Genomic DNA, 252923 nt, shown 5'->3' with positions numbered 1-252923 from the left:
AAGGTCGGGTAGCAAAAGGTACTTCCAGATATCTTGGAAAAACCTCTGGAGCTGTCACAGATCCACAGATCTCATCTCCATCACCGGGAGCTGCCTGGGGCTTCGCAGCCAGGCGAGTGCTCCCACAGCACAGGGGCTGTCGGAATCCTCCTGGGAGAAGCTGTCAGTGCTTCCCACAGTGACATTCCGGGTTTTTTGATGCTGATCTCGAGCAGCAGTGGCCTCACAACTCGCTGGCTCAGGTGGAGCTTCCTCCATCCCAACATGTAGGGACACAGCCCTGGCAACGAGGGCAAGATCTGACACAGCACTGGGAAAGGAGACCGGGCTCCTTAAAGCCTTTTCTTGTCCTTAACTGAAATGAAGGGAACAGTTTCCAGAACACTTGTCTCCTCCACACACACTCCTGAAGTCAGCAAAAGTGACAGGAATGGGTGTTGGAAGGCAAGACGCAGCAGGAACTGGGAAAGTCAAATCCAACAGCTGAACTGACAGGGAAAAGGCAGGCACTGGGCACTGAACACCCCCCATCCAGGAAGGAATTTCGGCCAGAAGGGCCTGGAAAGCAGTAGTAGGAGGGTGAGCATTCTCAGCCTGCACAAAAAACTTCCACCCCAGAAAACCACGGAAGCAACAGGACAAACAACTCCCAATTGAAGACAATTAAAGCCACCGTTAAGAAACAAAAGCAGAACAAAAACCTGTCCCCGCCCTGGTTTCAGCTCTCAGCCCATTACAGTTAGTTTGGGAACAGCGATCAGGGCTGGAATTCCCCACAAAAGGAACCTGGCCAGGTTCATGCCCAGGTACCACGTGCTCCACACTCACACACTGATCCCACCAGAGACTGGCAGGTTTAAAGCTGGATTACTCTGGGAAAGGGGTTTGCAATGTGGAACCGAGGAGGAAATGTGACACTCGGGGGACACACACACACACACACACGTGTTTTTAAAGGGATGGAGATGACACAGGATTCCAGAAAAGGGAAGGCAGAGACGTTTATTCCGGCAATGCCGCTGCACCTCACCTGAGCACAAAGCGCTGGTGAAAGACAAACCACGCCCTCAAGTGTGTGAACACACCCAGTAACCGGGATTCCCGGGGAAAACCCTTGGATGGAGCAAACACTCCCTCTACTGCAAATGAGGAGGGGTGAAGGGAGGATGATTTGGGGAAGAGGACTGAGGGAATGCTGCCTTGGGGCCGCTGCAGGGGCAGGGGGAGAGGGCAGCGGGGCTGGCTGTGCCCCCTAAGGCCAAGACCCCTCGGTACCTGCACCAGGATCCCACCCTCCCGCAGCAGCTGGAGGCAGGAGGGATTGGGAGTGATCCATCCCCCCCCCGGACGGAGCTCTGGGATCAGAGCCACTCGTGTCAGCAGAGGGAAAGCCTGACTCAAGCACCAAAGGGTCACACAGCAAAAGGCCACGTACTCCTCCGAAATACATCCCATGCTGCTCCCCCCTGTGCCCACCCACCCCCTCCATGGATTCAGTGCAGTCAGTGGTCTGAGCGCTGCCGGCCTCAGGAGCAGCAGGAATCACTCTCCTGGGGCCAGAGCCAGGCCCTCTATGTCAGGATGTCGTGGGCTTGGTGCTCCACCAGCATCTCCATGCTCCGCACGTCCGTGCACCAGAACTCCAGGCGGTCCTTCATCCCTTTGATCTGCAAGGCAAGGCCACGGAGAGCCGGCGCCTCAGCTCCTGGGAATGCCCACGGGCACCTCCAGGGACACACACCTCAGACCCCAAATCGCTCCTCAAAACCCCACACACCGGGAAAGGGCGCTGCCCCGTCCCTGGGAGTGTCCAAGGCCAGGTTGGACGGCGCTTGGAACAACCTGGGCTAGTGGAAGGTGTCCCTGCCCCTGGCAGGGGGTGGGACTGGATGGGCTTTAAGGTCCCCTCCATCCCAAACCATCCTGGGATTAACAGCTTCTACCAGCAAATCAGCAACTGTTAAAAGTTAAACTGAAATGCACCAAAGGAATTCCTTGCAGCTGGAATTCCACATACTCATTTTTGGGTTTAAAGGTAAAGGCACCCTGTGCAGTCTCCTAAAACATTACCAGGATGAACTTGAGAAGCTCAACATCCTCTGAATCACCCTCTTCCCGAGGGGAATGTGCCTCCTACATCCCCAAAACTCCCAGAGGGCTATTTCAGAGCATTTAGGAATGAGGCAGCCACATGGATGTTTGGATTCCTCTGGAAAACACAGCCATGGCTTCTGTGTTCCGTGGTGTTTGTGTGGCTTCCACAAAGGGACATGTCACCCCTGTCAGGTTTCTGACCACCCACTCCCTACACGGGTATGAAGAGCACCAGCTACCCCAGGGTGAAATTACAGGCACCACGTAAAAGGAAAAGCTGATTCCCCTTCAGGAAGCCCCAGGGAGGCTCATTCCCAAGCTGTGACCCTTCCCCAGCGCCGATTTCACTCCCGTTACCTGCTGCAGGTCCAGCACACGTGGCTGCACCCACGTCATGTGCACCCTCTTGTCCACCTCGTCAATGCTGCCCTTCACCAGGCCCACCGAGAGCGCCTTCATCACCAGCAGCTCCACCTGGGAACAGCAACAATTCAAGGGAATTTCTCAGTTTCTCCCCCTGAGATGAACGAAACCCTTCACTTGGGGCCTTCACAGCAGGCTGTTCACACCCAGAGTCCAGGGCAGCAGCTCTCACTGCCCCCCCTTTCAGGTGACAGAACTGCCTTGAGACTCAACATCTCGACGTACAGGAGGGAGCTCTTTTCCCCCCAAAACCAGATTGGTTTTCTTTTCTCCGAAATCCCAGGAAGAAGGAGGCAATTGGAAAAAAGCCAACAGAGCCAGAGCAGCCCCAGGCAGCAGGAACGGGGGTCTGGCCAGATGGAGGGAGTCGGGCTCTTCTCCCAGGGAACAAGTGAGAAGAGGATTTTCAGGGGATTTTCAAGTTGGACATCAGGAGGAATTTCTTCATGGAAAAGGGTTGCCAGGCCTTGGCAGGGGTTGCCCAGGGTGGTAGTGGATGCCCATCCCTGGAGGTGTCCAAGGAATGTGGCACTCAGTGCTCTGGGTTGGGGGACGAGGAGGGCATCGGGCACAGGTTCCCAGTGATCTTGGAGGTCTTTTCCAACCTCAGTGATCCTGGGATTTCGTGCGACTCAGGAATACCCAGACACCCTTAGAGCTCCCAAACCAGGACGTTACTAAGTTTGTCTGACCCCAAACTCACCTCGTTGACGGTGACTTTGGCACTCTTGGCAATCTCCTCGAAGGTGAGCTGTCGGTGATTGGCTGGGCGGGTGAAAGTCATCTGAGTCCAGGGAACAGAGCAAAAAAAAACAAACCCCACAAGGGTTTTAGTGGTTCCCACAGCACACAGAGCCTCCCTTGGGCTGCCCTGCCCAGTCTCACTCTGCATCGGCAACTGCATTTCTCATATTTAACTAAAATAAGTCAAATAAAGTCCAACTTTCAGAGTTATCACTCCAGACACCATCCCTGAGACACAAGGCTTCCTCCGCCCCTCTTCCACATCACAGAATCCCAGAATGCTTTGGGTGGGAAGGGACCTTAAAGCTCATCCCATTCCACCCCCTGCCGTGGGCAGGGACACCTTCCCCTAGCCCAGGTTGCTCCAAGCCCCATCCAGCCTGGCCTGGGACACTTTTCAGGGATGGGGCAGCCACAGCTTCTCTGGGCAACATCCCAGCTCACCTCCATGAGACACAACAGCTGGATCTTCTGCAGCAGGAGCGCTTCGTTCGCAGCCAGGTCAGGCTGTGGGGGGAGAAAATGCACCACATCAGGTCATTATTGCATTTTCCCCTCAACCTGGGGGAGAGCAGCTTGTTACACGCAGGAGTAAATCCCTGAGGGGGCTTTATTTAGGAGGGAGGAGGCCGTCACAGCCCAGCCACCACCTGGGAATGGTTCCAGAAAACAAATCCCAGGGGCTGCACACGAAACACAGAGCTCACCAGGCAGGCAGCCTGTCAAGGGCCAGTGGACTCACAGATCCACCTGCAAACTACTGCTGTGTCAGTAATTGCTGGGGTAGCCAGTGCAGGTAACATCCAACACCATTGTTTTCCTCACACTTCCCAGAACAGCAAGGAAAACCACTCTTTTCCACTGGAAGCCCTCCTGTTATGGAGATTAAATCTGGAATTATCTGGCTGTGCAGGACATTTGTGTGTGCTCTGCCCTTGGATCACAGGAGATTTCTCTCTATTTCTTTCCATCAACCAGAGGGGAGCCAAAAGAAAACTAATGATGTGTATAATGATGAAATAATTCCTATACCCCAATTAGAATTATACCAGTGCACCAGAGCCAGGAATTAGGTAAAGGTAGTAAAGCAGAGGTCCAGAGGCTTCAAGTGGGCTCTGTAAACCCTGAGCTCGGGTCTTCAGCAGTACAACACCCCTCACCTGCTGCCCCCAGGCCGACTTGAGGGCCTGGAAGGTCTCCACGTTGCCACTGTTGAAGGCAAAGAGGGTGTCGATGAGCCACTGCCGGTCTGTGCTCCTCAGGGACTCCAGCACGGGGTGCATGAGCTGCAGGAACCAGGCCAGGAGGGCGTTAGCAGGGTAAAATCAGCTCCTGAGGCTCCGTGGAGGAATGTGGCAGGACTTACCAGCTCCCCAAAGTTGTAAACACCTTCTCCCAGCAGCCCAGCCAGCCCCAGGGTGAAGGCTCTCTCCTGCTGCTCTGATACTGGAAAAAAACCCCCCGACAAACAGACCAAAAATGGTTTGGATGAAGAAAGACGCCAGAACAAAGATAATTTGGGTAAAGCAGCAGTTCAAGCCCCAGCAACCCCTCCCTCATCCTTCTCTGTGCCTGCATTAAAGCATTCCCTCACCCTTTCCTAAGCCTGAAATTCAGGAGCCCGCACAAAAGCGCCACTTTTGGAATCCAGAGCGAAGATTTTTGGGGAATTAGAACAAACACCCCCTTCTGGCAGGGGCACTCCCCCCTCCCATCACCCTGGGGCAGCTCAGGAGCAGGATCCTGGGTGGGGTCACCGCTCGATCCAGCCAAGACCTTGGATCCACCACGGCACGGCCAAAACAACACGGAAGAAAAACCCTCTGCCAGGGCGTTTTTTTGATAAAGCAGAGCGTGGAAAGCGGGATTTTCCACGCAGGAGGAGTCACCTGGCAGGTCCTTGACCTCGATGCAGCCCAGGAAGCGCAGGGCATCCTTGTAGTAGGCGGCGTGGTTCCCCACCGTCTGGTAGTACTTGCTGGAGAGGTCGTAGAAGCGGCTGTGCACCGAGGTCACCCCGGGCAGGGTGTTCAGCAGCTCCTCCACCTCCTCGATGGTCTCCTGGGGCAGGTGGGGGGAAGAACCTGCCTTTGTAAAGGGCGAGGAGCACCCGGTGCAGCGCCGGGATCCCGGCAGGGAGGGTCACGGCATTCCAGGGAGTCCTGCCCAGGGCAGGAGGGACACCCTGCCAGTGTCAGCACAGCCAAAAGCCACCACAGTGGGATTTGTGCATGTATTTATATGCTTGTTTAAAAATAAAGCAGCAGTCTCCCTTCATACAGTAGTGGGGGGGGGGGAAAAAACTCACCCCCTAACCAGCTATAATTATATATATATACTAAGGGCTTTAAAATGAAGGAAAAAGGTTTGGGTGGGATTTTGGGGTAAATCCTTCCCTGTGAGGGTGGTGAGGACCTGGCACAGGTTGCCCAGAGAAGCTGTGGCTGCCTCATTGCTCAAGGAGAGGTTGGATGGGGGTTGGAGCAACCTGGGAGAGAGGAAGGTGTCCCTGCCCATAGAACTGGATGGTCTTCAAGATCCCTTCCAACACAAACCATTCCAGCATTCCATGGTACACATGCCCAAAGCCATCGCCCTGCGCTTGCTCTAGGAGATCTAAAGCTGCCCTGCGTGAAAAACCCTCATTTTGGGTTTAAAAGATGGTTCCAAAACAAGTCAAGGATGACAAACCCCACGTGCTTCGCTCAGGCAGCAACGCTCCAGGTTACCAGGAGCAGCTCCCACACCCTGGGGAGGCTCACAAGACCCTCTGAGCTGGGAGCTGGGACAATCAAGGAACCCCACAGCACCCCAAAACCTCCCAGCCCCGGCCACCCCTCACCTTGGTGACCTGCAGGTCCCCGATGTTGAGCTTGAGGGCCCCGATGGCTGTTTTGCACAGGATCACGGCCTCGTCGCTGCTCTTCACCTGCAGGGACACAGGGGGACCTGCTGGGAGTGTCACCTGCAGCCAGGTGGCTGGGACAGGGCTGGGTGCACATCACTGATCACATTCCTGCAGTAAAATCCCTGGATTCCACAGCACAGGTGCCACACACACAGACAGGAGCCTCCTCACCTGCGGGTGAACTGCCACAGGGGGCAGCTTCAGACATACCTTTTCCCGAGTCTTTTCCAGGAAGGTCAGGGCCACGTTGGGATCTGGAGTAGAGAAAAAACAGGTTTTAAAAAGCAGCAGTGCCAGGAAGTCCCGTGGAGCTGAACTTCACCTAAAAATACATCGTTCGCTGGATTCCTGAAGGCTGGAACGTGTGTTTTCCACAGCGTGCCCTCAACCTGCAGCAGGTGCTGCCAGGTAGGCCGGGCTTTTCCTCACCAACCACCTCTCCAGGGAAGCTGTGGACTTCCTACTCCAGGAGGCAGCAGCAACCTAAGCTTTCCACCTGTGCCTGGCCACATTCCACAGGGATCAGGGGCTAAGAGCAGCTCAGGGAGAGGGGGAGGACACGCACCTGTCATCTGCCGGACCACGTGCAGGATGATCTCCACCAGGGACAGGGGGTTCACCCTGCAAAGAGCAGCTCGGGGTCAGCACAGGACCCCCAGGTGACCCCCAAGCCCCCCAGCAGGTGACCCCCAGGTGACTCACCTGTGCTCGAACTCGCTGATGAAGTTCTCGTAGAGCTGTGGGGGGACAAGGAAAGGGACACTCAGGGCAAAGGAAACCCCAGTTCAGAGCTTCTCACTCTTATTTCCTCTCCATTCCAGCTTGTTTGAACATCCCTGGAAGTGCCCAAGGCCAGGCTGGACAGGGTTTGGAGGGACCTGGGCTAGTGGAAGGCGTACCTTCCAGGGACAGTGGAGCATGATGATCCTTAAGGCCCCTTCTAACCCAAACCATTCCATGATTTTTCCAACAAACTGGGCACCCATACAGAAATTCCAGCACTGTGAAGAACCCAGGAGCCCAGAACTACACATTTTAGCTCCTCCCAGCTCCAAGGAGGGACCTGAGGGAAGCATCCGTGAACACCCAACACTCCACCCTGCACTTGGCAAACCCCTCGTTACAGAAGGGAGTGGAAAAAAAAAAGAATAAAAATCCCCCTGCATCTCCCAAACGTAAAAAACTTAAAGTAGATGAAAGCAAAGAACGACTTCGAAGGTTACAAAAAACCCAAGAATCCCCCTGCATCTCTCAAATATAAAAAACTTAAAGTGAATGAAAGCAAAGAACGGCTTCGAAGGTTACAAAAAAACCGACATGTTTAATTTTAACCGGATTTTCACGCAGACCCTGCAGGCTTGCGGGAGGTGAGTCCACCCGCGTCAGCGATTCTCCAGGAGGATTATTACAGAGACGAGTTTTTACAGGCTGTGTTTTGCCGGGTACAACCCCCCCCCCTCATCCCTGTGCCACGGGAAAATCCCACACCCGGGAATCCCCCCCTCTCACCCTGATGAGCCCATCGCCCTGGGCGAAGCAGGGGTCCTGCACGAAATCCAGCACCTGCAGAGTGAGCTGGTGCCACAGCCTGGGGACACAAAACACCCGCCGTGAGACACCGGGCACAAACAAACACCGGGCATCCCCCCCCACTCCCCGTCCCCGCCGCTCACTTCTTGTTGTAGAGCTCCTCGAGGCGGTGCCACACGGCGGCCTGGCCCGGCCCCGCGCTCTGGCTCTGCTGCAGGAAACCCGGCACGTCCTTCATGGCGGCGGCGGCGGCGGCAGGACCGGGACAGGCCCGAGGGAGCGGCGGGACCGGGGCGAGGAGGCCGCGCCGCCGCCGGGGCTGCGCACTCACTTCCGCCCGCGCACTCACTTCCGCCCGCGCGGGGCACGCCGGGTACCGTAACGCCCCGCGCCCGCCGCCGCCGCGCACTCGCTTCGCGGCGGGCGGGGGGGGGGGCGGTACCGCAACGCCCCCGCGCTCGCCTCGCGCCTCTACCGTAATTCCCCGCGCACGCATTCAGCTACCGTAATGCCCCGCGCACCCTTGCTTCACGCCTCTACCGTAATGCCCCGCGCGCACTCTCGCTTCACGCCTCTACCGTAATGCCCCGCGCACTCACTCAGCTACTGTAATGCCCCGCGCACTCACTCAGCTACCGTAATGCCCCGCGCACTCTCGCTCCACGCCTCTACCGTAATGCCCCGCGCACCGGCGGCAGCGCGGTAGCGGCGATGAGCGGGGCGCGGGGCCGCGGCGCGGGGCTGCTGGCGGCCGGTGAGCGCCGGGGGCCGGGGGGAGCCCCCCGGGGCCGCCGGGACCCCCCCGCTCAGCACCGCTCGGCTCTCTTGCAGCGGCGTGGAGGAGCCTGTGGGAGCGCGGCCCCCGCCACGGCGGCGGCGGCGGAGGGAGCGCGGCCCGGCCCGGGCGGCGCGGCGGGGGCGGGACGGGGGTGCCCGGCACGGGGGTGCCCGGCGGCGGAGCGGGGAGGTAGGTGGGGGGGCCGGGGTGGGGGCTGCAGCCGGGAAGGGGACGGGAGGGTGGGGATCGGGGAAGGTCCCGCGGGAGGTGCGTCCGTGATGGAGGATGCCGTGTCCTTGCCCAACCGGGCGGGTGGGACATCGCTCCCTGGAGGCAGGGCTGGGAGCTCGGAGAGTAGGGATTGAGCAGGGGAAGGCCGGTGTTTTACGAGGTTGGGGGTTCGGCTCCTCGGGGAACCCCGTCTGACAGGGCAGAGCCACGTCCTTGTGACAGCAGGGAAAGGCAGTGCAGTGTCACATCCCTGGAGAGGCACTGTCACATCCCTGTGACAGCAGGGAAAGGCAGTGGCACATCCCTGGGAAGGCAGAGCCACGTCCCTGTGACAGCAGGGAAAGGCAGTGCAGTGTCACATCCCTGGAGAGGCAGAGCCATATTCTCTGTGACAGCAGGGAAAGGCTGTGTCACATCCCAGGGAAGGCACTGTCACATCCCTGTGACAGCAGGGAAAAGCAGTGCAGTGTCACATCCCTGGGAAGGCACTGTCACATCCCTGTGACAGCAGGGAAAGGCAGTGCAGTGTCACAGCCCTGGGAAGGCAGAGTTGACCACATTGAGGCCAGGAGACACTTCCAGTGTCATCGCTGCCAGTCTCCACTTCCAGCCCCTGTCACTGTTCTTTGGGCTTGCCAAACCCCCCCCCCCCAGCTCTCCCCACGCCTGCTCTGGACTGTGCACAATGCCCTGCTCCAGCAGCACTAATTTTCTGGGAGAAGCTGTTCCCTGCTGATTATGCCTGTTCCCAAACTGCTAATGACTGTTCCCAAGCTGATAATGACTGTTCCCAGCCCAGCTGGGCACAGGGCTGTGATTCCTTTGGGCATGGACACACGGAGCTCTCCCAGGGCAGAGGAGGGGAACGGGGAAATGACAGTGTCTATGCTCACCTGGGCAGGGTGACACATCACCCTGATAGAAATTTGTTGAACTCAGGACAGTCTCCTGGATCCCAGAGTGGTGGGACTTGTGATTCCCAGTGCTGCTGCTCCCACAGCCCTGTGTCCACCCCTGTCCAAAAAAACCCTCTCACGGGAATACCAGGGATGTATTTTAGATCCACATAAGGGAACGCAGAGGGACGTGTCTGCTCCTGGGTTTGGGTCAGACTAGCAGCCAGGCTTTCTCCTCGTGAAGCCCTGCCACAGTCCTGCCCGTGGAAGAGCTTTCTGTGGAATTTTTGGGTGTTTTTCTCCCCCAGAGCCAAGGTTGCTGTCAGTTCTCTCAGGACACACCTGCTGTGCTTCCCCCCCGTGCCGAGCAGGATCCAAGGCTCCAGGCCCTTCTCTCTGAGCGCGGCTGCCAGAGCCATTTTGGGCCAGGGCAGGTGGGGAGGTGACGAGGGGAAGGAGAAGCTCACCTTGAAGGACGTGGCCGAGCTCCTGCGGAAGAAGGAATGTCGCCGTGTGGTGGTGATGGCCGGAGCCGGGATCAGCACACCCAGCGGCATCCCGGACTTCAGGTGATGCCTCCGTCCTCTTTGCCCTTTGCCGGTGCTGGGAGGGCCGAGTCTTCTCCATGGAAAGGGTGGTTGAACACTGGAAGGGGCTGCCGGGGAGGTGGTGGAGTCCCCATCCCTGGAGGTGTCCAAGGAACAGCTGGACGTGGCACTCAGCGCTCTGGGCTGGGTGACAAGGTCGTGATCGGTCACAGGGTGGGCTCGACGACCTTTGGGGGCCTTTTCCAACCTAAATGATCCTGGGATTCCGTCTCCAGCCCAGGTAACGCTGGTGCTGCAGCCCCTCCCAGCTCCCCCCTGTCCCTGCAGGTCCCCCGGGAGCGGCCTGTACAGCAACCTGGAGCAGTACGACATCCCGTACCCCGAGGCCATCTTCGAGCTGGGCTATTTCTTTGTCAACCCCAAGCCCTTCTTCACCCTGGCCAAGGAGCTCTACCCCGGCAACTACCGCCCCAATTCCGCCCACTACTTCCTGCGGCTGCTGCACGACAAGGGGCTGCTCCTGCGCCTCTACACCCAGAACATCGACGGGCTGGAGAGACGTGAGTTCCCCCTCCCGGCAGCACCACCAGGAGGAGCCGGGGGGAGAAGCAGGACTGGGGAGATGCGCACGGGGAGCGTCCGGCTCAGTCCTCTCCCACGTGCTGTATTCCAGTGGCTGGGATCCCTCCCGACAAGCTGGTGGAAGCCCACGGCACCTTCGCCACTGCCACCTGTACGGTGTGTAAGAGGAACTTCCCCGGGGAGGACTTCAGGGTGAGTGGGCCCAGCCGGGCAGAAACGCAGCAGTTAACACCAGGAGGTGTTAATTGTTATAACAATGACAGGTCCTCGGCCTGTTCTTTTGCCCTGGAAACAAGAGGGGATGAGACTCTGGGCTGGGCGTTGCTGTGAGGACACATGGTGGTTTCTGACCCCTGCGACAGGCAGTTTTGGGGTCTCTCCTTTCAGGGGGATGTCACGGGGGACAGGGTCCCTGTGACAGGCAGTTTTGGGGTCTCTCCTTTCAGGGGGATGTCATGGGGGACAGGGGCCCTGTGCCAGGCAGTTTTGGGGTCTCTCCTTTCAGGGGGATGTCATGGGGGACAGGGTCCCTGTGCCAGGCAGTTTTGGGGTCTCTCCTTTCAGGGGGATGTCATGGGGGACAGGGTCCCTGTGACAGGCAGTTTTGGGGTCTCTCCTTTCAGGGGGATGTCATGGGGGACAGGGGCCCTGTGCCAGGCAGTTTTGGGGTCTCTCCTTTCAGGGGGATGTCATGGGGGACAGGGTCCCTCGCTGCCCCGTGTGCACCGGAGTTGTCAAGCCTGACATCGTGTTCTTCGGCGAGGAGCTCCCGCAGCGCTTCCTCCTGCACCTGGCAGACTTCCCCCTGGCAGACCTGCTCTTCGTCATCGGGACGTCCCTGGAGGTCTGGGAATAAGGGGAACCCCCGGGAGGAAAAAGGCACACGGAAAACAGGGGCTCCTGAGGGGAGAGAGGGCTTAGAGGAGAAGGCGAGAAACTGGGTTTAGGGAGGTGAAATTTGAGGTGGAGGGTAAGAAATAGGGTGCAGGTGCTCCGAGAGACCCTCTAGAAACCAGGAGGGCACCTGGAGAGCCTTGGGGTCACCTCAGGAAAGGCCACCAGGTGACACCGTGACCCATGGAGAGCCGGGGTGGCTGAGCCCACAGCGGGGGAACGGTCACACTCAGCAGTTCTGAGCCTGGAACTGGTGGCTGTGGCAGGGTGACGGTCCCCCTGCCCTCCCGGTTCCCCCCTCAGGTGGAGCCCTTTGCCAGCCTGGCCGGAGCCGTGCGCAGCTCCGTGCCCCGGGTCCTCATCAACCGGGAGCTCGTGGGCCCCTTCGCGTGGCAGCAGCGCCACAACGACGTGGCCCAGCTCGGGGACGTGGTCGGGGGCGTCGAGAAGCTGGTGGAGCTGCTGGGCTGGAACGACGAGATGCAAACGCTGATCCAGAAGGAGAGAGAGAAGGTGGGAAGGCGCTCCGAGCCCCACCTCCCCCCTCAGCCTGTGCCGGAGTTATCCCGGGAGCGGGTTTGTGCTTGCTGAGGCTGCCTGCTGTCTGCCTCCATGGGGAAGGACTGCAGCAGGGCTAAAAAACCCCAAACCAACCCAAGCCTGAGTGCTGTTTCACAGCCAGGGTGCCAGAGCAGAGCGCTGTGGGCTGAACGTGTCCGTGGTAGATGGGAAGATGCAGATCTGCCAGTCCCAGATGAAACAGGAATGTGGAAAAGGGCAGGATTTCGCCTTTGATCATTTCTTTCCCTGTGCCATTCTCACATCTGTAAACTTCTGGGATCTTCAGGAGTGAGAAATTGCAGGGGAACAAGTCCTTAATTATTAGAGCTCAGTGCTGCTGTTAATTACTTCATTGCTGTAGACCACTGGGAAGATTTTTCCATATTTGACATCAAACAGTTGTATTTTTTAGGGATACACTGCCCATATGTGATTTCTTCATAAAATCTGGCTCCAAGATTCCAGTTTTTACATCCAGGTTGTTCTTATTTTCATCAGATCATGAGGCAGGAATTGAGTAGGAATTCTTAAGTCTTTTGGCCAGGTTTCTGATTTTTTGGTACAAACGTTCTGGGGTCCAGCCAGCCCTTGGCTTGATTCTTGTGCTGCTCTGAATCCCTGATGGATAATGCTGATAAAGCAGGAAAACTAAGGCCAGGTTGGACAGGGCTTGGAGCAGTCTGGTCTAGTGGAAGGTGTCCCAGCCCATGGCAGGGGGTGGAACGAGATGAGCTTTAAGGTCCCTTCCAACCCAAACCATCCTGGGGTTCTGTGAAAGCTGCGGGGATGGTGCTTGGAGCTGGAATGTTTGATGCTCCCTGGCAAACGCTGCGCTCTCCCTGTTTTCAGCTGGATGCAAAGGACAAGTAGGACGGTGCTCCTGCCACCCCTCAGCACATCACTTGATGATGTCCAGCCATAAATGTCACCAGCAAGTGGCAGGGCGCTCGTGCCAGCACATCCAGCGAGCTCCGTGGCTGCAGTTGGCCGTTTGGATCCGCCTCCTTCCCAGCTGTCCATCCCAGAGCCCCTTGCTGGGGCTGGTTCTAGGGAGCAGGAGCTGGGAATGCCAGGAGTCTGGAGCAAGTTTTCCCACTGGACTGAGCATCCAAGGTCTCTCCTCCCCAGCCACTGTTCCCTTGGCCACAATCCTGAGCTGCTGCAGACTGTGTTTGTTCTTCCATGAAATCTCTGCTAATCAGGGTACAGTCTGGGGGCGGGGGGGCTGCCCCCCATTCCCATTCCAGCTCAAGCTGCTGCGGGATTTCTGAATCACTAGAGTGTTAATTATTTAATAATAAAGAGATATAAATTCATTTCTGGATATCACCTGAGGGGTTTTCTGTAAAGTCACACCTTTCCTGGGGTTTGAGCACGTTCTGTCCCCACCACTTCTCCCTTGACCTGCTTTTTGGTACATTTTTTTTCCTTTTTCCCCCTCACACAAGTGCCTTTCCCTGCTGTAGATGCCACCCTGAGGGGTGGCATTACCACAGCCCTGCAGCCATGTCCTGCTCTGTCCCAAACCTGCCACAACACACTGAAAACGCTGGGGACTTGTTTTTAACTGTACCCTGCTTCCCAAAAAAAACCAATTCCATGATTCTGTGAATGCCTCATGCAAAGTGCCCTGTGCCAAGCTCAGCCCCTGCTCCGGGGCATTCCAGGCCAGGCCTGGCAGCTGCTCTGAGGGATTTAAAGCACTCTGGAAAATTAAAACAACAATATCAGAGGTAATTGCATTAAAAACACCAATCCCCCCTTTTCCTTTTGCACGGAAAGCTTGGGAGAGCTTCAACAGCTGGGAAGGGATCGGGGTCTGTGTCTGCACCACAAGGGCTGTGGTGGATTTTTTGCTAGTTAAAAAAAAAAGAGAAAGATGCTGTTGGCCCAAAACCTCCCACTGTGCCAGAGTGGGGCTGTGCCAGCCCAGCAGCCCGGCCGTGACCCCTGGGGGTCAGTTTTACATCAGTTACTGGCACTTCAACCATTACTAAACAATTCTTAATCACCGAGGAGCTAAACAGAATCCCAGAATCATCCACGTTGGAAAAGACCTCCAAGATCATCGAGTCCACCCTGTGACTGATCTCCACGTTGTCACTAGACCAGAGCACTGAGTGCCACGTCCAGTCGTTTCTTGGACACCTCCAGGGGTGGGGACTCCACCACCTCCCTGGGCAGCCCCTTCCAATGCCTGACCACTCTTTCTATGAGGAAGTTCTTCCTGATGTCCAACCTGAACCTCCCCTGGCACAACTAGAGGCTGTTTCCTCTTATCCTGTCCCTTGTTCCCTGGGAGCAGAGCCCGACCCCCCCCGGCTCCCCCCTCCTGTCAGGGGGTTGCAGAGCCAGAAGGTCCCCCCTGAGCCTCCTTTTCTCCAGGCTGAGCCCCCCCAGCTCCCTCAGCCTCCTGGTGCTCCAGCCACTTCCCCATCTCTGTTTCCTTCCCTGGACACACTCCAGCACCACCTCCTCGCCATGAGGGGTGGTCACAGAGCTGGACACAGCACTGGAGGCACCTCAGGAGTGCCCAGCACAGAGGGACAACAGAGCAAAGTACCTCTCCAGCTCTTCCCCTCCAAGACCACGCTCAGAAACACCCCCAGCTCCTAAGGACACACAGGCAGGAACACCTGGGAACACCTCTGCCGTGGGTTCCCAGGGATTTCCTGGCGGTCGAGGAATCACGGCCACGTGCCCACGTGTCAGGTTGGCTTTATTCAAGCGTCACTTGTGCATTCCTACTCGTGACAGGACATTTGGGAACTGGGGTACATGAGACCAACGGGAAGGTTTTCTTTCAAAAGAAAACAGAAGTAAAAATAAAGACAGATCTACACCAGGCCTGAGAGCGGCCCCTGGGACACAGAGAGGCCCAGGGACAGCGAGGAGGAGCGAAGGAAGGAGCACAGGTGTTGGCCTTTCCTTTGGAAAGCGGGATTTGGGGAGAGGTGAACGCCCAAACCCAGCTGGCTGGTGACAGGGACAGTGCCCAGTGCCAGGGAAGGGCCGTCAGAGCGTTCCCAGCAGCCACCCACACGCTCTCTCCCGTGGCCAGTGGGACACTGGAAGCTTCCTCAAAGGCCTCACTCCGTTTCCCTCTGTTCACCCACGGGCTCCAGGTGCACGTGGACACCGGTGCACTGGGACACAGCCTCCTGCACCACACCCTGCGGATCCCCCTCCCCAGGAGCTGCTGTGATTCATGGCCCACACCCCTCTCCAGTAAACCCCCCCCCCTTCCCACAGCATTCCCAGGGAGCAGCCCCCCACCGTGGGGCCGGGCACGCGCAGGAGGCTCCGCGGATCGACGGACCCTGATGGAGCGGCAGGAAGAGCCTCTCCCTGACCCTTCTTCCCAAACAGCACGCATTTAAATGAAAAAAATCCTACTGGAAAGTCCCGGAAGCGATTTGGAGTGTGAAATCCTGCAGGCTGCCGACAGGAGAGATCAAGGTGGAGCCAGGCCACGGAGACCTCTGGAAGGAGAGGTGGCTATGGAGCTGGGAAGGAGGCAGGTGTTCCGTGTGGTGGGCTGTGAGGGATCCAGGCTGGATACGGATCCTGCAGGGAGAGTCCTGGCCCAGTGCCAGCCTCTGGGTGCAGCACCAGTTCCCGAGGGAGAGTGGCTGGAGCCCAGCTCTCCGTGGCTGGGGCGGGAGCCGGGTCAGTCCAGCCCCAGGTCCGAGTCGGACGACGAGCGCTCGTCGGCCATGCTGCGGATGGCGTTGTCCATGGGCGCCAGGTTCCCGCTCGGAGTGATGCCCATGGGCTGGATCACCTTCTCCCTGCAGCCGGGAAAGGTAAGGCAGAGCTGTTGGAGAGCAGAGGAACAGACCAGGAATGCAGTAGGAACACAGGGCTTGTGGAAATGGCCCAGAATACCCCAGGCACCACCAAGGATCCCTTCTGAGAAACGGGGACAGTCCCAGCCCTAAAACCTCCAGCGTGGCGAGGTAGTGGCTGGAAGCACAATCCACAAACAATACCATTCCCATGCTCAGCTTCCCTGGAACAGGCTCATTTCTAGAGTCCTGTTCTGTGAGGTTCAGGATTCCCACAGGAAAACTAGCACTGGTGTCTGTGTTCCTCTCCCTCTAACACATGATGGGAGTACACGTGTTACTTCCCTCCCTTCCTGAACTCACTGGGCTCCTCTGGAGCACCTGTGAAAGATGGATGAGGGATGACTGGAGAAAGGTTTCCAGCAGAGAAAGGGGCTGGTGGCACTGGCTGCTGTCTGTCCTCAAAATGCTGCTTCCTCCTGAACAGCCTGGCCAGGACTGAGACCGCTGTCCTTCCTGAGTTCCTGGACAAACATGGCAAGCAGGTGTTTGGGAACAGCGCAGGCACAGGAAGGAATTTCGCAGTGTCCCATCGTGCCAAAGCTGAGGGAAGAGTTTCTCCAGGTATCCCCACCGCTCCCTCTCCTCAGTCCCTTCAGGCCTTGGGAATGCAGCCAAAGGAAGGCCTGTGACAGATGTACCCCCGACACGCAGGTGTGGACACGGACACACCCCCACGCCCCGGTACCTGGACAACTTGTCGAACATATTGACCAACTTCATGGCTTCGTGCTCCTTCTGCTCCTCCGTCATCCCTTCCATGGGGTTGGGAAGCTTCTCCTCCACACGGCCCGTCACGGGGTTGATGCTGCGGGGACGACAGTGAGGTCAGGGCACGGGAGAGGGGACAGCAGGGGGACAAAGGGCTGTCTGGGATCCTCCTGTGCCTTGTGGAGCAGAGGAATGGCACGGCAGGGCTGGCTGTCACCTCTGCTCGTGCCCTTAGTGCCCAAGTGCCATCACAGTTCTATGGGGGCTTCCAACCTACATCCTTAAAAAACCTGCCCACTTCTCCAGCAGGAGCAACACCCCCTCCTGCCAATGCCACAGTGCCACTGGAAACCGGGTGCACAAGGCCAGGTGACACTTCCTCCCTCTCCTCAAAAGCTAATGGAGAAAATCCCAAGAAACCCAACCTGCAGGGACACTGAAAAGGAAGCTGGTGAGTGCGGGATACACAGGTGGGCACAGACCTGGGGCTGTCCCCACACACCTCCCACCCTCCAGGTACCACCCACTGCAGAGTAAAAGAGAGGGAAAGGGCAAAAGAGAGGGAAGGGAAAAAGAGAAGCCAAAAACCAGCTGGGTGCAACAGCACTGGGCTCTGGAGAGGGAGAGGAGCCATGGGCACATGGAAGAGCAGGACAGGGAGATGGCAGGAGGAGATGGAGAGGGATAGAGCAGGAACGGGAAGAAGATGTGGAAAGAGGGGTGCTCTAGAGGGGGAGCAGACTTCTTTACTTGGGCTTTGCCTCTTTGTACTCCTCCGTGTCCGTGTCTTCATCCTCCGAGTACTCCCCCTCTTCCCGGCCGCCGGCCATGAGGCCCCGCGCCGCCAGCAGCCCCGCGGCGTTCCCGTACCCCGTGTACTTCACAAACCGGGACACTGCCGGGACAAGGACAGAGACCACGCCGTGCTCCCCTCCTGCCTCCAGCCCCACGGCCACGCCGGGCCACAGAGACCCAGGGACACTGACAGGGGGACAGCAGCCACGGGCGGGGGGCTCGACGTGGGCCAGGCTGTCTGCAGGGTGCTGGGCTGGCCCGAGCACAGATTGTCCCTCACCTCCTTCCCACAGAGCCCCTGGAACCCTCCCCTTTTCCCTGTCCCCAGGGAAGGTCCCTCACGGAGGGACCCCATCGAATGCACTCTGGCTCTCCCGGAGCCCACGTTGAGGGGTCCCCTGTCAAAGCCCCCCCAAGGCCCCAGGACTCACCGCTCTCCTTGCAGAGCACGAAGAGGAACTCGGCGGCGCAGTGCTTGACGTCGGTGTCGATGTGGGTCATGAGCCTCACCAGCTTGTTCCGCAGGGAATTCCCCACCTCCGGCCGGTTCCGCACGTCCCGCAGCGGCGGCAGCACCTGGGGACGTGGGAGAAACACTGTGGGTGCCAGAGGCCTCAGCCACCCACGTGAGAACCCGGAGGTGTGCGGAGGGCGGCCATAACCAGGGGTCTGCTCGTCTCCTCTCCCCTCAGGGCAGCGTCCCTGACCTCCGGGCTGAGCACAGCGTACCCTGGCCTTCAGGAACTTCCTGGTCTGGCGGTGGACACGGGCACTCTCCGTCAGCAGGTTCAGCACAGGGGTCAGGCTCTCCTTCAGCTTGTGGCCCTGCAGAAACACCCCCAAAAGGAGCAGCACGTCAGTCATGCCGAGCTCAGCCTGTCTGGCTCACGCTGGAGAACACGAGACAGATGGACACAAAGCTTCCCGGTCCCTGCCACAGGCATTCAGTACCTCCTCCCTCCCCACACCACACAGCTCGCCGTGGCACAGGCAGTGCCAGAAATCCTTGGGCAGGGCATCCGGGGCAGAAAAGTGCAGTGGTAAAATTCTGAGGCCCTTTGGGATAACTCCTGAGGCTGAAAACCACGGTCAGCTTGAAAACAATGCAAATTCAGGCCTCCAGAGGCTTTCACTGCTGAGTGAAACAGGGCTAATATGTCAGTCACCCAGCTAATCATCCATTGTTCCACTGATCTCACTGATCTTTGAGGGCCTGCAGCCCTCAAAGCAATGACAGTCACCTTCCTGTCCACGTTGGTTTAGTCCCATCGACCACAGCTCTGCCAAGAGCTGCCCTTTCTACAACCCCAAACCAAGCATGCTGGCACTGGGCTCTTGCAGGCTGAGGGAAAGGTGCCCTGAACCTGTGGGAACGAGCAGTGAGGACACCCCCCCCCAGCCCTCACCCTGTCCAGGCGGCGCTCCAGGAAATCCAGGAGGATGCTGACTGCATCCATGTTGACACCCATGTACTCCAGCGAGCCCGGCCGCACTTTGGGGGTCAGGAGCACATCCAGACACTTGAGGGGCAGGTTGCCCAGCAGGTTGACTGTGTGGCTACATGTGTGAAAGGGAAGAGAAGAGAACACACAGTGATGGAGCTTTGCTCACACGAGTCCTTCAGCTCCATGGAAACAAAGGCCTGTCATTAACTTCCAGGAGTGCGAGGACCCCGCGACCCAAGTTGTCTTGGAGCACCCCAGGCTCCACACACCACCGAAAGGGAATAACTGAAACTGCTTTTTGGGCAGCTGGGGACTCTAAAGAGACTCCAGTGACAACTGAGAACCCAGGGGATTTGACAGAGCCAGCCCGGGTGGTCAAAGGTGCGTCTCTGTGTTGTCCTGCTGTGTCACTCCTCCTCACCAGCACTGCTTGGTTTTCCCCTGACTGCGTGTTCTTGGGGACAGAACCGTGTCACCTTGCTCCAAGCTGACACCCCTGCACCAGTAATGCCCGGCAACATGACACAGCCAATTTCTCAGCATGGCTTAAGGCTAATTAAGGCCACCTCATGGACTCTTTACCAAAAGCAGCACAAGTCTGCTCTGGCCAGTTGCCCACTGAGACGGCTGTCGCTGTAGGGACAGCCTGAGAAAGGACATTGGAAGAGGATCATGTGCCTGGGGAGCCCTGCTCCAGGGGCAGCTCGAGGCCCAGGTGGTTCCCAGCACTCACCTGTGGAACTCCTCGGTCCTGTCCTCGCCGTCGGCCGAGATCATGAGGCAGTGGCGCAGGAGGGCACCCAAGTGCCGGTACAGAGCAGCATCTTCCTGGCCCCAAAGTGGAAAATGGAAACCTTGATCAGCAAAGGGTATCCCACACATCCCAGAGCCTGCTGCCCCTGCAGCCACAGCCTGATCATGCACAGCGGGGTGTTCCAGGGGAAGCAGCCTCCCAGTTCTCCTTTTGGGGCCAACACGTGGTCTTCCAGCTGCCCGACACACTTCCACTCACTCTGTGACACTGAGTTAAGGGCTGGACTAGGCTCTAAAACACTCCATGGATTAGCCAGAGGGAAGGTGTTCTCCATCACACCTCCTTCTGACCTTGGCCTGAAGGTGAAGAGGTACCTGGCCACGCTCAGATGTGAATTATCTGGGGGCTCTGCTCTCCCTCTCCCTCAGCAAATCACATCATTAAGGGAAAATCCCCAACTTTTAAATGGGAATGCTCTAAACGCTGTAAGGGTTAATGCTGCACTGGGCAGAGGCAGTGCCCGGGGCACACCTGAGTCCCTCACCACCCTGACATGTACCTGGGGCTGCACGAGGACCAGTCTGGGACAGGAGGAAATGCAAGGGAGGAGAAAACCAGCAAAGCCAGATCCCGGGGACGGGTGAGCACCACAGACCCCAGGAGCTTACCTCGTCCACTTCCCTCTTGCTGGAATCAAAGGTGATGTTGAAGAGCACTTTGAGGATCTCCATGGCCCGCTCCGTCTCCTGCCGAGGCAAAGGCGGGAGAAGCCCCTCCTCGGCGGCGACTTCGTAGGGGTCCAACCACTTCACGCCGAGCGTCAGCTCCAGGGTGTCTGCCATCAGGCTGACCCCCCGCAGCTCCTGGGCGAGCTGCTGCCGGACGTCCACCCTCAGGGCCGTCAGCAGGAACAGCAGGCGCAGGTCGAAGAACTTGACGTCGTGAGGGAGGCTCCGCTCGTTGTAGAGCTTGATGCGCCGCGCCAGCCCCACCACCAGCCGCGCCTCGGCCGTCAGCTCCTGCGCCCGCGGGCTGCTGAACACGATGTTGCACAGGCATTTGAGGGACTCCAGGATCACGTCCAAGTCCGGGACCTCCCGGATGAGCTCCTCCGAGTAGTCGATGCCGGCATGCCTGGAGAGGGTCTTCAGGCCTTCCTCGGTGGTGAAAGGGCCGAGGCAGTGCTTGTCCCGGGACAGGATGCGGATGCTCTCCAGGCAGGTGACCTGGCAGGACGGCTGCAGCTCCCTCTCCAGGAACTTGATCAGCAGCTGGGCCATTTTCTGTGCAGTTGGAAACAAGCAATGCCTGGGATACCGACAATTCCCGGTGCTCTTTCCAACCCCGTCACGCTCTGCCCTGGACAACGGGAGCATCACCTGGGTCTGCTCAGGTGTGTACTCAGCAGCACTCAGGAAGTGCCTGGCTCTGGCATTGGGTCCTGCACCAGTTTGGGCAAGAACAACCAGCAACACATGGCTGGGAGAGGGTACTGGGTGCAAAGGGAGGGCACAAACAGGTCACTGTTGTAGCTTTGCCCTGGTGAGGATGGTTCAGGCTGAGAGGGTTTGCCTGACCACTGCACTGAGGGCAAAAACCTCCCTCAGCCCTTCACCTCAGGGCTTCCCTCAGGAGTCACCATGCATTTGACAGCAGCTCTCTGCTCCTGTGTGAGATCAGGGAGGCACCTGCTCCAGAGCATCCACAAACAGATGGAGAGGTGGAGAGAGGCATCAGAGAACCACCAAGGGAGGGCCACAGGACCCAAGGGAGGTGAGCAGAGCACGTGATGCCCTGGGAAACGGAGGTGAAGAGACCTCAGGCGATTCAAATAAAGCAGCATCTCCTTAACCCCAGTGCTGCCTGGAGACCTACTGGCCCAGATCCTCCGTGGGTACAGACTGGCAGAGCCCCACTAACACAATTCACGGGAGCTGCAAAGCTCATCCCCGCGGGGAACGGTGAGTCACGGAGGAGCACAGGAAAGGCCTCACAGCCACGGGCAGCTCAGGCTCAACCACGTGTGGCAACACTTCACATCGCACCAGTGACACCTACACACACAGCTGGGTGAGGTGAGAGCTCAGCAGACCTCTAACACGACACGTCTGAAGCCACGGATCTCTCCGTGACGTTAAAAGAGCAAAGGAACCCGAAAATGAGGGTTGCAACTGGCTAAACGCAGCCCCACCAGTCACACTTCAGAATAATCAGAGAATTGTTAAGGTTGCAGCCATTAATCGTAATCATTTAGGTTGGAAAAGATCTCCAAGGCCACCGAGTCCAATCTGTGACCCATCCCCACCTTGTCACCCGGCCCAGAGCACTGAGTGCCACATCTAGCTGTTCCTCCAGGGATGGGGACTCCACCACCTCCTTGGGCAGCCCCTTCCAGTGCCTGACAACCCTTTCCGTGAGGAAATTCCTCCTGATGCCCAACCTGAGCCTCCCCTGGCGAAACGAAACTACTGAAGGAAGGAATGAAGAAAAAAAGGAACTTCAGTCCTTAATGTGAGGCTCCTGGAGTGCCCCACGGTCACACCCTGGGGAAGTGAGGAAATACAGCTGTTCCCCTGCTCCTTCCATGCAGGAGGCAGAGACAGTTTCAGATCCAGACACAGCGAGCAAAGCCTTGGGCTGGCTCAGGGGAAAGAGACCCCAGGGCTGAACCATCGGGACACCCGAGCGCCAGGAACTGGTGGTGATGCTCGACTCCTATTTCATGGCAGGCACCCCAAAAGTGGGACACTGTGCCTGGATCCATGTCCGGCAGCAAAGAGCTCGGATCTGGTCAGATCCAATCCCACACTTCGGGCTGTGCCTGGGCACGCTCCGCCTGGCAGCAGCTGGCACTGGCTCAGCCAAAGGAGGTCCTGTTCTCCACCCAGGTCGCCTGGTCTGCACTTGCTGTGCTAACACGGGCACTGGCACCATCCACCAGTGAACTGACCGCAAAACTGAGCCAGCTGGAAAATAATCCTGGGGACCCAGAGTTGTTCTTGCAGCAGAGCAGCCAGGACGAGGCCGGCCCGGCAGGAAGAGCTGCAGGAGCAGGAACAAGCAATTCCTTCCCTCTGAGTGCCAGCTCCAGGCAAATCCCGCTGCTGGCTCCCAGTGGAACCCCTCACCCTTCCTGGGAGCCTGGGGATCACACCCATTACACTCGTGGCTGGGACTGTATGGATCACAGGACCGCTGCTAATGCCAGATGGATGCTGACTTTTACCCAAAACACCAACTCCTGCTGGAAAAACCAGAGCCAGGTGCTCCGAGTGCACCATTCCCTGTCCAAGTTAATGGCACACTCTCATTTCTTTCCCTGTGGGAGCTGCCTGCCAAGCCCAGCTGGACACAAGTATGGAGCAGCAGATTTACACACCGACCAAAGAGGAAAAGCAAGGAGCGTGTGTGCCTACCTTCCTCTCCTCCCGCTCCTCATCCTCAAAGGTGAAGCACTGAGACTTCTGTGGAAAAAGCAAAACAAATCAGAGTAAGGAAGAGGTTAAAACTCCATGGAACCAGGGCATTCCACTGGAAAGCAGCAGGTCCAAAACACGCTGCAACAGCAAACACACCTTCTCCCAACAGTCCCTGCCATGAGAGGCATCACCCCTGGATCCATGGCGCTGGCAGAATGCCACGGGTCAACCAATGGATGGATTTAGATTAAATCCTTCAGCAGCACAGTGGGTACCCATCCCAATCCCAATATCCCCTATGAGCCGGTAATTCCTCAGCTCAGTGACACCACCAAGCTGATGCTGCACACATCCTCCCCTTGACATTTATTTGTTTCTTTTCCCGACCAAAAAAAAAGTGCTGTCTCCTTGGTACGTGGGAATAGATCTTTGTGGTTACCCAGGTCAAGTTCTTTAAACACAAGGGGCCTGATCTCCACAGGTCCCCTTCCTAACAAACACTCCTGCTCTCCATTCACAGGAAACATTTCTGTTTCTGCCTTTTGGTTGTTCTTCACTGACAGTCTCCTTCCTGGCTCACCTGGAAGTCTCACCTGCTCCCATGGAACCTGAGAGCACAGGGAGACCACAGGCTCCCGGGGAGAAGCAGCACTTCCCAGTGAATGAATCCTTGTTTACACCAAGAAAACCTTTGGTCCGAGCACGGAGAACAAAACTGTTTAAAATCCATAAAACACTGATGACGTGTGTGCAGCCACCAAGAGCCCAGGGATGGCGTTGGTCTGTCCAGCCTGGAAGCAGCCAGGAGCAGCAGCAGCCCCCGGGGGTGGGGGCAGGACAGGTGTATTCCCATCAGGCTGTGTGAGCTGATCCATCCACAGGCTGTTGGATCACTGCTTTGTTCCGCAGGCAGCCAGGCTCGTTCTTCCCCCAGCACGTCCTCTCTGCAGGCTCTAATCCCACTTGGGGGTAATTTGGCCATACCTGGGGGTTTTGCTTTAGCTGCAGTTTATTCCCAGCAACCAAAAAAACCTTTGTGTGTGCAACAGTGAATTAAAATAAATCCCCAGGAAAGGTTGCAGAACCATCAGTCTTGCAGCAAAAGTGATGCCAGGCCACGCCGGCTTTATGTGCAGTTTCATAATCCTCTTTGACTGCTCCATTTCCTTCAGACGGGCCAGCAAACCCTCTGGCTCGAGTTCCATGTGCCTGATACGCCGGGAAGGACCCAGCTGGGGGGGATCCACGGGAAATGCTGTGGTCTGGGGGCCTTGAGCCGGTCACACAGACGCTGTTTGCACCTCGATGACTCTGGTGTGGCACCCGCTTGTGGGGTCTGCTCCTCCTCGGCCAAGATCTCCCCATTCCAAATCCCACTGCTACGAACAGTTCCACACTCCCTCTCTCACACACGCTTCTGCAAAACATTCCTCAGGTTTTCCCTGCTGGCTTCCCACCTCCTCCAGCCTGGTGCAGAGTGAGTCACAGCGATCCGCAGGGCCAGCCCCTCCCGGGGGAACCCTCCGGAGGAAATTTCCCTGACAACCAGAGGCTGTTTCAAGTGGGATTTCACGGAATCACAGAGTCTCCTCAGTTGGAAGGGACACACAAGGATCACTCAAGTCCCATTCCTGGCCCTGCTCAGCCCCAACAATCCCACCCTGTGCCTGAGAGCGTTGTCCAAATGCTCCTTAAGCTCCAGCAGCCTTGGGGCCGTGACCACTGCCCTGGGGAGCCTGTTCAGTGCCCAAACACCCTCTGGGAGAAGAACCTTTTTCCTAATATCTGTCCTAAACCTCCCCTGACACAGCTCCAGCCGTTCCCTCGGGTCCTGTCACTGGTCACAGCGAGCAGAGATCAGTGGTGCCCCTCGGAAGGAAGCTGTAAACAGCTGAGGTCTACCCTCAGTCTCCTCTTTTCCGGGCAGAAATTTACCCCCAGAGATAATCTTTTCCCACTTTATGGCTAGAAACACTCCCAACTCTGCTTCCAAATCGTCGGGTTTTGATATTCAGAGCTGTGCAGTCACCTCTAATCACCTTTGACTTGCAAATCCTGACATCCTTTCACCTGCAGCTCCTCCCCGGCCTGTTTTATCACCCCCAAACCTGCCTCAACATAAAGGCTCCTCCTACTGGGTCCTTACACTGACTCTTATTTCCCTGCCAGGTTTTACTTGGCATCTCGATAATAATGTTTTTAAGAGCCCCTGACACCAGGGAGGGGTTGATGCTCACTCACCTCCTGGTTGTAGACCTGGAGCACCTTAAGAACCGTGTCCTGCTCCCCGCTTTCCAGCGTGGTGACCACAGCCCTGAGCTCCATTATCCCAACAGCTCAGCTACGGCGGAACTGGGAGCGAGGGGACTTCCAGGGTGATGCAAAAGCACCTCGGCAGACAGATATCTGAGAGGGAAGAGAGAAAGGGGTGGGGAGAGGAAGGAGGGAAAAAACACAACACAAAAAAAAAAAAAACAAACCCCAAGTGATATTGCTCACGCTGCTGCATCCATAAAAGCGGAGCAGATGGATAACCCGAGCAAAGCCAGCACCAGCTTCCTCTCTCTCCCGCTAATCCTCTTCTTCCTCGCTTTGCTTTTCAATGTTTAATACGTGCCCTCCCAGGAAAGCGCTCAGGGAAAGCCTTCCCCCCACCAGCCGGGGATTAACGTGGAGCAGATAACAGCAGCTCCCTGAAATAGCTCCCTGCCGCCTCCTCCTCCTCCTCCTCCTCCCCGGTTGCCCTGATTCCTGCTGCCGCACAGGGGGGAAAATAACAAATAAACCCAGCAACATTCCCGCGGAGTGACAAGGGATGGAGCGGCGAGGCAGCCGGGCGGGAGAGCATCCTCCGGCTCCCGGCGGAGGTACCTTTCCAGGAGGTGGGAAGCAGACGAGGAGGGTTCCATGCAGGGTCGGATTATGGCCGATCCCCGCACGCACAGCCCAAACGCGCGGCCGGAGCCGCCGTCCCCCGGGAGATGATGTCCCTGCCGCCAGTGCCAGGGAGCAGATGCGCAGGGACACGGGAGACGGGATTATTTCAGTCACGGCCTCGGTTTAAGGGCTCAGGGAGCCACGCGAGCCCGCGGTGCTGGGACGTGACTCCCGATGGGGGGAAATCCGGCAGATTTGGGTGCACAGGTGGGCTTGGATACACGTTCAGCCCTCGTGTTGCCATGGGCCGTGTTCTGCGATGAGGCCGCGCTGGTCACACCGAACTCAACCGAGCGGGACCCCGCACCGGGAGCCCCCGGGCTTTGGGGGTCAGGCGGGGTATCCCCGCCTGCCCGCGCACCCAAAGAGGGGCGTTTTGGGGGGACCAAGGGCAAATCCCGCATTGTGGAGGGCGGAAAGCCGCGGGGACAGGGGGCTGGGCTGGCCCGGGGCAGGGACACAGCATCCCCATGCCAAGGGGCTGGGATGGAGGGGACCCGCTCTGCTTTTGGGGCGATGGCGTGAGCCAGTGGACCACTGCGCATATCCCCCTTTTCCGTCCCCCCTGGCTGGCTCCTCCCCTTGCCACCTCCTTCCCCCGACATCTGGGCACATTCCAACCCCCTTTTTTATGTCCACAAACCCCTATTTTTGTCCCAAGCCCCTACCTCTGCCCCCAAACCCCTACTGTCTCCGCCACGCCCCCGTTTCTGCCCCGTGCCCCGGCGGGGCTCTGGCCGTACCTGCGGCCCGGGATCCCTCGGGGGGCAGCGCCGACCCTTCCTCCCCGGCCCGGGGGAGCGGCCCGAGGGTCCCGGTGCCGGGGGGAAGGAGGAGGAGGAGGAGGAGGAAGGAGCGGCGGACATTTCGTGGCGGCTCCGCCCGGCGGGGCGGGACGGAGCGGGGCGGCCATGGCGGAGCGGGGCCGAGGTGAGGGGACGGGTTTGGGGGCTGGAGGGGGTCGGGGGAAGGGGAGCGCCCGGCTAAACAACTGCCCCCCGACCCCGCTGCACCCCACGGGACCTCCCGCAGTCCCCCGATTTACCCCCTAGAGCCCCCGAATTGCCCCCCTCGAACGCCTGATTGCCCCCCCGATCACCTAAGTGGCCCCCCCTTGAACCCCTAAATGCCCCCCTTGAGTCCCTAAATGCCGTCCCTTGAACTCTTAAATACGCCTCCGAACATCTAATTGCCCCCCAGCCCCCTAACTGCCCCCTTGAGCCCCTAATTGACCCTTTGAGCCCCTAACTGCCTCTCGAACCCCTAATTTCCCCCCTTGAATCCCTAACTACCCTCCCCATTGAACCCCTAATTGCCCCCCCCCCCCCCGCATCCCTGACTGCTCCTCCGGGGCCCTTCTGGGATCCTTAACTGCCCCCTTGAACCCCTAGTTCCCCTCTTGACCCCCCCAACTGCCCCACAACAGGTCATAATGCCGGGAGACCCCAACACGGATGAGGGGTTAAGAGCCCTGGATTTGCCCGGCTTCACCCAAATCCCATCCCTGGATGTCGCAGGGCACGAAGCCCCCAAGCTGCTGCTGCTGCTGGGCCACGGTGGCAATTCAGGGGGCAAGTCAGGGATCCTGTCCCAGCCCGTTTGGGGAAAGTTTGGGGCGGTTTTGTCCCAGCCAATCTGGGAGGGTTCCAGAGGTGCGAGGCGGGGCTGTGACAGCCGGACATCCCTCTGCACACGTGTGCCGAGCCAGGGCAGGTACAACGTGTGCTCCTCCTTCTTACCCCCAGGACAGAGTCCGAGCGCCATGGAGGACCTGCTGGATGTGGAGAACAAGCGGATGGCCGACAGCCTGGCCAGCAAGGTCACCAGGCTGAAATCCGTGAGTGCCGAGGGGGGCGTGGGGAAGGAGGGGCTCTGCTTACCTGGGGGTGCTGCAGGGGATCACAGAACCACGGAATGGTTTGGGTGGGAAGGGGCCGTAAAGCCCATCCAGTCCCGCCCCTTGCCGTGGGCAGGAACACCTTCCACTAGCCCAGGTTGCTCCACCTTGGATTTGAACACTTCCAGGGATGGGGCAGCTTCTCTGGGCAACCTGTGCCAGTGCCCCAGCACCCTCACCTGTGCTCTGCAGAGGCTTCCTGTGCATCACCTTAGTTGGTGATACAGCGGTTTAATTTTCACTTGTGCAGTGCCAAGGACACCTTTACAAATTCCTGCTTTCCCTTTGGGGTTTACGACATCACCTGACACTCAGGAAAAGGAGTTTTAGGCTCAGAGAGAAACATCAAAAAAGAAACATAAAACATACATAAAACATAAACACCCCTGCACAGAGGGGTGTTGCCAAGCTCACCTGCTTGGGAAAAAAATCACAATAAAAAGGCAGGGAGATTAGTTTTGGAAAATACCTGTGTCTCTGTGCAAATGATCTTAAAACTGGTTTGCTCTTAATATCAAGTACTTTGATTTAGAGATTTAAGCTCTGGTTTTTATTGTTATAAAAATTGTTATAGCATTATAATTATTCTAACAATTATTGTTATGTTATTATAAAATTGTTGTGACAATTGTAACATTATTATAAATTATTATTTAAAAAACAGTAAAAACCACGAAAGAAGTCAGTGACTCACAGTGTAGAAGGGCAGACTCTGAATTCCTGCCCTTGTATCCCAGGGATTAAACACCCTGACAGATTTAGACAGTCAGACTTTACTTTCAGTGCTGCAGAGGTGGAAAAGTTCAACAACCCTACAGGGAAATGAGAATCATTTTCCTTGTTCCTGTCCCAGACAAGCCCCTGTGTGTCTGCAGGAGCCAGGAAAGCAGCAGGTTGCTTTGATAACTTTCATTTTAGAGGTTCTCCGTACGCGACAAGCTCCTGAATGCCCGTTCCCTCCCTTGTTCTGCAGCTGGCTCTGGATATCGACAAGGACGCTGAGGAACAGAACCGCTACCTGGATGGCATGGTGAGGACCTGGGGAATGGGGCAGGGTTGGTATCTGGCACCTGAAGGGCTGATGTGGGACAGCACACCTGGGAAATGCCAGTGGAGGTCCCTCCTTGCTGGGATTAAAGCTGCCTCCGGGCTGTTCCTCAGCTCTCCCTTGGTGTTTGGTGCTGCTGTATGAACCAATTCCTGAACTCCAGCACCTCCAGCAGGCTCCCTGTGGGGCATGTGGGACACTGGTGTCTTCAGAGGGAGTACAGGTGATGCTCTGGGTCCCACAGGCTGTTGAGTGTCCTGGTCTGCCACACAACTCCCAACAAATCAGGGAATTGAGATGAAAGGTGGGATGGCGAGAGCCCTTAAGGGAGAAGCCCTAAATGGGCACCAAACCGCGCTGCTCTTACACAAGAGGTTTTGAGGCATTTCAGGAGCAACATGAGCAGAAGCTCCAGAAAGGTGGGAACGGTGCTGATCCTGGAGCACTGGAAGGGAAGGACCTTGAGGGAAACAGGTGACTGCTGTGCAGCTTCTGTGCGAATGTTTTTAGCCAGGAGGTGGGAGATTCCTCAAGGATTCCTTCATCTGTGGCACAGTAGGATGGGCTTGATCCTAGGACCCGAGGGAATGGCTGGAGTTGTATTAGGTTGGGTATTAGGGTAAACTTCTTCCCCCAGAGGGTGGCTGGGCACTGGAACAGGCTCCCCAGGGCAGTGGTTGTAGCCACAAACCTGCCAGAGCTCAGGGACACGGTCGGGTTGTTGAGGTGTCCTGTGCAGGGCCAGGAGTCGGACTGGATGACCCTCGTGGAATCCCTCCAACTCGGGATATTCCAAGACTCTACGATGCCTCCACCTTGGCTGTCTCTGCCCTCCACAGGACTCGGATTTCCTCAGTGTGACGGGGCTGCTGACGGGCAGCGTGAAGCGCTTCTCCACCATGGCGCGCTCCGGGCGGGACAACCGCCGGCTGCTCTGCGCCGTGTCCGTGGCCCTCATCCTCATCTTCTTCATCCTCTACTACCTGGTGTCCAGGGCGGGCACCTGAGCCGGGCTGGGCAGGTGTCACAGGGCCCCGAGCCGGGCAGGCACCACAGGCCGGACCCGCGGCACCCACAGGCCTGTCCACACCTTCCCGGGAGGAGCCTCCAACCAGACCTCCTCCTTCCAAGTGACTCTTCCTCCCACCAGCTCCTCGTGTCGCTCTGGCTGGGCCCAGACGGCTCTTCCAAAGCAAGGACATTTGTCTCCAAAGGGATCCCCGTGTCTAACAGGGATTTGGGGCTGGGACCTCCTGCCTCGTTCGTGTGCCGCGGGCTGTTCTCAAGGGCCACTTCCCCGTCACCTCCCTCACAGAGCCTGGGAACGGGTGAGGTGGGGCTCACAAATCCAGGGGCTTGTTCATACTCTGAGGTTTTGTCAGCCAGCTGAACTTTGGGAGCTGTAGGGTTTAGGATGCTGATTTACGGGGTTGGGGAGGGCCAGTGTGTGACTTAACATTCCGCGTGGCCGCTCTCAGGTTCCCCGGGACTTGCAGAACTTATCCTTGGTGTCCCTGGGCTGAAAGGAAACCTGTGCTGCTTTGGGATGGAATTAGTGATGGATCTGGGCCTGGATACTCTCAGGTCGCTGCAGGGAAGAGCTGCAGAGGAGCAGAACTTGGATTAAATCCTGGCTTGGCCCTCTTTATCTTCCTTGGTCCAGTTAATTTTGGTTGTTGTGGCGCCCTGGTTTTGGAGCACTCCGGGGAGATGCTGTGCCAATGAAGCAGAGGTTGAGGTGAGGTGGAATTCCCCCACAGTGGGAGTCCAGGAGGGATTTGCTGATTTGTTTTATGAATTTAGAAGGTACCAGAGGAACCCCTGCCTTGCCTTAGGGGGTGTCTCTGCTTATTTGCCTCTCTCTCCCTGTAACAACCAGGGCCCAGCCATTCCTCTTCCTCTGATTTAGTCTCTCCTTTGCCTCATCATGGGTGGCTGGGTGTTCCCTTTGCCTTCTCTCTCTTCCCATCAGGAATTCCTTTGTCCTGGAGCTAAGGTGCCTGCAAAAGGAATGCTGTCCCTTGTACCAAACTGCTCACAAAACATACCTTGGCTGGATTAGATGTGTTCTTTTCCACATTTGGCAAAAATCCTGCAGGGAAAGCAAGGAGAAAGGAGGTGGCAGGGACTTCCTCTGGTTCTTCCTGCTTCCCTGGTGTGTGGCAGCTCCAGGCTCCTTCCCTTTGGGAAGAATCGATGGCCTCTAATTCCTGGAGCAGGCGACTCCTGACAAAAGGCTGCTGGAGCAGCCGGGGGGGGGGGGTTCCTGCTGTAAATAAAGCTGATTTTAGACCTTCTAGTCCTACTGTTTGTTCCTCATACAAGGTTGATTGCCCTGGCTGTACCTGAGCCACCCTGGGGCTGGAGAGGGACCCTCCGGGGAAGTGGGGGGTCCCGCAGCCCTGTGACGCGCCCGGTGTCACGGGGAAACGAGGATGGGGGTGCACAGGGACACCGGGGCAGGTCTGGGGACAGACTGCGTCTGCTTCCGGTGTCCCCAGACCTGCCCGCGGGGGACACGGGCCAGGGGTGGGGGTGCCACTGGCTGCTCACCCTCTGGGGGCTGGTGTCTCCATCCCTGTCTCCGTCCCCAGGGCGGTCCTTGTCCCCGGGCCGCCGCAGGTCCCGGTAACGGGGCCTTTGCCGGATGTTCCGCCATGTCCGGGCCGCGTCCCCGTCGCCACGGCAACCGCCCGCCGCGCCGGAAGTGACGCGGGGGCAGGAAGCGGCGGCCGGGGCGGAAGCGATGGCGGCGGTGGCTGCAGGTGACGGGACCGGGAGTGGCGCCGGGGGCAGCCCCGAGGCCGCCGCCGGAGGCACCGGGGGCGGCGGGTGGCGGCGTCCCCACGGGCCGCTCCAGCGCTACTACGGCCCGTCCGCGGCCGAGGCGGCCGAGGCGGCCCCGGACCCCACGGACATCAACGGGCCCCACTTCGACCCGGAGGTCTTCATGACCAAGGTGACCTTTGACCCCGTGACCTTTAACCCCCTACACCCTCCTGGACCCGGGGACCCCCCCCGATGGACTCCCCCAGCGCCCCGAGGAGACCCCAAAAAGATCCTCTATGGGGATCCTATGGGTCTGCTTCTATAGGGACCCTGTAGGACACTGTATGACTCCCTGTACAAATGGTACTGGGGTGCTCTGGAGCAGCAAGGGGAGGGGTCTGGGGGCAATCAGAACTACGGGGGGGCAGCTCGGGATCCCAGGGAGGCCCTGCAGGGAAGTTGAGGACCTCGGGGGGGCAATTCGGGGGCTCCCAGGGGTACATAGGGGGATTGCAGAGGGGACAGCCGGGTGTGGGGCAGTTGAGCAGCTCTTTCCCCCCCCCCAGGTGCGTAGTGAGTGTCCCCTGGGGCAGCTCCTGGCCCGGGAGGCCGCGCTGGGGCGGGAGATCCGCGCCCTGGACAGCGACATGCAGACCCTGCTCTACGAGAACTACAACAAATTCATCTCTGCCACCGGTGAGAGGCTCCACTGGAGCCTGCTGAGGGCAGCGCTGGGATATTGGGATGTTCACTCTGGAGCCTGCTGAGGGCAGCACTGGGAAACGAGGATTTGGGGGTGTTCACTCTGCTGGCAGCCAGCCTGGTACCCAGCCTACTCTGGGGGGTGGCGTTTGGGGTACGTTCATCCCGGAGGGTCTGGGGGGTGGCAGGCAGCTGAGGGACCCAGCACTTGTCTCCTGCCCCCCCCAGACACCATCCGGAAGATGAAGGTGGATTTCCGGCACATGGAAGCAGAGATGGACGACCTGGCGGCCAACATGGCAGCCATCAGCGCCTCGAGCGCCCGCGTCAGCGCCGCGCTGCAGGACCGGCACCGCCGCGGCGCCCAGCTGGCCGGTACGGGGCGGAGGGATGAGTGGCCCTGGGGGGAAGACCTGGCCCTCCCGACCCCGTCTCCCTGAGCCCCGTGTCTCCCCAGGGGTGCAGGCACTGCTGCGGAAGCTGCAGGCGCTGGTGGAGGTGCCGGGGCGGCTGCGGCGCTGGGCGGGCACGGAGCCGGCGCGGGCCCTGCGCTGCTACGGCCGCGCCCGCGCCGTGCTCCGGCACTACCGACACCTGCCCTCCTTCCGGGCCATCGAGGACGAGAGCCACGCCATCATGGCAGAGCTGGCCCAGCGCCTCCGCGCACGCCTCCGGTGCGTCCGATCGGGAGCCTGCTGAGGGCTGGGAATGGGGGTCTGGGGGTGTTCACTCTGGAGCCTGCTGAGGGCTGGGAATGGGAGCCTGGGGGTGTTCACTCTGGAGCCTGCTGAGGGCTGGGAATGGGAGCCTGGGGGTGTTCACTGTGGAGCCTTCTGAGGGCTGGGAATGGGGGCCTGGGGGTATTCACTGTGGAGCCTGCTGAGGGCTGGGAATGAGGGTCTGGGGGTGTTCACACTGGAGCCTGCTGAGGGTTGGGAATGGGGGTCTGGGAGTATTCACTGTGGAGCCTGCTGATGGCACTGCTGGGAAATGGGGATTTGGGGATGCTTACTCTGGAGCCTACTGATGGCAGCCTCAGGAAATTGGGGTCTGGGGGTGTTCACTCTGAGCCTACTGATGAACTTCAGGGAGTCCCTCATTAACCTCTGTTACTGTTGGAACCTCCTGGTGCTGTTTAGTGGTTTTCCCCCTTTATTTTTTGACCAACTACTGTTCACTCTGGGGCCTACCGATGACTTTTATCGCTTACTCCCCGTTTCCCGCTGTGCCCGCCCTTAACCCTGGAACCTCCCACACCCACCCGCCCGCCCCAGGGAGGAGACGCTGGACCCCAAGGAACTCACCGAGTGCGTGGAGATGCTGCTGCAGCTGGAGGAGCCTCCCGAGGAGCTGAGCGAGGAGTTCCTGAGCCAGGCGGGCGCGCGCCTGGAGGCCGAGCTGGCCGCGCTGGAGGCCGAGCTGCCCGCCTCCGACCCCTCCGGCGCGGCCACCACGCCGCCACCCGCCTCCGACATCCTGGACTTCGTGGACCGCGGCAGCTCGGCCTTCGTGGGCACGCTGTGCCAGCTGGCCGGCTCGTACCGCGCGCTCTTCGGGGGGGACGCGGGGCGCCTGGAGCCCTTTGCTGCCGCGCTGGCCACGCGCTACTTTGAGCTGCTGGAGCGGCGGCTGGCGCTGGAGCGCGGCCTGGGCGACACCTCACTGCTGGTGCGGGCGCTGGACCGGTTCCACCGCCGGCTGCGGGCGCTGCTGGAGCTGCTGCCCGAGGGCGCCGCCGCCGCCGCCGCGCTGGTGGCCCGGGCCGCCCGCGAGCGCGTCGACCGCTACCTGCGCGCCCTGCAGACCTTCTTCCTGGGCTGCCTGGGCGACGTGCGCCAGGCGCTGGCAGCGCCGCGGCCCCCCGGCAAGGAGGGGCCCGGCCTGCCCGACCTGCTGGCCACGCTGGCCGCCTCCGTGCTGGGCCAGCTCAAGGCCGTGCTGGCCTACGTGCAGCTCTTCACCGCCAGGGACGTTGCCTTCGCCAGCCTGCCCTACTTCAAGGTGGGGCACCGTGGGACGGGGCGCTTTGGGGGGTGATTCGGGGCTGCCATGGTGCAGGGCAGGGGAGCCAAAGGTAGTCAGGGGGTCTCTGGAACAGTCTGGGGCTGGCATGGGGCATTTTGGGGGTGGAACAGGGCAGGCTGGGGGTCACTCAGTGACCGGTTTGGAGCCTGCATGGGGCAGTTTGGGGGGCTTTGTTGGAGTGTGACCCCCCCCCATTTGTGGCACAGGGGGAGTTCTGCGTGGCAGCGGTGCGCGAGGGGCTGGTGGTGGCCTTTGTGCGCTGGCTGTGCCGCACAGCCCGTGGCTTTGCTGATGGCCCGGCCGAGCGGGGGGCCCCCGCTGCCCCCCCAGCCCTGCTGCTGCTCCTCGCCCGCCTCTGCCTGGACTACGAGAACTCCACCATCAGCTACATCCTCACCCTCACCGATGAGCAGTTCCCACCCCAGGTGAGCCCCAGAATGTCCCTAAGGGGACTCTGAATGTCCCCAAGATGTCACAGATTGGCTCCGCACCCCTCTGTGTCCCAGCCCCAGGCACCACAGCATGGGCACCTTCCTTCTGTCTCTGTCCCCAGAAACAGCCCTGAGTAGACCCAAAATGCTGATTAGCCCCAAAATAGCCTCTATGTGACCTCAGATGGCCCCTCTGTGGCCCTGTGCCCACCCAGGGGATGGTGGTGGGGACAGTGCCCTGTGTGGGGGTTTTGGGATCTTCCCTTTTGTCTTTATGTACCTCCAAATACCCCCAAGACCCTCCCTGTGCCCTGCCGTCACCCATGTCCATCCAGGAGGTGACCCCGTGGATGGCACTGCCTGTGGAGACAGGAGGGTCCTGACCTGTGCGGTGTCTCCCAAACGTCCCTAAAAGAGCACCTCAGGAGGTCCCCAGGGGGGTTCTGCATGTCCCAGGGTGCCCCCGATGCCCCACGAACACAACAGGGGCAGTGATGCTGCTGCAGCACACGGGGCTGGCAGCGACCCCGTGCCCGGTGCTGGCAGGGGAGGTGTGGGGGCCGTTCCTACCTGTCGCTGTGCCCCCAGGACTCGGGCCCGGCGGTGACCCCGGGGCCGGCGCTGTGTGCGGAGGCGCGGGCGGCGGCGCAGCGGCTGCTGGACCACTACGTGCAGGTGCAGGGCGCAGCCGTGGCGCAGATGCTGCGCAAGAGCGTCGAGACGCGCGACTGGCTGGGCACCGTCGAGCCCCGCAACGTCCGCGCCGTCATGAAGCGCGTGGTGGAGGACATCACTGCCATCGACGTCCAGGTCGGGCTGGCGGCCCCCGGAGGGGTCCCCGCGGTCCCCATAAGGTCCTTGAGGGCTTTGGGATGGTCCCTTTGGTGGGAAGTTGCCAGCAGCTTCCAGATGTTCCAGAGGGTCTGGGTAGGGGGGAGCTGATGTCCCTGAAGCGTCCAGAGGGTTTGCCCGAGGTCTCAGTCTGGTCCTTGAGGATCTTTGGGGATCCCAGAAGGTTTTAGGAGGGATGCTGGGTGGTTTGGGGGGGGTCCCAGCAGGGGGTTTGGGGTGCTGAGGGTGTGGTGCCACACACAGGTGGGGCAGCTCTTCGAGGAGGGGGTGCGGCGGGCACAGAGCAGCGATTCCAGCCGACGTGCCTTCTCCGTCTACAGCAGCTCGCGGGCACCCGGCCGCTATGCCCCGAGCTACACCCCCAGGTCAGCCTTGTGCCGCTCCTGCAGTACCCATCACATCTTCCCTGGCACTCTCTTCACACCCCTAGACTCTCCTAATATCCACCTGACAGCCCTTGGCTGTCCCCATGTCCCCAAACTGTCCTAACGATGATCCCTGTTTATCCCAACAATCCCCATGTTCCCCCCCGCTGTCGCAGTATCCCCTGGTGATCCCTGTATCCCTTGTGTCCCACAGTTGTCTTGTCCCTCCATGTCCTGTGACCATCCCCACATTTCCCTTTCTGTCCCCAAACCACCCCTACATTCTCTCACCATCTTCATGGCCCCTGATGGTCCCTGTGTCCCTGTCCCCACATCCCTGGCTCTCTCAAGTCCCTGACTGTCCCCAATTCCCTGTCCCCAGTGCTCCCATGGACACCCACCTGCTCAGCAACATCCAGAAGCTTTTCTCAGAGCGCATTGACATCTTCAGCCCTGTTGAGTTCAACAAGGTGAGGCCACCCACATCCCTAAACAGGGGCCCTAAACTGCCCACCTTCCCACTGTCACATGTCCCTGGTGTCCCCATGACACAGGTGTTGGGGCCTAGGGGGTGCTCAGGAGCTGACAACCAGGACAAGGGTGTCACTGTCCCCTGTTCTAGGTGTCACTGCTCAGGGGTGACCAGGCCCAGGGCGCCCATGTGCCACATGTCCCCAGGCTCAGGAGTTCCCGGGGAGCGTCAGCCAGGCCAGGGGTCTCCCCATGCCCCTGAGGATGCCACCCCATTGCCCGCTGTGCCCACGCAGGTGTCGGTGCTGACGGGGATCATCAAGATCAGCCTGAAGACGCTGCTGGAGTGCGTGCGGCTGCGCACGCTGGGGCGCTTCGGGCTGCAGCAGGTGCAGGTGGACGGGCACTACCTGCAGCTCTACCTGTGGCGCTTCGCCTCCGACGAGCGCGTGGTGCAGGGGCTGCTGGACGAGGTGGCTGCCAGCGCTGCCCACCGCTGCCTGGACCCCGTGCCCATGGAGCACAGCGTCGTGGAGCTCATCTGCGAGCGCGGGTAGCGCGCGGGGACGAGGGACAGGGACCCGCCCTACCTGTGTCACCGTGCGGCAGAGCCCGGCAGGGACACGTCCTGCGTCCTGCTGCATCTCTGGGGACACACCTGTACCCTGCGAGTCCCCACGCGTGCTGTGCTGTCTCTCCTTCCCAACGTGGCAGCACACAAGGACATCCCATGTCCCTGCACATGGCAACGTGAAGGGATACCCCCTATCCCCATGCCAGGTCACCCCGTGTCATCAAACCACACCCCTATTGCCTCCCCACCCCAGTGACACCCTCAGCGTGTCCTGACACCCACAGCCCCTGTGACACAGTGTCATCCCCTCACCTTGGTGACATCCCCTTGTGCCCTTTGTCACTAAATAAATGATGTGTGAGCTGAGTGTTGTGTCCCTGTCTGTGCCTGGGGGGCAGGATCTGACCACGCACACAGGGGGTCCCACCTCCAGCCAGGGTGACAGCTCAGGGACAGGGGCTGGGCACTCAGTGATGTCCCCAAGGGACCCACAGCCATGAAGGCCCCAAACCTTAAAACTCAGGGACCAAAACTCTCTGTGGTTGCTACAAAGTGCTGGGGAACACCCATGGACACAGATTTTCCACCAGAGTTGGGAAGTTCTTCCCTAACAGGACATTTCCTGCCTCAAGCACAAAGCAACCCAAAGAGACAGGCCTCAAACCCTCCCATTTCTCACAAAAAGCTGCGAGGAGCCCAGAGCTGGAGACCGAAGTCACTTTATTCAACAACATTTGGTCAGGTCAGCAGCTTTTGGACAAGAAATTGTGGTCACACAGATACAGACCTGGATCCACAGAGCAGCCATGGAAGCACAAAGGCACCTCATGGATACAGACACCGATAGGCAGACCTGGATTTACAAGGCAGCCCCAAAAGCACAGACACCAACATATTAACATATAAAAACAACCATAGTTTTGAGCACATTTGCTGGCGAACAGAGCATTGGATACAGACACACAGATGGGCACGTGGACAGGCTGAGGGCCCCTCACACAGGGCACAGTCCTTACGTGGGTTTTACAGGGAATGGGAATGCTGAGCTGGAATTTTGGTTTGGGTTGGCCAGAGTCCGTTTGACAGTGACTGACTGAACAGGAAGTGCTAAACAGGCCAAGAGACACAACCAGCTGATACTGAACCACAGCCAAGGGATCAGGGTTAAACATCCTCTCAATCCCATCTGGACACAGAGGTGGAATTTCAATGAGAAACAAAACTGCCAGAACCTTTGGACAGTTTCCCCTAACAAGGCCCAGAGCACTTGGGGGTCCTTGGGGACATGGTCACATCTGGAGTCATGTCTCTCTGCAGCTGAAGGAAGGTGAGACCCTCAGTGTGTTCCAGCTCGAGCTGTGCCAATGTCAGCCTCGGCCTGGCTGATGGACATGAGCACACAGGTGGGAAAGGGAGTAACAAATCCTTTTGGGATTGCAGGAGATGAAGAGCAACATCTGGGAACACCTTCCTGAGAAGAGCAGTGGAGCAGGCCAGATGTGCCCAGGTGTGTGCAATGGTCCCTGATTGTCACTGGCCTCGAGGCCAGCACGGAAGTACAACTGCTGGCAGGTACTGCCAGGCCTGCTCCACTGAGAGGGGGGATCCCACAGCTTCAGGTGATGTCCATCGCCCACTAAAAGTCCGAGTCCGTGCCAGCTCCAAGCTGAGAGTAAGAGAGAGGCAATTCCCTAGGCAGCACTTTGTAGCTTGGCCTGACAGAAACCAGCCACGCCAACCGAGGCGCAGGAACCCAGGAAGAGCTGCCATTTATTACACACTAAAACCTAAACATTTCAAGTGAACAGTGACTCCTTTCCGCACCTGGAGACAGGAAATCCTACCTGCTGCACACCTGAGCTCACTTCAGGGCTTCTTGAGGCCGCAGGGCAGCCCCAGGCCCGGCTTGGCCCCCGCGGTGGGCGGCGAGTGCCACACGGCCGAGCTGGTGCGCTTGAAGTAGCGGGGCTTGCTCTTATAGAAGATGTCCTCCAGCTTGGGGGTGGGGATGGGCCCAAACAGCGCATCCACGTCAGGGGGGTTGTAGTACTGCCGGATCACAGCCTGGCTGAGCTGATTCCCTGTGGGAATGGGTGGGGTTTGCGTTAATGTTGTTAATTGGGATGGCCGTGTGGGCTGCTGCCCGCGGCGTGTCCCCTCTTGGCTTGTCTCTCACTGCTCCAAGGCATCTTATCAGAGTATTTGTCACCAAATAAGTTGTGACAAGATCCCCAAGAGCTGGAGGAGCCCCTGACTCTGCATCCCACATAGAATCGTGGAATGGTTGGGGTTGGAACAGACTTTAAAACTCATCCAGTTCCAATCCCTTGCCATGGGGGGTACTAACCCAGGTAGCAGGAGCTGAGCAAAACCCAACACCAGGTTCCACAGCCTGCTGAGGCAGGCCTGCCACGAGGGTGTTGGGGTTTCCAGACAGACATCCCCCCACACGTACCCGTGGCCCAGGCAGGGATGGGCTTGCGGGGCTCGTTCTCATCATCCGTCGAGTCGTCGCTGTTCAGGTCCATCCCATAATCGTTTGAGCTTGTGATGGCGGGCTTGGGTTCCTTCCTGCTCTGTGGAGTCATCTGGTAGGAAGTGCAGGCAGGGGAATTCTAGAAGGCAAACACATTCCACAGGTGTTGGATGCAGCAGCACTGCCCTGCTCTGAGATACGTTGGGACTGGCTTGTCCCCAACCTCCTGCTCTGTCACCTCGTGGCAAACCCCGAGTCTGGCAGCTCTTCAGTTTGCACCTAAGAGCTTGACCCAAGTTATGACCCAATTATGGCTGTGCATGGCCTTCTCCTGTTTAATTAGGCTGATTATTGGCAAAAGCATGCAGCAAGAGATGGATCTAACAGACCTAATAGAGCAGCAGCTCCATTCAGGTCAAGCAAAGGCTAAATGGAAGTTTTATGTCACTGGAGCAGTCACGTGCACTAAACACTCTGCAACCTGTCTTCTGGGCTTGATTAATGATATAAAAGTGACAAATGATGTGCAGAGAACCTGACCACCAGGTCAGCCAAACCGAGTTCGTGCTGATGGGAGCAGCAGTGCCGGGAAGTGCAAGGGGGGGGAGAAAACCTACAGCTGCTGATTTTAGGTTTTTTCAACTGGACATTTTCAGTTTTGCAAGGAGTGGGAGAGCCACGTGTTTGTTGTCAGTGCTGAGGACACGGAGGTGCACCCGCAGGTTTCTCCCCTGCCAAACCAACACCGTTCCACAGGCTCTGCTGCCACCTCGTGGCGGTTCCCAAAATTGACCCTAAATAAAACGCTTTCAGCATCTTTTCTGCTCCTGCGGTCCTTCCAGTATTTAAGAGGAGTCCAGACGGCTCCAATAGCTGCTTGCCTCATCCCAGAGCCAGAAACCCTGGCCAATCCCTCCTGCTTCTCTTCCCTCTGTTGTAGAGGATTGGTTAGAAATGCGAGGACATATGAACCTGGCTAAGGCTATGGATAAGCTGCTAAAGTATAAGACGCAGTCTGACTAGGCCCATGAGAAAGTCTGAGATAGCAGGGCCGTGAGAAAGCAGCAACGTCCTTGGGTATTCTAAATTGGGCTGAAAAACAGGAGCTAGGCATTACCAAAACAGAGACACTTAACGAGCCACCTGTGTAAACAATGAAAGACAGTTAAGATGATATCACCACCTAACTGAGCACCAATAATGAGCCTAATTTCTGTAATATTCATGAACCTATTATAGAGTGTATATTAAGCTGTTGTCAATCTACAGTAAACGAAGTTCCTGGATTCTCACATTGAGGTGTCTAGAGCTTTCCATCGCGACAAATTGGCACCCGTGTGCAGGGACCAGAGGGGGGTCCCTAGGGGATCAAGTCGGATCTCCTGGGTCGGAGTCAAGTCGGACTCGGAGTCAAGTCGGACTCCCGAGAGCCAAGTCGGGTTCTCGCAGCCGTGGTCGGACGTAGGAGTTTCGGTTGGTCTTGCCGTGCAGCACAAGAAGGCGAAAGGGCTGGATGAAAAAGAGCTCAACTTGCCGCCGCCGGACACCTCCCTTTCGGGGATTTCGGACGGCGAAAGAGTTAAGTTCCGTGCTTCCAGGGCCCGGTGCCCGGGACGACTCCTGAAGAAGGAGGCCCGCCGACAAAGCCGCAAAGTCTCATGGAAAGGGCTGCACAAAGCGTGGTAACACGTTTTTTAGGTAATGAAGGGACAGGCGGCACTATCATTGCTCCAATGCTTTCTGGGAAAGCGGGGAGTTAAGACGAACTGGCTTTGCGGCAGATGCTGCTTTCATGTAAGGGCCAGGGATATGAAGCGAACACTGTAACTGCCTTTACTATCTCTACTTGGAAAGAACTTAGTGATAAACTCTTTACTGCTGCCTATAAGGGAGAAAAAGTTGCTGCTTCCCTCCTTACAATTTGGCGATTGTTATCTGGAACAGTAAAAGGCATTAAAGCACAGTCTGAGGACATTAGGATGCTACTGGATACCATCATACGGAGAAATCGTGTAAAAAGGGAGTCGAGTGGAGTTGAAGGGAGCCGGAGCGGGACCAGAGATCGCGGAGCGGGGCCGGAGACAACGGAGCGGCCCTACCAACATGAACGCGGTGCCAGCACCTCGGCAGTGCGTATCCAGGACGATCGGAGACGACGGCTGCAGTGTGAAGGTACTGCTGATAGACCAGAGATAAACTTTACGAACACTATGACTGAGTTCCACCTTAAGACATTTCCAGCTTTTCATCTGAACTGTGCAGCGGGGCTGCGCTGCGCATTTGTGGCTGTGTTCACGGCGCTGTGTGCTTATGCCGCCGTGTTGAGTGAACCCGTGCCGGCGCCGGGTCTGTCCGCCTGTGCCGGGTGCCTACGGGGCGGCGCCGAGCAGCGGGGCAGTGGCGGTGGTCGCGCCGCCTGCGCGGCCCCGGCTCGGAGCGGTGCTCCCGAGTGCGTGCACGCCGGCGGCCCCGGGCGCGGCGGGCGGCGGGGGGGCTCTGTTTCCCCCGCACTGCTGACAGCCATGGTCCCGGGGGGTGTGCGTTCCCCTTCCCTTCTTTGCAGCGAGTGGTTTTTCCCTGGTGTTGCTCCTCTTCCTAGAGTTAATGACGGTAGCAAAAACATTGGGGGGTGCAGCCGGGGGAGGGGGAAAGCTGTTTCTCTTTTTCCCCCGTTACACCAATCACCCCTTCTCTGAAATGTGCCTGTTTGCAGCTGTTCTCTCCCTCTCCTATGTTTTTGTCTTTTCTTAAGCAGACCCTGTGATTAAGTTCCTTCTGCTATCTCTCTGGGTGAGCCCAGCCCCTCCTTCCCCTCCTTCGTCCTTCGGCAATGAGGAGCGTGGGGGGAGGCAAAGACGGTAAAACACGGAAAAAGGGGAAAAGGGAAAAAACAACTTAAAATTAACAATATCCCAACTTATAAATCAAATAAGATTGCATTGTTTTTACAGCAATAGGTGTTAAGCATGCAGTGTGCTCATGGCATTCTCAAATGTTTTCTTCAAAAACAGAAGGGGAGACTGACGAAAAATCCTTTGAAGTAAGATTAGAAATAACGTGACATCCGTGCTTAGCTTTTGCATATTGCAGAAGGTTGTTAAGAATTTCCTATAGTTTGCCATTTTGCTTCTCTTACATGAAATTTGGCTGTTTCCCCCAGGGACAGGGTGCAGGTAGAAGATTTGGAGACGGAACGATGAGACAGAAGGGGATATAGTCTTGCCCCCTGCAAAAGTAGCTTTACTGCCTTTATGATAAAATAGCATTGCTCTATAAGAAGGGTTGAAGATTTCCAAGATAATATTCTGTTCTTTCTTGCTGCATTTGTCTTTTACATGGAGAGTTATGCAGGATTTGCAGATTGCTGATGGCGGCTATGCCATAAATTTCCTTTGAATTATGAAACTGACAAGAAGTGCACAGCCAATGACCACTTGAAAATGTGTGTGTGATTGAGGAGCGTGTCTGAGGTGGCCACCTGAATGTTGTGTGAAAGAAAAAAGCTACATGAATGTGTGAATGTGTAAACTTAAAAATACTTTCTGCCGGTGTCAAGATTTTAGAGATGTGTAACGTGATTCTGTTGAACCATAGTGATTCCTTATTCTGAATGGGCTCTAAGTTATATTAAGGAAGGCCTACGATAGATATTGACAGTTATTGTAATCTTAGTAGTAGCTCGTGTTGCCTTTTCTTGTATTACTAGACGTGTAAATACTACGACAAAGAAAGCATTGTTGGCACAAAATAAAAACGGGGGAAATTGTAGAGGATTGGTTAGAAATGTGAGGACATATGAACCTGGCTAAGGCTATGGATGAGCTGCTAAAGTATAAGACGCAGTCTGACTAGGCCCATGAGAAAGTCTGAGATAGCAGGGCCGTGAGAAAGCAGCAACGTCCTTGGGTATTCTAAATTGGGCTGAAAAACAGGAGCTAGGCATTACCAAAACAGAGACACTTAACGAGCCACCTGTGTAAACAATGAAAGACAGTTAAGATGATATCACCACCTAACTGAGCACCAATAATGAGCCTAATTTCTGTAATATTCATGAACCTATTATAGAGGGTGGAACTGCCCAAGGCAGGAGCAGGTCAGTGCTGGGACTGAAGTTCTCTGCTGTCACCTCTAAGGACACACCCCCAAGTTACCTCCTTATTCTCCAGGAGTGGTGCCCGGGCACTGTCTTTGGCCTTTTGTTCCTCTGATAATTTCTTCTGCTCTTCCTCCTGCCTCTTCCTCTCCGCCAGCACCTGCTGCTCCCGCTGCCAAGTGACACCCATGGAATTACCCTTAGGGATTACACTGCCAACCCAGGCCTGTCTTTGTGACAGGCAAAATAACTAAGCACCCAACTGCAGCTCATGCAGCTGAGGAGCACTTGGGACAAGGTGCACTTCCCTCAGAGGGGTACAAACCCACGGACACCCGTGTCAGAGCATCAGCTGCCTTTCCCTGATAAAGCCAGGGCCCCCCACCTTGAAAAGCTTGCTGCTGACTTCAGGCTATAAAAGCCAGAAACCAGTTGACCATCTGCAGAAGTCTGTGCTACTGATCTTGGTCTCTTTCTAGGCTAGTACACAATATTTTTAGAGGCTAAGTCCCCCCACTGCACCGTAACCATCCCAAACAGGTCAAACTTCCAGCTCAGAAGTGCCACAAGCGGCTCCTCAGCATCCCAGCTGAGCAGGTCTGCTGAGGTCAGTCATGTGGCTCTCCCCCTCCCCAAAACCAAGCACTTACCTCTTTCTTCTCCATCTCCTTGTGGAGCCGCTCCTTAGCAGCCTGCACTTCCTTCTGCAGTCGGGCAGCCCTCTCCTGCTGCTCCCGGAGCCTGAGAACCACAGCACAGGCCCTCAACTCCCAGAACAACACCAGGGTCCCACCCTGGCTGCCTGAAGCAACCCCCCCGCCCTCACAGCTTTTCAGACACCCCCCACCACAGTCCCCATATCCCTGAGCCCAGAATTCCTCCCTGGCAGCTCAGCACTGATGACAGTTTGGAGTTGTGCTGTCACCTCAGAGTGGCTCTTCGCTGCTCCAGCCTTCCACTCCTGCCCCCTATTCCAGCTGTGTTTCAATCCCAGCACAGAATTTGATATCATCAAATCATCTTCCAACAGTCCTGGCTCTCTGGGAAGGTCCCAAATGATTGGAGGTTGGCGAATGTCACCCCAATCCACAAAAAAGGCTGCAAGCAGGACCCTGGCAACTATAGGCCTGTCAGCCTGACCTCTGTGCCTGGCAGGGTTATGGAACAGATCATCCTGAGTGCAATCACACAGCACCTTCAGGATGGACAAGGGATTAAACCCAGCCAGCATGGGTTTAGGAGGGGCAGGTCCTGTCTGACCAACCTGATCTCTTTTTACGATCAGGTGACCCACCTGGTGGATGAGGGGAAGGCTGTGGATGTGGTCTATCTAGACTTCAGCAAGGCCTTTGACACTGTCTCCCATAATATACTCCTGGAAAAGCTGGTAGCCCATGGCTTGGACAAGTATACCCTCTCCTGGATTAGGAGCTGGCTGGAGGGCCGGGCCCAGAGAGTGCTGGTGAATGGAGCTGCATCCAGCTGGCGGCCGGTCACCAGTGGTGTTCCCCAGGGATCAGTGTTGGGCCCAGTCCTGTTTAACATCTTTATAGATGATTTAGATGAGGGGATTGAGTGTATCATCAGCAAATTTGCTGATGACACTAAATTGGGAGGGAGTGTCGACCTGCTGGAAGGCAGGAGGGCTCTGCAGAGGGATCTGGATAGACTGGAGAGATGGGCTGATTCCAATGGGATGAAGTTCAATAAAGCCAAGTGCCGGGTCCTGCACTTTGGCCACAACAACCCCATGCAGCACTACAGGCTGGGCACAGAGTGGCTGAAGAGCAGCCAGGCAGAAAGGGACCTGGGGGTACTAATTGACAGGAAGCTCAACATGAGCCAACAGTGTGCCCAGGTGGCCAAGAAGGCCAATGGGATCTTGTCCTGTATCAAAAATAGTGTGGCCAGCAGGAGCAGGGAAGTGATCCTACCCCTGTACTCTGCGTTGGTGAGGCCACACCTTGAGTATTGTGTTCAGTTCTGGGCCCCTCAGTTCAGAAAGGATATTGAGGTGCTGGAGCGGGTCCAGAGAAGAGCAACAAGGCTGGTGAAGGGACTGGAGCATAAGTCCTATGGGGAGAGGCTGAGGGAGCTGGGGTTGTTTAGCCTGGAGAAGAGGAGGCTCAGAGGTGACCTCATCACCATCTATAACTCCCTGAAGGGAAGTTCTAGCCAGGTGGGGGTTGGTCTCTTCTCTCAGGCACTCAGCAATAGGACAAGGGGGCACGGGCTTAAGCTCCGCCAGGGGAAATTTAAGTTGGATATCAGGAGAAAATTCTTTACAGAGAGAGTAATCAGGCATTGGAATGGGCTGCCCAGAGAGGTGGTGGATTCACCATCCCTGGAGATTTTTAAACGCAGATTGGACGTGGCACTGAGTGCCATGATCTAGTAAATGGACTGGATTTGGACCAAGGGTTGGACTCGATGATCTCGGAGGTCTTTTCCAACCCAATCGACTCTATGATTCTATGATTCTATATATAAATGGGGATTTTGCCTTACTTTTCTGCTTGGATCCGCTCCTGCTCTCTCTTCCTCTCTAGTTCTCTCTCTGCAGCCAGCTGTCTCTCCCGCTCCTGCTCGGCCTGCCTCTGCTCAGCGATCTTCCGGGCACGCTCCTGCTCCTCTTCCCTCCTCTTCTGCAGCAGCTCCCTGCGCCGCCGCTCCTCCTCCTCCTCCTGTAAGCCCAGGCAGGCATTACTCACCTGACAGGAGCAGGCTCCAGGAGACAGCACCAGGAACCCCTCATTTGGCCCAAATCCCCATCATTACACAGCAGGGAAACATCTCAGGGGTGAATTCCCAGTGCCCAAGGCAGGTGGATCCAAGGCAGGTGGATCCCCCTCTCCAGTTCTGCCTGTGGGACAGGACAGGCCCCACACACCTGCTGCAGAGCTTTTTGTCTCCTGGCCTCCTCCTCTTGTCTGCGCCGGGCCTCCGCTTCCTCCATCTTCCTGGCAGCCACTCTCTTCTTGATCTTCTCCTCTGCCAGCCTTTCTTCCCTCACCTGGAGCACACACAGACCCGGATCTCAGGTGGGACAGCACTGCAGGACATCTCACAGACTCAGAGCTCCCACCCTCTCACCAGCAAACCCTCCCTTCCTTTGCACCCAGGAGCCAAAGGGGCCTGTGCTCTGTTTTTAAAAGGTCACATTTAGGGCAACAACCTTGTTTTACATCCCCCGGGGAAGAACTGATCCCACCCTGGTATTTACACATCCAGTCCCACAAAGCCATTGGAATGTATCCTCAGAGCCATGCAATCAGAGAGGCAGCTGGGGATAATTAAAGCAGACAAATGACCACTATGGCCAGTGCACAAATTGCCTGGAAGTCTGGGATCCGAGGAAGGCTCCGGAGGAAGGATGTTTGCTTTCCCCCCTCCAGTTATTACTCAGCTGGGAGAAGCAGCAGACAAAGCCTCGGGGCCATTAGGCTGCCTTTATCCACTGCACATCCTTCCTTCTCCCATCTACCAGAGCACTAATAAAGCCCATTTAGATTCATCATTCTGGAAAAACAGGGGTTCAGCTGCCATTTGCTGTAGCCAGAGAAAGGCAGTCCCTCAGGATCACCAAGGCTCTGGAAAGTTCTTTTTCCAACTGTTCTCTCATTCAACCTCTAGAATCCAAGCAGCCTTTTTGAAAGAGGCACACTGTGTGGCACCAGCTACCTCAAGGAGCTCTGTGTGGGCCGTACCTTCTCGGTCTTCTCGTCAAACAGCGCTATCTTCTGCTCGATCTTCCTCTTCCTTGCCTTCTGCATCTCCTCCGCCCGCTCCCGGGCCTGCAGCACCTTGCGCAGGCGCTCCTCCCGCTTCCTAAGGACACAGCCCAGCTCACCGTGCTGCTGAGCTCCTCACAGCTCAGCACAAGGCCAAAGCACACAGCAGCAAACTCAGCGGCCCAAACTCCACAGTAATTTGAGCACCAGCCATGTTTAAGCTCTGTCAGAGAGGGAGGACCCCAGAAAAGAAGCCGCAGCAGCAGCAGCTGGCAAGGACAATTTATGTTTTGAATCAGCATTCTAGAGAATTCTGAGAACACACTGCCCCTGCCCACAGGAATTTCTGCTGTTTGCATGGGCTCTGCAAGGTAAAACACCTGGACACAGGTACCTACAGCAGCGTGACCACGTCTACTCACAGCTTTGCTTCCTCTAGTCGCCGTTTCTTCTCTTCCTCCAGTCTTTGCCTCCTCAGCTGCTCGGCTTCTTGCTTCTTCTGCAGAGCCTCCAGCTTCTGCCTCTCCTTTTCCTGAGGGGAATTGAAATGTGATTGTACCTACCTCCCAAGGAGCTCCTTCCCACCTCACTCGCTCAGGGGTAGGGCCCAGAGGTGACAGCAAGGAGCTGCAGGCAGGAACACGGGGTGGTGACAGCCCTGGAGCAGAGCTCAGGCAGTGATCCGGTCGCGAACGGATATATGCAAGGAAAACAAGGCAGCGGCGTGAATGTTGGGGAGCAAGGGCATGTCGTGGTTTGGACCTTGTTTTCCCCAGAGGCTAAGAGAAGTGGTAGACCCCAAGGGGTGGAAACCCTTAGAAGTTTTGAAGTTCTGCCCAATGGGTGCTCCTGCAGAAATGTAAACATATCACAACCAGACCGGAAGAGAAGAGTTGTAGTTTGGTTGTTGTAGAAGAGGTGGCCATGTTGTGAGCCACGAGGAAGGGGCTCTAAGCCCCTTGGGGCCTCTGGCCCCCTCCCAGCCCCTGGCTGGGGGGCTGCAGGGACCTGGAACAGCATAAAGCTGGGCTAGGTGCCTGTAGTTATGCTGGGAGACGTTTTTCTCCATGGGTACAACAGACAGCAGCCGGGACCGACCAGAGAAACGGTGGCAGAGAGCCAGAGAGATAAGATCTGAACTGAAGAAGCAGCAGAAACAACATGCAGCACCGGAGAGAAGACTCCTGGAAAGGGAGGAGAAGAAGAGAGCAGCAGAGAGACAGAGTTTGGGGTAAGAGACTGTACCAGATCCCCCAAAACTCCCTTGGAGACCCTCTTGAAGAAGAGGGACATGGACTCCTATTTTAGAGGAGCCTTGGACATGTAGCATTAGAGAGAGAGAGAAGCTGAGAAGCTCAGAGAGTCCTGGAACTGGACCGGGACGGCCAAATGGAATGCGGGGGGAGTTGACCTTGGCTCCCCCCCTTGCACTGCTGCCGCGGTGGCAGCCTGAGAGGCAGTGGCACAGAAGCCCTGCAAGAAGGAGTTGAGTCTCCTGCAAGAGATACCAGACCTTCACGAAGACCCCCCTGTGTCTTCGTGATATGACGTGGTGATACGACCTTGTCTGGGGTTACGAAGCCCACGGAAGACCCCTCGGTTGAGGCGATGGGGCCGGGGGAGTTTGATACCTCCCTTGTGAGTGCTGGCAGAAAGCCAGCTATCAGCTGCTGCATGTGGAGAAGACAGACAGACTGCTGCCTCAGAAGATGCTGCTGTTCAAAGACTGGAAGGGATCTGTCCTTCTTTCCCTCCTGGACTTTTATTTGGAGGGGAGAGGAGACCTGATCCACTGTAAATACTATATGTCATGGTAGAGATAGTGTGTGATCGTGTGTATAATGTGATATGATATTTATTTGTACAGTCATTGTAATATATTCCCTTTCCCCCACTTTGAGTCTGGTGTGTTTTGTCTGGAAAAACCCATCTCACATTAGGTTGAGATGTGGGAGGGGGGATGGAGCTAGGGAATTGGATTTTGGGGCTATCTCAAACCATGACAGGCAGAAGCTGGGACACTGAAACAGAGGCATCATCTCTGGAAGCCCAGGCAGCATCCCCAGGGATTGCAGGCAGCCAGCCCCATGCTTTCTCTTGGTGCAAAGGACCCACAAAGCAGCGCCAATGCCTGGCACTGCTCCCGCTTCCTGCGGCGAGCGCAGGGACAGATGGTGCTCCAGGAAACACCTCAGGCTCCTGCTGGCGCCTTTGCCTCCCACAAAGCTCTATCTGGTGGTGAACCACCACCACTCTGAGAGCTCCCAGCCTGCTCCAGCACGCAGCCAGCCAGAAATGGGAGCCAACCAGAAATGGGAGCTTTTCTCCTTGTTTTCCTGACCCAGCCCAGATGCACTGTCAGCCAGGGCAGTGAGATCCAGCCACCACTACAGCCCCAGCAAATGGACTAACATCAGCTCACTCCACGCCAAAGCAGGCCTGGTCTCAGCACCAACCCATGGATCAGCACTGGGAATATCCAAGGGACTCCCTTATGCTGGGCTCTGTGTTGTAAAAGCTTGGTGCTATCAGCAGCCAAACTGGTTAATATAAAACTAACAATCACGTCTTATTGCTCTGCTGCTATTTAGTTATGTTTAGCTCCCACACGGAAAAAGTCCCGAGGGAAAGCTGCCTGTGCTGGAATGAAACCTAAAACATAACATTCCACGAACTGACAGCAGCAGAGGAAGCACTCCCCAGCCACAAGACTCTTTTCTCATCGTATTAACTCCTTTGTAGTACTGACACCAACATCAGCAGGAGCCCAGAGAGACTGAGGCGGGACCCTGCACCGCTTCCCAACAGCCTTCCCTGACCCCCTGGAGCACAGCCAGGCTCTGAGCAGCACAGCCTGAACGCTCTAGGAAGCTCTGCTATCAGGCTGCTCAGTGCAGGAACAGCAATTCCTGCATCCTGCCCTCTTCTCCCTTCCTCCCAGCTCTCCTGCAGGGGGAAACTAGCCCCAGTGAGTTATTGGGTAACAGTAGAGCACTCTCTGCTTCCACCACGGCTCTGGGTGCATCCAGGAAGCTACACCCTTGTCTAGAACCAGCTCTCAAATCCCACCCTCCCAGACTGCTCCTGCCTGGGCAGCCAGGGAAGTGGCGGTGCCGCAGCCCACGCGGAGCCGGGCTGCGTCATGCTGTGAGCTCCCCTGAGATAGACACAAGCTAAGTTAACATGTATTTTGTTATCTTGAAACCTTTGATAAGAACACTGAAAACTTTAAGGTTTTGTTTCTAAGTTTCAGTAGTTCTCCAGTGACTCTGCTTAAATTGTTAAGCTTGTTAAGGTACTTAAAGTTGTTAAATTCTAAAGTGCACCTAAATAGAAGTTGTTGTGACAATTTAGTTCAAATAAGGTATTTAAAAGGTTCTTAAGCATCTCCCTGTCTTGTTAATTAATGTATTTACATTATTGCACAGAAGGTGAATTTTCTTGGTGTTTTGCCCCTGTCTCGAGGAGAGGGGGAAGGAAGATTTTCTTTGTTGTCTAAAACCTTTAAAATTGCCTTTTGAGTTTGTCTCCACAAAAGCAGAACACTAGACAACCGCCAGAGCAAACAAGACAAACTGCTTTCAGTGAGAATGAAGAAAACTTTTCTGATTCCTGTGATATCCACAAATGATGGGAACCACTGAATGCTTGCCTTTGTGTTTGCAAGTGCAAATATGATAAAGAGTTCGATTTTGTTATTAAGATACCCACCTGAGACTGTTTAAATTGTTATTAACATGTCTATTAACTTTGTGACTAAAAGCAAAAAGCAGCTAACAGAAATGGATGGACAAAAGCTGAAAATTAATTGCATCCCAGAAACCACGGACAACTTAAACTGGTTGCTTGCAAAGGATGCTAAGTTCCAAGCTGTAGTTAATATATTATAATGATAATTCGTTTTAAATACTATGTTATTATGATGATAACTTAGTCTAATTGTTTACAGGAGATGCTGAATTTTAAGTTGTGTTAACATATTGTGATAGTAACTTGTGTATGTATCTTTGAATGTATTAGCTTTTGGTTTTCTATAACATGTATGTGTGTCAACAGAGATGCTTCACGTGCCTTGAACAAATTACACTTGCATCATAACACTTGTTCTCTAAGGGCCCTTTTCCAGAAATGGAGTTGAATTTCTCCTGGTTACCAACTACATGCAGGCCCTTGGAGAAGTGAGAGTCGATGTTTTACCCGGTTATGCAAAAACCCTCAGGTTAATAAAGTTGTTGTTTATCCCAAGTACACACAAACCCTTAAGAAGTGAAAGTACAAATTTCTGTCAGGCAAGTCTCAGAGATTACAGGTAAAGGTTCAAATAAGTAAGTTTGTTGAGAGACCAAGGTGACATAGTGGTGAGTTTACAAAGTTTAAAATGTACTGTTACATACAATATTCTGTATTTCCTCATAATAATAAAGAAGAGGGGAGATGGAGGAGTCGGGTTTCAGGACAGGAGCCTGGGAGATGTAGTTCCCAAGTACTCCCACACACATGGGCAGTGAGATACCCCATGGTGATTAGTCAAGGGAGTCATGTGTCACTTTGAACTCGGGTATATAAAGTGTTGTTTGATTTGAATAAACGGATTTGGCCATGAACCCCCAAGAAGCTAGCCGGGTCTGTGTCATTTATTTAATTATTATATTAATAAGCCACACTGTCTGACTGCTCCCACATCCAGGACAGCCTTGTGTTTCCTCCTGCTTCAAAGGTTGGGAGGATCTCAGAAGTTTGGGTTTAAGAGGCATTTGCTCAGTCTCTCTCATGAGACAAGTCCTAGCAAGGAGACCTGGGATGTGCAGGTTTCACACCTCAGCATTCACAATCCCCTGGAGTTTTGGTTCCCAGTTTTCATCCCTGACTGTCACTTGGCATTACCACAAGGGAATGCTGCAGGAATAGAGTTTATAGTCCAAACTGGAATTCTTTAGGAAGCTGACTAGCCCAGACCTTACTTAAGTGTAAACAGACAGCTTCAGGTTACTTCTTAGTTCCAAACGGGTTGCAAAGTTTCCTTTGTGTCTGTGCTTTAGGTTAGGCATTAATCAAACCATCGTGTACTGGCTTAGAGCAGGGTTTCCTCTTACCTTAGGGTCAGCCTGGACAGGGGTGTTGTATCTGATGAAGGATTTTATGACTCCACTCCTCCCCACAGAGCTCGGTGTCATCAGGAGCTGGTTCTTCTGTACAGTGTGAAGGAACGTCTTGAACGGGCGCACGACCTGCGGGAGGAACACCAAAGCCTGAGCAGGAGCCAGTAACTAAGGGTCTGGGGGAGGTACTTCAGGGTAACGAGGGTCTTACCTTGCTGGCTGGGAAGACTGGGGATGGGGTCTTCTTCCTGGGAGGAGACAGCCCTCCCTCCTCTGCCTGCTGCTGGTCGTAGCGCTCGTCCACGGCTCTCTTGTAGCTCGGCTTCCTCCTGTGAGACAGCACAGTCCATCAGGCCTGGAAAGTCCTTCTGATGTCTCAACATCAGGGGTAGAAAGAGCCATAAACTATCCCGGCTTAAAAGAGATTCCATTGTGGTGAGGCCCTGGCACAGGTTGCCCAGAGAAGCTGTGGCTGCCCCATCCCTGGAAGTGTCCAAGGCCAGGGCTTGGAGCAACCTGGTCTAGTGGAAGGTGTCCCTACCCATAGCAGGGGGTGGGACTAGATGGGCTTTAAGGTCCCTTCTAAGACTGTGCACGCACAGGCAGTTAGCCAATAAAAAATTCCTAATGCAACAGAAGATAGAAATTAAATCACAGAATCTCAGAGGCAGGAAGAACTTATTTGCAGAAGTTTCATTGTCACAAACACTGAGGCCAGTGAACAACATTCCAGCATTTAACCGGCTCTGAACTGGTCCACAGTCCCCTGAGGCACTTCCAACCAGCGATCCTATGGACATACCTTGCACTCTGAGGTGGGTCCAGGGTCTCCCCACTCTTGTTCAACTTGTTTTCTGAAGAGAACAGTTACACAGTGAGTTCTAGCAGGCAAAATTCCCCTCCAGGTTTGACAGAAGGGAATGGATGTAGCAGCTCGCTGAGCAGCACAACCACCTGCCACGAGCTGGGCACAGCAGGACCTGGCTCATACAGCACCATTCCCACCCAGAAACTCCAGAGAAAGCAGAGCTGCCCAAAGCTGTCCCTGCCCTGCAGCTCACACCAGCACTGCTGTGTTCTGCACAGCTTCAGCAATGGGGCTCAACTGGGCCTCCCACAACCCTCATTACACCCATCTCCATGTGCTTTCCACGGTGGAAATAACATCAGCAAAGAGTTTCCTCGCTGCTAATTGTCTGAAGCAAATCCTCCCTCATCAAACATTAATTAGTCTTTCAAACTGAGCTCTCAAATTAACCAGCAAGATTTCCAGCTCCCCAAAGCAGTAAATTCCCCCAGGTCCTGCCCCAAACCCCACTGGAATTACCACTGTTGCTTGGCTCCTGTGGCTGCCCCTGTTTGCTGATAGTGTGGGAGGAAAGGGACATCTGCGGGCTTTGGGAATCCTGTGGGAAAAGCAAAGGGGTTTCAGGACAACTCCACATGGAGACAGACCATTCCTGGTTCAGATCATGGGGTGATTCTGACAAAGGCATGCTCAGTAGCATTACCAGGGAACACCAAACCACCTCTTGGCAAAGTCCTGGATGCTGCATCATCAGGAGAAGCACAGACATTAACAGAGCATCTCTGCTGCTTAAACTCAACAAGCCCATCAACTATTAAGGACAAAAGCCTTCCAAGCTGTAAATCTGTGCTACTGGAACTCTGGCCAGAGCCAGCATGCCCATTTCCCTGAGCAGTGATGAATGTGGAGCCCAGAGACAGCAGGCAAATGGCTCGTTTCCATGATTTATCTGTTTGCTGTGGGATACCCATCGCTGGTCTCCGTCTCTGCACTTACACCGGAGCAGGCTCTGCTGGGATAATGGGCTGTGGCTTCCAGAATTGCTCCCTGCCAGCAGCACGAGCATTACCTCCCCCAGCCCGTGCTGGCCAGCCAGCAGCAGGTTGGGAAGAGAAGAAAAAAAAGATTTATGGAGATTTTATCCTCCCCAATTGCTTCTGTGGGGCTTCCTTCCAAGGGCAGGCCCAGGCTACATCTGTAGCCCAAGAGAGGACACAGATCTGATGAACCTGGGCTGAGAAGGACCTGACAGAGTCAAGGCATGCATTGACATTTACTCTGGACAAGACACCATCATCATCCTCATCAGTGAGGATTGTGGAGGGAAAGGTTTTGACTTGAATAATATTCACAGATTTCTGTGGCTGTCTGAACTAAGAAGCGATGAATTACCTGCAGGACTGACCAAAAGGTCAAAAGGAGCTTCAAAAATACAGAAATAACAGCAGTGTGCAAACCATGACACCAGCTGAGCTGAACTTCCCTGAACTATAAGAAGGTTTTTTTTTATCTCAAGAGATTTGGGACTGAATTTTCACACAATGATCTCTAGCAAGAAGTTAAGAAGGAAAAGCCACATTTTCCTTCCAAATCCACACAGACACAAATGCTTTTAATCCCTGCTCAGATCTTACCTTGGAGGGGGTGCAGGGTCCAGGAGGAGGCCTAGATGAAAAGGAGAGACAAAAGATGCTGTGTTTAATAACACTAAGGAAACTGGAAAGCCACTTGGATTTTACACCAAGAGTGGCAGGGGAAAAATCCTGCAAGCAGGATTATAAGGATAAATAAATAACCAAAAGCATTCTCACCCAGCTTTGACAACAGTTTCTTCCTCCTCTGGAATGTCTGTAGAGCTGGAGGCTGTGGGAAAGGAAAAAAGCACACCTGAGCTGTGAGTTTTGGGTGCAGGCCAAGGACCTGGTGGGATGAGGGTTGCTCCAGGCACTGCAGAGGGGTTTGACCTGCCCTGGGGCAGGGGAGGGCACCGGAGCACACCCAGGTGGCACTGCAGGAACGCTGCTGGCAATTCCAGTGCAGGAAAACAGCATTTTCAATTATAGATGAGTTCAGAGAAATATTCCATGAGCTGGAATTAAGGGGGCTGGGCTTGGCCTCGGGCTCCTCTGCAGGGCCATGCTTGGCCATTAACAGCAGTTAGAGCCAGAGTTATTTACAGGGGGAGTGCTGCTTCCCAAGCCAGTGTTCCAGCTGGCTCTGCCACAGCGAGCTCGGAAGCTCTGGCACAGCCAGAACCTGCCACGAATAATCACAGAATCACACAACCCTACTGTGGTTTGGGTGGGAAGGGACCTTAAGGATCATCCAGTCCCACCACTCAGCCATGGGCAGGGACACCTTCCACCAGCTCAGGTTCCTCCAAGCCCAGTCCAACCTGGCCTTGGATACTTCCAGGGATGGGGCAGCCACGGCTTCTCTGGGCAACCTGTGCCAGGGAAGAATTTCCTCCATATATCCCACCTTGATTTCCCCTCTTTCAGCTTGAACCCATTTCCCCTTGTCCTGTCACTCCGGTTCTTGATGAAGAGCCCCTCTCCAGCTTAATACAAAGGAGAGATGACATTCATCCATTTACCCTCCTGCACTAACTCCAACGCTTCCATTCCATGGCACGGAAGAATGTTTAAATCAGCCAGTCCTTCCCCAAACCTGCATCTGTCACCAACTGTAGAAAGGTGGGAGACTTTTAATCTATACAGTTCAGCCTCAAATTCCTCTTCTCAAAGAAGCTCTAGAACCAGCAGCCAGATCCTGGGAAGAGGTGAAGGACCAGGGAATTTGTGAGAATTTCACTTTCCAGGAAATAGGCAGGGCTTTGGGAGAGCCCATCATCCCCTCTGCCCAGAGAAGCTGTGGCTGCCTCATCCCTGGAAGTGTCCAAGGCAAGGCTGGACAGGGCTTGGAGCAACCTAGTCCAGTAGAAGATGTCCCTGCCCATGGCAGGAGTTGGAACTAGATGGGCTTTAAGGTCCTTCCAACCCAAACCACCCTGGGATTCCAGGGTTAACAGCTTCTCCCAGCAATAAGTAATGGTTAAAGTTAAATTGAAATAGAGACGTTGAGGCTGTTTTCCCAGGTGATTTACAAGGCTGAATTCACAGTTACCTGAGTTCAGGTGCTCATGGGAGGCTCCAGAAAGCCAGGGAGAACTTCCACAAGGGATTGCAGCTTATCTAGCCCTGAGAGCTCAGCTGCTACTCCCACATGGAATACCTAGCCCTGGCACATTGGTTTCCTCAGCAATAAAGACAAAGAGCAGGAGAGATACAAACCCCCTGGTAGCACCCAAACTCACCCTCTACAGAGCTGGAGGACATGGATCCCTGCAGAGCCATCTTCCTCTTGCTTGCTGCCCTGGTGACGGATTTCCGGACCATGCTCTCCCTCTTGCTGGCCAGGGAATACTTCTCTGCCAGGGAGGTTCTGCGGCTCAGGGAGGTTTTGCCCATCAGGCTCCGGCGCACGGAGCGGCGGCTCCTCCGGGAGCCCGTTGGAGTGCCTGGGCTGTCCCTCAGGGGCTGGGAGGGCTCCTCAGCCCGGTCGTGTTCCCAAGTGGGGCCATTCCCCTCCTCCAGCCCCACCCTTGGGCTCAAGTTGATGGTGACATTAGCTGTCTTTTCCTGCAGCTCAGGCACAGCCTCACGGGCCTCGGAAGTAGAGGGAACCACTAGCTCAGGGGCTGTGGGCACCAGCAGGGATTTGGGAATGCCATGTCCCTCAGGAGAGCCATCCCCTGAGCTCGTGGGGAGCAGCTCTGCCGGCCTGGCTGTGCTCCTCTGGAGGGGCACCGCAGTGCCAGTCTGATCAGCTGCCTGCAGGGCAGGAGGCGTCTCAGAGACCATCTTGGAGCTCCTGACAGAGGCTGCGGCCCGGGATCGTGTGACGCGCTGAGGGGGAGAGCTTCCTTTGGCCTCGGCTCTGCTGAGCTCCAGGTTTTGTTTGTCCTGGAGCCGCTGAGAACGTCGTACAGAAGGCAATGGCTTTAGGCTGCTCTTCCTCCTCCTGGACAACCTGGCCACGGGCACAGTGCATTAGATGGGAATGGGAGCCAGGAACAGCCCAAAGCCCTTACTGTGCACACATGGGATTAGAGCCAAAACACCTGGGATGGGAACAGGATACACAGAGCTGCACGAAGCAGCTAAAGCAGGCAGTAATTAAGGGATGTAATTACTTCGAAGTAGAAAAGATAACGGGAGACAGAAACCCGGAAATGTAAAACAGAACCAGGTTACAAATAACAGCACTTTTCATGAGAATTAACGTTTTCCAGTGCTTTTGGACCTTAAGGCTGCCAACACCCCGGATACAGGGTCTGACCGGATATTTAACACCAGGGGGACTCGCGGGCCGAATAAGGGGGGACCCTCTTAGGACAAAGAAGGGGAACCCCCTCGGGACAGCTTCGGGTAGGGAATTGTCTCCATGAGCCCTTGGCAGGGGGTCTGTTCAACCTCCCACGCGTTCCCCCTCTTTCCAGACCCCTCTGGTTGCCTCTACGCTCCCCCTCCCCGCGGCCCACCCCCAAGGGGGGCTCCGGGGCCCCCACTCCCACCGTCCCCTCACCGCTTCCGGGCCGTCTCCTGTCCCTCCTCATGCAGCGTCGACCGCCGCCGCCTCCTCCGCTGCCGGTTCTTCTGCGACGGCGTCTTGGGCATCAGCTCAAGCTCCTCTCTGTAATCGCTGGAAGGGAAGGGGAGAGCGACGCGGGGTCAGCTGGTACCGGTCGAGGCCTAGCAAGGAACCGGGATATGTGTATGTGTGTTGAGGGGGAGGGGGGGTGTTTGCTATTACCTCCCAAACATCCTGGACGCCTCCTCGTAGATTTCCTCTAGCCACACCAGGTCGGTGTTGTCCACCTGCTGCAGGAACCCGGCCAGGAGCCGCTCGCACTCGCCGGGCAGCTGCAGCAAAGAGCGCGCCGCCGCCGCCATCGCCATGGCCGTTATCGCCTCAGAGCCAACGGCCGCGCGCGAGCCCCGCTGTTTAAACCCGGCGCGCGCCCCGCCGTCCCTGCCAATCACCGCCCGCCGCGGCCGCCCTCCCCATTGGCTGCCGGGCTACTCCGGGAACGGCGCAGCACCGCTCTGCTCGCCCGTCTCTATTGCCGTGGAGGACTCGCCTTAGAAGGCGGGCCTTGAAGGGCGGGGATTTAACGGCTTGGGGAGTGACGGACAGGCGCAGCTACCAATAAGAGCAGGGGCGTTCGGAGGGGCGCGCTGCGATTGGTCTGCGGGGGGGGATAAATGGGCGGCGGGAAGGGGAGGCCGCAGTTCGGGGGTTCGGTAAGGGCGTGAGGGGGAGGCAGGTACCAGGCTGCTGCTACTGGGCTGGGGGTGAGAGGAGTTCCTCGAGAGTTAAGTTTTGCCTGTGCTCGGCACTTAACAGCGTGCCCTGGCCTGTCCTCACACCCACTCGAAGCCCAGTGTCTTCCTCCTTCCCTCAGGGGGGTGTCCCAGCTGTCCCTCCGCGTTGTTCGCTCTCTCTGTGTCGCAGGCAGGGCCATGGCGGAGGGGCCGCGGCAGCTGCTGGAGGTGTGCGGGCAGAGGCTGTCCCGTTTCCTTCACGATGCCCAGTACAAGCGCCTGGCCTGGCTGCGGGAGGTGGAGGAGCAGGGCGTGAGGATGCTGGAGAGGTAGGGGCTGCCCCCGAGGTGACCCCAGGGAGCGCCGGCTCTCGGGGCGCTCCTAGCCCGGGGAGTGAGCTCCCGCCTGGGTGTGGCTGGACACAGGTGTGGGTTTGGGCCTCACCCCTCCTGGTGAGCGACCCTTGTTCCGGGAAGTGGTGTTGGAAGCAACCTGTGCTCTGCCTCTTCTGCTCCACAGCAGCTTCAGGGCAGAGCCTGCGCTCATGCCCAAAACGCCATCGCAGAGGAGGCGTCCCAGGAAAAGGCAGTCCTCCTGCCTCAAGGAGGAGAACAAGGAGCCAAACAGGAGGAGGTAGGTGGGTCGGCTTCTCCTGGCTCTTCCCCACGGTGCTCGAGTGAAACAGAACAGCACCTGCATTGCTGGAGTTAGCGAATAAAAGGGGCACGCTGGGATCCATCACTGTTTGTATCCTGGTGAGAGTTTGGGATAAAGTTGCCTGCTTTCCTTCACTGGTTATAATTAAAGACTAATAACCACTCTGCTATCTTGTCTGTTTGGTTTTGGGTTTGTCTCATCGGGTTTGTCTTTTGGCTTGAGGTTGCTACTGGTGTTCACTCCCTAAACCTCTGTGTTGGTGCCTGGAGGACCTGGGAATGGGATGTACTCCCAGCACTGCGTCCAAGCTGGCAGTCAGGGGGGCTCCAAGGGTTTAGTGAGGGGCTGAAGTGGAAATTCCAAGTGGTTTGCTTAGAACCCACCACACCTAAGGCTTCTAAAGCTGCTCTGAAGGGGACAGAGGCTGCCTGTGAACAGGAGGGTGCAGGGCAGGGTGTAATTAATTGCGTGGGAAGGCAAGGCGGCTGTGGCATTAATTAACTTCCTCAGTGCTGCTGCTCCTGGGCAGCCCACTGTGCCTCTGCTCCCATCCCAGGGCTAGCAGCTGGGTGACCAAGGTGGCCTTCCCTCTGTGGGAGCACCCACTGCCAGCAGGACAGGCACTGCAGCCATGGTGAGGTGGGCCAAACCTGACCTGTTGGTGTGCCGTGGCACTAAAATTGTGCTAACGGTGCTGAAAAGCCCACGGGAGGAAGAGCTGGAGCTCAGAGGCTGTCAGAAAGCAGACACAGAGGGTGGGGAGAGCAGCAGGAATAGCAGGGGAGCGTGGGAAGCTGGCGTGTGTGAGGGAGGGCAGGAGAAGCAGCGCTGCGGATTGGGGTGGGGAGAGCTCTCAGTCCTGTGGGGAGTGCTCAGGCTGTAACGGGTGCTTCCCCCGGAGAAGGCAAGTCCTGTTTGTGCTTCCCCTCGTTTAAACTTAGTTTGGGAAGATCTGCTGATGTGGCAGGGCGGGTGGGTGGCTGCCAGCAGGGGGGTGAGGTGCAGTGTGTCCCTTTGCGGGCACTGTCCTCTGCCCTGTGCTGCTCCTGCAGGCACTTTACCCCTAAACCAAGAGCTGGGTTTAAATACAGCTTTCCCACTTCTGTTTCTCCAGCCTTCACCCTGGATACCCAGCCTGGGCTGTGTCTGTGTGACACAGCCCTTGTGTCCACGTGAGCCAGCCCAGGCTGTGTATCCATGTGCCTCTCCTCGAGGATAAGATGGGCTCTGAGGGAGAATGGTAGAGGGGAGAAGCCAGCAGCAGCTTCACTTCAAAACTTAACATCTGCTTTCCCCCCTAAAACTTAGTTGGGAGTGGGGGAGATTCCTTCATCACTTCCTTTAAAACGGTTTTCCTTTAAGGTTATCCCGAAGGAGAAGCGTCGTCAAGCCGGTGTCTTCCAGGCTGAGTTCCCAACGGCACCCGAGCCAAGAGCAGCCCCAGAGCCCTGGCTGTGGGGGAGAGGAGGTGTCTGTGCCCAGATGTGCTACAGGATCTCAGGCCGGTGTCATGCCCCAGCTCCTGGAACTGCCTGGGAAGCAGCTGGTTGAAGCCTTTATTCCCTTGGGAAAGCAGGATGGCCAGGACTGTGTCCAGGGTGCTGCTGGAGGTGATGCAGCCGCTCTGGCCGTTTTGGAGGAGCACCTGCCAGAGGGGGACGCAGCAGCCGAGCTGCAGGAGGTCTCTGGAGTCGCTGGGATAGCAGCTGAACAGCCAGGAAGGGATGGGGAGCAGGGGCCCAGGACAGCAAGCACCTCCACTCCCAAGACTGCTCGGAATGGAGACCCTGGATCTCCCCAAGGCCTCGACAAACTGCTCTTCCAGGACTCCGACAGCAAAAGAACAACGGAGAAACCCAGGCTGCGCCGCCGGAGCAGGAGCCACAGGGTTTCCTTGGCGGAAAAATACTCCTTGTCCAGCCGGAGGGAGAACATGATCCGGAGATCCATCAGCAGGGCCAAGGCCAGGAAGGCGGCGGCTCAAGAGTCCTCCTCGGCCTCCAGCAGAGTGAGCTGTGAGTCCCTGCTCATCCCTGGGGGATCTGGCTCCCTGGAGTCTCCTTGTCCTGGCCCTTGTGGGTTCCTGGGGTGCAGGTACTGGGGCTGGAGTTGGGGGGGCACAGGTTGGGAATGGGCAAAAAACCCACAACCATGGAAGTGAGAACATGGTTCAAGCCACGTGTGCCTTCAGATCAGGAGAGACTGCTGCGTTCCCTGGGGGGGGCTTTAATTTATGGCTTCTGCCAGCTCTCCGAAAAATCAATAGGGCTGAAAGTCTGCAGCCCTTAAATGAGCAGAGGAGCTGAAATGCTTTTTGGGAGAGGATAGAGACCCAAATTAGCAGCATCCCCAGAGGAACAGGGCTCAGGAACCCAGGCTGTTCCTGGAAGCACTGAACTCTTTGTATCCTCTGTTCCCACTGCTCCTGGCAGGGTTTGGCTGTTTGGACTTTCCAAAAGCGTTACTGCTGCAGGCAGATGAGCTGTGATGGAGCACGGAGGCCTCTGGAATTCAGCTTTGTCAGCCTTGAGTCGTGCTGTATCCAGGCATTTGTTACAACACTTGGAGCGAAGGGGTGTGATTTGGGGGTGGAATCAGCCTGAAATCAGCCCGAACCCCCCCAGATCCCTGCACTGGAGCGTGTGGGGAGGCAGGAGCTGCAGCCAATGGCCTGGGAATGCTGGCTGTGACACAGGCAGCCCAAGCAGGCTGCAGGCACTGGAGCTGCTGCCTCGGTGCTGTGCCTTCCCAGCCCACTCCAGTTTGTCAGTGGCACTCGAGGGAGGTGTGGTGCTGGTGTGGAAAGCTGAGCAATCCGTGTTCCTGGGAGGAAGCCTGCACTCCTCCACACACACCCCAGGGGCCACTGGGAGCCTGGGAATGAAATCCCCAACCCCACTTATGCTTTTCTCTGCAGGTCAGAGCTCCTTAGAGGTTTTCATGGAAGAAGACGTGACCAGCGGCGCGAGGTGAGGCTGCCACGTAAAGCAGGTGGGAAGGGATCCCAGAATTCCCTGCAAGGACACTCTTTGGGTGGCTTATGTCACAGTTTTTTGTGAGGGACTGCTCAGGTGCTGCTGTCATCTGGTGCTGGCTGATATTTTAGGTTGTGCTGTTCAGGCACAGTGAGGTTAAACCCCGCACTGGGGTGGGCAGTTTGCTGGCACTGTGTGTCCAGGGATTCCTGGAATTCCTGGCTGCCACCAGCCCCTGGATGCTGGGATGCTGGCAGTCAATCAGCTCTGCTCTAGCTAGAGAGAGGGCAGGTAAGGCTCAGCCCAAGGCTGATAGAGCTCCCTCTTTACCTGCTACCTAAGGCTGAAGCTAGTTATGCTCACTAGCACAGTGGGATGGTCCCTCAGAGGAATTTACAGCCCAGCCTCCGTGTGTCTGGGCTGGGATAGCCTCAGGATGTGCTTAGGTTTACCTGCAACTTCCCCTGGGGTCCCACACAAACACCTGTAACTCACCTTCAGGGAGCTGAAATAATGAAAATAGCTTTTCCTTTGCAGGCCTGAGCTGGAGCTGAACCCCCCAAGGGAAAAGGTGAGTTGGAAGGAACAACCTACAGACTGTCTGGATACCTTCTTGCTGAGTCAGCACCTTTCCCGAGGTTGTCACTGGAGGCAGGGGTGTGGCTGGTTATCCCAGAAACGAGCCAGCACAGCCCTTGCTGGGAGGGAAGCAGATCCTATTGGAGCAGTTGGCTTTTCCAGGGCAGGAGGTCCACAGTAGCCTCGTTCTTTGGAGCAGCTGTGCTAAGGGGAATGTTTTTCTCCTTTCCCTGCAGGCTCCCGAGGACGTCCTCATTCCAAGCAAAAGCCCCCGAGCCGCCAGCCCTCCAGCACAGCCCCTGTTCCACCCCGAGCAGCAGGCAGGGAATGCTGCAGGTAACTGGGAACCTGCGGGGTCAGCAGGTTCCTGGGAGATCTGGGGGTTGTGCTGAAACCTCTGATCAGTCAGGGAAGCTTCCCAAGGAAACTTTTGATCTCCTAAAGAGACGAGACATTAGTTAGGGGGGCAAGGACGTCTAAATGTGCCCTGGCCTTGAGACAAACTCTGTCCTGTCCAGCTTCAGCCTCTGATAAGTGATCAAAGACACTTGTGAAGGAGCTCCCAGAGCTGGAATCTTCTGCAAAGTGTCGTGGCCCTTCCCCCTGGGTTTGTGTTATGATGTGAGGATTTACAGGTCCCATTTGTTTTCTGCGCCTCTGAGCAAGGGGAGGGGAGATCTGGGCTTTTTTTTTTGTTCCCTGTAGGAGCTGCAGGATCTAACAAGAGTCCCTGGATGCCTTTGGGTGGGGTGGTGCCTGGGCAGAAGGGGTTGTGCAGGTGTGTCCCACAGGGTACCCGCACAACATGATGTTCCAGGTGGCCATCCAGGCTCCAGTTTCTCCATTCAGTTATGTGCCACGGGGATCTGGGCACAGAGAGCTGGAGATGAGAGCGAAATGCCTTGCACGTGGCACCAAGTCCAGGTTTTTTCCACAGGAAGCCATGTAAATCCCAGCAGTGAACCCCAGAAGAACCAGGAGCCACCCCACTGTGCCAAGTCCCAGGAGAGTCCCTCCCGTATCTGGTAGGAGACACTGCAAGGAGCAGGGATGAGCCAGGAGTTGGGAAGGACTCAGACCTGGCCTCTGAAGTCATTTGTGTTAAACAGCTTTAGGGGTTTCCCTGCCTTCTCTCCCACACTTCCAGCTTGGCTCTGAAATCCCCTTTGGCCAGATCCCGTGTCCTGGAAGTTCCTTGTGACTTTTGGAGCCTCGTTTGGCTCTGGGACCGGGTCTGGCATGGGGAGCAGCACCTGAGGTCCTGCACAGAGAAGCAGAGGTGACCCATATAGCACAGTGAGCTGGGAGGTGGCCCTGAGGGTTCCTGAGGGAGTGGTCCCTGAGCAGGTGACTGACCTGGTTATTTAGGACTGCGTTAGGGTCTGGAATATGTGACCTGTCTCCTGGAATACGTGACCTATCTCTTCACTGCATGTTGCTGGGGTTTCATGTGAGGCTTTAGGGGGAAGCGTGTAACAGCCAAGGAGTGCTTCCAGGGAGTGTGACAGTCACCTAATGTCCCTCTTGCTGATGCCACCAGGACTAGAGGCTACAAGCAAGCCCTGGGTGTCCTGTGGCACGGGCAGCAGCCGGGGGGCCAGGCCCTTTCTCCTTTGGATGGTAAACACAAGACCTCAGCTAGCCAGGCCCCGTCGTCACCCTCTCCGGCCAGCAAGGTGAGGAAGGTGAGCGGTGCCACAGCCCTGTGCCCTCTGTCCCGGGCAGGCTCTGAGCTCTCTCCCTCTCTCCCTGCAGGTTGTGAAGCCTCTGAAGAACTTCCTTCAGGCCGTGCAGCGGAACCAGCTGCTGCCAAGCTCAGGGCCCACGGGGCGAGGGGGTGGCATCAAGGACTTCATCAAGCGCAACACTCCCACCCGGCCCAACCTGAAGGTGAGTCCTCTCTCACCCACTGGGGGACGGGTGTGGGGCAGTGGCAGGAGGGACTGCCTGCTTAGAAAAGCATAAGCCTGCTCCTGGCTCAGGAAAAGTGCAGATCCTGGGAGAAACCTGGCCTCCTTGGGATTCTCCATCAGACTCCGTGAGGAAGGGAGGGGGTTTTTAGCCCCAGCTGCCAAACCTTCCTCACGTGCAGAGGAACCCCAGCTGCTCTGCCTGTGGTCAGCAGAAACATCCCATGCTATTCTGGGACTGCTGATCCTCAGGAAAGTCCGAAGCTTTTCTTTGCGGTGGGAACTGTCCGGTGTTTTTGGCCACTGCAGGGCTGACAGGCAGCATGGGGTCAGGCTCTGCCATGTACCTGGTGTGAGCTGCAGCTGAGGACGGGGTGCACGTGCTGTGTGAGGGGGTTTGGGCATTATTTCCAGACCTTTAATCGTGTTTATGTGCCTTCTCCACAGGGCGACTTCGTTGTAAGTGATGACACCTGGGGCTGGATGATCCTGCCAGCCCCGGGCACTGACCACACCCTCCCCTCTCACCTGGTGTCCATCACCCCTCTGGCCACACCGGGAATTGGCTACACCTGTGGTGAGGTGGCAGGATCTCCGGGGGCTGGGCACTGCTGGGAGCTTCTGACCTCTGAGCAAGGATGCACTGTGCTCCCTCTCCACCACCCTCCTGGGTCAGGGAATTCTCTGCAGCCAAAGGACTGAGGTTTTTCCCTCCTGTGCCTTGTGACCCCTCTGCTCTCACTGGATAATCCCTGTTACCAAACCTGTCTTGTCTTCCCTGCTCCATGTCCTGCCATGGAGGTGAATGGCTCTGACAGTGACTGTGTGTACCAGGGAGAAACAGCCCCCAGCACCTGGTACAGTGCAAACCCTTCTCCCTCCAGGAGAAGGAGCGGCAGAGGCTGGAGAACCTCCGGAAGAAACGGGAGGCTGAAGAACAGAGGAAGAAGAAGGTGGAGGAGGAGAAGAGACGGCGGCAGGCAGAAATGAAGCAGTGAGTCGGGTGCCTTTCTCCCTGGTCGGCACAGACCTGCCTCGTGCCTCCCCCTGGGAATGAGCATTCTGGGAGCTGTGCTGCCTGGGCACCTCCTGACTCCTGGAGGTGCAAGGCACCCGCTCGTGTCCCACCTTCCCACGGAGTGGAGCTGTGGGGCCAAGCTTTGCCAGAGCAGGTTCAGCGGGGCAGCTCTTCCCCCAGTTATCCTCACCCTGTGATGGAGCAGGCAGAGCTGACAGCCCCCCTCTTGCCCTTGTGCTGCCCAGGAAGCGGGAAGAGCGCCTGAGGAAGGTCCTGCAGGCTCGGGAGAGGGTGGAACAGATGGAAGAAGAGAAGAAGAAGCGGATGGAGCAGAAGCTTCTGCAGAGCGACGAGAAGGTGGGGAGGCTGAGCAGGGTCTGGGCCTCCTGGTGTGAGCAGGGCACTGGTGGGATCAGGGCAGCTGCTGGGGGTGACAGATCAGTGATGGGTAAAGTGCATCAGAGCTGCCAGAATTCTGTCTGACAGGGGAGGGCTTTTGTTCTCCAGCCCTCTGCAGATTCCTGTTGTGACAGGCTGCGTTCACGGTGCTCTGGATTTAGGGAATGTGGCAGCACCTGCTTGCCCTGGCACAGCCCTGCAGGTGACAGCCTCACCTGGTCCCCACACGCAGAGTGTGAGGGATGGTGAGGCCACAGGGGGTGCAGGGGGTGTCTGTGACTCAGCTGGGGGGTGCAATTGGGTCAGGTTTGGGATTCAGAGCCTGGCCTGGCCCTTTTCTGGGGGGCAGGCAGGTGAGGAGCTGGCAGAGCTGGTGGGCAGGGCTGAGGGAGCTGTGCCTGATGGCCCAGAGCCCGAGCAGCCTCTGGGAGGGTCCTGACTGCTCATTTTGGGGTGGACTGAATTGACCTTTGGAAAGGGTCAGCCTTGGAAAACAAGGGATCATCATGCTCCTTTCAGCCTTTCCCAAAAGCACACCCAGCCCTCGCTGGTCCCGCTGCTGGGCGCTGGGTCCTCGGACTCCTTACAGGACCTGGAATATCCCAGGCTCCAGACCTCCCTCCAAGGCTGTGAGGGGAGTCCAGGGGGTGGTGGATGCTTTCCCAGGTGTTCACCTCACAGGTGCGAGAAGAGAAGGTGGCAGAGGAGCGGAGCAAGAGGAAAACCCTGAAGAAACCTGGGGAGGCGGACGTGCGGAAGAAGAAAGCTCTGAGAGGGGTAAGAGCAGCTCAGCTCTTACCTTTTTCCTCCTGCACGTGGAAAAGGACAGGGATGGCAGGGACCCCTGTGCTGTTGTGGCTGGTGGGACAAGCACAGGTCACTGCCCTCTTGCTGCAGGGATTTTGGGGTCCGGGCTGCCGGATCTCTGTCTGGGCAGCTGAGGTTGGGTTGGGACACAAGGGAGACATGTCCCAGCTGGTGGACAGGCACGGGAGCAAAGGTGAGCTCTGACCTGCACAGGTTGTCTCAGAGCATTTGCTTCTTCCCACCTGAGCTGGAGGTGCTCACAGGGCTTTTCCTCTTTCTTCTTCAGGACGAAAACGAGCAGCAAGAAGCACCGCAGAAAAGGAGAGAGGACGAAGTGAAGGAGAAAGGGAAGAAAGTCTTGGAACTGAAGAATCTCCTAGAGCAGCAACAGGTGGAAAGAGCAAAGGAGAGGTGCGAGCAGGGCGTTGGCCATGGGCACAGGGAAGCAGTGAATGTAAATGTGGTGTTGGAACCGGACTGTGGGGCTGCCTGGAGATTGGGGTGCTGTAAGGATGTGGGGGGCAGATGGGCATGCTTCCTTCTCTAAATTCCCTTTTTCCCCAGGGATCCCAAGCAGCGAGGGAAGGAGAAGCCCCCCCAGGCACAGCTGGAGCCAGCAGTGTTGGCTGACAAGACCACCAAGGTGGGGTTGGAGTGCTCTGGGAGCAGCCTCTCTGCAGCACACAGGCTGGGTTTGGGATCAGATGTTTTCCAAGTGCTGTGTTGCTGGGATGTTATTTAGAGGATCAAATAACAATCAAAATAATGACTGCTCTTGCACAGAGTCTTAATTGCTGCTAAGTTGTTGGGGGTTCCCTGGCTGGCAGGTGAGCCCTCAGCTGTGTCACGAAATGGTGACAGCCGTGAAATGGCACTTGGATGAGCACCTCAAAGGGCAGTCACTGATCCTGAAATGAATATGGAAATTGGATATTTGTTTCTGTTTCCCTGCCACATTCCCTGGAGGATGTGACCCCCCCCAAACCAAACCACAGAACAGCTCTGTGTCACCTCATTTGCACCCACACAAAGAATGTTGGGGCTTAAAGTCGGGGCCGTTTGTCTCGAAATATCACAGTAATATTTTTATTCTGCTCTCTGCTCTTAAAGTAACTCCTTCACTAGTGGAAACTAAGTGCCCCAAGTGGTCCCTCCTCTGCAGGATAAATTTTCCCTCCTGTGTCTGCTCCTGCTGCTCTCCCTCACTTGGTCCCTGGCATTTGGACTCCCCTGTGCTGTACAAATTTAATATGAGGTCTGAATCCTCCCTGTGCTACCAGCAGCAGGGCCAGAGTGTGACCCTGGCAAAGCTCCTCCAGGCAGGAGAAAGTGGATCAAACTCCATGTACTGAACAGTATGGGAGGGGAAACCCTGGGAAAGGGGGCTTGGGTTGAAAAGGAACTTGAGCAGTGAATTTTTTTTCCCCTCTTTATTAGGGGAAAGAGAACCCCAAAGAGTTACCCCTGGGGCCTGGGCAAGAGAAGAGAGATGAGCAGCCAGGATCCATTTTCCCAGCTCTTAACACCTGGCTCCAAGTGATGAAAGTGAGTGTGAGCTCTGGGGGGAGCTGGGCTGGACCTGAGCAGGGACAGGAGTCTTGGCTTTGGGGTTATTTCTGCAGGAGAAGACGCAGAGGGGACTGAGGGGTTGGGTCTTGCCAGAGCTGCTGAGAACACGGCTCTGTTCCAGAGGCAGCCTGGCTGCTCTGCCCGGGCGAGGAATGACTTAATTCCCGTGTCTTACAGGAGGCAGATGGTCAGCAGCAGCTGGGAGAAGAGAAAAAGCCCAAACCACCACCAGCAGCAGCAGCAGCAGCTGCTGCGAGTGCTGCCCCTGGCACGTGGCTGAGCAAAGACGTGAAGGTGAGCCCTGGCCCTCGCCAGCCGTGGCTCATTAGCCCCCGCCGCCCGGAGCCACCGCGGAGCTCGGCACGGGGAACCCGAAGGGAAAAACAAGTGGTTTGTGGGGAGGGAGGGGGGGGAAAAAAGAGATGCGGCGGAAAGATGCTGGAAGCGACCACAGGATGGCAGCAGGTCCTGAGGCGACATCCCGCCGGGAGCGGCCCCGGGCAGCGCGGCTGTGCCAGCTGGAGCCGCGGAGCCTTCCGTCGGGAGAGGAAAAGGCTGCTCGGAGCTGGGCTCGAGCGCTGCCTCGGCCGGGAATCTCGCCTTGGAGCTGCGGGCTCCATCCTGGCTCGTGTCAGAGCTCCGGGGAGGGAAAGGCGAACAGCCATGGGACGCGGGGAGAGGTTTGGGTGTGGAGACATACTGAGTGCTGAGACACACACAGGGTGCTCTTCCGAGGTTTTTTCACAGAAATCAGGAGGGGGGGGAGGGGTTAAGAGCAGGGAGCCCACTGAGTTTTGTGTTGGTACAGGATTTGAGCACTTTGGGGCTCCGGGGGCCATCCCACTGGGCTCTGGTGTCCATCCTGCCTAGCCAGGCTGGCTGTCCTGCCCCAGGGAAGTGCCGCTTCCTTTGCTCATCACTGCTCTCTCCACAGTTCCAGAAATCCCTCTCCACATCCTGCCTCGGGCCCCCCGAGGGCATGCAGGGACCCGGATCCCCCACAGCTGAGAATGACTACGGGCTGGACCTGAACAGCGACGACTCCACGGACGACGAGAACGACCCTCGGAAGCCCATCCCTGCCTGGGCTCAAGGTAGGTGCTGGCTCTGGGGTGGGTTTTTTTCCTTTCCCAGCCTCACCTGGAGCCATCCCAAAGCGCAGTCCAGGAGTGTGTGTGTGGCTCCAGTGGGGAGGGGACAGCCCCAGTGCCCGAGGGAAAGAGCAACGCCCGGCCCGTGGGGTTAAGCAGGGCACATCCACGTGTCTGATATGTATTTCCCCCCAGGGACACAGTTACAGCAGGCCCTTCTGCACCAGTACTACAACCCCCCTGACGTGGATGCGCTGTTTGGGCCCATCCCCACCCCCAAGCTGGAGGACATCTTCTACAAGAGCAAGCCCCGCTACTTCAAGCGCACCAGCTCGGCCGTGTGGCACTCGCCGCCCGGCCCCAGCACCTCCTGCACCTGGCAGAGCTGAGCCAAGACAGGAGAGGGGGTTTTAGGGCATCCATGTGTGCTTTACTTATCCCATATTTACGGTTTTAACTTTTTTACTGTTGTTGTTGCAGAAATAAAAGTGTTTAATGAAATGCAGCGCTTTCTGTGTCTCCTTTCTCCTGCCTGGGTAGCTGATTCCAGACCAATGACTGTATGGACTCCCAATCCCTGGGGGTCCCTTCCAACTCAGAATCTTCTTTGATCCTGACTTAACTGTGGTTTCTGCAAGGCAAGATGCAGAGATATGTTATGCCCCATTTCCTATTCCCTCAGGATCTTCCCTCACACAAGAAAGCTTGGAAATTGCTGTAGGGAAGACTAGATTCTTTCAATCACCCTGAGGGGGACAGTGTTTTCACAACCCTATTTCTACATGTTTACTGTATTTATGTATATTTCTATGTATGTATATAGATAAATATCTCTTATAGACATAAATATGTATAGACATAGTAAATATATATGTCTATATATATATATGTATATCTCTATTTATTATATGCAAGTCCTCTTCCTTCATGAATTCCTGTGCCTCCTTGTTACTTGGAGCCAGAATCCTTTTCCTGCTGTTAGAAAAACTCTCCCTGGACAGTTTAAGCAGCCTCTTCACCCTCCTCTTCTAATAGAAGAAGGAAGCCTAGGCTTCCTTTTTTCTGTGTCCTTTTTTCCCAGGAGACTTCAGTGTATGGCCAGGTTTGGGAATGGGGGCTTGGGAAGGGTAAGAGGGTGTGATGGTTCCTGGGGGGCTCCTGCCTGGGACCAACAGCTTTGACCTCTCCTCAGCAGCAGATCTACGACCCTCCCTCTCCTTCCCTCCTCCTCTCCCAAGCCTGAACACACAGGGATTGACTGGAGTGGTGATGGACTGCAAGAGATAAGGCCCTGGTTGTAAGGCAGAATTATGGAGCCAGGATCCTTGGAGCCATCCCAGCTCCTGGGGCCTCTGCAAAAAAGGGCTGGAAGCACTTGGAGCGCTCACTCCGAGAGCCAGTGCACACCCAAGGGGGATTTTGTCCCAGGAATGCTGTTTGGCTGGGGCTGGGATACCGCAGGGGCTCTGTGGGTGAGGTGGGGAGAGCAGCCAAGGTCCTTCCCACCCCGGAGGTGAACATCCCTGGCTCCCTCAGGGATGCTGCGGTGCCCACGTGGCCGCGTCCACAGGGGGTTTGGTGAGGGGGGACTCGAGCCCTGCTGCAGCTGAGCCCCGGCCGGGACAATTTCCCTGCTAATTTGTTGCCAACAGAGCCTGGAACACCGGGGGAGTGGAAAAAACCTCGGTGCCAACAGCTGCTGGGAGGGAGCTGCTGCCAGCTCCGGCCCGAGCGCTAATGAGGTGTCTGTGCTGCAGCTGGTTCCGGGCACCGTGCGCAGCTCCCGCGGCTCCTGGAGCCCGCTGGGAACCCGAGCCTGGAGATCCTGCAGCTCCCAGGAGCTCACCAGGAGCCCGAGCCTGGAGCGGTGCCCGTTAATGCCACCCCGGGGAAGGCGGCTGTGCCGTCTGTCTGCCAGCACCGCGCCGGGGAGGATCCATCCCGTGGGATGCGGGGAGCAAAAGGCCCCCAAGCGCCGGGATCGGGGCTGCTGGTGCCAGCTGGGAAAAGGAGCAGCTCCACGAAATCAGCGGGAGATTAATTAAGCAGGGATCCCCCAGGCTTGGGCAGGCTGGGTGTGGAAGTGCCTCCTTCCCAGAAACGCCGGAGCCGCGGTGTTGCAGCGTTCCCAGAGCAAACCGTGGGCATCCCTGCGATCCCACAGGGCCGTTCTCCAGTGGGAGGGGGCAGGTGGCTGAACCCGCTGCACCCCCCCCAGAACAGAGAAGGGAAAGGGAATGTTTCAGCTCGCATGGAGCAAAACAATCCATGTCAACCTGAGGCATTTTCCGGGGCTGTGAGCACAGCAGGGAGACACGAGGGTGCCGGTGCTTCCCTTGGATCACAGCCCTCTCCTTGCATCCTGGTGCTCCCTTTGGATCCCAGAGCTCCCTTTGGATCCCAGCTGCCTCGTTTCTCCCCTCTGCCGACACGTCATCTGTTTCTGTTTTCAGCACCCGGGAACCCCTGATTCACCCCATCCCACGGGGATGCTTCCCAGGGCCGGGAGAGTGCGGGAGGGCTGGGGACGGGGTGGGGTGGGGCAGGATGCCACCCTTTTTCCCACTCCTCCCCCGCCGGGTGCCTGGGCCGTGCGGGTGTGGGTGCCCCAGCCTGGGCAGGGGCTCCCTGGGGTGGGGCCATCTCCGCCCGCCGCCGTCTCCCTGGCTCGGCGGCTCCGCATCCCGCTCTCCTGTTGCTCAGAGATGTGGAGGCAGTTGCTAAGAGACACCGACACGTCAGTATCTGGCCCTAAGGAAAAAAAGAGGAAAAAAAAAAAAAAAAGAGACAGAGAAAGAGAGAGACAAGGGAGGACGAGGAGGAGGAGGGGAGGAAGGAGGTGGGGAAAGACCTGCTCCCATCGCCAGGCTCGCAGCAGCCTCGGCCGCCGCTGCCGGAGCCCTGCTCACGACTTTGCGGCCTCTGAGGTGTGGGTGACCGCTGGGGACCCCCACATCACTCCCTGGAGCCCCCCACATCACCGTTCAGGACCCCCACATCATCGCAGGGAGCCAGGCCCTGCTCCCCCCTGGCCAGTGAGTACCCCGGGGGACCCCAGCCCTGCCGGAGGGGTTGGGAGGCTGTCGGGATGGGGATGGCTGGGGTGAGGCGGGGTGGTGGGAGAGGATGGAGCTGGGAGGGTGTGGGCGAGGGAGGATGGAGCAGACATGGTCAGGTGGCAGGGGGCCGAGATCAGGCCTGGGGGGACCCTGGGTGGGAGCTGGACATGGAGGTCTCCCCCCGGGAGGGAGGTGGGGAGGGTGTCCGCTGCACTAGGCTGAGCTGGCGTCGGCGTGGGGTTGACAGGGGGTTGGCAGGAGACTGTGGAGCAGCACCTCCACTCTGCCCACCACCAGCCAGGATGGGCTGGCCAAGGTCAGAGGGGCTGGAGGGCTCTGTTCTGGCTGAAATCCCCAAGGGGGTATTGGAGGAGCGAGGCGACCGTGGCACGAGGGGCGTGGGGAGGGCGCGGGTGCCCCACAGGCCACTCCAGCCGCACCAGCTGCGGCCTCCTCGGCAGGGGCGTGTGGCCGGCGCGGCTTCCTCCCGCTCCTCTTCCTCGCAGGCAGTCAGTGACGGCCGCGCCGGTGCCCCCGGCGGGGTCCGCGTGCCCGCCGGATGCCGCCGGGACGGCGGGAGCATCGCCGTGACCGCTGCCAGCCGGGCCCCGCGACCGGCCGCCGGCTGAGCCCCGGGCGTTGAGCGGGCGGGCGGGATGGCCCCCGGCGCCCCGTGAGGGTCGGGCCCGCGAGGCCATGCTGCTGGGCCCCTGGCTGGTGGCGGCGGCGGCGGCGGTGGCGGCGGCGGCCGGCGCGGGCTGCCCGGTGCTGTGCAGCTGCCGCGGGCAGGCGGTGGACTGCAGCGGGCAGCGACTCTTCTCCGTGCCCCCCGAGCTGCCGCTGGACACCGGGAACCTGAGCCTGGCGCACAACCGCATCTCCAGCATCCCGCCGGGCTACCTGGGCTGCTACGGGCAGCTGCGCGCCCTCGACCTGCGCAACAACTCGCTGGCGGCGCTGCCGGCGGGGCTGTTCCGCGGCGCCCGGCGCCTGGCGCACCTGGACCTCAGCTACAACAACTTCAGCCTGGTGCCCGCCGACATGTTCCGCGAGGCCAGCGGGCTCCTGCGCCTCGACCTCAGCCACAACCCGGGGCTGCGCCGCGTCCACCCCCAGGCCTTCCGCGGGCTGGCCCAGCTGCGCGAGCTGGACCTGAGCTACGGCGGGCTGGCGGCCATCAGCCTCGACGCCCTCGAGGGGCTGCCCGGGCTGGTGGGGCTGCGCCTGGGGGGCAACCCCTGGCTCTGCGGCTGCGCCATGGAGCCCCTCCTCAAGTGGCTGCGGGGCCGCATCCAGCGCTGCGCCTCGGGTAGGTGCTGCCGGGCCCTCCGACCCCCACCCCCGTCCCAGGGGCCGGCGGCCGGTCTAAAGCCATGCTCCCCCCCCCCCCATCCCACAGATTCGCAGCAGGCCGAGTGCTGGGCCCCCCCTGAGGTGGCGGGGGCCCCCCTGCTCTCGCTGACGGAGGAGAGTTTCCAGGCCTGCCACCTCACGCTGACGCTGGACGACTATCTCTTCATCGCCTTCGTCGGCTTCGTCGTCTCCATCGCCTCGGTGGCCACCAACTTCCTGCTGGGCATCACGGCCAACTGCTGCCACCGCTGGAGCAAGGCCAGCGAGGACGAGGATGTCTAGGTACCGCCGCCGCCACCGCCGCCAATGGACCCCCCGCCCCGGCCACCCCCCGGCCCGGCCGCCCCCGTGGGGACACCGGACTGTGCCTTGTCCTCGTCCCCTCCCGCCGCCCCCCGCGCCAGGGTGGCCCTCGAGACGCCGGGGACACCAGGGGACAGACCCGCTTCCTTTTGCCCCAAAATGGGGAGTTTTTGCCCCTGCCCCCCCATCACCGTGAGCTTGGACCCCCTCCCGTTCCCACTGCCCGGGACTGACGGAGGCAGCGGCTTGGGGGTCCCGAGGAAGCGACCCCCCACCTCTGCCTGGGAGAGACAGAGACCCCAAAAGCTGTGTGTGCCTGGGGAGACTGAGGAAGTCCCTGCTTGCAGCCCCACAGCAGCGCTGCTGGAGGCCCCCCCAAATCCTGCCCACGCTCTCCAGCCTCCCCAGAAATCCAGGGGGGCAGGAGGTGGTGCTGGCACCCACGGCTCCAGGGAACACCTGCGCCTTGCCGGTGACACCAGGAGGCGCCGGGGCAGCACCGGGACCACCGAGCCTGGCGGTGGGAAGGGCTGGGACATCTCCCAGGTCCGGGATCTCCCGGGGACGGCCTCTCCCTCCTCTTCAGGGCCAAACCGGGCACCCATTGCCCGCCCCGGGGGGAGGGTCGGGAGGCGAAAGGAGCGTCAAAAAAGGGGAAAAAAAAAAAAAGAAAAAGAAAAAAGCAGAAAGCCAACGACCCTCTGTCCGGCTGGGGCAGCCACGTCCCCAGTCCCCAGTGCCTGTGTCCCCTGTCCCCTGTGTATGTTGAGCACGCTGGAGGGGGTCGATTTAACCCCAACCCACCCCCAAAGGGCTGCGGCTGCACCCCCAACCCCAGCGCTGCCCCCGGGGAAGGGGCACGTGGCCTCTGCCTTCCACATTTTCTCTGGTTTTTTTTATTATTTTCCTCTTGGTGAGTCCTCCCCGCCCCGTTCTGCACCCCCTGCACGGGCACCTCCTCCCGCAGCCACCTGGGGGCACCCAGAGCACGGGGCATCCCCTGCATCCCACCCGCTCCTTCCTCTGCCTCACCCTCAGCTTTTTTCTTTCTTTTTTTTTTTTTTAGTTTATTTTTATTGTGTTTCTCTTTTGTTTCTCTTTGCCTTTTTACTTTATTTGGTTTCTGTCACTTTCCGTTCCTTTCCGTTCCTTTCCCTTCTGTCCCTTCCCTTCTTTCCATCTTACTGACTCTCCTCTTCTTTCTCTTTTCTTTTCTTTCTTTTCTTTTCTTTCTTTTCTTTCTTTCTTTCTTTTTTTCTTTTCTTTCTTTTCTTTTTTCTCTTTTCTTTTCTTTTCTTTTCTTTTCTTTTCTTTTCTTTTCTTTTCTTTTCTTTTCTTTTCTTTTCTTTTCTTTTCTTTTCTTTTCTTTTCTTTTCTTTTCTTTTCTTTTCTTTTCTTTTCTTTTCTTTTCTTTTCTTTTCTTTTCTTTTCTCTTTTCTTTTCTTTTCTTTTCTTTTCTCTTCTCTTCTCTTCTCTTCTCTTCTCTTCTCTTCTCTTCTCTTCTCTTCTCTTCTCTTCTCTTCTCTTCTCTTCTCTTCTCTTCTCTTCTCTTCTCTTCTCTTCTCTTCTCTTCTCTTCTCTTCTCTTCTCTTCTCTTCTCTTCTCTTCTCTTCTCTTCTCTTCTCTTCTCTTTTCTTTTCTTTTTTTTCTTTTCTTTTTTCTTTTCTTTCCCTTTCCCTTTTCTTTTCCTTTTCTTTCTTTTTCTTTCCTTTCCTTTTTTTTCTCCTCTCTTCTCCCCCCTCCTGCTCTTTGTACGTTTTGTAACCGCGGGTTTTGTACCACGGGGCACTTTTTCAGCGCCGAACCTCGACAATAAAGAGCATCAGCGCAGCCGGGGCCGGGACACGCGTGTGTGTGACAGGGACACGCGTGTGTGTGACAGAGACACGCGTGCACGGAGCCACCCGTGTGCGTGCAGGGCGCAGGCGACGGCCCCCAACCTGCAGAAAGCATCAGCCCTGCTTTTCCCTCCGGCGCTTCCTGTTATTCCTCCGGCAGCATCTCCCGGCCCCGGCGGGGCCCAGCTGCGGCCGCCGGGTCACCTCCCTGTGCCCCCCTTGCCCGGGACCCCCTCCCCGCGGCCGGGGGGTTGCGGGGCCGGTCCCGCCTGGCCGGAGCCCGGAGGTCGGGCAGCAGCTGTGCCGTGTCCGGCCGCGCCGCCGGCCCCGGGGGAGGGCAGGGGTGGGGGCAGCGGCCGGACGGTGGCCCCCGGTGCCCACCCCCGGGCTGTGCCGGGCGCTGGAGCCCTCGCGGTGACGGCTGGGGGTGGACCGGGGCACTCCCGAACCCTGGCACTTCCCTGCATGTCCTCCCATATGTCCATCCCTCCATCCATCCCTCTACCCATGCACCCGTCTTTCCCTCCTTCCCTCCCAACACATCCATCCATCCATCCATCCATCCATCCATCCATCCATCCATCCATCCATCCATCCATCCATCCATCCATCCATCCACTCCATCCCCACCTCCCTTCCCAAACCTCCCACACACATCCAAATTCACCTCCCCGCACACACTTTTCCTCTCTGCATCCTCCCCCTCCGTCCCCAAGCCCCGCGGTGTCACACGGGGAACCCCCCGGACTTTCGGGGGTCCCCTCACAGGGGTGGAACCGGCCACTCACGGGGGGGTCGCCCAGGGCTCGCCCCCCCGCCCCCCAAAATGCCACCCCCGGCAGCCACCGCTCCCACCCCACAGAGACCAAAGTCTCCGAGCCCCGAGTGCGCCGAAGCTCCGCCGCGGCTCAGGCAAATCCCTGTTTTCCCGGCACAAACGGGAGCTGGAGGGGCCCCCCCACACACACGCGTCCCCCCCCCCCCCTCCCCACCTCCTCCCGCTCCGTTTGCTTTGGGGCGGGAGGTGTGAAGGAGCCCGAGCCGGGCTGTAAACACGGAGGTCACTTCAAAGAGGACGCCCGGGGACATCCTTAGCACCACCAGATTATTTCGGCACCCCCGGGCGGGATGGGGAGGGGGGCTGGTGGTGGTGAACATCCCGTTTGGCAGCTTAGAAAAGCGGGGAAGGGGGGGCCGAGGGGGCTCCCTGGGGCAGGGGGAGCTGCCCCTCATCCCGTCCCCGCCCCTGTCCCCATCGCCGTCCCTGTCCCGATCCCCGTCTCCCCCTGTTCCCCTGGCAGAGCCCATTTTTAGCTCCAGCCAAGGGGGTCTGTGTGGAACAACCTCCTTTTTTCCCAGCCCCACGCCTGAGAACCCCTGGCTGTGCCCCTTGGCTGAGTTGGGACCTGCAGCATTCCCAAGGCATCATGTTTTGGGGTTTGAGGGTCCCCATGTTCCCTTGGGGATCACCCCCTCCCTCCAGCCTTTCCAGAGGTTCCCAAAGCATCATTTTTTGGGGGTTCGAGGGTCCCCAGACACTCCTGGGAGCACACCCCGCATTCCCTAACCACCTCAGGGTTCCCAGAGCATTGTGTTTTGGGGTTTGAGAGTCCTGGGAGCACGCCCCACACTCCCTAACCACCCCAGTGTTCCCAGAGCATCGTGTTTTGGGGTTTCAGGGTCCTGGGAGCACACCCCACACTCCCTATCCACCCCAGGGTTCCCAGAGCATTGTGATTTAGGGACGGAGGGTCCCCAGACTCATCCAGGAGCACCCCCCCTGCTCTCTAGCTTTTCCAAGGATGCTCCCCATCCCCCCTGTCCCTGCTGTCCCCCCTCTATCTTCCCTCCTCATCTTCCCTAGGAACTGGCAGGAAGGCAACACCTTCCTTATCTCCTTCCGACGGGTGGTCCGGCCCCACTGTCCCTCACCCCCGGCTCCGGCCTTGTTATTTTTCTGGAGTGTCCCTGCGTTTGTCCCCAGGGATTCCTCAGCCAAACACTTCCTTCCTGGAAGGGAAAGGGAAATCTCCAAGAGGCGGATAGAAAGTCAGCAGCTCCGTCTCCGCTGGCCGGGCGCCTGCGGCCGTTTCCGTGCCCGGCGGCTGCACCAGAGGGGGGGAAACAGCAACCCCGACCCCCCCCCAGTGCTGGGATATTTGGGGGCAGTGGGGGGGTGGAGGGAGAGATGGGGAGAGGGATAAAGGGAAGGGAAAGGAGGACGGCAGGGTGGGAGGGCGGAGAAAGAGAGGGAGAGCAGGATGGAGGGAATGATGGAGGGAGGGAGGGGCAGAATGGTGGAATCATCAAGGTTGGAAGAGACCTTTAAGATCATCAAGTCCAGCCGTCAAGCCAGCACTGCCACTGCAACCCCTAAACCACTAAACCATGGATGGATGGACGGGGGAAGGAGGGGGCTGTTGGATTGATGGATGGACATCTGGATTGACAGATCACTGTTATCGAGGGGTCTCTCCAGGGTGAGGCAGGCTGGGCAGCATCTGGAATGTAAACACACTTCGGGACGTGGCCCTGGATGCAGCATTCCCACCCCTCAAGCCCCCCTGGCCCTTAGACCAAATTAGATCCACTGGAAAAAAAACCCTAAACCCCCAGGTAGGCTCCCACCCCTCCAGGTGGGGGGTTTGTGCAGCCCCCAGCCCCTCAGCCTGTCCCTCCCCATTCCCTCTCTTTGGACAAAGGGCCATCCCTGCGTGGGGGGACTCCAGCTGATGTCCCCCAAACACGGAGCGGGCTGGCAGGAAGGCAGAGGCAGCCCCTCCCCGACGGGAAGCCTCCCAAGGAACCCAGTAATGATCCTGCATCCTTGCCAAGGGAGAACAAAGGCTGAGGAGACAGGATAGTTCATCACCAATAAATGAAGGATGTAAATAGCAAATAGGGGGAAGATTTATTTCGAGCCGAGCCTCAGGAAGCGACAGGGCCTGTGGGGGGAAGTGGGACAGGAGCCATTTGGTGGCTCATCAAAATCCTGGTTGGGGTGAACCGGGGTCCTGCCCAGTGCCCAAATCCCCCACCAGCACCCAGGGGGTCCAGTGTCCCCCCCACACCCTGGGGTCCCGTGTCCCTGTCCACACCCGGGGGTCCCATGCCCCCATCCCTCAGGTTTGGGTGTTTCACAGCACCAGGTCCCTTTTCCACTCCCGGGTGAGTCACCCAGGGCTTGTCCTGGCCTCAGATAAGGATAAAAGCCCAAAAATGGGATTTGGTGGGACAGAGCAGCCGCCTGATGCAATCAGAGCTGGGGGGCTGGGGCAGGCAGGCACCCACCCCACAGGGCCAAACACCCCTATCCCAGTGCTGTGATGCTCCAAAGGTTTGGAGGTTTTCCTACCGTTTCCCAAAGCGTTGCTGGGGAAGAGACCAGGGAGAGTCTGTCCCAGGCTGGAATTCCCACCAGCGTCCAGGGGTACCCAGCAGGGGCCAGGGGCAGCCACAAGGTGCAGGGACCCCCCATAGTGCACCCCCCACCACCCCCTTAACTCATGGACACGCCAAAGCCCAGCTACACCCCCCACCCCTCCACGACGCCCCCCACCATGTCCCCCCCAGCCCCCCCCGAGGGAACTGCACGCACGCTGCTCCTTTTTTAACCAAAAACTCATTTATTTGACACAAAACACAAAAGGGTGCTGGGGGAGCCGCCCCCGCCCGAGCCCCCCAGGGGCTCCTCCCCAGCCCCTGCCCCACTTTCCCCTTCCCGTGAGCAGGGCTTTCCAGCGGGGGGGGTCCCCAAAGCAAGCCAGGCTCTGGGGCAAGGCGGAGGTGGGAGGGGTCCCCCCCGAGGAGACCAGCTCGGGGGGCGCCGGGGGTGGCCGGGGGGGCTCAGGCGCGGAAGAGCGTCTCCTGGGTGGCGGGGTCCAGCTTGCCCCCCGGGCCGGGGCCCCCCTTGCCCCCGGGGGGGTGGCTGTGCCCGGAGGAGTAGCTGGCAGAGCGCTCGGGGCCGGGGCCGGGGGCCCGGCAGCACAGGAGGGCGGCGCAGGCGTGGCGAAAACGGGGGTCGAAGAAGGCGTAGAGGAAGGGGTTGAGGCAGCTGTTGATGTAGGCGACGCCGGTGCAGTAGGGATGGAGGTTGTTGAGGAAGGTGTGCAGGGCGCAGGACCAGGGCAGCACCTGCAGGTCCATCAGCACGTAGAGGGTCTTGACCAGGTGGAAGGGCAGCCAGCAGCCCCCGAAGGTGGCCACCAGCACCGTGATGATGGTGAGGAGGCGCTTGCGCTTGCGGAGCCCCTCGGCCCGCTCCCGGCGGAAGTGAGTGGCCACGGTGCGGGCGATGAAGAAGTAGCAGGTGAGCATGACGGCGAAGGGGGCCACGAACCCCACGGCGGTGGAGGAGAGCCCCAGCCCCACCTCCCAGGCGCCCTCCGACCCCAGGGCCTCCAGGTCCGTGTAGTCCATGTAGCAGGTGATCCTGGGGTCCTCGCCGAGGGCGGCCGCCCGCCGCAGCACCAGGGCCGGCAGGGCCAGCAGGGCCGCCAGAGACCACAGGGCCACGGTGGCCACCAGCCCGCTGACCCGCAAGCGCAGCTTGGCGGTGGCCAGGGGCCGGACGATGGCCAGGTAGCGGTCGAAGCTCAGCCCCGTCAGGCAGAAGACGCTGGCGTACATGTTGACAAAGACCAGGTAACTGCTGACCTTGCAGGCGGCCGTGCCGAAGGGCCAGTGGTAGCCCAGCCAGGTGTAGGCGGCCCAGAGGGGCAGGGTGACCACGAAGGTGAGGTCGGCAGCCGCCAGGTTGGCAATGAAGGTGTCGGCGGAGCGCCGGCGGTCGCGGCCGCCCTTGAAGATGGTCCAGAGGACCAGCCCGTTGCCAGCGGTGCCCAGCAGGAAGACCAGCAGGTAGATGGTGGGCAGCAGGGCCAGCGAGGGGCCCCACTCCGTGTACTCGCAGTACGTCTCGTTGTCACTGTAGGCGTAGGCGTCCGCTGCCTCCTCCATCCCGGCGCTGGGCTGGGCTCAGCTCAGCTCAGCTCATCCCGGGCTCACCCGCTCCTCCAGCCCCTGAGCCACCCTGCAAATCCCACCGAGTTACCTCCCCTTCCTCCTCCTCCCCGCCCTCCTCCTGGATGGGACGGACAGGACAGGGCAGGAGCGACGGATGGCTGGGGGGGAGCCCCCGTGGGAAACTTCACAGCTCCCCCCACCTCCATCTGGCTCCTTCCCGGGGGGTTTCACCGAGCTCTCACCCGCGTGTCAATGCGCCGACCCCCGAGATAACCCCGTCCCCTGCCACACCCGGGGGGTCTGGCCGCCCACCAAGATTGGCTTTGGTGCTGGGATCAGGGCAGCAGCGCTGGGGGGGGCTCAGGGCCGGGGGGGGGCCTCAGGGTTCTGGCAGCATTTGGGGTTTCAGCTCCGGGCGCCGCATTCGGCGCTGGGGTGTCACACGCCGGGGTTGCATTTCGCACGGGCGGTGTCACCTCGGGCACTTGGTGGCAGGGGGTCACACTGGGGGGGGGGGTTCACACTGGGTGGAGTCGCACTGGAGGAGGGGGGATGCATTTGGCATTTTGCATTTGGCACTCAGGATTCCCCGTTTTGCTCCCAGGTTTGCTGCACTGTGCACACAGCGGTGGCTCCGGGGGGTCCCCCAGTGCTGGGGCCCCATTTTGAGCAAAACATGCCAGGGAGACTTTTTTAGGCATTTATCAAAAATCTGGCGGGGGGGGGGGGGAAGGCTCTGGGACCACCCATGCTGCAAAAAGCCCATTTTAGGGCAATGGCTGCCACAGGACCAGCTGCCAGTGGAGCTCCCAGTGCATCCCAGCTCCGCAGGTCAGTCACGGAGCCGGATGCAGCAGTGCCTTCGGCTTAGCCAAGAGAGAACAGACATCCCCCCGACCCACAAATAAATACTGAGGGGACAGGGTCAGGAGGGGGGCCCTCTGGTGGCAGGGCCGTGTGCTGTGGATGTCCCACTGGGACTGAACACAATTCCAGCTTTGGGGAAAAGCACCGGAGAAGCCAAGCAGGACTTTGCAGAGTGAATGAAGTCTGAAGAGCCCTGAGTGCCCTGGGGACACACTGTGAGGTCTGGGCTGGAACCTGGGCTGAGGGGGGTCTGAGCTGGGCTGAGGGCAGATTGAACACGGGACAGGCTGTGGAAGAGGCAGGTTTAACACCTGAGTGCAGGGATGGAGGCTGGGGGGGACACAGAGACCCCCAACCCCTCGCAGGCACAGTGGGGCCCTTCTCCCAGCAAAGGGGTGTAAAGGAGGGGTTTGGGGGGAATTCAGTGGCTGAAAGAGGGGGGAGCTCACAGGAGTCTCCAAACTGAGACAGAGTGGTCTCAGGGGGTAAAGGGGCTGCTAAACAGGGATGTGGGTTGGGGGGCCCCAGAGGCAGGGACGTGGCAGCCACTGAACCAGACACTGAGAGGGTCCGCAGCGTCAGCAGGGAGAACAAGCCAGGGCTTAATCAGGCTGGAGATAAGGAACGATCCCATATCCAGTGCTGGGACAGCCAGATTGGAGGCAGTGAGGAATTAAACCCAAAAGCTTCTACAACTGGCAGCAGAACCCTGAGGGTGTCCCAGTTCTGGTTAAAATGCCATCTTCGATTAAAGAAGGGGCGGAACCCCCCACTCCCCAGTGTAGGTTAATTAACGCTAATTAGCGGCATTAGGGAAACCCCAGCGCCGCAGAGGAGCCGCCCCTGGGATCACAGAGGCTGCCCAGGCTGCTCCTGCCGTGGCCAGAACCCCATTAATGAGCAGCACCGTTACTGAGCCGTGTTATTAATGACTATTAATAACAATCCCGGCTATCTCTGTCCCACTGGAACACGCCTCCATTTCCAGCCCCCACTCAGGTATCCCTTCTCAAAAGCTGGAGGACTGAGGGTCCAGGTCACTCCCTCACTGACCTGATTGCCCTCAGTGCCATCCCAGTGGTCCCAGCGCTGGGGAAGGAGTCCCCCTGGCTGGGTTTGTGGTGGCCAACGGCAGTGGATCAGTGGCCAGAGCCGGGCTGATAACGAGCCCGTGGGGCTGATAACAAACCCCTTTATCTGCAGCAGGGGGAGGGGGCTGCGGGGGGATGCTGCAAGGAGCCGCTCTCCCTCTGCCCTGGGCACCACTGAGGTGCTCTGGGACCCTCATTCCCCAGGCTCTGGCACCAGCGGCTCCATTGGGAACGAGCCAGGGTCACGGCACCCCCTCTGGCTCTGAGGGGGACTGGGGTGGGAGACCCCATGGAGTGGGATGTGGAGCAAGGCCCCCAAAGGCAGGAAGGGCAGCGCTCGGCCCCGCACAAGGAGGGCTCCGGCAGCTTCCTCCAAAGCCGCAGGAGTTACATCCGACCGGGGAAGCAACGCCCCTCGGGCACAGCTCCTGCGCCTCTGTTCCCCCTTCCATGGGCTGTGCCGGGAAAGCCAGCCCCAGGGTGCACTGTGGGCACAGAGCTCCTCCTGCTGGCAGCCCCTGCACGGTGACCCCCCATCCCACAGGGCCCCCTGCGACCCCCAGAGAAGAGCCAGGCCCCCCGGACTGACCAGCGAGGTTTTATTGTCTGTGGCAGCAGCACCACGAGCCGGACCCGCCGCCCTGTGTCCGGGGCGATACACGAGCAGGGCTGAGGGAAGGGGGGGGGTCGTGCCCACCCCCAGCCCCCAGGGGACAGAGGGGATGGGGTACAATGTGAGGATGGGGACGGGGAGGAGGTGCTGGGGGGAGATGGGGACCCTGCGAGCTCGTACAAAGTGCATAGGTGTGTGTGTGTGTGTGTGTCCCCATGGGAGGGGACAGCCCTGGTCCCGGGACAGCGGCCATCGGCATCGGGGAGAGAGCCTGGAAGAGACACAGCGGGGAGGGGCTGAGGGTCTGCAGGGACCCCCAGGGGTGACAGCACACCCCCCAGTGATGACCCAGGCCAGGGGTCCTGGCTGGAGCAGGCAGAAGGGACCTGACCCCAGCAATGCAGACTCCAGAGACACAGGGACATCTCCCACTGAGCCACCCCATCCATGGTGCCACAGCCAGCCCTGCCCTCACATCCCCTCCAGCCACGCAAGACCCACAGCCCTGCACACAGGGGACATGGGGAGCCCCAGGCCAGGGGGATCCGTGCCCAGCATCCCCCCAACTCCCACACTCACCCACTCAAGGCTTCTTCCTCTTCAGCTTCAGCGCCTGCAGCCAGTGTGGGGGGGAGGCCTCGGATCTGGGGTGTTTGCACAGCATCAGCATGAGACCCCCAAGAGCAGCCTGGGCACCCAGACTGAACCCCCCCCAGCACCCCTTTCGCCCCCACGAGGGTCCTGGCCCCACACTCACCCTGACGATTTCTCCGGCTTGGGGGGCAGCGCCGGGGGTTTCCCACTCACACCAGGGATCTTGCAGGACTTGGAGCGCTGCACGTGGGGGTCCTTGGAGGAGGTCCCCTTGCTGTCCCCCGATGATGTCCCCTCCTCGGCCGAGCGGTTGCGGCCCCTCAGCTTGGCCTGGGAGCAGACAGTGAGGTCAGTGGGGCACACAGCGCTCTGCCCCATAAATCCCCCCACTGCCTCCTCCCTGCCTTCAGGCAGCCCCCACCCCTGGTTTACCCCCTCTCCAGGGGTTCGGGAATCCCACCTTGATGGCGGAGGCGCTGAGGCCGGGGAAGAGGGGCACCTTGACCCCCCTGCCCAAGGGGGAGCCGCGCACCCGCCGGCTCCGGGGCTCCTCCGCCACCTCCTCGTCGGAGGACGCTGCTGGGGCTGGCCGGGGCTCTGCGGGGACACAGGGACAGCGTCAGGGTGACACCTGTGCCAGGACAGACACCCCGCTCCCCTCCCCGTCCCCGCTGGGCTCACCGGTGGAGTCCCGGAAGATCCAGCTGTCCCCCTCGGGGGCGGTGGGACGCAGGGCCGGTGCCCGGTGCCGGCGCTTGCGGCCCAGACTGGCCTTGCTGCGGAACACGCTGCTGTCCAGGAGCTCCGTGTCCTGCCGAGCCCATGGGACACGTCAGAGACGGCAGGGGCAGCCACGGAACCCTCCGCCAGACTGGGAGCTGCCCCCTCCCCACTCACCTCCAGGAAGGGGAACTCCTGCCCCTGCTCCATGGGCCCCTCAGGCTGAGGGGTGCCCAGGGAGAGCCGCTGCTCCCCCCAGCCCGGGGGGCTCTCCCCATCTGGGTGGTCCGAGGTGGGTTCCTCAATCCCTGTGTCCACTGGGATCCCGCTGGCAGCCTCCAGCAGCAGAGAGGAGGCCCCGGGGCTCTGCAGGGCAGCGGCGTGCTCGGGGAGGTCCCTCTCCTCCTCAGTGGGGCTGAGCAGCTCAGCCCGGGGGGTCTCCAGAGCTGGGGGGTCGGCTGGGGCATCACCCATCGGTGGGCTGGGGGCTGAAAGACGGAGGCTCCTGCTTGGGAGACAAGACCGCAGAGTTGCTCCAGCCCCAGATAACACAAGGCCTGCTCACGTCCCAAAACCCTTCTGTCCACCTCAGGGGAAGCTGCTCCCTCCCTGCCACCACCGGTGCCCTCCTTACCTGTCCTCTGTGCCCGTGTCCCCTCCCAGGCTCCGTTCCCCAGTGCCGAGGTCCCGGCTGCGGGCGGCACAACGGGCACCGAAGGCACTCGCCCACTCCTGGCGCTTGGCCTCGGTGTCCTGCAGCTCCATGCTCCAGTGCTCCAGGTCCTGGCTCCAGCGGGCATCGTCCGTGTCCAGAGAGATATCCCTGTGCCAGCCTGCCAGGGACTGCAGGCCCCTGGACATGGCGCCATCCGAGGCTCCGCTGCTGCAGGGGTCTGGCACCCGCTCTGTCCCAATGGCACCAAACTGGTTGTGGCAGTCGCCTCCTCCAAGCTCCTCAGCCCAGTCCCTGCTGCTGGAGCTGCCATGCTCCTGCTGGTGGGCACTGCCCCAGGTGGGCTCCTGGGCCAGGAGATCAGGGCAGAGGGAGCCAGGCACATCTTCCTCACTGACCCCAACATGCCTGGCCTGGCCGACACTGCCCTCACTGGACCAGCTCAGCCGGCCTGGGATCAGCTCCTGCCCTTCCTCCATGGGGAGCACAGAGCCGTGCTCCCTATCCCGGGCTGCTCCACTGGGGCTGAACTCCCTGTCCTGGGCCTCCACATCCCTGGTGCTGGACCTGTCACCCCAGGCCACTCTGCTGGGGCTGAACAACTCCCCGTGCCGGGTCTCCATGTCCCCAGCGCCGTGCCCATCATCCCAGGTTGCTCTGCTGGGAGTGAATCCACTGTCCTGGGTCTCCATGTTGCTGGTGCTGGATCTGTCACTCCAGGCTGCTCCGCTGGGGCTGAACTCCCCATCCTGGGTCTCCAGGTCCCCGGTGGTGCACTCGCTGGCTTCAGCCAGCCGGCTGGGGCTGAACTCCCGGTCCTGGCTCTCCGTGTCCCTGCTGCTGGATCTGTTATCCCAGGTCAGCCTGCTGGGGTTGAACTCCTGATCCTGGCTTTCCATCTCCCTGTATTCACCAGCCCAGGCCGGCCTCCTGGGGCTGAACTCCCTGTCCTGGCTTTCCATGTCCCTGATTTCACCAGTCCAGGCCGGCCGGCTGGGGCTGAACTCACGGTCCTGGCTCTCCATGTCCTGAGTGCTGTACCTGTTATCCCAGGCCGCTCTGCTGGGGCTGAATTCCCGGTCCTGGCTCTCCACACTGCCAGTGCTGCACTCGCTGCCTTCAGCCAGCCGGCTGGGGCTGAACTCCCTGTCCTGGCTTTGTGTGTCCTTGTATTCCCCAGTCCAGGCTGGCCGGCTGGGACTGAACTCCCGGTCCTGGCTCTCCATGTCCCGGGTGCTGTACCTGCTGTTCCAGGACGGTTGGCTGGGGCTGAGTTCCTTGTCTGGGCTCCCAGTGTCCCCAGTGCTGGATCGGCCAGCCCAGCCCAGCGTAAAATCCTCATCCTTGCTCCTGGCATCCCGGCTGCTGTATTTACTGGCCCAGTCCGGGGTGAGCTCCCTGTCCTTCATCTCCGTGTCACCGGTGCCATACCTGCCCGCCCAGGTGGGCTGCCCGGAGTCAAGCTCCTCTGTGCTGCTGGCACGGCCCAGGCCATAGCCCGGGCCCCACTTGGCTGTGCTGCTGCCAAAGTCTGGATCCCGCAGGCAGCTCTCCCCAGCACCGAGGGACTGGGACCAGTCACTGCCGCCCAGTTTGGTGTCTGCCATCAGCTCCGTCCCTCTGTAGTCACTGCTCCAGCCCTCCCGGGCGATGCTGAAGTGCCCATCCGGCCTGGCCCCAGCACTGTCGCTGCGGCTGCTGTCCCAGCCGGATTTGGCCCTGAATTCCTGGTCCTGCTCGGTCTCAGCAGGCCAGTCTCTCTCCCTGGACACAGCTGGGCAGCTCCAGTCAAAGGTGCCGGCCCGGCGGGGGTGGCCAATGCCAAACTCACTGCATAGGTCCTTCCGCGACCAGCCCAGTAGGCCCTGGGGGGAAGGGGGAAAGGAGTGAGAAGAGTTAGAGGGGGGCATAGCCCTGGCTCCTGCAGCAGCAGAGTTGGGGAGAAAGGGAGAAATGCCCTGGGGTGCCCAGGGTACACGGCACAGCAGGGCCCACCCCAAAGGGAGGTCACACCCTGCCACCTGCCCCTCACCACACGCTCCCGCTTGGCCTCCATCCACACACTCATCCCATCCTGTGCTGTCCCCTCCCATCACCCAGTGATGGAAGAGCCTACCCCACACTAACCCCACAGAGCCCCCCGCACCCCCTCACCTCTGGCGAGCCGTGCCCTGTGGTGTGGGCCCCAGGTGACGCCAGCAGCTCCGTCAGCCAGCCTGGGTCGGCGTGGGGGTCGGGGCCCTGTGGGGGTCCTTCGGCCTGGCCTGGCCCCCCAGGGCCCTGCAGGTCTTTGGGGCTGTCGCCTGCCCAGGCCAAGTCAGCCAGAGGGGCTGGATCTGGGGGGGCTGGATCCAGGGGTGCAGCTGTGGTGATGCTGGGCTGGGTGGGGGGCTCAGGCTCAGCTGGGTGCCAGCCAGGCTCTGTCACACGAAGTGGGGACTGGGACCCAGGGGTGCCTCGCTCTACCTCCCCTTCCTCCTCCTCCTCCTCCGTCAAGCCCTCAGCCTCTCGCTGGGCTACGGGACCCCCTGGGCATGGAGCCCCCTCTGCCCTGCAGCTGTCAGGCCCTTCAGAACCGCTGTCCTCCGGGGGGCTGTGGGCTGCAGCCTCCCCATCCGACTCTCCCTCTTCAGAGAGCCCCGAGTCAGGCGTCTCCCGGATGGGGGAGCGGGGGGGGAAGGCCGACAAGCGTGTCCCCCGCGACGGGAACGTCCACTCGAAGGACTGGGAAAGGCTCCAGCCGGACTCACTGCCCAGGGAGGGCTCAGACAGGGGGTCTCTGGGCCGGGGCAGGGCACTCAGTGAACCCCCCAGCTCCCCCAGGCCCTGCCCCGTGGGTGGGGACTGCAGCACTCCCTCTGAGGAGCGCCGCAGTCCCACGTCCCGGGGAGGGGAGCTGAAATCGGGACCCTGGCAGGACTGTGGGGACACTGCGGAGTCATCGGGTCCCTCTGGGGAGCCTGGGGGACGAGAGGCTTTGGCAAGGGGTGGGCTGGGGCGGCCCAGGTACTCGGCAGCAGCCTCAGGAGAGCCAGGGGGGCAGGTGACTCGGGGGGGCAGTTCGGGAGTGCCAGGGGGGCTGGCAGTGTCAGGGGAACCCTCCCCGGGAGTGTGGGGGGAGCCAGGGGAGCGGGAGGTGCCGACATGGGGTTTGGTGGCTGAGGGAGCGCCTGGGGCCTGGATGGAGGGGGCAGGGGCCTCGGCTGGAGGCTGAGTGGGGGATCTGGGGGAGCCAGGGGGTAGTGTGGGGGAGTCGGGGGCCAGGAGCTCAGCGGGGGCATCGGGAGAGCCGGGAGCTGGGGCAGAAGGCTCGGGAGGCTGGAAGGGAGCTCCTGGGGCCGGGGTCGGGGAGGTGGGGGGCCGTGGGGAGCCCGGGGGTCCGAGGGCCCCCAGTTGGAGAGAGGAGAGCTGTGGAAAGAGCCAGTGGGGGTCTTGTCACTCGAGAGACACCCCCAAGCATCATCCACCCCAAACCTCCGGAGGGTCTCTCCCTCCAGCCCCGCTCCCCTCCCTGTACCTGGGGCAGGAGGTGCCCACACCGTGTGCCAGCACCAGGCTGCTCCCGCGTGACTCAGCCCGGGCGGCTCCCGGTGCCCCAGCCCCGCTCCCAGCTCAGCCCTCCGCTGCCCCCAGAGCACCCAGACAGATGAGAGGAAGAAATGAAGCAGAAGGAAGTCAGGACCCCCCAGCCCAGCCGCCTGCCTTGCCTGGGACTGGCATCACCTTTGTCCAGCACCGTCGGGGTTTGCCCTCTTGCCGGGGTGACCCGGGGCCACTGCCCGGGCTGTCACCCGTGGTGTCACCGAGGCCCGGTGTCCCGGTCACCGCCCCGAGCGAGTGCAGTGTGGGGAGAGGGACTGGCGGGGAGCCCAAGGGGCCTGCCCTGCCACATACCTGCCGGGTCACCAAACCCCGGCTGGTGACTCACAGCTGCTCCCTGCCCACGGCTGGCACCGGTGCCGGCACACGCCACCCCCACACCCCTGGGCCCCGCGCTGGGGGCCCAGCGCAGGGGGCACTGGACCCCCCAGAAGGGGCAGCCAGCACCCCGAGGAGAAAGGAGAGACACGCACCCCGCAGAGAGGGAGCCCCGGAGGAGACAGGAGAGCCCCGAAGGAGAGAGCCCAGGAGCGGAGCCGCCGCGGCGCCGGAGGGCGAGGCCAGCACTCACATCAGGAGGGGACGGTGGCCTCCGGTGTCCACGGGGGTCCCCAGCACAGCGTGGCCCAGCTGGGGGGGAGCCGCTGCAGAGAGAAATGGGGAAAGAAGGTAAATCCCACTGGGTGCCGCAGGGCCCCTCTCCTCACGCCCACTGAGGCACCCTTGCTCCAAACCAGCCTCCATGGCCACAGGGGGCCAGGGTCAGGCCCTGCCATGGCTGCACGCTGGGCCCTGGCTTGGGCTGCCAGGGGAGGGAGGCGAAGCACTCCCAGCCCCTTTTCTGGAAAGCTTTTGGTCCTTTGGGAGCGAGTTTCTCACACTCTGGTTCAGAGCAGCCCCCGCCCAGCTCTCCCTGAGGTGCCCGAGTTCTCGGGAGCATGGCCAAGCCCTGGCTCCGGCCCAGAACGTCCCGGAGCTGGGAGTCCCGCTGATCTGCCCGCTCCCTGTGCCTTGGCATGGCCCAGCAGGGAAAAAATAGTGAGGCTGGGAAAACAGGAGTGTTTCCCCAGGGAGCGACCCCCTGCCCAACGGCTGGCTCGGAGCCCACCCACAGGGCTGCAGGCAGCTCCTGGTCCAGGACAGTCCGTCCTGCGGCTGGCACTGGCCTTCCCACAGAGGCAGCTCGAGGCGCTGTGGCTCGGGAGGAACCCAGGCCTTGTGCCGGCGACCAGACCTCAGCTCCGTTACATTCCCGCCCCAGGACGGCTCGGAGCAATGTCCCGTGTTCCCACTGCCACTCTCCCCCTGGGGTGGGTCTCTGGCCCCTCACCTCGTCTCAGCCACGGAGTGTCCGTCATCCCCCATTCCCAGCTCGCCCGCCGCAGGTCGGGGTGCGTGTGGGGCTTCACCAGGGGGGTCTCCATCCGCCTCCCCGCTGGGACGCCTCCGGAAGGCGGCGAAGGTCTTGGAGCCGAAGCGGGAGGAGGGGTCGGGACAGAAGGGCGAGAGCCAGGCCCTGTCTGGGCTGCCCGGACCCTCCCTGCTGTCCATCTTGGCCAGGATCTCCTCCACAGTGGTGCCTGGGAAGCGCTCCGGCCTGGCAGCCACCGGCACCGGCGTCACCTTGAAGGGCGCGGGGCCCTTGCGCGAGGGGGTCGGCGGGGCAGGGGGCACCTCCTCCTCGGCGGCTGCCACAGGGGGGGACGGGAGCCCCTTCCCGTTGGGGGTCTCGGGTGACCTGACAGTGAAGGAGGGGCGGCGGAGGGGCCCCCCCGTGCCACCCCCGCTGTAGGGCTGTGGCCCAGCCAGGCGGTTCATCTTCTCGGCCGAGGGCAGCTCGGGCCGGGGGTGCCGTGGGCCCGGCACAGGGGGCGGCACTGGGGGCTTGGCGGGCACGGCCGGCTTGGGCAGCACGCGGGGCTTGGGCCGCACCGGCGGCTTGGGGCGCGCGGTGCCTGCGGAGAGCCGGGGACAGGGTCAGGGGGCGCAGCGCGGCCCCCCCAGGCTGAGAACAGCCCTCGGGGAGCTGCCCCAGCAAACCCCCCGCCCGTGGCACTGACCTTTGTCGGGGCTGCCAGCCAGACCGGCCCCCCCAGTGCTGGTGGGGGCGGCGCAGGGCACGGCGGGGCGCAGGGGCTGCGGCTGGGAGGCCATGGCGACACGGGGGGCACGGCGAGGGGTCAGCCCCTGGGGAGAGAGAGAGGGAGGGAGGGAGGAGCGTTTTGGGGGTCACCCCGTGCCCAAAGAGACCCAGCGGCAGGCGGGGGGGGTGCCCGATCGCCTCCCGGCCCTGTGCCAAGGCCCGTCCAGCTGTGCCAAACCACGGTCACGCCACGGTAACACCCTTGGTACACCGGCCTTGGCTCACCTGAGCCAGCCTGGCACGGGCAGCGGCCCCAGATATCATCCCGACCCCCCACCACCGTAACCACATGGACCCCCTGCGACACTCTCGGCGCCGTGTGGCCGCTCCCTTACCTGCCTGACCCTGCGCTAACCTGTCCCAACGCACACGTGTCACCACCACCGACCTCTGCCAACCCCCGATGGCCGGTCTGGCCCCCCGTTCGCCCCGGTCCCCACTTCGGCCCCCCCGCCCTGGTCACCCGCCGCCCCCCGCCCCGGGCCCCCGGCAGCCCCGGAGGCACCGCCCGAACCCCCGAGAATTGCCCCCCCAGCCCCATCGGCGGGGCCGCGGGTGCCCCACTCACCTTCCCCACATCGGCCTCATGTCCGGGGCGGGCCGGGACACACGTGGGGGGCGCAGGGCGGGCGGGGAGGGGGGGTTACCGTCCCCACGGGTCTCACGCTGCCGCCACCGCCTCTCCCGTGACTCACCGGGGCTGCGGGGACAGGAAAAACCCGCTCGGTGCCTCCTCCCGGCCCTGCCCTCCTTCCCTCCCTCCCCTCCCTGCCTCGCTCCCTCCTGCCTCCGCCGGGGTCCAACCCCCACCCCCAGACCCCCCTCCCTTCGCCTTCCACGGGGGAACGGCCGCCACAACGCACATCTGGAAACGATCGGGCCCGTTTCCCAGCACGGGATGGCGGCGGGGCCCCGGGATGCGGGTCCGGCCCCCCCGGGGTCCTCCGCCAGCGCGGCCTATCCCCGTTGCCACGGCAACGAAGCCTCCGCTCGAGTCGCCGAGTAGGCCACGACCGCGGCCTAGCGCCGTCCCCATGACAACGGAGCCCCCCACCCAATTCGGGGGTCCCGCGCCCGTGGCGCGCCGCCCGGTCCGAAGATGCGGGGTGCCCCGGCGGGCACCGCGGGGATCCCGGTTCCCCGCAGCCCCATCCCGGCGGAGCGACCCCCTCTCACCCTCCGCCGCCGCTGCTAATGCATATTCATGAGCGCCCCCGCTGGCCACGCCCCCAACGACAGGGAGGGGCGGGGCACAGCGGCGCCGCGTGGCGGGCGGACCATAGAGAGGGGCGGCCAGAGTCCTCCAAAATGGGGCCGGGGGGGACACCCTAGAGACCTCCAGGAACCCCCAAATGACCCTCAGGGCGCAGGGACAGCCGGCCAGGACCCCCTGGACACCCCCTGGACCCCCCCCCGCTGTAAATTATCCCATTCCGGGGGTCCTCCCAACAGTGGGGCCTGCCGCCAGAGTGGCAGCAATCACCATTGAGGTGGGTTGCCATGCCAACAGCGCCCCACAACTCCACTTGGGGGTCGGTTGTGCCCATCGTGAACCCGCGCCTTCGGCCCCGGGGAGCACAAGGGACCCGGGGGGCTCCTGCTTCCCCGCAGCACCATCCCAGTGGTGCCAGTAAAGGCGGTGGAAAGAGGGGGAACAGGCAGGCATGGGATCCCCCCGGGGCTGGTTCCAGACCGGGAACTGCCCGCAATCAAACACCGGAGGGGAAAAGGGACTTAATCAGATCAACCCACTCATGAGGGAGATGGAAAAACCCCCAAATGGCATCAGGATCGAGCGAGGGGCCGTAATTAGGAGCCCTGATGGCTGAGCAGGGGCTGGGGGCCGCTAATGGAGGGTGGGGAGAGAGTGAGGTCAGCCCTGGAAGCGGTTCAAGGAGGGGAACAAGCTCCCGGATGGCTGCGGGAAGGAAGGAGGGATTGGGGGAGCCGGCCCCGCACCCACACAGACGCCCTCGGCGGGGTTTTTTTATTCAATCCAAGTTGCCATGTGAACAGACCCAAAATACAAAAAAAAAAAAAAAAAAAAACAAAACCACCAAAAAAATTAACGAGCGAAGGAAAGAAAAGGAAAGAAACCCAAGTGTTTAAAAAAAATAAATTGATGGGGAACAGGGGTGAGGGGGCACTGAGGAGCCTCCAGCACCTCCTGCCACCACGAGGTCTCGCACCCCCAGCCAGGCACGGGGGGCTGGGGGGAGGAGGGTCCCCCAGCCCTGCTCCCGGTGGGAGCCATCCGCAGCCCAGGACCCCGGTCTCTGCCGCGGGGCCGGCCCGCCCAGTCCTCTCGCCGACCTGGGAACCAGCCTGGAGCCAGCTGGGATGGGGCTAATCCGAGCCGGACGCCGAGTCCTCCGAGCTGGGGGGTGGGCTGGCAGCCCCCTCCTCCTCCGAGTCCTGTGGGCAGGGCACAAGGAGATCAGCGGGGGACAGTGAAGGAAGGGCAGCAGCCCCCACTCTTCCATCTCTCCTGTGCCCCCACACTGGGGACAGGGTGATGGTGGTGACTTTAGGACACCCCCCAAGGGATGTGACTGTGTACTACAGACACAAGATAGGAGAGGGGCCCAGCCCCTGCGGAGACCACCAGGTTGTTCCCCCGAAAAGAAGGGCTGGGACCCCCCAGCCAGGACCCTCTACCTCCTTCTTGCTCTCTGCAGAGGAGCTCTCGTCACTGGACACAAACTCCTTGCTCTTGAAGCTGTCACTCATGCTCTTGGCCGGGGACTTGGAGGACGAGGACTTGGAGGTGGCACCTTTCTTGTCCCCTTTCCCCTTCATCTGCTTCTCCTGCTTCTTCTTCTTCTTCTTTGACCTCTCCCTGTGCCGTGTGGGGAGAGGAGCAGTGTCACCTGGCTGGCAGCCCCCCAGCTCTGGCAAGGCACTGGTGAATAGACCGATTTTGGGGGGCTAAGCCCTGCCAGCCCCTTGCCCAGCACACTCACCCCCTGTGGCTGTCAGCCTTGCTGCCCACACTGTACTCCTTCATGGCCTTCTCATAGTCCCGCCTGGCATCTTCTGCCTTCCGATCCCACTCCTGTGACCAGAGAGCAGGGGCAGCAGGGCCTTCCCTCCTCCTCCACCATCCCCAGCACCCACCCACACCCCACCCTGCTCCCACCTCATCCCTCTCCACCTCTGATCACCCAGCCCGAGGATGTCCCTTCCCCTTCCCAGTTCCTCCCAGGAGCAAGGAAGGGTCCCTCACATCCAGCCTCTCCTCCCAGACCAGGCCCAGCTCTGCTGCCCCAGGGGAGCAGCCCAGTCCTCCCATCCCTCACCTCCTTCTTCTCCTTGGACATGGCCTTCCAGAGCTCCCCAGCCTTCTTGAACAGGTCGGTGATGCTGATGCCAGGGTGGTCCGACTTGATCTTCTCCCGGTTGGCGTTCAGCCAGAGCATGTACGCCGACATCGGGCGCTTGGGAGCGTTGGGGTCCTTCCCCTTCTTGCTCTGGGAGATCGAGAACACTCATGGAGCCCCAGCCCACCCCTCACCCAGCACCCTGGCACCCCGCTCGCCTCTGCACCCCCCCAGCAGCGCAGCAGCCCCTCACCTCCTGCTGCTTCTTGCGGGGCTTGCGGTCCTTGACGATCTTGGCCTTCTTGGCAGGTTTCTTGTCGTCGCGGTCGCTGTCGCCGTCGCCGCTGGAGGAACTGGCCGAGGCGTTGCTGTCGAACCTGCGCGGGGGGGGCAGCGGCCTCAGCGCCCGGCCGGCAGCCAGACCTGCCCCCAGAGGCCTCCCGGGCCGGAGCTGCCGTGTGCTCCTGGTAACAGCCCTCGGGGGAATCGCCTTCCACGAACGTGGCTCACCGTGTTCCGCTTCCTGGACATCCAGGGCTCAGCTCCCAGCCCCCCCAGCTCCCACCACGCTGCTGCAGGGACCATGGCCCCCACCCACCCTTGCCCCAGCCCAGGGCTTTAGCCCTCCTCCCGCCGTTCTCTTTCCTGGCCAGAGCAGCCAAGGCCTCCCCAGGAGCCCCTGATTCCTTCTGGAACTCTCTCACACTGCCTAATGGTGTTACAGCAGAGTGAGCCCAGAACTGTTCCTGCTGCTCAACATTCCCAAATCCAGGGCTATACAAGGCAATCCCAGTCGTGCTAGGAGCATCCCCCAACAGCACCTTCCTAAGGCCCTTCTGGACAGAGCCCTGCCCAGCCTCTACTCACTCTTCAGCCACATCATCATCCTCTTCTCCAGGGTTGAAGGACTCGTCTGGAGGAGAGAGCAAGTGATCAGCACATCAGATAATCACGAGGGAAAGGAGCCAGAGCACAACACCAGCCCCCCGCAGTCTCCTGCAGCCCCCGCCCTCACCTGTCTCCTCCCCGGATCCATCGCTGCTGTCGTTGGCATTCTCCTCCCGGATCTTGCCCTCCTCCTTCATCCTCTCCAAGTAGGCGTCGTGCTGGTCCTCATCAGAGTCGGCGTATTCATCGTAGCTCTGCTTCATTCCCTGTGGAGAGGCGGGATGAGAGCTGCTCCCTGAGCACCCCCTGCACGCCCCCCACTCTGGAACACAGCCCCTGGCATGGCCCTGGGCACGCACAGGGTGGAGGATGGACACAGACACGTCCCCTCCTTCCCCACCATCAGGGCCCTGGAGAGAGGGGCAGAGCAGTTATGTGGGTTAGGGGGGCCCTCGCACACCACGCTGGGGTTAACTGGGTTAGCCAAGGACCACCACAGCCATGCACAGGAAACCTGCACCAGGAGGAGGAGGAGAAAGAGGAAGGGATATCGCACGGACCTTTTTCCTCTACAAGGGCAAGGAGAGAAAAGAGAGGTGAAAAAAGGAGGGAAAAGCAGCCGGATTTCGGGAGAAGGCAGGCCCCACACGGCAGGTACCTCCTTCAGCCCCCGGTTCTTGATGTTCAGCTTCTTGGCATTGACGAAGTCGAAGAGCTTCCCGTACTCCTCCCTGCGGGAGAGCCGACGGTCAGGCCTGGGCTGCCAGGGAGCCCCAGTGAGCACGGCCAGACCGGCCCCACAGCCCAGAGCCCAGAGCCCAGAGCCCAGAGCCACCTCTCGATGCTGCTGAAGGTGTACTGCGTGCCCTGCTTGGTCTCGATCTCGAAGTCGAAGGAGCGGGTGGTGGTGGTGCCGCGGGCGAAGTTGACGAAGGAGATCTCGTCGAAGCGGATGTGCACGGGCGGCTTGTGCACGTAGATGAAGCCCCTCTCCAGCGGGTACAGCAGCCCCGAGCTGGCCTTGTAGGAGCAGGTGATGCACTGGGCTCCGGAGTGTCTGTGGGGCAAACGTGGCTGACCAGCACCCGCGGGGACAAACGCTCTCCCTGTGCCTGCCCTCGCAGCCCAAAGGAACCAGCAGCCCTGCTTCCAGGCACAAATCACACAGACCCCCTTCCCCACAGCCATGGGAATGACGGGGAAAGAGAGGGACCGGCCCTGCAGCCACTCACCCCTGGAAGTTTCCGGGCACGGTGATCTTGCGGTTCACCAGTGCCTTCATCACCCGGCTGACCATCTCGTAGAGGGACCCTGACATGTTCTTGGTGAGCCGCCCCTCGAAGCGCTTCTCCACCTCCTCCCTGCACAGCCAGGAGGGCAGAGGTGAGAACAGGACGCCAGGGGCTTGGTACTTCCCTCGGGATCTGGGCTGGGGGGCCTGGGAAGTGGCCTGGCAGCAAGGCAGCTCACTCGTTCATGTTGAGGGTCAGGGAGATGTCCTCATCCTTGGAGAACAGCAGGATCAGGAAGTGGTATCGGGTCTGGCCTTGCTTTATCGGGGGGTCCAGGCTGATCTGGAAAGAGAGGGGGAGGCGAGGACGTGAATCCCCCTGACCCACCCCTCACCCCTCTTCCCGAGGGAAGGCTGACCCCTTCCCGCTCACCACAAAGAACATCTGGCGCTGGTCCTTGTGCGGGAGCAGGAAGAGGCGCAGCACGGTGGTGTAGGGGATCTTGTAGTCGAAGGTCTTGCCGTGCAGGTGCAGGAAGGTGGGGTAGATGCGGATGTCGTAGCGCCCGCGCGGCGTCAGGCACTGCAGCTCCCGGAAGATGCAGATGGCGTCGCCGGTGGCCTGGATCACGTCCGCCTTGGACAGCACGTTCTGGGCGAAGGCCTGCGAGGGACGGGATCACAAAGGGGCCCTGGCAGCCACCCCGACCCCTCCCCGGCAGCCCCACGCACCTCCACGGGGTCCACGCCGTCCTCCTGGGTGGGCGGCACGTAGAACCGGACCTCCATGAGCGAGACCTCGGCGTCGTCGTTCTGGTGGAACTCCAGCGTCACCTCGTTCTTGCCCGTGGTGCACTGGGACACGTTGCTGAGGGGGATCTCGAACACGGGCTGCTCCCCGATGTCGAAGGACAGCAGCTGCCCTGCGGGGGCCGTCGTGGCCGGGTCACTGCTGTGCCCCACAAGGCAGGTTCTACACACGTGCCACCCCCTCTCCCAAAACCCCAATGCCTCTGCTCTCCCCACTGCATTCCCACCCTCCCAAATCTCCAGGCTTTCTCCCTTCTGGCTGCAACCCTGGAAATAGGCACTGATTAGAAAGAGGTAAGAAACTGTCTGTGCCCATGTCCTCTGGTCTCAGAGCAGGGGGGACATCCACCAGCTCTCCTGGCTCCTTTGGGAACCAGCAGCTCTGCCAGGTGCTCGCAGCTTCCATGCTGAGCACTGTCTGCACAATGTTCCCCCAGGATTTGTGATCCACAGGTACCTTACTCTCCTGGGATGGCAAATGTCCCCGCAGTCCCCAAGGCAGCTGCTCCCAAGAGTATGAAGGGGTGGCAGGAACAGCCACACTGGTGGGAACAACCCACCCCAAGGTCTCAGGGCTGCCCCTGATACACTGGTGCCAGGACTCACCTCCAAACCTCACTGTGCCCCAGTTCCAGCCCTTCACACACAAATCCTTCTCTGCCAGCTCCAGGCAATAGTGGGCCTTGAAGAAATCCGAGAGCTTGTCAAACTCCTGGGCAAGGCAAGAGGGAGAGAACAACCATCAGGAACCATCACCTGCCGGCGGGTGCTGCCCAGAGCCCCCACAGAGACACAGCCCCCCAGCATGGAGACACAGGGGAGCAGAGCTGCTCCGGGGCTCACAGGGAGCACAGCTGAATCCAGGACAGGGCCAAGGGAACAAGGACTCACCGACTCCCGGAACCCGTCGTACTTGTAGACGTGGCCATTCTTGGTGAGCAGCTTGAGGCCGTGCCCCAGAGCCACGCGCCGCCACACGCCCTCGGCCAGCTCCGAGGCCTGGATGTTGTCCACCTTCCCCGTCTTGCTGTTCTTGAAGATGACGCCCTGCCGGCTGAGCCGCAGCCGCCCGTCGTTCTGCGGGACAGCCGGGCCTGAGGGGGGCACGGGAGGGACCCCAACCCCCCCACAGCTCCTCACCACGCAGTGTTCACTCCCCCCTCCCACCCCTCAGGCTCATCCCCGTGTGCCCCCCCTGGCTCACCATGGAACCCTTCACCTCCTGGTAGATCTCATTGAACTCCAGCGTGTCGGCCATGGCGGCTGCGAGGCTGCTGGGGCACGGGAGGGGACGGGGACGAGCGCACAGAGGGGTTCAGCGGCCCCCCCCAGCCCGGCATGCCCGGGGCAGCGGCACGGGGGTCAGTCAGAACAGCTGCGGGGAGGGACAGCGGGTGAGCTGGGCCGACGAGGGGCCCCCTTGCCCTCCGCAGCGCCCCCAAAACCAACCCCGTGCCCCCTCAAACTTCCCCCACGCCCGCCCCGACGCTGCCTCTCGGGGTGGCACACGATTCACTCAGGGGGGGCGACCTGGACAACCTCCGGCCCCTCTCACTCCTTCCCCATATGTTCCACCCTCTGCGCCCCTCGGCCACCTCTGTATCGCCCCGACACCTTCCGTGTGCCCTCACACCTCATGGGTCCCTCCCCCCGCCCGCCCTTCTCTTCACCGGAACGGCCTCCCCGCACCCCAAATCCCTCCGGGGCCTAAGCTCACACGCGCCCCTCGGGCCTTCCCCCTACCCCAGGCCTGTCCCCCGCCCTCCTTCCAGGGCCCACCCCCGACCCCAGGCCGGTCCCACCCCCCCGGTGCCCCCCCCCGGTCCCGGTGCCCCCCCGGCCCCCCCCGCACCGCCGCCGCCTTTCCCGCCTGCGCAGCGCGAATCGCGCGGAACCGCAGCCGCCGGAAGTCGAGGGGTACTTCCGCAATGGCGCCGCGCCACGCCGCGCCGGCGCCCCCTGGCGGCGGGGAGGACAGGGGCAGCCGGAGGACCCCGCCCACAGAGGCGGCGGGGGCGGGGCCAGAGCGGCCTCTCTCCCTCCCGCCGCTCTGCCCCGCCCAGCACCACAGAGATGATGGGCCGGCGATGCCGGACAGCGCCGGGCGAGCCCCGTGACGTCACCGCGGGGGGACCCACCCACCCCCCCCAAACCCGGGGCGCCCCAAAGTGGGGGGACCGGACCCCCAGAGCGGGGCACCCCCGAAACCCGCGGGCCGCGCACACGGGGCACCCCTCCTGCGCCCCCCCCGCGGGGGTGTGTCGTTTCCCCCCCCCCAAACCGGGCACCCCCAGAGTGGGGCGCCCCCCGCGCCCTCCGTGCACCCCAACGCGGGTTGGGGTCCCGGGTGTCCGGAGGGGGAACCCCAAAAGGGGGATCCCACCGCAGGGACCCCCGGGCAGGACCCTGCCTGCCCCCCTTCTCCATCTCCCCACGAAGGGGGGGGCGACCCCTCCCGCCCCCCCGGGCTGTGCCCCCGCCCCCGGCCCCCGCCCTGCCCCCGCCTCCGCCCGCCCGCCCGCACCGCCCCGGCTTCCCGCACCCCTGCGGGCTGCTGCCCACACCCTGCCAGTCCCCGCGTCCTGCTGGTACCCCTGCCCGCACCCCTGCCCGCACCCCTGCCCGTACGCCTGCCTGCACGCCTGCCTGCACCCGCGCCCGCACCCGCACCCGCACCCGCACCCTGCCCTGCCCGCATCCCTCCTCACTGCCCGCACCGCTACCCTGCCCTGCCCTTCCCGCATCACCCTCCGCTCCTGCCTTGCCCTGCCCGCATCCCCGCCGCCGGCCGCCCCCCTCCCACCCCGCGCCGCCCATGTCCCCCCTGGGCCCCCGCACCCGCTGGGTGAGCGACTTCTTCTCGTACGAGACCACCAAGTCGGTGGTGGTGAAGAGCTGGGTGGTGGGCGCCGTCAACCGCGGCGTCCAGCTCCTCATCCTCGCCTACTTCGTCGGGTGAGCCCCCCCCGGCACTTCCGGGACATCCCCCCGGGACATCCCCCGGGACCCCTTTTCCCGAGATTCCCCCCCCCAGGACCCCCTTCCCGGCTCCGCGGGGTGTGACAGCCACTTGCTGCTGCAGGTGACACCCGGGGGTGACGAGGGCGATGCGGGGTTGACAGCGAGGGGTGCGGGGTGAGGAGGTGGCCAGGCCGGGAGCGGCGGGTGAGGGGGCGGAGGAGGGACGGGAGAGAGGGTGACAAGTGTGTCAGTGCCGGGAATTCAGGTGTGCCGCTGGGGTGACACAAGGGGGACAGCCGGGAGAGAGTGTGCCGGCGGGGTGACACCGTGGTGACAGCCGGGACAGTGTGCCGGTGCGGGTGACAGGAGGGTGGCAGCGCGGGTGACATGATGGGGACAGCGAGCAGAGAGGGTGTCGGCGCGGGTGACACAAGGGGGACAGCCAGGACAACACCTCGGGCGGGCGACGGGGAAGGGGACAGTGCGGGTGACACCGAGGGGCAGAGCAGCAGCGGGGGTTGACAGAGGAGGGGTGTCCCTGTCCCCGGGTGCTCCTGGGGGGGTGACAGCGGCCACCGGCGGGGGGTGACAAGCGGCAGTCACCGCCGGTGCTGGCAGCTCCGGGGGGTCCTGGGCGTCGCAGGCGGGTGCCGGGGGGTGCCCGGGGGTGGCTGTCCCCAGCGTCACCCGCCGTGCCGTGGCAGCTGGGTGTTCCTCCACGAGAAAGCGTACCAGGTGCGGGACACCGCCATCGAGTCCTCCGTGGTCACCAAGGTGAAGGGCGTGGGGCGCTACGCGGGGCAGGTGCTGGACACGGCCGACTACGTCACCCCCCCCGCAGGTGAGGGCGAGGGGCCGCCGAGGGGCGCGGGCCACACCCTGGCGCGGGTCGGGTGACGGCGGCGTCCCCCAGGGCACCTCGGTGTTCGTGGTGGTCACCAAGCAGATCCGGACCGAGGACCAGGCGCAGGGCGTGTGCCCGGAGGTGCGGGGCGGGCAGGGGGAGCTCGGGGGGACCCCCCTCTGCGAGCCCCCCGCCCGCTGACCCCCGCCCCGCAGAGCGAAGCCGCGTTCCGCTGCTCGGCCGACCGGGACTGCCGCGGGCTGAGCCCGGCCACGAGCAACGGTGAGGGACCCCCGGGGGCGCTGGGGAGGGGAACGGGCACGGCTGGGGGTGCTGAGGGGGCTGGGGGGAGCCGGGGACTGAGTTCGGGTACGAGCAATGGTGAGGGACCCCCGTGAGGGCTGAGGGGGGAACGGGGGGCTGAGTGTGGGTACGAGCAACGGTGAGGGTGGGAATGGGGGACTGAGGGGTCCGGGGTGGGGCCGCAGACTGAGCCCTGCCACGGACAGCGGTGAGGGACCCTCAGGGGGGCTGAGGGGGCCAGGGGAACCAGAGCTGGCCGAGGGCTGAGCCTGGATACGAGCTATGGTGAGGGACCCCCATGAAAGCTGAGGCAGGAATGGGGGGACGAGTCTGGGTATGAGCAACGGTGAGGGACCCCTGTGAGGGCTGGTGAGGGACCCCCGTGAGGGTGGAGGCAGGAATGGGGGCTGAGTCTGGGTACGAGCAACGGTGAGAGACCGCAGCGGGAACTGGGGGCTGAGGGGGCCGTGAGGGACCAGAGGCTGAGCCCCACTGTGGGCAGTGGTGAGGGACCCTCGGGGGTGCTGAGGGGGGAACGGGTGGGCTGAGGGGGCCAGGAGAACGAGGGGGGGGCAGGGGCTGGGTCCAAGTATGAGCAACGGTGAGGGACCCCTGTGAGGGCTGGTGGGGGACCCCCATGAGGGCCAAGGCAGGAACAGGGGGCTGAGGGGGCCAGGGGGAGGCCAGAGGCTGAGCCCCACCACAGGCAGTTCTGAGAGACCCTCATGGGGGCTGTGGGTGCCAGGGTGCTGATGAGGGACCTGGGAGTCCGGAGGAACAAATGGTTCAGGGTCCCAGGAGTGCTGACAGGGATCTGGGTTCCCCAGAGGTGCTCCTGGGAGTACTGACACGGATCTGGTGTCTCAGGGGCGCTGACAAGGGTCCAGGGGTCCCAGGGTTGCTGGCAGGGGTCGGGGGGTCCCAGGGGTGCTGACGTGTGTCTGGGGTCCCAGGGATGCTGACGGGGCGCTGTGTCTCCTACAACGCGACCCTGAGCACCTGCGAGATCCAGGGCTGGTGCCCGCCCGAGGTGGACACAGTTGATGTGTGAGTGGGGCCGGGGGCACATGTGGAGACACAGGGAGGAGAGGGGGCCGTGCCCTGCCACCACGTCCCCAGGGTCACCCCTTTTCCCCCAGCCCCATCATGCTGGAGGCCGAGAACTTCACCCTCCTCATCAAGAACAGCATCCGCTTCCCGCTCTTCGGCTTTGAGAAGTGAGTGGCACAGGGGAGACATGGGGAGGGAACGTGGCAACAGGGGGACACAGGACATGTTGACACAGGGACAGGCACATCCCTCCATGTCCCCCCGTGTCCCCTCGTGTCCCCAGGACCAACCTGCCGCCCCCTGGCAGTGGGGTGGAGCTGGGCCGGTGCCGCTTCCACCCGCAGCTGCAGCCCCTGTGCCCCATCCTGCGCCTGGGGGACGTGGCACGCCTGGCTGGGCAGGACTTCCCTGCGCTGGCCGCCACCGTGAGCGGGGGCACGGGGGGCACAGGGGGCACGGGGGGGAAGAGGGAGAGTGTGGGGACGTGGGGGCACAGGTAGGTGGGATGTGAGGGCATGGGGACGTGGGACTTGGTGACACAAAGGCTCTCGGGACGTGGGGATGCAGGGATGTGGGACATGGGGGTGTGAGACACGGGACGAGGGGATTATGGGATGGGGGACACGTGGACATGGGGAAGCATGACGTGGGGACACAGGATGCAGGGATGTGGGGTGTTGGGAATAGGACGTGGGGATACAGGAGCACGGGGCACGTAGCGATGTGGGACTTGGTGGTGTGGTGATGGGGGTCAGAGGAATGTGGGGACACAGGCACATGGACATGGGTGCATGGGGTTTGGGGTGTGGGATGTGTCTATAGACATGGGAATGTGAGACTTGGGGACTTGGGGATGTGGGATGTGGGTACGTGGGACACAGAGCATGAGGCTATGGGAATGTGGGGCTGTGAGGCTGTTGAAACAAGACACTGTGGGAACAGAGGTGTGTGGTGCCATGTGGCTGATGTGGGGCCGGGGCAGGGGGGAGTGCTGGGGATCAAGATCGGGTGGGTGTGTGACCTGGACCGGGCCTGGGAGCGCTGCCTACCCCACTACTCCTTCACCCGCCTGGACAGCCTGGCCCGGACTCCTGCCCCCGGCTACAACTTCAGGTACGGCCGAGCCGCCACCGTGACACACACCCGGCACAGGGGTGTGCGCTGCCTGGCACGGCCCCGTGTGCCCCTGTCCCTGTGTCCCCGTGTCCCCACGCCCCCGCAGGCACGCCAGGTACTACCGCTGGCCCGACGGCTCCGAGCGCCGCACCCTCACCAAGGCCTTCGGCATCCGCTTCGACGTCCTGGTGCACGGCAGCGTACGTGTGGGGCCGGGGGCTCGCGGGTCCGGGGCAGGGGTGGGGGCTTCCGCCGACAGGGGCTCTGCACCCCCCAGGCCGGGAAGTTCGGCATCGTCCCCACCCTCATCAACACAGTGGCAGCTTTCACCTCCATCGGTGTGGTGAGTTGTGGCCGTTCTCAGCCCCGGCGCGGTGGCACCTCCCGTAGCCATGGGAACACAGCACAGCCCCGGGGCGACAGTGGGGGACTAGGGGGGGGTCAGGGGGTGCCCCATAGCGCAGGGCCCCCCACCCCAACGACGCTGCCCCCAGGGCACGGTGCTGTGCGACATCATCCTGCTCAACTTCCTGAAGGGCGCCGAGCACTACAAGGCCCGCAAGTTCGAGGAGGTCAGACGTGGGGCCAGGGTGCCGTGGGGATGGGGTCACCTCCGGGGGGCTCGATCGGCCCTGTGCCTGGGGCTGTGTAGGGCTGGCTAGTGGGGGCAGTGCCCCTGAGCCCCCCGGGTGCCCTGGCTGTGGGGCAGTGACTAACCCAGTGCCCGGCCCCACAGGTGCCAGAGGCCGGTGCGGCCGCCACCCCCGCCACCCCCACGACGTGTCCCCCAGGGGCACTGGGGGGCTGCACTCGGGACAAGCAGTCCACTGACTCAGGCACCTTCTCCCTGGGCCTCTAGCCCTGGTGCCACCTACCCCACTGAGGGGAAGCCCACGGCTGGGTGAGGGGCTTGCCGGGACCCCCGTCCGGCTCCTACTGCCCACCCAGTCTCCACACTGAGCCCCATCCCACTGTCCCCAGTGCCCACCCCGCATGCCCAGTCCCAATCCCAGTGTCCCCAGTGCCCTGTCCCTTGCCCCCATGGTACCCCCATGCGCCCTCCTCCGGCACCTCCCTGCTCCCTGCTGGCCCCATGCCGGGGGGCTGCAGCCCCCTACAATAAACCCATGGCTCGCAGCACCCACCCATGTCCAGCCTTGGTTATGGGGGGGCTCTGGCAGGCAGGGTTGGGGTGTGGGAGCAGAGGGAGGGGAGGTCAGAGTGCTGCCCCTGGGCAGGGGACCCTGTCCCCCCCATTGCCCACCCAGGAAACACGGGACACCCCCAAACCCCCTCTTACCTCCCCGGCTGCTCTCAACCCCCATCCAGGCCCCCAGCCCTCCAAACCCCTCCCCAAACACCAGGTGAGTGCTGACACCAAGGCTTTACTGAGCTCCGAGAGGGGGGGTTCAGTTCCCTGCGCGGGGGTCGGCGGCAGGGTGGGCTGGGGAGGGCCCGGGGGGCTGAGACCCTCATATCTCACAGATGAAGGGCAGCCGCCTCTTGCATTTCACGCTCCTCCAGCGTGCATCTGGGGAGAGAGGGGGGGTCAGCCTGGCACCCACCAGCACCCCCACCCCCAGGGACCCCCTCAGCCCCAGGGATCACCCACTGACCCCTCAATGCCGGCCCCCCCCAGTGACAGACCCTCCAGCCACCCCACACTAGACCCCAACGCCCCGGTGTCACTCCCCAGCCCGAGGTGCCCCAGCACCCTCCCCTCCAACCCCACCATGGGCAGGGGGTCCCCTGCAGCCCCCCAAAGCCCCCCTGGAGCCCCCACTGACTTTTGGTGCAGAGGCTGGTGCAGAAGTGGTGGCCAGGCAGGGGGTGCCCGGGCAGCCACTGGCTGAAGTCCCAGGGGCTCTGGTCAGTCCAGTGGCAGTGGGGTCTCGGGATCTGTCAGGTAGAAGGGCATGTGGACCCCCGGCACTGGGCACGGGGTGCCCGGGGAGTGGAGGGCAGGCTGGGCACCCGGGGTGGGTGCTGGGGACAATAGGATGGGAATGGGACTCTCAGGGTTGGCAGTGGGATACTGGGGATAATGGAATGGGAATGGGACATACGAGGTGAGCACTAGGGATACTGGGAGAGGGCTGGAGCATCCAGAGTGGGTACCAGGGACACCGGGGTGGGGTTGGGGCTTTCATGGTGGGCACTGAGGAGGACACTGGGAATAATGGGGCTGGGACACCCAGGGTGGGCAGTGGGGACACTGGGATGGGGCAGGGTGCCCCAAGGCTGGGGTGGTGGGCGGGGGTCCTTACGGCAGGGTCGCTGACGGCACCGATCCAGACCAGGCCTGCGTTGCTGAGCCGGTGCACCAGGCGCAGCAGGAAGGCGTTGGTGCTGGCACTGTGGATCGAGGCCAATTTCCCACGGTATCTCCTGGCACAGAAACTCTGCAGGGACGTGGCTGTCACACGGGGGACCAGAGCCCCCCACCCTGACCCCCCACCCAACCCACCCATCCCACCTGTGCTTGATGGAAGGTCCGGCACTTGGGCACCACGACGTAGGTGCGGGTGCTGGCGCCCGGCGCGCTGGGGACGCTGAATGTCTGTGTGTCACTGGCCCCAACAGCCTCCTCAGGCACCTCCAGCCCCATCGCCTCCTCCATCTCCTCTGCCATGGGGCTGACAGGGCCTAGGGGCATCAGCAGTGTCATCCCGGGGTCGGATTTGTCCCCAGGATGTCTCCACGGGCAGGTGGGGGTGTGGGGGCCACTCACCGGAGCAGCTGGGGGGGACAGTGCCCAGCAGGGCCAGGGCGAGCAGCAGGCAGGGCCACATGGTGAAGGGGCACGCAGGGACACTGGGGACACCACCAGCACCCTCGGGAGATATCACAGCCCTGTCACCCTCGGCCACCCTGGGGACAGCCCCGTGGCCCTTCTGCCACCCCCGTCGGTCATCCCATCCTCCCCACGTCTCCTGTGCCATCCCCAGCACTCCTTTGCCACCCACAGCGTCACTCGGTCTTCCCCTTATCCCCTCTAAAACCCTCCCAGATCCCCACGTCCCTCCACCATCCCCAGGGCCACCCCGTGCCTCATCCCCTCTGTCACCCCTAGTGTCACCCCACCAATCCCAGCCCTCCCGTGCCCACCATGTCACCAGTTCCTCACTTCCAACCCCATGGTCGCCCCATCCCCTGGGCACCCTGTGCCACTCAGTCCCCCATCATGTCCCCTGGCACCCCAGAAACCCCCGTGCCAGCCTCCAGGACCCCCAACCCTGGCAGCCAGGGACTGAGTGCAACCCAATATCCCCTCACCTGAGTCCTGGGGGGCTCTGCCCGCTGCCACCCTTATATTGGTGACAGGGACACGTGTCCCCAGCCGCAGCCTTGTGACACTCCTGACCACCAACTGCTGGGGACGTGCTGGGAGGGACATGGGGGTGACACCCGGGGGGGGTTCTGCCCACACCCCGCCCGGCCAGTGCTCAGGGTGTGCTTGGTCCAGGGAAGGGGGGTGCAGGGGGCTCAGGGAGGGCACTGAAGGAGTTTGGAGCACAGGGGCTCAGCATAGAGACTCTGGGAATTTGGGGTGCAGGGCCATGGGGAGGGGGCTGTGGGGGTTTGGGGTGCAAGGGCACAGGGGGCTTTTAGGGTTTGGGGTGCAGGGGCATGGGGAGGGGGCTCTGAGAGTTTGGGGTGCAGGGGCACAGAGATGGGGACTGTGGGGGCTTGGGGTGCAGGGGGCTTGGAGAGGGGGTGCTGGGAGTTTGGGGTGCGTGGTCTCAGTACAAGATCTCAGGGAGTTTGGGGTGCAGGGGCACAGGAGGCTGCTGGGGAAGGGGGTGCCCAGAGCGTGGGGGTGAGGATGGGGATTTAGGGTGCAGAGGAGGGGGTGCAGAGCCCCGGGGGAGCTGTGGGTGCTGAGCTGCCGGTCAGGGGGGTCAGTCGGGGGAAGGGGGGGCCTGGGGGAGTCGGGGGGGGGCCGTGGGCAAACGGCCGGGCCGGACTTGGGGGGCCACGGCCGTTGGGGAGGAAATGGCCCTTGGGCAAGCCCAGCTGGCGGGAGATGGTATCAGCACCCCAACATCCCCTCAGCACCCCTTTGCACCCCCAGCACCCCACCCCCGGGACATGCTGTGCCCCACACACCCACCCCCACCCCTCGGGCTCGGGACATGCTGTGCCCCACACACCCACCCCCACCCCTCGGGCTCGAGCAGCCCCCACCCCTGCGGTCCAGACCCCGCTTTCCCCCACCCCTGGTGTCCCTCCAGTGCCCCCCAGTGTCCCCCCGGTGCCCCCAAGTCCAGGCTGGGGTGGCGCAAGGCTGTGGTGGGATCATATGGCCCTGTCACCCTTATAAAGGGGACAGGGGGCAGGTCCCCCCAGCCCCCAGGTGAGGAGCGGGGACAGGGGCACGGGGAGGGCTCAGCCCACGGCTGCTGGGGCTGGGGGTAGGGCTGGACGTCCCTGAGGCTGGCACGGGGGGCTCTGGGGTGCCAGGGGGAGGTGGGGGTGGCACAGGGGATGGCGGAGGGGCATGGGGCACAGAGAGGCAGAATGGGGTGAGGGTCACGGGTTGGCACCGGGTGTGGCAGAGGCTCGGTGGGGACATGGGCGGTGTCAGAGCAGACGTGTGGAGGATGAGTTGTCACCAAGAGGGGCACAAAGAGGGGCTCTGGACCACGGGAGTGTCCCCAGGGTGGTGGAGGATGACAGGGCTGTGGTATCTCCCGAGGGTGCTGGTGGTGTCCCCAGTGTCCCTGCGTGTCTCCCCACCATGTGGCCCTGCCTGCTGCTCGCCCTGGCCCTGCTGGGCACTGTGCCCACCAGTCACTCCAGTGAGTGTCCCCCTGCCCCTGTGAGTGCCCCCCACGCCCCTGCCTGCTCGCGGGGACATCCTGGGGACACCCTCAGTCCCTGCCACCTCCCTGCCATGCCCACCTCGCCAGTGCCGCGTGCCCAGGGCTGGCAGCAGGTGGCAGAGGGACCCCGGTGCCAGCCCTCACAGCCCTGTCCTCCAGCCCCCTGCCAGCCCCGGGGTGTGCCCGCGGCCGAGGCCATCTCGCAGCCCCGCTACGCGGTGGTGAACCGGCTGCGAACCTACTCGAGTGCCCAGGTGAGGGGACGTGGGGCACGGTTGGGTGCCAGGGGGTCCCGGGGGATCCCGGGGGGTCGCGGGGGGTCCCGGGGTGCCAGGCCACGGCCATCCCACAGCGGCATTGCCGGGAGGTGCCGGTGGGAGGTGTGTGCGGGGGTGCTGAGGTGCGGGTGGGTGCCGGCGGGTGCCCGGTGCCAGGCTGTGCCCGTCCCGCAGAGTTACTGCCGGGATGTGTACCGGGGCCAGCTGGCCTCCGTGCACAGCGCCTCCCGCAACCAGGAGCTGCAGAAACTGGCCCGCACCTACACCCGCATCTCCGTCTGGATCGGGGCCGTCACCAGCTACAAGGTGAGGGGGCACCGGGGGGGCGCCTGGGCTGGCCAGGGGGGGCTGGCACCGGTCTGGGGGGACAAGGGGCTGGGTGTGGAGTGCTGGGGCTGCTTTTTGGAGGTGAGGGGCTAGGTGGGGGTGCTGGGGCCGGCTGGGGGGTGCTGGGTACCAGGCACCAGGTGCTGGGCTTGGTTTTTGGGAGATGAACCGGGGTATGGGATGCTCAGGATGGGGACTGGGTCTGGAGGGGTGAGGAGCTGGGTAGGGGTGCTGGGGCTGGTTTTCGGGGGCAAGGGGCTGGGTGTGGGATGCTGGGGGCTGTCACTGGGGGCTGTCACTGGGGGCTGTCACTGGGGGCTGTCACTGGGGGCTGAGATGTCGCCGTGGCAGGGAGGGAAGTGGGCGTCGTACTGGGAGGACTCCAGCCCCTGGAACTACGCCAACTGGGGACCCACCTATCCCCACCACATTGTCACCACCTGCACCACCCTCAGCACCCGAGGTGAGGGCATCCACACCCCCCCACCCACCACACCGGGCACCTGGGCTCAGGGGGCACGGGGCTACTGGGGACAGCAGGGGAGCCACTGGGAAGGGGCACAGGGCCACTGGAGGCAATGGGGAGGGCACTGGGAGGAGGCACAGGGCTATTGGGAGCAATGGGAGGGGGTTCAGGGCTACTTGGGGCACTGGGGGGGCACTGGGAGGGGGCACAGGGCTACTGGGAGCAATGGGAGGGGGTTTGGGGTTACTTGGAGCACTGGGGGGGCACTGGGAGGGGACACAGAGCTACTGGGAGCAATGGGAGGGGGTTGGAGGTTACTTGGGGCACTGGGGGAGCACTGGGAGGGGGCACAGGGCTACTGGGAGCAATGGGAGGGGGTTCGGGGTTACTTGGGGCACTGGGGGGGGCACTAGGAATGAGCTTCAGGGTACTAGGGCACTTGGAGGGGCATAGGGGGCATTGGCAGGGGTTACAGGGCACTGGGGGCCACTGGGAGGGTTATAGAGGGGCCCTGGGGTCCACCCCATGGCCCTGACTGCTGTCCCTGTCCCCAGACGGGCTCTGGCGCAGCCGCCCCTGCTTCCAGCCGCGCCCCTTCATCTGCCAGTACTGATCTCCCAGCGCTGCCACGGCCCCCCAGCTCCCTTCCCAGTAAAGCAGAGGAGCTCTGAGCCGTGTCTGTGTGCACAGGGGGCCTGGGGAGGGGGCTGGGGGAGCAGCACAGCGGGTGGAGGGGGCAGCGACGTTTATTACCCCCCAAACCCCCCCATCCCACCGGCACAGCACCCCCGGGCCAGTACAAAAACGGGGTGCTGGGTGCCGGGTTCCTGGCGGGTGCGGGGCTCAGTGAGGCATCTCGGCGGCGGTCTCGGCGGCAGGGGGGGCTGTCAGGGGCGTGCCAGCTGCCTCCAGCTCCTTGGCTCGCCGCCGGCACTCGCGGGCCACCACCACGGGGCTGACGAAGGCCAACAGCACCACGGCGATGAGCCCCACGTTCACCTGGGGAGGGGGGAGTGTCCGGGAAGGGGGATGAGGGGCTGATCCCACCCAGGGGGAGCCCCTGGGCCAGCCCCATGGCCACCCCAGTCCCCTATGCTAGGTCAGGACCCCCATTTCCCTGGGGCATGACCCCCACCCTAGTGTGGGGCAGGACCCCCATCCCTCCCAGGGCTGGACCTCCATTTCCCCATGGGGCAGGAGTCCCACCTCACCGTGGGACAGCACCCCAATCCCTCTCTGGGCAGGACCCCCATTCCCTCAGGATCAGGACTCCCATCCCTCCCCAGAGCAGGACCCCCATTCCCCCGTGGAGCAGCCACCCCATTCCCGATGGAGCAGCCCCCCCACCCATCGGGGAGGGGCCTCAGGGTGCACTCACATAGAAGGGGTCCCCTTGGAGCGGCCCCTGCACCAGGGCGACACAGGGGTACTGCAGGAGGGCCACCAGCGCCGACAGTGCCATGGCCAGCCCGTACAGCTTCCCAAAGTGCTGTGGGGGGAACCTGCCGGGCACCCCCGTCACTGCCGGGCACCCCCCGACACCCTGCCCTTGGCACCCCTCCCAGCACCCTCCTGACACCCTGACCCCTGACAGCCCCACTCTGACACACTGTTCTTCGGCGCTGCCACCGCCATACCCCGTCCTCTGACACCCCCAACCGTGCCACCACCCCTGCCACCACCACCACGTCCCCTGCCACTCCCTGCCACTGCCCGCACCCTCTGCCACCACCACCACATCCCCTGCCACTCCCTGCCACTGCTTGCACCCTCTGTCACCACCACCATGTCCCCTGCCACTCCCTGCCACTGCTTGCACCCTCTGTCACCACCACCACGTCCCCTGCCACTCCCTGACACCGCCAGCATCCTGTCACCACCACCACGTCCCCTGCCACTCCCTGACACTGCCCGCACCCTCTGCCACCACCACCACATCGCCTGCCACTGCCTGCACCCTCTGTCACCACCACCACATCCCCCCCCACCCTCCGGCCCCAACACCCTCCCCTGCCACCCCCGCCCTGGCACCGCCACCCCCTCCCCTGCCACCACCGTCCTGTCCCCTGGCACTCCAAGCCCCATCACCATCCCGTGCCACCCCCAGCCCGTCCCCGTGGGCACGCCCTGGCACTCACGCGATGGCCAGGAAGGCGGCGTTGCCGCCGTACAGGAAGGAGCGGCTGATCACCTGCAGCACGAAGGTGGCGAACTGCACCTGCAGGACGGGCACGGCGGCGCACACGGAGAACAGCAGGCACTGCACCACCGTCACCACCAGGGACACCACCGCGGCCCGCAGGTCTGCCAGCGCGGCCCGGGCACCTGCGGGCACGGGGGTCAGGCCAGGGGGACACGGCCCCCTCCCCGAGTGCTGTGGGGCTCGGGCAGGGCGGTGGTGGCACACGGTCACCCACCCAGATGGGAGGACAGAGACCACCCCCAGGGCTGGAGGGGTGATTACCCCCGGGGTGGGGGGCCAGAAGGGGTGGTTACACTGGGGGTGGGGGGTCTGGGGGCTCGGTTCCCCTGGGAGCAGGGCAGCGAGGACAGTTACCCTCGGGGCGGTGGCGCTTGCCCCGCTTGTGCCAGTCGAGGATGAGGCCGTTCCAGGGGGCACAGAGCACCCCGCAGAGCTGGGTGAAGGCGAAGGCGTTGGTGTAGGTGCTCACTGAGGGGGGAGAACAGCGTCAAGCGGGGGCCGGCCCCGGGGGTGCCCGCCGTGCCCCCCGCGCCCCGCGGGGCCGTACCCGCGTCGGAGTCCCCGTGCGACAGGCGCTCGAGCAGCGGGTTGAGGGTGCCGATGAACAGGTAGTGGCGCAGCTGCATGACGGAGAGCCAGGCCACGTGCCAGGCGAAGAGCCACGAGCACGCGCAGGCCCGGAACGTCGTCCCGGGGGGGGCTTCACCTGCGCAGGTATCAGGGCGGGGCACGCAGGAACACGCCCCTCCCGGCCCCACCCACCTGCTGGTGCACCTTGTCCCTCCAACCCGCTGGGACCTCCCCCCGATCCACCTGTATGACCACACCCCTTCACCTGTAGTGCCACGCCCACCCTCTGACCACCACACCCATGCCCAGGCTCCACCCCTTCACCTGCTTATCAATATATCCTCCAACCACGCCCACCACAGACCACACCCCTTCATCTGCATAACAGACCCCACCCACCCCTGGGCCACGTCCACTGGACCAAACCCCTCCCTGCGATAAGCCCCGCCCCCCAACAAGCCCCACCCCCTCAAGACCAGATCCCCACTGCCGGCACCTCGAGGAACAGGAACGGGGGGCTCCAGGGGGGTCTCCTCGGGGCCGTCCTCCCCTGGGGGCCTCTTCTCCTCGTAGGTGCGGTAGGAGCGGGAGCGCCCTGGGCATTGCAGCCTGTGGCAGTGCCTGTGTCACCTGCTGCCCGCGGGGTGGGACCCACCCCCCAGCAGGGCACACCCAGCCCCCCCGCCCCCCCCGTACCCGTAGTCGTAGCCGGGGGGCAGCGGGTAGGGGACACGGGTGCGTGGCATCAGGAAGAGGGTGCGCAGCAGGTGCCAGGCGCTGCAGGCTGCCAGGAAGAGGAACATGGCTTGCAGGGACAGCCCCTGTGCGTACAGCAGCTGGGGACAGGGACAGAGATGGAGTCAGGGACAGGGACAGGCTGCTACTGGCCACCGTGGCCACCTGCTCAGGCCCTGGGTCTGTCCCCACATGTGGCCCCAGCAGTGGATCAGCTGTGTCCCAGACTGTGTGCCCAGTGTTTCCACAGCTGTGACCCAACTCTGTCCCCCGTACATCCCTGGCTGTGTCCCCAGCTGTGTCCCCAGTGTGTCCCCAGATGTCACACAATCGTCCCCAGCTCTGTCCTCCCCTGGGGGCACCCTGCACCCTCGCCCACCACCGCCACATCCCCCCGCCCTGTGCCCACCTTGACGATGAGGAAGACGGCGGAGGAGGAGTCGAAGGCCCCATTGTAGAGGGTGATGATGATGGAGCGGTACTTCCCAAACAGGTTGCCCACCTGGCACCGAGATACAGCCCCCCATGCCATCAGGGTCCCCCCATGCCAGGCAGATTGCCCCTGCTGCTGGGTGGGAGTCGGGGTGCTGGGAGAACCCACCTGCATGTTGGTGAGGATGAGGAGGATGCCGCCCACCGACAGCATGGACATGGCTGGGAAGAGCAGCACCGCCAGCTCTGGGGACACAGGGGTCAGCAGGGACAGTGGGGGTCCCCAGCAGGTCCCCCGCAGGGCTGGGGTCCCCCTGCCCACAGGGTCTCACCTGGAGTGGAGAAGGCGACGAGCAGGGTCCCGCCGGCGTAGAGGGAGCTGAGGGGACAGCGGTGACACATGGGGATGGGGTCCTGGGGAACACAGGTGACCCCAGCCCCGTGGGTGCCCCTCGTGCCATCAGGACCTTCCTGCCCCATCCTACCTGGATACCCGGGTACCCCCCATCTCTCACCAGCCCCCCGTCACCCCCGGCGCAGGGCTCACATGGCGATGAGGCGAGCGGCCAGGGTGCCGAAGCGGTCGAAGACAACGCCCATGGGGAAGGTCATGAAGTTGTTCATGAAGGAGCCGATGGTGAAGACCAGGGAGAACTGCTCATCCTGCGCACTGCAGTCTGGGGACGACGGTCAGTGGGGCGTGGGGACACGGGGACACAGGGACATGGGTGTGGGGACACCGGGGGCACCAGGGCTGAGGGGATGCAGGGACCCACGGGCACAGGAACAGCAGAGAGCAGGAACCCAGGGAAACACTGGGGATGTGGGGACACCGGGGACATGGCTGGGGTCTAGTAGGGACATGGGCATGGAGACAGTGGGGACACAGGATGCTGCAGGGCATCAGGACATTAGGGACAGCAAAGACGTGAGCATGGGGGCAGCAGAGACTCAGGCAAAGGGACAGCGGGCACACAGGGCACATAAGGGCACCGGGACAGTGGGGACACGAGGACAGGGGCAGGCAGGGTTCCGTACCGAGCCCCTCGGTGCGGTTGGCGGGGGAGGGCTGGCACAGCCACCGGAAGTAGCCCCGTTCCTTCAGGACGAAGACGAGGGAGGCCCAGCCGAAGATGATGCCGCAGAAGGCGCCGCACTCCAGCAGCCCTGACACGAAGGTGCCCAGGCGCTTGGCCAGCCCCGCGCCCCCCGCCATGGCACCCGCCCGGGCAGCCACCGGCACGGGCTGTCACCGGCCTGGGGCGTCTCCGTGAGCCTGCGGGTGACACCCGTGTACAGGCACGCACACACGTTTACATGTGTGCACACCCGTGTACAGGCACGCGCACACACACATGTTCACGTGTGTGGACGCCTGTTCATACGCACGAACGTGTTTGCATGCACGCACATGTGTTCACATTTACACACACCTGCTCACACGTGTTTGCATGCACGCACCTGTCTATAGACACGCACGTGTTTACAGGCACACACGTGCTTACAGGCACACGCATGTTCGCATGACACACGTGTTCACAGGCACACACGCGTCTACATGTGCACACACATGTTCACATGACACACGTGTTCACATGACACATGCGTTCACATGCTCACACACATGTTCACATGCGCATACACATGTTCACAGGCATGCACATGTGTTCACAGGTACACACGCGTTTACATGTGCACACACATGTTCACATGGCACACATGTTCACATGACACGCGCGTTCACATGCTCACACACATGTTCACGTGCGCACACACACATGTTCACGTGCACACACACATGTTCACAGGCATGCACGCGTGTTCACAGGCACACATGCGTTTACATGCACACACACGTTTACATGTGCACACACACATGTTCACATGACACACACGTTCACAGGCTCACACACTTGTTCACGTGCACACACACACGTTCACATGCACACACACATGTTCACATGCTCACGCACATGTTCACGTGCACACACACATGTTCACAGGCACGCACACACAACCGTGCCCGCTGGCCCCCTCACCTGCACGAGGCCAGGGCCCCCCGTTGTCACTGTCACCGCCGCCACAGCGTTTGAACCCCGGCAGGGTGGCCTGGGCGCACCCCCACAGCCCCACACACCCCCCCTGCTAATCTCCCGGGAGCACCCGTGGATGCCCGGGGCTGCCAGCACCCGATAGCACCTCAGTCCCCCTGACAGCTCCTCGGTCCCCCCGATAGTGGCTCGGTCCCCCCGCCACACTGGGACCCCCCCGTGCTGTCCCTATCACCCCGTGCCGGCCAGTCCCAGGACCTGGCACGGCCCTGGGGACACTGGCACATTGCCGGGCACCCTGGTACGTGCTGTGGGGACAATAACACACCCCTGGGAATGCCAACACCCCCCCCCCGAGGACACCAGCACCCCACGGGGACCTGGCACAGCTGCAGGGACACTGGCACGCTGCCGAGCACCCTGGTGTGTGCACTGGGGACAACACAACAGCACACACCCCCCCGGGGACACTGCCACCCTGCTGGGAACCTGGCACAGCCCTTGGGAACCTGGCACACTCCCTGGCGACACTGGCACAGTCCCCGGGGATACTGGCACCCCCCGGGGACACCAACACACCCCCCCAGGGACCTGGCACAGCCCTTGAGAACCTGGCACAGCTACTGGGGACGCTGGCACAGCCCCTGGGGAGGCAGGCACGCTGACGGGGATGGTGGCACACCCCCCTTGATGGTGACACACCCCCTGGTGCCCCAGCACAGCCCCTGGGATCCTCCCTTGGAGACCCTGTCATGGCTCTCAGGGACACTGTCACACCTCTGGGGCTCTGCCACCCCAGGGGGACCCTGTCGTGCCTCCTGGGATCCCCTCACACTGCTGGGGACCATGACGTGTCTCCTGGGGACGCTGCCACCCCAACCACTGCGCTGCACTGGGGATTGTCACCCTGCCGGGGGTGACACCGAGTCACCCCACACGGGCAGCTGGGACTCCCTGCGTCACCACTGTGACCCACAGCCAGGTGCCACGGGCACCAAGGCCACATCACTCCCGTCCCGCCGCTGTCCTTCGTGTCCCCCCGCCCTGCTCACCCGCACCCAGCCTGGCTCCACCACACCGGGGCGGGCCCCCGTCACCGTGTCACCGTGTCAGCGTCCGGGGCTTGTCCCTGTCCCTGCCCCGGTCCCCTGCCGGCGGTAATGTCGGATAATGAGCCCTCATTACCGGCGTCCAGCGGCTAAAGATTAACCTGGCCGAGATCGGGGGGGCCGGCCCGGGGGGACCGCGTTATTTTTAGCCACCTAGACTGGGAGCTGCGGCAGCGGCGCCCACTCGGGGGGCATCGGGGCACCCCAAGATATGAGTGTCTCTGCCTGGGACACCCCGAGGCATTTGGGTGACGTCTGCCACCAAGCCAAGACTGGCGTGTCCTGGCCACACTGTTCTAGCCCAGCCAGGCTGGTCATCCCCTCACACCAGTGACCCCCCCATACTGGCAAGGTCCCCGCAGCGGTGACCCCCCCGCGGGGGCAGCAGGAGGGTCCAGGGCGGGGCGGGGGTGCCTGGCTCTGGTGACTCTGTCCCCTTATTCCTCTCCGTCTCTGCTGTGTCCCCCCAGCTCACCCCGAGCCGTGACGGGGGGCAGGCGGGGGGGTCTCAGGGCTGCCATGGGTCTGGGCTCCCCCTCCCCACCCCGCTGCCCTCCGTGGGGGTGGGTGCCGCAGGGTGGGCATTGCCCGAGCCCCACGGAGCAGGGGCAGCCCCGGCCGCGGTAACTTTGCCCGCGCACGTGTTCGGGGGAACACGCACGTGGTCCCGGGGATGAGCAGCCGCGGGGCACGGCCGCGCCCACGCCCCGAGCCGGCCCCACGGCCCCGGGGCCGACACAGCGCCGCGGCTCCCCCGCGCCGCCCGGGACACCCGCACCGCCTCCGTGCGGACCCCAGCCCGGGGCCCCACAGCCCCCGGAGGCCCTACAGCCCCACGGCCCCCCCGATCCTCCGTCCCCCGTCTTCCGGATCCCGCCATCCCCGCCGCCGATCCGGGTCCATCCGGGCCCCTCCGCACCCCCCCGGCTCCTCCCGCCGCATCCCCGCGCCGCTCACCCGCCTCCCGCTCGGCCCGGTGGGGAGGGACCGGGCTCTCCCCGCCCCGGTGCCGCCGGTGCTCCCCGTGTTCCCGGGGCCCCCCGATGCCGCGGCCACCCCCGGCGGGCGGAGCGGCCCGGCCCGGCCCCGCCCCTGGCGCGGCGTTGGGGGGGCGCGGGAGGCGGCTCCGGTGGAGCGGCCCCGGTCATCCGCGGGTCCGCCCCGGAGGGGCTGTCCCGGCACGGAGCCCTCCCCCGGTGCCGCCCCTACGCCCCCCGCGGGTGCCCCCCCCGCCATCTCCAGGTGTGACACCTCCTCACCTGGTGTCCCCAAGGTGTGCTCCCGCTGGGGCAACGTTTTGGTCACCCAACGTTGGGTCATGCTTGGGCCACCCCTAGGCCACGCCTGGACACGCCAAGACCACCCTTGGATACCATTGGGCTACCCCTGGGCCACTCCAGCTGTGCCATACCGGAGCCATCTCTGTGCCACCCCACCGTGCTTTGCTGTATCCCCTGCCTGTCCCTGCCCCTCCCCGGCCTTCACCCCACCCAGGACAGCCCTGTCCCTCCTGTCACCCTCCCCCTGGCTGCTCACACCACGTCCTTTCCTCTCTCCCTCTGTCCCTCCATCGGTGCTCGCAGCCACCTGGCCCGTCCCCACCCCTCCAGTCGTTCATCTGCTCCTCCAGCTCCCCTTCTGTCAGTTCATAACCCGTCCATCTGTCCATCACCCGTCCATCTGTCCGTCACCCGTCCATCTGTCCATCATCTGCCTGTCTGTCTGTCACCTGTCCATCTGTCCCCCTCCAACCACAACTCTGTCCATCCCGTCCCACCACCATCCAGCTGCCCATCACCTGCCGTTGCCTCCATCTGTCCGTCTGTCTGCCTGTCCTCTCCATCCATCCGCCACCCATCCATCCGTCCGTCTGTCTCCAGATGTTCTCCGCACATGTGTCGGTCCCTCTGTCCTTTCCTTCCCTACACCTGTCCGTCCATCCGTCTGTCCCTCCTTCCATCCTCCACCACCCATCCCTTCCCGGACCCCCACCCACCCCGTCCCCAGCTCCCCCAGGCAGTTGGGCACCAGCACCCGCAGCCCCCGCAGGGTGGGCAACCTCCCCCTTGGCCAGCCCGGGGGTGCCCGGCCGGGGTGCCGCGGGCCCGAGCGAGGCACGGGCGGGGGGCACGGGCGGGGGGAGCGGATGGCGGCCCCTGAGTCAGTCCCGCGCCGCCCACGCCCCCTCCCACGGGTGCCGCCGCACCAGCTTGTGGCATTTCGCTCGCCGGAGACGGCGCCGCAAACACGCGCCGGTGCCAGCCGGTGCCGGTGCCGCCGCAGCCCGCGCGGCCACGCGTCCCCCCCGCCCCCCGCGCGGCACCGGCGCGGGGCCGGTACACGGGGCCGGTACACGGGGCCGGTGCACGGGGCCGGTGCACCCCGCACCGCGGCCCCGCGCGGGGGGCGCCCGCTCTGCCCCGGGGCCGGTGCGGGAGCGCCGAGGCGGCACCACGGACAGCGCCGGGTCGGCACCGCGGACAGCGCCGCGGTCCCGCGTGGGCGTGGGGACCGCCGCCCCCCGCGCCCTCCCGGCGGCCCGCTGGGCCCCGGGCTCCCGGCCCCGCGACACCCGCCCTTGGGCAGCCCCCGCGGGCGGGGTCCCGCGGTCCATCGGGGGCACCGCAGCCCGGCGCGAGTCCCGAGGTCATGGGAGGGAGGGAGGGAGAGAGGGAAGGAGGGAGGGACGGTGGGAGACCACCCGCCGAGTCCCGAGGTCACAGCCCCCCACGAGAGCCCCGCGTCCCCCCGTGGGGGCGCCATCACTGACCCCCCCGCGTCCCCACGGGGGTCCCCCGCGTGGGTCCCGCAGCGCGCGTCCCGCGTTGGCACCCGCGCCCCCCCCCCTCCCCGCCGAGCTGCGGGGGGTCCCCACGCCCACCCCGTCCCGTGTGGGGCGGGTCGGCCCGGGAAGGGTTAAGCGGAGGGGCCGGCGCGGGGGGCGGAGCGGCCGCCCCGGGATAAGGCGCGGCGCGGGGAGGGCTCAGCCCCACGGAGCCGCGGGCAGCGCCGCGCCGAGCCCACCCGTGCCCGAGCCCGAGCCCACCCGTGCCATGCCCCGGGGCGGCGGCGGCTGCTGCTCCCGGCGGCGCGGCGGGGGCGAAGGGGGCGAGCAGCCCCCCCGGCACCGGCCATGACCCCGCGGGTGGGCAGCGCCTGAGCGGCCGCCCCGCCATGCGGCCCCCCACGGCTCGGGACCTGCCCCCAGGTAGGCGCGGGGTCGGGCGGGGTCCCACGGGTGTGGGGTGAACCCCCGGGGTGCCGCCCTGCAGACCCCGCTCCCGGCTCGGGGTGCCCGGGGGCGCTTGGGGTGCGGGTGCCCCGGGGTGCGTGGGGAGCCCCGGGATGCGCGGGGAGCCCGGGGCCGCCCCGGAACGCACAGCCCGGCGTGGGAGCGCAGCCCCGGGGCACCCCAGGGTGCGCTCCCCGCGACCCCCGGGCTGCCTGGAGTGGGGGTGCCCCACGCCCCGCGAGGTGCCCGCTGCCAGCCCGGCCCGAAGTACGGGTGTCTCATGACCCACCGGGTACTCGATGCCACCCCGGGACCCCCAGCCCGGCGTGGGGGTGCCCCATGACACATGAGGTACCCGCTGCCACCGCGGGACCCCCGCCCAGCGCGGCGGTCCCCACAATCCCCGGCACGCCCTGTGCAACACCGGGATGCACAGCCCGGCTTCTGGGTGCCCCACGAGCCGCGGAGTACCCGGCGCCACCCCTGGACCCCCAGCCCGGAGTGTGGGTACCCCACGACCCCCAGCGCACACCCCGGCACGGGGGTGCCCCACGACCCACAGGAGACCCGGCGCCACCCCAGGACCCCCAGCCCGGCTTAGGGACGCCCCGCGGTTCACAATGTGGGCACCGCTGTAGTGCCGAGGGTGGCCGGGTCACCCCGCGGGTGGGTACCGCGGGGTCCGTGGGGTACCCTCGAGTACCGGGATGGGGGGGTTGGCACCGAGGGTGGGGGGAAACGCTGAGAACCGGTGACTTCAGCTCCCAACTGAGTCAGCCCGCGGCGTGGGGGAGTGACAGATGGGACGCGGGTGGGGGGCGCACGCCGGCACGGGGCGCCGGGGGAGGGGGGCGGCGCTGAGCAGATGCGCCGGACGCCTCCGTGGGTGGGTGGGGGGGTGGGCACCCCCTCCCAACTCCTGGAGCACCGGGAGAGGGGAGGGAGGGGGGCGGCGGGACCCCCCCGGTGCACCGGAGGTCACACCGGAGGTGCATCGGCGGGTCTCACCGCCCCCCTCCCTCCCCTCCCTTCCCCTCCCCTCCCCCGGTAGCGGCGACTGGGCGCATCCACGCATCCCCGGGCGTGGATCCAGGCCGCCGGGCTGAATTATGGATGAAGCTCTCGGGTTGCAGCCCAAGGGGGGGGGATGGACACGGGTGGGGGGGAAGGGGGGATGCTGAACACCCGGAGCGGCGGCGCGTGTCGTCAGCCCGCGCCCACGCGTGCCCCGCCCCACACGTGGCCGCGGCACGCGCGCACGTGGCACCGCCCCGTTTGGGGAGGGGGCACAGCCCCCCCCCCCCAGACTGGGGCGAGGGGGGTCCCAGGGGTACATGACCCTGTGGGGGGTTCTGGTGTACCCTGGGGCGAGCATGGTCCCATGGAAATGTGGCCAGGGCAGGGGGGTCAGGGAGTTCTGGGGGTCCCTGGGGAGCATGGCCCCAGTGGCAGGCACAGCCCCAGGGGGTCCCAGGGGGACACAGTCATTTTTTGGGGTGCCCAGCCCTGAGGGGTGGGCTTGGAGCTATAAGGCGGCTTGGCCCCGGGTGGGTGTTTGGGAAGCACAGCCCTGTGGGGCTGAGGTGGGTCTGGGGGGCTGCAAGAGGTGCTCAGCCCTAGCAGGTGGTTATGACCTTGGGGTTCTCCTAGGGGACCACGATCCTAGGAGCCTCCCAGGGGACCGTGGCCATTGAGGGGTTCCTGGAGAGGCATGACCCCTGCAGATCTCCTGGGGGCCATAGCCCTACGGGTGGGCACAGCCCTGGGGGGCTCCTAGGGGTGTCCCACCCTTTGGGGTGGTCATGACCTTGGGGTTCTCCTAGGGAACCGTGGCCCTATGGGATGAGCATGGCCTTGGGAGGGGCTCTAGGGGTGCCCAGCCCTATGGGGTGGTCATGACCTTGGGGTTCCCCTAGGGAACCATGGCCCTATGGGGTGTACACCATTCCTAGGGGGATTCCTAGGGGTGTCCAACCCCACGGAACGGTGAGGGCCTTGGGACTCTCCCAGGGAACCACGGCCTAACGGGGTGGGCACAGCCCTGGGGGGCTCTGCGGGCGGCGGCGGCCGGGGGGCGGCGGCGTGGGGGTCGGGGTGGCGCGGTGCCCCGCGCTGACGCCCCGCTGTGCCCTCAGGCGGGCGCCCGGCGGCCCTGCTGCTGCTGGCGGCGCTGGTGTGGGTGCCCGGCGGGGCTCCCGCCTGCCCCGCGCTCTGCACCTGCTACGTCTCGCCGCCCACCGTCAGCTGCCAGGCCAACAACTTCTCCTCGGTGCCCGCGGGGCTCCCGCCCGGTGCCCGCCGCCTCTTCCTGCAGAACAACGTCATCGGGGCGCTGCGGGCGGGCACCTTCGGGCCCAGCACCGTCACCCTCTGGCTCTACTCCAACAACATCTCCTCCATCCAGCCGGGCACCTTCCGCCACCTGCCCGCCCTGGAGGAGCTCGACCTGGGTGACAACCCCCACCTCCGCGTCCTGGCCCCCGACACCTTCCACGGCCTCCACCGCCTCCAGGCCCTGCACCTGTACCGGTGCCGGCTGGCCAGCCTGCCCAGCGGCATCTTCCGCGGCCTCCGCAGCCTCCAGTACCTCTACCTGCAGGAGAACGGGCTGCTCTACCTCCAGGTCCGCACTGCCCGGGGGCGCGGGGGCCTGGGGTACGGGAGGTGGGTGAAGCTGGGTGGTGGGACCGGTGCCCACTCTGTGGGTGGTGCCCACGGAGCCAGGATGTGGGACTGGGTGATGCTGACGGAGCCAGAACGTGGGGCGGTGACAGGGGATGCTGAGGGAGCAGGGACATGCAGCAGGGTGATGGCTGTGGGGCAGGACCACGGGTGACACCGGCAGGGCAGGGACATGGGACAAGGTCTCGGATGGTGCCTGTGGAGCAGGGACACAGGACAGGGTGACAGGAGATGTTCATGGGGCAGGGTGATGGGTAACACCCACGGAGCAGGAATGTGGAGCAAGGTGTTAAATGATGCCCGTGGAGCAGGGACACAGGGCAGGGTGGGTCTCCAGGTGATGTCCACCAGGCAAGGCCAGGGAACAGCACCGTAAACCCCCACCCCACACCCACCCCTCTCCCACTCCCCGCAGGACGACCTCTTTGCCGACCTGGCCAACCTGAGCCACCTCTTCCTGCACGGGAACCGGCTGCGGGCGCTGTCGGAGGGCGTCTTCCGGGGGCTGCAGAGCCTGGACCGCCTGCTGCTGCACGCCAACCGGCTGGCAGCCATCCACCGCCGCGCCTTCGGCGGGCTGGCGCGCCTCACCATCCTCTACCTGTTCAACAACAGCCTGGTGGCCCTGCCGGGGGACCCGCTGGCCGCCCTGCCCGCGCTCCAGTTCCTGCGCCTCAACGCCAACCCCTGGGCCTGCGACTGCCGCGCGCGCCCGCTCTGGGCCTGGTTCCGCCGCACGCGCGTCTCCAGCTCCGCCGTGCCCTGCGCCAGCCCCCCGCAGCGCCGCGGCACCGACCTGCGCCACCTGCGCCCACACGACTTCGACGCCTGCCCCGACGACGACGAGGAGGAGGAGGAGGAAGAGGAGGAAGGCGGCAACGGTGGCGCCAATGGGGTGGCGGTGATGGGCACCCCCGGGCGGGCGCTGGGCCGCCCCGGCACCCTCCCGGCCGCGCCGCCCTCCGCCTTCTACCGTGACGGGCTGCCCCCCCACGACCTGCGGGGACCCCAGCCCCGGCCGCCCCCCCCGTCCCGTGACTCCCGCGGCCCCCCCGAGGACGCCAGCTGCCCCCATGACCCCTGTGCCCCCATGGCCGCAGCCGCTTCCCACCAGCCCCCCGTCCTCCTGCCCCTCCTGGCTCTGCTCCTGCCCCGACTCTGAGCCCCCCTTGGCGCCCCAGGGGGTCCCAGCTCCTCAGGGCGCCTGTGCCTCCCTTCTCCCCAGGGGAGGCCTCGAGAACTGTGGGGGGCAGCCGGTGCGGGTGGGGGCCGCAGGATACAGAAGGGGGTCCCCCCCCGTCCTGAGCGGGAAAAACCCCCAACAGGAACCAAAAGGTGGGAAATTATTTATTAAAAATGGTCTTATTTTGGGAGAGCGGGGCCTGGCTGCTGCGGGGAGGGGGGGCCACTGCTGTTCCAGGTCACCGCCTGCCGCTCCTGAAATATTGATGGGAGCGGCGGGCGGCAGGGCAGCGAGGCGTGCAGGGCGCCGCGGGGGGGGACAGACGGACGGACGGACACACCCCCCCCCGGGGGTTGTGTGACCACACCCACGGCCGCGGCGGGGCCGGCCACACGCAGGCACCCGTGACGCCGACACCCCGCACCCCTCGCAGGGCGCCGGCGGGTGTCACGGGAGCCGCGGGGCGCGGAGCCACCCCCGCGCCCTGCACAGCCTGACCCACTTCCCGCAGGCGCCGGCACGCAGATGGAGCACACGCTGCGGGGGCACGGCCACGAGGACACAGCCCACCCCGGCTGTGGGGCCTTCTGCGCGCGTGTCACCCCCAGGGTGCCACTGGGCAGGTGTCCCTCACCCAGGGTGGGGTGTCCCTCAGTGGGTGTAGGTCCCCGGGTGTCCGTGTGGGGGGTCCCTTGTCCCCTCCAACTGTCCCTGTGGGTGTGCGTGTCCAGACTGTCCCTGTTTGAGTGTCCCTGTGCCTGCTCCTCTGTGGTCTCTGATATCCCCACATCATCCCTGCCCAGGGGTGGGTGTCCCTGGGTTGTCCCCACATGGTCCCATCTGTGTGTCCCCAGCCAGGGCTGGGTGTCTTGGGGGTATCCGTGTGTGGGTGTCCCTGTGCCCTGTCCCTCCAGGGCTGTGTCCCTGTGTGGGTGTCCCTGTGCCCTGTCCCTCCAGGGCTGTGTCCCTGTGCAGGGACCCTTGGCTGTCCCCTCCGGTGACCCCCAGTGCACACAGACAGGGAGGGGCTGAGCCCTGTCCCACCCCACTGGGGATTACAAGGGGCTCAGCCCGGCTCTGCCTAATCCAGGGGATTACACGGGCTGGGCCCGGCAGGGGGGGCACCCAGGGGTGCCCCCCACAAGGACACGGCACGTGGCAGCTGGGGACAGCAAGGGGGGGCTCCCAGCAGCAGCCACGGGCACCGCATACCCCAACACACGGCCACGGGGTGGGTTTGGGGGGCGAGGGGGCCCAGCGCCCCCGGTTTATTGGGGTGCAGGTCGGGGGGCTCAGGCACTGCCGCTGCCCTGCTGCATCCGCTTGAGCAGCTCCTCGTCCTGCAGCGACAGCTCCGTCAGCTTCTTGCCCATCCGCTCGTGCACCTCCAGGTACTTGGCCACGCACCGGTCCAGGCACACGCACTCCCCCTTGGACAGCTCCGACTCCTTGTACAGCGGCGGGACGCACTTGCGGTGGCACGCCTGGGTCATCCTGCACGGACCACACCGCGTCTGAGCCCCGCGGGACCCAGCCCCGCATCCCGGCGCCCCCTGTGCCCCGCCATCGCCACGCCCGGGACCCCCCCACCCCAACACCCCCCGTACCCTCGTCACGGCCATCACCAGCAGCCTCACCCCGCACCATCCCAGGACCCCAGTCCTGCACCCCAACACATCCTGTAGCCCCCGTGATCGCCATCCCCGGCACCCCCAGACACTGCACCCCGCAATCACCTCCCCGGGACACCGGCGTCCGCAATTCCCCAAGATCCCCCGCACCACAACATTCCCTGTCATAGCCACCCCTAAGACCCCCCAGTATGCCCCATCCTCGGGTACCTCCGATGCCCCCCCATTTCCCAGGTGGCCTCTAGGACCCCGCGCACTCCCCTCCATCCCCAGCACCTCAGGGTCTCCCAGTGGCTCTGGCACCCCCCAGTGTCTCCCCAGCCATGGGCACCCCCCGGTACCCGCAGGACCCCACCGCCCCCCGCGGCGGGCCGCACCGGTTGTACATGTCGGCCATCATCTCAACCTCCAGCTCGGCCGCCAGCTGCTGTGCCCGCAGCGGGTCCATGGCGGCCGGCACCGGCCCGGATCGGCCCCGATCCCGGTGTCGCTCGGCCCGGCCCCGCTCGGTTCGGTCCCGTCCGACCCCCGGTTCCGCCCGGTCCCTGCAGGAACCACGTGGGCGCCGCGCTTCCGCCCACCCGCGCGGCGGCCCCGCCCCGCCGCCGGCCCCGGCCAATAGAGACCGGGGAAAGCGGGACCGGCCGTGCGTCCCGAGCGCTGATTGGGCATCGCGGGGGGAGGGCGCGGCCACGCCGGCGGCCGGGGCGGCAGGAGGGAAAGGCGCGCGCTCTGCCCGGCCTTTGCCCCGCTGGGGCGTGGCCAGGCCGGAGAGGGCGTGGCCAAGCCGAGGGGGCGTGGCCTGCGCCGGGACCGTCCCCGGGGCAGTCCGGGGGTCGCCGCCCTCCGTGTTCCCCGCCTCGTGTCCCCCGCTCTGGGTCCCCACCGTGTCCCGCCGCCCTGCCCGGGCTGTCCCCGTGTGCCTCATGTCCCCCCTGGAGCCTTTACCCCCGGCGTTCCCCGTGTCCTCCACGTTGCTCCGTGTCCCTCCGTGTCCCTCCGTGTCCCTCCGTGTCCCTCCGTGTCCCTCCATGTCCCTCCGTGTCGCCCGTGAGCCCCGCGTCCCGCCGTGTTCCCCCGCGTGCCCCGTGTGTCCGCCCACCTCCCCCGTGTGCCTGTGACCCCCCAGGTCTCCCTGTCCCTGCCCGGGGTGTCCCCTGCGTGCCCCCGGGCCCCCACGGCGCGGGCCCCACGTGTCACCCCGTGGGCTCCTTTGGGGTCGTCGCCGCTGTCCGGGTGGGCGTGTCGGCGCGTCCCCCCCCTCCCCAGCCGCGCCCCTGTGTCCGGCCTGACCCCACGCGTGCCCCGCGGGTGGGCGGTGAGTGAAGGCGGCACCTGCCCCCGGCCGGGTAAAAATAGCCCCGGGCGGGGGGGGTCGGGGCGCGGCGGGGACGGCGGAGCGGGAACGGCCCGGAGGGTACGGGGAGAGGGGCTCCGGGGCGCTCCGGGGGGAACGGGGGGTACGCGGGGCGGGGGGTGGAGCGGGGAGCGGCCGGGAGGGTACGGGCCGGGGGGCACCGGGAGGGGGGCAAGAGAGACCGGAAGGGTTTTGTAGGGGGGTCGGCGGTGGGAACTGGGGGGCCGGGAGGGGGCACGTGTGGTCACGGAGACACTGGGGATCGGGAGAAGCTGGGCGGGTGGCGGTACGGGGTATGGGGGTGTCTGGAAGGGGCATGGAGGAGTCGGGAAGGGGTGTCGGGAGTGGGACACGTGGTGTCGGGAGAGGGACGTGGGGGGGTCGGGAGGGGGAATGGGGGCCCCAGACGTAATGGGGGTACAGTGGGCAGGAAGGGGTACAGCGGTGCTGACATGGGGCATGGGGGGAATGGGTAGTGGAGCAGGAGGGGAGTGGAAGGGTTGGTTTAGGACATGGGGGGCTGGAGGAGGAGTGGGGGGGCCGGGCTGCAGTACTGGGGTGTCAGGATGAGTCATGGGGGAGTCTAGATGGGGGCTAATGCGATGCCCAAGATGGGGGAATGGGTGTGCCGGGGCTAGAGGGGGGCATGAGGTGGGGGTTAACGGGGCCGGGGGGCACGGGCAAGCTGGGGGGGTCATCGGGAGGCACCCCAGTGACAGCCCTGTCCCCCTGCAGCAGTGACCACAGCAGCATGGAGGCCGTGGGAGACGCCGACACCCCCACATCGGACCCCCCCACCTCGGACGCCCCCACTTCGAAAACCCCCACCCCGGGCACCCCCACCCCCGACACCCCTGCCTCGGACGCCCCCGCCTCGGACACCCCCACCTCGGACACCCCCACTTCGAAAACCTCCACCTCGGGCACCCCCACCCCCGGCACCCCCTCCCCGGACACCTCGACCCCTGGCACCCCCACCCGCGGTAGTCCCACCCCGGACACCCCTCCTGACCCCCCCGCGGCGGGCAGCGGGGAGGCGACAGCCCCGCAGGGTGCGGGAGAACCCCGCGGAGCGGAGGGCGAGGGGGGAGACACGGAGGGTGACGGGACGGACACGGGGGGCTCAGAGGGGTGCGCGGGGGGAGAGGCTGCCGGGGATGGCGGGGCAGAAGCACCCAGGGGTGCCAGAGGCGATGCCGGGGAGACCGGGGATGGCGAGGGCGATGCCGGGGCAGGGACAGCCGGGGACACCGGGGTGGGCACCGAAGGGGGTGCCGGGGGCGAACCGGGGCCGGCAGCAGCGGGCAGCACCCGGGGCCGGCAGGTGAGGCAGGGGGGCACGATGGGGGGGAGGGACACAGCCAGGGGAGGGCAGGTGCGGTAGGGATGGGGACAGGGGTGACAGTGTCAGGGGCGGGGTGACAGTGTCAGGGGCGGGGTGACAGTGTCAGGAGCAGGGTGACAGTGCCAGGGACATTGTGTAAGTGACAGTGCCCGCGCTGGCACTGCCACCCCTGCTGTGCCCACAGGAGCCCACTTGGCATCAGGACGAGGACGAGGAGCTGTGGCCTGAGTTTCCCCCGTGCTCGTCCCCAGAGGGGGCCACCAGCCCCACATCCCCCACCTCCCCTGTGTCCCCCACCTCCCCTGTGTCCCCCACATCCCCCACGTCCCCAGCATCCCCCACATCCCCCACAGGTAAGAGCCGTGCAGGCAATGGCACCTGGGTGCCCCAGGGGTGCCCCAACATTTAGGTGCCCCCTCCCACCCCTCTGACCCCTCCTCTCTCCTTGCAGCCGGCACCACCGATGGCACAGAGGGTGGCAAGAGGTGAGTGTCCCCACGGGTGGCACCCCACAGCCCCACGCTCAGGGCTGTACCCCCCCGTGAGTGGCACCCGCCGTGGTGCCTCAGCCCACCCGCGGGTCCCCCGTGTGCCCACAGGGGTGCTCCAGCGGGGGGGCCGCGGGGCCGGGCACCCCCTGGTTCGGCGGGGCAGAGACCGAGGCTGGAAGGGGCCGGGGGGAGGCCACGTGTGGGGTCCCGGGCGTACGGACGCAGTGCCATCCTGGAAAAGTTTGGAGGGTGAGGAGGGCCTGGCCCCATGGAGGGGACATGGGAAAATGGGGGGGCATTGGGGGACTGGAGGGTAGGGGGGAACGGGGGGCTGTGGGACAGTGGGGTGGGTGGGTGCATGGAGCAGTGGTGGTATTCGGGGACTGACCACAGGGTGATGGAAGGTAGGGGGGGAATTGGGGGACAATGGAGGGGGGGATGGGACAGTGGGGGTATTGGGGGACAGTGGGGGGGGCATGGGACAGGGAGGGTATTGGGGGGCTCAGGGCAATGGCACAGTGGGTTCATGGGGGATGTGGGGGTCTGTGGGACAGTGTGGGTATTGAGGGGGGCATGAGGAAATGGAGGGTAGAGAGGGAATGGGGGGTGCATAGAGGGGGTGGATGTGGGACAGAGGGGCAATGTGGCCATGGGGGGTCCATGGGGCAGTGGGGTGTTGGGGGCCCAGGGGCAATGGGGTCTGGGGGCTTCCTACGGGGGGCAGGGGGTATGAGGGTCCCACGTCCCGGGTCCCCCCAGCGCCGCCACGGGGCCGGCCCCGCACCTGCGGCGGTCGGGCGGGGCCGCCACGGTCAAGACGATGCTGCTGGAGTGGTGCCGCGCCCGCACCCGCGGGTACCCGGTGAGCGCGGGCAGGGGGTGGCGGAGGGGGGTGGCTGGGGAGGACCCGGGGGGGCGGCCTGACCCCCCCGCCCGCGCAGAACGTGGACGTGCAGAACTTCTCCGGGAGCTGGGGCAACGGCCTGGCCTTCTGCGCGCTCCTGCACAGCTTCTTCCCCGACGCCTTCGACTTCGGTGCCCTCGAGCCCGACGCCCGCCGGCACAACTTCGCCCTGGCCTTCGCCACCGCCGAGTGCGTGAGCGCAGCCCCGGCCCTCCCCGGGTCCCCTCCGGCCCTTCCCCGACCCCCTCCCGGCCCCGGTGACGGGCGTGTCCCTCCCCGCAGGGAGCGGGCGGGCTGTGCCCCGCTGCTGGAGGTGGAGGACATGGTGCGGCTGCCGGTGCCCGACGCCAAGTGTGTGTACACGTACGTGCAGGAGCTGTACCGCTGCCTGGTGGCCAAGGGGCTCGTGAAGACCAAGAAGCGCTGAGGGGGTCCCCCCACCCGTGCCACCCCCAACCTTGTCCTCTGCCTTGTCCCCCAGCACTAAAGGCCACGGTGCCAGGCAGTGGTGGCCTCATATCTGGAGGGGGGGATGTGGGCACGGGGGCGCTGGCACTGAGTGTCTGTGGGGGCACAGCCCTGGCTCTGCCACCGGCAGGGTGACATTCCCCCCAGGGCTGGCACACGGGGGGCAGCACCTCCCGGAGGCTTCCACCATCCCCCTGAGGTATCACGGAGCCAGAGCAGGTGCTGGAGCAAATTTATTGCCTTATGTACGGGGGGGGGCAGCTCTTGTGGAGGGGCCAGGACCCCCTTCACGGTGCCAGAGGGGACCCCGATGCCCAAGGTCCAGCGCCGAGGCAGGGGTGATGCCAGGGCCAGCCCTGGCTGGCATAGGGAAGGAGAGGGGAAGCCGAGGTGCCCCCGGGTGGGGGGCTCAGGGGCCGGGGGGGTCGGGGCGCGGCTCGGCGTGGAGCAGGGTGTGTTCCTGTGCCCGGCGCTGGAACTCCTCGGGGTGCTCCTGCAGCTCCCGGGCCAGGTCCGGCCGCAGCACCCGCTGGGGGTCGGGGCTGTCCAGCAGCAGCAGCAGGTCCTGCAGCACTGCGGGAACGGGGAGGGGGTCAGGGGGACACTCCCAGTGCTGCGCCCCCCGTCCCCTCGGTGCCCACCTTGGATGGCGCGGGTGGTGGGTGCCCAGTGCTCGTGGGTGGTGAGGAGCTGGCAGACGCGACCCTCGGGGTCCACGCCGGGGTGGTAGATGGGGGTGCGGAGGGTGGCACGGGGGGGCTCCAGCGGGTGCCGCGGGGAGAAGGTCAGCTCGAAGCGGAAGGCACCCACGTTGTACGGGGGCGTGTTCTGCCGGGGTAGGGAGGGCACCTCAGCCCCTCAAGCCACAGCATCATCTGTCGGGGGAATCCCTGTCCAGCCCTGATATACCCAGTGCCTCCCGTGGAGAAACACCATCACCCACCCCCCGGCAGCCCCTCAGGAGGGGAACCTCCCCCCAGTGTCCCCAGCCCAGGGCCCCAGGCTGTCCCCCAGTAGTGCCCCCAGAGGGACCCTCCCCAATTCTACCCTGAAAGGGACCCTCACTCAGTGTCCCCAGGAGACACCCCATGCCCCCGGGTCCCAAGGGTTACCCCCAACACCCCCCATGCCCTCATGGGCCCATCTCCCCTCCAGGGCCCCTGTGCCCCCGTAGTTCCCCCATGCCCCCGACGCCCGGGGGACCCCACACACCCCCCCAGCCCCTCGCTGCCCAGGACTCCCCCACAGCCCCCCGTGCTCCTCGTCACTCACGGGCAGCAGGAGCCCTTCCCAGCGCCGTACGTTCCGGTCCAGCGGCCGCACGTCTCGGGCCCCCTCCCAGCCCCGCACCTCCTCCAGCTCCTGCGGGACGGGCGAGGGGTGGCTGGGGCCGTCCGGGACACGCCTCCAGGGACGGGGCAGCACCCCAAAACACCCCTCCGCAGGCTCGTCCTGGGCGGGGCAGCACGTGGGACACACCTCGATGGGCGGGGATTCCCCATGGACCACGCCTTTGTGGGCGGTGGTTTCCATGGAATACGCCCTTATGGGCGGGGGGGTCTCCTTCATGGACGCGCCTCTTGGGTGCGGCCACTACAGACCACGCCCTGACGCGGAACGGTCCCCGCCGGGGAAACGAAACCGGAGTGCGCAGGGAGGGTTTGGCACCCCCGGCACCGAAAACCCTCCACGCCGGTACTGCCTCCCCCGCACCCCGGCACCGGGACCCCCGCACCGGCACTGACAACCCCCCCAGCACCGCCTCTCCTGCACCCCGGCACCGGGACTCCGGCACCGGGACCCCCAGCACCGCCTCTCCCGCACCCCGGTACCGGGACCCCCGCACCGGCACTGACACCCCCAGAACCGCTTCTCCCGCACCGGCACTGACACTCCAGCACCGCTTCTCCCACATCCCGGGACCGGGACCCCCGCACCGCCCGCTCCGGTGCGGACACAAAGACACCCCCCCCGGTCCCGGTTCCCCCGGACCCCACCTTGGTGATCCTCACGGCCATGGTGATCGGTGCCCGGTGCCACGGGGACGGGCTCTGCGGGATCACGCCCCGGGGCGGGCGGGACGAGATTCTCCGGCCGCACCCCCGGGACGAGCAGACGGGTCTTGGACGGCCGGGGACACCCGCCACCCGGGGCTCCCGGTGGCGGCGGGTGACAGGACCGCCGCCCCGCCCCGTCCAGCGGGTGCCTGACGGGGGCAGAGCGGGACGCGGGGCCGCATCCCGCCTCCTCGGCTGCCCCCAGAACCGCCCCGCCCGTCCCACCCCGGCTGCCCCCGCACTCCCGGCTGATTTACGGGAACCTCCTTAATCTTTAACCAGGCAGGGCCGGAGCCGGCCAGATCCCCCCCCGGCGCCCGCTGGACACGCAGGGACCGACCCACCGGGCACCCAGGTGGGCCCGGGGCGCTGCCTCCTCCCGACCCCCGGGGGGGCAGAATGGGGGCACCCCGGGGTGGATGGGGTGGGGATACAGGCGGTACAGGGAGTGGGGATGCAGGTGCCGGGGTGGGGGTGCAGGGTGCCTGTCCTGCCCTTGACCTGTGCCCTCCCACCAGGATGCCCACCATGACACTCTGGCTGCCCCTGGCGTGGCTGGTGGCCACAGCCACGGCCACTGTCAGCCCGGTAAGTGTGCCCCAGGAACACAGGCTCCCTGTGCCCAGTGCCCCTCTGTCTCCCCTCATCTAAGCTGCCCACCCGGGTGCACCGTGCCCCCCTCACCCAGGTCCCTGTACCCAGGTGCCCAGTCTGGAGGCCTCTCCCAGCGGATCGAAGCTGCTCACACAGCCCCCGACACCGCCAGTGCCCCCCCATCCTGCCACGGCCCCCCCGCAGGACGTGGGGGCACCTGTCCTGCCTATACCCACCCCCCATGCCCACCCCGAGGGGCTGCCTGGCTGGAATGCCCTTCAGGGGGCCACGGATGCCCCTGGGCCCACAGAACCTGAGGGAGCCTCTGAGGAGCCGGGAACCACAGCCTACGGGACCACGGCTGTGCCCACACCTGGCACCACTCAGGGACCCCCAGGCACCACCGCCCCGCCGTGCCCCGGGGACGAGGAGCCGGCCGAGGCCTGCGGGGAGCCCACGGGGGAGCAGCGGGCGGCCGTGGCCGAGGCGCTGGGCACCTTCGCCCTCCGCTTCTACCAGCGCATGGCCGAGGCTGCCCGGCCCGACGCCAACCTGCTCTTCTCCCCCATCAACATCGCCACAGGGCTCTCGCACCTGCTGCTGGGTGAGGGGCCGCCCGCGAGCACCGGCACTGCCCTGGGCACCGCCTGTGTCCCCCGGGGCTGTCCCACCCGGGGCACCTCACCCAGCTTCCCCTGTGCCCGCAGGCGCCCGCGGCGAGACCCGCGAGCGGCTGGGCACCCTCCTGGCGTACCCGCCGGGGCTGGGCTGCGTGCACGGCGCCCTGCAGCAGCTGGCCGGCTCGCCCGGCCTCTTCTCGACCGCCCAGATCTTCCACCACCCAGGTGAGGCGGGCGCCGGGTGCCGGCGGGGCGCTGCCGCCGGGTGGGCGCGGGGTTGACACCGACCGTGCCTGCCACGCAGAGCTGCGCCTCCGGCCCCGCTTCCTCAACGACTCTCTGCGCTTCTACGGCGCCCGCCCGCGCGCCCTGAGCGGCAACGAGAGCCTGGACCTGCAGAGCATCAACGCCTGGGTGCGGGAGGCCAGCGAGGGGCTACTGCCCGCCCTGCTGCCCGCGCTGCCCCCGCAGCCCCGCCTGCTGCTGCTCGGCGCCGTCCACCTTCGCGGTACGGCCCCACCGCCGCGCCCGCCCGCGCCCACCCGGGGCGCACCGGGGATCGGGCGCGCGGCCGAGGCCGCCCCGCGCAGTCCCCCCCGGTGTCCCCCACCCCTCAGCCCCGGTGCCGTGTCCCCGCAGCCGCCTGGCGCACGCCCCTGGACCCCGAGCAGACGGTGCCGCTGCCCTTCCTGCGCCCCGGGCGCCCCCCAGTCGAGGTGCCCACCATGACCAGCACCAAGTACCCGGTGGCCTCGTTCACCGACTCCCGCCTGCAGGTCCAGGTACCCCTGCTGGGACAGGGGTGGGGGTCTAGAGGGTCACTGCCAGGCACTGTGAGGGCTGTGGGGTCGCTGCCGGGCACTGTGAGGGCTGTGGGGTCACTGCCGGGCACTGGGAGGGCTGTGGGGTCACTGCCGGGCACTGGGAGGGCTGTGGGGTCACTGCTGGGCACTGGGAGGACTGTGGGGTCACTGCCCGGCCTGGGGGGCTGGTAGGTCACTGCTAGGGGTGGGTAACGGCATGATGTCACTCCAGCGGCTCTAGAGAGGGATGCCAGGCTGTGACATCATTCCTGTGGCACTCAGGGAGGATGCCAGGCTGATGTCAGTGCCCTGGCACTGAAAGGAGCACCAGCCGTGACCTCACTCCCCCGAGGCTGGGGGAATGCCAGGCTGGGACCTCACTGGTGGCACTGGGGGGTGCCGGTCTGTGGGGTCCCCGGCGGTGGCCCTGAGTCAGGGGTCCGTCCCGCAGGTGGGGAGGCTGGAGCTGAGCGATGGGCTGAGCCTGGTGGTGCTGCTGCCACGGGGGCCCCTGGGGGCGCTGGAGACCCTGGAGCGGTCACTGGACCCCCCCACCTTCCTGGCCCTGCTGCGGCGGGCGGCCCAGACGCCCCCTCGGGCCACCGCGCTGGCCCTGCCCCGGATGCACCTCGACCTCGCCCTGGACGTGGTGCCCCTGGTCCACGACATGGGTAAGGACACCTCACCACGAGGGCTGGGTGGGCTGAGGGTGACATTGCTTCCTGCAGGATGTCACGGGTCCTCCCCTGCAGGTCCCTTTCCCTACTGTCCCCAGTGGCCCCGGTGTCCCCAATGTACCTTTGGTTTCCCCTGGGTCCCCCCGTGCCCCTGGTGTCCCCCATGTCCCCAGTGCCCTGCTGTGCCCTGATGCCCCCAGCACCCCTATATTATCCCCCATATTATTTCGGGTCCCCAGTGGCTCAACTATCCCCGTTCTCCCTGGCATCCCCGGTGTGCCTCTGGGGTCTCCTCCATCCTCAGCATCCCGATGTCCCCGCACCCCTGTGTCCCTGACCCCCGGTTTTCTCCGGGTCCCTTGTGCCCCCGGGTGCCTGCCTCCGGTGTCCCCTCCCATCTCCGGTGTCCCCTGGCCGCCGTGTCCCGCGGGGGTGACCGTGAGCCCGTGTGCCGCAGACTTCGGGCTGTTCCTGGACGCGGAGCTGTGCGGGCTGGCGGAGGGCCCGGCCGCGGTGGACGAGGCGCGGCACCGGGCGGTGCTGGCGCTGGACGAGGCCGGCGTGGAGGCGGCGGCTGCCATGGCCACCTCGGTGGCGCGCTCGGCGCTGGTGCTGGAGGCGCTGCGCCCCTTCCTCTTCGTCCTCTGGCACGACGCCGGCGAGGTGCCCGTCTTCATGGGCCGCCTCAGCGACCCCCGTCCCTGACCCTGCCCCTCCCGTCCCCGCCCTCCCTCCTCTCACCCCTCCGTCCTTCCCTCCTGCCTCCTCCTCGCCCTCCTCCCTCCATCCCTGCCTTCTCCTCTCCCTCCGTCCCTCCCTCTCTCTCTCCCTTACCCCTTTCCTCTCTCCCTCTCTCCATCCCTTGTCCCTCCTTCCACTCCTCCCTTCCTCCCTCCGCCCATCCAACCACCGTCCAGCTCCATCCTTCCCTCCTTTCCCTCCCTCCCTCCCTGCTTCCTCCCTCTCTCCCTCCAGTTCTCCCTCCCTCTTTCCCCCCTCCCCCCTCATCTCCCCGCTTTCCCTGTCCATCTCCCCACCCTTCCCCCGCCCCAGTTCCCCAGGGTACCAGAGGGTCCCTGCTCCTCCCGCGCCTCAGTTTCCCCACCAGCTCGGGGTCCCAATAAAGATTCCGAGCCCCTCACTGCTCCTGTGCGTGGGGAGGGGGAGCGGGGGAGGGGGGAGGGCACGCCGGGGCTCTCAGGGACCCCCACTCTGTGCCAGTGTGTCCGCGGGTCCCCGGCTGTGTGCCCGGGGTCACCCCAGGGTGAGCCAGGGGTGGTGGCAGCACCGGGGGCAGGTGACACCCAGCGCCTTCCTAAAAAAAAAAAAGCCTTTATTGCCCTAGAAAAGCCCCGCATTCCCCGCTGCTGGGGACGGGCACTGCGACCGGGGGGGGCACGGGGAAGGTGCAAAGGAGGGGTTCACCCAGCGCCAGCCCCACAACGTGCCCCCACGTGTCCCCCAGTCCCAGCCGTGTCCCCGCGTCAGTCCCAGCCGTTCTCCTTCACCATGTGCGACATCTCGATGATGAACTTCCCCTCCTTGTACTTCTGGCTGCTCTCGAAAGCCTGTTCCTGAGGGAGGGACCGGGGGGGGGGGGGTGTCAGCCCCCCGCACCCCGACGGGGGTACCCGGGGTGCTGCCTTCCCCCAGGGCTCGGGGGTGTCCGCAGCCAAGGTTTGGGGTGGCCAGGGGGTGCCCATTTGGGCTACCCAGAAAAGGGGTTTGGGGTGTCTGGGGCAGCACCCACAGGGTGTGTTTGGGGTGCCCAGAGGTGTCCGGGGCAGGGGTTGGGGATCCCGGGCGGTGCCCGCAGGGGATGGCGGTGCCAGCGCAGGGGCACTCACGTATTTCCAGCCCAGCGTGGTCTTGCAGCTCTGGCAGAAGATGTCGGCCACCGAGTGCAGCCCCGTCAGCAGCAGGCGCTGCTCAGCCGGGCCACAGCCCACGTTCACCCTGCGCCGAGAGCGGGGTGTCCCACGGGCACGGCAGCCAGCCCAGGGCCCCCCGGGGACCCTCCCCCTGCCCCGCCACCGTCCCTGGGGTCCGCCAGTACTCACACGGAGTTGAACAGGTAGGCACGGCCATGGCTGCCCTGGAAGGACTGGGGGGACACGGCCAGAGTCACTGGTCAGCCCCTCACCTCCCTCGGCCCCCCTCCCGCCCCCACCCTGCTGCATTGCCACCCTGCCAGCCCCGGGGACACAGCGGGGGGACACCTGTCCCCCTGGGGACACTGAGGGGGAGCCGGTCACCTCCACGGGAGCGCCACGGGGGACACCTGCCACCCCCGGGGCACCGTGTGGGGTGAGGCTTCCTGCCCTGGGGCAATGCTGGGCACCGTGGGAATGTCCTGGGGACACCAGAGGGGGACACCTGCCACGCCAGGGGCACCATGGGGGGGGCGCTGGCTGTCCCAGTGCCACCTTGGGGAGAGGCTCAACACCCCGGGGACACGGTGGGGGTGACACTCGCTGTCCCAGCCCCCCCCCGGGGACACCATGGGGTGACACTCGCTGTCCCAACACCCCCTCGGGGACACGATGGGGGGCACTGGCTGTCCCAGCGCCACCTTGGGGAGAGGCTCAGCACCCCGGGGACACGGTGAGGGTGACACCCGCTGTCCTGCCTCCCCCCCCGGGGGACACTGCAGGGTGTCCCGCGGGGGGACAGTCCCCACCCCGGCGGTGGCACCTTGGAGATGAGCTCCTCGTGGCGGGCCAGGTGCGCCCGGCAGTGCACGCAGCTGTAGGTGCGGTGGGAGCGCGGCAGGTAACTGCGGAAGGTGCGGGGGGGGCAGGCGGGCGGCGGGGGGCAGGCGGCGGCGGGGCGGGGGCGGCATGGCCGGGGGCAGCGCCCCGGGGGGCACCGCGCAGCCCCCGCACAGCCGCTCGCAGGGGAAGCAGCGCAGCAGCGCGCCCAGAGCCGCCGTCCCGCCCGGCCGCGCTCGGGGGGCTCCGCCGGGCCCCCCCGGCAGAAGGAGGCGGGAAAGGTGGGGGGCGGCCTGCGGAGGGGGAAAAAGGGGGTGGTGAGGCGGAGGGGGGGGACGACGGGACTGCTGGATCCCGATCCCCGATCGCCCAGGCTGAGACCGGGCGGCTCGTGGCAGGAGTGAGGGGGCAGCACTCCGGGGGGCACCGGGAAAGGGGGGGGAGAGGGAGGCCCGAGGGACAGGGGAAGGATGGCGGGGGGGGGGTCCCAAGCGGGGTTTGGGGTCCCTTCTCGAAACGCCTGGGAGTCCCTGGGGAATGGGAGTCCCGGGAGGGGGGGGGAGATTGGGGATTCTGGGGGGAAAAGATTAGGGGTCCCGGGGGGGGAGACTGGGGGTCCCGAGGAGGAGAGATTGGGGGTCCCCAGGGGGGATGATGGGAGGACACGAGGGGGAGAATTGAGGGTACCGGCAGGGGGAGAATTCGGGGTCCTGGTGAGGAATGATGGGGGTCCCGAGGAGGGGAATTGGGGATCCCGAGGAGCGATGATGGGGGTCCCGAGGGATGATGACGGGGGTCCTAGCGGGTAGATTGTGGGTCCCGGGGGGGGGTATGACGGTGGTCTCCGGGAGAAGACAGGGTGCCGGGTAGGGGCATATTTGGGGTGGCGGGGCAGCAGGACGGGGGTACTGCCGTGGGGGGGGCAATCTCAGGAACGCTGGGGCGCACGACGGGGAGCTCGCCGGGGCTTTGGGGGTCTCGGGGGAGGGCACGATGAGGGCCCCGAGGGGGGGTACCGGGTTCCGTGCGTTCCCGGGGGCCGGGGCCGCTCACCGCCCGCCGCTGTCCCCGCTGCCGCTGTCGCCGCTGTCCCCGGGGCGGGCGCGGGGGGGCCCTGCGTGCCCGGGGGCCGCATCGCGGCACCGTGACTCATCCCGCGGCCGTGACGTCACCGCCCGCCACCGCGGCCGTGACGTCACCGCCCGCCCCTCCGACGTCAGCGCGGCCGCCGAGGATGCGCTGCGGCCGCCGGCACCCCCCGGTCCCACCGTGTGTCCCCGTGTTCTGCCTTGTCCTCCGTGTCCCCCATGTCCCTGCAGACCCCGCGTACCTCGGCATCTCCCGGTCCCCCCATGGCCCCCATTTCCCCATGTCTCCTGTGTCGATAGTGTCCTCCATGTCCCCCCTCGTGTACCCCTACATCTCCCAGTCCCCTCGTGTCCCTATGTCCCCCGTGTCCCTCATTTTCCCGTGTACCCCGTGCCCACCATGTCCTCCATGTCCCACCACGTCCCCGTGTCGCCCTACGTCTCCCCTGTCCCTATGTCCTTGTGTCCCCATGTTCTGCCTTGTCCTCTCAGTCCTCCCCGTCCCTACGTCCCCCATGTCCCCTGTGTCCATCATGTCCTCCATGTCCCACTGTTCCCCCCCGTCCCCGTGACCCGCCGTGTCCCCGTGTTCTGCCTTGTCCCCCTGTGTCCCTGCGTGTCCCCTGTGCCCCCATGTCCCCCGTGTCCTCCATGTCCCCCCGTGTCCCCCGTGTCCCCCCCGTCTCCCGGTCCTCCCGTGTCCTCCATGTCCCCCCCGTGTCCCTCGTGTCCCCTCTGTCCCCTCACGTCCCCCGCGACTCCCCCCCCCCCCCCGCTCGGTCGCCCCCTGGGGGCACGAAAATGAGATGTAAATCAGGCGAGGTGAAGGGGGGGGGGCGGGACTGCGAGTAAATCCCATGCAAACGACATGCGAACGATCCCGGGAGCCAATCCGAGGGGTCGGGGGGAGGTGGGGGGGGGACACAGGGACTGCAATGAGATGCAAATGAGAGGGCGGGATGCAGACAGGCACACGTATGCGCGTACGAAACGCAAACGATATGCAGATGAGATGCAAACGAACCACGGCTCCCCCGCCCACGTGACCCGAGCGCCCCACGTGACCACGGAGCGCCACGTGACGCGACGCTCAGCGCTCCCGCCGTCGCGTCGCTCTGACGGCACTTCCGGCGCGACGGCGGCGGGCGCCGGTACCGGGAGCCCCGGGGCGGTGTCATGGCGGACGACGGCGGCGAGGAGAAGAAGCAGGTGGCCAAGTTCGAGCTGGAGCGGGAGACGGAGCTGCGCTTCGAGGTGGAGGCGGCGCAGACGGTGCAGCTGGAGCTGCTGACCGGCATGGCCGAGGTGTTCGGCACCGAGCTCACCCGCAACAAGAAGTTCACGTTCGACGCGGGCGCCAAGGTGGCCGTGTTCACGTGGCACGGCTGCACCGTGCAGCTCAGCGGCCGCACCGAGGTGGCCTACGTGTCGCGGGACACGCCGATGCTGCTGTACCTGAACACGCACACGGCGCTGGAGCAGATGCGGCGCCAGGCCGAGCGCGACGACGAGCGCGGCCCCCGCGTGATGGTGGTGGGACCCACCGACGTGGGCAAGACCACCGTGTGCCGCCTGCTGCTCAACTACGCCGTGCGCCTGGGCCGGCGGCCCACGTTCGTGGAGCTGGACGTGGGGCAGGGCTCGGTGTCCATCCCCGGCACCATGGGCGCGCTGTACATCGAGCGCCCCGCCGACGTGGAGGAGGGCTTCTCCCTCCAGGCCCCCCTCGTCTACCACTTCGGCTCCACCACGCCCGGCACCAACATCAAGCTCTACAACAAGGTGAGCGCCGGAGGAGATCCTCCCCCCCGCCGGGGGCTGTGGGAGGAGCTCTGGCGATCCCTGTGCCCCGGGATGCGGGGAGGGCGGCGGGGGGACGGGCGTGGAGGAGCCCCTCCGGGGAGGGGAGAGGGGCTGAGGGGCCACGGCTGGGCTGTTCCCTGCCCCGAGCCCCCAGGCTGGGGGGATCTGAGTGCCCGGGGGGGCTGTCTGGGGACAGAACCCTGACCTGGCTGCAGCCCTGGGGACAGGGCCTGGCTCTGCCGCCCTGGTGCAGTCACTCCTCCCCAGCTGGGGGGAGGGAAGTGCAGAGGAGGATGTGAAGCTGATGAGGGAACGGGAGGACCTCCCCTGTGCAGACAGGCTGGGAGAGGGGCGGCTGTTCAGGCTGGGGAGGAGGAGGTTGTGTGGGGACCCCAGATCTGAAGGGACTCTTCCCCAGGAACTGGAGTCACAGGACAAAGGGGAACGGGTTCACACTGACAGAGGGGAAATTTGGGCTGGATATTGGGAAGAAATCCTTCCCCGTGAGAGTGGTGAGACACTGGAAGTTGCCCAGGGGAGGGTGTGGCTGTGCCCCATCCCTGGAAGTGTCCGAGGCCAGGCTGGACAGGGCTTGGACTAGTGGAAGCTGTTGGGGTCGGGATGGGATGATCCTTAAAGTCCCTTCCAACCCTTAACATTCCATGATTTTTCCCTGGGGTGACTGCCCAGAATCAAGGCATTGAGTGGGTACAGAAGGACCTGGGGTGGGATAGAGGGGGACACACACAGGTGCCCCCGGGGTGACCCCCCCCCGTGACCGCTGTGCCCGCAGATCACGTCCCGCCTGGCCGACGTGTTCAACCAGCGGTGTGAGGTGAACCGGCGCGCCTCCGTCAGCGGCTGCGTCATCAACACCTGTGGCTGGGTCAAGAGCTCGGGCTACCAGGCCCTGGTCCACGCCGCCTCCGCCTTCGAGGTGGACGTGGTGGTGGTGCTGGACCAGGAGCGCCTGTACAACGAGCTGAAGCGCGACCTGCCGCACTTCGTGCGCACCGTGCTGCTGCCCAAGTCCGGCGGCGTGGTGGAGCGCTCCAAGGACTTCCGCCGGGAGTGCCGGGACGAGCGGATCCGCGAGTACTTCTACGGCTTCCGCGGCTGCTTCTACCCGCACGCCTTCGACGTCAAGTTCTCCGACGTCAAGATCTACAAGGTGGGCGCGCCCACCATCCCGGACTCGTGCCTGCCGCTGGGCATGTCGCAGGAGGACAACCAGCTGAAGCTGGTGCCGGTGACGCCGGGGCGGGACATGGTGCACCACCTGCTGAGTGTCAGCACGGCCGACGGCCCCGATGACAACATCTCGGAGACCAGCGTGGCCGGCTTCATCGTGGTCACCGGTGTCGACCTGGAGCGCCAGGTCTTCACTGTGCTGTCCCCGGCGCCGCGGCCCCTGCCCAAGAACTTCCTGCTCATCATGGACATCCGCTTCATGGACCTCAAGTAGGGGGGGCAGCCGGGTGCGAGCCCCCTCTCCTGGGCGCGTGCCCCCCTAATTCCTCCCGGCAGTGCGCCCACCCTCTGCTTTTATACTGTTTTGTACGGTTTGATATTAAATCTGGAAGCCCTTTGCTATCGGTCAGTGTCGGTGGAGCGGGAGGGCAGGGGGAGTTCCCAGGGGTCGTGCGCTACGGTCCCCGCGCTCCCCGCGCCCGCAGTGCGCCGGTCCGTGCGCGTGTCCGTGTCCCCCCACGCCTCCCCGCGGTGGTACGTCCCGCGCATGCGCCGCGGCCCCGAGCCCGCCATGTCTATGTCCCGCTGCTCCGCCCCTCCCCGCGCGCGCATGCGCGCCTCCGTTCCCGGGGCGGGGCGCGGCGGGGCGGTGGCCAATGGCGGGCGCGCTCGGCGCGCACGCGCGCTCGGGTCGGCCCCGCCCCGCCCGCCCGGAGCCGCCGCCGCCGCCGCCGCCGACCGTGCCCGGAGCTGCCGCGCGCGGCCTCCCGCCGGTGAGTCACGTGGGCCGCGAGCACCCCCCGCACCGCCCCCGCCACCGCCGCGCTCTCTCCTCCCCGGCCCCGCCGCCGCTCCTCCCGCGGCGGCCGCCCCCGCGCGCCGCTCGGGCCGTGCCTCCGGTGAGTCCCGGCAACACCCCCCCACCTCCCGGGCGGGTACCGGCCCCTCACTCCGTCCGTCCGCGGGTGTCCCCGTCCGCGGCTTCAATCCCCGCCGCGTTCCGCACGGCCGACCCTGCCCCGATGGCCGCCGGTGCCTCTGCACGGGAGCGCCGCTTCCTCCTCCTCCTCCTCCTCGTCCTGCCCCGCCGGCAGCGGGCCGTGCTCCGCCGTGACCCGGGGGCTGGGGCCGGGAACCCGCCGGGGGACGCGCTCGCTGCCCCGCAGCCGGGCCCGCCCCCGGTGCCCCCGGGAGCACCTTCCCCGCCGCGTTCCGCGCACCGGCGGCGCGGTCGCGCCTCCGCGGGTTTTTGGGGTGAGCCGGCGCGGCTCCGGCCCGGCCTCTCCTCGCGGTTCCCCAAATCCCCCGCCCCGCGGATTCCCGGCCGCGGCGTGCCGCCGGTTCGGGAGGGGATGGGCTGCCCCCGCGTCCCCCGCGGCTCCGGGAAGTGGTTCCCCCGGACCTGCCGGCTCCCGCCCCGGCACAGAGCTGGGTCTGGGCGCTCGGCAGGCAGGATTCTCTGTACCGGGGTGGGTTTGGGCGGCGTGAAGTGCCACCAGGGCCTTGTCTCGATCGGGGCAAGGAGAGTTGATCTTGGAGCCTCTTCCTGGGCTTAATCCAGTTATCACCTTCCTTCCCTCGGGCCCAGGCGCTGCTCTAGCAGACGTTTATTCCCGTTGGTTCCCGAGGCCATGAGCCCCGGCTGGAGATGGAGAGGGGGGTGATTAGGGGGGGTCTGAGGGGACACCCTGAATTCCCCTGTGAGGGGCCTGTTTGGGGACACTCCCACCTGCGGCTGTGCCCGGTGTGTTCTGGCACAGTGACAGGAGCCTGGGTCTGTATTTGCTCACTGTGGGGCCTGGTGGGACACGGCCCCGATGGACGAGACCTGTTTCCTCCTGCCTTGCCCATCAAATGGGGCTAATCCCGCGTAAAGCAGCGGGATGGGCCAGGGAAGGAGGATGGGAGCGGCGTAAGCCCCGAGCAGGAGATAAGCACAGAGTGATTCCAGCCTTCTGGCTGTCTGCAGTGGAATATTGGTCCATTTTCCGTGTTCATCCCCCTTAACACCCCTGTACATCTACCTGGGTGTGCAGGATGCAGCAGTTCCACCAGAAGCCCCGGTGTCCAAACGCACGTTGCTGTGCGTCCTCCTTTGGAACTGAAAGCAGGAAAGTGTCCCCAAAACGGGGCAGGGGCTCCTGTTTGCACACAGGGCGGGGACCACAGTGGAGCCTTGTGCTGGGGGGCTGCGGTGGGGCAGGTTTGGGAACGTTTCCGCTCTCTCTGATGGATTTTGGAGTGTTAAACCTCAGTGGTAGGTGAGAGCTGGTCGTGCAAGGACAGGGGGAGCAGAAGGAGCTGCAGAGGGAGGAGGGAGTCTCCTGGTGCCGGGGCTGAGCACGCGGCGATCTCTGGAATGGCTCCGCGGAACTCCCGGGCGCAGCCGATCAAAACAAAAGTGGGAACAGGTAAAGCACATCCCGTCTCCGGCGCAGCCCTGGATCTGCCCTGTCTGGGAGTTGCCTCACGTGGAAGGAATTGTTTGTGTGTTTGCCCTGCGCCATGGGAACTCTGGCTGGATCGGGGCAGGTCGGGAGCTGCGGATCCCAGCGGGTGACGCAGGTTTGGGAGCCGGGAACCGAGAGGGAACTCTCCCCTCCCCGTGCTGTGGGTCCCGGTTGGTGGTGTGGTTAATTCCCGGGTGTATTTCCTCCTTCCCAGGCAGGAGCAGAGCGAGGAGCCGCGGGGACACGAGGAAGGGAAGGTTGGGAGCTGGGGCACACGGGTTCCCTCACCCCTCGTGTCCTGTCTCAGGCCTCGGAAGGGCCGAGCCACGGAGCACCACGGCTGCGTCGGGAAAGGCTGGAGAGGGGCTGCAGCAGATGAGCAGAGCGGGGTGGGAAGCATGGAAGGAGGAGCGAGGAACAAGGGGCTGGAGGAAGAGGAGGAAATCAAGGAGACTTTGCAGGGCCTTGACCCAAGAAAAGGAGATGCAGGCTCGGAGAAGTGGAAGGTGGCAGCAGTCGCAGTTGCACGCGTCCCGAGGGAGGGAACTGGGAATTAAAGGAAATCCCCAGAAAGGGAGATGAGGGAAACAGGAGCAGCTCCCCTGTATGAGTGCAGGGAAGCCCTGGAGATGAGCGCTCCAGAGGTGGCTGAGCAGAGCAGGACTGGGAAAATGCTCTGAAAGGGGAATGCTAGGATGGGAAAATAGGTGGAATTTCTGTGGGAGAGGGAAGGGGAGTGAGCAGTGACAGAGGCACTGGGGGAGGAAGGAGCAGGGCAGGTCCAGAGGAGCAGGAGAGGAGGAGTTGCTGGGCTGGAAGTGGCAGAGGGAAAGGAATGGGAGCCCGTATATGTCACGTGGAAATGAGATGAGCTGAGGACTCTTTGGAGCAGGGAATTTTGTGAGTGCCCTTTGTGGATGGGGACAATGTGGCCAGAGAGACAAAGGGCTTGGGGAGAAGGTGCAGGGAAAGGAGGGGTCAGTAGACCAGAGGTGGGCAGCTTGCAGGGCTGGGAAGGGGAGTGGCTGGGGAGGAACATGTGTGTTTGGGAGAGAATCAGTGGGAACGTGGCCTGGACTGGTGTCATCTGTGGGAATTCGGGGTGGATTTTCCTTGAGTTTCTCCTGGGCACCCTGGGGACTGCAGAGCAGAGATTCTGGCACACTGGGCTGGGCTTCTGCCCTGGCCTCTGTGGCAGGGCTGGGGGGCTCTGAGGGGGTCTTGCCATGCCGTGGGGATCAGGGAGACATTCCCAGAGCTGTGTCGTGGCTCTGGGAGTCGGGATGGGCTCGGCAGCCTCCTGGTGAGTGGTGGAGTTATTCCAGGCACGAAACAGGGACGCATTTGCATCGGATCTCGCTTGGGTGTCACTAATTACAGCACTTGGGACTTTCCCCCAGCTCAGGTGGCCTGTCCCACGGGTACCTGATTCCACGGGGAGCTGGCTCCGGCACCTCTGCAGGGATCACCCCCATGGGAAGCACTGGAGCACCTGGATCTTGGGGTGGAAGGGCCGAGGCAGAGCAGGGCCGCCAGGGGAGGGTGGAGATCTCCAGAGGGAGGAATATCAGGGAACACCCCCTTCTGCTTGGCAGGCTCTGTTTGAGCCCGAGGTGTGGCTGTGCCTCCCTGGCGGAGCGTTCAAAGGGCTGGGAGCAGATTGCTCCTGCTAAAGCAATCAGCCGTGCTGCCGGCCCTGAACTTGCGACAGCCCATCCCTGGAATTGCTGATAGCCCATCCTGGAATTGCTGTCGGCCCCTGTCGCAGGGCTGGGCTCTGTGGGGTGCTGGGCTGTTCCCCAAACCCTGTGTAGGGGCTGGTGGGTGCTTTCCCCAAAGCCCAGTGGGCGCAGAGCGGGGCTGGGAAGCTGCAGCTCTCCGGGGAGCTCTGTCCCTGCCACGGGGAAACAGCTTTCCCTGGTGTTACTGGAGCTGCTGCCAGGTGAAACCAGCACATTCCCGGCTGGTCGGAGCATCGTCCCTGCATTTCCTCCCCGTCCCAAGGGCAGTGAAACCTTGGGGTGGGAAGTTGAGCTCGGGTCCTGCGGAGGACGGGCCGTGAGTCAGCCGGGGTGGCTGGGACTGGACCCAGCTCACTGTAACACATCCTTGTCATTAAAACGTGCCTTTTTGATGTTGGGCTGCAGCTCTCCCGGCCTTCAGCCACGTTTGGTCAGCACCAGAGTGTTCCCTGTGTGTCCACCCCGAAGGAAAAGCTTGGGGAGGCGGAGAAAGGTGGAAGGAGGAAGGCAGGGAGACGCTGGGCTCTGTTCAGACCTGGGCAGAGGCAGTGAGGGGAGGGTGGGTGACAAGCAGGAACTGGTGGGATGTGATTGATGTGGGATGGGCTCGTGGCTGTTTGGGGCTTGGGACAGCTTGGGGCCTCCTGCTCCCGTTTCCAGAACAGTTTGGTTTTCCTGTTGTCCGTGGCACTCCCTCCTGCGTCCCTGTCATCAGCCAAGGGTGGCAAGTTCCCAAGGGCACCCTCAGGCACTTGGGGCTGCCCAGTGAAAAGCCAGCTGTCCTTCACAGAACCATGGCATCCCAGGATGGTTTGGGTTGGAAGGGCCTCCAGTTTCACCCCCTTACTTCCTAGTGGACGCCTTCCACTATCCCAGGTTGCTCCAAGCCCCATCCAGCCTGGCCTTGGACACTTGCAGGGATGGGGCTGCCACAGCTTCTCTGGGCAACCTGTGCCAGGGCCTCAGCACCCTCACAGGGAAGAATTCCTTCCCAATATCCCACCTAACCCTGCCCTCTGGCAGTTCAAATCCGTTCCCCCCTGTCCTGGCACTACAGTTCTTGATGAATCCAGAGCTGCAAAAGCCATGTCCGGTTGAGGGAATGGTCTTTTCCATGGGCCTCTCCCATCTCCTACCCTCCAGGGAAGGGGATGAGACTCCTGGATGTCTTTTCCTCTTGTGATCTCCACCCCTGTGTTAAGTCCTGGAGCTTCTGCTCAGCCTCTGCACCTCAGGGAGCCAGTGCTCGCTGGCGCTGGGATTTGAGCAGGAGCTGCAGGAGGGAATTTGTGGGGTCCCTCCACTCCTTCGGGGCTCAGGGTGGTTTCCTGGGGGGGTCACAGAAGGGGTAGGGACTGGGGAGCTCGCTGGCCTCTCCCTGGGTGTTCACACATGGCTCTGTCCCTTCTCTTGCCATAGTAATTCCTGCTGTTATTTCTTTTTCCAGGTGAGCCGTGGCGTGCCAGACCTCAAGTTTTAATGGTTTTTATGTAGCTTTTTTTTTTTTTTTTTAAAAGAAGACGAATGGATGAATGAAGAAAGATTTTATTGAAGGAAGGGGAGGAAAAAATGAAGCGGTTTGGAACAAACTGAGATCTTCCCCCCGCACCGCCCGGGCCATGGGTGAGACAGACCTGCTCAGCACCCTTGGGTGTCTGCTGGGGTTGTAAAGGCGCTCCCTGAACGCCCCCTTCCAGGTCCCCCCACTTCACCTGCTGGGAAATGGTCGCTGCCGAGAGGATTTAATGCCATTCCTGTCGGTTCCCAACCGCCGAGTGGATACCGAGCCCGTGGAAGGGCCTGGGGCTTCGGGAGAAAGGAGCAAGTAGGAAAACCCACAGCCTGCCAGACCTTCCCCTCCGCCCCCCTCGAAAGAAAGGATTTACAGCTCAACCTTGCACCAGCTGTTCCTCGGCTTTAACAGACAAGAGAGAAATAAATAAAATTAAACGGCCACCGCCAGCCAGCCCCGGATCCCGGTGAAATCAGGGAGAGTGTTTCCGTGACCCCTCCAGCGAGGGGAGGAGGAGGAGGAGGAGGCACGGCAGCCGAGAGGAAGCCGGGCAGATTGCTTGGAGACCACCCCCTCCTCCCGTGCAGCACCGGGGGCTGTGGCACCGCAGAGGAGGCAGATTAAAAAGGAGAAGTGGCTTCCCTGAGGCCCCCGGAGCGGCTTTTTCGCAAGGAGTTTGCTGATCCCGTGCTCTTCCCGGGGTGCTGGCCGGGTGGGAAGCCTGGGGAATCCCCTCCCCTGGGAACCTTGGCTGCCTGTTTCCTGACAGAGAGCGAGGCTCACGAGGGCTCCCGGCATTCCCACTCTGTTTTAAACTCAAATCCCCCCGCTCTGCTCTGAATTTTTGATGGTTTTAAACCTCCTCCCCTGCGCCCGCCAGCTCTTGCAGGGCAGGGCGTAGGGTGGGCTCCTCTCCTGGGCCACCAGCTCCAGAGACTTGTCCGGATTATCCGTCCAGGTCGGAGCTTGGCCTGGGAGCGGGCGCGGAGGCCGGGAAGGGGTCGGCCCCTGTCCCCCTCCCCTTCTCGTCCTGCTCTGACTCCCGCGGGGCCTGGGCTATGCTGCGGGGCGGACCCCCCACCACAGCTCCAACATGCCAGCAGCCTCTGGAAAGAGATTCAAACCCAGCAAGTACGTCCCGGTCTCCGCTGCTGCCATCTTCCTAGTGGGAGCCACCACCCTCTTCTTCGCCTTCACGTGAGTCCCGGTGGAGCGGGGAGGGCTGGAGGGGGCGACAGGGGACCAGGGGACGTGGGGAAATAGGGAGAGGGGTTGGGACTTCCTCCCAGAGGGAAGGGGGATGTCGTACTCCGGGTGATGGAGTGGCCTGGTGGCCCTTGGAGCAGCAGGACCCCCGTGTCAGTCAGTTTTCCCCAGCTGGGGATCCTGGTGAGGCACCGTGTCACCACTCAGCTCCAGATCAGCGGGGCTGGACGCTGGTTTGTGACCTGTGGGTGGAAAGCACCTGGATCACTTTCCCTTTTTGTGGCCAGTCAGGGTGGATTGGTTGGGCCGGGGCAGGATCCATGTTATTTTTGGAGCTTTGTAATCGATTTGTGAGCCACAAAGGAGAGTTCAGGGAGGAGAACTCTGCCCCCTGCACGGATCACTGGCTGTCGGTGTCAGCCCTGCCCTGGGCAAACAAGGGTTCAGTGTCCCTGGAGAGGGCCCGAGGGGGTGGCCAGTGGGTCACCAGGGCCGTGGGGGTCCGCCAGGTGGGAGATGGTACTGGCTGCTGGGGAGTCGTGGGGATGTCCCTGGGCTGCTCCCTCCTGCAGGGCCTCCCTGCCCCGTGCCACGTGCTTTAGTGACATGCCCTGGGGGTGGCAGGTGGGGGGGCAGGACCTGGGGGTGTTGAGGAGGGGGCCAGGCTGCTGTGCCAGCTCTGAGCCCGGGAGGGAGCCAAGGCAGCCAAGGCAGGGTGTGCCGGGCAGGAATGGTGTGCCAGGCAGGAAAGCTGGAGCGTGGCAGCCGCACCAGCTACCAAATCCTGTCCCTGTGGTGGGCTCTGAGTGGTGATGTGTTTGGGGTCCTGGCTGGTGGGAAGGGGGTGCACCATCTGCTCCAGGAAGCCTCTCCTGCTCCCTGGGGTTTTCCTGCTGGGGGTCAGCTGGAGCTGCAGGAGGCTGAAGGGCTGGGTGTGGTGGCTCCTGCCACTCCCTGTGATGGTGGTGGGAAGGTCACTGTGGCTTTGGCACCTGGGAGCCACTGGGCAGTGACAGGGAAACTTGACAGCTGAAGGGGAGAGTGGGTTTGGTTCGCCCTGTCCGGCTCGGGTGCAGCTGGTGGTGTCACTCAGCACGTGTGGCCGTCCCCTGCTGGGACACCGAGCGGTCACCCAGCTCCCAGGCTCCAGGTTTGGCCGCTCCAGGCTGCCAGACGCCTGCGGAAGTCGCTGGCTGTGCTCCCGCTCCAGAGGGATGAAGGAGAAGCGGGGGGAGCGGGCGATGCCCTCTGCACCGTGCGTGACACCCCGTGTGCGACCTGGGAGGGACAGCCTGCCTCTGCAGCCGTGCTTTGGGGGGCCCTCCAGGCAGCTGGACCCCCAAGCCCATCCCGGCCCCGGGCTGTGGCAGCGCCGGGAGCAGCCGCTTATCAGCAGGGGGTGAGAGGCAGCCGGAGCCGGCGCCGCGGAGCAGGTTTGGCCAGGGCAGCAACAGCTGGGCAGGTCGCTGTAATTACAGGTCAGCGGTGTTGTTTAACCTACTTGAGAACAGCCCGTGAAAGCCCGGGCACGGCGCTCACACGGGGCTCAGCCGCTGTTCCCTGGGAACAGCCTGGCGCTGGAGTGGGGTGGCAGGGACATGGGGCCCGGGGTTTGCCTCCTGCACGGTTCCGAGGGCCAGGGTGAGCCTTGCCCGCCTGGACCAGGACAGCTGGAGCAGCTGCCAGCTGCCCTGCTCGCTGTTGGCATCCCACCTCAGGCTCATCCTTTGGGAAGCGCGGTGGAAGCTGGGGAGGGGTGTTCTGGGAGGCCTCCCCCAGGCAGGGAGCAGGCAGGGCTCAGCACGGCTCTCCAGGCTCCGGCTGCGTTACTTCCAGCACATCCACTGGACGCCTTTTGGTCCGTCCAGGATTTGTGTCTCTGGGCCAAGAACTCTCTTTAATTGATTAATTTAATGAGGAGCTGCTGCCGAGCACGTGGCTGTGGAAATGAGCCGAGGCCGGCTGGGCTGGAGGGGGGGCAGTGGGAGAGGGGATGTTCCTGCCTTTCTCTGGGAGGAGCGAGGGTCCCAGGCTCGCTGGGCTCTCAGAGAGGTGCTGATTTAGGATGGAAACTCCCTCGTGGGGTCCATTTGTCCATTCCTTCATCTCCCTGCTGGCCAGTCCCAGCTCCTGGTGTGGTTGGTTATCAGGCTCCCTGTCCCTTCTGGAGCCAGGACACGGACTGGTGCCATTGGGAAATGGTGCTGTGTGCGCTCCCAGTGGGACCCAAACTTGTAGGAGGGTCATGGCGTGCAGGGATCGATCGTGTTGGTGCCAGGGCCTTGGAGAGCCGGAGGGAGGAGAGGCGTCCTGGGAATGGCTGTGCTCCAGGAGAGGGCAGGGGATGAGGGGCTGTGGAGGGGACGAGGAGCCAGCAGGGAGGGACGGGCTTCTCCAGGCATGACTGGTGGCAAAAAGCCTGTCTTGCATCCAGGTGTGACTCAGGGTGCCCGAGGTTCCCAGAGTTCTCTCATGTGCTGCCAGGGACAAGTCCCGACAGCTCCTCTGGCGATGGGCGTGTTGCATCCCGGTCCAATCCCGAGGGGGAACCCGATGGGTGCTGCGGGACCTGCGTGGCTGTGATGGCGAGGAGCCTCCCTCCTCCTCCTCCTCGTCTTCCTTTTCCTCCTCCTGCTCCTGAGGAGCTGGCGCCCACTCTCCCCGGGGCCGTCCCTGGGGTCGAGGCAGGGCCTGCAGCCCCACGCTCTCTGTCCGGGAGAGCAAAAGGCCAGGAGCACCTCGTGCTCCCAATAAGGAGGTTCCCTCAGGGATGGGCAGCACCTTTGCTCCCTGTGGAGGACCCTGCTCCCTCCTGTGGGTGGGGTTGGTCCCGGGAGGTGACTCCCTGGCTTTGTGGCCACTGGCTCCGTGGGGATTCCTGTCTCCCGCAGCACGGGGGTGCCTGGGTGTGGGAGAGCCGGGAGGGCAGCGGGCTGCTGGGGAGGAGACCCCGGTGTTGTGCTCATGACCAGGAATGCTGCACCCCAGTTCTTCCCTCTCTGCCTGCCCCAGAGCTTTCCAAGGCAGCTGGATCTCTCCCTGTCTCTCGAGGATCCAGGCCGTGTGCTTGGCTTGGCCTGGCTGTTGGCTGTTCCCTGTGCAGGATGGTTGCCCAGCCACAGGCCTTCCTGGCTCCCCTCCATCTCTTTCCAGCAAAGGTTTGGGCTGGGATTTCCCTTCCTGGAGAGAGGAGCTCCTTCCACAGGGTTCCTGGAAGGGCATTTGCTACTTTTAGGGCTCCTCTGAGGCTCCTGCCCCTCTCCCTCTGGCAGAGAGCAGAGCTGGGGAGCTCAGCTCAGGCATGTGGGGTCCTTGGCTCTGGTGTGTTCTTCTCACTCTCCACAACTCCTTGACAGGAGGTTGGAGCCAGGGGGGGTCGGTCTCTTCTCTCAGGGAAGAAGCTATGAGACAAGATTGCTTCAGATTGCAATCAAGGTTGGATATTAGGGAAACTTTCCTCATGGAAAGGGTTGTCCAGTCCTGGAACAGGCTGTCCAGGGCAGCAGTGGAGTCACCAGCCCACTGGTGGTGTTCAAAAAACACCAGTGTGGATGTGGCACTCGGGGACATGGTTCAGTGGTGGCCTTGACAATGCTGGGGGAACAGTTGGACTCTGTGATCTTGGAGGGCTTTTCCAACCTGAGCACTTCAGTGGTTCCGTGACTGTGTGATTCTTCCCTCGCTCAGGTTGTGGCCTGTTGCTGTCACGTAGGTCCTGTGCCTCCAGCACTGCTCTCCCAGGGTTTTGGAGCACGGATCGGAGAGGGCTCCTCCTCTCCAGCCTGTCCCAGCTCTGGAGAATCCTCCTGGCTGGCTTCCAGAGGAGGCAGCAGGGCTGGCAGGGCCAGTGCCAGGCTTGGAGCCGCTCCCCAGCCTGGAGCAGAGCTTGGGGTGACACACTGGGAGATGCTGTCCCGATACAGAGCGGGAAGGCAGCGCCCGGCGTGCCCGGGAGGGCAGCTCCTGAGGAAGGGGCTCTGGTGGGAAGATGGTTTGCAGGAGCAGCCTGGTCCTGTGTGTGGGGCCTGGAGGTGTCCCAGAGGAAGATGAGGAGGAGGAGGAGTGTGTGGGTGTCAGAGCAGGGCTTGGCCCCGCTGTGCTGCTCTCAGCGCTCTCCCGAAGCCAAGGGTCTGCCTTCCCACTCTCCTGCTGCACCTGGATGGGGACAGCCTTGGCCTTGGCTTGTGAGAGCAGGTCCCAGTGATGGTTCCCACCCTCCCCGGGGCACAGAGCCGTGCCTGGTGCTGGGAGCGCCCTGCCCACCTCACCCTCTGCGCTACCAGGTGTGTGCCGGGCAGGTGTGTGCCAGGCAGGTGTGTGCCAGGCAGGTATGCCCAATCCTCCACCCCCTGCCACATCTGCCCTGCCCGGGGCAGCCCCTGCCCCTCACCCGGGGCTGCCCTTGTGCCCTCCCCGGGGCCCTGGCAGCCCTGCACTGGGGCCAGAGCCCCGCCCCAAGGGTTTGTTCCCAGCTGGAGCCTTGCCGGCGCTCCCGGGGCTGCAGTGACAAGGACAGGGGCTGCCTGGCCGCCAGTGGGACCCGTCCCCGGGGGTGGTGGTGGAGGAGGGGACGGGCCCAGTGCCTGCCCCTTGACCCCAACCTGCGGGGGATTACGGCGCTGGCACCATATGTCGCCCTGCCCGCCCAGCCCCGCGCTGCTCCGGCCACCCAAATCCATCGGCACTCGGCGCGGCAGGGGGAAGAGAGGGACAGATGCTGCCCTAGATCTGCGGGATTAAATCCCAGCAGCAAAGCAGATTAGGGAATTACGCTGGCGCCTCCGAGGGGGAAGCCCGCTGTCCTGAGCGTGCTGCCTGCTGGGGCAGGAGGGAGCAGGGTGATTCCCTCCTGGAGGAGCTGGGCGCTGGTTGGGGTCCCAGTGTCCCACCAGAGCTGTCTCTGGGTTGTGAGGAGCAGGAGCAGCTCTGGAGGCACCGGAGCTGGCGCTGGTTTCGTGTCCTCTCACAGGTCCCCTCTGTGCCCCGTGCAGCTGGTGGGGCACAGGGAGGGCAAAGTGCAGGCATTTTCTGGTGGATCTGCCCCGTGCCAACAGCCTGGCTCTCCCTGTTCCCGCCACGGCTGCTCCGTGTGTCAGTGGGATCCCGAGGGGCTGTGGGCACAAGGGGCGAGTGGGGGTTTCGCTCCCTGATGGATGATGCCTGGAGCCATCCCACCGTGCCCTCAGGGTGCTTCCTGGGCTGCAGAGGTGGCCCAGGCACAGCTCCGGTTTGAGTATGGGGGGCACTGGGTGGAGCCATAGGGACATTGGGGGGGTCCAGGAGGTCTCACTGCTGCTGTGCCCGCAGGTGCCCGGGGCTCAGTCTCTACGTCTCCCCCATCATCCCCGCCTACAATGCCATCGTCTTCCTCTTCGTGCTCGCCAACTTCAGCATGGCCACCTTCATGGACCCGGGCATATTCCCACGAGGTGAGTCCGGCTCCGACCAGCCAGGGTCTTGGGTGGAGCTGCCTCCTTGCGCCCTTCCTCTGAGATAAAGGGCATTTCTGGGTCCCAAAAAGATGGTGGAGAGCTCTCCTCGCCCTGCCCGGTGGGATCAGGCAGTGACATGGATGCCAGCTCCGGGTTCAGCACCCCGTGTCGGGTCCCTGGGGCTTGGGTGGTGTCGAGGTTGTAGGGCAAGGCTGGGGAGAGCCCCCCAGGCTGTGTTTGGGGGTCCCTGTGCCAGGTGCCAGCAGGGCAATGCCGGGTGCCTCCGGCTGGGGCAGGCAGGGTCTGGCCATGCCCTGACGCGTGGCCGTGCCGGGGTGTCCCCACCAGCTGAGGAGGACGAGGACAAGGAGGACGATTTCCGGGCCCCGCTCTACAAGACGGTGGAGATCAAGGGCATCCAGGTGCGCATGAAGTGGTGCGCGACCTGCCGCTTCTACCGCCCGCCGCGCTGCTCCCACTGCAGCGTCTGCGACAACTGCGTCGAGGTGAGGAGCTCCCGGGGCCTCCGCCGTGCCCGGGGCAGGGCAGGGGAGCCCTGGCAGCACCCCCTCACCGAGCCCTCCCACCTTCCCCCGGCAGGAGTTCGACCACCACTGCCCCTGGGTCAACAACTGCATCGGGCGGCGCAACTACCGCTACTTCTTCCTCTTCCTGCTGTCGCTCACCACGCACATCATGGGGGTCTTTGGCTTCGGGCTGCTCTACGTGCTGTACCAGGTGGAGGAGCTCTCCGGCGTCCGCATGGCCGTCACGTATCCTCCCCACGGGCCACGGGCCACGGGCGGGGGGCGGTGGGGGCGGGGGTTGGTGGGTTGGTGCGGTGCCGAGCGGGGCTGCGGCTCCTCCTTAGCTGGCTGTGGCAGGATGGTGGTGATGTGCGTGGCCGGGCTGTTCTTCATTCCCGTCGCTGGCCTGACGGGGTTCCACGTGGTGCTCGTGGCCAGGGGCCGCACTACCAACGAACAGGTAGGGCCCGTGGGGCTACGGTGAGGCCACCTACGAACACATTTTGGGGCTTCCCCAGAGCAGGGCGGATGTGGATGGGCTGGATTGAGGCAGGGGGAGGCCCCTGAGCTGGAGGGGCAGAGCACAGGTTGCCTGAGGGGCAGCCTGGGGTTGGGGGTGCTGCCAGAGGATGGAGCCGGGCGGGCACTTCTAGGGGGCGGGAGGCGAAATCAGGGAGACCTTTTCCCCTCCAGGGTATAGTTGAACACTTAAACAGGGACCAGGATAAGGGAGAGGATCTTGGAGTATCTCTGTCCTTGGAGATTGTCCTGAGGCTGCTGGACAAACCCTGGCATGGCTGGCTGGGCCGAGCCCCCCACGGTCCCTGCCTGCCCCGAGGCTGTGACGCTTCTTTACCCTGCAGGTAACGGGCAAGTTCCGTGGGGGTGTCAACCCCTTCACCAACGGTTGCTGTAAGAACGTCAGCCGGGTCCTCTGCAGCTCCCCGGCCCCCAGGTGAGCCCAGGCAGTGCAGGTACCCCTGGCCCCCATCACACCCGGCCCTGGCGCCCACAGGGAAACCACCAGGCCGTGACCTTCCTCCCGCCCCCTCCCCAGGTACCTCGGGCGCCCGAAGGCCGAGCAGACGGTGCTGGTTAGACCCCCCTTCCTGCGGCCCGAGGTGTCGGATGGTCAGATCACCGTCAAGATCATGGACAACGGTATCCAGACAGAGCTGAAGAGGACGAAGGTGAGGAAGGTGGGGACCAGCGCTGCCCGCGCTGGGGCCCTCCACGGAGCCCAGGGGTGCGAGCCTGCATCTGTGAGTAGAGAACCGAGTGAGCCTGGTCACGTCCCTTGTCCCCCCTCCGTGTCGTCTTGTTCCGTGTCCCCACGAGACGGAAACCGTGTCCCTCCCATGTGGCAGTGGCCACATGAGGCTTTGCCCTTCCCGGTCCCGTCCTTCCCCACGCAGCACCCTTTGGAGGTCCCCCCTCCTTGGCACTTCCAGCCCCGAGCGCAGTCTGTCGGATGGCCCGGGGGGCGGCGAGAGCCCCCAGCACCGCTGCCCACTGCCTGCCCACTGCCCACTGGGGGGGCTGAGCCCTCGGCCCCCTCTGACCCCCCCTGCGCTTTGTCTCTGCAGTCCAAGGGGAGCCTGGAAGTGACGGAGAGCCAGTCTGCTGACGCCGAGCCGCCACCCCCACCTAAGCCCGACCTCAGCCGCTACACGGGCCTGAGAACACACTTAACCCTGGCCACCACCGAGGGTAAGGAGGGCACCAGGGCCCCGGCAGCCGCTGGGAAGGGAGCCCAGGGCTGTGCCAGGCAGGCCAGGAGCCAGGGCCGTAGGCGGCTTTAACAGGCTGCAGGGCAGACCCGGAGCACATCGGCACCGCCGCACTTCCCGGGCCGCCGCGTGCGGCCCCTCGTGCTTGGAGAAGCCTGCGGGACGCTCACAGCCGGAAGGCCGAGCCGGCGCGGCGCTGCCCGGAGCCGCGGGGAGCTGTGCCTTGCAGCCACCAGGGAGCTGTGCCTTGCAGCCACCGCGCTGCTGGGACGGAGGAGGCGAAGCGGTGGCGGGCCCGGCTCGGCGGCACAGCGCGTCTCGGCCGGCTCCCGCGTGGGCTCGGCCAGAGGTGGGATGTGACGGGCAGAGCCTGTGGCAGCTGCTTCCCACAGCGGCTGGAGACCCCACAGCTCTCCCGGCCCCGGCTGGGCTCCACCGCCCAGCCCCGCTGCCCACCGAGGGCTGCAGTGTGTGTGTCCCTGGGGGGAGCACCCTGGCACCCCCGTGCAGTGCACCCTCCCGGGGTGTCACCCAGCCGGGGCTGCCGCAGGGGCGTGGAAGTGCCAGCCCCACACACGTGGCTGTGGGGACACCCCTTCATCCCGCTCCGTCTCTCCCGCCCTGCTGCGCCTCCCCTCCAGCCCGTCCCTCCCTCCCCGGTCTGTCCGCCCCAGGCTCGGAGCCGGTTCTTGGGCAGGGAGGGCAGGGCTGGGCGCGTTCCTTCCCCACAGCCCTGGGGAGCTGCTGCCCCCTGAGTGTGCCCCTCTCTCTCGGTGCAGACAGCAGCCTGCTAGGCAAGGACAGCCCCCCGACTCCCACCATGTACAAGTACCGGCCCGGCTACAGCAGCAGCAGCAGCTCGGCGGCCCTGCCCCACTCCACCAGCGCCAAGGTAAGGCTGGGCCCAGTGTGGAGGACCAGCCCCGAGGGGATGGTGTTCCTGGTGTGGGATGGGTGTCCAGAGCTCTGCAGAGACCCTGTTATTGTTCTGTGGGTGACTGCTGTCCCTCTGCCCCTCAGCTGAGCCGAGTGAACAGCCTGAAGGAGCCCAACTCCATCTGCGAGAGCGGCCACAAGCCCAGCTACCGCTCGGAGCCGAGCCTGGAGCCCGAGAGCTTCCGCTCGCCCACCTTCGGCAAGAGCTTCCACTTCGACCCCCTGTCCAGCGGCTCCCGCTCCTCCAGCCTCAAGTCGGCGCAGGGCACGGGCTTCGAGACGGGCCACCTCCAGTCCATCCGCTCCGAGGGCACCACCTCCACCTCCTACAAGAGCCTGGTGAACCAGACGCGCAACGGCAGCCTCTCGTACGACAGCCTGCTCACGCCCTCCGACAGCCCTGACTTCGAGTCGGTGCAGGCGGGCCCGGAGCCCGACCCGCCCGTGGGCTACACCTCGCCCTTCCTGTCGGCCCGCATCGCCCAGCAGCGAGAGACCGACCTGCACGGCCGCTTCGCCGGCGCCGCCTCCCCCAAGCACGCGGCACCCCGCGAGCCCTCGCCCGTGCGCTATGACAATCTCTCCCGCCACATCGTGGCCTCCATCCAGGAGCGGGAGAAGCTGCTGCAGCAGCCGCCGGCCCCGGGCCGGGAGGAGGACGCGGGGCTGGCGGACTCGGGCATCCAGTCGACGCCGGCCTCCAGCAACGCCCCCCGCACCAGCTCCTCCTCGGACGATTCGAAGCGCTCGCCGCTGGGCAAGAACCCGCTCACCCGCCCGGCCCTGCCCCGCTTCGGGAAGCCCGAGCCCCCCCCGGCGCTGCGGGTGCGCTCGCTGGGCTCCCCCGACCAGCCCGCCGCCCCCCACCTGGGCAAATCCGTGTCTTACAGCAGCCAAAAAACAGCCTCGCAGGCTGGCGGCCCCGAGACGGAGGAGGTGGCCTTGCAGCCCTTACTGGCACCAAAGTGAGTATGGCGCAGGCACAGCGGGGCCTGTGGGGTGGGACCCTCACCCTGCAGGGAGGTGACTGCTCAGTGCCCCCCTGCCCAGTGCCCCTCCAACCCCCTGGGGCAGCAGAGAGATGCTGCAGGTTGCCTGAAGAAAGGCAAAGGAAATCCTCCTCCCAGAACTAGAGCTGGTGCCCCCCACAGCTCCTTGGTCACCCCCCCAGGAGCTGGAGTGGGCTATGAGTGCTGGGGGTCCCTGGGGAGGGCAAGAGAAGTCCTCCTCCTCCTCCCGGAACGGAGTTGGTGCCCCCCACACCTCCACAGGCCCCTCGGGAGCTGGAGTGGGCTGGGGGTCCCTGGGGAGGGCAGGGCTGTGGCTAAGGGGAGCCGTCCCCGCTCCTGACCCCGTGTCCGTCCTTCCTTCCTTCCCCGCAGGGACGAGGTGCAGATGAGAACAGCCTACAGCAAGTCCAATGGGCAGCCCAAGAGCCTGGGCTCGGCCCCGCCGGGCCCGGTGCCCCTCAGCAGCCCCACCCGCGGCGGCGTCAAGAAGGTGTCGGGCGTGGGGGGCACCACCTACGAGATCTCGGTATGAGGGGCAGAGCCGCTCGCCCCCTCCCCTCCTCCCCGGCGGCCCCCAGGGACGCGCTGCCGGACGCTTGTGGACTCCCGGGGGAGCCGGGCGGGGGCACTTCCCCCTGCCCTTCCCTTCTCCACCCCCTGGGCCGCAGGGGCTGGCACACACCCTCGGGGGGGGGGCTGTGGGGATAAAGGGAGGGGGGGGCTGCAGCCCCGGCACCGCCTCGGCTGCGCCAGCCACTTGTGGGCCTTGTGCAATCACCCGCTCGCCTGGCGTGGTAGGAACGGATTGTTTTTAAACCAGAATACTTTTTTTTATTATTATTGTTACGGATTCTATTTTTTTTCCTCTTTCCGAGTTACCAGGTGTGTGTATATATAAATATCTATATATATAAATATAAATATTAAAAAAAAAAAAAAAAAAAGAAGAAGAAGCAGAAATTATATATCTTACCCAGAGAGAGAGAAAGAAACTACCCCATTCCCTGCCTGGGGGTCTGTGCCCCCCCCACCTTGTCCCCATCCCCAAAGGAGGGATGTGGGGCCTCCAGTGCAGGTCCTGGGCATCGCTGTCCCACCCGCAGCAGGGCCACAGGGCTCTGGGGTGCCAGGTGCCCCTCTGGGTGCCCTATCCCAAGGCCTCAGATGCTCTCCCCCCTTGGTCCGTCGTGTGCGCAGCCTCCAGCCCCCCGGGGGCCCACAGACAAGGTAGGACAGGGGCAGCCCCCTCCCCACACCCCCAGCCCCAGCCCCTCATGGACTCCAGCCTCCCCCACCCACGGTTTTTGCTCTTTCTCCCTTTCCCTGAGGGCTGTGGTCGGGGCGGGGGGGGGGGTCAGTGTGCGGGTGTTGGTTTTGTTGCCTTTTTTTGTTAATGATTCCGATGGGGGTTTCTCGCTGTCACAGGGGTGTTTTTATTTCCGTTTGCTCGGGGAAGAGGCAGGTCCGTGGGGCACATCCCCGGAAAGCAATATTTTTTCTCATCACATGCCAAAAAAAAAAAACCAAACACCGCAGCCAAGGAGCCCCGTGCTCCCCATCCCCTGCCCTGCCTGGGCAAAGCCGTGGCCCCGCAGGCACTACTGGACTCTTTTCTCTACGGCAACAGCTCCCGTGGCCCCGCAGAGCCACGCCAGGGTTTTTTTATTATTATCAGCCATTTTAAAAACGAGGAATAAAAGGATATTTAATGAGCCACCCCGGGGCCGTGCGTGTGCTTTGTTTGGCGTCCAGGGATGGAGGAGCTCCTGTTCCTTGGGGGTCTCAGCCTTCCCCATCCTGAGGTGGGGAGAGGGAAGGAGGCCTGGGGATAGCCAAGCCCAGCTGCTCCTCGGGCTGCTTTTGGGCAAACTGCTCCCACAAAAGGTAAGGATTTTCCAGGCATGGGGAAAGCTGCTCCAGGGAAGGTGTGGCAGGTGCTGGTGAGGCTCGAGATCCGGAGGAGGGCTGTGGTGTCTCTGTGACTGCTGCTGGAGATCCCGGTGCCCGCGGCAGCTGCCACCTCTGCGCAGGGACACGGTGCCTCTCCAGGGGTCCCCCCTGTCCTCAGCAGGCCTGGGAGGTGAGGGCCAGAGCAGGACAGGGCCAAAGCCAAGGTAGGAGCCAGGCTGAGAGCCAGGGCAGGAGCTCAGGGTGGTGCTGATGGCGCACACTCCAGGGAGCCCTCACTCAGGGCTGCTCCCCACGCCGTGATGGCCGAGGGTCGCAGCAGCTGTGACCCCCAGCCCCTCCCCAGAGCTGAGACTTTAGTTCAGAGGTAACTAAAAAACAGGCCCCGACGCTCCAGGGTCTTCTGGTACAAAAGCCCGAGGTCAGCACCCGCAGAGTCTGTGCCTCCGGTCCCAGGGGGCTGTGGGGGTGTCCTCTCTGCCGGGGGGGGTGGACAGGCCAGCCCAGTGCCCCTGCCCAGGGTCAGCCAGGGCCATTGGCCAGGGGGTCCCCGGGGCAGTGCTGGGGTGGTCTCACCGTAAGCTGCTGCTGGCCTGGGAGCTGCCCACGCCCGGGTGCTCCGGGCTGTGCCGGTTCTGTGGAGGAAGGACAGACAGAGCCCCTGAGAGCTGCTGGGCAGCAGCCTCCCAGGGACACACGGGCTGGGAACTGGACCCCGGCTCTCCCTACCCACCTTCTTTTTCTTCTTCTCTTTCTTCTTCCTCTTCCGCTCTGGATCCTCCTCTTTTTTCTTCTTTTTCTTCTTGTGGTCGGAGTCTGAGGGGGTTTCTGGGGAAGCAGAAGTGCCGGATGAGCCGAGGCTCCGGCAGCACTGGAGGGGAGCGGGGGTGGCTGTGACAGCCCCTTACCTGGGGGGACGGGGTCCTGCGTGCGGCTCTGCTTGTGCTTGTGCTTGTTCTTCTTCTTAGGGGGCTGGATGTGCATCAGCCGGCACTGCTCGGGCAGCTGCGGACAGAGGGGGCCGGTCAGGCCGGGCTGGGCCCCTCCCACCCCCCTCCCACCTGCCAGCCCCGGACTCACCGGGCCGGCGTGCAGGCGGAACCCGGTCAGCATGGCCCCCGTGAGGGGCGTGAAGGAGCTGCCGCAGATGGGCGGCTTCTCGATGAGCGAGCGCAGGCTGCTGCTGTCGTGGGAGCCGGGCAGGTCGATCATGCCGGGCAGGTCGGGAAGGAAGTTGCTGAGCTTCTCCTTCACCTTCTTCCCACAGAACTTGTTGTAGGCGTGCTCCAGGTTGTAGTGCGTGATGAGGTTAGTGCTGCCCGTCAGCTCCGTGGTGCCTGTGCAGGAGGGGATGGCGAGGGGGGGAATCGCCCTGCCGGGGCATCGGGACCCCTCGGCCTTGATCCCCACCCCTGCCAAAGCCCTGGGATCCCCCTGCCCTGCCCTGCCCCGGCCCCGGGACCCTCGGCCCCTCCGCCCACCCGTGCCCAGGACCCCCGTGTCCTGTTCCGGCCCAGCCCCGGGGACCCCTCGCCGACCACTTCCCCCGGGGCCGCGCGCCGCTTGGCCCCGCCCCCCCGCGCGCTCATTGACCGGTCGAGCCGTCAGTTCACCCCACGGCCGCGCTGATTGGTCGAGCGCGGCGCTCGCCCCGCCCCTGCGGCCCGCCCGCACCTGGCAGCTCCCGTAGCAGGTAGAAGGGGCCAGCGGCGGCCTTGCGGGCCGCGTCCTCGCCCGGCGGCGGCGCGGCGGCGGCGGCGGGCGGCGGCGCGGCCCCGGCGCCCGGCGGCTTGGCGGGCCCGAAGCCGAGCGCGGCGGCGGCGGCGGGCGGCGGCTCGGCCGCGCCGAACAGCGCCGAGAAGTTCTCCATATTCCCGGCGTGCCCCGCGCGGGGCCGCCCCGCCCCGCCATTGGCCGAGCGCCGGCCCCGCCCCTGCGGCCGTTGCTAAGGGAGACTCATTCCGGCCTTCTGATTGGCGGCCTCTCTCTCTCTGTGTCCTCCCTCATTGGCCCGCGGCGCAGGGGAGCGCCCGGCTCGCCGCTCACCATTGGCTGACTCTGCGAGGCCCCGCCCCCCGCGGGGCAGTGGGCGGGGCGCAGGGAAGATGGCGGTGGTGGCACCGCTGCTGGCGCTGCTGTGGGCGCTGCCGGGGCTGTGCCGCTGGCTCGCACGGCCCTACTACCCGCTATCCGCGCTGCTCGCCGCCGCCTTCCTCATCGTGCGCAAGGTCCCGCCGCTCTGCCGCGGGCTGCCCTCGCAGCGGGAGGATGGCAACCCCTGCGACTTTGACTGGGTGAGTCGGCGCGGCCTGTCCCGCACCCCCGGCCTGTCCCGCACCCCTTGGCTCCCCTCCTGCCCGCGCAGCCCCTCGGCCCGACTGAGGGAGGGGGTGCCCCGTAGCCCCTGTTGTTGCTCTGCCGGTGCCCTCCCATGACCCAGGGGGCCGCCGGGCACTGGCCGAGCCCGTCGCCGCGGGGCAGCCCCTTCTCGCTGCTTCCTCCCCGAGACGCGGGCTCTGGCAGGGCCTGGCGCGGGCGCAGGCTCACGCTGTCCCCTCTCTGTGCCAGCGGGAGGTGGAGATCCTCATGTTCCTCAGCGCCATCGTCATGATGAAGAACCGGCGCTCCAGTGAGTCGGGGGGGGCACAAGGGGCTGCTTACGGGGCTTCCTCTAAGGAGTAGAGTGGGATGGAATCTGGAGCACCAGATCCAGCCCTCCCTCAGGATCCCCCCCCAGCCTTCTCGGGAGGGGGATCTGGGCCCCGTCCCTTCATCCCTCCATGCCGTTTGCAGTCACCGTGGAGCAGCACATCGGGAACATCTTCATGTTCAGCAAAGTGGCCAACGCCATCCTGTTCTTCCGCCTCGACATCCGCATGGGGCTGCTCTACCTCACGCTCTGCATAGGTGAGCCCTGCTGGGGCCCTGGGGCAGCCCTGGAGCCCCCAGCCCAGCCTGTGCCCTGCCTGTGCCCCCGGGAGAGCCCCCTTCTGCCCCCGGGTGACCCTCACAGCTGGATGGGGCTGTGGGTGTGCAGAGTATCCCTGGGGGGACATCTCCCTGCCCCAGGCTCGCTGCGTCCTGCCTCTGGGCCAGAGGAGCCCTGGCCCAGCCTCAGCCTGGCTCTGTGGGCTCAGAGTGCTGTCCCTGCAGTGTTCCTGATGACCTGCAAGCCCCCTCTGTACATGGGCCCCGAATACATCAAGTACTTCAGCGACAAGACCATCGATGTGAGTATCCCCCCCATCCCTGGGGTCTTGGGGGGCTCTGCTCTCCTCCCCCTCACCCTGAGCCCCTGCCCCTGTGGCAGGAGGAGCTGGAGAGGGACAAGCGGGTGACGTGGATCGTGGAGTTCTTCGCCAACTGGTCCAGTGAGTGCCAGTCCTTCGCCCCCATCTTCGCCGACCTCTCTCTCAAGTGAGTGGTGCCCGCCGGGATCTCGGGGGGTCGCGGGGGCTGTGGTCCCCCGTGTCCCTCCCAGCTCTGTGTCCCTTCCTGCCCAGGTACAACTGCCAGGGGCTGCAGTTTGGGAAGGTGGACGTGGGCCGGTACACACGGACGTCAGCACCAGGTGTGGGGGACGCGGCCTGGGTGGCAGGGCCCACCCCAGGGCGGCCCCTGTGACCCCCTGGCCCCCTTGGGCCACCCGGGGCTCACCGTGGGCCTGTCCTACTGCAGGTACAAGGTCAGCACCTCGCCCCTCACCAAGCAGCTGCCCACCCTCATCCTGTTCCAGGGGGGCACGGAGATCATGCGGCGGCCGCAGATCGACAAGAAGGGCCGGGCCGTGTCCTGGACCTTCTCTGAGGTGGGTGGGACCTTCCTGGCCTGTGCCTGGGAAGGGAAGGGGGCCATGGGGGTCCCTGAGGGTGCTGATGCTGCCTCTGGGCCACAGGAGAACGTGATCCGGGAGTTCAACCTCAACGAGCTCTACCAGAAGGCCAAGAAGCAGTCGAAGCCGCGGGAGGAGGGGCCCGAGGAGGCCCCGCCCGCGCCCGCAGCCGCCGGGCACCCCGAGGGGGAGACCAAGAAGGACAAGTAGAAGCTGCCCTGCGCTGTCGCCCATCACCACGCCGCCATCACCCTGGTGGCACCGGCCTCGCCCGGCCCTGCCCGGCGCCGCTCTCTGTGGGGGCCGGTCCCGGCCGAGCCCCGGGAGAGTGGCAGGGCCCCCCGGCCCGGTGCAGGCAGGGCGGTAGGAGGGGCCCCGCCTCGGTTGTAACGCTCGCTCTCTCTCATCGCTGACAATAAACGGTCCATGCGGTGCCCGTGTCCGGTGTCCCGTATCCCAGTGTCCCTCGTCCCGTGTCCCGTGTCCCGTGTCCCGGTCTGCAGGGGGTGGGGCTTGCCGACGAAGGCGGGGCCGATGCAGACGCTTCGCGCTCTGATTGGCTGGTGCGGGCGCGGGCGGAACCAGAGGCTCTTCCGGCCACGCCCCCTCCCGGGGCGCGCGCTCCCGGCACGTGGCCAGCGGCAGGTAGGGCCTGTTCCCCCCCTCCTTTCCCCGGGAATCCCCCCCCCCCCCCGTTTCCCTTCTCCCTTCCCTTCCCTTCCCACCCACACGCCGTGGTGGCATCCCTGGGGACCCCCTTCCCGCCCCCCTCAGCAGCATCCCAGCAGGAACGCCCCTTTTTCCCCCTATGGCGCATCGCCGGGAACCGACCCTTCCTGACCCCATCCCGAGGCAGGGTCCGCGTGGGCGGGGGACACCGGCGTCCCTAGAGTCCCTCCCCCCCCCCCCAGCGGGATCCCCGGGACCCCGCTCCCCGCGGTGGGACCTCGGCGTAGCCCCCGCCACTCCGGCTCTCGCAGGATGGCTCCCCGCGGCAGGAAGCGCGGGGCCCGGCAGCCCGCGGCCTCCGAGGCACCGGAACCGGCGGAAGCCCCGCAGAAGCGGGCGCGGGCCGAGGCCCAGGACGAGGGCAGCCCGGGGGGCACCGGCCCCCGCGTCGTCATCGAGCACTGGTGAGCGGCCCCAGTGCCGGGCGGGGGGTGGGGGGAGGCCCTCGGGCTGCCCCCCAGGGCGCTGACCCCCGTTGTCCCCACAGCAAGAGCTGACGGGTGTACGGCCGCAACGCGGCGGCGGTGAGCGAGGCCCTGCGCGGGGCCATCGCCCACCTCGCCGTGGACATCAACCCCCGGCCGCCGCGCAGGAACAGCTTCGAGGTGTCCCTGGTGAAGGAGGACGGCAGCAGTAAGTGCTGGCCCGGGGCGGGGGCGGCGGGGGCTCCCCGGCCCCCCTGACCCGGTCCCCCTTCCCTCCCCAGCCGTGGAGCTGTGGAGTGGCATCGCCAAGGGGCCCCCCCGCAAACTGAAGTTCCCCCAGCCGGAGACCGTGGTGGAAGCCCTGAAGAGCAGCTTGGCATAGGGACGTTGCCCAGGTGAGTGGGGAGAGCAGGGATGGGATGGGACGGGATGGGATTCGGACCAACCTCCCCCCCCACACAGCCCAGCCAGGACCGGCACCTGCGGCACGAGCGTCCATGAAGAGGCGAGACCAACTGGGGGGCACTGCCAGCCCCAGTCCCGTCCCCGATGCTGCAGCTCTGCCACGGCCGGACCCCTGGCTCCCCCCACGCCCCCTTGTTCCCTCCAACCTCCAATAAAGCTCCACACCCCACAGCACAGCTCCAGCCTTTTATTCCAACGATGCAGAGACCAGGGGGTGCAGCCCTGAGCAGCAGGCAGCAGCGGGGGGCAGAGCCAGCCCTAGGTGAGGACATCCACCTCCTCATCTGACTCGGAGGAGGGGCAGGGCCAGAAGCAGACTGTGCCTGCGGGCAGGAACTCCACTGTGCCCACATCCACCTCCTCCTCCTTCTCAGGGTCGCCTCCAGGGAACGCCTGCCCACAGCCCTGCTGGGGTGCAGGGGGCTCCCCACCCTGCTGCCTACAGGCTGCACAGGAGCTCTGCCAGGGCGGGGACTGCCCGCTTCCCAGTTCACCCACGTCCAGGGGTGGCTGTGCTTCCGTCGCCCCCACATGGCCCACTGGCACCGTGGGAGAGGCGGGCGGGGGCTGCGTGTCCTGCACCACCTCCCAGCACCCCCTGCTCTCCACCTTCCGCAGCCTCACCCGCCTGATGGGGCTGAGGTGTGTGGGCCCCAGAGAGCACGGCTGTCCCTGGGGGGACACCCCGGTGCTCCCAGGGGGAATGTTGGCACCGCTGGGCGCAGCCCTGTGGAGCAGCGTGGCGGGGGAGCCCTGCTGTGGGGAGCACAGGCAGGAGCGGTTGAGCTGCCGCTGGGGTCCCAGCCTCACCAGGCGTCCCCCCTGGAGCTGCAGCGCCTCCAGCTCGGTGATGCGGAGGCGCCGGGCAGCCGCCAGCACCTCCTGCACCTCCTCCTGCGCCACCTCCAGCTCGGCCGTGTAGAAGAAGCGCACGAGCTTGCGCAGCACCCCGATCTTCAGCCCCGCCAGCTCCAGCACCACCCTGCAGCCCCGAGGGGGCAGCTCCGGGCCCAGCTGCTCCATGAAGAAAGGGCTGCAGACGGAGAGGACGCTGCAGTGGGCCACCACCGCCTCGCCTGCAAAGCAACGGCGGCTGTTACTGCCCTGCAGCCCCTTCTCCTCGCCCCGATCCCTCCGGGGGGGATGGGGGTCGCAGGGACCCCCACGGGCGGTGTCGCCCGCTCGCCACTCACCCTCAGCCCGCAGCACCACGTCGCAGAACACGTCCGCCCGCTCCTGCTGCTGGTGGAGGAGCTGGAAAGCCGCGCGCAGGAGGCGGGTGCTGCGGTACCGCAGCGGCGGGGGCGCTGGCACAGAGCCCATGGGTGGCCTGCGGGGACACACGGTGCGGCATCGGCGACTCGGGCGCTCGGGCACCTGCTGTGCTCTGCGGGCCGTCCTGGACGGTCCGGGGCTGGAATTGCGAGTGCAGCAAAGCTCCGTGTCCCCCGTGACCCTTCCCCGGACCTCACCGGGTCCCCGCAGCACCGGGCCGGCGACACTGCGGCCGCTTTGGAGCCGCCGCGGCCCGAGAACCCCCCACCCCGCCCCGAGCCAGCCGCGTACCTGCCGAGGGAGGGAGGGTGGGCGGGCGCGGGACAGCGCCGGAGGCCCCGGGGCGTGTGCTTGCGATCCCGAGCCCGGCAGTGGCCGGGGAAGTGGCCCGGGAAGTGGCCCGTGGCCGCCCTCGCGCCCTCCGCCTCGCGTGGCGCCGCCGCCTCGCCCCGCCCCGCCGCGCCCGCCAGCCAATCGGCGCCGGCCGAGCGCGCCCCCCCCGGCCAATGGCGGCGCGGCGGGGCGGGGCGTGGCCATGGCGGCTCTGAGGGAGACGCGGAGGGAGCGGCTCCGGGGGCGCCGGGAGCGGCCCCGCGGGCACCGGGCCGGGCCCTCGGCGCGGCGGGAGCGGCCCTGGGGGCACCGGGAGCGGCGAGCGGGGCAGGCGGCCCACGGCGAGCATGTGCTGGGAGCCGCTCGTCGAGCGAGCGGCGCTGCCCCAGGAGCGTTGCGCCCCCTCATAAAGCGCCCCATTGTGCTGCCCTGCGTCAGTGTGGCCGCGCCCGGGCAGCGGCGGTACCAACCCCGGCCCCATCGCCGGGAGACAGCCGCTGTTCCTGCGGAACGCTCCGAGCGGGTGGAAGTTCCAGAAGGACGGGAGCCCAAGGGTTGCCGTGGATTTTATATCCGTGCAAAGCTCTCCGACGTGGTCTTGGCAGAGGGGGGGGTTTCGTCTGGTTGCACGTGTGACGGTGGTTTTCCTCCCCCGTTTTTTGCAAAATGGGCACAAACCGAGGAAGAACGTGGCTGGTGCCAGGCCCAGGCCAGCGGCTGCTGAGGTCAGTGGCAGTCTCTGTCCCTGCCCCCGGGTGGCTTGGAGCCCGGCCTAAAAATACCGAGGGATGCAGCAAAACAAGTAATTTCGTATCAAAGTGCTATCATGTGCTCACAGAAATAGAAGGAAAATAGAGACGTTTCCTCCCCCACCCCTTGCAATCCTTTGGAATTACAGTGATCGGAGCTGTCGCTTGGAAAGCCTGACTTCACCAGGCACTCGGGAGCTCTTGGATCCAGATGCCATGGAGGGCCCTGCCTGCAGGCTTGAGCCCCTTGAGGGTTGGGAACGTCCAGCAGGGTTTATCTCCTGGTGGGATTCACTGCAGAAGGGAAGGCAAGGCCTAAGACTACACTGGCTATCCATGCTCCCTCTGGTTGGTAGGAAAGGACAAGTCCCCTCATCCCAGTGTCTCCCAAGCCCTCAAATCAGCAGATTCTGAGCCAGTTTCTATAAGAGAAAGGAAGTTCTTGTCTCAGGTCTCACAGCAGGGATCATGTTCAGCAGTGTCCCCTCTGCCTGTGTCACTACTCCGCAGGTCAGGAGCTGCCTCTGAGTCCCTGCTCCCTGGAGGGACCTCGCAGAAGGGAAGGATGAAGGCAGGGTCTGAGCCTGGGAAAGGAGCTGGAGGTGGGGAAAGGAAGGAGAGACTGTAAGTGGCGATGGACCCTTGTGGGGCTGGGAGGGAAGGAGGTTTCTGTGCGCTCTTCGTTGAGCAAGAGGCGCAACAGGAATTTGGACAACCCGAGAGCACGATGGGATGCTGCCAAAGGCTGACAGTGGGATGATCCGTGGGCATGGGAGGGCCCAGGCACAGCCGGAGGCTGGTGGAGGGACCACACCAAGCACATGGAGCTGCTGGACACTGCACTGGGAAGGTGTCAGGGTGGGCTCTGGGCTTGCTTTATTCTCTGACGTCCTCCAGCTAGGGCTGGAAAGCTCCCTCAGGCCCTGCTTTCCTCCTCCCCTCGTCTGAGGGATGAGTCGTTCCACCCCCCCTGGTGCCGCACTTCCCCTCCTATGGGGAGGGACAGCAACCTGTGGGGATTCCCATAGGAAAGGGGCTGCGGAAGGGCCTTGTTATCCTGACCTGGAACAATGCAGGCCATCCCTCGGACCCGGAGACGGCGGCGTCCCCTTCCTCCTGCCCCCGGCCGCCCAGGAGCGCAGGGCTGCCTTGTAAACAAGTTGTCTTGCTCTGTTCCGGTGGCAGCTGCGCTTCTGGGCGTCTCATCTGGGAAAGGCATCAGCCGGAGGATGAAAGGGGGTGTGCAAGATGTTATTACACGCAATTACTGGAAAAGAGGGCAGATTTTCCCATGCTGGTAACACATTCTCCTCTCCTCTCCCCAGGACGCGGAGGGACAGACTCCTCTGCCGCCGGAGCTGTGCTCAAACGAGAGTGTGATCTGCTGCAGGGTGAGCTGGAGCTGGAGGATCAGGGTCCAGCCTGCCTTCCAAAATAAGCACACGCTGATGGGTGTTCCAGCTGCTGGGGCAGGGCTGGGGCTGACAGTGCATGGATAGACCCTGTCCAGCTCCATCCCGCAGCCCTGGGGACGGGAGGCAGCGGCCCAGCGTCAGAGGCACGTTTGCAAGAGCACGTTTAGTCTTTGAAGAAACTGAAGACTTTAAAGGCTGTTAAATTTCGGGGCTGATCAAAACAGCAACACTGTCTTTGCCTGGAGCAGCCGGAGCCCCGCACCCTGCCTGCCTCCCCCATGCTCCTACACTGGGGCCCTGCTCTGGGCCACCCACCTTCCTTGGGACGTGTCAGGTGGGCAAGGACTCTCCTTCCCAGAAGGAGAATTGTGAGAGCACCTCTTTTCCCTCCTTGTCCCCGAGACTCAGGGGATGAACCCACCTTCCCCCTTATGCAGGCCAAGAGGAGGGGAGGGCCATAGAGGGTTACCTGTGATCTGGGAGCAGTTCTCACTCGAGGCACAGGGCCGAGAAGGAACCCAACTTGCTCATTTTGGGTGATGAGGATGAAGGGGCACAGGAAAGTCTCAGTCCCCTGCTGTGGGATGGAGAGACCCTCTCCTCCCTAGGAGGGGTGGATGCCAGCTCTCCCTGCCCTCTGCAGCGGGCAGGTCGGATGGTTTATTTTACAAATCAAACACCAGGGAGGGTTGTCCCACACCCTGATAATCTCCCTAGAGGTGCCTTTTGCATGCATTGAATCCCCATTTCTCCTCCTTACACCTTTCTGTGCTGTCTTTAGCAACCCCCACCCAGCTGGGGATCACCTCCCTGTCACGTCCATCCACAGGCTGTTATCACATCCACCCCACCTTCCAGTGCATATTTACCCCAAGGATCACCTGTCCCACCCAAAACCTTCCTCAGCCCTTTTCCTCTGTCATTATCTCGCTTTGGCAGTCAGAAGCAGGCAGGTTTCTCACGTCCCCAAGTGCCTGGCCAGGGATGAGGCAGAAAACTGTCAGCTTTGGGGAACCTGGATTTCTCCCAAGTGAGCAGCTTGGAAATTGGGATGGGGCTACTCTGGCGTCACTTCCTTGCCCTCCAGCCAAGGGGAAGCCCTCCCTGCTTGCAGCAGCCTCCTGCTCAGCCTCCATCCCCTATCCATGGAATGGCAGTGGCAGGCCAGGCAGGATGGCTTTTCTTGATCGTTCCAGAGTTACATTTCTCCAGCTGGATTACTCGCAATCATTAAACCTCGTGTTTAAATCTCCCACCCCGGGTCTCTGTACCTCCAGGTCCCCTCCTGCTCTTTCTCAGGGTTGGCAGTACTGGTTTGGAGCCATGGGAGCTGGGCAGAGCAGGATTGCCTCGGCTGTGCCGTGCTGCCATTTCTCTCCCCGTGTGCCAAGAGCCCCTGGGCTTCACCCACTGCGTGGAGCCCCTGGCTGGGTTGATCTGTGCTTCCACAGAGCTCGTGTCAGCCCACGGGACACGTTGGTGGGGGTACGGGGACAGAATCCACCCGGGATGAGCTCCTGGCCTCGTGGTGCTCCCAAGGGTGAGCTGTGGCAGGCGTCCTGCCAGCACCCGCTCCCCGGAGCCAGAGGGGCCAGGGTCACCCCCAGGGAGGTTCTGCAGCCCAAATGCCCATGAAATCTTGCTTATGGAAAAAAGTTCCACCCTGGACGGGGTCACACGTCTCCCGCCGCGGGACAGGCCAGAGGAGGCTCTGCTCCGGGGGTCTGCCGGGCTGCTCCCAGAGAGCCCCTCATCCCACCACTCCCGGGGCAGACCCGCACCCCGGGGAGCAGCCGCTCCGCTCCCGGGGCGGGATCCCCCCGAGCGGAGCCCACCTGCGGGCGGACCGCGGCTTGCGGGGCACGCACGGCCGCGACAGACCCCGTCGGGACGGACCCGCCCCGTCCCCGCCCGCCCGTGTCGCGGGGCGCTGACGCCGGGGGCGGCCCCGCGCCCGCCCCGCCCCGCCCGCCGGACCAACTTCCATTTTAGGTACGGGAGAGGCGCGGGCGCACGGCGGGACCCGACCGACGCCGCGCTCCGCTCCGCTCGCACCCATCGCCCGGCGGCCCCCGACCCGCGCCGCCGCCGCCGCCGCACCGGGGCGGCCCCCGCTCGCCTCTCGCCTCGCCGCCGCGGCGGGACCCGCGGAGCGGAGCGGGCCGGGCCGGGCGGCCGCGCCGCCGCCGCCGCGGGGCGGCACCGCCCCCCCCTCGCCCGCCCGCCGAGGAGCCCGGTCACGGTGAGTCCCACGCGCGGCGTCCCCGCCGCCGCCGGACCGGGGCGGGCGGGAGGGAGCGGGAGCGGGACCGGGGCGGGCCGGCGCCTGCCGGGCGCCGCACGCCCCCGCGGCGGGGCGGGGGGGGGATGAGCCGGTCCTCGCCCGGCGGGGACGGACCCAGGGCTCGGCCGCGCGGTGTGGTCGGTGCCGGGCCCCGGCAGCCCCCGTGCCGGCTGGGAGCCGGTGCCAGGCGCGGCCGCGCCCCGCGGGACCGGCGGGGCGGCGGGGCCGGGCCCTGGCGGGGGCGCTGGCGGCGCCCGGAGCCCGCGGGGAGCGACACAAAGGCGGCTGGGCCGGGCGGCCGCCCCGCTCCCCGCCCGGGGCCGCCGCCGCTCGCCCTGCCCGGAACAAAGGCGGCCCGTGTGCCAGCTTCCCGCGGCCGGCACCGCCGGGCCCCCCTCCCTTCGGGCGGCGGCCGCGGCCCGGCCCCTCCGCGGGGGCTCGCCCGGCTCTCCGGGGCAGCCCCGTGCCCGCCGCCCGGTTGGCCCCTGCCCGCCGGAGCACGGGCCGACCGCCCGGTGTGTCGCTCGCCGCGCCTTTGTTCTGGCGGGGAAGGGGCCGGTGTGCCCGGGGGGGGTCAAGTGTGTGCGGGTGGGGCTGCGGCTCCTCCTCGTGGAATCGCTCTGAGCTCGAAAACAGCCCGGCAGACCCGTCCGCCGCGGCTCGCAAGCGACACCGAAACGCTTCCAGGGGAGGCGGGACGGTGCCTTGGCCGGCCCCGGGGGTCCGCTCAGCCGCCGGCTCGTTCTGAGTCCCCCTCCTTGGCCACGCTGTCATTTAGGGACAGCCCGGCTGCCTCCCCCCCTGCCCAGCGCCCGTCGTGCCAGGAGTCTGTGACCTTCTCCAGCGTTACTTCGCCCCCCGCGCCGTGGGCACTCCTGAGCCTCCTCGGAGCGTTGCAGAGAGGAGACTTAGCTCGGGGTGAGAAAGTTTGGGTGGCTCTCAGTCATGAGGACCGCTGGCATCTGCGAGGCACCCGCGGGCTGGCAGAAGGGAAGTGGGGCGCCTCCGTTATGCCCCTGGGCTCTGGGCGAGGGAGCCTGGACAACAAAGCTTCCTCTGATTGTTGGAGAGAGGGGTGGACCTCCTGGAGAGCCTGCCTCGCCGAGGGCTCAGTGCCCATGCCTTTCCAGGGAGCCGGTGACGGTGGAGCTCGCGGGGGGTTTATCTGGGAGGCCGGGACTGTCCTGTCCCCGGTGGGGAGCCCGTGTTAGGGCTGGAGGCTCCTGTCCCAGGGCTGTGGCACCCAGCCTTGCCCCGGTCCCGGTGAGCCGGAGGGGAGCGTCTGGGTGCATGGAGCCTTGTGGTGTCATGGAACTGCAGCTGCCCGTGGTTTCACCGATGCACCCCCTGTGCTGCGCCGATGCTTTCGGCCTTGGCTGCCCAGGTCTCGTCGTGGGGTTGAGAACAGGCTTGTCCTTGGCCTTGCAGGAGGCATGGAAAGCTCAGCACCTCCAGGCCGTGCTCACAGAGTGCATTTGGAGCTTCCTTGTCCGCGCCTTCCCTCCGGGATGTGGTGAGGTGGGGTCAGTGGCTGGCTGGAGACTCCCAGGCTCCTGCCTCTGATTCCTGCAGCTCCCGTGCTGACAGGTCTGCAGGGCCGGGGCTCCTGTGCCAGGTGTGTGGGGCAGTGTCCGCCAGGCCTGTGGGAAGCCATGTGACGGGAAGAGCCCGGGCAGGGCAATTGTTAGTCTTCCTTCCCCAGCGTTACCTTGCTGCTCCATCCTGCTCCCAGGGCTTTCTTGAGGCAGGTTCCTTACCTGTGGGGCGTTTGCCCACACTCTGTGAACAGCAGAAAGGCAGTTCTTAAGAAGCTGCTCCCTGTCCCCTTGGCTGAGCTTGGCCAGGCTCTGTGTGTGCAAACTCTGAGCGTCCTTTGCCGTGTGCAGCAGCTCTGGAATCCTGCATGGAGCCTTCCTGGAAGGGGTGGGAGGATGAAAGTGCTCGCTTAGTGGAGCGTGCTGGGCTTGCCTGGGCTGCCGCAGAGGGGTGAGCCTCCTCCCTTCCGACGTGGAGGTCAGGGCCTGATCTTTGTGGTCGAGGAGCCCTTGAGGCCATCCCTTCCCTAAAGATGGGCTGGGAGTCAGATGAATGGTCCAGCCCAGACCACGGAGCCCAGCGTCTGTCCCCGGATTGCCTCTCATCTCTTCCCTCTTCCAGCCTCTGGCATGGAGATAAGGCCTTGGCCCATTGTATCTGCACTGGAGGTGGCTTTAGGACACCCAGAAAATAATAGCGTGGCTTGGATCGTGCCTGGAGGGCTGTTGGCTTCTCGAAATAGCTCACCAGTGTCTGTGGCCTTAGGGGAGGGTGCTGGGTAAAGCTCTTGGTTTCTCTTCCCAACAACCCCTCATAACTGTCTCTCATTTACTGCTGGCAAGGACAGAGCCCTTTCCCAAGACTGTGGTGATGCCGTCTCCAGGGAAGTGCAGAGCCCTCCTGGCTCTGGAATCCCGTGTCTCTGCAGCGTGATGGCTGTCCCACCATCCCCGCCTCATTGACAGCGGGGAAGCGGAACCTGGAGCTGGTTTGGGTCAACAAAAGACAACAGGTGTTGCCTGGATGTGATGACAAAACCCAAACCTGGGTGATTCAGGCACTCCTCCGTGTGTGACACAGAGCTTGGCCGGTGGAGGAGGTTGTCCTCTGGCAGGGAGTGCAGGAATGTGCCTCAGCGTGAGGCTGTCGGAAAGGGGTTGGATTTACGGGCTCTCGACCAAAGTCTTCAAGTTCTCCGAGGTGGCCACAATCTTCTCTCTTGCGTTTTATCATCTGAGGAGGCTGTCTGGGGGAGGAAATGGTTTCTTAGAGCCAGTTCTGGTGCTGGAAACCCCCAGCAGCAGGCTGATGAGTCCGTTGGCTCCTGCCTGTCTTGTGCTTGTTGCTAATCCGCCTTCCTTCCCACCGGGAAGGCTGCTGGTTTGGCACAGGCCTGTCCCTCTGCCCTGTCCAGTGACTGCTGGGGGGGGGTAACCTGTGGATTAGTGTGCTCTGTCGTGTTCCCAGCCCTCAGGGGGGGCTTTGGGGTGGCAGCGGGTGCCGTGTGATCCTCCTGTCCCCCTTTCCCTGTGGAGGAAGCAACTTTTCCCCGTGAGGAATATTCCTTCCTCGTGGTGGCCCGTACGAGGAGGGGCGAGATGAGGTGGCTGCTGGGTGTGGGGGCAAACCAGTGACTAAGGAACACAAGCTGCCAGGCGTGGTGCCAGCATGGGCCAACCCTTAATCGGGGTGCCTGGCACCTCTGCTTTCATCTGCTTTTCCCGGCCCGGAGCAGCTGCTGCTCGGAGGTTGGCAGAGGGACGCCTGGCGTGTGCGGACCTTGGACCGAGGTGGGGAGGACTGGTCTGTGCTGCCCTGCAGGCAGCCTCCACGCTGGCTCCTGTGGGGTGCTGGGTGCCCAGAGGCTCGTCCCCCTGTCCCTAACCTTGTGCTGCGGGTCCACGGTGACTTTGCACTGCAGAGCTCTGACCCACTGCGAAAATGCCCGTGCCAGCGTGGGCCTGGGGGCACGAGCCAGGCTGAGCCCTTCACCCCACATTTGGTTTGAGTGTTTCTGCGCCCAGACGTTCGTGCTGATGGCCCAGGGGGTGTTTCTGCTGTGGCACTGCGGCCTGGCCTTTGGAGAGGTGGCTCTGAGGTGGGCAGTCCGTGGGTGTGCAGGTATCCTGGGAGAGGAGCAGTCTCGGTGGGGTGCTTGTCCAGGCCAGGTGTGACTGTCTTTCCAGCACAGGCAGGGAAGGGTCTGGACAAGTTGGAGTAGATGCCAAGCCTTGGGAACAGCTCTCCTGTAGCCTGGCCAGGGTGGTGTTGCTCTGGAAACATCCACAGCTCCAGGGCTGGTATGAGATGGCCCCGGGTGTGCTGGTGTTGGTGGCAGCTCCGTGCTGGGCTCGTTTGTGTGAGGGCAGGAGCTGTTTGTGTGCCGCCATCCCGGCCCCGGCTGCTCCCGCTCCTCTGGGCGTTGGCCCCGGTCACAGCGAACGTTGCTCAAAGTTCACTGGCCCTCCTGGGCACACCTGAGCTGTACCTGCCTCTGCTGTGTCCCTGAGGGCTGGGCTGTGGGCACCGGGCAGGGGGGAAAAGCCGCTGGAGCATGGGGGAGCGGGCAGCAGGAGGGCAGCTCTCCCTTCTCCCTTAGTCCCACACGGCTTTTGCCATTTCAGAAGCACCTCCTGGGCAGGAGGACGGTTACCTGAGGCGAGTTGGATGGCCTCAGCGTGGATGGCTGTGGGGAACTGGTTCCCACCCTGTCCAGGAGGAGGAAGGCGTCTGGCTGTCCCCAGCCCGTGTGTTTTCCTCTCGCCCCCGTCTCACGTGGTGCTGGGGTGGGTCTTTTCCGAGAAGAGCCCCCAGCTCTCTCAGCTGCTTCCCGGTGTTCCCGGCTCTGGTCCTGGCCGGGTCAGAAAGGGGAGGTGGTGCTGCTGGAGCCCCGTGTGGGTGGGTGGGTAGCTGCCGTGGGTGGGAGGGAGTACGTGGAACTGCAAAGACGAGTTTTTCCGACCTGGAAGGGTGGGTCACCGGGGGTGTTTGCATGCTGCTGGCAGGCCCCTTGCCCAGTGGGGTAACGCATTCCTCAGAGCGTGTTGCTGCACGCAGGGCTGCTGCTTGCCATGCTTGGCTCGGCTGCAGGCGGGCTGGCTCGCTCCCGGGGGAGGGATGTCCCCCTCCTGCTCACTGGGGTCTGAGCAGGAGGAGGTGGAGAGCCCAGGGGTGTTTCTGGGAGAAATCCTCTCTGATGTGAGGAGCCCGCCTGCTCCAGGCTGGCTTTGTACCCTCCTTCCTCTCTCTTTTCTCTTTTTCACTCTGCTTTTACCTGCAGGAGGGAGCTTCCCTCCAGAGCACACTGGTGTGGCAAAGGGAGACACCTGCTCTCCCCTGATCTCTGCCCAGGGTCTGTCTCCAGCAGCTGGCTTGGGTGGAAAACCACTCACTTCCCTTCTCCGTTCTCCTTCCCTCAGCAACAAGAGGAGCTGCCCTGAGCAGGGCAGGTGGATGGGCCTGGGCATCCAAGCTCTGGCATCAGCAAGAGCTGTGAGGGGGCCTTGTGGCATCCCAGGGATGCCCTGTCCTGCCTCTGGGAGCCCTGGCAACCCCCCAGAGTGTCAGGGGGTGCGGTGGAGTTGTGTGGACGAGGTGAGGTGTGTGATGGGGGGCTGGAGGGCTGTCTGAGGGGGCAGATGTTGTGCTGGGGTTGTGGTGTTGGGGCTGCCGCAGCTTTACAGGCAACCAGCCCGTCTCTGGGGCCCAGACAGATCCTCAGGGGGTTGGAAAACAGCACCTTCCGCCCTCTGCTAGTAGGCTGCTCCCAGCCCTGGCCAGGAATGTGATACCACTGTGGACGAGGAACCCTCGGATGTGTTCCCCAGAGGCAGGACACTTGCAGCAAGCTGACCAGGCATCTGGTGTCCTGGTGGGCCGTGCTGACCTCCTGGCTGGCACAGCTGACAGCTGAGGCTGGTGTTGGTGCCCGTGCCCAGCATTCCCAGCCTGGTTCCAGCTGGCGGTCCAGGGACGGTGGGGAGTGGCTCCTCTTGGCAGGACGTCGTGTTTAGAAGCTTGCAGGAAAGGGAAGCCACGATGTCATCTTCCGTCTGACCAGGAAGCGCGGGTTTCCTTCCCTTCGGCTCGCACAGGAGTCTGGGAAGCTGCTTCTCGGGGAGAGGGTTGGAGGAGCAAACAACTGGGAAGGGGGCTGGGGTGGGATGGAGTCCTGCTGTCCCTCTGAGCGTCGCTTGGCCAGTGTCCAGTGGGCGCTGGCTCCTGCATGGCCGTGGGCACTAAAGGGCCTTGGAGAGCTCTGGGGGACCTGGTGTCACCCTACCTCGGCCCCCTTCCCCACTTCCAGCCCTGATTCAGTCCCTGGCTCTTGTCTGATGATTCTCCAGTGGCTTTCCTTCACCCATTCATTACTGCTCTTGGCAGGGCCCTCGGAGCCATCTCCACACTTGCAATTAAGAGCGCCGGGCACCTGATGAGGTCATGCTGAGCAGAGCCAGGGCCCAGCCGTTCAGCCCAGCCCTGCGTGGTTTGTGCTGTGACTCAGCCCCTGGCCACCCTACCTGCTCGGGGAGTCTGGGCTGGCTGGGCCGAGGTGGGGCCGGGGGGTCCCACTCCTCCTGGGCCGCTCCCTTGGGCTGGCTTGGCTTAATCTCGGCAATTCCCTCCTGGCCACTCCCTCCCCAAATGCTCCTTCCCCTGTTTGCTCAGCGTGGGGAGGGGAGAGCAGTGTGTCTGGTGTGGCAGAGGGAAGGGGCAGCCTGTCTGCCTCAGGGTCCCTCTTGGGTGGGGAGACCCTGCATGGGGTTCCCGGGATGGGTGGGGGGCCCTGTGCTCCAGCCCTTCTCCCCATTCCTGGTCCTGGGTCCTTGGTGACTTGCTCCTTCCTGCAGGGAGGGCGGGCAGTGCCAAGCCCAGTGGTGCAGGTTGAGATTCCCCCTGTGCCTTCAGGCCCTGCTCCTTTGTCCACGGGTTGGAGCAGGGTAACCAGAGCTGGGGCTGCAGGTGTCGGCACAGGAAATGATCTCAAGTGGCTTCCTTGGGAAGAGGGCTCTGCCATGGAAGGGGGCCCAAATCCGTGTGTTCGGGTGCTGGGCTGGCACAGCTGGCGGTGGGTGCTTGTGCCCATGGCCTGGTGGAGGGAGGCTTCCCCTAATCCTGCTGGGAATGCTGGCCACCGGGCTGCGGCCTCTCTGCTTGGGGACAGCCAGAGGCACGTGTGAGCCCTGGAGGAGCTCGTGTGCTCCTGGGATGCAGTTTCCCTCGTCTGCCATGCCCTTGGCTCGGGGAGGCAGCTCCTGCAGCGGCGCTGCAGCCTCGGGTCTCGCTGAGAGGGACTTTGCTCCCTGGACTCTGCCAGCACAGCCCTTATCTCTGTAGCACTGGGCTGTGTTTGTTTTCCCTTCGGGAGAGAGGCAGCTGAATGGGAAAACTGAGCCTGGCAGAGGGTGGGGGAACGGGTGAAGGGCAGGGACATTGGTGTGGCTGGAGCCGGGGGGGGGCACGTTGACCTTCATCCCAACGCCGGGGTCCTGGCTGTGGGCACAGCTCACGTCCCCCATCGAGGTGGCTGCTGTTCCTTGGGTGCAGCAAGGAGCCAGGGGCTGCCCTGTGATCCCGCTGGTTCACCTGCTGCCCCTTGGGCTGGGACAGCAGAGCCGGGGGGCTGCTGCCTCCCCCCGCCGTGGCCCGGGAGCCGCTGGGGTGAAGCAGGAGCCCGCTGGCTGCCGGAGCGTGGCCTGCCCCGGGAATGCTCTGGCCCCATTCCCAGAATCCGGCGCTGGGTGTTTGTTTGCTGCTGCGCCCCCGAGGTCTGGTGCTACTGTGACAGGAAGCGGGGACGCCGGGGGAGGGAGGCCGGCCGCCGGCTGGGGATGTGCCTGTGAAATCCCTTTGTCCCTGCCGAGCGCTCAGCTGCGAATTCCCACAGCGAGGAGAGAGCCGCCTTTGTGCTGCTGCAGGGCTCCCGACATGTGAATCTCCTGGGCCCCGGGGTGTGAGCCGTGGGGCTGGTGCACAGGGGTGGCGGGGACCCTGCCTGCTGCCGTCCCCAGGGTGGGGGACCCGGGGAGCGGGGCTGCTGGGGCGTCCGTGGGCAGTGGGATGCAGCGGGATGTTGCTGGCAGGAAGGCTCCAGCCTCGTGGCTGCGGGTGGGCAGAGTCTCTGCCCGGAGCCTGGCGGTTTGGCTGCCCTCCTGCAGTCCTCTCCTCCCCAAAAGTGCCGAGGGAAGCTCATCTCCCTTCCCCTTGCTGGGGCTCAGGCTCCTCTGTCCAGACGGTGCAGAGAGTCAGCAGCTTCCCGGCTTGCCTGGAGGTCTTGCCCCAGGCCCACAAGGAGGGAAAGAGCTCCTTGGAGAGGGGCGAGTGGCCCCTGGCGTGCCTGGGAGGACAGCTGCCCCGCCGCAGGATTGCTGGAATACCAGCAGAACAATCACAGCTCTCTGTGGCTCACCCTGCGCTGGGATGTCAACATTGTGCTGGGATGGCCAACAGCACAGGCCTGGTGACCTCAGCCCAGCCAGGGACGGATCCCTTCCCCGGGGGATTGCCCACTGTGTTTCACAACCGCCTGTCCAGGCCTGTGCTGTGGCCCTGATCAGTATCTGTGATCCCGGCCCCCTGCCCTGCCAGGGGAGCGACCCGCGCTCCTGCTTCCTCCCTCCAGCCCCACCCTGCCCTTATCGCTCCCTCCTCATCCTGCTCCCTGGCTCCCCGCCTGCTCCCTTATAAGGTGCGATCTGCGTCCTGGCTTGCATCTCCAGGTGACTCCCCTCTCCGGAGGGAGGCTTTCCCAACCCGTCCCGGCTACGTGGCCTCCGTCCCTGGCGCTGGGGGTGGCAGGTGAGGTAGGTAGGTAGGCCGGGTGGCGATCCCGCTGCCAGTCCAACCAGTTGGGTGTGATGGGCGGAGGAGAACGGCTCCCTGCCCGTTCCCTGCCCACGGTGGCCGCTCCTGGGTGTTCCCCCACTGGGCCGGGCACCGGGGGCACAACTCCTCCCGAGGAAGGTGGGGCTGCTCCAGGGCAGGCAGGTGCCCAGGATGGTGTCGGACCCGCTGCTGGAGCAGCTCTCTCCTGCCCAGGGAGGGCCGCTGGCCACCTGCCAGCCTGCCCAAAGTCCACTGCCTGTGTTCTGTGACCTGCCAGCGGGAAGAGCCCTCCCGGGGGCCAGGGAGGCAGCTGGAGCCCGGGGCAGGAGGTGGGGGAACCTCTCCCCTGGAGTGGGGTCTGGCAGGGCCAGGGCAGGCCGGGCAGTGGGAATATGGTGCCTCGCACAGCCTGGCAGTGAGGGCGCGTCAGCCTGGGTAGGGGTCCCTCGTGGGTGGGCTGCTCCGCAGAGGGGGCTGTGGGCACCTTCCTGCCTCTGTGGGTGGGAGAGAAACAGCAAAAACTCTTCATCACCCACGCAGGAATGTGGGATCTGCTGCCTGCCATCAGCCGCCCTGGTTCCCCCGTGCCCTGGGCACCGTGGGTGCTCTGGGCTGGACACAGACGTGGGTGAGGTGGGGTGAGCCTGGGCCTGCTGCCTCGGGCAGGCTGAGGTCCAAGGGCTGATGTTTGAGCCTGGACCCTGCACTCGGGGCGGGGAAAGATGCCAAGGCTGCCGGTTCATTTATTTTTTAGGTAATTGAGACTGACCAGGAGCCTGTGGTGAATTAGCAGGGCCGTGAGCCTGTGCAGGGCAAGTGCACTGCAAGCGCTCGGACAATTGCAGGCTTGAATTATTGATGGAGTCTCTGTGTTTCCTGAGTGCATCGTGATTGGCAGCTGGAACCAGGAGAATTTGTTGCTTCCTCTCTCTCTCTTGAGGACGGGGGTCTAGTGTTGAGAGCTTTTGGAGGGCGGGCAGCCAGCTGGCTCTTCTCAGGCTCTCAGACTGAGAGGGAAAGGCCAGTTACAGGAGCGGTGTTGCCATTTTTCATGTTGGTATTGGGGACTGTGTTGGAGCAGGAGCAAGTTCCTCGGGCAGTGCCTCCCTCCTTGTCAGCCTGGCAGCCCCCACGGGGGCTCAGCCAGCCTGGGTGAGGGGCTGGGTCCATCCTGGCTCTGATGGAGCTTGTGCCTCACAGCATAGGGGGCTGCCAGGGGTGTCCAGCCACGGTGACAAACCTTGCCACGTGCCAAACAGGTGCCTGGGGGACACAAACAAGCAGTAGAGCAGAGGGGAGGGCTGAGGCAGCTCTGTCCCCCCTCCCTGGTGGCAGTGGGACGATGGGAGTGGGCGCCTGGTGTGTCCCTTAGCAGGGAGCCAGGGCAGGGCTGATGTGGCAGAGGCGATTCTGGCTTTGTAGGTGCTTTGGGTTGAACTTTGCCCAGAGTATTCTGTGCTGAGGCCGTGGCCTTAGCCCCAGGGATCCCAGGAGCATTGGGTGACAGCTCTCTGGGGACTTGGGGCATGGAGCAGGGCTGGAGCAGGTCGTTGGAAGGACCCAAGCAGAGGGCTGTGTGCTGGAGATCCATCACCCACAGGCTGCAGCGGTGCTGCCTGTCAAGCCTCCTGCCCGAGTCCTATCTGTCGGATCTTGTCCATTTTCCCTGGCTTGTGGAGTGCAGTTCCCCATCTGCTGGCTCAGTCTGGGCCCTGGGGTTAATCTTTCTGTGGCTGACTCCAGGGAAACGCTCCTGGTGGGGAGCCTGCAAGGCCTGGACTCCATTCTCTGGCAGAGGAAGGTGCAGGTGAACTCTAGGTGGGTATGTCTGTGGTTTGGCCCTGGAAACTTTTTATTTTTCCAGGCAAAACATTTATTCTGTGGGGAGGCAGTTTCCCTGGAGAAGCCAGGGCAAGGGGTTTTAGAAGAATATCCCATGCCAAAGCTGCCCCTAGTGAAAGAGCTCTGGAGGGCTCAGGGTTTAGGGTGCCTGTCTCCATATTATCAAGCTTTTAATCCAGCCAGGAAGATCAGGGTGGGTCCCTGTGAGGAGGGAAGCTCCGTGCACACAGGTGGGCTGGCAGCTGTCTCCTGGCCAACAAGCAGGCTCTGCTTCCAAGGCTCCACAGGGGTGACATCTCTCCAGTAGACCCGCTCTGGCTTTGGGACCTCTGGGCACAGCACAGTGTGGGGTTGATGCCAGGAAGTTGGGAGATAAGGCCGGGGGGGGTTGGATGTGAAGCTCTCTGGGTCGCTGCATTGGTCCCTGGGGTCCCCTTGTGGCAGGGGGGAGGACAGAGGGGAGTTCTGCCCCTGGGGCAGGAGCTGCTCAGGGTGTGCTTTGTCTTTAGGCTTTTTGGTTTGCCCTGAACCGAGCCAGCCGAAATATTTTTGGCTTGCTGGGGTTTTTAAGTAACGGGTGTGTCAGCAAGTGCCTCTCTCATGATGAAAAGGCTTTCATGAGCCGTCCTCAGAGCTGGTCAGGGTCTGGCTCTGGAAGAATGCTCTGTAGTTGGATCTTCAGAGGCTGGGGGGGGAGGAGGGGGGAACGGGCGCAAAGCGATCCCTGGAATTTCACCCTTGCGGGTTCCGGCGTCCTTGGCTTTGCTCTGTCACACGAGCAGCTCGCTGGCTGCCTGGCTGAGGCTCTCCCCTTCCTGTCCTCCCTGTCCTGCTGCAGAGGTGGCCAGCGAGTGCCCCAGACTGGCATGGGGACGTGGCGAGGGGCTGTGCTGTGCCCAGGGAGCCCCTGCCCCTGGGTGCTGGCCTGTGAGCCACCGGGAGGGACGTGGGGCAGGTCGCTCCCAGCTGGGCGGGTGCAGGGCTGAGTTTGGGGTTTGTGTGCCAGCCAGGACGGTGCAGGGCTGAGTTTGGGGTTTGTGTGCCAGCCGGGACGGTGTAGGGCTGAGTTTGGGGTTTGTGTGCCAGCCGGGACGGCGCTCGCTGACCTCTCCGGGCCTGGCACTGCCTCTCTGTAATTATGTCTTTAATCCCAGATCGATGAAGGCAGCGGCTGGAATGAGGGAGGTGGCATGCCCTGGTGGCAGAGGAAAGCTGGGAGAGACCCTGTTCCGCTGGCGCCTCTTGCCCATCGTGGAGCTGTGCCCAGTGCTCAGGGCAGGAGTGACAACCGTGTAGGCGGGGCAGCCCCAGACACTCAAGAGTTGTTGCCCCTCTGCTTAACACGACCTGATCCTGCTGGGAGACCCTCGGGTGGCCCCCGCTGAGCATCTGCTGGTCCATGTCAGCCGTGGGCTCACCCGGCCTGGGAGCACAGCCAGCCCCGATGGGACAGAGACCTGCCCCCAAAAGCCCCTCGTGAGTCTGCTCTCCCTAAACCCTTCTGCTGGCACCTGGTGGCCCCAAGGGGAGGGCCAGTGTGTGTCCCCACACCTCCTCCTGCCAGGGCTGGAGGGGTGTTTGTGCAGGGGGACAGGAGAGGTGGAGGGTGCGGGACCTGTCCCGTTCCTTCCGCTGCTGGAGTGTTTACTCCCTGTGGAAGGGACGGGAAGGAAACAGCCTCGCGCCTGCTCCGGCCCCTTATCTGGGGCCCGAACAGCCCTGCGAGTTTCATTGTTAGTGTCCACGTTTCCCAGCCCTGTTCCCAGGGAACGTGCAGAGGTGGGGACCCGGGGCTGGGGAGGCCCTGCTGGCTGTGAGGGCCCTGCCTGGCAGCCACAGGGCTCTGCTGGGGATCCCGTCTCTCCTCTCCGTGCTCCCCCACAGAGCCAGACCCCGCTGGTCCACGCTTGCTGCTCGGTACTGAGGCCACTCACAGACAAGTGTGAGCCTGTTCACGAGAGCAGGGGCTCAGCAAAGTCTCTCCTGGAAGTCAGGGTGCTGCCTCTGTCCTCCTGCACCCCAAAAATCTGCCTCTTCTCTGTTGGGACAGTTGAGGGCAGGCTGGGAAGCACAGCGGCCTGGGCAAGGCTACACTGTGGAGAATCCCTCCTTCATAGGGGGTTGTTCCTCTCTTATGAAGGACTTGCTGAAATACCACTCTGAAATGAATCCCAACAAGCCAGCGTGGCTTCTGACTGGGGTTTTGGATGCTGCAGTCGTGTAGGGTGTCTGGGTGGTAGGACCATCCCTTGTCCTGCTGGACAAGACTGGGATGTGGCAAGGAGCTGCTCCCCTTCCTTGGGGAGGGGGCTGGGGAGCTGCAGCAGCCTCCCAGCAGTCGGTCTCTGTGGCAGGGACATCCAGGAGCCCTGGAATACAGAGGATCTGTGTCCCTGCTGGAAGCGGGGGGGAGCCCACCAGAGATGGGGAGTGTTTGACTCGGGGGGGTGAGAGCTGGGATGTGTCAGCGCTGTTTTGGGAGGCACCAAGCCTCTCCTTTGGAGAATCCTGCAAATCCGTGGGGCAGGTGAGCTGAAGGGTCAGAGCCGTCCTTGCATTTCCATACAAGGCTCGGGAGCCGATCTGTTGAGAAAGCCTCGGGGTGTACCTGTTGCAAGGTGGGAGGGGTGGAAAGCTGCATGCATGAGCCAGGAGTCATGTCTGGGGAGCCTCCAAAAGCTTGCCGAGGCAGTGGGCTGCGTCCTTCCCGGGATGTGGACAGGCCAGAGAGCATCCCAGCCCACAGGGGGCTGGTGTTTTCTATCGAGAGATTTGTTGCTGATGAAGGCAGATGAGAGGGTGGTGGCTACCAGATGGTGGAACGTGCTGCATGTGCCTTCCAAAGCGCTTGGAAAACATCTGCTCTGCGTCGTTGGGCTCCGTGGTGGTGGTGATGGTGCCACCGGGGCTGCTGGTGTCCAAGGGAGGCTTTGGGAGGCAGAGCCACAGGAGGAGTGGGGAGGGCATTTCAGGAAGGGTTTGATCGGGATGCACTTTGAGATAGGGTGGCAAATGGTTCAAAAGACCGAAAAGAGGCCTGTTCTGAGCTGCTGTGCACCAGCATGTGCTGCAGGCAGGCTCTGGAGGGGCGAGGGGCGGGCGGGAGAGGGGGATGCGGGCAGGAGAGGGGGATGCTGCCGGCGGGAGATCTCAGCAGGGTGGCACCGGGGAGTGGGCAGAGCCGATGCTGGAGACCGTGGGAAAGCAGGCTCGGTGCTGGCTGCCTGGCTGGAGCAAGTCCCCACACGCCTGCCGTGACTGCAGCGGGTTTGGGAAAACCTCTCGGGCTTGCAGGGACTCGGCCGGGCTGCGCGGGGGGGCGGAGGGCCGAGCCCCGGCCGCTCCTCTCCGCCTCTGCCCGGGGTCTCCGTGGAGCTGTGGGAGCAGTGCAGCCTTGGCCACCCTGCCGGCCGTCCCAGGCACTGCTCCATCCATCCCTCCGAGGGGAGGGGGTGGGACAGAGGCGCCCCTTTCCCGGTTCTGTGCCCGCCCTGCCTCCTGTTTGGGGTTCCCGCGTGTGATTTTTTTGACCTGCTCCCGCTGTCCCTGCAGAGCTCTCTTCCCTCCTGCTTCCTCACTGTGGTGGCTGGGCTGTTTCTCCCATGACTCTCTGCGTCTAGATCTGGCTGTCCCCGTGCCTTTGCCAATCAAACCTGAACTTCCTCCTCTGACAGGTCTGTATGGAAGAATATTGCCTTTCTCTACCGAAATGTTGATTGTGGCTCACTTGCTGTTCTCCTTTGGGAGGGGGTGTTGGAGGGGTCCAGGCCAATGCCCATCCCTAGGTCTTTGGGCTCAGGACCCCCTGGGGGGCTGCAGCCTGGAGGGTGGTGAGTTTTGGCAGCAGTCACAGGGGCTCACGGGGTCCCCTTTAGGGGGATCCCGTCCCATTTCATCCCCTTTCCTGCGTAAGGAAGGAGCTGTGGAGCCAGGGCTGTCTCCCCACCATTTATCACACCAGGGAGGAGGGAACAGATAAGTGACACAGCCCTCTCCCTCCACCCTTCCCCGAAGGAAGCAGTGGGATGTGGGTCACTTCTCATTCTCCGGGAGTGTCCCCTGCCCTGCCCCAGGGATATGCCCTCCCCTCCTGCAGCTTTTCCTTGCCCCTGAGCTTTTCTTGCGGCCTGAGGAGGACCCTTGTGGGAAGAGAGAACCCCTCAGCCCACAGCAGCTCTTCCAAACCCAGCTCAGCCCCAGCTGTTGGGTGTGCTGGGGGGACCTTCTGTCCCCACAGTGCCACTTTTCCAAGCTTAAATGCTGGGGCAGTTTGCATCTGAGTCCTGCCCGGGGCTGTGCTGCTCCAGGACCCTCTTGCCAGCTCTCTGGTGATGGGTGGGAGTGGGTGTTAATGCCATAAGATTTTTTTATTTTTTTTACTTTTCCCTTGTTCTGAGAATCTGCCTTAACGAAATCAGTCTCTTCTGACCGCTCTTCTCTCTCCTCCTTTTCCTCCCCCCAAATCACGTGCAGTGAAGAGAGGGGCTCCTGCCCCTTCTGGGTCACTTTTCCTCCCCTCACCTTGACTGCGTCCCCGCGCCCCCCGCCCTGCCTGCCCCGGGCACCACCCGTCACCCATGGACGACTCGGAAGTGGAGTCGACCGCCAGCATCCTTGCCTCTGTCAAGGAGCAGGAGGCACAGTTCGAGAAGCTGACCCGGGCCCTGGAGGAGGAACGGCGCCATGTCTCAGCCCAGCTGGAGAGAGTCCGGGTCTCCCCACAGGACGCCGGCCCGGGCTTGGCCAACGGCACGCTCACCCGGCGGCACCAGGTAAAACACCCCCTCGCCAGAGCGGGGGGCAGAGGCTCCCGGAGCCCCCGGCCGCGTCAGTCCTGCCCCCTCCGAGGCAGCTTCCCGCCTTCGGCCCTCCCTGGATGCGGGAGGCGGAGGAAGGCTCGGCCGGTCCTGTGACACTGGTGTACCGGAGTCGATCTGGGGGTGTGCCGACCTCCCTGGGCAGCCAGGGCCTTCGGGGGAGGAGGTGCCAGCCAGCCTGGAGGGTTTCGATGCCAGGCGGGCTCTGGTCTGGTTTTGTGGAGGTCAGAGGTGTGCTGTGCTCGGTTCCTGGGCATCTCTGCTCCCCATCCCGCTCGGCTGCTTGGAGGGCGGCCGAAATGCAGAGGCTGGGGTTTGCTGTGGGGGAACGTGTGTGTGTCTCCCTCTGTGTGATGATGGGCAAGGCCCTGGAGTCTCGGTCTGTCCCCACACAGCCAGACTGGGGCTGGGAGAAATCATCCCTACAGGGGCTGGAAACGTGGTTTCATCTGCCTTGGCTTGAGGTGTCTCCTGTTCTGACTTTCTCAGGCTCAGTCTTGGAGAGGGGTGCTCAGAGGGCTGGTGTGTGGTGTTGTGCAGGAGGCAGGTGTCTTTCTGGCTGTGGTGCCAGGAGAGCCGTGCGGGGCAGGGCAGGGTGGGCAGAGGAAGGAGGAGCGCGAGTGTCAAACAGCAGCACCCTGTGATCGGCCGCCGAGCGCCCGCGTGGTTCCCTCTGGCCCCGGGGGGGCCTCTGGGGTGTCACTGGTGGCTCCTGCCTCAGAACACGTAGAAGGTGTCCAGGGCCCTGCTGGGGAGCAGGGAAGTGTCGTGGCCATTCCGTCGGGAGCGTGTGGGCATCGTGGGAGAGCTGGGATGTCTGGAGGGGGCTGAGTGGCGTGTCCTCCCGCTCTTCCCCGGGCTGGCACGGGGGTGGTTTGCTGCACGTGGCACAGACCCTCGAGGAGCGTGTTTACCCCCCTGTGAGGTGCAGGAGATGGGCTGCTTGGAGCCCAGAAGGGAAGCAGGGATGGACATGTGGGAGGTCAGTCTGGTAACGGGCCCGCTGTGTTTCAGAACGGACGTTTCTTGGGCGATGCTGACCTGGAAAGGCAGAAGTATTCAGATCTGAAGCTGAACGGGCCACAGGTAAGGGGAGCTCGGCCCTCTGGCTGTGGGCAGCCTGCTTGCTGGGGGAGGGTGCAGGACAGTGCTCCAGTGTCCCCTATTCCAACTGGAAGAGGGCGGTTTGTGCTTCCAATGTGGCCACCCTGGCTTGAAGGGGCTTCGGGCATGGGGTTGCTGGTACCTCCTTCCAAGAGGATATCGGAGCTCCCTGTGAGGAGGGAGATCTCTCGTCCAGCGGACTCCAGGGAGGTCCAGGTTGGTGATGGGGCCTCCCTGCCTGTCGCTTTCTCCCCTCAGGACCACAGCCACCTCTTGTACAGCACAATCCCCAGGATGCAGGACCCGGGCCAGATCGTGGAGGAGACGTACACCATGGAGGAAGACCCGGAAGGGGCCATGTCGGTCGTGTCTGTGGAGACGTCAGATGATGGGACAACCCGGCGTACGGAGACCACGGTACAGGCCTGGGGAGAGCAGGACAGGGCATGGCTGGGGACCACGATGGCTGTCTGCCAGTGGTGTCTGCCAGCCTGCTGTGCCACCAGCTGAAACAGGGGGAGAAATGTGTCTGAAGTAAAGTGCTGGGCTGGCTGGGGAATCTGGGGATGCAGGGCTGTGGTGAGTTCCCTTATGGGAGCGTGTCCTGCACGCGTGTCACCCCCTCCAGGTGAAGAAAGTGGTGAAGACCGTGACCACCCGGACAGTGCAGCAGGTGCCGGTGGGGCCCGATGGGCTCCCTTTGGAAACCTCCCCCGTCACCAGCAACTACGTCCAGACCATGGACAGGAACTTCCGCAAGAACGGCAATGGGGGCCCCGGCAGCTACCTGAGCCAGGCGGGCACGGCCACCCTCCCTCGCAACTACCACTACCCCGACGGCTACGGCCGCCCCTACGAGGACGGCTACCCGGGCAGCGACCACAGCTACGGCAGCCTGTCCCGCGTCACCCGCATCGACGAGCGCTACCGTCCCTCCATGGACACCTACCGCGCCCCCAGCCGCCAGGACATCTACGGCCCCCAGCCCCAGGTGCGCGTCGGGGGCAGCAACATGGACCTCAACCACTTCCACCCCGAGCCGTACGGCCTGGAGGACGACCAGCGCAGCGTGGGCTTCGAGGACGTGGACTACGGGCTCATGTCCGACTACGGCACGGCCAGGAGGGCGGGCACCCCCTCGGATGCCCGGCGGCGGCTCAGGTACGTGGAGCAGGAGGCTCTGGGCTGCTGGGGGGTGCTGTGGGGTCCGTTGAACCTCGTGCTCCTTGGAGGAGGGAAGGATGGTGGACACAGCACTGTGAGCTGAGTCACAGGTGGCTCACGCGGCAGAAAACTTGCATCCGCTTCTAATTGTCTGCTTAATTGGTGGTTAAACCCGGGTGCTAATTGAGCCGGTCCTCCTGCAGCGAGGAGTTCCACTGGGCAGCTGGATGTAGCTCCGGGCCCTTCCCTCTGTGCCACCTGGCTGGTCTGTCTGTGCTCCAGCCCGGAGTATCCCACTGTATCATCACCCTGCCGTGCAGGTTTGCAGCAGCCCTGTGATCATGCTCTCCCCGAGCCAAGGGCAGCCTCAGGGAGGGGAGCTGAGCCCAGGCTGGGGTGAGCAGGGCTCAGCCCCACGGTGCCCCAGGAGCGTTCCTGGTTCCTGCACAGCCCGACCCTGCTGCAGGGCAGGGCGGGAGAAGCTGCTCAACCTGTTTGGCAGCAGCAGCAGTTTCTCCCCTCGTGTGTGTCTGTGGCGATGGCGGCTCCCCCAGCCTGGTTGCAGAGCACCTGCCCTGCCATGCTGTGCTGCCCTTGGGGGCTGGAGGAGGGTCCTGGTGGTCCTTCCTGCCCTGCCAGGCACCCGGGAATGTCCCGTGCCTGAGGCCATGACTCCTGTCCGTTGGTCTCCTGGTCCAGGTGGCTCCTACACAGGCGCTGTTCTGCTCCCTTCCCTGCTCCCGGCTGGGCTGTCAGGCAGGGTTTGGGCACGTGCTGGGGGGTGGCTCCAGGGATGGGGAGGTAGGAATGGAGCAAGGGGCTGAGCCAGGCTCCTGGAGATGGGGAGGGGACGATCTCAGCAAGCTGGGATGGATGTGCACCTCCTGAGTGCCCCAGGGTGGGCCCAGCCAGGCAAGTAAGGCTCAGCGCAGGCTGCCTGAGCTCCTGGGACATAAACCAGAGGCAACCTGGGGCAGAGGAGGCTCTGGCCATCATCCCCTGTGGAGATCTGCCCGATCCAGGCACTGTGAATCCACGCTGGCTCCTGGCTGCTGAAGGAGCAGCTTTGTCTGTCCTTGTGGCTGGTGCCAGCACGAGTGCTGCGGGGCTGTGCCGAACCAGTCGGGGCGGTTGCTCACCCAGATGGATTTCCCCGGCCGCCTCGCTCTGTGCAGCTTGTGCTGGCTGGAGGAGGGCAGGCAGGGCTGCTCCAGGCTTCTGCCTTCTCGGGCAGCCTGGGAGAGGCCAGCTCTGGCAGTTTTGGGCACGTGGCCGTCACGTCTAGCCCCTCAGTGAGCACCTTGGGCAGGAAGGGTTACACAGGTGTGCTCAACACAGGCTCTGGCCTGCGAACCTTCCCTGGGCTGTGCCCTGCCCAGCACCCAGCCCTCCCTGTGTGGCCTTTGAGACCACGAGCCCTCTTTGCTGGGCTGGAAGGTGTCTGTGCTCCTGCCCCTCCAGCTCCTGGAGGAGGGGAGTTACAGGAGCCAAGTGCAGGAGCTGCAGCCAGGTGGGAGACTTGGGGACCTGGGTCCAGCAGAGCAAGGAGGTTCCACTTCCAAGGACAACCCTGTTGGGGATGTCAGCTTGTCCTGTGGGGGCAGTGCAGGGTATGAAGGATGGGTTGGTGGGCCCCTGGGCCGGCTCTCCCTCCCCGGGCAGGCAGATAAAGATCACAGCAATCTGTGGAATCCAGGCACTGTTGAGCTTGGCTTGTCCCCCACCTTCTCAGTTACCATCCGCACTCTCTGCCCAGCTCGCTGGAATGGGAGCAGGGAGAGCAGCGTCCCCCCTGCCTCAGAGATGTTTGTCTTGAGCAGGGGCCTGGCTGTTAATGACTTCCTTAGGGGAGGCAGCTGGCCAGGAACTCTGGAGCAGAAGGAGTGCCCTGAGCCCAGGGATGCAGCGCGTGCTGGCTGCCATCGGCCACAGAGAGCACCAGTCCCTGCCCTGGGGCTCTTCCCAGAGCTCCCTCTCTGCAAGGGAGGAGGGAAGGGGGGTGCTTCCCCTCCCTGACAGCCCCATCTTGCCTGGAGGGGCACTGAGACGCTCACGGTGGGACAGGGGCTTCCATTCAGGGAGTTAGTCTTGGAAAGGGAGCGGGATCGGCTGCCAGCCCTGCTGGCAAGTGTCAGTGGTTTGCTGGCAGCACTGGCACGTGGCTGTGTCTGGTGGCTTTGGCAAGTTCTGCACCACAGGCTGTAGGTAGGGAAGTGGTGGCAGGAGCAGGACCTGCCACCCATCGTGTCAGACCTTTCCCTGCCTGTGCCTGGTCTGGGAGCTCAGAGGTTGCTGAGCAGCCCCTGGGGCAGGTGTGAGGTGGAGGGTGGAAACCTCTCCTTGGGTCTTATCTGAGTGTCCTCAGTGCCCTGGCACAGCAGGGGCAAGAGTCATCCCCTCCCATCTCCTTCTGTTGGAAATCACTGGATTCCTCTGCCCGGGTGGGAGAAGGATTATATTGGCAGTGACTGCAGAAATAGGGGAGATTCAGGGGTTTTGTGAGGTGTGTGTCATGGGCTGTTCAGTGTCACTTCAGCATGGGGGGCACTTTGAGCTTCCATGTGCTTGCTGGGGCTCATTCCCAGTGCTGCCAGTCTGAGGGGGAGCTGCTCCTGGCCAGGGTGAGGGTGTGGGACCAGGGCTCTTCCCTGGGCCCGAGCCAGGAGCCACAAGGTTGATTCCTGGAGCCCAGGTGTCTCTTGGTGCCTGTCCCTCAGGCAGTAGCACACTTTGCCTCCAGGGCTGGCTCCTGCCTTTGCCCTGGGGCTGGCTCCTGCCTCCACAGGCACCAGACCAGGATCCAGCTTCATCCCTTCTGGTGGGTTGGAGGAAAAGGTGATGAAAAGGGCTGGAAATTTCTTCCTCTGCTTTCGGTCTTGGATCAGACCTGAAGGTCTGGCTGTGAGCAATTCCTTCTGCCCCTGACCGTAGAAGATAAGATGGAAAACTTGGTGGGGAAAGAGAAGTAAACCCACCGCTAACCAGCTGATGTAAAAATGATTGATTTAGGGCCAAAGTAGGTAGAAAAGCTGGGAAAATGTGAGAACTGGACAGCTTAGCTGACGAAACGAGAAGGAATGACAGTCCGAAGGGGCAGAACTTATTTTGAGGAACAGATGTAATTCCGGAGGATTGGCGTGAATAGATGCAGGAGCAAATCCTTCGAGGCTGTCACAGGGGGATAAGCAAGGAGCTTACGAGGAGCTCCAGCAAGGTCCTCTCTCTCCTAGGAGCTACGAGGACATGCTGGTGGACGACGTGGCCCCGGACCGGTACTACTGGGCCCCGCTGGCCCAGCACGAGCGGGGCAGCCTGGCCAGCCTGGACAGCCTGCGGAAGGGAGCTCCGGCGCCGGGGAACTGGCGCCAGCCGGAGCTGCCGGAGGTGATCGCCATGCTGAGCTTCCGGCTGGACGCCGTCAAGTCCAACGCGGCCGCCTACCTGCAGCACCTGTGCTACCGCAACGACAAGGTGAAGACGGAGGTGCGCCGGCTCAAGGGCATCCCCGTGCTGGTGGGGCTGCTGGACCACCCCAAGAAGGAGGTGCACTACGGCGCCTGCGGGGCCCTCAAGAACATCTCCTTCGGCAAGGACCAGGACAACAAGATCGCCATCAAGAACTGCGACGGCGTGCCCGCGCTGGTGCGCCTGCTGCGGAAGGCCCACGACATGGACCTCACGGAGGTCATCACAGGTGACGGCTCCGGGCGGGGCGGGGCGGGCTGGCGGTGCCGCGGGGCGAGGTCTGCGGTCGGGGTCTCCGAGCGCTCACCTCGCGCCCGCGGCGTTGCAGGGACGCTGTGGAACCTGTCCTCGCACGACTCCATCAAGATGGCCATCGTGGATCACGCGCTACACGCCCTGACCGATGAGGTGGTCATCCCCCGCTCCGGCTGGGAGCGGGAGCCCAACGAGGACTCCAAACCCCGCCACATCGAGTGGGAGTCGGTGCTCACCAACACCGCCGGCTGCCTTAGGTACGGGAGAACCCCTGGGCTGCAACGCTCCTTCCTGGCTGTTCCTGGGACTGCCAGAGCTCTTGGAGCTCTGTGGAGACAGCTGCTGGTGATGCAGACCTTGATTTCGGAGCAGTTTCCCTCACTGAGGGGAGCTACAAGAGCCTTTTTCTCTCTTGAGCTCTGTGGGGTGCGGGCTGCCCCTCGCCTGCCCTCAGCTGCCCCTGCCATGACGTTTCTCTCCTGCCTGCCAGGAACGTGAGCTCGGAGCGGAGCGAGGCCCGTCGGAAGCTGCGGGAATGTGACGGGCTGGTGGACGCCCTGATCTACATCGTGCAGTCCGAGATCGGCCAGAAGGACTCGGACAGCAAGGTACCACGGTGGGGCTGGTGTCGGGGAAGGGAGAGCCTGTGTGGGGTGTACCTGGCGCTGTTGGACCAGTCTGGCACTCACCCTGCAGTTTGGGATAGGAATGTTGGCCCCCCAGCAGGGGTCTGCTTGTCCCTCACCCCCAAACCGCTGTCCCCTGGCTCAGGGCTCTTTGATCTACCTGGATGAGATGCTGGCTTGAATTTTCCTTGGCCCTTTCATGCTTATGGCAGGGAGGTTTTTGGCCCGCAGGGTACGAGCTCGTGGCTGCAGCACTGGTCGTGCCAGCTTTGGGGTGGGGCATGCTTCATCCGTCTAGGATATGAAGCTGCACATCCTCCCGGGTGCCGGGTGCTGAGCCCTCACTCGGAGACTTGGGGTGCTGCTCCCAGTCAGACACTCTGGTTCTCTCCCCAGCTGGTGGAGAACTGTGTGTGCCTGCTGAGAAACTTGTCCTACCAAGTGCACCGGGAGATCCCCCATGCCGAGCGCTACCAGGAGACTCCCCTGGTCCCTGCCAACAACGCCGGGCCCCACGCCGCCAGCTGCTTCGGTGCCAAGAAGGGCAAAGGTTTGTGGGCCAGCAGCGGCAGGGAGGGAAGGGATGGGGACAGCCCTGCTGCAGCGCGTCTGGAGGGTGGCCTGGGGTCTCTGTGCTCCTACTTGGGCATCTCACATGGAGCCTGAACTGCAGCTTTCTCCGGGGGCACAGTGGTCCCTGGCTCTGGGAGCTGCTGCTTGGCTCGCCCGAAGCGTTTGGCACAGGCTGTGCTGGGTGTCTCTGGTGGTGGGATGGTGATGGCTACGTGTCCACTAACTCCACGCCTTCCCTTTTCTCCTGTGTTGCCCCTTCCCCTTCCCTTCGCTTTCTTGCCAAATGATCTGCCCCATGACGCTGTCGGCACCTCTCTCCTCCTGCCTCCCCCCTCTCCTGTCCTTCTCTCCGCCTCACCAATAGACGAGTGGTTCTCCAGAGGTGAGTGCGCTCTTGGTTTTACTTTTTTTTCCATGGTTGATTGGGTGCTTTCTCCAGCTCTCTTTGTGTGTGTCCCCCCCCCTCCCCTGCTGGGCACATTCTGCCTGCAGTGTGGCTAATGCCCCCAGTGCCCCCTCCTGGGACGTGCTGGTCGCTTGGCTTCAGCCTCTGGGCTTGTTCCTGCAAGTGGCAAAGAGCTGGTGGGCTGAGGTGGGTGGGGAGAGGAGGAATCTCACGCCTCTCCACTTGCCCTTTTTGAAGGTAAAAAGCTCCCAGAAGACCCTGGTGCCGACACAGTGGATTTTCCCAAAAGAACAACTCCAGCCAAAGGTGTGTTCCTTGGATGATTTGCCTTGGGTGTTAGGGCAGCTCTTCCCCCAGCGAGCCTCTCCAATGGGCAGAGGTTGGTCTTGGAGCAGGAATGTTCCTGGCTGCCCAAAGGCTTGTTAAAACTACGAGCTCTGCCAGCAGTTGGGAGGATGCTCGTGCATAGAGGAGGTCAGTGCTGGCTCAGGACAGGCTTCAGAGGGAACTATTGCCCCAGGGGCTGAGGGACAGCAGAGTGACACAGCCCTCTGTGATGGTCTCAGACTTCCAGCACAGTGGCCCTCTTGCCCGCTCTTCTCTCCTGGGCATGAAGAGCAGGCAGGATTTAAAGCCAAAATCTCTGCCTTTAGTGTTCTCCAGCATGAGCGTGAGGAAGGGTCGTTCCACCAAAAACCTCTGGGGACAAGCATCCTGCTGCCAGTGAATCACAGGCCAAGCAGTGAGCACTAGCCCAGGGCTTGAGTTCAGCTCCTCCTGCCCCCAAAGCACCCTGTGGTTCCCAGGAGGACCCCAGTGCTCCTGGGGCTACAAAGATTTGAGCCAGAGGAACCAAAGGAAACTTAGGGCAGGCCTGAGCTTGTGAGCAGCTCAAATACATGGTGGTGGTGGCTCCTTAGGCTGACCTGAGCCGTGGGAAGAGTCAGCTCCCATCTCTGGTGGAAGCCTGAGGAGGTACCTGCTCTGACTTTGGGGCCATCCCTCAAGGCAGGGGAGGACAAGATGGAAAACCCGGCCTTGCACCTACGAACTGCAGCCTTAGTGCTGCTTTACAAGTCACTTCTGGGCATGTTGCCATGGAAAAGAGTTGATGCTTGAAGGCCTGACCCTGCCTGTGTGCTGGGGGCCTGGGCCCTCGCTCCCTGAGGGTGAGGGGTGCTGGTGGGCACAGCTTGGGGTGTTTCCCAAGTTTCTCCCTCTGGAGCTGCAGTGGTGTGTTGGGTGCCGTGGGTGGCAGGTGTGGCATCCCTGATCCCAGATCTGGTACCCTGGGGCAGCCCCTCTGTGCCAGGTATCCTGCCTCCAGGGAGCCTGGGTAGAAGCTTCCAGCCTCCTCTGGCCAGCAGTGCTCCCCTGGATGAGTCAGGTGCTGGTGGATCCCTGGGGTAAGCGCTTCCCACCCGTGTCCTCCTGGCAGGCTACGAGCTCCTCTTCCAGCCAGAAGTGGTGAGGATATACATCTCCCTCCTGAAGGAGAGCAAGACTCCGGCCATCCTGGAGGCTTCGGCGGGAGCCATCCAGAACCTGTGTGCTGGCAGCTGGACGGTGAGTGCCCCTGGAGCTGGCTGTGTCCAGGGAAGGGGCCCGGGGAGCCGGGAATACCGCCCGTGGTGGGGGCAGTGGGACCGTGGATGCCATTCCGGGCTGTTCCCTTCCTGCGTGGCCCCAGGAGCCACCATCCCACGGCACAGCCCAGGTGTGCACGGGGTCCCCCGTGCTGCGAAGGGCTCTGTGCCCTCCTGGGGGCAGGGGATGAAGATAATAACCTGCCTTACCTCGGTGTGTAGGCAGAGACCCTCTGGGAAGCCTGGCCTGTCCCGTGGGGGGGCCCTGGGGTGGGAGCGGGCTCTGTGGGTGCAGCAGGCCCCTGGTGCCCGCGGTGAGGGGGGCTGCCAGGGTTGGTACCCAGCCCCGGGTGACACGGGGGTGCTGTCCCTGCCCCGCAGTACGGCCGGTACATCCGCTCGGCGCTGCGCCAGGAGAAGGGGCTCTCTGCCATCGCCGACCTGCTGAGCCACGACAGCGAGCGCGTGGTGAAGGCGGCGTCCGGCGCCCTGCGCAACCTGGCCGTGGACCTGCGGAACAAGGAGCTGATCGGTGAGCACGGCTCTGCACACCCACCCCGGGCCGGGCAGGAGCATCCTGCTGCTCCTCTCGAGAGCAAATGGGCCGCCCGTCACCTTCCGCGCTGGTTTTCCCAGCAGTCCTGTTCTTTCTTGCTCATGCCCGGCTCTTTCCCCTTCCCAGGCAAGCACGCCATCCCCAACCTGGTGAAGAACCTGCCTGGAGGCCAGCAGACCCCTGCCAAAAACCTCTCTGAGGACACGGTGGTGTCCATCCTCAACACCATCAACGAAGTGATCGTGGACAACCTCGAGGCCGCCAAGAAGCTGCGGGAAACGCAGGGGATTGAGAAGCTGGTGCTGATCAACAAATCCGGGTAGGTGCTGCTCAAAGGGTGATGCCAAGGGGTGGAGAGGGCCTTCTCCAGCAGCCTCCCCCGGGCTGTGACCGTTTCTAAATGTCTCTTCCTTCCCCTCTTCCTAGGAACCGCTCAGAGAGAGAAGTCCGAGCAGCCGCCCTCGTCTTGCAGACAGTCTGGGGCTACAAGGAGCTGCGGAAGCCCCTCGAGAAGGAAGGCTGGAAGAAGTCAGATTTCCAGGTGTGGGGATGCCCTGTGGTGGCTGGGGTAGTCGGTGGGGTCCTGCAGCAGGGAGGAAGGTGTTCCTGGAGCTCAGCAGGACCGGTTTGCAGCCCTTGGCCTTGCTGGTGGGACTGGGCACCCGCAGAGGTGTCCCCTGTGCGGGAATGTCCCTGCTCCTCAGCTGATGGCCAGCAGGAAGGCTCTGCTAAGGACACTCTGAAGTGTCACACCCCGTGTCCCACACCAGCGTGTGGCTCCACAGGCAGGAGTTTTGTCACCCTAAACTCTGCCGTGGCAGTGCTGAAGAACAAGGTTCTCCTGGGCTCAGTTTCTTTCCCAAAAACAGGGACTACTCATTTTCCTGGAGCACTGGGCACTGCCCCAGTCCAGGCAGGGCCCCCTTGCTCTAATGGGGATGTGGTGGGGGCTCGAGCACCCTTTGGTTACTTTGAGCCCCTTGCTCAAGGGTTGTGGGAGGGCTCCTGGGTCCATCCCGGCGCTGGAGGGGTGGGATGTGCCAATGGGGAAGGAACATCCGGACCCAGGGTGTGACTGGTCACTGTCTGTTGCTACAGGTGAACCTGAGCAATGCCTCTCGGACCCAGGGAGGCAACTCATTTGATGACAGCACCTTGCCTCTCATCGACAGGAACCAAAAAACAGGTAAGTGCCTGCCTTCAGCACCTGTGCCCACCATCATCCCCCCACACCGTGTGGGTACCCAGGGCAGCTGGCCTTTGTCCCCTCCCTGCCCTTCAGCCCGGGCTTCCCTGGCACCCACAGCTGCTCACACAGGGCCATCACCATCAGTTTGGGCCGTAGCTGGCTTTCCTGGCCATCGGGGCCCTCAGTTTGGGCTTTAGGTGGCTCCTTGGGGTTGTCACTGGTAGGGCCTGTAGCGTCCTCGGGTCACAGAGCTGTGGCTGCAGCTGGGCCTGGGCTCCCCCAGCTGGGGCAGGTGGCAGTTCCTCCACGGCTCAGGGACTGTCCCTGACCTGCTCTCCCGTGCTTGTAGATAAGAAATCCTCCCGGGAGGAGATCCAGATGAGCAACATGGGACCAGGTAGGAGAGGGACTGGAATGGGGGGGCCTCTCGCCCCCTCAGTGTGCAGGGAAGGGGGGCAGAGCTCACATCTCCTGTGGGGATGGGGCAGCCCTCCCTGGAGGCGACACAGCTGACTGTCCCCTCTCCTACTCCAGACAACTATTCCACACTCAACGAGAGGGACCACAGCAGGACGCTGGAGCGATCCGGTGACCTGGGAGAGATGGAGCCGGTGAAGGCGGCGCCGCTGATGGTGAGCAGCTGTCCCTGACCAGGGAGGGGAGCAGGAGATGCCACATCACTGTCCTGGCTGGCAGGAGGAGGGGAGAGCTGGGCTCCCACAACTAACACACCCCCCCCCACCCCCTCGCCCCTACTAACCCCGTGTGTCTGCAGCAGGAGGAGGAGGGGCAGGAGCCGCAGCCTGAGGTAGAGGAGGCGGAGGAAGAAGCTGCTGTGCTTTCCCCCGTGTCGGTATGTCCCGCGGTGTCCTGCCCAATCTGACAGTGGTGACAGATCCTGCTGTGCTGTTAGGGGTGCTTGGCCAGCCAAATCCTGCTCCCGTTGATCGATCTCTGCTGCCGTGGTGCCGCCTCCGCCGCTCTCGCTCCCGCCCCAGCCCTGCTAACGCCTCTCCCTCTCTCTCTCCACAGCAGAAGATCTAGCTGGCCTGCCCACCTCCGCTCCGTTTGGGTTGATAATATATTATATATATAAATATATAACTCTTCATGGTGGAATGGACCGACTTTTACCTTGTCTTACTGTTGGAATTTTTGCTGGACTCCTTGTGCCAACCATCCAGCCAAACCATGCCTGGGCCGGCTCCCCGGGGGCCACTCGGCCTCCTCTGGGCCTCTGCACCTCCCCGTCCCGGGACACCACGACTGAGAGCTCCTCCTCCCGTCCTCCACCACCACCTCCTTCCTCCCGAGGGGTAAAACCTCTTCCTGCCTGACTCTGCCGGATCAGCCGGCGTGGATGCTGCACAAGGACTCGGATCTCTGCCTTGACCAGGAGCTGCCTTCTCTCCCACGCCTTCCCCCTGCTGCAAGGTGCCCGCAGGGACTGGGACTGGGACCTCACTCGCCACCGCCTTGTTTTTGGTTTGGTTTCGTTGCCTATAGGATGTATTTTTTTTCGTGCGGGATCACTCTTCAGCCAGGGACAGCACAGACATCCCTCCTCCCTGGGGGCTGCAGGACCGGGGTCCAGGGGCTGGAGCCGTGGGTGGGGAGGGCGAGAGGAAGGACAGCCAGCAGCCAGCAATAACTTCTCTTGCTTTGCTCTAGACGAGGCTTCGGGGGGCGTGGGAAGGGGGATGTGGCTCTGGATCCTGCGGAGGGGTCTGGATGGGGGAGCCCCGGCTCCCACCCGGTGCCTGTGTGAGGAGGATCCTTATGTGGGGAAGAGGGTCAGTGCTGGGGCGAGGGACGGGCCTCCCAGGGTGGAGGTGTGAAGGGTCCCTGTGGAGGGAGGAGACGCAGTAGGATTTTGGGGAGAGGGCTTGGGGCGCGCCGTGCCGGGCGGCTGGAGCCGGGACCCCCACGGCGCTGCCCCCCCCGACTTTCTCTTGACACGTGCCTTTCTTTTGCCACTGTGAAATAGCTGTTTGAATCGTACTGTCCGGCTGCTTCCCTGGGGAAGGGGAGTTCCCTGGGCTTCCAGCAGGGCTTGAACTCCTCCCTTCCCCACCGGGAGCCTTCCCTGGCTGCAGTGGGGCTGGGAGCCTGTTTCTGGGGGGAACCCACCCCCCCTGCCCTCGCTGAGAGGGTTCAGGGCATTGCCATCCAGGCCTGGGGAGCCTGGGCTGCCACGGGAGCTGGGATGTGCTCCTCCTCCTCCTCTTGGCTGTGGTGCTGGGGCACATTGACGTGCTGTGATCTTCTGGGGGGCCCTGCTGCTCCCTGTGCAACTGGAAGTCTCTGTAGGAGGCTGCAAACTGGAGCAGGAGCCCTCCCAGCCCGGGGCTCCCCCCGGGAGGGGTGTGGGGAGGTGGCAGGGGCAGAGCTGGTGCCTTGCTCCTGCCCCAAATCCCCCCCCCCCCAGCACCAGCTGGGCCCTCCCTGCTTCCAGCCCCACCTCAGCTCGGTTGGGTTTTGTTCTGGGGTCTAACTCTTCTCTTTTCCTTTAAATATGTAAAACACTAATTCCTTTTTTAATTTTTAATTCTAAATGAACCAAAAAGACAGCATCCCCCTCCTCTCCCCCTCGGCCCTGCTGGGGAGGGGGGCTGAGGAGGGGAGGAGGGGGAAGCACCAAGCCGTTCCTTGTCTGATTCCTGTGCACACTCTTGTAACGCTTTGAAAACAAAATGATTTTTTTATATAAATAAAGTTTTTAAAGTGTGTCGGTGTGCCTGCCCCCCCTGGCTGCACTCTTGGGTGTTTCTGGCTTTGCTGTTGGGAACAAGGGCCTTTTCCAGGACTCCCAAAGGTGTCGTTGTGTGACAAACCCTTTCTTGTCTGAGGGTGACACTTCCCAGCCCTCCCACCCTGCCTTGCACCTTTGTCCCCAAAGCCACCAGTGAGCAGAGCAAAGGCAGGACGGGGTGTTTTATTGCTTCAGGTCCAGGGGGCAATGCCCAGGATGTGTGGCTTGGCAGGGACAATGCCAGGAATGTCTTGCAGGAATGCAGGCAAGGAATGGTGCCTGGGATGCCTGGCACCAGCAAGGCTGGGACAGTGGGCTGGGTGGGACAAAAGGAGGCATGTTGGGCTCAGCAGGGGTAAGTTGGAGACCTTTGGAGACCGTGCTGGGGACATGCAGGCTGGGGGTCAGAGGAGGAGTTTGTTTGGGGGCACACAGGCTGGGGTTCAGAGAAGGAGTTTGGAGACACCCAGGCTGGGGGGTCAGAGGAAGAGCTTTTTTGGGGGCACCCAGGCTGGGGGTCAGAGGAGGAGTTTGGGGGCACCCAGGCTGGGAGTCAGAGGAAGAGTTTGGGAACACCAGGCTGGGGGTCAGAGGAGGAGTTCGGGAGCAGTCAGGCTGGGGATCAGAGGAGTTTGTTAAAGGGGCACCCAGGCTGGGGATCAGAGGAGTTTGTTAAAGGGGCACCCAGGCTGGGGGTCAGAGGACGAGTTTGGAGACACCAAGCTGGGGATCAGAGGAGGATTTTGTTTGGGGACACGCAGGCTGAGGGTCAGAGGAGGAATTTGGGGGGACCCAGGCTGGGAGTCAGAGGAGGAGTTTGGGGACATGCAGGCTGTGGGTCAGAGGAGGAGTTTGGAGGCACCCAGGCTGGGGGGCTCAGAGGAAGAGCTTGTCGTGGCAGGCCTGGCAGTACATCTTGTCTCCCCACTCGCGGAAGGTGCCTTTCTGCAGCCGGCCCAGGCAGTAGGTGCAGACGAAGTGCTCGGGGTGGTACTTGCGCCCCGCGGCCGTGATGCAGCGCCCGGCGACGGGGCGGCCGCAGCCCTGGCAGATGGTGCCCTGCCGCCGGTGGAAGTGCAGCTCGCAGTAGGGCCGACCCTCCAGCTCGAAGAAGGAGCCGCCGGAGAAGCCGCTCAGGCATTCCTGGGGGGAAGGAGACCCGGAAAGGCTGGCACGGCCTCAGGGACGCCGGGCAGGGCCACCCCGCCGCCCACACTCACCGTGCACACGAAGCACTCGGGGTGCCACACGCCCTGCAGGGCCGACAGGTAATTGTCCGTGACCGGGCGCTCGCAGCCCTGGCATTTGGGGGCGAACATGGCCAGGAAGTCCTGGCGGCAGTAGGGCTTCCCGTTCCGCTCCAGGAACCCTGCGGAGAGGGGATCGGGATGGGCACCCACCGGGGGGGTGGGCAGAGGGCATGGATGTGGGCTTGCCCGGGGTAGGAGGCAAGGGAAAGACTGTGGAGGGATGTCAGATGGGGCGGTAGGTGCGAGGGCAGGGGCTACCTGGGGTGGGGGCAGGCCTGCCACGCCCGTCCCCTGGGACATACCCTCGTCCCCGAAGACCTTCCCGCAGTGGGCGCAGAAGAAATGCTCGGGGTGCCAGGTCTGGTCCAAGGCCGTGAGGACTTTCTGCAGGAACAGGTGAGGTGAGGCGGCCGGTGGTGACGGGGGGGTGGTGTGGGAGCACAGGGGGGGATTTACCTCGCGGATGGTGCCGGCACAGTAGGCGCAGCGGGGGGAGAAGGCCTGGTGATAGTCCTCCTCGCAGAACGCCCGCCCGCCCTGCTCGAAGAAGGGCTGGCTGTCCAGCCCCTGCCCGCAGCGGGCACAGGTGAAGTGCTCGGGGTGCCAGGTTTTGCCCAGGGCTGTGAGCACCTGTGAGGAGGCAGGAGGAGGCTGAGGGCGGCTCCGGGGGGATGCTGAGGGGAGGGGATGCCAGGACGGCGGCGGGGGGCTCACCTTGCCGGCGATGGGCTTGCGGCAGCCGGCGCAGACCCCCGCGGGGGCGGCTGTGATGCCCAGCTCCTGCAGGTCCCGGGTCAGGCTGCCCAGCATGTTGTCCAGAGAGGGCTCTGCGGGCACTCTGCCTCCCTGCCCAGACAGCTGCCGGGGAGCAGGACGGTGAGGGCTGGGTGAAGGTCAGGCCCCAACCCGCTTTCCCCAGGGCCAAGCTCACCTTGCTCTGCATGTGGCCCAGGTCGGCCAGGAGCTCATCCAGCTGCTGGGCGGCTGCCGTGGGTGGGGGCTGTGGGACCGGGGTGGGGCTGCTGGACACGGCACAGGGGGGGCGGTGATGAGGTTTCCACTTTTTCTAGGACTGAGACCCCTCCAGCCCCACCAACACAGCCCTTTCCCACTGCAGGGAACATGTATCCCAGCCCTCACCCCAGCAGGGATGCAGGGTACAACCTGCCCCAGCTCGCAGAAAGACCTGTTTTTTGGGCATTGAGGTGACCCCAGGTGGCACATCCCAGCAATGAGTGGGCACCCCCAGATGGCTTTGCCCTCCCATGGCCATTTTTACCTGTACACTGTCTCCAAATCCTTTCCCAGAGACTGAGCCTGAGGCAGCAGCTGCACCTGGGAGGACAAACCCTTGCAGCCAAGCTCCCCTGGCAGCTCCATCACGAGCTGAGGGGGTCTGTGCTGAGGCCTCTGTACCTTTGGGGCTGCCGAGGCAGGAGGCTCAGAGCCACGGGGGGCAGGTGGATCCTGGCAGGAGCTCGGTCCCTGCCACACAGGGTCCTTGGAGGCCTGGAGGGAGCTCTGCTCCAGTTCTGCCAGCAAAGCATCTGCACAGAGAGACCCCCTCCCTCAGGCACCACAGCCACTGGCTGCTCACCCTGCTGCCACCCCCTTGGGAGGTCTTATATGACTTCCAAAATCCCAGGAGCAAAAGGAGCATCCCAGCAGGCTCTGCCGGGCAGGTGCCAGTGCCCTGAGGGCACCCAGATCCCCATCCTCGGTGCAGGATGTGCCTGCCACTTCCTGCAGCCTTCCTGGAGTGTGGGCACCGCTGGCAAAGGGTCCTGCCCCTGCACACCACCCCTGGCCTGCCAAGGAACATCCGCCAGCCCTTCATTTCATCCAGCACGAGCCCTGGAAGGGGAGGGCTCAGCCTTGGTGGGTTCCAGAGCGCTGCTTCCCCCAGGAAGAGCCGAGAGCTCATTCTTCCCAATTCTGTCTCACCACCTTGGCCACCCCTCACAGCAGGAAATGGGGAATGCCCCTCCCTCCCCACCATGGCACAGCTGCTTCCCCACCCCAGGCCAGGGCCGGCTCCCAGCACCCCCAGAAGTTGTGCTGCAGTCCCGGGATTGCAGCGCTGCCACGGCCCATTTCCTGCTCTCAAGCTCGCTCCGTTTTTGGCCAAGCTCTTGCCCGACCACCCCATCAGCCCCCTGGGATGGGGGAGGCACTGCAGGGAGCGTGGCCCCATTGCTGCCCCCGTTGCTGCCCCCTTAGAGCATCCCCGCCTGCCCCTGGGGGAGAGGAAGGACAGGGCTCCCCCCAGGCGCTGCAGGCACGGCCCCACGCCAAGCCTGGCTGCAGGATCGCCTCTGGAGCGGCCCAGCTTACCCAAATCCTCCATCCTGCCCTGGCAGGGGGTCCTGTGGGCCGGGGCAGCACCCGCAGGGAGGTGAGCTGGCACTCGGGGCCGTGCAGACGCTCGGTTCCGGTGCCGCCTCCGCCCCCCGCGCCGGGTTGTGTCGCTCAGGGTTTCCCTTTGTGGGCTCTGCGCCTCACACCACGTGTGATGGGGCAGAGCTGGGGCACGGGGGGCCACAAACAGCCCCGGGCTGGGGCTGCAGAGGGAAGAAACTGGCCAGCAAGTTGTCCGAGGAGCTCTGGGTGTAAACTGGGATGCTCTGGGAGCCGGAGCGCGGGTGTCCTGCAGAGCCAGGCCTTTTCCAGAAGCCACATGTGCCGAGGGATGGCATCCCTGTGACGGTGTGACAGAGCAGTGCCTTTTGGGGAATGCTACTGGAGCCTCATCTTGGATTTCCAGGTAAGAGCAAATGCCCTTTGGGCAGAGAAATCCCCTGGGAGTGGCCAGTGGATGTGGGAACAGCTCCAAGGGACTGGTTCATAACCTGGGGGGCTGGTCTGTCGTCCCCTCTCAGTGCCCCTGCCCCCCCAGCGTGGCTGGGGGGGGTTTAATGCCAGAGGTGGGTGCAGGGGATGTGCACGTGGCTTGGTGTGTCCTTTGGGCTCTTGTTTGGGTGTTTGGAGGAGGCACCGCCCTGTAGGTGATGGATAACACCTCCGGCCCCTTGGTTACCAGCAAAGCTTCACCGTGCCCTGGCCTGGCGCCTCCTTAGTCCATCTCCCCGGGTGTTCAAGGGTGCCAGAAAAACCTCGGGAGCAAAGGCTGTGTGGCCAAGCGCGTCCTCTCGGCGGGGCCACGACCCCCGTGTGAGCGGGGAACCGCAGCATCCGGGGCCGCCGAGGCACGGCCGCTCCCACGGGCCGGGCTGACACCACCACGGCCCCGCTCCCAGGCTCTGCCGAGCCCGCCTGCACCCTCAGCTGGGCCGGGCTCGAGCCCCTCGAGCTGCCTCGGCGGGGTTCGCTGAATTACTGACGCGTTAATTACCGCGTCGGTGACGGCGCTTTTGTTCCCTGCCCGCAGCAGCGCCATCCAGCCCGGCGGCACCTCGGGGAAAGCCCCGCGGGACATTCACCGGGACGTGTTTCGGGGCAGGAATCCTGAGAGCCACCCAGAGACAAGCCGGGGCACTGCTGGTATCGCTCAGCCTTGCGTCAGGCGCTTCCCTCCCCTGCACACACCAGAACCTTCCTGCCTGCGGAACGTTTGGGGCTATTTTTAGCCTTCTCAGTGATTTACTCTCCCCGCTGGGGACTTGTGAGCCCGAGGGCACACGAGGAGCCGGCGCTGGAACTCCTCTTTATGAAACTGCCCCTTACAAGCCCCTCGGAGGCAAAAGCCTGAGCTGCTCCCTGGCCAGAGCTCTGCCCCCCTGCAGCGGCTCAACCAGAATTAAGCAACCCCAGCCTTGCCCGCAGAGGGGAAATCAGTCGTGACAATGACAAGAGCAGGTTGGTATGGGGCTGACAGAAAGCAAGACCCGGCCCAGGTCGGCAGCTGTGGGGAAGGTTTGTGCTGAGCCTCTTGCCTGGGTCTGGCAGGGACAGGAGGAATCCCCGTGCAAGTACCCTGAGCTTTGCTTTAACTTTCACAGGTTGCCCCCCCTTCCCTGGGCTCGGTGTCTTGCTCAGAGGAATAGGCACTCCACGGTGAGGTGGTTTATTAGAGGAACCGAGGAAGGGAGAGCTGGACACACCTTTGTCTTCTAGGAACACGAAACAGAGCTCAGGACTCGAAACCTGGGAGCAGAAGGAAGCGCGGGGCGGCCGGAGCCCTCTTCCCTGGTGGGAACCGGTTCAGCAAACAGGATTTACCAGCTAAACGCCTAGGGCTCTTTGAACCCCGGTGATTTTTGCCGCCTCCGGAGAGAGGATGAGGAGCACCTCGCTCTGCTGCCGCGATGGGGCGCCTTTTCCAGAGGGGCGCTGTTTCCTTCCCGGTTTCCTTCCCCTGGGATGAACAGTGGACGTGGAAGCGGAGGAGCTTCCCATGCCCAGCCAGGGCAGCTCCCCCTGCTCGGCTCTTCCAGCCGCAGCCCGAGGGGGTGTCGCTCCCTCGCCATTCGCTCTGGCACAGCAGGAACGGGCTGGGATACCGGCCACGCTGCCGTCCGGGACAGCGTGCGAAGGTCACGGCAGCAGGGATTTAGATCAGGGATGGGGATCCCCGGTGACCCGTGTAGAGGAATGAAGAGAAATCCAGCCAGTTTAGCCAATATTTTCAAGGACTGGGGGGAAAGCTGTATTTCCTGGCCTGGGAACGTCACCCTTTGTTCTCCTGTCCTAGAGTGTGAGTCAGATGTGTAAAATGTGGGTAAGGTCGGCCAAGCCACCCATTCCCGAGGAACCACGGCACAACCCCCCTGCCCAACCCCACGCGCGGCTCCCGGCCCGGGGGATCAAGGGCGCACACGAGGGATCGCTCCAGGTCCCAGGGCACACCTGGACACTGAGGCTGCTTGGACCGGGACCCCGCTCCCGGCACCGGGCACAGAGCGGGGATCGGGACGCAGAACCGCATCAGGGGGTTCCTTTGGGGAGGAACACAGGCTTTGCAGAACGCAGGGCCGGGTCCTGCCGCGGAGCCGGCCCCGGGGGTGCTGCCCAGGGGCCGTTCGGGGCAGGTGACGGGCACCGGGAATGTGAACCGGGAAGGTGCAGCGCCACCGGGAGGTGGTGCCTCCCCCGCCCCAAGCGGAACTACAGCTCCCGGCAGGCCCCGCGCGTGCGCCGCGCCGGGACGGAAGTGGGCGGGCCGCGCGGCCCGGGCCCCGCCCCCCTGCGCCGGCCGCCATTTTGTCACCGACTTTCACCCGCCGCCCGACGGGGCGGTTTTTTTTTCTTAAAGGAGAAGCGGCAGCCAAAAAGCGGCCCCGCCGCCAGGCCCCGCCGGCACCGCGGGCGGCGCCGCAGCCCCGCCGCACGGAGCGGCCGCGCGGGGCCGGGGCGGCGAACGGCTTTCCCCCTGCCGGGCCTCGCCCGCGGGGCGAAGGGGGCCCCCCGGGGGCAGGCGGAGGGGCGCACACAGCGGCGGCGGTAGGGAGCCCGGCGGTGCCGGGGGCCGGGCGTCGGCCGGGGGCCGAGCCGGGGCGGCGGGCGGCGGGGGCCGCGCTCGAGTGGGCGCCGAGCGGGGCCGGCCCGGGGGGGGAGCGGGAGCGCGAGCGCGGCGGCCGCGGCGGCGCCTGCGCGGGGGGCGGGGGGCGGCCGGGGCGCGCGCGCGGAAGCCGCGCGCTGGTTGGCCGCGCGGCCGCTCCGTAGGGGGCGGGGCCCCGCCCCAGCCGGGCCGCCCATTGGCCGGGGCGGCGCGCGAGCGGCGGGGGAAGGCGGGAGCGCGGCGGGCGCGGGGGGGAGGCGGGTCTCGCGGGGTTAGGGGCGGGGCCGTCCCTCGCGTCCCGCCCGCCGATTGGCGGGTGCGGGCGCCGGCGGCGCGCCGGGGCAGCGCGTGAAGGCGGGCGGCGGGCGCTGATTGGGCGCGGGCGGCGGGGGCGGGCCCGTCCCGCCGAGGGAGGAGCGCGGCCGCCCCGGCCCCGCCGCCGCCGCCGCCCCGATGCCGGCGGGCACCGAGCAGCCGGGGGGCGCCGCCGCCGAGCCGCCGCCGCCCGCCCCGGCGCCACCGCCCGCCGCTGACAGGCCGCCCGCCTCGGGCCGCCGACGACCGCCGCCCGCCGAGCAGGGGGAGGAGTCCGGCGGCAGCCGGGTGCTGAGGGGCGGCCGGGAGCGCGGACGCGCCGCCGCCGCCGCCTCGGCCGCGGGGGGAGCCGCCGCCGCCGCCGCGTCCCGCCGCCGTAAGGCCGAGTACCCCCGGCGCCGGCGGAGCAGCCCCGGGGCGCGGCCCGCCGCCGAGCAGCCCGCCGCCGAGACGCCGCCCGCGGCCAGGAAGGGCCCCCGGGCCGGGTGAGTCCCTGCGGCGCCGCTGGGCCCGCACCTCTCCGGGGTCGCGGCCGGGGCCGGGCGTGGGGGGCTCTGCGGGCGGTCCGGCGGCATCGCGCCCGGGCCCCGGGGCCGCCTCCGGGCGCGGGACGCCCCGCGCCGCCGCCCCTTTGTTCCGGTGCCGCCGGTCCCTTCCCAGGAAGCGCCGCGTCCCGGGAGCCGCGGCCGCTGTCCCGGGGCCCCGCGGAGCCAGCGCGGTTTGGGCCCGTCCTTCTCGGGGAGGGGGGTGGTGGGACCCAGGTTCCCGGGGGAAGATGTTGCACCCCCTGCACCTTCGGCGCGGAGCGGGACCCCGGCCACGTGCACGCGTGGAGCCTTCGGGAGTGCAGCTGCTCCGCCCTGTCCCAAGCACAAAATCCCCCTGGCTCGGGCGTAACTACGGTGGGCAGGGCTGGCCCTTTGCTGCTGGGTGTTCCTGGAGTTCCCCTCAGCTCCCTGCCGCTGGAATAATCCACCTTGGCACGAGGGAGTGAAAGCAGCGATCCCAGGGCGAGGCAGTGGGAATCTGGGGAGCTCATCTGCGTGTCGTGTAGTTCCTTGTTTCTGCCCCTGTGCCGCAGAATCTGGCTCTTATACTTGGTTTTGTGGTTTTTTTTCAGGTGTGCAGATAAAGCAGCTGGTAAAGGTAAGAGCTGAATTACTCACTCCTGCCGTCTCTTCCATCCGGGAAGTCTGGGCTCTCCTGGAGCCAGATGTCTGTCTTGTCCCCTGGAATTAACCAGATATGTCTTAGATCTTCCTTTTAAAGAGTGTTTTGGTGCCAGATGATGTGCCTGGTGGTTTGACAGCTCTTGTTGCACAGCATTCCCAAGCAGCAGGCAAATCCTGGGCTCTCTTCTGTTCTGGAGATCACGAGTACAGGTGTAGGTCCTCCAGAGCCGTGTGGAAATGACAGTATTCAGCTATTTACAATTTTTCTTTTCTAACTCTTAGTGGATTGTGGATTTTTTTACGCTCATTTCTTCAGGGGTGAAGGAGAAAATTCTTCAGAATTTGTGGAGACAGTGGCTTAAGGGGTCTGAACACAAAAGCCTCAACTATGGGGAGCTGAGACCTGGAACAGAATTTTTGTTTTCCGGTGCAAACTGCAAACTTTGTCGCATCTCTTTAACAGCTTCTTGTTGGAAAAACAAAAACCAAAAAAAAAAAAGTTTGTGGGCTTTGCTGATAGCTCCTGAAACAGCTCCAAGCACAGGGCTTTGTGTGGTGTTGGTTTTGATCTGGCACCAGAGGATTGTGATGGGAACTGTGAGGAAAGGAGGTCACACACCTGTGCAAATGAATTCCCCTTCCTGCCGGAGCCGTCCGGGTTGGTTTGCAGGCAGCTGTGTCTCAGAGGCTGCCCTCGAAGCAAAGTTGCTGAAACGTGTAGGAAAGCTTAAAATATTTGCATGGTAGTGGTAGAAAACAGGCAGAACACTCCGGTTTTGCCCCGTTTCCTAGGATGTGTTAGGAAATGGCAGTTGTTGGTGTGAAATTCCAGAGTTTGTGGGCTCTCTGCACTCAGGACCTACTAGCCTTTAACTTGGGCTCGGAGATTTTTCAGCCACACTTGAACGTGAGAGTGGAAAAGGAGTTTGTTAAATTTCTGGGGCTCTTTTTTCCCCCCCCTCAGTTAGATTTTGCAGCCAAAAGGATGGAACGTTTGCGTGGAAATTGGCGCCGAGAAGTGCTGACAGCTTCTGGGCCGGAGGAAATCTGCCTTGGTGGGGCTTGGGTTGTTGCTTGTTTGTTTTGTTTTTTTTTTTTTTAAAGTCTTTAGAAGTGAGGAAGCTGCACTTCTGTGTCCTGGCTGCTCACTGGATGGAGCCCTTGGAGCGCCTTGTGCGGGGAAGACGTGCAAAAAATTTGGGCAGATGGTGCAGGAGAAGAGATACCCTCCTGCTCCCCCCCTTAGCCTTTAGCAGGAGCCTGACTAGGTGTGAGCAAACAGCAGCTTTCCTTGCACAACAGGGATTTTTAGCAGCCAGGAGTGCCTTGTAAATCTGGAAGGCAAAATCCCATCTGTCCTTTCACCCTGGATGGAGTTGGGATGGGGAGCTGAGTGGTTCTGGTGAAGGCTTGGAATTTCGTGCTGGTGTTCCCTGGCATGAGTTCTGACATGGAATTGATTTCTCATGGTGATTATTTGTGTTACACTGTTAGCCTTTACTACCAAAAACTAACTCCAGTTTGGAATCTTCAGTTGGCCTGAGCTCAGCCAGAACTGAGCCTTGGCAGGGAGGACAAAGGGGGTGCACCTGGTGACAGGTCCTGCATAGCCATGGGAAGAATGGAAAACAGGCTGTGCCAGGGTTTGTTCAGCAGATGTTGTTGCCTGGTGTTTGGAATAACGTTTTGAGGGAAAATCTCCAGCTGATATTGGTGAGGAAAGCTCGGGGTGATGGGTGCTGTCGATGGTATCCAGGATGCTGTGACAGTGGAACTGTGTTCCCGAATTTTCCCTCTGTACAGAGGCAGGCTTCTTGGACCTTGACAGTATTCCCTGTCATCTGCTTAGTCATGGAGTGGCAGGATTTCCCAACGTGTGTCTGTAGAAATATTAGTTGCATAAGTAGAGCATTTAATCTCAGCTTACAGACGGATTCACTGTGTGGTACAGTTCACATTCGACTTCCCACAGCGCTCTGTGTTCTCGTGGAAATAAATTTTGATTTTAGTTAGGCCTGAATGGTTGTAATTACTGGAATACAGGGTTGATGGATACACTTAATGTCCTTCCATCACTGGACTGAAAATTCTCTGTGACTCTTTGTTGGCAGTTGAACAGAACCTGCTTCTCCAATCCGATCTTACACCCAAACCAGCTTCTGACTCCATCCATGTTTTTCTGAGATTTTCCCTCTGCTGCTCCTTTAGGAGCTGGAAGGAAATCTTCCAAGCAGCTGGGAAAATGGGCTGTGTTGCTGTTCCAGAGGGAGTGTTGAGTGGAAAGGGCCACATGAAGCTTTTATTTACAGAAGAGATCAGTGCCACGTGCACCGAGTGTCACCTCCTTGGAAGTCCCTTCTCAAACCCAAAGAGAGGGGGTTCAAACCTCAAACTCAAACCTTTTGCACAGCGTGGGCTGGGGGCTGATTCCAGCAGAGCTCACATCCTTCTCCATGGCATGGTACAAACAGGGTTGTGTGTAGAGCACTTGTGTTGGGCAAGGGGCTGTTTTTTCCCCCTTTAGTTTGGTTTGGTTGTTGGATTATTTTGTTGTCGTCGTCGTTTTTTGAGGGGCAGGCTGGACTCATCAGAAATCTGCTTTTGTGAAGGAGAAAAGGAAGTTTAGGTGTGGGAAAGAGAAAAAAAAAATTATTACAGATGTGGGACTTCCCTTTTGCAGTCTCAGATTTTGGGCAAAGCCTTGGTGAGTGCTGATGGCAGCTGCTCCTGCAGCTGAACCCTTGACAGGCACAAGTTTCCTGGTGCAGCTCTGACCCTTGGATGGGGACCAGTGACCATGTTGGGGGAGTCTAGAATTAAAAGGGTTTTTAACTATTAGCTCTGTATTGCTCTCCTGAGTTCTGCTGCAGAGAAAATGTTTGCTGCATCTCCTAACGATGGGGGCTTGGAGGCACTTGGGTGTTCTCAGCATGTAAAAATGCCCTGGATCTGTTAGACAGAGGTGGTGAAGCAGAGGAAGTAGGAAGGAGAAACTGGTTTCAAGTGCCTTTGGGTAAAACCTGAGATGTTCACCATCAGGGCTGAGAACAGGGATGGAGAGCAGTTTTTACTGGGGAGGCCCTGGCACAGGTTATCCAGAGAAGCTGTGGCTGCCCCATCCCTGGGAGTGTTCAAGGCCACGTTGGACATGGCTTGGAGCAACCTGGGATAGTGGGAGGTGTCCCTGCCCGTGGCAGGGGGTGGAATGAGATGAGCTTTAAGGTCCCTTCCCACCCAAACCAGTCTGTGACGATTTGTGACGTTTCTAAAGGCATTTGAATTTGTAAGGGCCCAGTGTCACAGCAAGCACCAAAAACTGAGATCGAGTGAACTGTGCTTGGGAATTTTACTTTTTAAGGGATTAACTTGCTCACATAGACATTTCAGGCAGTTCTGTTATCTTGCCAAAACATATTTGGAGACCAGCCATCAGCTAAAAAGGAAACCACCTGTACGAGCTAAAAAGGAGTGCAAAGGCCTCAGGGCAGCAGTGTCTGTGATGCTTTTTGCTCTGCACAGGACCAGAAACATCCAGCTCAGATTCCTCAGGGTCATTAGCAGGTGTACAATTCCGTGTTTGGGGGATTCTCCAAGCATGACCTTTCACACGAAGCTGGCCTTTCCCAAAGCACTCGCTGAGGTTTACGAGCGTCTCTTTTGTAGAGCTCAGAGCCAGCGAGTCATCGTCTTGCAGGCCTTTATCCGAGGGCAATACAAGCTGCTTTCAAATATTAGCAGACAGTTTTAAACACTCCTGCTGCCTTTACATAGAGAGTTTCAGTTGGTTTTACTTGGGACAGTTTGGAGTGGGGGCCCAGAGGACCTGCCCTCCATGTCTGCGAGAGGCGCGAGGAGTGTGATTTAACGGTGGGGTTTAGGCTTCTTTTATTGTTATGAAAGGGGTCGCAACGGCTGTTTCAGATCCCAAAGAAGAGAAGGAAGAGGAGGAGGTTTCCAGCGTCCTCAGCCATGGCTCTGCCGTGGGCACGGCCCGGCCCAGCCGGAGCTGGCGCAGCAGCAGGTCGGCCACGGCGGCCCGGCAGCGGGACACGGAGAACTCCCGCGCCTCCAGATCCAAGACCGGCTCCCTGCAGCTCGTCTGCAAGTCAGAGCCCAACACGGACCAGCTGGAGTACGGTACGTGGCACTGAGTGCTGGGGGCCAGGCAGGCGTGGGGAGCCTCTGGAGGGAGCTGGCTGTGGCTGGTGCAGGCGCGGTGCTGCTTGGTCACGGGTGCCTTCTGCCAGCAGCACTCCTGGCTCTGAATGGCGACGGCGGTGTCGTGAGACAGATGAGCTCACTGCAGCGAGCACACGCTGAAACCTAATGGTGACTTTTCCTTTCAGAGGTCACAGAAGAGCATCAGTCTCCAGCTGGAGTCAGGTAGGACGCTCTTGACTCTGCGGCGTTTCTTCCGACTCGGTGTCTCGCGACAAGGGGCTGAGTTGTTTGGAAACAAATGCCCGTGTGAGATGTTCTGTGGGACAGGCAGCAGCTCTGTCTCATTTGCAGCGTGGGCTGCAGGGCTCAGGAGATACTGTGGGGGAATGGACAGTGAGATTGGATTTGGGCATTGCACTTTTATTCCCGTAGGAGCAGATGCCGTAGGTGGGTGGGTTGAGAAGAGGACGCTGCTCTGCCTGGCCTGTTTTGGTTGCCATCGTGCTCCTTGGTCGGTGCAGGCTTTCCCCAGTCATGCTGGATGAGGAAGTGCTGTGGAGTAGTGTCTTTCCCATCCTGGGGGCTGGTGCACGGGTGCTCTGCAGTAGTGGTTAAGCTGGTGCTGCCAAAGTCCTCTCTTCTCCTTTTCTCCCAGCAGTGATGATGATGAGGAGATGCTCATCAGTGAGGAAGAAGTTCCCTTCAAAGATGATCCCAGAGATGAAACCTACAAGCCCCACCTAGAGAAGTATGTTGGATTTTGTACTTACTGGGGGTTTAGACCAAAAAAAAAAATGGACATCTTAGCTGGATGAACTTACTATGCCCCAAAGCACCTGAGCAGGTTGCTCAGGGGGAATGGTTCTAAACAGTAGAATAACCAGGACTGTTCTTCTCTCAGAGACTAAAGCCTTTAGAGCCTTGCTGTCTGCCAGGTTTTTCCTTAATCCTCGTTCATGCTTCTGCTTAGAAGTGGGACTTGAGAAATAAGCCTGAGCTTCCATCCAGTTTTTGCTCAAGTCTTTGTGGAAAGCAGGCAACGGGAGGAGCATTGGAGTAATATGTCGTGGTTGTGTCTTTGTAGGGAAGCACCAAAGCAAAGGAGAAAAGCTAACAAGGGGAAGGAGGAAAAAGAAAGGCAGAAAGAGATTAAAGTGGAAGTGAAAGAAGAGAATGAGTTTCAGGAAGATGAAGAACCTCCAAGGAAGTGAGTAAACTGTGCAGTTACACCTGGCAGTGTGTGTTGTTTATTTTGCATTCTTGCTAGTGTACAGCAGTGTTTTGTTGCTGGTTCCCCCACTCCTCCTCCTCCTCCTCTGGGCCTGAGAGCTGATGGGGCAGCACTGTTTGTTCTGCTTCCTCACGTCTCGCCTGTGTTAGAAAAATCAGAGTTGGGACTTAGGTTTAGTTTAAGTTGAGGGGTTTTTCTTCATCCTGTGGTTATTCAGCCTCCGTGGGTGTGACCACACAGCGGGAAACTCTTCAGGGCACCCTTACAAGGGGTTTTGTTGTGATGCCTGAAGTGGATCAGTGTCAGAAATCCAGTGTGAGAGGGCAGCGTTCCTGCCGTGTGTTGTGGGGCAGACACAGGAACACCTTGGATGTGTGTGTGTGGTAAGCGTCCTCTTTGTACATGTGGGACTATCCCAGAGCTCAGGAAAACCACTTAGGTTCCCCCTCTCTTTGGAGGAGTAAACCAAGAAACTTTTGCTCCCCAGAGTCTCGACACCTCCGGGTGTGCTGTCGCTGGGACTCAGCATTGCAGCTTTCCTCTTGTCAGAGGAGGGAGATTGCTTTATGTATCTGTCCAAGCCATTCTTTGGGATGGTGTGAGGGAGAAAAAAAAAGAAAAAGGAGCTGCTTTTGTACCTCTCTGAGAGGTTGGAACAGCTGGGGCTCCCTCTGCTGACCTGCCTCGTGGGGCCACACGCTGCTGGTGCTGCTTCTCTTGTTGTTCCTAAGCTGCTGCTGCTTCACAGCAGAGAGGAGTGAGCAGGCTGGTATTTTGAGAACATTTCTGTCTGTTGGAGATGGCTTTTTTGTGCCTTGAGGTTTTGTTGTTTGGATCAGACACCGCTTTTGTGTGTAATAAAACCTGTGCCTCTTCTGAGGGCTTGGCTTGAATGCTGAGTGCCTGTTCAGCAGGTTCCTGGCATGGGCTTGCCATCAATAAAGATGTCTCAGTAGAGTCCAGAAAATACTTCCATCAATCTGCTCCAAGTACCTCTGCAGCAGTGGGATCAAGCTGTGGCTTAGGAGGCTGCAGTTTGCATGTAAGCACAGGTCTGCTCAGACAGAGTCTAGATTTTTGCCTTGACAGGTGTATAAGCTGGTGTCAGAGGCCTGTAAAATAGCTGCTGGATCATTAATCCCGTTCTTCCTGATCATGCAGGTTGGTGTTTTCCCATGGTATGGAATGTTCCCCAGCAGAGCAGAGGGAATAGGATGCACTGCAGGTTCTGGACTATGTTGGCACCATTACACGTTTATAAGAAATACATTAGGAAACGGGAAGGGTTGAGAGAGCAAACCACATGAAGCGTTTATTTCTCTAGAATTCTCCTTCCTCTGAATCTGTTTCCAACTTGCACTCAGTTTTTTTTTCTAGATCTTGCAGTTAATGAGGCAATACAGCGTAAACTTCAAAGTCTCTGCCCACTGCTAATGTCAGGAACCTTCTCTCAGTTCTGTTTCTGTATCCCTGTTACAGGAGGGGAAGGAGGAGAAAAGATGACAAGAGCCCAAGACTGCCCAAGAGAAGGTAAGTGATCCCCTCCACCCAGTTCTGTTCTGCAGACTTGCTTCCCTTGTGTCCTGCACACAGATGGGGATTGTCCCAAAGCCATCTCTCTTGCACAGTCCAGAAATCTGCCTTGAAGAGAATAAACCCCAAAAATAGCGTGCCTTGTCTTCCCTCCCCTCTTTTCCTTCCCCCTGTAGGTGTGGGTTTGATTTCTTCCAGCTGAACCAGCCCCCTCCCCACTTCTCAGTTGATCCCTACCCTGGCATTGCCCAGCAATAAGGTTCTGGGAAATCTGGGTCTCCTGGGGTTTTCCCAGCTCTAGGGAGAGCCCCAAGTAAGTGGCAGGAGTGGAGGTGGCACTTGGGCAGAGGCTCTGTCCCAGCCCTGACAGTATTGGAGCAGTAATTCTTGGCTCTCGTTTCACTGAGCTGTGCTTTGTTGTGCTGCTGCCGTGGCATCAGGGGCATCAGCCAATCTCTGCCCCTCACAGAAACAGAGTTCTGGAGTTCATGTGATTCTGTGTATCGAATATGTAGAGAGTCTTTATCTGTAGAATCACCCAGTCACAGAAGCAACCAACCACTCTGCCCCTTTCCTTGCCGACTTCCCAGGAAGAAGCCCCCGATCCAGTACGTGCGCTGTGAGATGGAAGGATGTGGCACGGTCCTGGCTCACCCCCGGTACCTGCAGGTTGGTGGAGCTTTCCCCATCCTGAATGGCACATGTGGGGGCAAGGAAGGGCTGTTGGGAACAGGCAGTGAAGCCCCCACTGCACTGACACTCCTCCTTGATGCTGTGTCTGCTTTTGCTGGGATGGCTGTGTCTCAGCTCTTCTCTCAGGGACTCTGCAAACTTTCACTCTTCCTTTTCAGCATCACATAAAGTACCAGCACCTGCTGAAGAAGAAATATGTGTGTCCTCACCCCTCCTGTGGTCGGCTCTTCCGGCTCCAGAAGCAGCTCCTGCGACATGCCAAACATCACACAGGTACAGGGCGGTGGGAGATGGGTACAAAACACCTCCTCAGGTCAGTGAACAGAGAGGGGGGAAAAAGGAAAAGCCTCTAGGATTTCTGGGGAGAGTGAAGCCAAGTCAGGTGGCATAGATTTGCAGGAGCAGCAGGGTATTACTGTCTTCTGGATTATCATCTTTTGAGGAAGTGAAAGAAATAAGACTATAGAGGCTTTTAATTCTCCTCCTGGCAAGTATCACTCAGGGGTTCTGTAGAGGAATGAACATCTGCATATAAAGACTCTACAGATAAAGTCTGCTTTATCCTAATTTGCCAGTCCTTCAGTGTTGGTCAGAGTGGATAAGTAGCTCTCAGAAGAGTCTTAATCGTGGCTGGCCTCTCCAGATCAGCTGCTGTGCTGCCTTGTGGGACTTCTCTTTGGCTGTACCTGCTGGCCTCCCAGAACTCCTAGTTCTGCTCCTTCTTGGGCAGCTTTACCTGCACCACGTGGGAGCTGGGAAAGGGAGCAGGTCTGTGGGAGAGCAGTGCTGCAACTGCTGTTGCCTTTCAGATCAAAGGGATTACATCTGCGAGTACTGCGCCCGGGCGTTCAAGAGCTCCCACAACCTGGCGGTGCACAGGATGATCCACACGGGAGAGAAGCCCTTGCAGTGAGTACCCTCTGCCTGTGCCTCCCCCTCCTGCCCCGAGGGACCCCCGACACACCCGTTCTGGGGCTGCACCCAGAGCAGGGGCAGCTCTGAAGTCAGGGCTGGAGCCTGTTGCTGGTGTCCCAGCTCTCTAAACGCACACGGTGTTGAGCTGCCCCTTGTCTCACCTGCTCCTCGGGGCAGAGCTGGGATCGTAAGCCCTCAGCAAATAAGGCCCTAGCTGGAGCTGCAGTGACATTAGAAGGCCCCTGCTTGTTTCCCTGGGCTGCCTCCTTGCTGCTGCTGTCCCCACGAGTGCGTGGGGACGTCCCTTTGTTGTGACCTCCCCCTTCTCCGCTCCCAGGTGTGAGATCTGCGGGTTCACCTGCCGGCAGAAGGCGTCCCTCAACTGGCACATGAAGAAGCACGACGCCGACTCCTTCTACCAGTTCTCCTGCAACATTTGCGGCAAGAAGTTCGAGAAGAAGGACAGCGTCGTGGCCCACAAAGCCAAGAGCCACCCCGAAGTGCTCATAGCCGAAGCGCTGGCTGCCAACGCGGGTGCCCTGATCACCAGCACCGACATCCTGGGCACCAACCCCGAGGCCATCGCGCCGCCCACCGACGGCCAGGGCCTCCCGCTGCTCCCGGACCCCCTGGGCAGTGCCCCCCCAGCAGATTGCCTGCTGCTGAGCCCCGAGGGGATGCCAAAGCCCTACTGTGGCGGGGCGGAGCGCGTGAGCCTGGTGGCCGACGGCAAACTCTTCGTGGGCAGCGGCAGCAGCGCGAACCCGGAGGGGCTGGTCATGAACACCGAGATCCTGGGAGCCAGCACGGAGGTGCTCATCGAAGATTCAGACTCCACTGGTGGACCCTAGTGGCAGGGGGAGCACCTGGGTGCTGGGACAGTTGGGACTCTGTATTTAAAAGGAAAAAAAAAAAAAAGAAAAAAAAAAGAGGAGGCACTTACTGAAAGAGAGGAAAGTTAAACAAAACTTACAATACTAGTAAATAACTGAAGGGTCTGCTCCCCTCCAGCGCGGATCACAGCACATCCTCTTTCTCCCAACCACTTCTCTCTCTCCCACGGCCCCTTTGTGGAAAGGGGCACGTGCTGCCATTACCAGAGCAAGTTGGACTGAGCGACGGATTTCTCCAAGGGAGGGGGCACTGCCGAAACCCTTCGCTCTACCCCAAAGCAGATAGATGCCTTTCTGGCTCCTTGACGTGGCCCCACTGGCAAACTAAAAAAAAAAAAAAAAAAAAAAAAGCGTTGGACGTGCTCTGGAGAAGTTTCTTAGGACTCCCTCTGCCCCTGGTCCCGACTTCTATGCACCGCTGCACTCTGGTCCTTGCAGTGTCCTCCTTCCTCCCGGGGCTGGGAGTTTGGCACTTTAGCCCCTCGGCAGGGTGAGCTGTGAAGCAGAGCACGTCCCGCTCCCACCCGCCGCGCTCCCCTGCTCCAGCCCTGGCAGGAAGTGGAGGGAACGCCCTGGCTCGTAGATCATGTTTGCTCGGAGAGGCCCGGGGGCTACAGGAGCCCTGCGTGGGAGAGGCAAGGAGGAGCATCCCAGTTTGACGACAGTAATTTGCACTTTGAACATGCTTCGTTTTTGTGTTGTGGTAACAAGATTCCTTATTTATTGATTAAAAAAGGGTCGGTATTTTTTAGTTCTGTTCTTAGGGGGCGGGCGTGGAAGGGGTTCAGGCTGTTTCCCAGTAGGCTCCGGTGCAGGGAGCACGGTGTGCCATTGTAACAGCGGCTGGGAGAGCAGCTGGGCAGCGCTCTGGAGTCAGATGTGTCTCGCAGCTTTTCCAGAGTAGAGGAGGGAGAGCCCCTGGAGAAGAGCCCTGTGTGCAGTGGGAGTCTCTGCAGCAGCGTGTTAGCAGGAGGATGAGGTGAGTGATGGAACAGCTGGCTGTCGTCTCCCTCCCTCCCGGCTCCGGGTGAGCTCCTTGCATTAAATGCTCTGCAGCCTTTCGGGGAAGGATGTTGTTGGCCAGGGACTTGTTCTCGTGGCCTGGGACAGTTGTGAGCTGCTTGCTGCTGGGGGGATGTGGTGCTCCTCATCCGACTCTGCCTCTCCTTTCCAGGTCTAGACAAAGGCACAGGAGCAGGGACTGGATATGGTTTTCTCAGGCTTGTTTATCCAAGGCAATAGATTGACGTGGGACTAAGGGGCTGTCAGCTTCTCTCCCTGCCCCCGTTGTGGGGGAGGGTGTTGTGTAGCCGTGTTCTCAAAGGTTCTCTCTTCTGCACAGACACCCCTGCTGTCCCTGAAATGTGGCAGGCCAGGTGTTGCCTGCTGGTGTAGTTAGGGCAGCTCTGAGCCCTTGGAAAAGTTTACATAGGATAAGAGGTGTCTGCTATGGAGACTTGGATTTTTTTTTTTTTGCTCTTCTCTGAGACTTTGTGTGGAGATTCAGTGGCCTTGAATTCGTAGTGGTTTTGGAAGAGGTGAAGAATAACCTGGCTTTTTGTTTGTTTGCTTGGTTTTTTTTTTTTGGTTGGGTTTCTGTGGTTGGGAGCAGAGCTGAAGTGTCTCGTCCGAGCACAAGATCAGCTGAGTTAGTCTGTAGCACACAGCAGCTTGGCAAAACCGGGTACCTGGGGTCTAGGAAACCGCAATAAAACGTGGAATTTAATCAGAAACTTAACAGGAAACTGACTCTGAACACCCACTCTGTCCCCTGTGCTGCCTGGAAATCCAGCTGTGGCCCAAACACGGTGGCTTTTGTTGGGCCGTTTGTCCCGGTTTGCCCCCTCCCTTCCCTCCTTACACGGATACCTTTGTCAGAGCAAGTCGAAACACTTCTGGCGTCGGGGCGGATCGTGGCGGAGCAGCCGGGTGCCCTGTGCCCTGGGCGTGGGCATCCCACGTGCTCACCCTGGCAGCAGCCTGGCTCCCGGGCCTGCCACGGGGTGAGGGCCCAGCACACCTGGTGGTGGGTCCTCTGGGACAGTGCAGTGGTGTTTGAACTAAACCAGTTCCTTCGGTTGGGATGATCCAGTTTCTTGCCTGGATCACGTTACTGTGATTTCCAGCTGGAGCTGCTTCTCTGCCAGCCCCTGTGCCCGTGGGAGGTGCGGGGCGGGCAGAGCCTTGCACAGAACACTAAGGTTGGAGAGCCCGGGGATTACTGGTCGAGGGATGGCACTAAAATGCCTTTGGGTCAAAGGCTTGCTTGCCTCTGACTCAGTGCTTGGCACCTGGCTGGGAGCTGAGGGAGGTGGCCTGGTCCTGCAGCCGCCCCGAGCGGAGCAGACTTTGCCACCGGACACGTTTCTGGGATGCAAAATCAAACATCTCCTTTGCTTCCTGGCCGGGACACCTGATCCTGCCGCTCCCCGCCTCGTCCTTCCATGACACCTCTCGTAGCTCTCCCTTTTCTTTTTCTGGCCCTGGCCAGGTGTCTGTCTGTCCTCTAACCACAGCCTGCTCGCCCCTGACGCAGGAGAGATGTGTAGCTCCCTTCCCACGCCCCTTTGAAGCCCTAAAACTGACACAGCCCTCCTGCAGCTCCTCCTCCCCTCGATGTCTCTCCTTCACTCGCATGCAGTTTGCTTCAATAAATTATTGTAGTAGTTTGCAATAAACTTTTTTGTATTTTTTTTTTCCCCTGTATTTATTTTTTTTTTCTCCTCCTGGGGGAGGGGTTGGAGGGGACACAGGGCCCTTTGACCACTCTGGGAGGCTGTGCCCGACGTGGGCAGCACTTTGGGGGTCAAGGGCTGCCGGGGCCAGGGGCTCCCAAAGCTCAGCAGCACTTTCTGCAGTAGCCAGGGGGTGACAAAGAGGCTGCTGGGGGTATGGGGCCCCCCGACCAGGCACACTGTGGTACTCGTGGGAAGCTGCTTTTCAACTCCTGGGGTTTTTTTTCCCCTCTTAATCTGGGTAATACGTAACCAAAATAAACATACTGAGGAAAAACCAACCCAACCCAGTGGGCTGTTTTTGTCTTGGTGCATGCAGCTCATCTGTGGGCTGGCTGGTGTTGTCCTGGGGCAGCTCTACCCCATCCAGCTTGGGGGGGTGAGTGAGTGGCTGCTGGTGGCCAGCTGCCAACTGGGTTTGAATCATGACCCTGGGCGAGTTTTAGGGGCTCAGAACCAGACTTATTTTTTGGGCTCCCAAAGAGAGACTCAGGGCCATGTTTGGGGGGCTCAAAACGGGGCTCAGAGCTTAAAAACGGAGACTAAATGCTTCATTTTGCAGTCCTGCTTAGAAACAGCCGTTAAATCCTGCTTTCAGGGCTTGAGGCAGAGAGCGTGTCCCGTGTCTTTGGGCTCACAAAGAGAGACCAAGTGACGCATTTTAAGGCCTCAAAAACCAGTGACTAAGTCCTGTGTTTTGGAGCCCTGAAACGAGGGTCACTCAGCCAGTGCTTGGGCTCACAGAGAGAGACCAAGTCCTGCACTTTGGGGGCTTTAAGGCAGAGACCGAGTCCTGTGGAGTGACCAGTACTGAAGGTGAGAAATGGAGACTGAGTCCTGCTGGCCTTACGTGGCCACATTTAGGGCTGAGAAGCAGTGACTGAGTCCTGCATTTTGGGGGCTTGAGGAGAGACCACGTCCTGTCCCTCAGCCCCTCTTTGGGGAAGGTGTCTCTGGGAAAGGGGGTTTAAATCTTTCCCCCTTTGGGAAAGAGGGGTTAAACCTGGGGGACCAGTCCCATGGCTGTGGGGCAGTAAGAGGGCTGGAGATGGCTGGGACAGACCCTTCTGCCAGGGTTTGGGTTGCAGCTCAGCTTTTGGCTGGTGCTGGATCTCCAGCCTTGGGGGGGATCCCCTCGAGCCTCCCCTCCTGGCCCTGCTCAGCCCCCGCTGCCTGCCCGGGCTGAGGTGTTGAGCAATGTCCGGGCTTTGCTCGCCTCTTCCCGGCAGTGGTTTCCCGCTCTCTGGCATGAGCCAGAGGGATTAACGTGCTGCTAATCCCACTGTGTGGCCGGGAGGGAGGAGTGGGTCAGCCGGGGCTGGGAGCCTGTTGCTGCCGGGCGAGACGGTTCTGGGCAAAGCCCTTGGAGTGGCGATGCGTGGGGGAATCGGGGGAATAATCTGTCACTGTTGATCCCAGAGGCGGGAATTTGCAGCGTGGTGCCAGGCCCCAGGCACGGAAGAGGGGGAGAGCCGGGCCAGCGGACGTGTGAGCGGAGCTCCCGGCTGGAATGCACCAGCTCAGCAAGGGATTGTCCTGCCCGGGCCGGGCGGGCGCTGCGCCCTGAGCCTGGTGGCCGCAACAGCTGCCCGGACCATGGCGGGAGCAGACAGTCCCTCGGCCGCCCTCCGGCGCCGCGACCTGTGCGCCCGCGGCATCCGCCTGGCCGGGAAGATGCGCTCGGACGTCGTCGACCTCCTGGACGCCTACGTGAGTCTGCCCTGCTCCTTCTGGCTGCTGTGGGGCTGGGAGCGCTGGTGGGGTCTGGGGGGGCTCCTGGCAGCTGTGGGGCGCGAGGAACCTGTCCCGTGGCGGGGATGGGGGACGAAGCGCTGCCGGTTTCTTTGCCTGCCGATGCCTGGGCGAACCTCGGGCACCCGGCCTCGCAGTGCCACAAACCCCTCCTGGACTGGGCCCTCCGGAGCAGCGCCGGCGTGGCTCAGGGCGGGGGGTACCCCCCAAATTGCTCCCGCCACCGCTGATCCCTGGTGGGTCTCGCCCCGCAGGTGGAGCAGCAGGGCCTGGACGCCTCGGCCAGCGTGGCGGCGGTGGAGGGGGTGCCGCCGGCGGCGGTGGAGCGCTGGGACGAGCAGACGGGGACCCAGCGGCTGCTGGAGAACCTGGCGGCGTACAGGGCCTTCCGCGGGCTGCTGGCGCAGATGCTGGAGGAGCAGCGGGAGCAGCTGGGTGAGGCCGACGCCGCCCTGGGCCGGGCGCTGGCGGCCGTGCTGCTCCAGGTCTCGGCCTTCGCCTACCACCTCGAGGAGCTGCTGCGGCTGGAGAGCCGCGGGCCCCCCACCGACGAGGGGGACGGGCCGCCCCCCCAGCCCCAGAGCGTCTTCGAGCAGAAGCTGCGGGGCCTGGGGGTGCTGCGGGAGCTGGCCCAGTGGGCCGTGAGGTCTGCGCGGGACCTGCGGCAGCTCGCCAAGCCCGGCCCGGGCGCCAGCTCGGCCCCCAGCCCGGCCGAGAGCCCCTGAAGGCGAGCGCGGGGCGGGGGGTCTGGGGTGCCACTGGGGCACAGTGGGGGGCAGCTGACAGCGAAGGAGGGCAGGTGGATGGGACGGACCGTGTCATTAACCCCTGGGCCCCCCGTGCTTTTGGTGCCGCTCCCTGTGGGGAAGCTGAGGCACGGGCCGTGGTGTACCCCGGAGGGAGCGGGGATCCCCAGGCAGGACGATCCTCAGTGGTCCTGGGGCTGGCAGTTGGAACTATCCCCTGGGAAGCGGCTTTGCTGCTCACCCCAGGGCCTGGAGGCCGTGACCCTCGGCTGGGGTCCTTTTCTTTGGAATTTGGTCGCTACCTGGTTCGCTGTGGCCACCCTGGGGGCTCTTGCGGATGCGAGGCAGGAGCCAAGGGGCAGCAAAGTGTCACCCGGCCAAAGGAGTCTCGGGACCTGCCCCGCAGCTGCAAGGAGCAAGGCTTTGCCTCCTGCACGTGAACTCTTCTGCCCAGCTTGTGTTGGCTGCTCATTGGATTTCTGCTCTAACTGCTTGGGGGCTTTTTGGGGAGGGGGGGGAAGTGGGGGTATGATCAGGAGGGGATTTCTTAACCTCTTGGACATGGTAACGGAGAGGATCTTTTCACCGAAGGCTGCGGTTCAGAAGCCCCTCTGCAAGGAGGTTGGTGCCTCCAGGGGTTATTTTAGGGCTGGAAATGGCACAGAGAATCAAACAGCCCCAACCACATCGCTCACCCTGTGGAGTGCTGCAGTTTCACAGCTGCCTGAGCCGTGGTTCTCGTGCTGACTGCATATGAGGGCTGCTGGCTGCTGAGTGAATAAAAGGGCTGGGAGATCTATCGGGGTGAGGTACTTCTTGTGGGAGGTGGGACAGTGGGGCTCAACCTCCCCGGAGAGCCTGGGCTGCCCTGTGCACACACCAGGGAAGGGTCAGTCCCGGCGGGGTGAGAGGTCTGGGAGGGATGGGACCCACTGGGAGGCCGTGGGGAAGATGAAGGAGCTGGGGATGAAGGACGTGGTGGTGGGAGGATGAGGAGGAGGTGGGGGGATTGCTGGGGTTGTGCCTTGTCCTGGTGTGGCCCTGCCTTCTCCCCTGGCCTGTGAGAGGAAAGGCAACACTGGGGGGAGAGCAGGGCCACGGCATGGGGAGGAGGCTGGGGACGTGCCTGGCTGGCCCCGCACAAAGCGGCTTTGTCAGGGCAGGGGGGGACGGCACCGGGCACAGCGCTGGCACCGGGGCCCTGGTACAGCACCAGCCCCAGAGCCCATCCTGCCCACCCCTCTGGCAACATCAGGGCACCCGGCGCCGCGGGGTCGGGTCCGAGGGCGGTTTGGTGCTGCCTCTTTGCTTGTGGGTGGTGCCCACGAGGAAGAATGTGCCCCTTCTTCACTGCCACTGACTGACTGCCTGCCCTCAGCTCTGCGGCTCAGACTGGATTATTGGGATGTTTCTGCTTCCCTGCACTCAGGAATAACAATTTCTGGCCACTCTTTTTTTCAGGGTTAGTGAAAGCGAGTCCCTTTTCCAACAGGTATTTTTTTCACCCGGTGTCCTCTGCTTTGTGCACTTGAAGCCATCTTGCTTTTGCCCCCTTGCACCCTGCTGCTCAGCAGTGCTCACACCTTCCCCGCCCACTGCCCCTCACCTTCCCAGAGGTGGGCAGAGGCATCTCGAGTGAACCTTGTGACACGAGCAGGTGGGAACAGACCCCTTTTCTCCCTCAGCAGCAATGGCTGGGTCCGAGGTGACCTTCAGATCCCGGGAGAGCTGGGATCACCCAGCCCTGGCTTGCAACTCGATCCTTCCCCCTCAGCTGCTGGCACTGAGCTGAGCTCGGCGCTGCAGTCGCTCTCTGGGGGTGGAAGCAGCAACAGGGACGATGATGTTGCTCCAGGGACTTCCCCATCCTGGGAAACACCGCTTTTACAACCTTCCTTGCTCCTGCCCTGTTACCTGGGCAGCGTGCTGGGTGTGTCTGTGTTTGTGGAGCAGCCGCAGCGCTCGGGAATGGCCACCAGAAACAATGGGAAAAAGCAATCCATAATCCAAACCTCCACGCTCTGGCTGAGCGAGAGGCTCCAGCTCTCGGCCTTTCCCTGCCAGCCAGCCCCCAAAGTGCCGTAGAGAGTCTGAGCTGGATGGGATTTAATGCTGTTTTTATGGGAATCACCAGTGAAGTGATTTGGCGAGAACAGGGGCACCCGACAGCTGAGCTCCCTCGGTGCCAGGAGGCCCTTTGGACTTGCTTTGCCACATGCTGAAAAGAAGTTGATCTGGGTGGCTGGAGGTGACTGAAGCTGTTTATTTTGGAAACAGAAATGAAGAGTTTGAGAGGAAGATAATCGTACCCGTGTGGCTAATGGTGCTGAGGACCCCATGCAACGGCCTCCTGCAAACTGAGGACCCACCAAAACCATCCAAGATTGTGCTTTGGGAAGAGAGAAAGGTTCTGCAGTGCTGGTGGGAAGAGGGAAGGGGGGCAGAGGGCTGCGCTCCCAAATTGCAGCAGGGAAGGAGCCACCACAAGCAACCCGTGGATGTGTTTAATTTCAAAACAATAAATATTTGGGCTTAACGTGTGGTTGGGCACACTTTGTGGGGTTGGAAAGGTTTCAAGCCGACTGAGGCTGCTCCCTGACCTCAGGCATACCCACTTGGGTGCTGGCATCGGTGCCAGGCAAGAATGGATTTGCCCCTTGCCCACCACGCCCTGGAGGCTGGTGAGGTTCAGTTGTGCAGCTCTGGCTCCTGGCTCCCTGATCCTGAGCCGCAGCCAGGGGGGGTGGATGTTCACCAACACTTTCCTTTTTAATAGCAGGAAAACCTTTTCCTCCCGCCTGAGTCAGCGGAAAGGATTTCCCTGGGTTTCCCCGCCGCGGCTTTGGCTGCGCTTGTCTCGCCCGAAGGAACAGGTGAAAACGCAGAGGAGGGGCTCCCCTTCCCAGGAAGGGCCGGGAGCCCTCCCTTCTTGCAGGAGAAGGTGCCCCAAGCGTAGCCCTGCGTGAGCTGGGAGAAGGAGAACCCGTGCGGTTCACCTCGTCCTGCCCCAGCGCAGCGCTCGCCAGCTGGCACCGCCGCAGTTGGTCCCCACCTGTTTCTTCCCCACTTCTTCCTTCATTTTTTTTTCCCTCTGTTTGGATCTTGTCTAATGGTTTCTCACCGCAAGCGCCGCTGGCGGACGCTCAGCAGGACGGGCAGTGCCTGGGAAACAGGTTTGCCAGGAGAGGAGCCGCACCAGCCCCGAGAGCTCAGCAGTGTCCCGTGGCCGGGGGATGAGCTGCCCTCCGAGCCGAGGGGGACCATGGGCTGGGGGATTTGCTGTGCAACCTGTGCACGTGGAACACCCAGATGCAGTTTGTACAGTTCTCCCGACCCAGGAGATGATGGGTGTTTAATACCCAGGGAAATTTCGTGACTCTGAGCGCAGGAGCACAAAAGGAGGTGAGACCGGCACGTGCCTGTCACCAACACCCTGGCATTCAGGGCTGCCCTGGGAAGATGCTCGTGGAGCTCAGTGGAAGAACAAGCTCAGGAACGTTTTTTTTGGCTGCTCCAGTCCCAGAGTTGCCACAGTACAGGGGTACCTCTGTCACAGTGGGAGCAGCACAGGTTTTAATTTGGCTTGCCTCAGTTGGAGCAGCAGAATCCTGGAGGATTTGCAGCCTCACCCTGGGCTGAAGCTGCGTGAAATCTCCAGGAAAAGCACTTCTGTGCCACTGCTGTGGCAGGCAGCTGGGAGAGCTGGGGTGCAGGACCTGGGGTCACAGCCCAGGTGCCCCTTGAGACATGAGGCAATTTTGGGCTTTGAAGCCATTTTTGTGTGTCATGGGCCACAGGGAAGGGGAGCTCAGGGGGCTGCTCCTGCGAGCGCTGTGGCCTAGACAGGGAAATGGGAGAAGCTCTTGGACCACGTTTCTCTGTCACAGCACATGAAGTGGGGTCCATGTAACCCATCAGCACCCCGAGTCCCATCACTGCCAGGTGGGGGCCATGGGGGACCCCAAAGGTGGGAGCACACCAGGGGCTCCCTGGGATGCAGTCCTGGTTAAAGGTGTGGGGGACACTGGGAGGGATGCCAGGGATGCAGGGTGGGGGTAAAGGGGGTACAGTGGGGCATCCTGGGGGTGCAGGGTTGGGGGTACAGGGGCACAGGAGTGCATAGTGGGGATACAGGGGCCACTGAGAGAGGTCCCAGGTGTGTAGGGTGGGGGTACAGGGGGTTCAGGGACACTGGGAGAAGTCCCAGGGGTGTGGGGTGTGGGTCCAGGGACTCAGGGGGTACAGGGACTGTAGGAGGTCACAGAGGTGCAGGGTGGGGACACCAGGGACCCAGGGGATACAGGGACAGTGTGGGGTCACAGAGGTGCAGAGTGGGGACACCAGGGACCCAGGGGGTACAGTGACAGTGGGGGGTCACAGAGGTGCAGGGTGGGGACATCAGGGACCCAGGGGGTACAGCGACAGTGGGGTGTCACAGGGGTGTGGAGTGGGGGGTCCCAGGACCCAGGGCGTACAGTGACAGTGGGGTGCCGCAGAGGTGCAGGATGGAGGAGCAGCGACCCAGGGGATACAGGGACAGCGGGGTGTCCCAGGGGTGCAGGGCGGGTGTCCAGGGACAGACGCGGGACGTGTTTCTCGCCGGTGTCGCCGGGGCGGGGCGTTCCCCGTGCCCTGCCCTGCCCTGCCGCCGCCGGTGCTCCGGTGCGGGCGGGGCGGTCCGGCGGCGGCGGCGGGAGCGCGCCGCGGGTGCGCGCAGGGGCGGCCCGGCCGTGCGCGGCTCCGGCCGCGGGCGGGGGCGGGCGGAGGATCCCTGCGCCGCGCCGAGCATGCGAGAGCCGGCGGGGCGGGCTGCGGCGGGGCGGCGAGCCGGGCCCGCGGCGGCGGAGCCATGCTGCTGGCCTCGGCCGTGGTGGTGTGGGAATGGCTGAACGAGCACGGGCGCTGGCGGCCCTACAGCCCGGCCGTCAGCCACCACATCGAGGCGGTGGCCCGCGCCGGGCCGCGGGCGGGCGGCAGCGTGGTGCTGGGCCAGGCCGACAGCCGCCTGGCGCCCTACATCATCGACCTGCAGTCCATGCACCAGTTCCGCCAGGACACCGGTGAGTCGGCCCCGCGCCGGGCCCCGAGCGGCCGCCGCGGCCCCCGCGCCGCTCCCCGCCCGCCCCGCCCCGCCGGGATGCTCCCGGGGCTCCCCGGGCTCTGGCGGGGCGCTGCCGGGCCCGCGATGCCCCGCGATGCCCCGCACACCGCCCGGCCCTGCCGGCGGTGCCCCCCGCCGCTCCCCGTGCCCCCCGTGCCCCCGGGGGTCGTGCTGCCCGGCCCCCTCCCCGCTGCGACGCCCCCGCCTCGCACCCGCCCCGCGGGCTTTTCTCGTCCCTGCGTGCGGGGGAAGCCCGTCCCCAGCAGACCTTTCCCCGTTCCCTCGGTGCTGCCACCGAGCCGCCATCAGGCGCGAAGGCCTAGAGAGCTGAGCGGTGCTCGGGTGCCAAATCCTGCCCCGGGGGATGGCAGCCCCTGGGGTGCCCAGGGAGGGGGCACAGGCAGGTGGGGGGATGCTCCAGGAGGGCACGGGCGGGTGATGGGGGTTGTCTGTCCCCCCCAGGCGGGGGGCCCTGGGGCTGTCTGGGATGCGGGACCACGAGCACCCGTGGCAGGGGGGTTGGCACAGCGGGGTTTGTGACCCCCCAGCAGCCCCGTGTTGGCCAGTGTGCTTTGTCCCTGGGGCAGGGGGTGCTGGGTGCAGCAGAGTGCCAGACACCCTCCTTTGTCCTTCTTCCCCCAGCAGCCTTGGGGGCTGGCGGCGACCCTCCCCTGCCCGGGGGTGTGGGGACAAGGGACCTCTGCGGAGAGGGGGCTGGGGGCCAGCTTCTGAGGGCTATTGTTGCCCAGGGTGGAGGACTGAAAGGGAGATTGTTCTGTCTCTCCCTGGGTTGCTGGGGATGTTGGTATTTTGGGTCATTAAACAGCTCTGATTTGGGGGGGTCGCGACCCTGGCAGGCCCTGAATAGCTATTGTTCCCTTTCTTCCCCTGTTGAATGGGAGGCCGGCTGGCGGCGCGGGGCTGGGGGAACACACAGCATTCCCACACTGCTGCCTGGGGACCGCCAGATGCCGCATGCCACCGCCGGATTAGGATAAATCACCCTCCGGCCGCTTTGTGCGCCCAGCGCCGGCGGCTTTGCTGACCTGGGTGCTCCTTCGCAGGACAGGGCCGGTGGCTCGGCTCGCCTGGGGTGTAGCTGTACCCCACGCACCACAGCAGGGTGCTGACAAACACCTTCTCGTTTTTAGCCCGCTGGTGTGTGAGACGTGGCCCTGCGGGACCGGCGGTGGTGGCTGCTCCCTGCGGAGTGGTGGGGGTGAAAAGGCACTGAAATTCTTGCAGGCTTTGCAGGACACGTGGTGAAAAGCCGAAGCAGCAGGCTTGTTATTTCTTCTCTCTGAGCTTTCTTGTTCCCAGTGCTGGCAGCAGGGCTGAGCCATGGGGTTCTGCACGGGGATGTGGAGGCAGCGCTGCTCGGGAGCTCATCCCACCTGTTACACAAACACCTCTGGAATGACACGCTCAGGACGGGACCCCAGGGCTGAGCCTGGCCGTGTTCAGCCTGCCTTGCCATTCCTTTAGACATCCCAAAGAAGAAGGTTTTCTCCTTATTGGAGTTTCCAAAATCTCTATCCATGCTTTGAATGCGTCCTAGTTGACTGGGAGTGCTGGGAAAGGAAACACCTAGCAAAAATATGGATACAGGGCACAGAACCTTTGTGCTTTGTGTGCTCTCATCCCACTCCTGATGTTTGCTGATGGGGGAGCAGGAGCCAGGCACAGGGCCCTGCTCAAACTCCTTTGCTTGGCCTCATGGGGATTTTTCCCTCTGCCACAGTTTGGGTTTTCATCGTGGGCCGGTTCGGGAGCTGCAGATGGTGGGGCTGGCACGAGCCCCGCTCCCCTGGGTGCACGAGTGCCCGTGTGTGCCACTGCTGGGGGGCTCGGAGATGACCCTGAAATCTTTTATTGAAACCTCTTCCAGTCCGGAGCTGAGAGGGAGACAGTGCCAGGTGCTGCAGGACTCCGGTGCCCTAATGCCTGGTTTCCTCAGGCTCCCGCGGGAGGTCCCCGGGAGCGGGATGGAACAGCCAGACTTGTGTTGCCGCGTTTCCCCAGCGGGGCTGCGAGCGCTGGGCGGGAGATCCGCCCTTCCCTTCAGCCCAGTCGCACTGGGGGAGCACCCCCGGGCCGTGCACGGACCTCGGGGTGCCTTGTGGCAGGGCGGCTCGCAGGCAGCAGCCGGGGGAGCCCAAGGCACGCCAGTCCCCTGGCAGGGCGGGGACAGCAGCCGAGCCGGAAAGCCGTCCTGTCCCCGTGGGGATGGCACCGGCGGGGCAGGTCGGGGTGGTTTTGCTCCCTGCCCACGGGTGGGTGCTGGCGCCAGGGTCTGACGGCGTCTGTTGTGTCGCCCTCCCTCAGGCACGATCCGCCCCGTCCGGCGCAGCTACTACGACCCGTCGTCGGCGCCCGGCAAGGGAGTGGTCTGGGAGTGGGAGAATGACAGCGGGACGTGGACGCCCTACGACATGGACGTGGGCATCACCATCCAGCGCGCCTACGAGAAGCAGCACCCCTGGGTGGACCTGAGCGCCATCGGCTTCTGCTACGTCATCGACTTCGCCACCATGGGCCAGATCAACCGGCAGACCCAGCGCAAGCGCCGCGTCCGCCGCAGGCTCGACATGGTCTACCCGCTGGTCTCGGGCACCCTGCCCAAGTCCCAGTCGTGGCCGGCCAGCCCCGGGGCGGCGGCAGCCCCGCCGGTCCCCGCCTGCACCTGCCCCCAGTGCCTCCTGGTCATGAGCGTCAAAGCCACCGTGTCGGCCGCCGGCCCCGGCACCGCCACCCTGCAGCCCCGCAAAGCCCCCGCCCCGCCGCCGGCCGCCCCCAAAGCCCCGGCGCCCGCCCCGGCGGCCAAGGCGCCCGACGGCGTGGCCGTGGTGCGCGGCTCGCTGAAGCCGCTGGCGGCCCAGGGGGGCCGGCGTCAGGCGGCCAGCACGCCCGCCCTCAGCTCGGCCGGCTCCACCGGCAGCCCGCCCGGCGCCGGCAGTGGCAAAGCAGCCCGTCCTGGCCTGGGCACCCTGAACCGCAGCCACCTCCAGCGCCTGGCCATCGCCCAGTCCCGCGTGCTCATCGCCTCGGGGTGAGTCCCGCCGTGTGCCAGCAGTGCCAGCGAGGGGTGCCTGGGCGGAGGGAGGGGCAGCGCGAGCTTTTCCCCCTCCCCGGGGCACGGAGGGGCCCTGCCAGCCCTGAGCCTGGTGGGAGACAGACCTCGGTGCTCCCCAAGCTCCCGGGGCCGGGGGGCTCCGCTGGGCCCCTCGCCTTCCCCGCAGGTGCCTGGGGACTGGAGCGGGGACGGGGTGGCTCCTGCATCTCAATGGAGAGGCTGAGGCTGCTCTTTCTCTTGGAGGCAGGGGTTGGGTGAGGGACTGCGAAAGGCCCGAAGAAAAGCCATTCATGCCCCATGAGAAGGGGTCCCTCCAGACTCCCACCCACCAAAGACACATTTTTGTGAGGGGGTGGACATTTAATGAGCCTGTTTCTCCCCTTTGTCTGGCTCTGCCGTCAGCCTTCTGTCGCAGCCTGGCCCCTTTCCTCTCCCTCTCCATCCTCCCCCTTCCCTCTGCTCCTGACCTGCCGGGAAACTTTCCCATGGAAGAGAGCCCCAAGGGGAGGGGGGGGGAAAAGAGCTGTGGCAGTGACGTGGCCATAGGAGAAAAGAGGAAAAGAAACAACAGACTGGCCCGGGGAGCAGTGACAAAAAGGGGCCATGAATGGAGATGCAGGCAGTGTTTCTAAAGCGCCAGAGAAAAGGCGGTGGTGGGGCAGGGGGGGCACGTTGCCCCATCGGGGGATTCTCTGTTTCCAGCCAGGGCCCGTGCAGTTGCTCAGGCAACTGTTGTCTGGCCCCTGGGCCCCGTGGGGACGTGGGTGCTGCCACCGCTCCTGACGTGGTCTCTGCTGGCTCCCCCCAGGGTCCCCACTGTCCCTGTGAAGAACCTCACTGGCTCCAGCCCCGTCAACCCAGCACTGGCAGGTGAGGATGGGGCCGCAGCGAGTGCCTGTGGGTTCCCTGGGGTGGAAGGATAAACAGCCCCGGGGTAGGGGGCAGTTTTTGGGGATCACATGGGGTTTGAGGCGTGGCTGGTTCCTCGGCGCCGTTTCAGAGCCCCGTTTCTCCCAGGGATCACGGGGATCCTGATGAGCGCGGCCGGGCTGCCCGTGTGCCTGACACGGCCCCCCAAGCTGGTGCTGCACCCCCCACCTGTCAGCAAGAGCGAGATCCAGTCCATCCCCGGCATCTCCCACACCTGCCGCAAGACCACCAAGAAACAGGCCAAGAAGGGTGAGAGGCACTTTTGCCGCTTGGCCCCTGTCCCCCCTTCCCTGCCTGGTTCCCCTGTGCCCCCCATCCCCTCTGCTGCCCCTGGCAGTGAGTTTCTCCCTCTGATTCTTGCTCTCCTGCAGGTAAAACCCCGGAGGAGGTACTGAAAAAGTACCTGCAGAAGGTGCGGCATCCGCCGGACGAGGTGCGAGCGCCGGGGCTTGTGCTGGGGTGTCCCCGGGGTGCTTTGCTCTGGGATGGGCAGTGGGACATGCACAATGCCCTGGGCCACGTGGGGATCTCCTCCCTTCCCGTGCAGGGGTGTCCCACCACCCCTCATGGCTCTTCCCTGTCCCTGTCCCCTCCAAAGAGGGGTGGCAGCCCAGCCCCAGGGGTGGGTGCTGGTCCCAGGGCAGCTCATCAGCCCCGTGACCTCGGCTCTGGCTGCATCCATCCGTGTGATCCCTCTCCTCCCCTTCCTTCCGTGCAGGACTGCACCATCTGCATGGAGCGTCTCTCTGCCCCCTCTGGCTACAAGGGGCCCCAGCCAGCCGTCAAGCCTGACCTCGTGGGGAAGCTGGTCAAGTGTAGCCACGTCTTCCACCTCCACTGCCTGGTGGCCATGTACAACAATGGCAACAAGGTGAGAGGCCTCGGCTCGGCGGCCTGTGCTGAGCTCCCCCTGCTCCCGGGGAGCAGCACTCGAGTCCTGCTGCCCCAGAGGACTCTGACCTCCCACCCTGGCACAGTTTAATTTTTATCAGCAGCAAGCAAGCGCTTTGGGACTGCTGAGTCAGAACCCGGGGGTTGCACGGGTGTGTTTTCGCCCCCACTGTGCCCAGTTTTATGTGCTCGCTTTCCTTCCCGGGGTGAACTTTCATCCCCTGAATGTTTGAGCAGAGCTGCCTGGGATCTGGTGCCAGGCAGCGCTTTTCCAGCCACAGGAGGGCTTTCCTGAGCCCGCTGTAAATTGCCTGACATTCCCTAGAAAATGTGTTCCACATCGCTTGGAGATTTTTAATGTTCATTGTATTTCTCCCTTAAAAACAAACAAACAAACAAACAAACCAAAAAAACCCCATGAAATCAGAGGTAGGGAAAGCAATGAAAAACTGATGGGGAAGAGGAACACAGACCCCAGGTTTTTGGGTGAAGCTGGGTAGCCATAGTGATTCCCCCAGCCCTATCCCGTGCTTCCTGGGTGGTTTTTTGGTGGCTTTCACAGTTAAAGCAGCGTTCAGTGCTGCCCAGGCTCTGGGTGTGGCTTGCAGACACGGGTTTCAGTGTGTTCCCCTCTTCCTGCTCTCAGGACGGGAGCCTGCAGTGTCCCACCTGCAAAACCATCTACGGGGTGAAGACGGGGACGCAGCCCCCGGGGAAGATGGAGTATCACATCATCCCTCACGCCCTGCCCGGCCACGCCGACTGCAAAACCATCCGCATCATCTACAACATCCCCCCGGGGGTGCAGGTGAGGCCTGGCCCCGTGGCCAGGGCGGGGGTGGGGGAGATCCCCCGTGGGGCTGGCGGCCCTCGTTGCTGCTGTGTTACCCCCCGGGTCGTGCTGCAGCTCGTGCCTCCGCTCAGGAGCTGCTTGTCCGTAAGGATGCTGTGGGAAGCCTGGGTTGTGTCTGCGTGGGAGTGTTGTCCCTGTCTGCCTGGTGGCAGGGGGATGGCGACAATCGGTGTCCACTGAGGCTGGGGGGGGTTACCTTGTGCCCAGAGCATCCTTTTGAGCTCCAAAAGGGTTTTCTTCTCCCGCTTGCCACATTGCAGGGACCGGAGCATCCAAACCCTGGGAAGAGCTTCACGGCCCGTGGCTTCCCCCGGCACTGCTACCTGCCAGACAGCGAGAAGGGCAGGAAGGTGAGGGGCTCACCTGGGCAGCTCCAGCTGGCCAAGGCGTGTCGAGGGGGAGCGTGGGGAAAAATGGACTTGCTCAGGGGGAGGTTTTCCCATGGGGGGGAGCTCAGCAGGCTGGTCCCTCTGTTTTGGCTGGGGCAGGACCCTGTGCTGGGATCCCGAGCTCCCTGCAGGGCTTGGCTGTGAGTTGCCCACGTTGCCAGGGCACACCAGGATGATCGGGCGTGCCTCAAACAGAAGCGGGTGCTTCCCCACCCGGTGTTTGCCTTGCTGCCTGACCCCTCTCCTGCCCCCACAGGTGCTGAGGCTGCTGCTGGTAGCCTGGGACCGGCGCCTGATCTTCGCCATCGGGACCTCCAGCACCACGGGCGAGTCGGACACGGTGATCTGGAATGAGATCCACCACAAGACAGAGTTCGGCTCCAACCTCACCGGCCATGGCTACCCCGACATCAACTACCTGGACAATGTCCTGGCCGAGCTGGCGGCCCAGGGCATCACGGAGGAGAGCCTGGCACAGGAGAAGGACTGACACCGTGGCGAGGAGGCAAGGAAAGGGTTGCCTGTGCTGGCACCCACCAGGATAAAGCTGCTGGAGGGGGCTTTTCGGGGTGCACCCAGAGCCCCCCCGGCTCCCAGCGGTGCCCACGCGGTGGGAGCATCCCCAGGCTGGCCGGGAATGCGGGAGAAGGTCCTTTGGGCCGTCCCCTTCACTCCTGCGGGGCGGGAACCTCCCCACACGCAGCTGTGGGGCTTCAGGCTGGCGTGACCACCCTTCTGGATGGTGTGCTGTCCTTGCTGCCACTGTGCTGAGGGCTTGGGGGGTGCCAGGCTCCCCTCCCTCCTCATCCACACCGGTGCCAGCCTGACCCAACCCCCCTGACACCCTCCTGGGGCTGGGACCTGGCCTGGGGCGGGAGCTGGAGCCATGGGAGTCCCCCTTGCTCTGCCTCATCCCTCTGATGTTTGTTTGTTTGTTCTGTCCGGTACCTTCCCTCTGGTCTCCTGTGTCCGTGGAGGTTGGGGGGCCCTGGGCTGCCCCCCAGCCCTGTGCCCTCTGCTCCTCTTGGCTGTGTCTGAGCTGTGCCCTTGTCTGGGCTGCCCCCGCCTCTGCATGCCAGGGAGGGGCTGGTGGGTGCTAGGAAGTGGAGAGGGGGGGACAGTGATGGACATTTTCTGGCCTGTGTCCCACCCCCACCACAGTGGGTTCCTTGAACTGTTCGTATGGGGGTGTCCCCGCGTTGAATTTCTATAATACCTCGAATTTTGGGGTTTTGTCGTATATATGTACATATAGGGGGGGCGTTTTGGGAGGCAGCCTGAGGCCTGGGAGAACGTGGTGCTGCAGCCAGACTGGGACTGGGCACGGTGGTGCTTGGGGATGGGACAGGGGCTGTGGAGACCCCCCACCCCAACAGGGCTCTGCCCCACAGGAGGGCTGTTACCTGTGGGTCCCCACGGGGCCAAGGTGCAGGCAGGGCTGAGAACTGTTCCCCTTGCTGCCCCCAGAGAGGCCTTGGAGGGTCTGGTGAGGGACTGGCATGGGCTGGGGCGTGGGTAGGAGAGTGTGGGTGATGGGGGGGTGGGGGGAGTGTGTTCTGTGTCATCTTGGGCTCCCCGGGCCTTTGGGTGACCCGAGCTGGCCGAACGTGTCCCTGCCCAGGGGGTTGGGATGAGATGGTCTGTGAGGTCCCTTCCAGCCCAAACCAGTGTGGGATTCATAGGGCCTCTCAGAGCTGCCTGTGCCAGGGTGCTGGCGAGGTCCCCACAGTTTTGAGGGCTGCCCCGGGGGCACTGTCCCCACTGCTGGGGTCTGGCTGCCCACGAGACCCCTGGGCTTGGAGAGCAAGAGGGGGGGCAGCACCCACCGCTGCCCAGGCTACCCCCAGCCCTGTGCTGTTGCCCCCCGGGGGAAGGTGGGGCCTCCCGGCCGGTTTTGTTGCATTCCCCTCCTGGTTTGCCCGGGGAGGGTCGCGGGAAGGGGGCCCGTCCTTCTGTGCATCGTTCTGTTGTCGTTGCTGTTTTCCCTCTCCGTGGTCCGGGGGGGGTCTGTCACCCCCGCTGGCCACCCCGTGGAGGGGGGTGGGGGGTCAATAAAGCGAATGGCAGGGGACCCTCGTGGTCCCTGCACGGCCTGGCCTCTCTGTTGTCTTCTGTCAGTCGTCTGTGTGGCCAGGTGAGGCCAGGTGAGCGAGGGGCACCGTGGGCAGGGCCAGGCACCCCTCGTCCCCCTGAAGCCCCTTGGCACCCATCCGTCCCCGGCCGGCCTTAGCCTGGGTTGTTATCTTCTACCTCAAGGGAGAAAACCTCTTTCCCCAGGAACACCACCCCCCTTTTTGGGCGGCTCGGCCGCCCAGGGAGCTGCACAGCAGTGTGATTCCTCCCCCACGCCAGCCCTGGGTTTTCCCCGGTGCACACAAACCCCGTCTGGAGCTATGCAAAACCCTGCCGTGATCCGGGCAAGGAAGGGGAGGGTCCTCCCCTCCCACCTACTCCGCGGTTCCAGCCCGGTGGTGGCTTTTATTGTGACTAAGCCTTTCCACGACGTGACTTTTTTTTTTTTTTTTTCCTTTTTTAATGCTCTGTTGACTACACAGTCGGTTGCTGGCTGAAATAAAACTGCTCCGTGGCTCCGTGCATGCGTGTGTATATCTATCCCGATAGATATACAAAGCCGGGCGGCCCCTCCTCTCCCTCCTTCCCCGCGGGGTGGGGCCGGGGGGGGCTTTGCCCACGTTTGGGGCTCGCAATGCGGGTAGGGGGCACTCAGGCCGCCAGCCCCTGGGGCTCCTGCTGGTACCCCTCGCCCACGGTCAGCACGGTGCTGTCGGGGGGCCCGGCAAGGGCTGCACCATCCCCCGTGCCCAGGGCGCGGTACCCCCGTGCCCTGTACCTGCGGTGGCCGTACCAGGCCGTCACCAGGAGGGTGGCCGAGCCGGCCAGCACCGCCACGGTGACGCCGGCCACCTCGCCCCCCGTCAGCCCCTGCTCCCCCACCATCTGCGCCGTGTGCCGGATCTCCTCGGGCCGTGCCAGCCGCCACACGTGGCTCTGCCCGTCCCTCACCCAGCTGCTGTCCCCGTCCCGCACCAGCACGGTGTCCACGGCCGGCAGGTTGGCAGGGGGCCGGGTGAAGGGGGGCAGGCGGGCGGGCGGCAGCGAGCCCCCCGTGAAGAGCCCGGCCCGGACGCAGAATTCCACCTGGCAGCTGTCGCTGATGAGCGCCAAGTGCTGGCTGAAGCCCGGGGGACAGCCCTTGGCGTGGGGGTCCTCGGCGGTGCCCCCGTGCCGCCCGGCCAAGGGGTTCCCCGCCTGGCAGCTGAAGAAGCCCCCGAAGGGCACAGCGTGCTGGGCCCCCGCCTCGTAATCCTGGCTCACACACACTCTGAGCTCGCCAAAGAGCTTCAGGGGGAAGTACCCCGAGGGACAGGACTGGGCACCGGTGATGGGGTTGGCGCCGTGGGTGCTGAACAGCCCCCCAAAGAGGTATCCCGAGCTCGGGGCCACCGTCCCGTTGGCGGCGCACCAGTAGGCGCTGAACTGCACCCGGGAGAGCCAGAAGACGTCCTGGCACTTGCGGTGGCAGAAGATGCCCAGGACGCACTTGTTGTGGCACTCCAGGTGGCTGTGGCCCTCCTCCCGCTCCTGCACGCCCAGCAGCACCGGGGTGTAGGGGGCAGGGCAGGAGAACGCCCCGGTGAGCGGGTTCCTCTGCTCCAGCCCCCGGCACAGGGCGCTGGTGTCGGGCCCGGCCAGCCCCACGCACTCCTGGAAGACTCCCCCGAAGGTGAAGTTGGCCACGGCGCCCTCGCAGGAGCCGTCGTCGGTGTTGGCGTGGAAGTTGAAGTTGGGCGAGGAGGCGTCGGTGCAGCCCGGGTAGGTGTTGAAGGTGTAGTAGCGGCGGACGGCCATCTCCACCTGCCGGGCCAGCCTCCTCACCGTCGGGGTGGGCAGCTCTGGCAGCACGCCGGGCTTGATGAAGTAGTACAGGGGCAGCCCCGAGCGGTCGAGAGCCACCAGCTGGTTCTGAATCCTCTCCTGCCAGGTCTTGAGGGTGATGCCCGGGTAAAAGGGGGTCCCGCCGACGCTCTCCACTCTGGAGTGGGTGCGGTTCTGCAGGTACTGCTTGGTGAAGCCGGAGCTGACGTCCAGGGTCTCCTGGGTTTCCGCGCTGACGATGCTGTGGAAGGCCGCGCCGGCCGAGGCGGTGACCGCGCTCCGTGCGCCCCAGCTGTCCTGCAGGAAGGTCACCTTGATCTGATCCTCCTGCACCAGGCTGGCCCCGGCGTCCACGGAGGTGACGGCGTGGGTGCCGTAGTCGAGCACCAGCACCTCGGCCAGGAAGTCGGCCATGCGTGTCTGGTTGTTCTCCAGGTGGCTGGCGATGGTCAGCAGCTGCTTCTTGAAGCTCGGGTCCAGGGCTGCCCCCGGGTCGACCTTGGCGGTGTAAACCAGGTTCCTGACCTGCACCCGGGTGGTCACGGCGCGGTCCTTCACGTGGTGGGTCTTGGTCCGGCAGAAGTCGTAGGAGAACTTGCCATTGATGGGGGAGAAGAGGGACAGCTCCAGGTTGATGGAGGCAGAGGTGAGGCTCCGATAATCTTTCCAGGACTCGATGATCTCAGAGTGGACATCCAGGTTGCTCTGCTTGACGGGGATAGTGAAGATCTCGTCCGGGATGATATAAGATCCGTCTTCTGTGGTCTTACACAGCGAGTAGCCCAGGTTGATGACTCTGCCCATATCCAAATTTCTGAGGTTGTCCCAGCCCCCCCCCGGCAGCACCTCCAGACGTGAGAGATTCAGGGCCTTCCTGCACTCCAGAAACCCCGAAGAGGGGGAGAGCTCCTGGGGCTGCTCAGTGCCTCTCACCCAAGCCGTGGGCACCCAGGCGAGCAAGACCCCCCAGAGCACCCAGCCCATGGCTGAGCCGGTGCAGAACCCTCCACCAGTCTGAGCGGGGAGGCGGGAGCTGGGGAAAGGGGCTGGCTGGGGGATAAACGAAAGGGAAAGGAGAAGTGAGAGCTGAGGCATGTGAGAAATGACAGTGGAACCGAGACGAGGGTGTGGGGAGCAGGAGGTTGAGGTGCACAGAGCTCGTTGCAAAAGCTCCCTTCCCATGAAAGCTGCTCTGCCACGGGTGGGACAGGGAGAAATCTGTCACTGTGCCCAGGGAATTTCACTGTGTAAAGCTCCCTCGTCCAGTGCTTGGGTGACTCCCCCCTGCCCCTGGGTGGCCCCTGGTTCCTTGGTGCCAATGCAAGGGACCTGTCCCCAGCCCCACAGCCTTGGGGTCCCACCCTCATGGGATCTGGCCCTGGTCACACAGGCTTTGCTGCCGACTCCAAGGCTTTCCTTGGCAGCAAAGGAGAGGTGGTGCAGTGTGGGGGACAGTGCAGTGCTTGTCTCCCTTCTCCCTTGGGGAAGAGGCTGCACAAGACCCTGGGGCAGGCACCGGTGGTTCTGGAGGTCCCAGCCCATGGCACAGGTGTCTGGGCCCTCTGCAGCCTCCTCTATCCCATTCCTGTCCTTCCCCCAGGGTCTGCAGCGCTGGGGAAACCACCTCCTGCTCGGGAATGCTGAACCCCAGGAACCTGGTGCCAGGGGCACTGCCCCAGCTCTGCCCGGGGATGCTGGTGAGTGGCTGGGCTCTGGTTTCAGTGGCACGGGGCACCTGCTGCACGTTTTGGGGAAGAAACAGTTGAAGCAGTTCGTGATGTGAAAGCCGTGACTCCTTCCACGTGGACGGGCTCACTTCCCCTGGTTTTGCTGGTTGGTTCCTCTTTCCAGGACAGTTCTGGTAAGGAGGAGGTTGAAGTCAGAGCTGTGATGGAGGTGGGGAGACCATAGATGCATCTCTCTTGGGCAGTGCTGCTGCCAGAGGTCCCTCTGAACTGTGTGATGGGCAAAAGCCCCCCATCTCTGGGGACATTCCCTGGGCTGTGGGGCAGCTGGGTGGGAGCTGGGGTGGGACTCCAACTCCTTGGGGGGCTGCCCTGCCCTCCCTTGATTTTTCCTGCTTTTTCTGGGGGGATGTCCATGTATCAAGGGCTTTCTTGAAGCACTGAGCTGCTGGTCAGGGCAGTTGGACTCGTTTTGTGCCTTCTCTGGGGGTGGAGGAGTCTGGGGGCTGATGGTGTCACAGAGCAGGTGAGTGGAGGATGAGGGTGGTCATGTGGGTTCCCCCCCAAAAAGGGAGGTGACAGCCCCAAAACGTCTGAAAATTCACATGGGGTGTGTGTGTGTAAAACACTACAAACTGTAAAGTCCCTCTGATTATGGATCTGTAGGGATTGAAAATACAAATAAAAGGGTTTGTGTACATAAATAAAACAATAAAGGGCTCGGAAATGTAGGGGAAGGTGACCTGTAGGAAGGAACCGGGAACAGCTCTGCGTGTTCAGGTGTTTGTTCTCTCTCCCCTCGCTGTGACTCCCCAAATCCGGGATCTGGGCCGGGATTTCGGGGGGGGCTCATTAATTAACCCGCGGCGGCTCTTTGCGCTCAGTGCTGCCGTCTGCGGGGAACCCCCGGCACTGCAGCTCGGGAACGGGACCGGGAATGGGAGCGGGAATGGGAACGGGAATGGGAGCGGGAGCGGGAATGGGAGCAGGAGCGGGAATAGGAGCGGCACCGGGAATGGGAACGGGACTGGGAGCGGGAGCGGCACCGGGAATGGGAGCGGCACCGGGAACGGGAACAGCACCGGGAACTGGGAGCGGGCCCGGGAATGGGAATGGGAGCGGGACTGGGAATGGGAGCGGGACCGGGAATGGGAACAGGACCGGGAATGGGAATGGGACCGGGAATGGGAATGGGAGCAGCACCGAGAATGGGAGTGGGACCGGGAATGGGAGCAGGAATGGGAACAGGACCGGGAATGGGAGCGGGAGCGGGAATGGGAACAGGACCGGGAATGGGAGCGGGAGCGGCACCGGGAATGGGAGCAGCACCGGGAATGGGAGCGGGACCGGGAATGGGAACAGAACCAGGAATGAGAGCGGGAGCGACACCGGGAATGGGACGGGGAGCGGCACTGCCCGGGGATGAACCGAGGGGGGCTGCCCGGGCACGGAGCGGGGAGGACGGAGGGCTCGGTGTCCCGGCTGAGTCTCGGTGTCCCGGCGCAGGGATCAGTGTCCCGGGATCGGTGTCCCGGATGGGTCTCGGTGTCCCTGATGGGTCTCGGTGTCCCGGTGCAGGGATCGGTGTCCCGGTGGGATTCCCGGGAAGGCGGGGACACCGGGAGCTGCGGGCTGGGGGCACCGGAGGCTCCGCTCGCCCACGCAGGTCCCGGGGCGTCACCGTCGGAGAACACTGTCTCATGAAAACAGGAGCACTGTCTCATGAGAACAAGGACCTGTTTTGAACGAGAGTGGTTGGGAAAAACATCGACATGAGAGAAAAATAAGAGCAGGTGCTCGGGACTGTTGTGGGAAAGAACTGGGCTGTTTTGAGAAAGAGCAAAGTTGTTGTGAGAAAGTAGAGTTTAGAAAATGCACCCATTAGCTGTAAGAATTCTGGTGTGAAAGTTTGAACTGTCCTATCCGTGTGCATTATGTGTGTTCAAAAACTGTACTGCTTTTTCCTTGGAATAAACTTTGCTGGAACCTTTTTTCGTGTCGCTTTGGCCGTTCCGACATTATCAGCGACATGTGGAAATGCCCCGCACGTGGGAGCTTGCGCCGCTCGGGGTTAAATCTTGGCTCTCTAGTGTTAAAACTGTGGGCGAGGGGCGGTGCCCGAGCAGGGCCAGCGGCGGGGCCGGACGGGCCGGACCGGGGGTCCCTTCCCCGCGGGGTCGCAGCCGCGGGACCCGCCCCTCGACCCGCCCAGGCCCGCCCCCGGCTCGCGCCGGCCCCGCCCCCCGGCCCGCCCCTCGACCCGCACTGCCCGCCCCCAAGAAGGCCGCTGTCCCCGCAGGCTCCGCTCCCCTTGTCCCGGGAGAGCTCCCGGCCGGGCCGTGACCGCGGAGCTCCCACCGCCCTTCCCCGGCCCCAGCAGCGCCCGCCGGGGCTGCGGGAACGGGGGGCGGGGCCGCGCTGAGGGAACGGGGGCGGGGCCGCGCCGAGGGGCGGGGCCGGGCTGAGCGGGCGGGGCGGGGCCGCAGGGCCGGGCGGGCTGGGATTGGGCGGAGGCGCTCGATGCTGATTGGGCAGCGCTGCCGGCCCGCGGTATAAAGGGCCGGCGGGGCGGGTGGGGGCGGTTGTGTGTGAGGGCTGAGGGTGTGGCCCCGCTGCTGCCCGGGCTGCGGAGGGGAGAGCGCCTTGGCCAATGGGTTATGGACCGGGGGAGCCGGGGGGGCGTTTAGGGGCGCGTTGTGCTGGGCAGCGAGGGCCGGGTAAACCCCTTACCTGCCGGGTAAACCCCTTACCTGCCGGGTAAGCCCGTTACCTGCCGGGTAAGCCCGTTACCTGCCGGGTGCCCCCGGGGGGAGCCGTGGCAGGGCTGCGGGGCTGGTGCTCTCTGGGTGTCTCAGGGTTTGCCTCGGAATCCCAAAGCCTCTCCCCGTGCAGGGTTTGGCTAGTCTCAAAGGCAAAGACTGGTCTCACTTACTTTCTTGTTGCTGCATTAATGCTTTTTGCTCCTTCTCTGTGCAGTTGTGCCCTCCCTGGGGCTCAGCTCAGGTCCGTGCCCCGCGGCTGGTGGAGTGTGGCGAGTTGTGCTTCCTGCCGGGCGGGAGCTGCCTTGGGAAGCTGCTCTGTCCCCACGGCTGTGCCGAGCTGGGAGCTTGGACAGGGAAGGGCAGGGCCCGTCCTGCCGGTGAGAATTGGGTTGGGCTGGGGGAGGATGGAATGGAGTGTGTGCCTGTTAACTCCACGGAGAGCCAACAGCTGGGAGAGACCCCGAGCAGGTTTGGTGCCATGAGAGCAGCTTCAAAAGACCTTGAGTGTTGGAGAAATGTCCAGCAGAACCGGCTCCTTTTTTGCAAGGAGGCAATTTGCAAGGACAGGGGGGTTGCTGTGCTCTCTAGCAAAAAAAGGTTTCCTTATTCTCTCAGCAGGATGTCGAGTGCCACCGTGTCCCTGAGGTCACCCTTTCTCCTGTTGGGAGAGCACGAGGTGTATGGAGAGGATCCCCAGGCATCTGCAGGAACAAGGGACTTCTATGACTCCAACTTGCCTACTGCAGCTGTAGGATGGACTTTCAAGATACCATTGGGAATGTGCCAGCACTCTCCTGCTGGAGTTTTTTTATGCTGTATTTGAACACAATGAGTAAAACTAAAGTCAGGTCTGTTCTGGAGTGTGTTACACTTGTCCTTCCCTCTGTTTATTTTCTGTTCTGGAAAGCACGGTCTGGGGTTCCTGGGCACTTCTTATTAAATGATACTATGAAAATAATTTTGTAGTGAAAGGGGAAAGGAGCTGTCTGTGAAAGTTCAGATGTCCGTGATAAAAGCCTTATGTGTTTTCAGTCAGTAAGCTCTTAAAATACCTTAGTGTGTAGGAATGCCTGGCTTCTAAAAGTCACCAGCTGAGTCTTAGGGATTTCTCTGAAGAGGTGATTTCAGGCAGCAGAATTGGCCCCCAGGAAGGACTCTGTGCCTGCTCTCCCGTGGCTCCAAGGGATCTCTGGCCCTTCACGCCGGCACCGAGATTTTCTCGGGAAGGGCCTCAGATCCCCGGACCAGTCTGGGACACAGGCAAGATCCCCCTGCAGTTTAGGACCAAATTGGCCCCCTGGAGGGACAGTGCTGTTGGTGCCCCCAGGTTGGGGCACCCTGAGGACTCCAGCGCGCACCGAAAGGATTATTCGGGGAGATCCTCGGGGTGCCCGGCCCTGGGGAGCTCAAAGCAAGGTACCTGCCATGGATTCAGGCATTGCTGAGAGTATCCCAGGGGTCCCTGTCCCTGCTAGACATGGAGCTCTCTAATGGGCTGGAATTGGGTGATAAAAGTGGTGCTCCAAGTGCCAAAGAAGTGTGGGATTGGGATTAAGAAATGAGCAGTGAGGGTCCAATTGGCTGTTTTCTCTGGAATGTGACTGTGAGAGCTGCAGGAGTGCCAGGTGTGTGTTCCAGTCCCCAGCATTTGGTTTGCACATGTCCTGGTCTGACACAGGTCCAACTTGCTCAGTCCTTAACCCAAGAGAGGGAGAATGAAGGACTGGCAGTGTTCAGGTGATTGGTGTCACAGGGGTTAAACTGGGAAAACATTGGGTGATTCCTCAGTTTGTCTGTTTGCCAAACTCACCCAAACTTCTCCTTGGAAAAGATTGACTGGAAAAGTTGAGGCAGAAATGGAATTGAAAACTGGGGATATTGACACTGTAATTGCTGAAACTAAATGTGTCCAAGCAGCAACTCTTGTTGTGCAGGGAATAACTCCTGTCAGCAGCAAGGTCCTGACTGAAGTGGCAGCTGCAGTTGTTCCTGTGGTGTGGGCCAGTGGAACTGCAGGAGAGTGGAAGAGGGCAGAACCTGTAGGTATTACCTCTGATGTGGGATCTCTCCTGGTAAGGCCAAGCCAGTATCCTTTAAAATCAGAATGCCAGACTGGATTGGTTGCAGGAACAGCTGAATTTGCTCCTCCTGGTTTGCTTGTAGAAGGTGAATGCAAGAACCTGCCAAGAAACCAATGGCCAAGGGGATTGATTAGTGCAGGACCTGAGAGAACCCCCTGAAATGACAACCTGGAGTAGTTTCCAGTATTAGATTGCAAAGATGGCCTTTGCTGCATCTCCTTGAGCAAGGAAAGCCAAGAAACCTTTGCTTTTGCAGGAGAAAATGTGGACAGCGGGCAGGAAGAAGAGAAGCCCCGTGACTCCTCCCTGAGCCCCAGCCAGCCCCTGAACTGCCTTCCTGGGAATGGTGGGACGGGCTGGACTCTGGATTGCTCCCTCTGGATGTGGGGTAAGACTGTTAGGGCAACTTTTCCAAGAGCCTGTAAGAATTTGCTGCCTTGGCTAGATGGTGCAAGGGCAGCCTTTAAGCAGCTGAAGCCTTCCCTGAGGAGAGCTCTGGGTGTGCCAGATGTGTCAGAACTGTTGGCAGCATCTTTGGTGGGGAGGGCAAAGAAAGGCCAAGGTGTGCAGTGACCCCCCTGAGAAGGGACTTTGAGTTAATGGCATCCCTGCAAGTGAACTTTGTGGGCTGTTCCCCCTCTAGGGCAGGTGATAGTCCCAGCTACAGGGATGGGAAAACTGGTTAAAAAGGGAGCCCCAAAAGCTGGAAATCCTCCTGGAGGCTCTTGGCAAAGAGAGTTTGCTGAGTTCCCCCTGACAGAAGGACAGTGACAGCTTTTGAGTGCTGGTAGATCCTTTGAATAGAGAGCCTTGAGTGTGTCCTTGTTGCCCCAGTAGGCCTTGTCCAACTCCCCATCTTCCAGAGGATATACCTATTAAAGTTTAAAATGCTGTTCCTAACCATTTGTTGGCTTGAGGCTCTCCCCTCAGGAACTGCAGGAACTCCTGGTGCCGCCTGGGCCGATGGATTGGACGCCCCAGCCCCTCCGTTCCTGCCCAGCCACTGGGGCCGTGTCCAGTGGTGGCACTGCCAGCCCTGCAGGGGAAGTGGGAAGGGCCTTTGCAGGTCTGGTGGGTCACATTGATAGCAGGTAAAGTTGCAGAACAAGGACCTGGGGTCTCTTCTTCCTGAGTTCAGAAAGCTGCTTTTGATTGGTGAGCAGAACAAAGTGGATCCTTCAGAGTTCCCATCCGTGTTTGTGTCTCAGCCTGTGTTAGGATTCAGGGCTGTCAGTTGTTGTCACTGAGGAGTCCAACTCTGCTTTAAATAATGAGACAGTGGCCTGATGGCCAAGTGTCAAGAAAAAAGGGTGAATGATATCTGACTGTTGAGATGTAACAAGAGCTAATCCTTTTTGCAGTGGGATGTAGCCTGGAAACTGCACAGAGCTGAACGCAGGGATTGAAAGGGACCAGCCAAGGGAGATGAAGAAAGAAGGAAGAAGGGAAGTGAGGCATGAGCCAAGCAACACAAGTTGCTGTGTAAGCAGGTGAGTTGTGTTGATGTTCCTCAGGCAGGCACTGAGGACTTTGAGGGCTCCAGACAGAGCAGACCTGGGAAGGCCCTCGGTGAAGCTCCTTGGAAACCTTCTAAGGGTAGGTGTGTGTGGTGATAAGTGTTGGAAAATGTCCTGAATGTGGACCAGGAATGCAGGGAAGGATGATTCAAGAGCATAGTAATACAAGATTACCTGGCTTCTAAATCTCCCCAGCTGAGTCTTAGAGGCTTCTTTGAAGAGCTGATTTCAGGCAGCAGAATTGGCCCCCAGGAGGGACTCTGTGCCTGCTCTCCCGTGGCTCCAAGGGATCTCTGGCCCTTCACGCCGGCACCGAGATTTTCTCGGGAAGGGCCTCAGATCCCCGGACCAGTCTGGGACACAGGCAAGATCCCCCTGCAGTTTAGGACCAAATTGGCCCCCTGGAGGGACAGTGCTGTTGGTGCCCCCGGGTTGGGGCACCCCGAGGACTCCAGCGCGCACCGAAAGGATTATTCGGGGAGATCCTCGGGGTGCCCGGCCCTGGGGAGCTCAAAGCAAGGTCCCTGCAATGGATTCAGGCATTGCTGAGAGTATCCCAGGGGTCCCTGTCCCTGCTAGACATGGAGCTCTCTAATGGGCTGGAATTGGGTGATAAAAGTGGTGCTCCAAGTGCCAAAGCAGTGTGGGATTGGGATTAAGAAATGAGCAGTGAGGGTCCAATTGGCTGTTTTCTCTGGAATGTGACTGTGAGAGCTGCAGGAGTGCCAGGTGTGTGTTCCAGTCCCCAGCATTTGGTTTGCACATGTCCTGGTCAGACACAGGTCCAATTTCCTCAGTCCTTAACACAGCAGAGGGAGAATGAAGGACTGGCAGTGTTCAGGTGGTTGGTGTGACAGGGGTTAAACTGGGAAAACATTGGGTAATTCCTCAGTTTGTCTCTTTGCCAAACTCACCCAAACCTGTGCTAGGAAGAGATTGAATCAAAAACTTGAGGTAGAAATGGAATTGAAAACTGGGGCTGTTGAAACTGTAATTGCTGAAACTAAATGTGTCCAAGCAGCAGCTCTTGTTGTGCAGGGAATAACTCCTGTCAGCAGCAAGGTCCTGACTGAAGTGGCAGCTGCAGTTGTTCCTGTGGTGTGGGCCAGTGGAACTGCAGGAGAGTGGAAGAGGGCAGAACCTGTAGGAATTACCCCTACTGTGGGATCTCTCCTGTTAAGGCCAAGCCAGTATCCTTTAAAATCAGAATGCCAGACTGGATTGGTTGCAGGAACAGCTGAATTTGCTCCTCCTGGTTTGCTTGTAGAAGGTGAATGCCAGAACCTGCCAAGAAACCAATGGCCAAGGGGATTGATTAGTGCAGGACCTGAGAGAACCCCCTGAAATGACAACCTGGAGTAGTTTGCAGTATTAGATTGCAAAGATGGCCTTTGCTGCATCTCCTTGAGCAAGGAAAGCCAAGAAACCTTTGCTTTTGCAGGAGAAAATGTGGACAGCGGGCAGGAAGAAGAGAAGCCCCGTGACTCCTCCCTGAGCCCCAGCCAGCCCCTGAACTGCCTTCCTGGGAATGGTGGGACGGGCTGGACTCTGGATTGCTCCCTCTGGATGTGTGGTAAGACTGTTAGGGCAACTTTTCCAAGAGCCTGTAAGAATTTGCTGCCTTGGCTGGATTGTGCAAGGGCAGCCTTTAAGCAGCTGAAGCCTTCCCTGAGGAGAGCTCTGGGTGTGCCAGATGTGTCAGAACTGTTGGAAGCATCTTTGGTGGGGAGGGCAAAGAAAGGCCAAGGGGTGCAGTGACCCCCCTGAGAAGGGACTTTGAGTTAATGGCATCCCTGCAAGTGAATTTTGTGGGCTGTTCCCCCTGCAGGGCAGGTGATAGTCCCAGCTACAGTGATGGGAAAAATGGTTAAAAGAGAGCCCCAAAAGCTGGAAATGCTGCTGGAGGCTCTTGGCAAAGAGAGGCCTTGTCCACCTCCCCATATTCCAGGGGATATACCTATTAAAGTTTCAAATGCTGTTCCTAATCCTTTGTTGGCTTGAGGCTCTCCCCTCAGGAACTGCAGGAACTCCTGGTGCCGCCTGGGCCGATGGATTGGACACCCCAGCCCCTCCGTTCCTGCCCAGCCACTGGGGCCGTGTCGAGTGGTGGCACTGCCAGCCCTGCAGGGGAAGTGGGAAGGGCCTTTGCTGGTCCTGTGGATCACATTTATAGCAGGTAAAGTTGCAGAACAAGGACCTGGGGTCTGTTATTCTTGAGTTGAGAAAGCTGCTTTTGATTGGTGAGCAGCACAAAGTGGATCCTTAAGAGTTCCCATCCGTGTTTGTGTCTCAGCCTGTGTTAGGATTCAGGGCTGTCAGTTGTTGTCACTGAGGAGTCAAACTGTGCTTTAAATAATGAGACAGTGGCCTGATGGCCAAGTGTCAAGAAAAAAGGTGGAATGATATCTGAGTGTTGAGATGTAACAAGGGCTAATCCTTTTTGCAGTGGGATGTAGCCTGGAAACTGCAGAGAGCTGAGCCCAGGGATTGAAAGGGACCAAGCAAGGGAGGTGAAGAAAGAAGGAAGAAGGGAAGTGAGGCATCAGCCAAGCAGCACCAAGTTCCTGTGTAAGCAGGTAAGTTGTGTTGAGGTTCCTGAGGCAGGCACTGAGGACTTTGAGGGCTCCAGACAGAGAAGACCTGGGAAGGCCCTTGGAAACCTTCTAAGGGTAGGTGTGTATTTTAAAAATTGTTGGAAAAATATCCTGTATCTGGACGAGTAATGCAGGGAAGGAAAATGAGCCCTCCTGTAATGCTGACCCCTCCCATCAGCTGCAGTGGAGACCCCTCCGTGTGCCCTTTGGGAGCTGATTGCCAGGACCCCCGTGGGGCTGGGATCATGGCAGGGTGTTGTAAGCAAGGAATGCCTGGCTTCTAAAAGTCACCAGCTGAGTCTTAGAGGCTTCTTTGAAGAGCTGATTTCAGGCAGCAGAATTGGCCCCAGGAGGGACTCTGTGCCTGCTCTCCCGTGGCTCCAAGGGATCTCTGGCCCTTCACGCCGGCACCGAGATTTTCTCGGGAAGGGCCTCAGATCCCCGGACCAGTCTGGGACACAGGCAAGATCCCCCTGCAGTTTGGGACCAAATTGGCCCCCTGGAGGGACAGTGCTGTTGGTGCCCCCCAGGTTGGGGCACCCCGAGGACTCCAGCGCGCACCGAAAGGATTATTCGGGGAGATCCTCGGGGTGCCCGGCCCTGGGGAGCTCAAAACAAGGTCCCTGCCATGGATTCAGGCATTGCTGAGAGTATCCCAGGGGTCCCTGTCCCTGCTAGACATGGAGCTCTCTAATGGGCTGGAATTGGGTGATAAAAGTGGTGCTGCAAGTGCCAAAGAAGTGTGGGATTGGGATTAAGAAATGAGCAGTGAGGGTCCAATTGGCTGTTTTCTCTGGAATGTGACTGTGAGAGCTGCAGGAGTGCCAGGTGTGTGTTCCAGTCCCCAGCATTTGGTTTGTACATGTCCTGGTCAGACACAGGTCCAACTTGCTCAGTCCTTAACCCAAGAGAGGGAGAATGAAGGACTGGCAGTGTTCAGGTGATTGGTGTGACAGGGGTCAAACTGGGAAAACATTGGGTGATTGCTCATTTCTCTATTTGCCAAACTCACCCAAACCTGTGCTAGGAAGGGATGGACTGGAAACGTTGAGACAGAAATGAAAGTTAAAATGGGGTATTGATACTGTAATTGCTGAAACTAAATGTGTCCAAGCAGCAGCTCTTGTTGTGCAGGGAATAACTCCTGTCAGCAGCAAGGTCCTGACTGAAGTGGCAGCTGCAGTTGTTCCTGTGGTGTGGGCCAGTGGAACTGCAGGAGAGTGGAAGAGGGCAGAACCTGTAGGTATTACCCCTAAGCCAGAGTCTGTACTGGTAAGGCAAACACAGTATCCTTTAAAATTGGGAAGCCAAATTGGATTGGTTCCAGTAATAGCTAAATTTGCTAAACATGGTTTGATTTTAGAAGGTGAATGCAAGGACCTGTAGAGAAAGCAAATGACAAAGATGATTGATTCCTGGAGCAGGGTCTGACAGACAGTGGTACTGGATGTTTGGTTGTGTTTGGGAATGAGCAGCTTGACCTGCCCAGGGTTGTCTGTGCTGGGGGTGGGTTTGGGTCCTGTGTGGCCACAGGTCTGTGCAGCAGCTGGAGCCTGGGCAGGTTTGGGGGCTGTGGTGTGCCAGGCTGCTGAGTGTGTTGTCCCTGTTTCCTTTCAGTGTCCCAGTGTCCCTGCTTGGCTGTTTGCTGCCCTGCAGGCAGAAGAGCCCAGGCCTGAGCTGGCTGAGTGTTGGTGTGACCCAGAGTGGGTGTCCCTGCCCTCGGGACAGTCCCCAGAGCTGCCTTTGGCATCCCCTGCTGAAGGGTGGGAGCTGCCCAGAGCCAGCAGCATCCAGCTGGAGGATCCAGGAGGATGCAGCCCTGCTTTGCTGGGAGGTAAGAGGTGGGGTGCAGGAGCTGGCAGGGGTGTTTTGCAGGCAGAGGGAGGGCAGGAGCAGGAGAATTGCAGGTGCAGCAGCTGTGTCAGTGCTGGATGGAGTCAGGCTGGGAAAGGTCCCTGAGTGTCAGGGCAGGGGAGAGCCCAGGGTGGCCCTGGGAGCCCTGGGGCTGTGACCAAGTGCAGTGGGCAAAGGAAGGGGCACTGGAGAGCTGGGCAAACAGCTGGAGGAGATGCAAGGAGCACCAGGAGACTGGAATCCAGGAGCAGCAGCTCCTTGTGTGTGTGTGTAGAACCAGCTGTGCTGCAGCCCCCATTGAGGTGGGAAATGAACCTCAGGAGGCTGGGAACGAGTCCCACAAACTGGTTAAAGTGGGATGGACTCTTGCCAAGTGTCTGAGAAGCTTTTCTTTATTGTTGCTTTATCACTTGAAAGCTGAAGTGGTTGTTGAGATGTTGGCACTTGTTTTCCTGTGTCTTTGGTGAGGTGTTGACTCAGTACCTTTCTTGGAGCTGCTGTTGGATGAAGAGGAGCCCCCAGTTCACCGGGAAGGTCCTGGTTTTCTTCCCTGCTTCTCCCAGCTTGTCCAGGGGATGGAATTCCAGTGCTACAGAACAGATGGGTCGTGGTGCTCCCAAAAGGAGACTTTGTGCCCTCAGGGTAAGTTGTGGTGCCACTGGAGCTGTTGGGAGAAGTGGGGGGTTGGCAGGGAGAGGTCTGGAATGATATTACTGTGGCACAGAAGAAATGAGCAGTGAGGGTCCAATTGGCTGTTTTCTCTGGAATGTGACTGTGAGAGCTCCAGGAGTGCCAGGTGTGTGTTCCAGTCCCCAGCATTTGGTTTGCACATGTCCTGGTCAGACACAGGTCCAACTTGCTCAGTCCTTAACCCAACAGAGGGAGAATGAAGGACTGGCACTGTTAAGGTGATTGGTGTGACAGGGGTTAAACTGGGAAAACATTGGGTGATTCCTCAGTTTCTCTATTTGCCAAACTTGCCGAAACCTCTGCTAGGAAGAGATTGAGTCAAAACCTTGAGGTAGAAATGCAATTGAAAAGTGGGGCTATTGACACTGTAATTGCTGAAACTGAATGTGTCCAAGCAGCAGCTCTTGTTGTGCAGGGAATAACTCCTGTCAGCAGCAAGGTCCCCACTGATGGGGCAGCTGCAGTTGTTCCTGTGGTGTGGGCCAGTGGAACTGCAGGAGAGTGGAAGAGGGCAGAACCTGTAGGTATTACCCCTGATGTGGGATCTCTCCTGGTAAGGCCAAGCCAGTATCCTTTAAAATCAGAATGGCAGACTGGATTGGTTGCAGGAACAGCTGAGTTTGCTCCTCCTGGTTTGCTTGTAGAAGGTGAATGCCAGAACCTGCCAAGAAACCAATGGCCAAGGTGATTGATTAGTGCAGGACCTGAGAGAACCCCCTGAAATGACAACCTGGAGTGGTTTCCAGTATTAGATTGCAAAGATGGCCTTTGCTGCATCTGCTTGAGCAAGGAAAGCCAAGAAACCTTTGCTTTTGCAGGAGAAAATCTGGAAAGCAGGAAGGAAGAAGAGAAGCCCTGTGACTCCTCCCTGAGCCCCAGCCAGCCCCTGAACTGCCTTCCTGGGAATGGTGGGACGGGCTGGACTCTGGATTGCTCCCTCTGGATGTGTGGTAAGACTGTTATGGCAACTTTTTGAGTAGATGGTGCAAGGGCAGCCTTTAAGCACCTGGAGCATTCCCTGATGTTGCAATCTGCTTAAATATTGCAGAAAAAATTTTTATATTCAAATGTTCCCTTGAGCAAAATTAAAACTCATACAAGTTATCTGTTGAGACAATAACTGTTTTTATTAATTGCTAAGAGAT

General features: G+C 62.6%; 32 protein-coding genes and 4 long non-coding RNA genes across 67 annotated transcripts; 21 read left to right on the top strand and 15 right to left on the bottom strand.

Moving 5' to 3' along the window:
• Positions 1-976: 976 nt before the first annotated feature.
• Positions 977-8046, bottom strand: PSMD13 (proteasome 26S subunit, non-ATPase 13). The gene is made up of 13 exons (XM_064659875.1): positions 7843-8046; positions 7679-7757; positions 6872-6906; positions 6735-6790; positions 6380-6423; positions 6104-6190; positions 5151-5322; positions 4628-4707; positions 4422-4547; positions 3706-3768; positions 3221-3301; positions 2452-2568; positions 977-1667 (listed from the first exon to the last, which is right to left on the bottom strand). Exons 1-13 carry the CDS (start codon positions 7935-7937, stop codon positions 1572-1574), a joined length of 1131 nt encoding a protein of 376 aa, XP_064515945.1. The 5' UTR covers positions 7938-8046; the 3' UTR covers positions 977-1571.
• A 116-nt stretch (positions 8047-8162) lies between these two features.
• SIRT3 (sirtuin 3) lies at positions 8163-13500 on the top strand. Of its 3 annotated transcripts, XM_064659888.1 has the most exons (8): positions 8172-8453; positions 8531-8666; positions 9913-10173; positions 10480-10712; positions 10826-10926; positions 11417-11578; positions 11932-12141; positions 13039-13500. In XM_064659888.1, the coding sequence occupies exons 1-8, from the start codon at positions 8411-8413 to the stop codon at positions 13057-13059; spliced, it is 1167 nt and encodes a 388-aa protein (XP_064515958.1). In that variant the 5' UTR covers positions 8172-8410; the 3' UTR covers positions 13060-13500. The 3 variants fall into 3 exon arrangements, with proteins under 3 accessions (XP_064515960.1, XP_064515959.1, XP_064515958.1); XM_064659890.1 differs by lacking the exon at positions 11932-12141 and having other exon boundaries at positions 8163-8453; XM_064659889.1 differs by lacking the exon at positions 11417-11578 and having other exon boundaries at positions 8167-8453.
• Positions 13501-14890: 1390 nt separating this feature from the next.
• On the bottom strand, positions 14891-26938 carry RIC8A (RIC8 guanine nucleotide exchange factor A). Of its 3 annotated transcripts, XM_064659855.1 has the most exons (12): positions 26842-26925; positions 26033-26151; positions 25403-25567; positions 23159-23206; positions 20411-21025; positions 19722-19816; positions 18950-19100; positions 18273-18368; positions 17975-18119; positions 17499-17643; positions 16726-16845; positions 14891-15980 (listed from the first exon to the last, which is right to left on the bottom strand). In XM_064659855.1, the coding sequence occupies exons 3-12, from the start codon at positions 25484-25486 to the stop codon at positions 15860-15862; spliced, it is 1620 nt and encodes a 539-aa protein (XP_064515925.1). In that variant the 5' UTR covers positions 25487-25567; positions 26033-26151; positions 26842-26925; the 3' UTR covers positions 14891-15859. The 3 variants fall into 3 exon arrangements, with proteins under 3 accessions (XP_064515925.1, XP_064515923.1, XP_064515924.1); XM_064659853.1 differs by lacking the exon at positions 26033-26151 and having other exon boundaries at positions 26842-26938; XM_064659854.1 differs by lacking the exons at positions 26033-26151; positions 26842-26925 and adding an exon at positions 25661-25826.
• Positions 25912-31342, top strand: BET1L (Bet1 golgi vesicular membrane trafficking protein like). Of its 3 annotated transcripts, none has more exons than XM_064659915.1 (4): positions 25912-26043; positions 27844-27935; positions 28969-29025; positions 29883-31342. In XM_064659915.1, exons 1-4 carry the CDS (start codon positions 25977-25979, stop codon positions 30048-30050), a joined length of 384 nt encoding a protein of 127 aa, XP_064515985.1. In that variant the 5' UTR covers positions 25912-25976; the 3' UTR covers positions 30051-31342. The 3 variants fall into 3 exon arrangements, with proteins under 3 accessions (XP_064515985.1, XP_064515986.1, XP_064515984.1); XM_064659916.1 differs by having other exon boundaries at positions 25915-26028; XM_064659914.1 differs by lacking the exon at positions 25912-26043 and adding an exon at positions 26203-27028.
• Positions 28192-31677, bottom strand: LOC135416666 (uncharacterized). Its single transcript, XR_010431663.1, has 2 exons — positions 31597-31677; positions 28192-31312 (listed from the first exon to the last, which is right to left on the bottom strand). It is a non-coding gene; the product is annotated as an uncharacterized LOC135416666 (long non-coding RNA).
• VPS51 (VPS51 subunit of GARP complex) lies at positions 31676-37598 on the top strand. Its single transcript, XM_064659820.1, has 10 exons — positions 31676-32002; positions 32379-32508; positions 32743-32889; positions 32972-33188; positions 33789-34515; positions 34746-34964; positions 35559-35780; positions 36066-36187; positions 36570-36657; positions 36955-37598. The coding sequence occupies exons 1-10, from the start codon at positions 31691-31693 to the stop codon at positions 37213-37215; spliced, it is 2445 nt and encodes an 814-aa protein (XP_064515890.1). The 5' UTR covers positions 31676-31690; the 3' UTR covers positions 37216-37598.
• A 337-nt stretch (positions 37599-37935) lies between these two features.
• INCENP (inner centromere protein) lies at positions 37936-58418 on the bottom strand. 3 transcript variants are annotated; one of them, XM_064659817.1, is made up of 17 exons: positions 58258-58418; positions 58030-58146; positions 56759-57474; positions 55254-55305; positions 55077-55107; positions 53962-54040; positions 53437-53488; positions 52846-52963; positions 52629-52763; positions 47958-48067; positions 47512-47632; positions 46695-46817; positions 46313-46488; positions 44455-44545; positions 43863-43976; positions 39688-39847; positions 37936-39313 (listed from the first exon to the last, which is right to left on the bottom strand). In XM_064659817.1, the coding sequence occupies exons 1-17, from the start codon at positions 58401-58403 to the stop codon at positions 39099-39101; spliced, it is 2556 nt and encodes an 851-aa protein (XP_064515887.1). In that variant the 5' UTR covers positions 58404-58418; the 3' UTR covers positions 37936-39098. The 3 variants fall into 3 exon arrangements, with proteins under 3 accessions (XP_064515887.1, XP_064515888.1, XP_064515889.1); XM_064659818.1 differs by having other exon boundaries at positions 53965-54040; XM_064659819.1 differs by lacking the exon at positions 52629-52763.
• Positions 58419-58767: 349 nt separating this feature from the next.
• LOC135416657 (inner centromere protein-like) lies at positions 58768-70228 on the top strand. The gene is made up of 19 exons (XM_064659940.1): positions 58768-59098; positions 59289-59402; positions 60789-61441; positions 62344-62395; positions 62939-62972; positions 63217-63316; positions 63918-64005; positions 64521-64656; positions 64736-64870; positions 65338-65349; positions 65775-65884; positions 66154-66265; positions 66989-67084; positions 67401-67525; positions 67679-67757; positions 68552-68659; positions 68861-68977; positions 69624-69777; positions 69970-70228. Exons 1-19 carry the CDS (start codon positions 58968-58970, stop codon positions 70161-70163), a joined length of 2550 nt encoding a protein of 849 aa, XP_064516010.1. The 5' UTR covers positions 58768-58967; the 3' UTR covers positions 70164-70228.
• Positions 70229-72476: 2248 nt separating this feature from the next.
• Positions 72477-75679, top strand: LRRC55 (leucine rich repeat containing 55). Its single transcript, XM_064659911.1, has 3 exons — positions 72477-72809; positions 73340-74142; positions 74233-75679. Exons 2-3 carry the CDS (start codon positions 73530-73532, stop codon positions 74466-74468), a joined length of 849 nt encoding a protein of 282 aa, XP_064515981.1. The 5' UTR covers positions 72477-72809; positions 73340-73529; the 3' UTR covers positions 74469-75679.
• A 4254-nt stretch (positions 75680-79933) lies between these two features.
• APLNR (apelin receptor) lies at positions 79934-83743 on the bottom strand. The gene has a single exon (XM_064659898.1). It carries the CDS (start codon positions 81284-81286, stop codon positions 80174-80176), a length of 1113 nt encoding a protein of 370 aa, XP_064515968.1. The 5' UTR covers positions 81287-83743; the 3' UTR covers positions 79934-80173.
• An 89-nt stretch (positions 83744-83832) lies between these two features.
• On the bottom strand, positions 83833-92865 carry TNKS1BP1 (tankyrase 1 binding protein 1). 4 transcript variants are annotated; one of them, XM_064659786.1, is made up of 13 exons: positions 92770-92865; positions 92162-92293; positions 91511-91637; positions 90781-91405; positions 90022-90094; positions 88005-89258; positions 85812-87715; positions 85355-85685; positions 85139-85268; positions 84918-85054; positions 84621-84787; positions 84443-84507; positions 83833-84134 (listed from the first exon to the last, which is right to left on the bottom strand). In XM_064659786.1, the coding sequence occupies exons 3-12, from the start codon at positions 91602-91604 to the stop codon at positions 84447-84449; spliced, it is 4776 nt and encodes a 1591-aa protein (XP_064515856.1). In that variant the 5' UTR covers positions 91605-91637; positions 92162-92293; positions 92770-92865; the 3' UTR covers positions 83833-84134; positions 84443-84446. The 4 variants fall into 4 exon arrangements, with proteins under 4 accessions (XP_064515856.1, XP_064515858.1, XP_064515855.1 ...); XM_064659788.1 differs by lacking the exon at positions 92770-92865 and adding an exon at positions 92457-92705 and having other exon boundaries at positions 84990-85054; XM_064659785.1 differs by lacking the exon at positions 92770-92865 and adding an exon at positions 92457-92704.
• An 830-nt stretch (positions 92866-93695) lies between these two features.
• Positions 93696-99164, bottom strand: SSRP1 (structure specific recognition protein 1). 2 transcript variants are annotated; one of them, XM_064659833.1, is made up of 16 exons: positions 99047-99164; positions 98734-98919; positions 98449-98554; positions 97765-97955; positions 97466-97696; positions 97272-97375; positions 97034-97162; positions 96637-96858; positions 96451-96532; positions 95929-96067; positions 95781-95826; positions 95167-95290; positions 94893-95063; positions 94557-94648; positions 94252-94432; positions 93696-94008 (listed from the first exon to the last, which is right to left on the bottom strand). In XM_064659833.1, exons 1-16 carry the CDS (start codon positions 99098-99100, stop codon positions 93940-93942), a joined length of 2127 nt encoding a protein of 708 aa, XP_064515903.1. In that variant the 5' UTR covers positions 99101-99164; the 3' UTR covers positions 93696-93939. The 2 variants fall into 2 exon arrangements, with proteins under 2 accessions (XP_064515903.1, XP_064515904.1); XM_064659834.1 differs by having other exon boundaries at positions 96460-96532.
• A 47-nt stretch (positions 99165-99211) lies between these two features.
• P2RX3 (purinergic receptor P2X 3) lies at positions 99212-105258 on the top strand. Of its 2 annotated transcripts, XM_064659868.1 has the most exons (12): positions 100658-100797; positions 101508-101636; positions 101710-101788; positions 101863-101929; positions 102904-102997; positions 103090-103167; positions 103284-103425; positions 103983-104113; positions 104223-104316; positions 104394-104459; positions 104611-104688; positions 104853-105258. In XM_064659868.1, the coding sequence occupies exons 1-12, from the start codon at positions 100658-100660 to the stop codon at positions 104973-104975; spliced, it is 1221 nt and encodes a 406-aa protein (XP_064515938.1). In that variant the 3' UTR covers positions 104976-105258. The 2 variants fall into 2 exon arrangements, with proteins under 2 accessions (XP_064515937.1, XP_064515938.1); XM_064659867.1 differs by lacking the exons at positions 101710-101788; positions 101863-101929; positions 102904-102997; ... (5 more) ...; positions 104611-104688; positions 104853-105258 and having other exon boundaries at positions 99212-100924; positions 101508-101586.
• Positions 105259-105481: 223 nt separating this feature from the next.
• LOC135416637 (proteoglycan 3-like) lies at positions 105482-107176 on the bottom strand. Its single transcript, XM_064659921.1, has 5 exons — positions 106848-107176; positions 106593-106762; positions 106384-106518; positions 105904-106015; positions 105482-105647 (listed from the first exon to the last, which is right to left on the bottom strand). Exons 1-5 carry the CDS (start codon positions 107056-107058, stop codon positions 105589-105591), a joined length of 687 nt encoding a protein of 228 aa, XP_064515991.1. The 5' UTR covers positions 107059-107176; the 3' UTR covers positions 105482-105588.
• Positions 107177-108247: 1071 nt separating this feature from the next.
• LOC135416619 (uncharacterized) lies at positions 108248-110684 on the top strand. Its single transcript, XM_064659899.1, has 3 exons — positions 108248-109526; positions 109899-110010; positions 110568-110684. Exons 1-3 carry the CDS (start codon positions 108618-108620, stop codon positions 110624-110626), a joined length of 1080 nt encoding a protein of 359 aa, XP_064515969.1. The 5' UTR covers positions 108248-108617; the 3' UTR covers positions 110627-110684.
• A 57-nt stretch (positions 110685-110741) lies between these two features.
• SLC43A3 (solute carrier family 43 member 3) lies at positions 110742-117913 on the bottom strand. The gene is made up of 13 exons (XM_064659861.1): positions 115993-117913; positions 114992-115229; positions 114501-114630; positions 114286-114332; positions 114123-114199; positions 113931-114023; positions 113483-113622; positions 113283-113395; positions 112764-112922; positions 112571-112684; positions 112152-112338; positions 111392-111515; positions 110742-111012 (listed from the first exon to the last, which is right to left on the bottom strand). The coding sequence occupies exons 2-13, from the start codon at positions 115167-115169 to the stop codon at positions 110857-110859; spliced, it is 1518 nt and encodes a 505-aa protein (XP_064515931.1). The 5' UTR covers positions 115170-115229; positions 115993-117913; the 3' UTR covers positions 110742-110856.
• Positions 117914-120083: 2170 nt separating this feature from the next.
• On the top strand, positions 120084-124400 carry RTN4RL2 (reticulon 4 receptor like 2). Its single transcript, XM_064659880.1, has 3 exons — positions 120084-120321; positions 122481-122968; positions 123443-124400. Exons 1-3 carry the CDS (start codon positions 120288-120290, stop codon positions 124187-124189), a joined length of 1269 nt encoding a protein of 422 aa, XP_064515950.1. The 5' UTR covers positions 120084-120287; the 3' UTR covers positions 124190-124400.
• Positions 124401-125442: 1042 nt separating this feature from the next.
• Positions 125443-126425, bottom strand: TIMM10 (translocase of inner mitochondrial membrane 10). Its single transcript, XM_064659936.1, has 2 exons — positions 126219-126425; positions 125443-125704 (listed from the first exon to the last, which is right to left on the bottom strand). The coding sequence occupies exons 1-2, from the start codon at positions 126287-126289 to the stop codon at positions 125503-125505; spliced, it is 273 nt and encodes a 90-aa protein (XP_064516006.1). The 5' UTR covers positions 126290-126425; the 3' UTR covers positions 125443-125502.
• Positions 126426-127185: 760 nt separating this feature from the next.
• On the top strand, positions 127186-130443 carry SMTNL1 (smoothelin like 1). The gene is made up of 8 exons (XM_064659876.1): positions 127186-127258; positions 127934-128522; positions 128728-128896; positions 128995-129028; positions 129143-129283; positions 129794-129896; positions 129976-130127; positions 130221-130443. The coding sequence occupies exons 2-8, from the start codon at positions 127950-127952 to the stop codon at positions 130363-130365; spliced, it is 1317 nt and encodes a 438-aa protein (XP_064515946.1). The 5' UTR covers positions 127186-127258; positions 127934-127949; the 3' UTR covers positions 130366-130443.
• Positions 130444-131002: 559 nt separating this feature from the next.
• Positions 131003-136298, top strand: SERPING1 (serpin family G member 1). Of its 3 annotated transcripts, XM_064659809.1 has the most exons (9): positions 131007-132101; positions 132746-132818; positions 132982-133051; positions 133166-133661; positions 133765-133902; positions 133982-134185; positions 134317-134459; positions 134932-135151; positions 135615-135975. In XM_064659809.1, the coding sequence occupies exons 1-9, from the start codon at positions 131495-131497 to the stop codon at positions 135860-135862; spliced, it is 2199 nt and encodes a 732-aa protein (XP_064515879.1). In that variant the 5' UTR covers positions 131007-131494; the 3' UTR covers positions 135863-135975. The 3 variants fall into 3 exon arrangements, with proteins under 3 accessions (XP_064515880.1, XP_064515878.1, XP_064515879.1); XM_064659808.1 differs by having other exon boundaries at positions 131006-132101; positions 133166-133902; positions 135615-136298; XM_064659810.1 differs by lacking the exons at positions 132982-133051; positions 133166-133661 and having other exon boundaries at positions 131003-132101; positions 135615-136298.
• Positions 136299-136473: 175 nt separating this feature from the next.
• YPEL4 (yippee like 4) lies at positions 136474-138997 on the bottom strand. Its single transcript, XM_064659939.1, is given in 6 exon segments — positions 136474-136731; positions 137005-137113; positions 137218-137261; positions 137852-137953; positions 137955-138161; positions 138922-138997. Coding segments are annotated over 5 exon segments (390 nt in total). The 5' UTR covers positions 138000-138161; positions 138922-138997; the 3' UTR covers positions 136474-136641.
• Positions 138998-139723: 726 nt separating this feature from the next.
• Positions 139724-142348, top strand: CLP1 (cleavage factor polyribonucleotide kinase subunit 1). Its single transcript, XM_064659877.1, has 2 exons — positions 139724-140738; positions 141553-142348. The coding sequence occupies exons 1-2, from the start codon at positions 140133-140135 to the stop codon at positions 142222-142224; spliced, it is 1278 nt and encodes a 425-aa protein (XP_064515947.1). The 5' UTR covers positions 139724-140132; the 3' UTR covers positions 142225-142348.
• Positions 142349-142633: 285 nt separating this feature from the next.
• On the top strand, positions 142634-160212 carry ZDHHC5 (zinc finger DHHC-type palmitoyltransferase 5). Its single transcript, XM_064659832.1, has 12 exons — positions 142634-142723; positions 147590-148852; positions 154169-154290; positions 154642-154799; positions 154894-155066; positions 155178-155280; positions 155684-155775; positions 155878-156010; positions 156407-156530; positions 157330-157442; positions 157571-158451; positions 158869-160212. The coding sequence occupies exons 2-12, from the start codon at positions 148749-148751 to the stop codon at positions 159026-159028; spliced, it is 2163 nt and encodes a 720-aa protein (XP_064515902.1). The 5' UTR covers positions 142634-142723; positions 147590-148748; the 3' UTR covers positions 159029-160212.
• Positions 159906-162312, bottom strand: MED19 (mediator complex subunit 19). The gene is made up of 5 exons (XM_064659919.1): positions 162079-162312; positions 161485-161741; positions 161313-161409; positions 161138-161232; positions 159906-161039 (listed from the first exon to the last, which is right to left on the bottom strand). The coding sequence occupies exons 1-5, from the start codon at positions 162272-162274 to the stop codon at positions 160977-160979; spliced, it is 708 nt and encodes a 235-aa protein (XP_064515989.1). The 5' UTR covers positions 162275-162312; the 3' UTR covers positions 159906-160976.
• Positions 162313-162474: 162 nt separating this feature from the next.
• TMX2 (thioredoxin related transmembrane protein 2) lies at positions 162475-164676 on the top strand. The gene is given in 9 exon segments (XM_064659909.1): positions 162475-162698; positions 162973-163033; positions 163198-163311; positions 163558-163634; positions 163715-163821; positions 163908-163956; positions 163959-163975; positions 164083-164212; positions 164300-164676. Coding segments are annotated over 9 exon segments (891 nt in total). The 5' UTR covers positions 162475-162509; the 3' UTR covers positions 164447-164676.
• Positions 164677-164791: 115 nt separating this feature from the next.
• Positions 164792-166026, top strand: SELENOH (selenoprotein H). The gene is made up of 5 exons (XM_064659932.1): positions 164792-164881; positions 165217-165369; positions 165453-165598; positions 165672-165785; positions 165853-166026. The coding sequence occupies exons 2-4, from the start codon at positions 165218-165220 to the stop codon at positions 165770-165772; spliced, it is 399 nt and encodes a 132-aa protein (XP_064516002.1). The 5' UTR covers positions 164792-164881; position 165217; the 3' UTR covers positions 165773-165785; positions 165853-166026.
• A 2-nt stretch (positions 166027-166028) lies between these two features.
• Positions 166029-167667, bottom strand: BTBD18 (BTB domain containing 18). Its single transcript, XM_064659757.1, has 2 exons — positions 167049-167667; positions 166029-166931 (listed from the first exon to the last, which is right to left on the bottom strand). Exons 1-2 carry the CDS (start codon positions 167665-167667, stop codon positions 166114-166116), a joined length of 1437 nt encoding a protein of 478 aa, XP_064515827.1. The 3' UTR covers positions 166029-166113.
• A 27-nt stretch (positions 167668-167694) lies between these two features.
• Positions 167695-170880, top strand: LOC135416668 (uncharacterized). Its single transcript, XR_010431665.1, has 2 exons — positions 167695-168836; positions 169538-170880. It is a non-coding gene; the product is annotated as an uncharacterized LOC135416668 (long non-coding RNA).
• A 905-nt stretch (positions 170881-171785) lies between these two features.
• Positions 171786-200584, top strand: CTNND1 (catenin delta 1). 12 transcript variants are annotated; one of them, XM_064659794.1, is made up of 20 exons: positions 171786-171869; positions 185667-185788; positions 186588-186886; positions 187946-188017; positions 188294-188452; positions 188664-189196; positions 192430-192893; positions 192993-193176; positions 193410-193527; positions 193942-194095; positions 194483-194500; positions 194762-194830; positions 195963-196090; positions 196492-196642; positions 196793-196985; positions 197093-197207; positions 197765-197852; positions 198205-198252; positions 198390-198487; positions 198631-200584. In XM_064659794.1, exons 3-20 carry the CDS (start codon positions 186692-186694, stop codon positions 198736-198738), a joined length of 2895 nt encoding a protein of 964 aa, XP_064515864.1. In that variant the 5' UTR covers positions 171786-171869; positions 185667-185788; positions 186588-186691; the 3' UTR covers positions 198739-200584. The 12 variants fall into 12 exon arrangements, with proteins under 12 accessions (XP_064515864.1, XP_064515876.1, XP_064515866.1 ...); XM_064659796.1 differs by lacking the exon at positions 171786-171869 and adding an exon at positions 178929-180250; XM_064659795.1 differs by lacking the exon at positions 171786-171869 and adding an exon at positions 182833-183590.
• An 810-nt stretch (positions 200585-201394) lies between these two features.
• Positions 201395-205293, bottom strand: LPXN (leupaxin). The gene is made up of 9 exons (XM_064659756.1): positions 205137-205293; positions 203274-203404; positions 203137-203192; positions 202789-202879; positions 202572-202715; positions 202314-202487; positions 202160-202241; positions 201828-201976; positions 201395-201750 (listed from the first exon to the last, which is right to left on the bottom strand). Exons 1-9 carry the CDS (start codon positions 205291-205293, stop codon positions 201484-201486), a joined length of 1251 nt encoding a protein of 416 aa, XP_064515826.1. The 3' UTR covers positions 201395-201483.
• Positions 205294-207753: 2460 nt separating this feature from the next.
• Positions 207754-220926, top strand: ZFP91 (ZFP91 zinc finger protein, atypical E3 ubiquitin ligase). 4 transcript variants are annotated; one of them, XM_064659845.1, is made up of 11 exons: positions 207754-208115; positions 208751-208776; positions 212724-212939; positions 213149-213185; positions 213622-213711; positions 214048-214170; positions 215674-215724; positions 216318-216396; positions 216579-216693; positions 217230-217329; positions 217673-220926. In XM_064659845.1, the coding sequence occupies exons 1-11, from the start codon at positions 207769-207771 to the stop codon at positions 218184-218186; spliced, it is 1698 nt and encodes a 565-aa protein (XP_064515915.1). In that variant the 5' UTR covers positions 207754-207768; the 3' UTR covers positions 218187-220926. The 4 variants fall into 4 exon arrangements, with proteins under 4 accessions (XP_064515915.1, XP_064515913.1, XP_064515912.1 ...); XM_064659843.1 differs by having other exon boundaries at positions 213619-213711; XM_064659842.1 differs by having other exon boundaries at positions 212703-212939.
• Positions 220927-221026: 100 nt separating this feature from the next.
• On the top strand, positions 221027-225997 carry CNTF (ciliary neurotrophic factor). Its single transcript, XM_064659924.1, has 2 exons — positions 221027-222673; positions 222970-225997. Exons 1-2 carry the CDS (start codon positions 222560-222562, stop codon positions 223438-223440), a joined length of 585 nt encoding a protein of 194 aa, XP_064515994.1. The 5' UTR covers positions 221027-222559; the 3' UTR covers positions 223441-225997.
• A 2224-nt stretch (positions 225998-228221) lies between these two features.
• DTX4 (deltex E3 ubiquitin ligase 4) lies at positions 228222-236790 on the top strand. The gene is made up of 9 exons (XM_064659838.1): positions 228222-228521; positions 230888-231611; positions 232444-232505; positions 232653-232814; positions 232937-232998; positions 233284-233436; positions 234103-234264; positions 234570-234659; positions 234955-236790. The coding sequence occupies exons 1-9, from the start codon at positions 228311-228313 to the stop codon at positions 235186-235188; spliced, it is 1860 nt and encodes a 619-aa protein (XP_064515908.1). The 5' UTR covers positions 228222-228310; the 3' UTR covers positions 235189-236790.
• Positions 236791-237239: 449 nt separating this feature from the next.
• On the bottom strand, positions 237240-239759 carry MPEG1 (macrophage expressed 1). Its single transcript, XM_064659827.1, has one exon. The coding sequence runs from the start codon at positions 239688-239690 to the stop codon at positions 237423-237425; it is 2268 nt and encodes a 755-aa protein (XP_064515897.1). The 5' UTR covers positions 239691-239759; the 3' UTR covers positions 237240-237422.
• Positions 239760-243245: 3486 nt separating this feature from the next.
• On the top strand, positions 243246-245373 carry LOC135416663 (uncharacterized). The gene is made up of 3 exons (XR_010431660.1): positions 243246-243890; positions 244977-245081; positions 245206-245373. It is a non-coding gene; the product is annotated as an uncharacterized LOC135416663 (long non-coding RNA).
• A 1430-nt stretch (positions 245374-246803) lies between these two features.
• LOC135416660 (uncharacterized) lies at positions 246804-250884 on the top strand. Of its 3 annotated transcripts, none has more exons than XR_010431657.1 (4): positions 246804-248213; positions 248656-248816; positions 249087-249216; positions 250369-250884. It is a non-coding gene; the product is annotated as an uncharacterized LOC135416660 (long non-coding RNA). The 3 variants fall into 3 exon arrangements; XR_010431656.1 differs by having other exon boundaries at positions 248643-248816; XR_010431655.1 differs by lacking the exon at positions 248656-248816 and having other exon boundaries at positions 246806-248246.
• Positions 250885-252923: the final 2039 nt, after the last annotated feature.

This window comes from Pseudopipra pipra, chromosome 6 (genome assembly GCF_036250125.1).
Source record: "Pseudopipra pipra isolate bDixPip1 chromosome 6, bDixPip1.hap1, whole genome shotgun sequence".
NCBI classification, from domain to species: domain Eukaryota; kingdom Metazoa; phylum Chordata; class Aves; order Passeriformes; family Pipridae; genus Pseudopipra; species Pseudopipra pipra.
The sequence above is the reverse complement of the archived record's forward strand: the minus strand, read 5'-3'. Positions and strand labels throughout refer to the sequence as shown.

Excerpts from the sequence above, each read along its gene's own strand:
- LOC135416637 (XM_064659921.1), bottom strand. The coding sequence starts at position 107,058 with ATGGCACAGGAGACGTGGGGAGGATGGGATGACCGACGGGGGTGGCAG. Across the intron at positions 106,763-106,847 it reads TGTCCCCCCCAGCTGCTCCG|GCCCTGTCAGCCCCATGGCA; the intron begins GTGAGTGGCCCC and ends TGATGCCCCTAG. Across the intron at positions 105,648-105,903 it reads CACCAGCCTCTGCACCAAAA|ATGCACGCTGGAGGAGCGTG; the intron begins GTCAGTGGGGGC and ends CTCTCTCCCCAG.
- SMTNL1 (XM_064659876.1), top strand. The coding sequence starts at position 127,950 with ATGGAGGCCGTGGGAGACGCCGACACCCCCACATCGGACCCCCCCACC. Across the intron at positions 129,284-129,793 it reads ATCCTGGAAAAGTTTGGAGG|CGCCGCCACGGGGCCGGCCC; the intron begins GTGAGGAGGGCC and ends GGGTCCCCCCAG. Across the intron at positions 130,128-130,220 it reads CTGGCCTTCGCCACCGCCGA|GGAGCGGGCGGGCTGTGCCC; the intron begins GTGCGTGAGCGC and ends CCCTCCCCGCAG.
- SLC43A3 (XM_064659861.1), bottom strand. The coding sequence starts at position 115,169 with ATGGCGGGGGGCGCGGGGCTGGCCAAGCGCCTGGGCACCTTCGTGTCA. Across the intron at positions 113,623-113,930 it reads CCGTCTTCCTCATCGTCAAG|CTGCTGTACGCACAGGGGCT; the intron begins GTGGGCACAGGG and ends CCCTGTCCCCAG. Across the intron at positions 112,685-112,763 it reads GCACGGGGACTCCGACGCGG|TGAGCACCTACACCAACGCC; the intron begins GTACGGCCCCGC and ends CTCCCCCCTCAG.
- PSMD13 (XM_064659875.1), bottom strand. The coding sequence starts at position 7,937 with ATGAAGGACGTGCCGGGTTTCCTGCAGCAGAGCCAGAGCGCGGGGCCG. Across the intron at positions 6,907-7,678 it reads AGGGCGATGGGCTCATCAGG|CTCTACGAGAACTTCATCAG; the intron begins GTGAGAGGGGGG and ends GTCCCCCCACAG. Across the intron at positions 6,191-6,379 it reads TGGAAAAGACTCGGGAAAAG|GTGAAGAGCAGCGACGAGGC; the intron begins GTATGTCTGAAG and ends GTGTCCCTGCAG.
- LPXN (XM_064659756.1), bottom strand. The coding sequence starts at position 205,293 with ATGTCCCGCGGGGCTTTCCCCGAGGTGCCGCCGGGCTGGATGGCGCTG. Across the intron at positions 202,880-203,136 it reads GATTTGGAGACAGTGTACAG|CAGCCCCACCCCGGTCCCAC; the intron begins GTAAAAATGGCC and ends TGCCGTGTCCAG. Across the intron at positions 201,751-201,827 it reads CCGAGTGCTTCGTGTGCACG|GAATGCCTGAGCGGCTTCTC; the intron begins GTGAGTGTGGGC and ends CCTTCCCCCCAG.
- ZDHHC5 (XM_064659832.1), top strand. The coding sequence starts at position 148,749 with ATGCCAGCAGCCTCTGGAAAGAGATTCAAACCCAGCAAGTACGTCCCG. Across the intron at positions 154,800-154,893 it reads TCTGCGACAACTGCGTCGAG|GAGTTCGACCACCACTGCCC; the intron begins GTGAGGAGCTCC and ends TTCCCCCGGCAG. Across the intron at positions 158,452-158,868 it reads CAGCCCTTACTGGCACCAAA|GGACGAGGTGCAGATGAGAA; the intron begins GTGAGTATGGCG and ends CCTTCCCCGCAG.
- LRRC55 (XM_064659911.1), top strand. The coding sequence starts at position 73,530 with ATGCTGCTGGGCCCCTGGCTGGTGGCGGCGGCGGCGGCGGTGGCGGCG. Across the intron at positions 74,143-74,232 it reads CATCCAGCGCTGCGCCTCGG|ATTCGCAGCAGGCCGAGTGC; the intron begins GTAGGTGCTGCC and ends CCCATCCCACAG.
- P2RX3 (XM_064659867.1), top strand. The coding sequence starts at position 99,409 with ATGTTCCACCCTCTGCGCCCCTCGGCCACCTCTGTATCGCCCCGACAC.
- SERPING1 (XM_064659808.1), top strand. The coding sequence starts at position 131,495 with ATGCCCCCGGGTCCCAAGGGTTACCCCCAACACCCCCCATGCCCTCAT. Across the intron at positions 134,186-134,316 it reads CGGCGCCGTCCACCTTCGCG|CCGCCTGGCGCACGCCCCTG; the intron begins GTACGGCCCCAC and ends GTGTCCCCGCAG. Across the intron at positions 135,152-135,614 it reads GCCCCTGGTCCACGACATGG|ACTTCGGGCTGTTCCTGGAC; the intron begins GTAAGGACACCT and ends CGTGTGCCGCAG.
- CNTF (XM_064659924.1), top strand. The coding sequence starts at position 222,560 with ATGGCGGGAGCAGACAGTCCCTCGGCCGCCCTCCGGCGCCGCGACCTG. Across the intron at positions 222,674-222,969 it reads TCGACCTCCTGGACGCCTAC|GTGGAGCAGCAGGGCCTGGA; the intron begins GTGAGTCTGCCC and ends CTCGCCCCGCAG.
- CTNND1 (XM_064659794.1), top strand. The coding sequence starts at position 186,692 with ATGGACGACTCGGAAGTGGAGTCGACCGCCAGCATCCTTGCCTCTGTC. Across the intron at positions 193,528-193,941 it reads AGAAGGACTCGGACAGCAAG|CTGGTGGAGAACTGTGTGTG; the intron begins GTACCACGGTGG and ends TTCTCTCCCCAG. Across the intron at positions 197,853-198,204 it reads CGACAGGAACCAAAAAACAG|ATAAGAAATCCTCCCGGGAG; the intron begins GTAAGTGCCTGC and ends CCGTGCTTGTAG.
- TIMM10 (XM_064659936.1), bottom strand. The coding sequence starts at position 126,289 with ATGGACCCGCTGCGGGCACAGCAGCTGGCGGCCGAGCTGGAGGTTGAG. Across the intron at positions 125,705-126,218 it reads ATGGCCGACATGTACAACCG|GATGACCCAGGCGTGCCACC; the intron begins GTGCGGCCCGCC and ends TGGTCCGTGCAG.
- LOC135416619 (XM_064659899.1), top strand. The coding sequence starts at position 108,618 with ATGGGGCACAGAGAGGCAGAATGGGGTGAGGGTCACGGGTTGGCACCG. Across the intron at positions 109,527-109,898 it reads GGGCCGTCACCAGCTACAAG|GGAGGGAAGTGGGCGTCGTA; the intron begins GTGAGGGGGCAC and ends TCGCCGTGGCAG. Across the intron at positions 110,011-110,567 it reads CACCACCCTCAGCACCCGAG|ACGGGCTCTGGCGCAGCCGC; the intron begins GTGAGGGCATCC and ends CCCTGTCCCCAG.
- LOC135416657 (XM_064659940.1), top strand. The coding sequence starts at position 58,968 with ATGGCGGAGGGGCCGCGGCAGCTGCTGGAGGTGTGCGGGCAGAGGCTG. Across the intron at positions 59,403-60,788 it reads AAGGAGCCAAACAGGAGGAG|GTTATCCCGAAGGAGAAGCG; the intron begins GTAGGTGGGTCG and ends TTTTCCTTTAAG. Across the intron at positions 66,266-66,988 it reads TTCTGCAGAGCGACGAGAAG|GTGCGAGAAGAGAAGGTGGC; the intron begins GTGGGGAGGCTG and ends TTCACCTCACAG.
- BET1L (XM_064659914.1), top strand. The coding sequence starts at position 26,569 with ATGCCAAGGGGCTGGGATGGAGGGGACCCGCTCTGCTTTTGGGGCGAT. Across the intron at positions 27,029-27,843 it reads CATGGCGGAGCGGGGCCGAG|GACAGAGTCCGAGCGCCATG; the intron begins GTGAGGGGACGG and ends TCTTACCCCCAG. Across the intron at positions 29,026-29,882 it reads ACCGCTACCTGGATGGCATG|GACTCGGATTTCCTCAGTGT; the intron begins GTGAGGACCTGG and ends TGCCCTCCACAG.
- RTN4RL2 (XM_064659880.1), top strand. The coding sequence starts at position 120,288 with ATGCGGCCCCCCACGGCTCGGGACCTGCCCCCAG. Across the intron at positions 120,322-122,480 it reads GGCTCGGGACCTGCCCCCAG|GCGGGCGCCCGGCGGCCCTG; the intron begins GTAGGCGCGGGG and ends CTGTGCCCTCAG. Across the intron at positions 122,969-123,442 it reads ACGGGCTGCTCTACCTCCAG|GACGACCTCTTTGCCGACCT; the intron begins GTCCGCACTGCC and ends CACTCCCCGCAG.
- TNKS1BP1 (XM_064659786.1), bottom strand. The coding sequence starts at position 91,604 with ATGGCCTCCCAGCCGCAGCCCCTGCGCCCCGCCGTGCCCTGCGCCGCC. Across the intron at positions 90,095-90,780 it reads CACTCCGTGGCTGAGACGAG|CGGCTCCCCCCCAGCTGGGC; the intron begins GTGAGGGGCCAG and ends TTCTCTCTGCAG. Across the intron at positions 89,259-90,021 it reads GGCCACCGTCCCCTCCTGAT|CTCTCCTCTCTCCAACTGGG; the intron begins GTGAGTGCTGGC and ends CTCTTTCCACAG.
- INCENP (XM_064659817.1), bottom strand. The coding sequence starts at position 58,403 with ATGGCGATGGCGGCGGCGGCGCGCTCTTTGCTGCAGCTGCCCGGCGAG. Across the intron at positions 43,977-44,454 it reads AGGAGATGGAGAAGAAAGAG|CGGGAGCAGCAGGTGCTGGC; the intron begins GTAAGTGCTTGG and ends GTCACTTGGCAG. Across the intron at positions 39,848-43,862 it reads CACTCCTGGAGAATAAGGAG|AATTCCCCTGCCTGCACTTC; the intron begins GTAACTTGGGGG and ends TTTGCCTTCTAG.
- DTX4 (XM_064659838.1), top strand. The coding sequence starts at position 228,311 with ATGCTGCTGGCCTCGGCCGTGGTGGTGTGGGAATGGCTGAACGAGCAC. Across the intron at positions 231,612-232,443 it reads CGCGTGCTCATCGCCTCGGG|GGTCCCCACTGTCCCTGTGA; the intron begins GTGAGTCCCGCC and ends GGCTCCCCCCAG. Across the intron at positions 234,660-234,954 it reads ACAGCGAGAAGGGCAGGAAG|GTGCTGAGGCTGCTGCTGGT; the intron begins GTGAGGGGCTCA and ends CTGCCCCCACAG.
- RIC8A (XM_064659853.1), bottom strand. The coding sequence starts at position 25,486 with ATGGAGCTCAGGGCTGTGGTCACCACGCTGGAAAGCGGGGAGCAGGAC. Across the intron at positions 21,026-23,158 it reads AGGAGCGGGAGGAGAGGAAG|AAAATGGCCCAGCTGCTGAT; the intron begins GTAGGCACACAC and ends CCAACTGCACAG. Across the intron at positions 19,817-20,410 it reads GCAAGAGGGAAGTGGACGAG|GAAGATGCTGCTCTGTACCG; the intron begins GTAAGCTCCTGG and ends CTTTGGGGCCAG.
- VPS51 (XM_064659820.1), top strand. The coding sequence starts at position 31,691 with ATGTTCCGCCATGTCCGGGCCGCGTCCCCGTCGCCACGGCAACCGCCC. Across the intron at positions 32,003-32,378 it reads CGGAGGTCTTCATGACCAAG|GTGCGTAGTGAGTGTCCCCT; the intron begins GTGACCTTTGAC and ends CCCCCCCCCCAG. Across the intron at positions 32,509-32,742 it reads CAAATTCATCTCTGCCACCG|ACACCATCCGGAAGATGAAG; the intron begins GTGAGAGGCTCC and ends TGCCCCCCCCAG.
- BTBD18 (XM_064659757.1), bottom strand. The coding sequence starts at position 167,667 with ATGGCCACGCCCCGCCCCGCCGCGCCGCCATTGGCCGGGGGGGGCGCG. Across the intron at positions 166,932-167,048 it reads CGTGGTGCTGCGGGCTGAGG|GCGAGGCGGTGGTGGCCCAC; the intron begins GTGAGTGGCGAG and ends GTTGCTTTGCAG.
- MED19 (XM_064659919.1), bottom strand. The coding sequence starts at position 162,274 with ATGGAGAACTTCTCGGCGCTGTTCGGCGCGGCCGAGCCGCCGCCCGCC. Across the intron at positions 161,410-161,484 it reads TCCGCCTGCACGCCGGCCCG|CTGCCCGAGCAGTGCCGGCT; the intron begins GTGAGTCCGGGG and ends CTCTGTCCGCAG. Across the intron at positions 161,233-161,312 it reads GCAGGACCCCGTCCCCCCAG|AAACCCCCTCAGACTCCGAC; the intron begins GTAAGGGGCTGT and ends CTGCTTCCCCAG.
- ZFP91 (XM_064659841.1), top strand. The coding sequence starts at position 207,769 with ATGCCGGCGGGCACCGAGCAGCCGGGGGGCGCCGCCGCCGAGCCGCCG. Across the intron at positions 216,397-216,578 it reads CTCACCCCCGGTACCTGCAG|CATCACATAAAGTACCAGCA; the intron begins GTTGGTGGAGCT and ends CTTCCTTTTCAG. Across the intron at positions 216,694-217,229 it reads ACATGCCAAACATCACACAG|ATCAAAGGGATTACATCTGC; the intron begins GTACAGGGCGGT and ends GTTGCCTTTCAG.
- APLNR (XM_064659898.1), bottom strand. The coding sequence starts at position 81,286 with ATGGAGGAGGCAGCGGACGCCTACGCCTACAGTGACAACGAGACGTAC.
- CLP1 (XM_064659877.1), top strand. The coding sequence starts at position 140,133 with ATGGCGGACGACGGCGGCGAGGAGAAGAAGCAGGTGGCCAAGTTCGAG. Across the intron at positions 140,739-141,552 it reads ACATCAAGCTCTACAACAAG|ATCACGTCCCGCCTGGCCGA; the intron begins GTGAGCGCCGGA and ends CTGTGCCCGCAG.
- SIRT3 (XM_064659888.1), top strand. The coding sequence starts at position 8,411 with ATGAGCGGGGCGCGGGGCCGCGGCGCGGGGCTGCTGGCGGCCG. Across the intron at positions 8,667-9,912 it reads CCCGGCGGCGGAGCGGGGAG|AGCCAAGGTTGCTGTCAGTT; the intron begins GTAGGTGGGGGG and ends TTTCTCCCCCAG. Across the intron at positions 10,927-11,416 it reads TCCCCGGGGAGGACTTCAGG|GGGGATGTCATGGGGGACAG; the intron begins GTGAGTGGGCCC and ends CTCTCCTTTCAG.
- SSRP1 (XM_064659833.1), bottom strand. The coding sequence starts at position 99,100 with ATGGCCGACACGCTGGAGTTCAATGAGATCTACCAGGAGGTGAAGGGT. Across the intron at positions 97,376-97,465 it reads AGCGCCAGATGTTCTTTGTG|ATCAGCCTGGACCCCCCGAT; the intron begins GTGAGCGGGAAG and ends CTCTCTTTCCAG. Across the intron at positions 95,827-95,928 it reads TGGATCCGGGGAGGAGACAG|ACGAGTCCTTCAACCCTGGA; the intron begins GTGAGGGCGGGG and ends TCTCTCCTCCAG.
- MPEG1 (XM_064659827.1), bottom strand. The coding sequence starts at position 239,690 with ATGCCTCAGCTCTCACTTCTCCTTTCCCTTTCGTTTATCCCCCAGCCA.